At 41.6% G+C, this 288,358-nt stretch overlaps 4 protein-coding genes across 4 annotated transcripts in view; all 4 read right to left on the minus strand.

Moving 5' to 3' along the window:
• Nucleotides 1-61,683: 61,683 nt before the first annotated feature.
• On the minus strand, nt 61,684-89,513 carry TTC32 (tetratricopeptide repeat domain 32). The gene is made up of 4 exons (XM_089657342.1): nt 89,426-89,513; nt 82,242-82,349; nt 73,989-74,155; nt 61,684-70,084 (listed from the first exon to the last, which is right to left on the minus strand). Exons 2-4 carry the CDS (start codon nt 82,346-82,348, stop codon nt 69,951-69,953), a joined length of 408 nt encoding a protein of 135 aa, XP_089513468.1. The 5' UTR covers nt 82,349; nt 89,426-89,513; the 3' UTR covers nt 61,684-69,950.
• An 8,900-nt stretch (nt 89,514-98,413) lies between these two features.
• WDR35 (WD repeat domain 35) lies at nt 98,414-207,329 on the minus strand. The gene is made up of 29 exons (XM_089657343.1): nt 207,174-207,329; nt 193,435-193,552; nt 189,485-189,556; nt 187,909-188,001; nt 185,854-185,982; nt 183,862-183,995; nt 182,746-182,911; nt 182,133-182,278; nt 181,127-181,252; nt 179,341-179,526; nt 177,849-177,881; nt 175,059-175,082; nt 173,254-173,314; nt 161,466-161,610; nt 161,309-161,378; nt 145,764-145,817; nt 143,917-144,026; nt 140,865-141,069; nt 139,686-139,766; nt 131,866-132,002; nt 129,192-129,395; nt 126,892-127,038; nt 124,738-124,870; nt 124,092-124,202; nt 116,016-116,180; nt 103,525-103,665; nt 101,588-101,744; nt 100,346-100,586; nt 98,414-99,601 (listed from the first exon to the last, which is right to left on the minus strand). The coding sequence occupies exons 1-29, from the start codon at nt 207,195-207,197 to the stop codon at nt 99,451-99,453; spliced, it is 3,564 nt and encodes a 1,187-aa protein (XP_089513469.1). The 5' UTR covers nt 207,198-207,329; the 3' UTR covers nt 98,414-99,450.
• Nucleotides 207,330-226,630: 19,301 nt separating this feature from the next.
• On the minus strand, nt 226,631-270,860 carry MATN3 (matrilin 3). Its single transcript, XM_089657344.1, has 7 exons — nt 270,511-270,860; nt 255,072-255,641; nt 248,246-248,368; nt 236,940-237,062; nt 231,384-231,506; nt 230,525-230,629; nt 226,631-227,892 (listed from the first exon to the last, which is right to left on the minus strand). Exons 1-7 carry the CDS (start codon nt 270,752-270,754, stop codon nt 227,843-227,845), a joined length of 1,338 nt encoding a protein of 445 aa, XP_089513470.1. The 5' UTR covers nt 270,755-270,860; the 3' UTR covers nt 226,631-227,842.
• A 9,555-nt stretch (nt 270,861-280,415) lies between these two features.
• The window catches only part of LAPTM4A (lysosomal protein transmembrane 4 alpha), a 67,128-nt gene continuing 59,185 nt past the window's right edge, over nt 280,416-288,358 (minus strand). Inside the window, exons 5-7 of the mRNA XM_089657345.1 lie at nt 286,637-286,732; nt 282,960-283,058; nt 280,416-281,045 (exon numbers count right to left, since the gene is read on the minus strand). Coding sequence (XP_089513471.1) covers nt 280,953-281,045; nt 282,960-283,058; nt 286,637-286,732 — 288 coding nt within the window. The 3' untranslated portion in view covers nt 280,416-280,952. The remainder of the gene's footprint in view (nt 281,046-282,959; nt 283,059-286,636; nt 286,733-288,358) is intronic.

The raw sequence follows: 288,358 nt of genomic DNA on the forward strand, positions 1-288,358 counted from the left end.
GTGTCTAGCAAAACCCAGACACGGGATTGAATGTTCCCATCCAGAGCTGCAGAATCCAGAGAAAGCCAAATTCACAGATTTCTCTGCCCAGAAACATTAGTCTGGAACTTCACCTTCACCCTAACTGTGAATCCTGTGTCACATTTTCCTATCTTTTCACACTGACAGGGTCTCGTTCTGTCACAATACCTAGTAACTGAAAGACAAAGATGTAATCAATGACATCCTCAAAAGAAATTAGGAACCTTTAACTTCTCCAGCATCTACCAAAATATAAATTTTACGACTGGCTAAAGTATAACTAAACCTTTTGTTTTTTAGATTTGAATAGAGTGGTAAGCAGTTAAAACCCAATGTCAACGGGAGTGAAAATGAGCATTACATTCAAAATTTTGAGTTACCACCAGAACAGGACTAGAGGGGAATTTTCCAATGATCACACTTGTTACTGTGACAACTGTCTAAGAGGTGACATCCCTTACATTGAAAGGATGTGAAGAGACATCTCCCTAATGAGACACAAATGGCAAAAATGATAAAAAAAAAGACAACAAATAAACACAAAGATTTTACCCTTTCCTACTCTATCTAAAATGTAAAAAAAAGTTTTGGCTTTAGATATACTTTAAGGTATGTTAAGTTTTAAAAAGGTCATACAGTACACATTTATCTCAATTAGATATTCTTTAATAGTATATCTAAATTATACCTCTGATTAAAAAATAAGGACTCATATTTAGATGTCCTAGAGCAGAAATATACGTCATCTATGCAGAAATCAACATATTGAGATAATTCTTAGAGATAATTTTACATTAATGAAAGAATTATGGGAATTGCCCGTTAAATGACTCTTATGTCTAAGCTACTTTCATGTTGAACTATTAGATCTTTCTGTTCATTTTCATGACTGCGAATTCCCAAGTTGTCCTTTTTTTGTCTTGTTCATTGCTGGATTGTTTCAGTACTTCCTATGACAGCTCATTCATATCTGTTTAATTGCTCATCTTAACCCATTGGTTCAACCAGCAAGATGTAATAAGTCTGAAGTCAACCATAATCAATGACCTAACCCCAAGTGCTAGTGGCCAAGCATTTTGTCGGCTCACAGATGACACTAAACTATTACAGAACCCTCTACTTCTAAACACGCTTGCGTTGTTTTATATCGTCTGTTCCAGGACTTTAGTGTTTTCCACTTGTTAAGGCTTGGCAGAATGAAACATTGCATATGTGGCCTCCCAAAAATAATATAAGTGCATATCTACGCTAAGAATTGTTGAGCCAAAAATACAAGGTAATATTTTTGGCGACAGCGGGCGTATCTAACAAATACGGACGCAAATAAATCATGCTGCCACAATTACAATATCATTACTTTATTCAGCCTGTTTAACTCATTAAAGGTCATCCCAATAAAACATAAATATTTCAAGGGAAACAGCCTACATGTTTCATTGCTGTAATTGTTATAATACTGTTCATCTTGTGCAGCTGTCTGTCCTGTTAGTTAAAGGGTCAGTCCACCCAAGGGTGCTATCTTAGTTATAGGTGGAACCTGGTTGGTTGTGTCAGACCCTGACTTTTATGTTTAAATACTCCCTGCCATAATTCTTGATGGTTCTCTTAGTTGTATTGTTCACAAGAAGATAAATTATACGCAGGGAGAGAGGGAACCACTGACAGCAGGTTACAAACCTAGACATTCAAATACAGAGCTGTCACCAGTGAAGTTCCCTAGCAATAGAATTTCTTAGATGGCTTGATTTTCCAGCATTTACCAGGAACTGAAATATCAGTGTTGTGTGGACTAACCCTTTAAAACCTTATTGCTTCTTGTGACATCGTTTTCCTAAAATATTTGTAAATCCAATCACTAAATTCTCATATAAGCTTGCTAAAAAAAGTCATTTGTTTTAACTCTTCAGTTTTAGGTAAGCCTAAACCTTTGAAGGCCCTTGTTCAAGCCCTTACTGTTATGGGGTGACATCATGTATCCTGTCTATCCTTCCACTTGCTTTCCTGTGTTGTCACCCACTCACATATATTTTAAGGTAGGATTATACATGGTTGGGTTACTGCTCCTTGTGCAGGAATGGACCCCTATTGACATTGCCATTAAGCCCACCTTGAGCGATGACATGCACCCATCAATGGAGAGAGTACATGTAGACAAGAAATGGCTACAAAGATGCTGGTGGAAATGAGCAGCACTGAGATGAAAGAAAGGCTGTAATAAACATGAAAACATTATTTTAAAAAAGAAAGAAACATTTCAGTTGTTTATGTGACACAGTGCTTTAGAAAAAGTAAATCTCATCCATTTAGGGTTTACATTTACTTTACTGGACTAGAGTCTGCACATAACTGCAGGCCAGTGTGTCCCCCAGTGCAGGGGCGGACTGACCATTTGGAAACTCGGGCACTGCTCGAGGGCCCGGGGTCAGTAGGGGGCCCCATGAGATGCCCCTGGTACCTTTTTCATAGGCTTTTTTGAGTTTGGGCAAGGACACAGGGGCCCCATGATCCCCTATTGCCCAGTGGCCCCCGTGAGTTGTCAGTCCGCCCCTGCCCCAGTGCAAGCACCAACCTCTCCCCAGGGCCCTCTGCAGCTTTGGAGTAAGAGAGGCTGAAAAGCATACAATTATGTATTAGTGGATAAAGGAACATCTAGAAGTAATATAGGAAGTTTGTTCAAAGTAGTGCGAACATATCTTTTAAAATGATTCCACACATTGAGAAGACTGGGTGTTGGGTTTTTTTTTTTTGCTTTTACATCTGACATTTTTCTTTCTTCCATAACTGTCCCTGTTTTAGTCTAAAACTTTGACAATGAACATAACAACTTCTTCCTATTAGGTCAGCACATGATTCCCTTTCTTCCACCTTCTATGCACTACTATTGGCCAGTGAGGTGATCTATCACACACCAAGGCTCAGAAGTTAAGAGGTGACAGAATCAAGAAACATTCGAGATAACACAGTGGCTTAGTGGTTAGAACATCTGCCTTGCCGTACTGGGGTCCCTGGTTCATATCAAGTTGGAACAGTAGTGAGCTTCCATGTTCTCCCAATGCTTGTGTGGATTTGTGGTTTAAGGCTCCATGTACACGGGACATTTGGAAAACACTTCTGAACGATGGAAACTGCTGGAAAACGTAGGTTAAAAAAGTCTGTTTAGCCGCGTTTATGAGCGTTTGCATTTAGAAGTGTTTTTTTAAGATAACCTCAGGAGACCTTCCAAAATGCCCAGAATGCACTGAAGCTAACTATTTCCGACATTTTGAGAGAAATAGAGCAGAAGCAGAGAGAGCAGTATGTGTTGAGATGACCTGTCTTTTCTGGCTGTATTCACCATGGATCCCATCATGAGCATAATGCAGCATGTTCTACCATGTTTTCCTTCACGCAAAACCTGGAACTGACTGCGCTGGTCTGCTAGGTCCATTTGAATAAATGGAAAACGCTTTGCATGCATTTCTGATGATAAAAAAGGCTCTGGACAGCATTTGGATATGGAATAGTTAAAAAACGCTTGTAAATGCAAACGCTTGTAAACACAGTTAGCCGCATTTACACGTGTTTACAAGCGTTTGGCATTTGAAACGCTGATAAAATCTACTCCTGAATGCAAGTTTGGTGCGTTCAAAAAAACAACTGTAAACTAAACTGCCTGTAAACGAAGATATGTACATAGACACATAGGAAAACATTATTGAGAGTTCAGGGGCTGCTAAAAAAAAAAAAACGCACAAAAGCTCCTAAACCTGAGTTTATCAGCTGCAGTGTACATGAGCCCTAACTCCCACACCCCAAAGACGTGCTAGTAGATTAACTGGATCCTGTCTAAACTGGTGTAAGTGGGATAGCGACCTTAGATTGTAAACTCTTTGAGGACAGAGACTGATGTGAATGTACAATATGTATAGCACTGCCTAAATTGTCATTGCTACATAAATACGTGCAATAAAATACATTGGTCATTCAGAATTCCGATACTCACCTTCAACAGAAGGCATTTAGTCATCCGAGTGTCGCTATTGACACCGATACCAGTAGCAACATTTTCCTCCAAAAACGTATTTCAGCCGCCCTATTTGCATTTAGTACTCTATTATTAATCAATTTACTTTGACATTTGAATAAAAGCCTATTTAAATCAGACACTATTCAGTCTCTTTAATGTCCTCAGAGTATTGAACAATCTGACACTTTCCCTTCATGCTGTAAAATGAGGGAAATCTTACACATCCCTCACTGAACATTTTTGGATTGCTTTACAAGACATATAAAAATAGAATTTTCACTTTATTACCTTATTAAGCGAGGAGATAGTCTGCTACTAATAAATTATTCCAGGCTGCATTTCTAGATGTATAGCACATGTAACCTTGTAAACCCCTCACTGACAAACAAACACAGAAACAGTTTTGTTGCTATGTCCTTAATTTACTCTTTTTTTCACCTTCCCAAAATAAGTATTAAGTCATATGTTGGGATGGGAACTGGGATGTATAAGTCTCTTACAGAAAAGTAGAACATGTAATCTATTCTGCTATACTTTCTGATGCAACTCTAACTAATATGAGTTAGTTAACTGCTAATGGTGCCTCGGTGTAAGAGCAGCACATGCTCACCTTTTCCTTACTCATCTGGTCCTAGAATAAGCCAATGGCAATGATGGGAATATCTAGCACTTTCAGCTATAGAAAAAGCATGCGACTCCCCTACTTCTCATGTGATAGTGGTGTGGGTATCTTACAGAGAATGGTCAAAGCTACTAGTACTACCATGCTACTGGTCTGGTCCGAACTTGAGACCTGCTATAGGAGACAGAGACTTTTGGCATGCTACTAGTGTGGTATAAGCTTGAGATACACTGCAGGAGACAGTCAGAGACTGGGGACATGATATACAAGGATGTTAGAGATTACTGCAAGTGCAGCTCCTTTACAAATCAATATTCCCGCGACTGGAGTTCAAGCAGGGGCGGACTGACCATTTGGAAACTTGGGCACTGCCCGAGGGCCCGGGGTCAGTAGGGGGCCCCATGAGATGCCCCTGGTACCTTTTTCATAGGCTTTTTTGAGTTTGGGCAAGGACACAGGGGCCCCATGATCCCCTATTGCCCGGGGGCCCCATGAGTTGTCAGTCCGCCCCTGGGTTTAAGGGTTGTACAACAAGCACCAATGGACTGCCAGCTGGGCAGCATGGGACTAGAGCAGTGTTTCTCAACCTTTTTTCAGTCAAGGCACCCCTTAAAATAATGGACAGTCCCGAGGCACCCTTTAAAATTACGGACAGTCTTGAAGCACCCCATTCTGGGGTGACACCATCATACACCAAGCACCTTTCTGGAATGAATTACTCCAAGGTGCCACATGTAAAAGGAAGGGATTGCTCATGGTGCAGTAAATAAAAGTTTATTTTAAAATGGACATATACTTACATCTGAAAAAATGACATATCATATACACTGCATTCAGCACCCCGATAGGCGTGATGACGTCACCGCTATATCACTCAACGCGTTTCATCCTAACGGACATCATCACTGGGGCAACGGAGGTACCTGGAGGTGAGCATGGTGACTAGGAAGATAGAGAGCAGGAGTTCCTGTGAGGACCAAAGAGAATGATTTGGTTGGTATTTTGAGAGAAGGTGTGTTAAAATAAAATACATAGCGTTCTTTCTTGTCCTTTAGAATGACCTTATAGTGAATAATACCGCACCAATGCAAATGTCTTCTGTAACCTCCCACTCTAAGAATGACAGAGGATAGTATTCAAGGATTATTTGGACTGAAATTCAGAGCTATACAAGAACGTCATCAACAACAGACAACAGACATTTAGCATGCATGTCTGCCGGGTGCATAAGATCAATGGATAAGACGTAGATCCCCTCATCTAGCATGCTATGTATTCACAGTCAGTTTAGACATTTCTAAGTTTGATTGAAATGTACCTTTAAAGATAAAACAGCTGGTAACATTAAAGGAAAAATACGGTGAATTTTCATATTATGAGTTATTAATGACTTTCACAATTACATTCTGGCTGACTTGCTCTTACCTTTTTTTGGCATTGTATCAAAGCAACTCTGTCAATAGCTAAAAAAAATGTAAAAAGTATGACCTGTAAAGTACTTATCTGTCCTGCCACTGGTGCCCTCAGGGCTATAGTGGCTGAAGGGAGTACTAGCCCCTACATCTCTACAAGACACATTAGTGACATAGGGGTCAGCAGATGGAAACACATGGAGAAGCCAAGCAGTCCCAGAATTGTTGAATGTTGACAATTTTCCAGCCACCATAGCTGTTCAACAGATGGAAGATCAGCAGTGCGGATGGCAGGACAGGTAAGCTTTAAAGCAGAACTCCAGATTGGATTTAGTTATAACCTGCCTTTGCAGCAGAGGGGGTCCGGACTCCACTTTTTTTCCTATGCATTACAACTCAGCCTTCTGTAAGTAGGGCACCTTTGTGTATTCTCCTCTGGCAATAGTTGTGCAATTGTTATAACGTCCGGCTTCAGCTCCATTGAGCCTTAGCAGACACTTCTGTCACTGTTCTAACACCCCTTGTACTACAGGGGTGACATAATGATGCAACCACCGCAGCCTGTGGTCTTTTCTTTTTGTGGCCCAAACAGATAACGGACATGCCCACAGCAGCTTGAAGACAAACTTCTGGGACATGTACTCCCTGTGACATCACTGCTCCCTGCCCACTGTCATGCCACAGAAAGGAAAAGAATGTGACTGAAGCGGACACATGACAGCTACATTGCATTCCTAATTAGAAAAGTATTTAGTTAGTAATTTACATTTATACATATAGGGCTTGTTTACACATGTGGTGCCCTCCGAAGAGCGATCTGCATTCAGATCACTCTTTAGAGGGCATATGACAGGTGGTGAGGAGCTGTTATAGTGTCTGATCAATGCCTGTTGTAACCTATTAAACCCCACACCAGCACACTGCACATGGTTGGGGGGAGTTGTGGAGTGCCCCCATTTAGTTTAGTACCGCCCACTGAATATAACAATAGAGATAATTGTTCTACACTGCAATGCAAAGCATCAAGGCCTCAGCAGATGTACACCACCTCTACTGCCTTTGGGAGTGGTTTGGGGGGTGGAGGGAGCATAAAATTGGCTCCGATGCCTCCCAACCATAAGTGTCAGCAAGGTCAAAGAGTATATAATGTCCAGGGGTATGGAAGGGGGCGGGCGATAACCATTACTTTGATGTCTGCTTTAAAGTATAGCTCAACCCAAAAAACAAATATGCAATATATAACATCTTACCAGTCCTTAGATGGGGCGACTGTGTTCATTTTCTTTTTCCATGCTATGCTTTCCTTTATTTTCTCCTGGTAATCCTGCACAAAGCACACTTGCTGTCCTAAGGTGGCTACACTTACTCCCTACTGAATCTACTGTATGAAGGGAGCCACTGTTGTCACCCTAGGCTGCATTGCCGATTTGGACTACAAATATGTCTTTATCTTGTACACAGCACAGTGGCTAAATGGTTCCACCTGGCAGTACTAGGGTCATTGGTTCGAATGCCAACCATGGCACCACCTGCCTGGAGTTTGCATGTTCTCCCTGTGCCTGCATGGGTTTCCTCTGGGTACTCTGGTTTCCTCACACACTCTAAAGACATGCTGGTAAGTTAATTGGATCCTCTCTAAATTGTCCCTAGTATGTGTATGTGTGAATGTAAGTTAGGGACCTTAGATTGTACGCTCCTTGAGGGTTAGGGACTGATGTGAATGTACAATATATATGTAAAGCACTGTGTAAATTGACGGCTCTATATAAGTAATAAATAAATAAATAAATAATCTTGTTATCCCCATTACATGTGGGGGAATCGGTCATTTACAGATGATAGCTAGGAAGGAAGATAGCATTGTGATTTCACTTCTGCTGACAGGAAGTTACAATGACACAGCATTTCTCGCAAAATTGAAAGGTATTTTCAGTACTTGCTGAAATAAAAAATAATGCAGCCCCCATATCTAAGAACTGGTAACCAGCAGAATATTTTTTATTATGGTTTTAGATATCCTTTGTCTTGTTTACAGCTTAAAGGTAATGTTCTTAAAGGTAAGAAAGTTTTGTCCATGCTTTTATCATTTATTATGGTATTGAATATAGAGATGTTTAATGACCCCTCTACCAAAAACATTAAACCCCCCAAGATTTAGTAATTAGGTGACTTTCCCACCTTAAAAGAGGACTTGCACATCATAACAGTTTTTTGGGTTTGGGCTTTTTAGGTTTTCAGGATAAAACATTGCTAAACCCTGACCGAGACCCAGTGATTGACATGTAAGGAAGCCAAAGACAGCGCAGGCAGGCGGGTGCACGTGCTCTCTACCTGGAAAAGCAGAATCACATTTATATACATATACAGTGCCCTGAAAAAGTATTCATACCCCTTAAAATTTTCCACGTTTTGTTCACTAATGTTCTCTAACAAACCTCTGAGAGCTTCACAGAACAGCTCTATGTATACTGAGATTAAATTACACACAGGTGGACTCTATTTACTAATTAGGTGACTTCTGAGGGCAATTGGTTCCACTAGATTTTAATTAGGGATACCAGAGTAAAGGGGGCTGAATACAAATGCATGCCACACTGTTCAGATATTTACAGTTGCAAGAAAAAGTATGTGAGCACAGCACACCAACATCAAAACCTCATCCCCACTGGGAGCATCATGGTTTGGGGCTGCTTTGCTGCCTCAGGGCCTGGACGGATTGTTGTCATTGATGGGAAAATGAATTCCAGAGTTTATCAAGACATTTTGCAGGAAAATGTACGACTTTCTGTCCGCCAACTGAAGCTTCGCAGAGGATGGGTGATGCAACAGGACAATGACCCAAAGCATACAAGTAATTCAACAAAACAATGGCTGCAACAGCACAGAATACACCTTCTGGAGTGGCCCAGTCAGAGTCCTGACCTCAACCCGATTGAAATGCTGTGGCATGACTTTAAGAGAGCGATTCACACCAGACATCCCAAGAATATTGCTACACTGAAACAGTTTTGTGAAGAGGAGTGCTCCAAAATTACTCCAGATCGTTGTGCAGGTCTGATCTGCAACTACAGGAAACGTTTGGTTGAGGTTATTGCTGCCAAAGGAGGGTCAACCACTTATTAAGTCCAAAGGTTCACATACTTTTTCCTCCCTGCACTGTGAATGTTTACATGTTATGTGCAATTAAACCATGGCAACATCTAATGTTTGTGTAGTATTATGTTCAGCAGACTGTGTTCTTCTATTGTTGTGACTTAGATGACGTTCAGAGCACATTTTCTGCCCAATTCATGCAAAACTCCACGTAATCCCAAGGGATTCACATACTTTTTCTTGCAACTGTATTTGTAAACAATGTGGAAAACCATTTATCATTTTCTGTCCACTTCACAATTATGTGTCACTTTGTGTTGGTCTATTACATAAAATCCCAATAAAATACATTTATGTTTTTGGTTGCAAAATCACAAAATGTGGAAAAATTCAAGAGGTATGAATATTTTTTCAGGGCACTGTATATACGTGATTCTGCACAGAATGGATGAAAGAGGCTATCAAGCTATGAAGAAGGGGCCCCTTGAAACTCCCAGAACTCATTGGCTTTTTACTTATGACTCAAAAAAAACTTTTCTGGACCCAACTGATTTTGGTGCTTTCCTTCCTTACCTTCCAGTCTTCCTGAGACAGCCCAATTTCCTATTTTCTAGACAGCCCCCTGAAAGAACCCCTTTACACCTGATGAAGCACTCTATTAGGGTCCTTAGACTGTACTAGAGATTCACACACCTACCTATATTTAGCATTAAAAACTGGACCCTTCCCCAGGCTGCTTAAATATAAAATAAAGTTTTAGCTGGAATTTTGGCTCTAAACATTTTATCATTAGAAATGTTGATACTGAAATAGTAGTATAGTAAACAAGGGTATTCATATTATTTACACAAGGCACATGCCAATAGTTTAAACATTACATCATTGCTACAATTTTATAAGAATAAAGCCACCAAAGGATGCTCTAGTGATGACTATTTTATTTATTTATTTTTAGCTGGCATACCAGTCTCTAAATGCATTTTCAATAAACTTTAAACTAAATTCTGAAGTTACTTAATCTTGTTTTTATGTTCTTTGTCATATAAAACAGCGGTCCAAGTTATTTATTACAAGGAATAGAAAAAAACGTAATTGTGTTTAAACTTATATGCCATTTCTAGGTAAAAAAAAAGCCCAGTGATGAAATTATGTGGATACATACCGCTATTGTTGTCCAAACCACACAATTGCAGGACCTTGCTTCAAGGGTATATGATATAAAGAACAAACATCTAAGGTTACTAGTGTGCCCTGAGAGAGTGGGCTGCTTGGGAAACATCAGCTACACAAAACAAGGCTTATTGGGATTCCTGCAAACTCAACCAGTTCCAGCCAGGAAAGTTCCCAAAGGTGCAAGAGAAATTTTTTTTAGCCTGTATGTGCAAAACACAGTCATATCGGTTGTTTTATTCTTATTTACTTTGTTTAGAATTTGTCTTCTATATGCCAAGTTAAAGCTGAATTCCAGGCAGACATCAAATAAAATACTCAATAGGCAGTTGAAATGCACATATTCCAACTGTTTTATGGGCCAAAGGATTTATAATTGTGTCCAGTCTTGTGATGCAGGCTCCTCTGCCAGGCAGTATAGGCAGCTCCTGGACCTCCATTGCAGACTTTACTGCAGTTAAAGCATAAATAAAGGCTGTTGTGAATTATAACCTAACTCACTGGGTGTCAAAGAAGATATACATGGATTCTCAGACTGGGAAGGTTAAGAAATATTATTGTGGGATGTTGTCACCAAAGTTATAAGATAGGATAAGTGAGCTTTATAATCAATCCATCTGGATTGGAATGTGGCTGAATCAGTTGTTTATAGCATACATATAGTCTGGTGTGCTGGTTCTCATAAAATACTAATTCCCATTGAAGACAAGAAGAATATTCAGTCCATGAAATTATTACTCATTAATGAACTTTCACCGATCTTGAGGTACAACCACCGCCATGGTGGTTGTAACTCAATATCGGTGAAAGTTCATTACTGAGTAATAATTCATGGACTGAATATTCTACGGAGGGTTATCAGCTAAGCAATTTTACATTCATATTGCCAAGACTGAGTACATGTATGCAGATAATCCAGGATTAGTAGCACCTGGATCTGAATATGATGCACTATATACTGTATGATAGTGCTGGACTAGCCAACAAAAGGAGGTGGGATTGCATTGTACAACACCACAACATTGTGCAACTCAGAACCTGAGGTCTTCAGCCAGCACCCTCTAGTATTGTCAAGAAGGCAGATGGCACAAACAATGCCTATCAAATCATTGCTCACATCTGCATGAGCAGCAGGACTCCAGGTAGCAATGCTCTCCACATCAAAAGGAGCAAGATGGACAGCTGTGCAACATTCTCAGCTGATGAAGCTTACCACTGGGCTCAACTCTACCCTATTCAAGGTACTTGAAGATTACTTTAAATTCTTACAATATACCACCAAGCAGTAAGAGAAATTGCAAGCTACTAAGGAGTACTACGAGCCCTGGGATGATAAGCACTACTGTATAGACTGTTTATATTCATGAAATCTTGTCACACCCTTCCATTTATTCATAATCATAGTATAAAGTAACCTTTCTCAATCTTTTCAGCACAGAGGAGCACTTAAAAAAACTTTCCAGTCTCAGGGAACCCCTGATAAAAGGACTATATCTATAACTCTACAACAAATGATACATTAGTGTGATGATCAGTGGGAAGAATGCTCCTTACACCTTTGGTCATTGGGAAGAATTACCTCCTTACAGATAGTCAAAAGGGTCAATGGTGTCTGTGGGAAACCCAGTGGTGTATTTAGGTTTTGTGCTGCCCTAGGCAACAGAAAAATCGTCTGCCCCCACAGACACCAACCAACACCCCCTCCCCAGCTGGACATTGACCAACAACACCCCTGCCCCCCATATATAGATAGAAAGGAAGACACTCATCTTCAGAGCTCTGGACATCCCTTGGAACAAGAGTCAGGCTCTACTTACACCATCAAGCAGCCGGCAGCCTCTCTCATATCCCACCTGGTTCCCATCTCGCGTGTCTCTTCTTCCATCTTTTCTTCTGAGGGGAGGTGCTGCCCCCCTGAAAAATGCCGCCCTAGGCAAGTGCCTTGTTTGCCTTGTGGTAAATACACCCCTGTATACACCCCTGGGGAAACCCTGTTATACAGTATAATCATTTCATCTCACTGTTTCATGCGTTATTTTAGAATCTGGTGACAAAAAATGTCAAATGTAACTTGGTTATTATCCAGTAAATTCCATTGTGCAGCATCTATACCCTCTAGATGGAAAAATACATCTTAGGAGGATGAAAGTTCATGTTCATGTTTTGTAAAAGAAAATTGTTCTGTTAACTGCTACTAGATAGATATTGCACACGTGATTATTTGAATTAATGGAATATCAAAGGGATCATCAGACTTTAACAAAATAGGTAATCAGGCAAATGATCAGACAGGGAGTTTAGCAAACAGGTGCTAAGTTAGAAGCAATAATGCAAAACAGGTTCAGAGTGACAAAGAGCATGCATACATTGCAGAATAATACAAAAGAGATTATGAAAGCTGCTCAACAATGAACTCTTCACAGCAATGTCTCTGTGGCTCAGTCAGAATAACATTCAAAATGCAAAGACAAAGGGCCACCTCAATAGAACTGGAGAACTTTGGTAGCAATCAAGGAGGAGCACCTCACAGTAGCTGGGTCTTTTAGAGAAGCTGCATGCTCTTGGGCTCTGGTCTGACTACCTGCACATCATTTTTGACAGTGGAGGGCCTCTCACTTGGCTACTAGTCAATTGCCCAGCTACCTCTGCCTCATCAGATGTGGCCTCGGTGAGCTGCTGAGGGAAGGAAGCTGAAAAGCGTATCTTCCCTGGACATGTCCAGGAACTCAGGCAGTTGTGGAAAATCGAGTTAAAGTGCCCTGCATCTGAACATGGTTAGCAAACAAGCACTCCGCTACAAGACCATTCAGTTAGAACCCCTCCAGTGTTAGTGACTGTCAGTAACATACATACGAAGGGAAGGCTACTTGAGATACAGTTGCAAGAAAAAGTATGTGAACCCCTTGGGATTACGTGGAGTTTTGCATGAATTGGGCATAAAATGTGCTCTGAACGTCATCTAAGTCACAACAATAGAAGAACACAGTCTGCTGAACATAATTCTACACAAACATTAGATGTTGCCATGGTTTAATTGCACATAACATGTAAACATTCACAGTGCAGGGAGGAAAAAGTATGTGAACCTTTGGACTTAATAACTGGTTGACCCTCCTTTGGCAGCAATAACCTCAATCAAACGTTTCCTGTAGTTGCAGATCAGACCTGCACAACGATCTGGAGTCATTTTGGACCACTCCTCTTCACAAAACTGTTTCAGTGTAGCAATATTCTTGGGATGTCTGGTGTGAATCGCTCTCTTAAGGTCATGCCACAGCATTTCAATCGGGTTGAGGTCAGGACTCTGACTGGGCCACTCCAGAAGGCGTATTCTGTGCTGTTGCAGCCATTGTTTTGTTGAATTACTTGTATGCTTTGGGTCATTGTCCTGTTGCATCACCCATCCTCTGCGGAGCTTCAGTTGGCGGACAGATGGTCGTATGTTTTCCTGCAAAATGTCTTGATAAACTCTGGAATTCATTTTCCCTCAATGACAACAATCCGTCCAGGCCCTGAGGCAGCAAAGCAGCCCCAAAACATGATGCTCCCTCCGCCATGTTTTACAGTGGGGATGAGGTTTTGATGTTGGTGTGCTGTGCCTTTTTTTCTCCACACATAGTGTTGTGTGTTCTTCCCAAACAACTCAATCTTGGTTTCATCTGTCCACAGTATATTTTGCCAGTAGTGCTGTGGAACATCCAGGTGCTCTTTTGCAAACTTCAAACATGCTGCAATATTCTTTTTGGACAGCAATGGCTTCCTCCGTGGTGTCCTCCCATGTACTCCATTCTTGTTTAATGTTTTCCTTATTGTAGATGTGTCAACAAAAATGTTAGCATGTGCCAGAGATTTCTGTAGGTCTTTAGCTGACACTCTGGGATTCTTCTTTACCTCATGCAGCATTCTGCGCTGTGCTCTTGCAGTCATTTTTACAGGACAACCTTGCCTAGGGAGAGTAGCAACAGTGCTAAACTTTCTCCATTTGTAGACAGTCTGTCTTACCGTGGACACATGAACATCAAGGCTTTTGGAGATACTTTGGTAACCCTTTCCAGCTTCATGCAAGTCAACAATTCTTGATGGTAGGTCTTCTGAGAGCTCTTTTCTGTGAGGCATGGTTCACATCAGACAGTGCTTCTTGAAACCAGTAAACCCAAAACAGGTGTGTGTTTTTTAAGGGCAGGACAGCTGTCAGCAACACATCCAATATCATCACACTGATTGGAGTCAAGGTTGGCTCACTCCTGGCTCCAATTAGCTCTGGGAGCAGTCATTAAGCAAGGGCCTCACATACTTTTTCCTCCCTGCACTATGAATTTTTACATGTTATGTGCAATTAAACCATGGCAACATCTAATGATTGTGTAGTATTATGTTCAGCAGACTGTGTTCTTCTATTGTTGTGACTTAGATGACGTTCAGAGCACATTTTATGCCCAATTCATGCAAAACTCCACGTAATCCCAAGGGGTTCACATACTTTTTCTTGCAACTGTATATAGGTATACAGCATAAGGGTATAGGGATGCAGGAACATGCATGGAAGATACATACATGCATGTATAGGTTGGACATACAGCACATAATGGGGTTTGTAGTGTCTGTATTCTGGCTAAAATGATAAGAGTAAGAGGCTATGATTCTGAAGGGATCCATAGGGCTTTTATTATTATATTATTTTGTGTATACTCTGTTGGATTTCATGGGGTTTATTTACTAAAGCTGGAGAGTCCAAAATCAGACTCCCTTCTGCATAGAAACCAATCAGCTTCTAACCTCAGCTTGTTCAATGAAGCTTTGGCAATGAAACCTAGAACCTGATTGGTTTCTATGCAGAAGGGAGTCTGATTTTGGACTCTCCAGCTTTAGTAAATAAACCCCCATCTGTCTCTAGGACTGTAATATCCAATAAAACACTACAATCTTTGGAAAAGAACCGAGGTTGTCTGAAATTTGCTTAAAGGTTGTGCTCTGTACACATTTTTCCCATTCTTCCCTCCTCAAGCCTGGAAAGCATATTGAATGAGAGGAAGCAAATACAAAGCAATAGAGTCCAGACTGCTCAGGCTTAGAGTGCCATTTGTCCCCCCTCTCCCACTCAGGCTATTGCTGTGCCATGGACTACAATATAGGTACATATGTACCTGTATGCAGCATTTAAAAGACCATTTATACATAAACCATACCCTCCAATGGACAATACTTATCCCTTCACATTGCATGCCTCCTTTGCATAAATACTGTCTCTCTAAAACCAATGCTGGCCAATGGTAACCCTTTGTGTACTCATTCTATTGTCTGGACTATAACAGTCTACCAGGTCATCCTTCTGTACAGAAAACAAAAATGAGTTTTAATTTAGGATTAGTCTACATGGGCATATGAATGCTTTTCAGTGCTTTCAGGAAAGAAATGACATGCATTTCAAATAAAATCAGTATGGAACATGTTTGAAATGCATTTCCTTGTAATCACATTAGGTTGTATAGAGGAATAAAAGCAAAGCAACACCATATATTGCAACAAAAAAATAAATGCAAATGTAGACCACTTTATACAGTCCAAAACAAAACTGAAGCACTGGATTCCAGATGTTTCAAAAATGCTTCACAAAAGCATGTTAGTAAGTCAAATACCTGTTAACTTACTGGTATATTTTTTGGTTAGGAGAAATAACAAGTTGACTCGTTGATAACATACAGCCCTGGCCAAAAGTTTTGAGAATGACGCAAATAATAATTTTCACAAAGTCTGCTGCTTCAGTGTTTTTAGATCTTTTTGTCAGATGTTACTATGGTATACTAAAGTATAATTACAAGCATTTCATAAGTGTCAATGGCTTTTATTGACAATTACATTAAGTTTATGCAAAAAATCAGTATTTGCAGTGTTGACGTTTCTTTTTCACCGTAGCATGCTGTCAGTCAACTTCTGGCCACATCCTGACTGATGGCAGCCCAATTCTTGCATAAAATGCTTGGAATGGTCTTTTTTGTTCACTTGCATCTTGAGTATTGACCACAAGTTCTCAATGGGATTAAGATCACATTAACCTCCCTAGCGGTCTGAATATGTCCATATTTCTGTGCTCAAAGCGGTAAATTTATTTGAATGGAAATATGTTGTTTTTTTATTGTAGGCCTGTAATTCTTAGGAATAACTCATTTAAATCTGTCCGAACAAGAGTCTAGTAAACATCCCGGGTATGATAAAATTTGAAACATGAAATCATAAATTATAATATAATAAATAATCATAAAAAATAATAATATAATAATAATAAATTTAATTCAATAATGTAATCAAACCAAAAACACTGAAATTTGAAATAGAGCGCCAAGTTCGCACATCACTGAGCTTAGTCGCAAAATCGTTTTCAGTGTCTGATGACGAATTTCCCCACGAATCATTATCACTCAATTCTGCAAGTAGTTCTAATTTACTATCGCTGTTCTCTAGCTGGTCTAAAACTGCTTTTGTCCTAAAGAGATGCTTTTTGGACGCCATAGACGTTTCTCCGTTTCCAGGCAGAAAGGACAGTAAAAATGCAGGCAGGGCACAGGACAAAGCACTCTGGACAAAATGTATGTGAAATGGTTTGATACAGCAATGTTATACTAGGAGATTTTAGTGTATTGAGTGAATGTCACATTTTTAAATTTCCCGCCGGTTCCATCCCCCATACGACCCGTACGTCCTGACGTCGCAGGGAACGGAACCTGGAAGACAGATGCCGCCATCGGCCGGAGATGGCCGGGGACTCTGCAGGGGGGACATCGCGCGAGCACAGGACAAGGTAAGTGCTGGAGGGAATCAGTGAGCAACACTGCAGGGTAATCCCAAGTGTAGCTCGGGGTTACCACTTGTGGTACTGAAAGTTAACCCTGATCTACACTTGGGAATACCGCCAGGGGGGGTTAATAGTCTCAGAATGCTTTACTGTTGGCATGACACAAGACTAATCATAGCACTCACCTTTCCCAGATGCCCCAAACAATCGGAAAGGAGATTCATAAGAGAAAATTACTTTACCCCAGTCCTCAGCAGTCCAATCCCTGTACCTTTTGCAGAATATCAGTCTGTCCCTGATGTTTTTCCTGGAGAGAATTGGCTTCTTTGCTGCCCTTCTTGACACCAGGCCATCCTCCAAAAGTCTTTCCCTCACTGTGCATGCCGATGCACTCATACCTGCCTGCTGCCATTCCTGAGCAAACTCTGCACTGTTGGTGCCCCGATCCAGCAGCTGAATCAACTTTAGGAAACAGTCCTGGCGCTTGCTGGACTTTCTTGGAGCCCTGAAGCCTTCTTCACAACAATTGAACCTTTCCCCTTGAAGCTCTTGATGACACTGTTCAACAGGTAAAAAGTTTTGGGCATAAAATTAGCTAATCTTACATAATTTTGGGGTGCTGAAAACGAAAATGACCCTAAAAAATGTTGATTGGCTCTAGTTTCCATGATATATTCACCCATCTAATGACGTAAGCCATTCAAAATTATGATGCAACTTCAGCTGCATATTGCGCAATTGATACTGGTGACCAATAGAAAATTGCATGTATACTGAGATGATGCAATATTAGCCTTTAATTGCATCACTTCACTGCATAAAAGCTGCAGTATCTGTAGCTGATTGTAGTTCGACAGCGTCTTTACATTTCGTTTTATGCTTATATAGGCTACTCAGTAATGCCTCGAACTTGTGTGAATAAAGCAGATAATTTCTGCTATATCTGCGGTGAAATAACTTTTATCTCACAAAAAAGGAGGATAACAGGAATGATTAAGAAAGCCTACAACTTGTATTTTGGCTGCAAGATAGGAGACCAGGACAAGAGCTGGGCACCACATATATGCTGCAATTCTTGTGGGACGGCACTGGAGCAATGGTTGAATGGAAAAAAGGCATCTATGCCTTTCGTTGTGCCAATGATTTGGAGAGAGCCAACAGATCATGTTAGTAATTGTTACTTTTGTATGGTGCCTCCAATTGTAAAAGGGCTAAATAAGAAGAAAAAGTTATCTGTGCACTATCCAAATATTCCATCGGCAATACGTCCAGTTCCTCATGGAGAGGGGCTACCAATTCCTAAAGCACCAGAATCCTTCGTGGTTGAGTCAAGTGAGGAAGAACCTGAAGCGTGTAGTCACGTGCAGTTGTAAGAGATAGCCCTTTCCTCGAATACAAGAGAAAAGCCAAGAGAAGCAAAACCGACACAAACTGAAGACAAAACTAGTGAGAATCCTAAGTATTAAAATGATTCAACTTAGCTTATGGCTATAATTTTTCTTGGTAATCCTATGCAATATATTATGCCATTTAGGCTTTGTTATGTAGTCAATATCACTTGCTTTATATTTGTGGAAAGACATCTATCTATATAATTATTGTGCATTATGTAGTCATTACGTCTATAGTAGAAAACTTTCCGTTTACAGAAAAACTAGAGCCAATTGACAAATTTCATTGTTATATTTGAACTCAGAATGTGAAATTCATTAAGAAATGGATCCTTTTGTTTCCAAAACTGGCAAAAAATAAAAATTTGTTGAACAGTGTGATCTGTTAAATGGTTGATTTAGGTGCAATCTTAGTAGCAGCAATATCCCTTTTTGTGCAAAGCAATGATGACTGCAAATCCCGTTTTGTGCAAAGCAAAGATGACTGCACGTGTTTCCTTGAAAGTAAAAGAAAAAAGAAAATTTGTTGGCCATGGTTGTATGCATTCTGTGCAATTGATTGCCTACTGGACCCCAGTTTTGCAAGGCTAGACTGCTAACAGAGCTCCAAATTCGCTATACTCTTTCTAAAGACTGTATCTCTTCACTAACAGTCCCTCATACAGAATACTGCCCTGATGATATCATATTTATCAGCATACTGTGTGCCACTTTTATACATAATAGAACAGGTATATAAAAACTGAATCCATAAAACTGAAGATGTTTCCCAACAACTAGATTCAATGCTTCATTGCCCCACTCATTAAATGTTATTGGATACTAGGACCAACAACTTTATGTTGCCACTGGAATTCAATAGATGGCTTTTACTGCACCATCGCTAATGTAACATGTCTTGGAGCACAACGAGGAAAACGGGGAAGGTTTTTTTGGGAGGGGGTTCCTTGCACAGAGGCGGGATTTTTCAGGTACAATTAACAAAATACCATAAATTGTATTATTCAAAGATGAAAAGGTTATTCATACACCACAAAAAATACATTGTATAAAAACAGCACACTCTCCCAATTCTTTCTTTTAGGGGTACAAATACTTTCACATTGCACATTAATAGCGTGGTAGAAAGAAATACCTTTCTACCATATTGAGTGTATATGTGCTTCTATCATAAGCTAAAGATCCTTGGTGTGATGGTGACATACTTCCTGCTCTGAATGTCTTTGGTTTCCAGCTGATGGTCACTACAGCACACATTAACATCTACAAGCCGCTTTACAAAAGTGTGTGCGTTGGGAATTATGTATTTGTATCATAGGGTTGACACATTTCCTGGATATAATCCACTTCTTCAGGCGCCAGTAAGGGGATATTCTGTTCTAATACAAAACAAAATTATAAGAAAGATACCAATTTCCATACATATTAAATGCGAACATTTAATTATTCTACAACAGTATAATTACATTTTTTTTTAAATCCTGCATCTATGCAAGGAAACACCCCAAAAACCCTTCCCCTTTTTCCCCCTTGTGTTCCTTTATGTTTCCACCAATTAAAATGTTTGTAAGTCTGACATTATTTAAAGCTTGCAGTCCTGATGATAACAGACAGGTATAATGACAAAGTATCACATGTAATTGACTGAAACAAATGGAAACAAGAATTGTTTCTAGCTGGTCGTCTGTTTGCTACAACTTATAGACAGATGTTCATATCATAACTCATATATATGATCCACATGAGAAGCTTAGAATTATCTTATCACTAAACACTTGCTGACCGTGGGCTCACATCCTAAATGACTTTCCAGATAAACATTGTAATGATACTATTAAATTCGTATGCATGTACAGTTTCCCTTCAATTTATGCACCCAATTTATCTATATGGCAGGACTCTGCAGTGTGGGCCTTTTTTTTACGTATCTGCTGCTAACAGCATCATTGTGGTTTGCAGCCCATCTGCAAAGCTCCAGCTGTGGTAAAAGTTCCAGTCCTTTGGGCAAAACATACAGGCAAAAACACATGACTCTGCACCACAGAGCTCCGTGGGAGCAGCACCTCAATAAGCTTGAGCAACATGTTGTCAACAAAAGGACAGCACTCACTTTTTGCGCCTCCCTGCATCACCACCACGGTCCTGCAGCCTCTAGTGACAGGGAGGGAAGTCTCACAAGGTGTTTCAGAGGCTTAGCATATGCAAAGTCAAGTGAGGAAGAAGGTCATGAGGCTTAGTGTCTTAATGCCAGCTTGGCACCTTCTCATTCAGTTCATGGAATCAGCCCCCTTCCATAAGTTTATAGCCTGTGCTACACTACAGTGGAAGACACTCAGCCACCATTATTTTACCCAGAAGGCCATCCTTGCTCTCCACCAACACATGGAATGGAATGTGTTTATCAGTGGACCACACTGTTAGCAGCAGGATACACCATGGACATGTGGTCCAGTAAGCATGGGCACGGATGTTACATTTCTTTCATGGCACACTAGGTCAATAGTCTGGCGGGTGGTAAAAATGCAAGACAGGGCACATTTGTCTGATGGTGACAGCACAGTCACCTGTACCCCTGTCTTTTCACTGGCCTCATCCTTCAACATCTCAGAACCAGCAGCCCCCAAGCGGTACCCTGATTTCCAGGAGGTCCTTTGTCATGTCGGAAGAGTTTGTGGCCACTTTAGATGGTTGCACCCGAGGAGTATTCGCATTGCAAAAATTCACTACCAACGGCAGCTGCCTCCCAACTGCCTCTTCTATGACATCCCCATGGTGGACCTCAATGTTAGCCATTATTATTATTATACAGTATTTATAAAGCGCCAATAGTTGGCTCAGCACTGTACATTACAATGGGGGACAGAACATGTGACAGAACACTACCAATACAATGCAAAACATGAGGGGATTCAGGGCCCTGCTCTTTCGAGCTTACAATCTAGGAGGGAGGGGATAGTGGTACAGGAGGAGATAGCTGTGGGGGATGGAGTGGCTGTACTAGTGTGCCACCAATGTGTTCTTGTGTGATTGTGGTAAGAAGACAGGCTCTGTGGGAACTGGGTTCTTTTTACAGCATTAATGGCTCATCATTTAGGATGCGTACATTTTGTCACCTTTTGAAGAGGTAACCAAAATGATGAGCTGCCACGAGATGGGAAATAGTGATACGTTCCTTCTGATGTTCCTTATTTAGGCACACACTCTTTGTCCCGATTGGGCACTGGGGGCTCAGCAGCAGAAAAGAGTGGTGGACTTGCTGTTGGCTCAAGGCCAGCATGACCCTTTGTTTAGTTCCTCCATTACAGTGAGGCAGAGGCAGCAGGAAGCAAAGAAGACAAGAGTATGAGGGTTGAAATGCTATTTGTTTCACAAATGCCAAATTTACCATTTGGTAAATGAATACAGAAGTGGCATGTATTGTGTTACTTCTGGGTTTAGCTGTCACTTTTCCCAGCTGCTGTGTCTGGGGAAGAAACTAGTAAAGCATCTGTAACCCATTGAAATGTTATTACTTGTAATACGTTAAGATGGACACTAAATGGCGGTGGGCTGCTATTCAGGGTCACTCACATGGACAGAACAGCCTTCTGGAATGTATGCTGAATAGCAGGACTCAGCTGGTGAGCAGGGCGTTCAGGGACTACATTTCCTAAGAAAGGAATATGTGGGCAGGGGCATATAAATATCTAAGCCTGGGAGATTGGCCAGGAGAGAGTGGGGAGGGACTGAAGGAGAAGGAGGTATGCTGACGGCTGAAGTGCTGAACTAGGCCGTGGAGCCAGAGTTGGAGAGAAAAGAAGAGTGGAAAGAGTCTACTAACCTCCCGGTGTCCGCCACACTACTCAGCGGACCAATCTGACAGCAGGGGACCACATGGGACACCGAGTCTGTACCAGAGAGTCCATGGACTGACCCCGTCTGCAGAGAGAGAGAGAGGGACCACTACGATCTGCTGGGTTACTCTGGTCGGGTGAGAGAGACCCATGCACCCACTCGTGAATACTGACAGTTTGCCACCACAGCTATCTGCCCACACATTGTTGTGAACACAGTTGTGAACATTACATATAGTTGCCCCAATTCGTGGCCTAGTTCTCCCAGTCGCCATTGTTGGGATATAGCTGCATTGACCGCAGGACATACAGTTGCAAGCCAGGATACTGCAGTGCCAACAGAAGCAATAAGTTTCACTTCTTCCACAAAGCAGGATTCCTACTACTGTTCATTTTGCCTTGTTGTTCTTTCCCATAAACACTTATGCCAACTGTTGCTACTCATTACTTCAAGCTGCCCTATGTCTAAAGCTTTAAAGGAGACCCTGCCCTATTTTGCTACCACTAAGAGGAAACGTTTTAAACCTCCTTTTTCTCTCACTAGCTCTGCATTACCATCTTATGGAACTATATTCCACACCTCAACTCAACTTCATACCAACTGGGCCCCAATAAGTGTGCAGAAGATACTGCAGCATTCGTAAAGGGACAGTGCTCATTTTCCAGTGAGAATTCTCTTTCCTTCACATCTAATTGATTTAATCTAGTTCAGAGGACCCACAGTGAGCTTACCTGTTCTTGATAGTTGTTCCTGCTCACTGAAGATTCAATAGTCCCCTCAGACTGGAGGCAGTGTATTATTTCTGAAAACAGGCCTGCCAACAGCTTTACTGTGAATGTTGTTATTTTTGCTTACAATTTATAAGAGTGATTGTATTTGCTGCATGTATCAGTGTCATTTTGTTCTTTATGACTAAGTTACCTTTAATTACAATATAAACTTCATATTGGTTTATACTAACTTGTGTGTGAGTCCATTCTACAGTTGTGATTTATTTGGGTCACAAGAGCACGATGGTGTCAGCAGAGGTTGGGCTTTCAGTAAGAGGTCCAGATTGACAGATTGAACCCAAAAACTACTAAGCAACCCTTAAAGTGTTACTAAACCCAGGACCCTGCATTCCTATATATGGACTCCCGTAGTACACAGAACATGGAAGTGCAATTATTTTAGTAGATATAAACTGCTAAATACCTTTTCTCATCAGCAGTATATAGCAGTCTTGTGAGTTCTATCAGTGTCCAGTAGAGCACATGTTAAAGCTTGTAGGAGGAGTTTTCTTTCTGCTCTAGGAGGATGAAAAACCCCTGACCTCTGTCTAGACAGTGCTAATTGGCCCTGTGCTGATCCCATGTACTCTCCTAAGAAAAAAAAACCTCCTTAGCAATACACACCAAACTGAGTATGTGAACAGTGTCTCCACACAATATGTCTTATCAGGAGATAAGACAGGGACACTGGAAGAAGGGGAAGCTCAGAGAAGTAAGGATCAAACAGCCTGTTTACACAATGCAAAGGATTAACCCCTTAGGTTCCACAGTGAGTATAACAAGCATGCTTTACTGCATATACATACTGATTTCACTGTTGTGGGTTTAGTAACACTTTAAGGGTGTAGTGTTACATGTGATCTGTGCTCCATTAGTTTTATTGGAGGGCAAGGGACAGATCAGTGGTCTAACAGACCCCTGATGTCTCCATAAATAGAACTTGTCTTGACAGTATGCTATTACATAGGGGGCTATTGGGGATCTATATACAAAAAATAAAGTAGCATAGAATATATAAAAAACACAAAATAAATATATTGAAGTCCCCTGCTCCCATGTACACATAAGAACATAAACGCAAAACACCTAAGTACAAAAATGACGATTGCTTACACGTTACCACAAACATCAGAGTGAAAGCAAAACTTTTTTTTTTATTTTTACAGAGTGGAGATGATTAGAACCCATGTTAAAAAAAACTGACAGGGGTTACAGTATAACTCTCCCAAACTGTATCCAAAATTAAAACAAATTGCCTATAGTTGTACTTTAAGTGAATATATCTGACTTCATAAAATAAGGGGGGAATGCTTGGTATCATGGGTTAGATGGGAATGATGATTAAAAATTAGTTTTAGCATGGAATGGATTTAACTCTAAACTGGTAACATTTAAAGGCTTTTAAAGGGTCGCCTATGGACAAATTTGGGTGCCGAAATTTGTCACAGTTTCACATGTACCGGCAACTTTAAAGCTGGACATGTTGGTATCTATTTACTCATTGAATCTCATTTTTTATATTTTCCAAAAAATGTGGGCAATATATTGTTTGTGTGCACTAAAATTAACTTTAGTGTATTTTTCAACAGAAATATGAGTTTGATAAATATGTGCTCTAACATATCAAAAATCAATTTCAACTACCCTCCATTTGCATCTCCAGGATCTCTGATTTCAGATAATATATAATGTTTGGGGGAGTGGGTTAATTCATTTTCAGGCCTAAGATGTGCATTTTAACATGAATGCAAAACTTCCATAAAATGGGCCCAGTAGAAAAGTGGGTACTCTGAAGGACTATACTGCTGTGGATTATGGTATATAATTCGACTTTATGTGGACAGAGATACATGCTGGACGTCCATGTGAAGTTAGGATATACAGGAGACTGGTTTGGGGCGATTGACATTTATGTTTTTTATAAGTCAGCCCAGAATATCTCAGGATATACCAGAGTCCCTCTCTATATAGAGTATATTGGATACCTACCTTTACCATACCACTGTATAGGGACGCAGGAAACCTCAGCAGCAACCAGTAAGGGAGCTGACTTTTCACTCCATCTCCAGGCTTAACATTGAATCATTGTGTTGTAAATATAATAAATGTAGAATTATAAACATTTCAGGAGAAGCCGACAATGTTTCTCTTTGCGTACGGTCCTTGCTGGTTTTAGTGGGATTTCCAGATGCCCTGCCTGGGGGCAAGTGCCCCATCTGCACCATATTTTGTTTCAAGGCTGGCGAGCGGCCTGAGCTGAGGAGCTTGGCCCAGAATAATCCAATTCAAACTAATGTTAAGTCGTTAAAGTTTGAAAACCGCAATCCTGAAACATTACATATTTAGCTATTTAGTGTGACTGCCATGGATATTGTTTTCAACTTACGAGACCACATCTGTCGTAACTTTACTACCATAAATAGTAAGTGAAGCCTAGGGCAAATGGAATGTACTTCTTGTTAATCTGCCTGCTGAGCGCTGCCCTCCCACCTCCACTCTGCACACAGTGTTCACAGGCTCCCACTACAGCTGCCCAACGCTGCGTCCAATAACCTCTTCACTGCCGGCTGCTGCTAATGGTCCCCAGGCAACAAGTAAAAGCAGCCACACAACTGCTAATGCTGTTCCAGAAACACTGCAGCTGTCAAAAAGCCTACCCAATGTAAAGTAAATGTGAAACCAATCACTAAGATCTTATAAAAGCTTTAACATCTGAGTGTCATTTCAAAATTAATTTTCAATGTTTTTTTTTAATCTGCTGCTTTCATTAATATATTACCTTATGATCCTGCCACAAAGCTTTTTGTTGAGGCACTTCTTGTTGTAGGATATTACCACTCTGCTCTTGCTAACAACTATTCTTCTGCATTGTCAATGTCACATAGATTTATTTTATTTATTGCAGGTACTTCTATAGCACTGTCAATGTGCGCAGCACTTTACATATATATTGTACATTCAAATCAGTCACTAACCCTCAAGGGGAGTACAATCTAAAGTCCCTAACTCACATTCATACATACACATACTAGGGCCAACTTAGACAGGATCCAATTAACCTAGCGGTATATTTTTGGAGTGTGGAAGAAAACCAGAGTACCTGGAGGAAACCCATGCAGGCACAGGGAGAACATGCAAACTCCAGGCAGGAGGTGCCATGGTTGGGATTCGAACCAACAACCCTAGTACTGCCAGGCGGAACCATTTAGCCACTGTGCTACCAATACGGACTACAAGTAGCTGTTTCAACACATATTATGCAGGCATGGGCCACTATTATCACCATCTGACCCCACATCCAATGTCCAAAACTTTCCGCATTCATCTCCATCACGTTTACAATATACATACACCACTCCCTATTGCAATTTCTTACTGACCTACATAGGCTATCCCCCCTTCAGTGTGTCATAGATGCTTCGGCCGCAATCAGCCACCTTTCCAACCATTGAGTATCTGCTTCCCCCCGGCTACCGTACAAATAAAATTCAAAATGCTAACAGCAAGATACAAATCCACCCACAGTTCTGTCCCCAGTTGCATCACCAACAGAAAATAGACACATAGTGCTACTACCTCTTCTCCACTATCCACTAGATTAGATACTGTTAGAAATTCTGTATATAGCCCTACACAACAGACAGTGCAGAGTCCACATGCGCTTTTCTGTTTCACTGCAACAAGGAAACAGGAAATTTTATTCAGAGAAAAGGCATAGAGCTTACCATATATGCAGCTACAAAATTATAAACACTACCATCTACTGGTTGAAAAATATATTTCTACTGAATACTGATGTAGTTGTTGCACAAAATACATGTAGCACCAGCCCAGAAGGAGCCACTTGGTAATTATGGGTCCTCTGGTCCCACCTCGACTCTAGGAATAGCCTCAGCCTCTCTGACACATCTGGTTCAAGGAAAATCACTGCAAGCGTGAATAATGACACAAGCAAATTATACCTTTACCCTGGCTATGGGCTATTGCCAGTAAATAGACGCACACCAGTTTAGTGGTAAACACACTTAATCTATTTGTACTTAGTAGAATAAATGGAAGTTTGAACAGGTTTGAACACACAGCAGGTGAAAAAGCACACAGTATGCTAGACAGAGCCAAATTATGTCCAAGTAGTAGGAAGAAAGCAAAAAAATATATATTCGTCTCAGTATCATTAACCAGAATCCATACAAAAATTAGCAAGTCAGCAATGAACAATGTAACTGAACTGTTAAAAATGATAACAGCTCTATACTGGTTTTGAGTGCACCCAAATGATTGGCCAGGGGTATGGTACCTCTTTAACCAGCAAAAGGGCTAGGGTCTTGGGGCAGTTACAGTTAGGGGCAATATTTAGTCCTGACTCTTCACTGGCTAAATCATTGGAGCTCATTGGCACGTGTTAAAGTAATCAATAAGGCCTGCAGGCAGTACTTTAGATATGGAATATCTGGTAGGTAGTATCTAATGGCTTAGACCCTAGGAGTGATAGTGGATAATGGCTGCATGGCCCTCTCCCCAGACCCAGCGACACAGCAGCAGTGATCACTCCATATGGATATCCATGGCGACTCCAATAGACAGCATAGTAGCATTTGAATCAGTGGCAGTGGCTCCTGCTCTTCACTTTCAGGTCACAACTCTGCAGAGACTGGCACAGAAAGGGGGTTTTAATGGCCCAGTCTCTTTCTCTCTCTTGACATCCCCTCAGCACAGCCTTCTGTCTACATTCAGTCCCCTCCAGCACTGCCCACAGAGCTCCTTTTTTTCCCAGACTTCGTGTTCTTCTCTCTCCCCTGCACAGCATGTTGGAGCCTGTAGTGTTCCCAGCAACTCTACAGTGGGGCCACTTGTCTTCTGGAACTACATGTCCCAGGATGCTCCACTCTAACTCCTCTGATTGGTACTCCCTGCAGCCAATGGGAAGGGGGGAAAGAAACAGGGGCTGGTGGTGGGAATGGACACACAAAGCCTGCACTTGTTTCCTCTCTCTGTTTGGCTCCCCACTACTGACAATAGTGTCAAGGTCCTACCTTTTCCCAGAGGTTGTGCTGCTCCATGTGCTGGCATCCATCTTGGGTTTCTGCAAAGAGCATGGTGGAAGTCTTTTATGCCTTCAGGCCTCTGAGGTCCATCTCCCAGAGGGGTGTGGTTGATTACATATAAGTCTGTTGTCCGCACATGCCCTTTGCATTCGTGTCTTGTGTGTTAGTGTTGCAAAAGCTCTGTGTATACTCTCGTGACTCTCCTGGAATCTGACTTGGCTTTTGACTAGACCATTCTCTGTGTTTTCCTTTGATCTGACCTCCCGTTGCTGAACCCGGCCTGTGACCTGTGATTCTTGTCTACTGTTCTGTACCGTTTGTCCCGTTGTTGTCGACCCGGCCTGCCCGACTACGCTATTGTCTGATCTGATTTCCTACCAACTACACGCCATTGGCGGTGGCCATTACCGCAGCTGGGGTGTCTCGGGGGCCGCGACCTGGTTCCTGGCTGCGTCAAGTCCATCCCCACCATCAGGGGCCCTGGTGAAGGGCAGCCTGGGACTTAAACTCCGCATCCTGAGGGACTCCGGTCTGTGTGTGGTGGCTGTCGTCAGTCAGTGCGTGACCCTGCCTCTAGGCCTGCCTGTCCGTTCCACAGCTCCTGCCCTGACAAATAGAGAGGGGGGGTGAGCGGGTAGAAAACACAGAGCTGCTCTGTCTCCTTGCAGCAGTGGTGGGCTGAGATGAGGGGACAAAAAAAATGTAGATCCCCACCAGCTGCTGTCACTGCTACTGCTAATTCTCCCGGGATGGGGGGTTGGGCTTGGCAGCACCCACTACATACATGAACACTGTATTCCAACACCCCTACCTGTTAGGGATCCGGGTGTGACCAGAAATGTGTGGACTGACACAGGGAAGTAGCAGGCTTCAAGAACACAGGCGTAGTCAGGGCTGGAGAGGTGGAATGGTCAGGCAGGCCATTTGGTAGTGTTAAGCCGCCTGGCAGAGTCTCTAGCAGCCCAACGCATGGACGCCCTCAGGGCGCGGGGTCTAAGTCCCAGCCTGCTGTTCACCAGGGCCCCTGATGGTGGGGATGGACTTGGTGCAGACTGGAACCAGGTCGCGACCCCCGAGTGCGACCTGCGGTGGTAGAGAGTACTGACAGGGGAGTGCAGGAACCGAATCTAATTTGGAAGAGGCAGACAGATACACTGGTGTGACCCGAGCCAGATGGATGGATGGTCGGGTACGGTATGCGTGGTCAGACAGGCCGGGTCGGGATTATGCGGGCAGCGAGGTACAAGAGGAGCGAGCTAAGAATGGTCAGGTCACAAGCCACGTTCAGCAGGGTGCTAGCAAATACAGTACCAGGGATCAGATGGAAGAGTAGTCAGGCAAGCCAGGGGTTAAATAGGAGAAGAGCAGGATCAGTAACAAGCAGAGGTCGGCAACGGAGTCTACAGCAACACAGGAACAGGATACAAGGGCTCATGGGAAACATTTACACCAAGGCACAGATCACAGGACTGGTCATTCCTTAAATACACCTGCTGTAATCAGCCCCAGGTGTTGGCTGACTGCAGAAGTGAGCTTCTGGCTGCTGAGAGCACCCGCTGGTCAGCCCTGGTACTGCAGCCCACACGGCAGGTGAGTCCCACCACCAGTGCTGAGTCCATTCCTAACACCACCCAACAACTACCACTTATATCAGTCCCATTTTGGATCTCAGTTCTGTAAATCTGTTTTTTGTAAGTGGTTTTGTCAAAGCATCTGATCTACTTTTGTTTCTCATAGGTTGGAAGACTTTGCATCTCATCCCATGAATCTGGCTCTGGTTTTAATGCTACACGAGCAATAAAAGACAGATGTTTAGCTGGGATGCCTTTATTGCTTCTGGCGGATTTTCTTTACCCACTCATCTGAAGGGTGTTCTGGCCAGACTTAATTTATACATTTCCACGTACTTTCTCTTATTAGCAGAATTTTCATTTTGAATTTCCAAAACTAGTACTTCTGGTTTGTCAGATTTGGAAATGAAAGCTTTGTTGCAGTTGTGTTACTGGCCATTTTCTTTTATTCTTTTGCAGTCTTCTATCTGTTGTTGTATCTTTCACTTATTTGCTGTAGTCTGCTATGACTGGATCCATAACCTGTTAGAAATTATGTATACAGCCCTACAGAACAGACAGTGTACAGTCCACATTTGCTTTTTTGATTCACTGGAAGAAGAAAACAGGAAACTTTATTCAGAGAAAAGACAGAGTATACCATAGATGCAGCTGCAAACTTATAAATACTGCCATTTACTGGTTGAAAAATATATCTCTACTGAATACTGATGTAGTTGTTTCACAAAATACATGAGCAGTGTATTCCAACAGATACACTGGTGCTCAGGCTAGCGCCCACAAGTAAGACTATATCCTAGTGAAATGCGATCACCTCGGTAGTATCCACAAACAATTTTTTTTTTATTACCAAGGAATAATGCATAAAATCCACTCAAAAGATCAACCGTTGAGTATCTGCTGCCCCCTCTACCAATCCTACCACTGGCTTCCTGTCAGGAAAGGCTCATACATGTGCGCAGGTCCATGAATCCTGGAAGCCCTGTTTGTGGCCATGTAGCAGGTGTGTGTGTGCAGGCGCATGCTCGGGGGGACATTGGCACCAAGCAGGCTATTTCAACTGCACTAGTTTCCAGTGTCAGTGTCATTTGGTCTATTGTATTCCTGAAGCATTTTTTCCTGTATTGCTCTCCTGTTACTGACTCGATCTACTCCTGACTTTGCCGGAACACTGTCTGCACCGACCCCTGGCTTGTTTCTGGACTACAATTCTGTCTTATCCTTCTGCTCATCTGCCCTGCAGTTTTTGACCCTGGCCTGACTCCTGACTACTCATCTGCCTGTCATCTGTGTCTAATCTGCCTGCTAGTTGCTAACTTGGACTGTCTGACCTTGCCTTTGCTCTTCTTCCTGCACATGAACTAGCTTAGCCATGCCTGACATCAGCTCCTGTTCTTCCACCAGCGTGCTACCCGCCAACTGCTCCTGCGTACCCTGACGCTCATCAGCATCCACCAAACTCTCCATTTACATGAAGGAGTTTGCCTCTTCTGCTTCCGATGCAGGATGATTTGCTCTGTTGCAGTGCATGGTATTTATATAAAATATCCATGGCAAAATGGCCAGCAAAATTTTGTGAAAGCTTGGTGTCCAATTCAGACACAAATCTTTCCAAGATGGCGCCTGGAGTCCAAAGCAGAGGACACATTAGTCCTATAGTGGGCTTCCTTTTAGGAAAGTTCCTAGACAGATAAATTGTGGACATGTGGGAACAGTTAGTGGCATCCAGGAGCATTGCAGCATAATTCTTCCAAGAAATTACAATGAAGCCCTAATACGTTGCTACAGGCATCTAAAAGTGTGTGTGTTTATCTTTAGGAAGTTTGTATTCTGTTATGCAAATCACAACTACAGAAATTAAAGTCAAACAGCAGCCTACCCCATTTGGACTCCCAAATTTCACTGTTGGTCCAATTGTGTGCATTCAAGGAAAATATTGCATATGTTCCATCAAACTAGCAGCAGCAGTGATCAATCCTGGAAATTCACCAATCACACCATACAATACAGCACTCCCTAAGCAGTAACGATTATGTATCTACTTCCAGTCTAAAAGCACCAAGGGCATACAGTAAATGAAATGCAGGAGGTGAAATGTATATTACTCATGTTATACTTATATTCATGTGACAGGTTCCCTTTTAAAAGCAAAACAACAAGTTCAGTCATTATTGGCTCCTAATTTGGCAAGATTCAGGAATTCATGAATATTTCTGTTGTGTCAATATTGGTGAAGATTTTAAAACTTGCTTCACTGACAGAAAAAAAGCAATTATAGATTATGTAGAGATTGAGTAAAGTCCATCTTTGCAAAATGTGGGAAACTGAAAAATTTGCGCCTAAGGGTAAAACAAATCTAAATGCCTAAACACAATTTTGCAACTTTGACATGTGATAGTAAAACCGTACATATCATCACAACTACGTTATGCATCCAGGTGGATTATACCTTGTTATTTTTCAGGAAAAATAGGGCTTTTCTTTGGTGGTAAATGGTAAAGGATATGTCCCGATTTTTTTATTATCAAAGGAAAACTCTCCCAAAATAGTAAATAAAATTTTTTTTTTAATTTAGCTGTATAATTCTTGCTACTACCATAACCTATCTCCATAAAACAACTCAAAATAAAGTTTCCTGCTCCTGACAATCGCAGCGATACCACATAGTGGTACTAACATACACTAACAGTGTATGTTAGTTGTTGTTTGTAACCATAGTACAGCCCAAAATCAATAGTGTGCACTTTCCTTTTTTATCCTGCCTAAAATGACACTAATACTGATACTAATTTAAAAATTAAAAAAAATCCTGACCAAAAAAAAATAAAAAATACTGACCCTGACTGAAACACTAACCCTGACACTGACCCAGATTAAAGCTTGATCTAGGTATTGTTTTTAAATTATTATTATTATTATTTTTTTTACACACACCTTTTTTTCTTTCTAAAAGGACCTCCTCTATTCAGATATTCAGAGAGAGAAAACACGAGGGCGGGCTTCACAGTGACTGATCACTGTGATAGTCATTCAGAGACTATCACAGTGATCTGGTGACCCGGAATCTGAAGTGCTCTTCTGAGCATTTACCTCCCTTCCTGACCAGGCCATTTTTTGCATTACGGTCCTGCGTTACTTTAACTGACAACTGCGTGATCACGCTGCACCCAAATTAAATTTACGTCCTTTTTTTCCCATGAATAGAGCTTTCTTTCAGTGGTATTTGATCACCTGTGCATTTTTATTTTTTGCACTATTAAAAAAAAAAAATGTCAATTTTGAGAAAAGGATAATATTTTTGACTTTTTGCTATTAAACACGTCCAGTAAAAAAATTTTAAAAATCAAATATCGTCATAAATTTACGCCAAAATGTATTCTGCTACATGTCTTTGCTAAAAAAAAATCCCAATATGTGTAAATTAATTGGTTTACGTGAAAGTTAAGTTTTTACAAATACTGGTATAGATACTGGAAATTGTTTTACTAGTAATGGTGGCGATCAGCAACTTATAGCTGGACTGCGGGACTGCGGCAGGCATTCTGACACTGGGGGGAACTGACCTGGTGTCACTGACATCCCCAGTGACACCAATACAGTGATCAGTGCTAAAAAAAAAAAGCACTGACAGTGTACTAATGGCACTGGGCAGGAAGAGGTTAACATGAGGGGCGATCAAAGGGTTAATTGTGTGCAAGGAGTGTTTAACATAGGGGGCGTGTGTGGGCTTCACTGAAAGTACACTGCTCTTCACTGAAAGTACACTGCTCTGGATGGCTGTGCTTTTTGCAGCCATCCAGAGCACTGTGCCTGAGTGACAGGGAGGAGGACTGTTAGTAAACAAAGCAGTCCTCCTCCCCGTCGGAAATGCTCAGTAATCACCTGCTGGGTAATCACCTGCTGGGACCCAGTGATTGACAGCCGCGGCTGTGAATGGCGGCGTGTGGCTTACATGCGCCCCCTACCCAGGAACACAAAATCATGTATATATACGTGATTTTGCGCACCCCTGCCGCCCTGTAGCAGTATATTTGCTATAGAGCAGTCGGGAAGCGGTTAAATCACAATGATAACAGAAATCACTCAAATGGTCCTTATCAAAAGTTTACAGACCCTGGAATGTTTGGCCTTGGTACAGACACACAAGGTGACACACACAAGTTAAAATAGCAATTAGAGGTTAATTTCCCACATCTGTGGCTGTTAAAACTGCAATTAGTGTCAGTGTATAAAGCTTTTTTTCTGGCAGCTCGACTATACAGCTCATTTTAGTTCAAGTATTAACTTATTGTGCTCCTTAAAAAAAAAAAACACACCGTCCTTTTCCAGAGCAGCCTGTATTTCTCCTGTATATCTTGTGGCAATTGTGGTGGCTGCAATCTTTCTTGATCTCCCTGACCTTGGCTTGGTATTAAGAGATCCCTGAATTTTCCACTTCTTAAAAAGTGATTGAACAGTACTGACTGGAATATTCAAGGCTTTGGATATCTGTTTATATCCTTTTCCATCTTTATAAAGTTCCATTACCTTGTTAGGCAGGTCTTTTGACAGTTCTTTGCTGCTCCCCATGGCTCAGTATCTAGGCTGCTCAAGTGCATCCAAGTGAGAGCTAACAAACTCATTGACTATTTTAAACATACACAATTGCAACTGAAAAAGTTAAAGATGTGGGAAATGAATCTTTAATTGCCATTGTAACCCGTGTTTAACATTCCAGGGTAACTTTTGATCATGGCCATTTGGGGGATTTCTGTTATTATGATTTAAATAGGAGCCAAACAACTATGTGATAATAAATGGCTTCATATAATCACTATCCTTAACCCCTTGACACCGACGTAACACAAATATGTGGCCTCACAGAACTGGGGGCACTCCCAGCACAAAGACCATGGTGTCACAGAGAGCACCGGGTCCCGTTCTAACAATCAGGACCCCGGACTCCCAATTCCGGGTCACATGATCACTGTGATAACCTCTAATTAGCTATCACAGTGATCAGTCACTGTACAGCCCGGCCCCCTTGTTTTTTTTCTCTGTCTATGAATGGAGGAGAGAGATACATTGTATCCCTCTAACTCCTGGCATAGAGAGAAAAAAATGTTTGTAAAAAAAAAAAAGATAAATAAATATTTTAAAAAAAAATACCTAGATCAAGGTTTGATCTAGTTCAGTGCCAGGGTTAGTGTTTGGGTCAAGGTCAGGGTCAAGGTCAAAGGTCAGGATTTAAAAATTGCCATCAATTTCAGTTAGTGTCAATGTCAGTGTGTTTTAGGTAAAAAATGACAAAAACAAAATGCGCACTATTGTTTCTGGGCTGTACTACAGGTACAAACAACAAATAACATACACATATATGGTATCGCTGCGATCATCAAGAGCTGGACAATTTATTTTGGGTTGTTCTTTGGTGGTAGGTTATGGCAGTAACAAGAAACACAGCTAAATTAAAAAAAAAAGATTTTTTTTATTATTTTGGGCCAGCTTTCCTTTGATAATAAAATAAAAATCAGGAGATATCCATTACCATTTATCACCAAATGAAAGTCCAATTTATCCTGCAAAAAAACGCGGTATAATTCACCTGGATGTACAAAGTAGTTGCTATGATATGTACAGTTTTACTAAAATTGTGCTTAGGCATTTAGATTTGTTTTACTCTTAAGCGTGAATGGGGTTAAATAAAAGATATTGTTTTTGGCATGATCAGTCGTATTTTTAATATAGATGCCAAAATTTTACGATTTCTGCCAGGGTATGCAAACTTTTGAGCACAACTGTACATTGCATGGTACCCAGGGAGCTGGCCCACTAAATTCTCAGAGAGGCGGATAGGACTGTTCCAATTATATATATATATTACATACACACACATACCTCCTTACATACATTGCATGACACGATTATCTTAGTCTGACTATTTTACTGTTTTAAAGTTGAACTCTAGAAATATATTTTTTTAATATAACTAATGTAAGTATCTGAAAGTGAAGCAAAGCCTGACACCGGGAAACGTAAAAATGATCCCTTTCGATGGGGCTGTGCCCACACTACAAGGGTCAATTGCTTGTTCAGGTCTAGGGGACCGGTCTCCACAGTGTCATCTCCCCTATGCTGCAGAGGTCTGACGTCATCAAGGCAATACAGGGTTCATAGTCATGCAATGGACATGATGATGCTGAGGGATAGACAGTTCATCATTGGTGTGCAAAAACTCTCCCAATAACAAAGGGAGCCCTGCAATGGTTAAATGCTTGTTTCTGTTGGGGGGACAAAAAAAACCAGTTTTACTTACCCGATTCTATGCACCCCTGGCAAGCAGTGTTTCACCATGCTCCAGCAGTTTGGCTGTGATGTCTAGAGGAGGTGTTCTGTCTCTCCAATCTATGCATTGATAATGTGATCTCTGTAACTTACAGTTGTGATGAGATAGCGATAACTTCAACCTCAGTTGGATACCACAGTCAGTGACTCAATGAGAATGACATCTTGTAGATCTTGTGAAGTTTATTCCATAAACTGAGAGAATCTTACAACAATGCAATTCCAGAGGTCAAAAGAACATACTGTTTCTTGCTCCATGCCATGAGGCTTGCTCCAATGCATTCCTGGGAAAGGGGGATGGCTATCTAAGCAACATTAACTAAACCAAAGGAAAGAGAGAGGAAGAGACAAGATATAGAAAACTCTTAAAGGCATATGACAGTCAATATGACAGTCATGTGAAACGTGACAGGACGTGTTTGTAAATATCAGGACAGAAATACAAATCTTTTCACAAGTAAACAAGTTTCAACGTGTATTTCCTCTTTGTATTTAGCTGTTTGGTTGGATTTCAGCTTTTATATCTGCACACAAGTTACATCAATGCAGTTATACATAAAAAATAAACTCTTAGAGATGTACTAAACAGAGAAAAAGCCTGTAATGCGTATAGTAAATGGCTCAAAATTGCATATAGTGGAACTTCATTTGAAAAAAAATATATGATTTGCGGACATTTGTACCTAATTGATCTGAAGTGCATTTCCAGAAGAGCCTGAAAGCTGAACATTAGATTGGCATGTTATTTTATTGCGCCAATTCACATCTGTGTGTTTCACACAATTTGGCCTTACAACTGTCTCCCCCTGCTAGCTTTATATTGGCTAAAGCAAAACACTCAAGCCTGTAATGGTGTGAAAAGCATAATACAAGAAAAGCAAAATAAATGCAAAAAAAGAAAAAAAATCTAAAATCACATAAACACACTCAAGTGTGATTCTAAGTGAAGAGCTGTACATGAGTTTTTAAGGGCTCATTCACACCAGAATGCCACACTGATTGCGCAGCTGCTGGTGTGCGCTGGTAGGATAAAGTGCCGATGCGCCGACATGTCATAAAGTCTTATTCACACAGTGTGATGTGGTAGTTTGTGTTGCAAACCACTGTGCTGAAACAATTGCTGCATACAGAACCTTTTTAGCACACACAGTGGTGTGAACTGCCCCCATAGGGAACAAGGCCTTTTGCCAAGTCTTGCACTGGGACTGCATTGGGCAAGGTTGCTCAGTGAAGATGGTGTGAATGAGCACTAAACGTCTATAGCCTCATGCACGCTGACCATCTAGTGCCTGTGCTTCAAATCAGCCATGTTTTTGGGTGCACAGGAAGCACAGGTGTAGCATTCAGCCCCGCTGCCAGCAGCCTGTAAAAATCCATGACAGGCTGAAATATACAGTAGCTGGAGACTGTACTGAGCGGCACTTGCTTTTGGGGCCATATGTACTCAAGGATGTATGCCCAGAATACTCAGTACAGTATTCAGCCGGGTGCAGTTAACCAGTTTGCCACTAGGTGGCTCTATACCAGTATAGTGTCTGGTACAGAAGGTAGTGACACTAGGTGTTAGGCCCCTTTTAGGTGGAGCCCTTCCACAAGTGATGTCAGGAGTTACCACCTATATATAAGCCAGGTGGGGAGGGGACACAGGAGACTTGGGGCACGGGAGCCATACACCCCACATCTGTCAGAAAATAACCAACACACTGTGCCCTGGACAGGGCAGGAGGCTGGGTGGAGTGGACAAGCAGGAGAAGCCAGCCCTGTCCCTTATGAAGGTGGGGGCTAGGCTGGATTGCAAAAGGCTGGACATCCCTGTATGAGGCTGCTTCCCTGGAGGGTTCCCAGGAGAGCTGTACCCAACTAGGAGGTGTCTACAAAGAACACATTCCTGTGAGTTGTTATGACCCTGGGCAGAGGAGAGACTGTAAGGAGATGGCTGTGAGGTGCTGCATGTGCTTTCACTTGTGACAACAGTGGATCGTCCAATAAATGTGATTTACTCTGTTACATAGTTACATAGTTAGTCTGGCTAAAAAAAAGACAAAAGTCCATCCAGTTCAACCATTTAAAAAAAAAAAAAAGGTTATAATCCTATACCCACAGTTGATCCAGAGGAAGGCAAAAAACCCAGCAAAGCATGATCTAATTTGCTCCTGAAAATTACTTCCTGGTCCTCCAAGAGGCAATCGGATATATGTTAAAATGACTTTTATATGTTAAAAACAATCTGAAGAATATATTTAAAACATAGATATTTTTAAAAATATTTTTCATATATTTTGTAATATATAAAAAACCCATTGCAACATGCAGTATATATATATATATATTGAAATATATAGAATATGGCCAAAATTGTAGCATTTCAAATATATGTCAATATATTTGGGAATAATATTTTTTAAATATATTTCAAATATATTTTTCTTCCATATGGGTTCCCACCACTTCTGGCTGCTGGGAAAGGAAATGAGCAAAATCCCTCTAATGTGGACAGAAATCTGGTAAAATCCTTTTTTGTATTGAGGTGGGGAAGGGTTAGAACCTTATATGGGCTTTTCTTGATTCTCCTTACTTCCTGAGTAGTCTGCAGAACAGGAAGTGAGGGAAAATCTCTTGAATTGGGGGCACAGGCTGCAACAAAAGCCATAAGAAAATCTTGCTACAGTTCCACTTTAAAATTTGCAGAGAAATGACATCACTTGACTTTTTGTACATCTCTCCCATAGTATGATGTTAAGATTTGAAGCATAGCATAAAGGAGTCCAACGTTTATGGCTCTCCCCTCTGTGTCTAACAATCAGTCCTTCAAAGAATGAGATGGTGATGATGTAGCTGTGAACCATGTGATAGAGTCTGTAAAGCACAATGCATGCACTGACACAACACCGCATGTCCTGGCTGCCATGAGAACAGGCTCTTTTTGGCTGGGATCACACAGAATGAGAACCAGACTGCCTGTGTGAGCCAGAGACAGTGTGAGCCTCCACACAATGTACAATACACATCTCTTGTTGTACAGTGTTAACTCAGGCCACAGACAAGACTGTGGGAAGATTTTTGTAGGTACGGTGTTATGACTGGAAAATCGCACTTCGCAATCACTCAGCCCGCAAAGTTATTTATTTATTTATTCGTGTCTGAACCAAAAGGCAAGTGGAAGTTTTCATTGTGTAAATACAGTAAAACCTAAAGCTGAACTCCGGGCAGATGTTAAAGACACATATTAATGCAGCTCTGTACTCATAAATATCATTAGGGTGATATTAAACCCTCAGTTTTTTAGGCACTTTCAGCAGCTCAATCACTTAAAGTATTACTAAACCCACAACAGTAAAATCAGTCTGTATATGCAGTGAAGCATGCTTGTTATACTCACTGTGGAACCTAAGGGGTTAATCCTCCACATTGTGTAAAAAGGCTGTTTGATCCTGTCTTTCTCTGATCCTCTCCTTCCATTGTCCCCAATCCATCTGCTGATAGTAAAGAGCTCTAGGAGTCACTCTGCACATGCTCCGTTTAGTGTATTACTAGAGACTTTTTTTTTATTTGGGAGGGTAAATGTGATCAGCACAGGGCCAATCAGTACTGTCCAGGGTAATGCAGCCTCATAGGACAATCAGAGCAGAATGGAAATTCCTACAAGCTTTAAGCAGTGTTTGGCTGGACACCAATAGAAGTCGCAAGACTGCTATATACTGCTGATGAGAAAAGGTATTTAGCAGTTTATATTTACTAAAAAAAATTGCATTTCCATGTTGTCTGTACTGTGGGAGACCAAATATAGTGAATGCAGGGTCCTGGGTCTAGTAACACTTTAAAGCAGAGTTCCAGTCAGTTTTGTGTTTATTAAAAGTCAGCAGGTACAAAAACTGTAGCTGCTGACTTTTAATAAACACATACTCACTGTGACGGAATGCGGCGTCCGACCACTGCCCTTCTCACTAACTCATGACCGAAGGACCAGCCAATCTCACACCATGCTGTCACTTGCGTAACAATGCCACTCTCAGCTGCGCCTTGCACAAAGATTTTCCAGCTTGTGGGACTACAATCTATGTGCCAGCAGCCTGAGAGCGATTGTTACTGGGCCAGGTTAATTACACAATTAACCCTTCACACTGCCACCACCACCACCTTTTTACAGAGAAGGAGGAAATTCACAAATCTTAGCAGTAATACTATGATATTAGTATAAGCGTCTGTAATACACACTGTCACCACAGACAGGGATATTCAGAGAATAATTAGATACAGTAGCACTCTTCAAGGGACAAGGATTCTTTAGTTTGCATTAAAAGCTTTAGAGACAGTTCAACACTTTTCAGAAAATAGGATTTATTACTAAAAAGGTCAAAATGGTGCAAATAAAATATTTGCAGAAAAGATGTAACAAAGATATAAAGAGAGCAATAAAACAAGTCCTTGGTTTGAGCAGAGTCCAATTGTCCGAACAAAAAGGTTGCCTCGGCTCTCAAGTCTCTTAGACGGTTCCTGAAGGATGGTAAAGGAGAGCTCTCTTTTCTCCAGCCTGTCAGTCTTTTTCTATCATATCAAAGGGGTGTCTCCTGAGAACAAATGACCAATCATTCAGTTTGGGGATGGATGTTAGGCAGTAACCAAGGTTATGACCAAATCCCTTACAATTTCATACTAAGGTCAATAACCTTCAATAGGTACAGGTAGCATCCTAGCAACTGGCAGATTAATATTTAGAATTTATATTCCAAATGCATAGATACCAAACATAGTGTACCCTTGTCACTCAGGATAAAAGAGACTGCTTCTTCTCTCTTGTAGGTACTAATATAGTGATGTAAGGTCTTGTGTGACTCATATTAAAATGATCTATCCGAATATATACTTTATATTAACGTGCCCAGTTCCTGCTGAAGTTTATGAATTGTATGAAAAATGACTCATGGGGAATGTACATTTTATGGCACACTCTAGCTCTAATGGCCTAACAGGTCATGACTGACTGAGTTATTGTTTTACGATCGGGCAGAGGAAAGTGGTTTTCAAGCAGACCCCCAGGAACCAGGCTAATTAGCGGTTTACAGCCCTGGAGCTGATCTATCTGTGTTTTATTTAGGATAAGAGGTCCTTTTCACCTCCGCTCATCCTATAGCTATGCATTCCATTGAAAAGGGTGGAGGGAGGACAGGAGAGAACATGGCTGAGACCTAACAAGATGGCTGTCATGTACAGTGTCCATATCGCTAGTGCGCAGAATAGCCACACTCACCTGTCCCAGGGTCCAGCGAGATGTTGAAACGCGGTGTAGCTTCTCTGCCTCTTCTCTCCCCGGCACTGGCATCTCAACTGTAGGCACCAGGCTGTGACAGCTTGCGGCATCACAGACGGGTGCCCACTGCGCATGTGCGAGTTGCGCTGTGCATTCTGATTGGTCTTCTGGGAACTATGAAGGTTCCCAGGAGACTGCGGGAGGAAGGAGAGGGCTGAACTTCCTTCTCACTTTGCCGCAGGGGACTGAGCCGGAAGTGGGAGCAGGTACCTGTTAAAACCAGGTACCTGTTCCCCCCTCTCCCCCAAATATGGCAGTGGAGGGGGGGGGGAGGCAAACAAGCAGAGCTTCCACCTTTGAGTGGAACTCCGCTTTAATGAGTATGCACCTTCTTTATCTCTTAATCCTTTCCTATGTTCCTGTTTACCCACATCAAGCGCAGGCAAGCTTTGACATTTCTCACATATATATCAAAATCTGCATTTTTTGCTGGAAAATTACTTAGAACCCCAAAACATTATATGTTTTCCGAAAGCAGAGGCTATGGAGAATAAAATGGTGGTTCTTAAAATTTATGTTGCACAATGTTTGTGCAACTGTTTATCAAACACAGATTTTCAGGAAAAAATATATATAAATGCATTTTAGTGCATGCAAACGCAATATAATACCTAACCTTTTGGAAAAATAAAAAAGATTAGGCTGCGCCGAGTAAATAGATACCAAACATGTCAAGATTTAATATTTTATACTCTCATGAAATGGCGACAAACTATAGTACTTAAAAATCTTTATAGGCGATGCTTTAAAAGCCTTTACAGGTTACTAATTTAGAGTTAAATATAAGCTCTGGCACTAGAAATATTGTCCTCATTTTTAAGTTCACGAACATACCTCACATGTGTGATGAAATCACTCTTTACACATGCATGCCAGACCTATGTGAGCATTTGCAAGTGAGCATGGGGGGACAGGGCAGCTTAATTTTTTTTAATTATTCATTTTAATTAATTTTTTACGCTGTCTCTATTCTATCAACTATATAGCTATCACAAGGGATGAACAATATCCCTTGTGATAGCTGGGTCAGTGCCAGGTCCTCTTTATGGGGAGATCAGGGGTATATTAGACCCCGATCCCTTCTCTGCCCTCCAAAGTTGATCAAACAAACAAAAAAAAAAATTGCACTTCGCATTTCCATTTATAATGTAAAGGGCTACATAATATAGTGCACGTGTCAAACACAAGGCACAATTCACCCACCAGGCCATTTCATATAGTCCTTACACCTCTTCTGCAGCTGCGGCACCCCCCTTCTCTCTGCTCCCACCATGTCTCAGCAGTTGGCAGCAGAGAGGACAGAACTCCTCCTACAGATCCTGTGTCTCTCTGGGCAACTGAGGCACCCCTTTGTCTCTGCCTCCCCTGGTCTCAGCATTCAGCAGACTCTGGTAGCTGACTCCAGCCCTCCTCTTGTCCCCCTCCAGACCCTGTGCTTCCCAGCTCCACCCCCAACTTATTCCTGGCGGAAAGGTAAGGGGGGGGGGGTTCTCTGTAATGTAAGGGAGGGTACGGAACTCTTGACTTCTGAAGGTAGGGCGATGCGGTGCTCTAGATGTCTAGTTTTACAGATACGAAATGATTAAATTGATTTTGACACCCCTGATAGAGTGGAATATATAATCATGTAAATAAATAAAACAAGGATGTGGAATTTTTTAAAAAGTTTTTTTTTTTTTTTTTAAACTACTTGTCCAGGGAGGGGAGAGACCTTGCAGTGTAAAGAGCACTGATTGGCTGTTCATCAGGAGAGGGGAGTATCGAGCTTATCCTTTATCCATTTCACTGCCAGAGCTGTTTTTGTGTTTTTTTGCACACATTAAAAAAAAAATAATTTAAGGCCTGAAGATGACACAAAACCTCAACATTATATATTTTCTGAAATCAGACATCCTAGAGAATAAAATAGCGGTAGTTCCAATTTTTTATGTCACACGATATTATCACAAAGGTAAAATATACACTTAAGTTAATTTTAGGGCACAAAAAGCAATAAATTATCCAATTTTATGTAAAATATAAAAGATGAGGTTGCATTGAGTAAATAGATATCCAACATGTCAAACCTTAAATTTGCATGTGCTCGTGAAACGGCAACAAATTTTAGTACCCTTTATTTTCTATAGGTGGCACTTTTAAAGCTCCTTATAGGTCATCAGTTTAGTGTTACGGAGGAGATCTGGTACTAGAATTATTGCTCTCGTTCTGGCGTGCGTGGGGATATGTAACATGTGTATCACAATTGACATTTTCACATGTAGGTGCCCCAGTGCGTGCTTTTATGTTTGTGGGTGTATACATATGTGGGGGGTGCTTGAAAAATTTGGGAGGGTATATACTTGTGTGTAACTTCCATTTTTTTTATGAGATGTGATGATTTTTTGTAACAGGTTCTCTTTTTTGAGACATCCAGGGTCTCCCCTGTGCTCCACTGAATGTAATGCAGTGCACATCACACCGCATTACATTCTTTCCCGGCCTCAATGACCGGGAATTTGTCAAACAGGGACTCAGAAGTGATGTCATATCACTTCCAGGTCAGGACAAGAAGGGGAGAGGGGGGATCCTGGGACAAATAGCGGGCAGGGGGGAGAGGCTGGAACTGTGAGCTGTGTGGAAACAATCGGACAGCAGCGCTGCCCCCCGAATGCTTCCATGTGACAGGGCTAAAGGCAAAAAAATCTGCCCAGAGCCTGGAACTGCAAAACTGTAAAATATACTCATCATGTTCTAGAAATCCATCTCAAAAACACTTGTCTGTACCTTTACCGCAACAATTTTACAAGCCTATGATTATTACATTTTCTTTTACAAGCAACTTGTTTCTGACATAGCACTGCCATGATGGAACAAACAGTGTGGTTTACCTTCAAAAAAATTTAAATAGTCCAATAGAATATAATGCACAGGTCTTGGAAAAAAAAAAAAGAAACCGGGAAAAAACTGAGAAAATATGAGAAAACACGTCTATTGATTCAACCAAGGAAGCTTCTCCGTTCTTGGCAGGCAGCCATTTTGTATGTCACTGCTAGCACACCACATGCTAGGACAATGTACATGTCGCTATATAAAACCACAAGACAACAGATGTTCGTATTCATGCGCGCTGGTGACCACAGAGGTAATAGATGTTGTTAGACATGCCTCTCCGAGACCACAAAGATCACGTTGCTGAATGTGAAGAAAGCTGTGCTAGGTTTCCCAGACACGAGAAGTCAAAACAGAGTTAGCAGGCTGTTCAGCTACGTTATCTACAGGGACAACATGGAGTACTGAGTGGTTCGACAAGTCATACTTTATGGACTTGACTTATATGTGTCTACGGAGGGTTTCCATACTTTCTGATCCTGGTTCCATGCAATATATAATTCCTCTAACATAAATATTGCAGCTGTGCTTCAATTGCCGTATAGATGCTTTTCACAGAGGGCTGAATCCTGGATCTGGGCCACCATTTGTATTTAGATATTGTGAGAAGGTTCTCATGTCAATAATACCTTGGGGATTCCACCTTGGAAAAACTAACGCCAAGTCTGTAACATCTATACAGTGAAAAAGATCTTTGGTGGTTGTCAAGACTTCGAAACATACAAAAACTGTTATTTTTACACTGTCCACTGAAAGATATAAAAAAATTAAATGTAGCTATAAAAGTATGGAATAAAGAGATATAAAGAAAGAGGTATTGCCGACAGTTTTCCCCAATTTACACCCCTGGTTTAAAATTTTTGTAACGTTTTCACTTGTAATAGCAAGTAATTAAATACGTATCATCTGGGGACACATCTAAAAAATAGTTTTGTGATTAAAAATAAAAGTAAAATCTTAAGATGATATTGTACTTGATACAGCCCAGCTATCTATTTATACTGATTTGCAGCCCCAAAATATTATTTCTAGGTCAGCTGTTTCTTAGTAGTAGCAGAGGCCAGCAAGTGAGCATGTCAGAGGGGGTTAGAGAGAGGGTCTCCACCCTGTTGCCAGCCAGACTGGGTTGGACTGCCTTTTCCGCTTTCCCACCACCCTATAGCAGATGTACTGCTACAGGGCGGCACGGCTGCGCAAAGTCACAATATATATATACATGATTTGCATCTCCAAGTAGGGGGCACGCGCTGACTGCTTGGTATGTCAATCACTGGGTCCCGGCCGGGACTCGGTGATTGTCGGCAAAGCTGACAGGGAAGAAACCTGTGTGTAAACAACACAGGTCTCTCTCCTGTCAGCATGGACATGCTGCTTTGTATCTCTATGCACAGCAGAGAGATACAAAGCCGCATGTCTCCCAAGTAAAACAGCACACAGTATACAATGTAAAACACACACAGCACACTGTTAACAATTTGATTGCCTCAGATGTTAACCCCTTCCTGCCCAGTATCATTAGTACAGTGTCAGTGCTTTTTTCTAGCACTGATCACTGTATTAGTGTCACTGGAGATTCCAGTGGCAGTTAGTCAGTTTCCACCCAATGTCAGAATGCCTGCTGCAGTCCCGTTATAAGTCGCTGATCGCTGCCATTACTAGTATAAGAAAAATTTTAAATTCCAGTATATATACTGCCATTGTAGATGCTATAACTTTCACATAAACCAATTAATATACACTTAATGGGATTTTTTTTAGCAGATATGTAGCGGAATACATTTTGGCCTACAATTATAAAGAAATGTTATTTTTTAGATTTTTTAATTGGACATGTTTTATAGCAAAAGTCAAAAATATTGTTTTGTTTTTTTTTTCAAAATTGTCGGTCTTTTTTTGTTTATAACGCAAAAAAAATGCAGAGGAGATCTAATACCACCAAAAGAAAGCTCTATTTGTGGGGAAAAAATTACATAAATTTCATTTGTGTACAGTATTTCATGACCGTGCAACTGTTAGTAAAAATAACGCAGTCCCGTATCACAAAAATTGGCCTGGTCAGGAAGGGGGGGGGGGGTAAATCCTCTGGAGGGCAAGTGGTTATTGGTGAGAGATCAATGTTTGTTTTTGATAATAAGGATAAAATGTGGGCTCAGGATGGAAATTTTTTGCTGCTTCTTATCCAAACATACTTCTCACGGTTAATGTATCTCTCAATTGGGAAAAACTGTTTGTATAGGATTTGTACTGTACACTACTGTAAAGGATTAAACATTAAATATCTATACATTGGTATGGCAACTGAACAAATATGTATTTCAGTGAAACGAAAATTCTTAGAGTCAATGATAGGCATATTACTTGCTATGTCGAATGTTGTCTCACGAATGGTTATTTGAAAATCTAACAGTGTTTGGACAGCTTTAGGATATATATATATAGGGTATATAAAGGAGTGGTAGAGCTAAAGGTGGGTGGTGCACAGGAGCAATTGGAGCAAAAAGAGCTCCATTAGATGGTGATAAGATAGCCACATTTTTCTCCTCTGTGGTCCCCAGTTTGGACCTGGTTCAGCTATGGAGGTGCAAAGAATTATCAGAGAAGCTTTTAGCAAAGACTCAAACTCAGAACATGGGCAAACAAATATTTTACTGCAGGGCAATGTTCTGCTATGAGAGGGCTGTTATGCCATTATTTGAACTTTTGTAATACCCATTGCCATTAAATAAAGCATTATTAGAGAGGAAGTTCTCTGACTGGACATCACATCACAAGCATTTCTTAATTATACATGTGAACAGGCTTGTTCACTCATGGGCTATGTGGTCGCATTCACTGTGGGCTGTAGGGGCCATGCACAACCTGGTGGGCCCTGTGGTTGCAAGAAGGTGACAAGTCCCTTAGTTGTAAAGAAGAGGCAGGCAGCCCAGCTTCTCATGTTTCATAATCTACAGTAGGCACCCTTGGGAAATGTTCTGGTCACTCACCACTTCCATGTAGAGGACCACTGCAGTCTGCTTCCTCTAGGCCCAAAATGGCACTCTATGGCAGGCAGTATCTTCAAAGAGGCTTCCCAGAAGGGGAGATCCTTGCAGCTTCCCACATCCTTAACCTGGTTACACACGGCTTGAAATTCGAGCCGTAGGTGGCCATTCTGACACCACCTAGCTTGACAAATTTGACTGAGAAATGGAAGGAGTCAGGCACAAAATCAGACGAAGGAACAGTGACTGAAGCCATTTAGCTGCAGTTACGTTTTGGGTATTCTTACAGCCATGGGTGCAGGCTGTCAGAATACATTAGCCGGCAGCAGGAAATTCTTCTATCCATGCTGTTTGCATGGAAATTTTTAACATATGTGGCCAACCTAGGGCCTAAGGACAAGATACTGTAGATGTTATGAACATCCTCACATGGCAAAAGCCCAGGAGGGAAGACCATGTGCCAATAAGTGCCCCAGATATCTAATAATATTCCCAAATGATTGGCTAGGTATTAAGCATCCTTAATACAGAATATCTCCAGCAATACCTTGGGAGACAAACAGCTTCATATGGAAAACCAGTCTCAACCACAAAAAATCCCCAACAAAAGCTCCCACGGATAAAAATAGGAAGAAAAGGGTGAAAGAGCGAAGACAAGACCACCAAACACAGGGGACAACCTGACTCCAAAGCAATAACAGAAATAACAATACATGAAGAACTTTAGGTGTCCCACACTAGCTCATAAACACAAAACCATAAAAAATTTTTTAAAAAATGTATATGTATATGTTCCATGATTGTACCCCAATACCCTAATCCATGATTAAAAACAATTAAAATTATATTAACCACACCTTCTGGGAGGAATGGATGAGTAGAGCATCAAACTGCAATAAAAAAAAGTAATTGTATTTAAAAAAAACTATGTCTCAAAATATTGTAATCCAGAAACACACTCAATATATCAAGTAAAAAAAAAAGGATGTCCTCAGATTAGCATTCCATTTGGATCGTTATTTTGCCTTATCATAATCCTGTATTGTATTCTTTGGGATTCTGGAATTTATGATTAGTCCAATTAATTATTTTTTTTATATCTTGGCACAGTGCCACTGTGCTAGGATGAGTGACACCCGTGCATATGGCAATCAAGAGGCTGAAAACACGGCATCCAGAAAAAGCCTGGGGTGAAGATGTATGCTCCTGGTATCGCAGGAATGAAGGTGAGTATTCTGTGTTTTAATGCATTTACCTGTACAGTCTTTCACTGGGGCATAAGGGATTAAACATTATCTAAATTTTGGAGGCTACCTCTCGATATGTTATCTTCATAAGACTGTAGTGTTCCCAGATGTTCAGACCTTTAGAAACATTACTATAGGTTTTGGAGAAGAGCCAATAAACACATTTGTTGACTTATGATGTTAGAAAGCTCAGCAGAATTCCAATTAGCCACCATAGATAAGTCGAAAAGCTTTGCAATTGGCAAACAAACTTCAATTATAATAGTACCCAATGTTGTTAATGGGTCAGTTCACATTTGTGAGCCTATTTGCTGAATGCTATTTAGGCATGGGCTTGTAAAATCCAGCATGCTGCAGTTTAACTGTATTGTAAAATTAAAGATGCACCAAAGTGTACAAATAGTGCACAGACTTGGGTCAACATGCATTTTCATGGTGACACTATGAAGGACTTCCTGGTTGTGAACATTGAGATATCCTTGAAAATAACAAAAATGTAACAGCATAACTAAATGCATTTAACTACTGAAAGACCATGGGCATAAAAGGTGTGTCGAAAAAAACATCCTTATCTGAATACCTTGGGCACATCGTGTGGTATACCAGGGCTTCCTCTTCCACTACTCTTCTGCAATTTACAGAGAGATACACAACATCTTATGTATGTATGTACAACATCCTATTACGTTTGTGCACTGGAGTTTCCTGACTGTAGTTTCCCTTTAAAATGGAACTCATAGCGTATGTACAGCCAAAGTTTTAGATAGGTTAGGAAAGGGTTAAAAACTCTATCAGGTTTTTTATGCTGCCTGTGTCCCACTTTTCCTTTCCCACAATTCCTGTCCAGGAGATGCAACAGGAAATGTGAGGAAATCTCTTCAATGGAATTCCATAATTAGAGAGTTGTCTCAAGATCATGTGTCTCCATCTTCTGCGCTGCTTCTGCATCTTGCTTCCTCCATCTTCCCATTGGGTAGCCACTGATAATGTAACTCCTAAACAAGTGCAATGGAGATATACAAAAAATTAAAGGAACACTTTGAAAACAATCCCAGAATCAGATCTCAATGGGGAAAAGTATCGTGCTGGATATCTATACTGGTATGGACTGGGTAATGTGTTAAGAATGTAAGGATGCCCCATCATTTGATGGAAATGAAAATTATCAACCTACAAAGGACTGAATTCAAAAACACCCTGAAAATCAAAGTGAAAAAATTATGCAGCAGGCTAGTCCATTTTGATGAAATTTCATTGCAGCAACTCAAAATGGTACTCAGTAGTTTGTGCGGACCCCACGTGCTTGTATGCATGCCTGACAACACCAGAGCATGCTCCTAATTAGATGACAGATGGTGTCCTCTAGTATTTCCTCCCAGATCTGGACCAGGGCATCACTGAGCTCCTGGAAAGTCGAAGATGCAACCTGGTGGTGTGCACCAGGAGGAACCCAGGACCAACTGCACCAGAGTAGAGTCTGACGATGGGTCCAAGGATTTAATCCGTATACCTAATGGCAGTCAGGGTGCCATTGTCTAGCCTGTAAAAGTCCATGTGTCCCTCCATGGATATGCCTCCCCAGACCATCACTGACCCACCACCAAAACGGTCCTGTCAAACAATGTTACAGGCAGCATAATGTTCTCCATGGCTTCTCCAGACCCTTTCAGGTCTCTTACATGTGCTCAGGGTGAACCTGCTCTCATCTGCGAAAAGCACAGGGCACCAATGGCAGACCTGCCAATTCTGGTGTTCAATGCGAAATGCCAATCGAGCTCTATGGTGCCAGGCAGTGAGCACAGGGCCCAGTAGAGGATGTTAGGCCCTCAGGCCACCCTCATAAAGTCTGTTTCTGATTGTTTGGTCAGAGACATTTACACCATTACTGCTCACTGACTGGTTACAGCGCGCATTACGGCTCACTGATCAGTTGCTAGAGCTTAACAACACATCATTTCTGCTTGCGGATTGGTTGTCAGAGGTTACTGCACATCATTACTGCTCACTGATTAATTGCTAGAGGGTACTGCACATCCTTACTGTTCACCCATTGGTTCTTAGAGGTTACTGCACATCATTACCATTCACTGATTGGTTGCTAGAGGTTACTGTGCATCATTAGTGCGAACTGATTGGTTGATAGAGGTTACTGCACATTATTATTGCTCACTGATTGGTTGCTAGAGATTACAACAGATCATTACTGTTCACTGATTGGTTGCTACAGGTTACTGCACATTATTACTACTCACTAATTGGTTGTGAGAGGTTACTAAACATCATTACAGCTCACTGATTGGTTGCTAGAGGTTACAGCACACAATCTCCTCTCTACCTGCACACCACAGACTGAGGTGGGGACAAGACCCACCAATAGACAAAGAATTCTAGAACTTATTATTAGCAATGAGCATAGTAGAGAACACACAATTATGAAGGTTGACTGAGTGCAGGTAGGAACAAAGCCCAATGTGAGCAGCATCTCCAAGAATGGGCTGCCAGGGCACATAAAGAGTGCAGGGCTGAAGGGGGCACTACGTACAAACTGCAGGGTTGAGGGGTGCACTTTGTACGAAGTGCAGGGTTGAGGGGTGCGCTGTGTACAGAATTCAGGGTTGCGCTTTGTATGGAGTTCAGGGTTGCGCTGTGTATGCAGTGCACGGTTGAGGGGTGTGCTATGTACAGAGTGTAGGGTTGAGAGGTGCGCTGTGTATGGAGTGCAGGCCTGAGGGGTGTGCTGTGTACATCCAAGTCCCCCCCCCCCCCCACACAAGTACAAAGCTCTCTTCCTAACAGATTTAATTTCAGAGCTCACCCACCAAAAACACACAGACACACGCACACAGACACACACACACACACACCATTTTCACAGGGGGCTGCCAAAGAATACTTATAGCATGTCTGCGCAAGTTGCCGGTGAGGTAGAGCTTTTGCCTGTGTGGATTCCCCGCCCCCTCCCTCCTCTGCTCTCCTATGGAGATCGATGTGTAGAGTAGGGAGGGTTCTGAGCGGCCGCCGAGAGAGGAGCGCTGTCACTTGTAAATACAGAAGCAGTGCTTCTTTATTTACAATTGACAGAAGTGAGCAGTACTAGAGGTGGCGAAATTAAGGCTGAAAAAGAAAACCCTGGCAGGCAGCATGGGCTCAGGGGGCAGCTGCTTTGGGTCCCACAACAATGACTGGGCCCTTGGCAGCTGCCCCTTTGCCCGACGTTAAATATGGCTATAGCTACTATACTGCGCTGTGCATGTCCTACAAGCAGTGTACACAAAAAGAAAGTCCTAAGTGGAAAGGGGAATGAGGTTTTTGGCAGACAAAACATACAAGGTCTTCTCTACCAAAAAAATCTACCTTAAACTCTACCTTTCTATATTTTTTAGCTTTTGTTCCACTTTAAGATTAGCAGACAGAAACCTTGAAATCTGTGAATAAATTGTTTAGACGTTTATTCATCCAGCTTACCTGAAACTGACACCACTTCACCAATGATCTGTTATTTCTGGAAGATGGTGTGCAATTTATAAGCCATAGGGAGTGTTTTATTAAACTTTTCCTGGAATGATAGGACAGTAATTAAGACAATAGATTAACTGGATGTTTCTGCCAATTTCAGAAGAACCCATTTGTAAGAAAGTCCCAACAGACTTTTGAAATTTACAATATTGCAGTGAATGCTGACACTTGCAGTTCAGCTCATGTGCCAGAAAATATGCAATCTATTGTCTTTTTAGAGACATATTTGTAATCTATGGTTGTTGCTATAATGTATATCGCGGGCGTGAAATTCCAGGACACTGGAAAAATCAGGTAAGGAAATCAGTTAGTTGTGCCGCCAAGGCAAAAATAAATATCTGACATTTAAATAGTCTGCTTAAAAGTGATATTTCAGTTTTTAGTAGATGCTGCAGAAAGAAAAATAACCTTGCGGTTTCTTATATCTCTTAGGGCCTCTTTTGGTGAGATCTCTGTGCTGGGTTTCCAGATCTTCTGTGGACATCAGGGGAATCTCACTTTCCCTATGCAATGTTTTATTTATTAAACAGTATATTATACAGAATGCACCAGAAGGAACTGGAACACACCTAGGTAGGAACACCTAGATTTCCTAGGTGGACAGGAACAGAGTTGGACATTACAGAAAAAAGATTTTGCTGTTGGTGTTTCAAGATATATAAAAAGCCAGGGACTCAGTCCACCAGGTCCCACATAAATCTACCAGAATTGGGTTGACCTAAACTTTTATGTAAACCTACAGGTCTTTACACATTAGATAGTTGCCCAAAATTCCCAGGAGCACTGTAACCTGGGGTGATGTAATTGACTTTGACAAAGAAAAGATTCCCGCCACCCCATCCTTATACCTCATTAATGGCCCCTTAAAGTGACCCCATCACTATAGAAAAAAAGGCCTAAACTACAGCATACTTGTAAAAGATTATATATACACATAGGCGCATACACCTACAGTATTTCCCACTGCCTATGCTGCCAAACTTCACTAGACTGCTAAAAGATCTACTAATGAAAGATCTGTGAGGGTTCTTGTTTATCCAGGTCATAGTATATCTAGTAACAGGTAATATAGTTCAACTGGACTTGCTCTGTAATGTTGAAGATGGTTTACACCTCTCATCCTGTTCTTGGGCAAGAACATCTGCTTTTCCATGGTGGCTGGATCATGGCTTTTCCTGTGTGGATATAAATTCTGGGATAATTTGCTGACACTAAATAGAACTGAAGAATTGGATTGGACAAGCTACAAAAAGTCTTCAACATTAAAGAACAAGCCCAGCTGAATGTGATATTCTGCCAAAGTCATTTGGGAAACCAACACTTTCTAAAGTATCAATCTTTTGTCCGCCAAGCTATTACTGGTTTGTCCCTTTCACATCCCACCATTACAGGAGACATTAGTGGCCTGATGTTCAGCAGGAGAAACCAGTGAGGGCTGTGGAGGACCTATGAGATTGAGTCTCCCATGTTGCTTTCCCAAAGTACTTCAGTTGAATTTTTCTCAGAATCAGAGCAGAGTTTGGCTGCACAGACAATAGGAAAGATGGATATATTTATATCCAGTCTTCTTTTTGTGTATCATAAACAGTTTTTTTTCAAGTGATTGGTGCCCTCTCTTACCAAACATGATTTATACAAGGGGCTGGATGGAACTCAACTTTCTGTGTCAAAGCATCCTCCTAGGGTGCTCTGGTATCTGTCTATCTATCTTCAAAGTCTAGCTTTATCTGTGAGAGTTACTGGGTTTTGGAGCACCTGGGTGCTTGAACAGATATCTCACGATGCATGCAATCAAGTGTAAGTGAATGACGTACTCTCTTGCTCATATCATACCCTGAAGAAACACCAATTGCTTGATGTCCTTGCATTTGTTTTTGTCTCCAGTCCTTCACACAAGGCTAAATCAAACTTGTCACCTGGGTGCAGATGCATTCCTCAACTATATATTCTCCATCATGGAGAATCCATCAGGATCATTTGGCATTGTAATGGTCATGGCAATTGGGAAAACCAGAAATGTGGGTGGGGAGATAACACCACTAACAGACAGAAGTCAGTGGAAGATTCAGTTTTGTTAGCTAATACAAAAAAGTAAAATGAGACAAAAAAAATAAAATGCTTGGTTGGAAATGCCCTTTAGAGGGAAACTATAATCTTTTTGGGTCAGATGTATGCATTTTTTTAACATGTGTGGTGAACATCATTGGTTATAAATAGGGCAAATAGTTCAGTAAACACTATTTCTGTTAGACATTAGCAAATGTGAATGTTGCTTGATCTGTTTAATGTCTTGTGTTGTAGAGAATAACTAATATACCAGTGAATGACTGATAAAAAAAAAAAATCCCTTTAAAACTACATTTAATATGTGGCAAAGTGTTCCCAAAGTTTTATGGGCTATCAAAATAGAGAGCATAGCAGAGAACCAAGTGTAATGCCCTATAGGTTAGGTTGGATTTTTTTTTTGTTATATATAGGCCAAGTAGCAGCCTAGGGATGAGTCAGCCTGGGAGTGAGGTAGTGAGGTTACCCAGGAAAAGCTCTGAGGCTCAAACAGGTCAGGGCTTCAGGAGCCCTCCCACCTTTCCAGAAACCTGAGTACTTGCTGGAGGAGGGGTGGAGAAGGCCCAGATCTACATGTTTGAGGGACTTCGGACAATCCCCTGGCAGGAGGCAACCATCAAATGTGGCAGAGCCTGTGGGGAGGTGTGCAGTGTCAGGTGGAAGATGGATTGAAGAAGGCTGGAGCATGGAGCCCGGGAGGGGGTCCCAGGGAGGAGAGCCCAGGTGGTAGGCACAGGGGGGTTGCTGGAAAAGAGAATCTACAGTGTCTTATTGTCTCCCGGGGAGGACAGCCTTTGTAGAAGGGAAAGAGCCAGCCCAGCGTAAGGCCTGAAGGCAGCCACTCACCCACCAAGCTAACAGGAGAGGACAGTGTGAGTACAAGTGAGGTGCAAGACCCAACTAGCTTCTCATTTGGGACTGTACTAAGCTAAGAGCTCTTGGGCACCCTTGCCCAGGGATACCCTCAGGCAGCTGGGTGAAGAGGAGGAATCATCTGAGGTCTGAGGAGGTACACCTAAGAGTCTTTTGTGCTCTTAAGGAAAAGATTGTTGCTAATCCAAATCTTTGTATACAGTTGTGCAAAGGAGTTGTCTTCAAATTCCGCAGTTCCTCAGGCATCCCATATACCCCTAAACCCCATTCAAGTTCCTAATCTCTTAATATTTATTTATTTATTTCAGGTACTTATATAGCGCCATCATATAAAATCACAAAACTAAGTTCAAGGACTGTTCTTTGACTCCAGTGTGCAAAGTGTGGGAAATGCGTAGTGCCTGGCTATGCAGAGAATAGGGGGACCCAAAACAAATCCAACAGCCCTACCGAGGGTAATGCTACGCTAGCTTTGCAGGTCCCTTTCTCTAATTGAATTCTGGAACTCAGCTGATAAGGAAAAGGTCACTGCTGTGATGACCGACAATGCTAATGATGAAAAAAGAGACTAGAGTTAACCTGTGGCTACATAGAAGGCTACATAATAAAATGAAAAAATGTAACCTTAATAGTAATATTAAAAATGTACAGAACCACTATACAGCCCCTTTAAATAGACAAGACAGACAAAGCTTACCTGCGTAGAGATAGAAATAAGAGATAGAAATACATTTTAAAACCATTATTATATCAATAATCAGTTTCTGCCAAAAATCTGAATATACATGATTTATCTCACATTTTCTCTGTGCTTATTGGGACAGATCAAGAGTGTAAATAATTTTGTAACAAAGGACAGGTCCTTGTGTAATTGAAGCACCTTGGTTACAAATTAAACCAGGTGTACCTACTGAAATATAATCTGTCCCTGTGTTTTCAGATGGGCAGAGTTGGACCCCTCTGTTGGCATCATCAGTAATTTATAAATACATAGCAGCACAGTGCTCAGAGAAAATGAGGGATAAATCATGTATATTCAGATTTTTAGCAGAAACTGATTATTGATATAATAATGGTTTTAAAATTTATTTCTATCTCTTTTTCATCTTCCTTTGGCCAGGTGCAAAACACACCGCTGGAAGATGCGTAATGTAGCCAAAAGGTCCTGTCTTCCATAAACCAAAGTGCTTTATCAGTGCTGCATATTTCAGTTGTCCTATGGTTTACCTGCATAGTGCCTCTACTTATCAACCTGGCCTGGATTCTGAGCACTGGGCTGCTATGTATTTATACATTCCTGAGGATGCCAACAGAGGGGCTCAAAGTTTCCAACTCTGCCCATCTGAAAACACTGGGACAGATTATATTTCAGTAGGTACACCTGGTTTAATTTGTAACCAACGTACTTCAATTACACAAGGACCTGTCATTTGTAGCAAAATTATTTATGCTCTTGATCTGTCCCAATAAGCACAGAAAAAATGTGAGCTAAATCATGTATATTCAGATTTTGGCAGAAAACTGATTATTGATATAATAATGTTTTTAAAATGTATTTCTATCTCTTTTTCATCTGCCTTTGGCCAGGTGCAAAACACACCGCTGGAAGATGCGTAATGTAGCCAAAAGATCATGTCTTCCATAAATCAAAGTGCTTTATCAGTGCTGCATATTTCAGTGGTCCTATGGTTTACGATTGCTGGACAGTATGGATGTAGTACAATAAACATGCTATTTCTTCTTGTTGAGTACATTGTAGGGGAACTTGAAGATCAAAGTTAAGGGATTAGCGGCTTTGTTTCAATACCTTGTATTCAACTGCCACCTTGTGGCCAATTAGAGGCATTATCCTACTGCTTTGTTGTCATCCAGGTCTGGTAGACTATGGGGGAGATTTACTAAAACTGGAGCACGCAGAATCAGGTGCAACAGTGCAAAGTAACCAATGTACTTCTAACTTCAGCTTGCCCAACAAACCTTTGACAATACAACATAGAAGCTGACTGGTTACTATGCACAGCTGCACAAGTTTCTGTGTGCTCCAGTTTTAGAAAATCCCCTCCTCTGAGTTCCATTTTTGACTATTTAAAATTCCATTGTTAGTTCAGATGAAACAGTACTCCCAGCTGGTAAGGTTAGTGGATGAAAAATAATAACAATAATAATAACCATCTAAAACATGAATCATCAGTAAGGAGTGAAGATAATCACCTCCAAAAATGTGGTTGTTGTTAATTTCAACAAATCAAGTAAAGCATCATGACGGCCATACAAAGCGCCACTTCCGCATTCTCTGCAACGTCGCATTAGCTCAGAGATAGCTAAAACTGTTGACAAGTTTCAGCTGCAAGCTGAACTGGGAAGTGTAATGTGTGTAATGTTAAAGCGGAGTTCCAGTGCAAATGTAAAAAAATAAAAGTCAGCCACTACAAAAACTGTAACTGCTGACTTTTAAAAAACAGCCACTTACCTGTCCCTTGATCCTGCAGTGTCCCAGCCCATTTCATTGGCAGCCCTGTGTTCCCAGTGCTGGCATCTTCAGTGTGGGCACCCAGCTGTGACAGCTTGCAGCTTCACAGCCGGGTGCCCACTGCGCATGCGCAAGTAGTGCTGCGCTTTCTGAATGGTCCCATAGTCTTCTTGGACCTGTCACATGTCCCAGAGGACTAAGGAGAGGGAAGAAGAGGGGGAGGACAACTTCCGTTTCCGACTGCCTAGGCAATCACAGTGGAAGTGGGAGGAGGTACCTGTCAATTTCGGGTAGACAGCACCGCCCCCCCTTCACACTCCAAAGGTGCCAAGCCTTAATGGGGAGCAGGGGACCAGTCCTTAACCGCCTCCCGCCTGCCATATAAGGTAATGATGGGCGCAAGGCGGTTCTCTCATTCTGGGAGGATGTCATATGACACAGCGAATCACCGATCAATGGAAAGAGCCGAAGACATCGGCTCTGTCATGCGATCAGCTGTGTCCAATCACAGCTGATCGCATGTAAATAAGGAAATGCCGGTTATCTGCATTCCTCTCCTCACGAGCCGTCACGCTGACAGCTCGTGAGGAGAGGAGAGCCAGTAATCGGCATCCCTCAGAGGGGACATGTACAGTGCCACATCAATGCCACATATCAGTGCCCATCTGAGCTGCCTTTCAGTGCCACTTATCAGTGCCAGTCAGTGCCGCCTATCAGTGCTGCCAATCAGTGCCACCTATAGTGGCAGTCAGTGCCTCCTATCAGTGCGCATCAGTACCACCTAACAGTGCTAGTCAGTGTCGCCTATCAGTGCCACCTATCAGTGCCATATATGAATGCTGCCTTTCAGTGCCCATCAGTGATGCCTGTCAATGCACATCAGTGCCACCTACCAGTGCTTCCTCATCAGTGCCCATCAGTGCCACCTATCAGTGCCCATCAGTGCAGCCTATCAGTGTCCATCACTGCAGCCTCAGTAGCGCACATCAGTGAAGGAGAAAAATTACTTACTTACAAAATTTTATAACAAACTAAGAAAAAAAGGGTTTTTTTTCAAAATTTTCAGGTGTTTTTGGTTTGTTTAGCAAAAAATAAAAAACCCAGAGGTAATTAAATACCACCAAAAGAAAGCTCTATCTTTCTCAAAAGAATTATAAAAATTTCATATGGGTACAGTGTTGCATGACCGCGCAATTGTCATTGAAAGAGCAACAGCACTGAAAGCTGAAAATTGGCCTGGGCAGGAAGGGAGTATACTGTAAGTGCCCGATAGGCAAGTGGTTAAAGCATAACTTCCCCTTTTGGGATTGAGCTTGGCTTTAAAAACCTAGATTTAACCATAAACAGATATTTCATTTTTTCAAGCCCTGTGCATACTAAGCACTTGTGTGTGTGTGTGTTGGTTTTTTTTTAATGTTGTTAAGTGCTAGTGCAGCTTGACGAATGTGAGCTCTAAAAAGAAGTGTGCTTTGTGGTAGTCTGGCAAGATCCTCTCCAGTGTCATCTCCACAACTGTAGAGAATGTGTCAAAACACCTAGTAGTCCGTCTCCCAAACACTATTTCCTTCTCCAGTGCTCTCTCTCTGTAGACGGTGTGACCAAAATAGGACAGTCATAACTTCATCACTTGGGCTTCTAGTGACATCTCTGGTTTGCTTTTTTAAAAATAAAATACTTAATTTAAATGGTTAGCCACCTGGCAGTACTAGGGTCGTTGGTTCGTATCCCAGCCACGGCACCTCCTGCCTGGAGTTTGCATGCTCTCCCTGTGCCTGCATGGGTTTCTTCCAGGTACTCCGGTTTCCTCCCACACTCCAAAGACACGCTCGTAGGTTAATTGGATCCTGTCTATATTGGCCCTAGTATGTATGAATGTAAGTTAGGGACCTTAGATTGTGCGCCCCTTGATGGATAGGGACTGATGTGAATGTACAATATATATGTAAAGCGCTGCGTAAATTGACGGCGCTATATAAGTACCTGGAATAAAATAATTTAATTTTTTCATCTTTTGTTGCATCTCAGCACTACAGATCTCTTGCATTCTCTTTTCAGCCGCTTGCTGTCCTCATGCGTGGCATTTCTCAGGGTGGGTTTCCCGACAATGAAAATGGTGGACCGTGATCACATAATGTGCATTAAAGTAGCCACATGTGGTCTCCACTAGAAGCCGGTATGACAGGGGACAATGTAGAAGCACATTTTGGAGACAGTGACGAAGGGCTGTCACCCTATTATAGGAAATGCATGAACAAGGGCCTTTAGGGCAGGATCAACAGGTCAAATTAGAACAAAGGTGGTAGATTTAAAAATCTTGATAATAGTTTTTTAAATGACATAAAAAAGTTCCTATCAGATTTTAAGTGATTGAGTTCTACTTGAAGAAAATATCTAGTTCAGCAATGTATCAGATATTGCATGTTAGAGGGTGGCACATAGGTTATTCATAGAAACATTCAGTTGACATTTGCATTCTCTTTTCGGTCAGAAGCCCATCTTCATGTTGATTGTCCTTACTATTCGGAAGAACATGCCATAACTAATAGTTCACCAAAAGCCTGAGAGCCAAATCTTGCCTCGCCCTGATCAAGATCAACTGCTAAAAACTGGAACTGTGCAGCGTTTACCCTGTAAACCTCAACAGCTTGTTCTTGCTTGCTTTTGGTGTTGAGAGCATTTTTGGTGGCGATTCAGTAAAATCAATCTGTTTTTAATCTACTTCTAAAAGCAAAAATCCCCAGTAAATGCATGATAAGTTAATACCTGCCATACAAAATGGCTGACACTAATGACAACCGGAGCCGCGTTCATGGTACTGCTTAATTTCTCTTTTGACACGGTTATCTAAAAGAAAGCTTTATTGATTGTGTCACTATGTTTCAGCCTTTGGATCCTCCTGTATGTTTTGTTTTAGACTTGTACAGGACTGTAAGTGCACTATGCCAAAATGGCTCTGTTCGGGGATATCTGAGGTATGACACAATGCTTGTACATATCAGGAACAGCTTAAGCACTCTTTAATAACTGCACAGAAATGCCAGCTTGGCTGCTCCACGCTGAAGTCATCTCTGTAGACAATCTATGTGTCAGAACTGGGAAATGGACTTAAATAAAAATACATTCAATATACGCATTATATTTTATCTGGATCAGACTTGATCTTCATTTATTTTTCTAATGCAGTAAAGGTTTCCTTTTAAAATGGTTGTGGTATGTGTAATGTTCAACACATAGGAGATGCCAAGCTGCAGACATCATGAGACAAACTGTTCAATGGAGAAGGGCTGCCTTCATAAAATGCCATGTCTACTTAAGTTGGGAAGGGAACGAGTGGGTGGGAGCTGGATTAAGGCTTTAAGAAAAAAGAAATATAAAAGATCAATTGAAAAACTTTAAAATAAAAGCCCAAATAAAAGTGACCCAAATCAATTACAGCTACTGCACATTCACTGGTAAACAAATTGCTCTATTTAGAAAGCATGTTGTTAAAAGGATCCATCAACATTCGTTGGCATTTGTTAAAATGTTCTTCAACAGGAACTAGTACTTACTGTTCTATTCACCGTAACCCCGCAATATTCACCACACAATCACAGAAAACCTGTCAGGAAAGGATAGTGCAGGTGACTCTGCGCATGTGCAGTCCTTACGAGCCAAACAGATGTGCAGGCACTTAGACATAGGCGCACTCGCACTTAGAGGCGTGCGCCTGTCACTAATGCTGGCACCAAAGGGCTATTTAAACTGGCTGCAGTAGTTGTCTCATTGCTGTATGGTCTTATCCCTGCGATTCCTTTGATTGTCTCCTGATACCAAACCAGCTTGTTCCTGACCTCCGCTTGACCGCTACCTGCCCTGTCCTCTGGCTTGCCTTGGATTATCCTTCTGTCTCTGCTCCTGTCTGACTGATCCTCCGTTGCTGACCTGGTCTGTGACCCGACTACTCTTCCTCCTGTCGCTTTAAGCCTGATCTGCCTGACCGATACTGAACCCAGCTCGTCTGACCCTGCATCCTCAGCACGCTGCTCTCGGGTATCCATCCACCCCGCACGGCTGAATCAGAACCCTGCTCCCTGCCTACAACTCATCAGCTTACCAGCTATTATTGGACTGATCACAGGTATGTTGTATGGGAGGCCTGCCTCTTCACGTCAGGCTCACTATCCAGGTACGTGACAAAACCTTTACAGAGCCATTATATCATTCTGTGGTCACAGATCTCACCAAAATGCAAAAACATATGAAACTCCATAATGATGTTGTAATAGCAACTTTGGGAATTCCAGGTAAAACTCCGGACACGAACATGAGGAAAACAAGCTTTATTAACCACCTGGTGACCTAGCCAGACTAACATCTGCAAAGCTAAGTGCCTTGAAAAAGCATCTTACAGGGTATACATGTCAGCAATTACACCACAATGCATATATTTCCTCTTTTTCTTTCTGTACATTTAAATGACTTTCTAAGCAGTGCATGATATGGCCCTGCTAGATAAACTATCTTCAGCTGAAAATAGGGGTTCAGCTACAGACTGGAACACATTGTTTCACAGGAAATAAGGGAAGGGGGAGGGAGTGAGCTGATGACCTTGCTTTTCAAACAGATGCTGTTAAAAATGCTAAAACTTAAGGGGAACTCTTCAATATTTGGGTGCTGCCACAATGTCACAAAGTATCTGCACAAAATAATTTGTAAAAAATCTCCACTAGAAAACTAATAAAAGTTTAAGGAAAATATCCCATGGCTGTTGCTATATTAAATCAGCCCAACAAAATGATAAAATAAGATTTTTGTAGTTATAGTAAAAATCCATTTCTTAGAGTCCATTGAGGGGCACAAGAATTCAGAGTGTTGGGTTTTACTGCTGCCTACAGGAGGATGGGACAAGTGAAAACGAAAAAAACTTTAAAAACAAAAGACAAATAAAAGTGACCCAAATCAATTACAGCTACTGCACATTCACTAGTAAACGAATTACCCTATTTAGAAAGCATGTCATTAAAAGGATCAAGCAACATTCATTGGCATTCGTTAATGTGTTCTTCAACAAGAACTAGTAATTACTGTATTATTCACCATAACCCACCAATATTCACCAATCACAGAAAACCTTTACAGAGCCAACAACATGTCATTCTGTTTTCACACATCTAAGGAAAATATCCCATGGTTGTTGCTATATTAAATCAGGCCAACAAAATGATAAAATCCATTTCTTGGAGTCCATTGAGGGGCACAGGAATTCAGAGTGTTGGGATTTACTGCTGCCTACAGGAGGATGGGACATGGAAAAATGAAAAAACTGTGGGCCAGCCTAGTATAACCTCTCCAACCCTAAGCATGCTTTAGTTTTGTGGTAAAGCAGTACCAAGAGCATGATATACATGGAGAGGTAGGACCCGTGTCCCTCAGTGGACCCCAAGAACTCAATTTTAAGTACAAAAACCCTATTTTTTTTTCTCGGCCATTGAGGGACACAGGAATTAAGAGACTGTTGGATTGTCTAAAAGCAGTCCAACTGAGGGATGGACAACAGCAACACAATGTTATCAGGTCCACACAAAAAATAACAGAATTGTAGACTGCTGCATCTCAAAGAAATACTTAAACAAAAACCTTGTACCTGAAGGTAGGATCGGATGAGGTCCTAACATCCAGCTGGAAGAACTTGGAAAACGTATACAGAGGATCAGGTGGCAGCCTTGAGAACCTAATTGATGCCAAAAATTGCCCAAGAAATGTTCTCAGATCCAGTAGATTGCAGTCTGACAGGGAAGGATGGAACCTGATCCTTAAGAGCACAAACCTGTCTTCCAAAATTTGAATTTCAAATAGAATAAATGTGAATTCAAATAGAATAAATTAGAACAGAATAGCAAAGAATAGAATAAAAATGAATAGATAAGAAAAGAATAAACAATAGAATAGAATTCAATAGAATAGAACAAAACAGAAAGACTATAACCGTCTTCCGAAAACTGAATTTCGAATAGAATAAATTTGAATTTAAGTTAAAATTTTCGGAATTCGGTCAAATTGAATTCAAGTCAAATTCGAAAACGAATAAATGAAAAGATTTCCAAAACAAAAATAAAACAACATTGGACAAATTTAACAAAACAGCATTATTTAAATAACAAATCAAAACGAAACACATTTGTTTTGTTCTGCACATGTCTAGTATGTGTATGTATGTATGTCAGGCAGGGATTATGATTGTAAGCTCCTTGAGGGCAAGCATTGATGTCAATGTACAATATGTACAGCGCTGAGTAAACTTGTTGGCGTTATATAATTACCTGTAATAATAATACAAAAAAAAATCTCTGATACATTTGCTATTGATATATTCTCCCAAACATCTGCTTAAGGTGTTAGTGCAAATATAATAACATGGACAGTACTCAGTTGTTTTTGTCCCAAACATCTGTAATTTCCTGTGTTCAGCCCTGCCCATAATCACACTAGAATCAAAGAAAACACTCAATGCAGAGACTCTTACTTTTTAGCCTCTTTCTATACCCTCCTCCCCCCCCCCCCCCCCCACACACACACACACACACTTATATTAGAACTGATGATGGGGGTGGGGAGGGTGCAGGAGTACTTGCTATAATATGCAAATATACACACCAAACTTGCTAATGATGGCAAATGTACCACTTCATTTTCCCTTGTCCCATGATGATGGGGTTATGCTTACCATCACCACCATCTTCTTTGTCACTTCAGCATCCTAAGTCCTAATTCTTTGGCCACTGGCCAGCCTTGTGCACTAAAGTTTGCCATGAGTCCCCAGGAAATCCCAGAGGTAGAGACAGCCACCCGACTGAACAAATATTGAAACTGAGGACTGTCAAGTCCTGGCTGGAACTCCAGGATTCCCAGAATGGGAATCATGGGGGACAGCAGTGGGGAAATGGAAAAACTGGGAAAGGCCTCTCTAGAGACCAGCAAAGTACTTTTGAGGGTAGGATGGTCAGTAAGTTCTCTAGGTGGCTGCCTGGTAATCCAGGGAGAGCTCTTCGCCGTGCCACGGGAGTCCTCAGACATCTGACCTAGCCCCAGAAAACTATCCTCTGTGTCCTATTGCTGGCAATCCTTGGTTCACCATAAGGATGGGCAGTGGACCCTTTCAAACACTGCGATCTATCCAACAGGTTGAAGCTTCACACGTTGTTCTCTCAGGGCACTGGCTGCCCCTGGGCAGGGGAATGTGCAGCCTAGTCCTTTGGAATGCCTTATAATTTACACATCAACTGTAACTCCATTGAAAAAATTATGTTGAACATGGCCCTATCAGGCAATTGCTTTCTTTGATATATGCCCTCCTTGTTCCCCCACCCCCAAACAGACTATAAACTCTCTTGCCTCCTTTCCTGGGAAGCAGCCTTTCAGCTGGCAACAGTGCGGGAAAATCAAAGACTTCTCCCTCAAATCATCAATATGTACTAGACTTCAGGAGACTAATTTTAAGATCCCATCGAGATGGTACAGAACCCCATTAGTACTGCACAAATGTTACCCTACTACCTCTGACCACTGTTGGAGATGTCATGAGTAAGAAAGGACTATCTTACATATATTCTGGTCATATCTGAAACTAGCCGCTTACTGGTAGAGGATGAGAAGGATCTCACTCAGAAGTTTACAGACTTTATGGTCCCGGAGCATCCTTCCTTTTTCCTCCTACATAACTAACATATTCCTGCAAAACTTGTAAGTATATTTTACAACACAACCTTAATGCTGCTAAAGTTTGAATTCCACCAAAATGGAAAAACCTACACACTTAAAATATATGAATACAGCTCTGAAAGATGTTAATCTGGGCTGACAGGCTGAGGAAAGATCCCGACTTTACAGTCGGGATCCACCCCAGAGTCTGAAGCAGCATCTGACCCAGCCTCTCAGCGAACTGATGAGAGCCTAAGACAGCAGTTACCTCCCCCTTCACAGCCTACAGCTCCAGTGAGCAAGGGGGGTGGGAGTAATTGGGTCAGAGCAGACGGCGGTGACTGACAGTCACCGCTCTCTGCTCAGAGCGGCTGTGAGAACGCAGCAATCAAGTGATCACCTAGAGCCGGCGGGGGACCGATGCTGCATCCACCTAGGCAAGAATGATTTTTAAAAAAAAGACCTCATACTTCTCTTTTAAGTTTTTCTTTTTTTCTGTATGCAAGTGTCCAAAAACTTAATAAATAAAGAATTTCCCCCAAAAAAATTTGTGTGCAGTTTTGTATCTTGACATATTATGTATTTATTTATTCCACTTAAGTCTGATCTTTCATATTTTGTACAATTTTGAGATTTTATTGTGTTTGGGTGCAGTAAAATAAATTTTGTAATTGTATGTTTACTGAAAATATAGATTTGATGAACAGTTGTGCCATAACCGTGTAACATTAAAAATGGAAAGGCAGGCAGCAGAGCCTGTGTATGAAATGTACAAATATGGTTTTCCCCATGTACATACTATATGTGGCTAAACGGTTAGCACTTCCGCCTGGAAGTACTAGGGTCGTTGGTTCGAATCCCAGCCACGGCACCACCTGCCTGGAGTTTGCATGTTCTCCCTGTGACTTTGTGGGTTTCCTCCGGGTACTCCAGTTTCCTCCCACACTCCAAAGACATGCTGGTAGGTTAATTGGCTCCTGTCTAAATTGGCCCTAGCATGTATATGTATGAGCGTGAGTTAGGGACCTTAGATTGTACGCCCCTTGAGGGTTAGGGACTGATGTGAATGTACAATATATATGTAAAGCGCTGTATAAATTGACGGCGCTATATAAGTACCTGAAATAAATAAATAATAATTACAAAATATACACTAAATCCAGATTTTTTAAAACATTTAATTCATATTGATTGCAGTATTTATAACAAGCTACTCCCTTAACGAATATCTGAAAAAAAAAACCCCAAAAGATTATATATTCTCTTTAAGTAGAACTATAGGAACTATAGTCAATAGTCAAAAAAGTACCAGTGAAACATCATGACAAAAAGGAAAGAGCATTACTTTAAATGTAATTTGCCTTTTTGCATCTGTATAAAATACTGGATGATCCTGCCAGTGCCAGGAACTTCCTTCAACAGGGTGACAACATAGATTCCCTTGCAGTGAAATTACTGCAGTGTCACCATACAAAACGGTAGTTAGTGCTAGCAACAGCTATTTCAATGTCGCTGAAAGAGGTTTAAAAAAAAAGAGACAGCAGACACCAAAGTGGGTCAGGGGAACATCTAGATGTTTTTTTCACTGTAGATGGAGCATGGAGAGGCATATCTAAAATAGGTTATCTCTATACATGGACTTTAGGCTCGGTTGGTTGTAGATTTGGCACAGTTTAAAGAAATCAGATTAAAGGTTATGTATACCCAAAACTGACATTCTTGTTATTGTAGGGCATCAAAGCTGAATCATTAACTGGCTCCTTATAATACTTGCGGACACTAATGGCAAAATCTTCCCTTTTGCAGTTTGTAGCTTGGCATTCTCTATCCATTCTGACACTGGATTACCTCAGACAAGGACTTTGGGATGGTGGTAGATCATACACACTTCTTCACTGACAGGGCCTCTTTAACCGTTTCAATACCGTGCAATTTTACACCTTCCTGCCCAGGCCATTTTTCAGGTTTCAGCGCTCTCACACTTTGAATGACAATTGCGCGGTCATACAACATTGTACCCAAAACTAAAATTTTATCATTTTCTTCACACAACTAGAGCTTTCTTTTGGTGGTATTTAATCACCACTGGGGTTTTTATTTTTTGCTAAATTAACAAAAAAGACCAAAAATGTTGAAAAAAAAAACACATTTTTCTTTGTTTCTGTTATAAAAGTTTACAAATAAATAATTGTTCTTCATAAATTTAGGCCGAGATGTATTCTGCTACATGTCTTTGGTGAAAATAACCCAAATTAGGATGTATTTTTTAGTTTGTAGGAAAGTTATAGAGTTCACAAACTATGGTATAGATCTGAAAATTTATCAATCCTGAAGTACTGACAGCCAATCTAATTTCTTGAGGTCCAAGAATGTCAGAATAGTACAGATATCCCCAAATGACCCCTTTTTGCAGAGTAGACAGACCGACGTACTTCATAAGAGGCATGGCGAGTTTTTTGAAGTTGTATTTTTTTGTCATAATTTTTCGGAAAATGAAAAAATGAAAAAAATTATTTTCACTATTTTTTTTTTTACATACTGTCACCAGTGCAGTACAGCGTCATCATATAACTGGCATGGCGGTGAACAGGGACACTGACTTGTGACAGTATGAAAAAAATATATATATTTTTTTTTTTTTAATTTTTTTATTATATTTAATTTTTTATTACATTTTTTAAAAAAAATTTTAAGATTTTTTTTCATATTTTACTATGACCAAAATAGTACAATGTTACCATAGTAACATTGTACTACTTTGGGGAAGTGATCAGTATTTTTTTTTTTTTTTTTTACACAATTTGCTTATAGCAAAGAATTACTTTGCTATAAGCAAGCATTTACCTGAATGAAATCGATTCATTCAGCTTTTTTTTTTTTTTTTTTTTTGTGCTTAGCTGTGATTTGGTCACAGCTAATCACATGACATGTGCATGTGATTAGCTGTGACCATTCACAGCTAGGCACTAGTATACAATGGATGGCATCATGAATGAAGCCATCCATTGTATACAACTGTCATGTGACCTGCTGTGATTGGTCACAGCAGGTCACATGGTACCAGCAACGGGAGCCGGTACTCGGATCTGTCATCGGCCGTGTCCAAGGTGCACGGCCGATGACAGATCGCACTGCTGCGCCGCTCTGCACTAGCGCAAACGGCGCATGTGCGGGAGCACGCCAAATGGCGTGCACCCGGAATGCAGATACACATCTGAAGCCGCCAAACGGCCATTGGCCGGGCGGCTAATGGTTAAATTAGCTTTGCAAGCTTACTCCTACAAAGGACATTATAGCATGTAAATCAGATTTTTCTTCCAAAGTTGATCGCCATAAAACTTCTGTCCCCCATCATAAGGATCCAGAACCACTGTCCTGTGCCACATCATTCTTTCTATTCTCCCTCATTCCTCCCACCACTTAATTCCCCTCAGCCACTTCCTACTGTACCACTACCCCCTCCCTCCTAGATTGTAAGCTCGAAAGAGTAGGGCCCTCTTACCCCTCATACGTTGTTTGTTATTGTTGTACTGTGCCATGTATTGTCCCCCCCTCTATTGTACAGCGCTGAGCAAACCCTTTGGCGCTATATAAACTCGATGTAATAATAATAATAATAATAATAGAGGGTTTCCTGTCTGATGGTAGCAGTGAATTCAAAGTAGGCCACCCCTATCCCCTTCCAATGAATACTGCTAAGTTAATTTTGAATTGTATTCTCAAATTCTCATTTACTTACATATTAGACTTAGTTTCCTTAAAGGAAACCCTCAAATGAGAAAAAAAACTGACATCGTAGATCTCCTTCTAAAAGCACTGGCTGTCTGTGGCTTCAATACTTTCTAAGTCACTGACCCAGAACAAGAATACAGCAAGCAAAGTTAGAACTCCTGATCTGCACAATGATGCCTTGAAGCCGCAGGATCAGCATGACAGCCAGGCATCTAGTGTTTACAGATGGAGTTTGGCAATGGCAGCCTCCACATTTTTCTCAGACCAAGGTCTGGTTTCAGCCACCTTTTAATTAATACGTATTAAGTTATTATATATTGTTTGGTCCATTGCCTAAATTGAAGTAGTAGCTGCATATTAAAGAAAGAGGTAGCATTGGGTTGATCTTTCTTCTGGAACTGAAGGTTCAGTGTAATGTATTAATACTGTTAGCATGTTCATGATTATTACAGATTCAATCCACCCATAATGGCTTTTAGTGATTTAGCAGTTGAATTACTTGCTACCTCCTTTCATTTCTGAGAGGCAATCTATATAATAGTAATCTACAAAGTGGTACTACTTATTTCACCTTGGAGTCTCACCTCTCCTGTGGCAATCCTCATAATAAAAAAAAATTAAAAACTGAAATGTAAGAGGAAAGCCTTTTCAAAAGGACTAGACCAAGGGGATGGAGATGAGATATCAGCCCCTCCAGTGAAGTCTGATTCACTCTACTGAGCTACATTAACGTACAAAAGTGTTGTGTAAGCCTGTAGAAGAGTGGTTTACTTCAATGCCATTCGTTTGAATAGTACTCCAATACACTTATCCAGTGCACATGCGTTTTAGAGCACCATATCACACACAAAATATCTGTGCGCTGTGCCAGATGCAGTAAAACCTGTAAAATCCGCTAAACTTTGCACTGTGGTGTGTGTGTATTGGGTGTTGTGTGTTGACAGCCCATTCAAAATAAATATGTGGCCCTAACGTATTGCCTGTTAACATAACACAAATATGTGAATCTGGCCTCCATGATTATAACAAGCTGGTGGGAGATTAAAAAAAACAGCAACAATTTAAATTTTGGGTGGAGCAATCAGTTATGTTATCTTTGCATAAGGTGTGCAGCAGTGCATAAAGCACACTCACACCAGTGTCATGCAAATCTATAGTCGCTTTAGATTCCAGAAAGCCTCTTCCTTTTCTCTTCCTTGTCCAGAATACTTTGCTGTAGGCTGATCTTTGCATCTTCAAACTGAGGGTTTAGCTGCAATACTTTCTGAAAGTCCTTTATGGCATCATCAAAAAATCCTGTTAAAGGAAAAAAAGGAAACACAAAGAGTGAGGTCCTTATTCCAAGTGAAACCCATGATTGGGACAGTAGAGACAACCCCAGGTTTACTTTTACTTCCAATAGCTCGATAGTGCCAAGCTGGTCCAAACAAACTATTTTACTAATACATGTGCTCGCTGTATGTTGTATAAACTGTATTTAGCATCAGATCACGGGCGGACTGACAACTCATGGGGCCCCCGGGCAATAGGGGATCATGGGGCCCCTGTGTCCTTGCCCAAACTCAAAAAAGCCTATGAAAAAAGGTACCAGGGGCATCTCATGGGGCCCCCTACTGACCCCGGCCCTTGGGCAGTGCCCGAGTTTCCAAATAGTCAGTCCGCCCCTGCTTCAGATACATACAGTATACAGCGCTGTGCTCTGGCAGCAGTACAGGGACTTCTCGCCATTTGTTGCCGGAAAAAGAAAAATTGGGTCAGGCTGAGTGCTTCTCAGCCGTTCACAGGACGTTTTGTGTTTTTATCCAAGATTGGCTGAGGTGAAGAGGTGAGAGGATGATGTCACGATCTCTACCTATCCAATCCAATCAAATCAGAGGAAGCCTTCTATTCATACAAAATACAAGGCTTCCTGTGAATGGCTGAGCAATGCTCAGCCCTACTTGATTTTGTTCCAGGAAAGGCATAGAAAGTCCCCGTACTGCTGCCGTAAACAAAGCGCCTATGTAGATGATGCTACCACTGTATGCCAAAGCACTGACAGCGGGAGCATCTATTTGTAAAGGAAATAGTTTGATTGGGCCAGCTTGGCCCAAACTATTTAAAGTAAACATATACATGGAGTTAGGTTTTAATATTAAACACTGAATTTACATATGGTGGTACAGGGAAATAAGACCAAGTAATGTGGATAACTTATATGACAGGAACTGTATCACATGGAAACCGGTCTGTCTGCCAGGGGCGGACTGACCATTTGGAAACTCGGGCACTGCCCGAGGGCCCAGGGTCAGTAGTGGGCCCCATGAGATGCCCCTGGTACCTTTTTCATAGGCTTTTTTGAGTTTGGGCAAGGACACAGGGGCCCCGTGATCCCCTATTGCCCGGGGGCCCCATGAGTTGTCAGTCCGCCCCTGGTCACTGCACATTTTTTACTGCCATATTAAACAAGCCAAGAAAACATAATGACTTGCAAACTAAATGGTTAGTAAAGTCAAAACAGATATTCCAGTTCTGGCAGATTCTGGAGAGCTCAATAACAGAATTTCTTATGCGTCTTACACTTCAGCGGTTACAGGAGGTTCATGGTCTCACTGCATTTGTAAAACAAACCTGAAGTGATAAATATTTACCAAAACTGCAGTAATACGTTTCAGTGGTTTTGATACCCGTACAGAAAGCTTTGCCCTACTATCTTGCCATCTACCAAGCCCCACTAAGGCTACGTTCACACTAGCCTTGTGTGCAGGCGGCAGAGAGGCGTTTGGGAAGCGTTTTTACCGCTTCCCAAACGCCTCTGCCAATTCTGCACATTACAGCACATGGTGCTGTTCTAACGGGAGCGTTTGCGTCGCGTCGCGTTGCGTCGCGGCAAAACGGACGCCTCTGGACGAGTCAGGAGGCTTTGAAGCCTCCTATTCTCGTCTATGGTGCCGCTCCGCAAACGCCCGGCCGGCGTTTGCGGTGCGGTTGCGACGCGGTTGCGGGGCGTTTGCGGAGCGGTAACACCACTCAAACTGCATTATAGGCGTTTGTGGGGCGTTATTAACGCTCGGCAAACGCCTAGCAACCGCCGCTAAACCGCGCATGCGGCGTTTGCGGAGCGTTTGCCGAGCGCTAAAAAACGCTCCGCAAACGCCGGACCAACGCTTGCCAAACGCTATAGGGGCGTTTGGCAAGCGTTGGCAAAACAGCCTAGTGTGAACGAGCCCTAATGGCCATTTAAGTCATCAATCACATGTACAAGTCAACAGTAAGGCTTAGTTGGTGGCAGGGTGGATAAAAATCAATGATTTTTTTTTTTTAAATAAAAAAAATCGGATTTTATTTAAATCGGATTTTTTTTATTTAAATCAGATTTTTTCAAATAAAATGCTTTTTGAGGAAAATATATTACCATCCAAAGGTTATTCCATCATGAAATAAAGATTAGTTTTTTAATTATGTAGAATAAGGCTGTATATGTTTAATTTTTTTGGTAAATAAATTCCATGAATCCATTCACAATGTTTTGCTCTTCCAGAGGTTTTTGTAAGATTATTGGGCAGTTTCTCTGCCTACAAGATATTATCACAGATGCTTGGTTTACTTTCGCAGTTCTCAAAACTGAAATGACTCAGCGGAGATCACATGCCTCTTCTTAACAGCAAAAATGTTATAACATGAACAGAGTTAAGAAAAAGACCTTAATCCTAACTTCTACAAACCTATAAATACAGAATCAACCCCTTCAGTGCTAAGTTTCAAGAAGTTCAGTGAATAGAATAGAAACAATATTTTTCTGATTGTTTGGAGTGGAATAGATCTGCACAAGAAGAAAGTGAAACTAAGTGTGAGGAGGAAGGGGCTGACAGTCTAAGTTTCTTAAAATATATATATTTTGTTTAGCCAAATTAGTTAACAAACATGGATGTTTAAGCAAATCACATATGCTGTAATGTTATTGTTTCAGTTGAATAAATCTATTTAAATTGTTATTATTAAGGTAATGATTATTTTTCTCCTTCCTAAGTACAACAGAAAAGTTGTCCAAATATGAATGATTAACCTATTAAACTGGGGATAAAAAAACTAATATGAAAAGTTATTCTAAAAATCTTCATCTACTTGCATATTAAAGTTACACCAGCAAGAATTAGTCTTTATGTAGAAAACTATGATTTAAATCAAGCCTTACTGACTAGTGATTTAAATCAGTTTGATTTAAATCAAATCCACCCTGGTTGGTGGAGTCTGGCTCTCAACCCCATAAGTTGGGTTAACGTTTGCATACCTGAGTAGTCTAGGATATGGGCAGATTTTCAGGTACATGAAGCTGTGGTGCCAGCAGAGAAAGAGGTATGTTTTGGTCACCTCAGCTTTTGTTTAATGCATTCAACATTATAGAGACTGTAACAAGAGGAGTGCACACACCATTGTCATAGTATAAAGAGTGGTCAGGTAGCAAATGAGGTAAAAACATAGGAGGTGATTCAAGAAGCATTTGAGAAACATTTCTGGCAGTGTGTATGTAGTCCAAAGGTTTGCACCATATTCATGAAAACTCTGCAACATTTTCATTGTCAGTAGCAATGAGTCCATCAATTTCAAGTAGCTCTTATTTCTGACACATTTTTGTACAGCCTTTCTGTTGCTACAAATTAATAAAGAAATACTGTCATACTGGTGATAAGGAAAGTAGAAGTAAATAAGATGTCTTCCATGTCGGAGTAAATTCAGACAGTTCAGAATGAACTAGCCAAATTTTCATCAGTGTGTGGTCTTTACTGTTCAACAGAAGTGGCTCATTAGATCGACTTTTGTAGAATGGAAAAGTAGGGAGACTTTTGTAGATCAGTGGCTGCTGACGCTGAGCAGTGTATTCTGACAGCGCTGGTCTCGCTGTCGGAATACGATGTCCAGGCGGGGTCGGGGTGTTCCTCCATCCACCATGTTTGTGTAAATGGAGTCGTTTCTTCATTTTTGGGGGTTTAGCCCACCGGGTGAATGAAAAAAAAAAATGAACCACCTATGAACCACATTAAGACAGTGCAGGTTCACTATGGCTATGGGTATCAGTAAAGCAGAACTGTGTTATGCTTCACTCAGTCTGTGTGTTCTATACAGACAGGTCAGGTAATGAGAGTCTTGACTTTTACACAGGCTAATAATGCTGGCTTTTTAAACAAGCAGACACTAAACAGCTAACTCCAGCGGCACCCACCTAATCGATACAGGATCAAGCCTCTGTTGTAGTAAGAAACCTCAAAATTAGGGCTCACACGTAATGCCTCTGTGTAGTCATCCATTGCTTCATAGAAGTCAACCCGGAAATACTTAATCTGCCCTCTGTTATTGTATGCGGTTGCTAGATCTTCAGAGCTGCATTTTCTTCAGAAAACAAACAGAAAAAGAACTACTTTAAATGGAAAAAAAACAGAGAACAAAAGGAGAAGATAGTTGGAGATAGTGTGAGAAAGAAGGAGAAGGCAGATTTATAACAACCTAAGACTGTGAATTCCCAACCATCATAAATAAATTTATATTATATCATCATAACAGCAGGCAGCGTGGGGGATGCTGGCCTTGTGGGCCTGGACAAATATTGAATATGGAGGTGTAGCTGAAAAAAAGATATACAGCAATTAATCCTTCTATCTTAACCTTTTCAAGCCATTAAATGTGAAAAAAAGGTTTATTTTTCACATCACATCAATCTAAAAACACTCCCTCTTGAAGGATTATTCAACCAGTAAATCAAAGTTTTGTTAAGATACTTTTTGACAAAGTGTTATAATTTATGGGGGACTCATACAAAGAAGACTTTGACTATAATAAACCATTCAGGCTTTATTTTATAAGGGAGTAAAAAACGGCAGGCTCATTTTAAAAGGTATACAAAAAAGGGGATTTGTGAAAAGAGATTCACAGAAAAGCGGCTACATAGTGAACAGAACGTGACACTCAGAAAAATTTCCAAAAATTATGCTTTATTACACATATATAAATATGACATATGGGCAATCGCCCTGGTTTACCATCACCACAGTATGAGACAATACACACAGACCTAAAACCATATAAAATGACACCAAAACCGGTCTGAATGCATGTGCAGCAGAAAAAATGACTACAAGAGTCTAATGTCCCTGTAGCACAGACACATAGGTGAACACTTCCCAAAGGAGGTGTATCCAAAAATTATACCATAGGCATACCGTAATGTAAGATATAATAGATTAAGCTATTACCATGATGGTAAATCCCAATCAGGGAATCCAAAAATTATACTATGGATATGAATATCACATGTATGCAATGCAGCAAGCACAATATGCGTCAAAAAGAGAACATCAAGCCACAGGCCTGTATGAAGGAAGACATAAATGTCTAAAATATATAATGCAGTACATTCCTGTGCCGGCACAAGTGGTTGGGGCCCATTCATCTGTAATATAAACAGCTGTTTCCTAGAGCTCTTGAATGAGAATATGCCCCATAAATTCCCAGGATGGAAGAAAAGATGCACAAAGCAGCACTCTGCTTGAAATGGTTTCTTCACCACTATATGTGGACTACACACCACTTTTCGTAGGAACAACAAGACACATCCCAATAGATCTTCTGCCTGTTGAAATATATGTGGTATATCTTGTTTCCTATACAAAGCACCATGATGTCCCCATTCTGTAGTGAAACAAACAATATGTGGGAAGTCACTGACAGAGCTTACACTCTATATAGGATATATAGGTCATATAGATCACAGAGGACCATATATCTAATGTCCTGTAACAATCCACTCACCACCTGTGCTGTGGATAATAGGAATGAAAGAGAAGTCCTTCATAGGTACTGCCATACAGGGCCAAAGAGGCCAAGGAACCACCGCTGACATCCGCCGATATACCGCGGGTTCCAGCGGTATATTTTTTGACATTATGTCTTCCTTCATACAGGCCTGTGGCTTGATGTTCTCTTTTTGACGCATATTGTGCTTGCTGCATTGCATACATGTGATATTCATATCCATAGTATAATTTTTGGATTCCCTGATTGGGATTTACCATCATGGTAATAGCTTAATCTATTATATCTTACATTACGGTATGCCTATGGTATAATTTTTGGATACACCTCCTTTGGGAAGTGTTCACCTATGTGTCTGTGCTACAGGGACATTAGACTCTTGTAGTCATTTTTTCTGCTGCACATGCATTCAGACCGGTTTTGGTGTCATTTTATATGGTTTTAGGTCTGTGTGTATTGTCTCATACTGAGGTGATGGTAAACCAGGGCGATTGCCCATATGTCATATTTATATATGTGTAATAAAGCATAATTTTTGGAAATTTTTCTGAGTGTCACGTTCTGTTCACTATGTAGCCGCTTTTCTGTTAATCTCTTTTCACAAATCCCCTTTTTTGTATGCCTCTTTTGGCTACTGAATGGAGACCAAATATTGGGTGACACGATAATTTATTCAACAACCTCTTAATAACTATCTTTAGCATATGTGTCATTTTAAAAGGTAACCTCAAAAACTAGAATTAACCTTTCTTAAATGAAGGACAGCCATTTAGGCCTCGTTCGCACCATACCTGCAGAAAAACTGATGGAAACTGACACTAGGGTTGCCACCTCATCCCCTTAAAACCAAACACATATTAATTACACAGGTTCTGTGGCTGATTAGGGTGTAAATTAAACTCATGTAGTGCCTTATCTGCAATAAAATAGTCTCAGAACCTGTGTAAGTAATATGTGTTCGGTTTTAAAGGGAAGAGGTGGCAACCATAACTGACACACAGATTTCACTTACAGAAACATCAGTTTACATCAGTTTTCATACGTGCTTCAATGAGTTTTATACACGTTGCAGATTCCTGCACAGTAAAATCTACACGGGATACTAATGTTGTGGTGTGAACAGGGCACATAGAGAACCATTGATTTCATTGTGCCCTTGCAGAATGTGTGCAGAAAAACTGATGTCTCTGCACCACGGTGTGAACAAGCCCTTACTGACCCATTCAAATCTGTAGCATGAATAGCCTAAGGAAGGCACACAGGGAGGCACAGGCACAGGGAGAACATGAAAACTCCAAGCAGGTGTTGCCGTGGTTGGGATTCAAAGTAACAACCTCCCTTACTGCCAGGCTAACCATTTAGCCACTGTGCTGCCCACCAGGGCAATGGTGAGCACTCTAGGTAGTTCACTGTTCACGGTTTCCTTCTGTCATTCAGTAACTGCCTACCCATACAAGGACAGAGAGACACACTGACACTCTGCAAGAGCCTGAGATTGTACCCACAATCTGCTAATCACGGGTGCAATGCTTTACAGGCTCCTGATAAAAAAAAGATATATTAATAATAAAGTCACCTTTTTTACCTACAAAAAAATGTGCATTCAATATTTGTTACATAAAAGGTGAACTTCACCTTTAATCAACCACAGATCAAGGAACTCCTATCAACCTCTGAAGGAACCTTGGTTGATAATGGCTGGTCTACCAATACACATGCAGAACAGGGATCAAGGAACTCCTATCAACCTCTGAAGGAACCCCGGTTGAGAATGGCTGGTCTACCAATACACATGCAGAACAGGGATCAAGGAACTCCTATCAACCTCTGAAGGAACCCCGGTTGAGAATGGCTGGACTACCAATACACATGCAGAACAGGGATCAAGGAACTCCTATCAACCTCTGAAGGAACCCTGGTTGAGAATGGCTGGTCTACCAATACACATGCAGAACAGGGATCAAGGAACTCCTATCAACCTCTGAAGGAACCCTGGTTGAGAATGGCTGGTCTACCAATACACATGCAGAACAGGGATGCCTAAGACCTTATCTGCAGTGCATTCCCTGATCTGTAACAGATCCACTGAGGTGGCCAAATCCTACAGATGAACGTTGTCTGGTCAGGTGCTGAAGGCCCATATCCTTCACGGGACATCAGCAGTAATCATGCCACAACCATATACATTAGGTGCACAAATGATCACAGCTTCCAGCTCAGCTGTTTCACATCAGAGAAGACATCTCTCAGAATCGAATGTCAGCTCATGAGCCCATACACACTAAGGAGATCTAAAAAGTGAATTCTCTGCACACAATCAACATGTGAGTGGAAACCCTAAAGGCTATCTGTCCCCAAACACATAAACTAAATGTGCTATTGCACATGCTCCTGTAATGTCAAAATGTTTAATCCTTCATTATGCCCCTATTCTGACTGTTTCTCCTTGAATGTAAAAAAAACCAAAAACATTTGTGTATAAAAAAAAAAAAAAAAAAAAATTTGTGTATAAAAAAACAAAAAAAAAAACACATTATGAATACCTTTTTTCACTTTTCCTCTGTTCTCAGCTGCATAAGATGTGGGGGTGGAGAAGCAACAGCTCATTGATCTTCCCAGTGAATGTCTGTGCAAGGGGGGGGGGGGGGCGTGTCAGCACGACCCTGATCATTGGAGGAGAGCAGGCTGAGCTCTCTGCACAACTAGAAAATGGACCACACTGTGCTCTCATGCTTAGTGTGGTCAGTTTTTTTTTTTTTTTTTAAATAGGAACTGGCAGGAATAGCAGGAGGTTCACACAAAGGAAGCAATACAAATAGAACAGGTGCATATCAGGAACATCAAATGTTGGGTTTACATATTCATATAAGTATGAAAGTCCCCCTACATCTATTATCTACTGTAACAGTGTAGTTATCTGGTAGCAGTGACATGCTGATAAAAGAGTGTTGGGTTTGGAGTGAAGGGGTGATGATTCCCTTTAATATATCTCAGCATACATATAAAATGTCCTCTGATATTTACAGTCAAGGGCCATAGTAGTAGAGGAGTACACTGCACAGGCAAGTATTATATGGAAAGGTTCCAGGGCTGCATGGGTGTTATGAGCTGACACTGACACATCCGTCACACATCTTTTATGATGGTCACTAAGGATAATGACTTGTTCCCTGTACAGTGTTGTGAGGTGATAGGGGTGATATAGGTGATGGAATCCAGACATGCCTTGTGTGTAACCTCTGGACTGTGATTTCACATTTCTCTACTGTAAAACGAGTTAGATTATAACTTTGTGCCCAGCATGATAGGGAGTGAAATGAAAACTAACGGGTGTCGGTAGCTCCTTGTGTAACCATGTCTTTACAGTTTGTTCCAGGAAATATGTGTACTAAATTAGTGTCTCAAATACATATTTCCAAGTGCAGATTCCTAACTTTACTTCTTGTTACTGGTTAGATCACCAGGTGAAAACAGAGGGGGGAAAAAGTCTTAAAAAATAAAATTAACGTATATTCCACAACTAATGATTGGTAAGCCGCAATATATTACATTTTTTGTTTGGGGTTTCAAACCAATTTAATACTACAGCACTATATAGACATTAGTCACTTGCCCCCCAGAGGATTTTCCTCCCTTCCTGACCAGGCCATTTTTTGCAATATGCGTTACTTTGACTGACAATTGCACGGTCATGCAACACTGCACCCAAATTAAATTTACGTCCTTTTTTTCCCACTAATAGAAATTTCTTTCAGTGGCATTTGATCGCCTGTACGTTTTTATTTTTTTATGCTAGAAACAAAAAAAGACCGACAATTTTGAGAAAAAAAAACAATATTTTGGACTTTTTGCTAGTAAACATGTCCAGTAAAAAAATTTAATCACCTCCCGCCCGCCATATAGTAATATGACTGGCGCAAGGTGGTTCTCTCATTCTGGGAGGACGTCATATGACGTCCTCCTAGTCTTACTGCGTATGTGCGGCTCAGGGAACACTTAGCACGGCGATCAGCGGTGCGCTGTGTCCCTCGGACACAGCGGATCACCGATCACGGAAAGAGCCGAAGATGTTGGCTCGGTCATGTGATCAGCTGTGTCCAATCACAACTGATCACATGTAAACAGGGAAATGCCGGTTATCGGCATTTCTCTCCTCTCGAGCTGTCACGCTGACAGCTTGAGAGGAGAGGAGAGCTGGTAATCGGCTTTCCGTGGAGGGGACATGTACACTGATCATCAGGGCACTGATGATCAGTGTGCCCTGATGATTAGTGTAGCCCCAGAAGTGCAACCTGTCAGTGTCCATCAGTGCCTTATGTCAGTGCTCATCAGTGCCTCGTGCCAGTGTACATCAATGCCACATATCAGTGCCCATCTGTGCTGCCTTTCAGTGTCACCCATCAGTGCCAGTCAGTGACACCTATCAGTGCCAGTCAGTGCCGCCTATCAGTGCGCATCAGTGCCTGTCAGTGCCGCCTAACAGTGCCATGTATCAGTGCTGCATTTCAGTGCCTCCTCATCGGTGCCCATCAGTGCCACCTATCAGTGCCCATCAGTGCAGCCTATCAGTGCAGCCTCATTAGCGCACATCAGTAAAGGAGAATAATCACTTATTTACAAAATTGTATAACAAAAACTAAGAAAAAACATTTTTTTTCAAAATTTTCAGTGGTGTTTGGTTTGTTTAAGAAAAAATAAAAAATCCAGAGGTGATTAAATACCACCAAAATAAAGCTCTGTCACAAAAAAATGATAATTTCATATGGGTACAGTGTTGTTTGACCGCGCAATTGTCATTCAAAATGCGACAGCGCTGAAAGCTGGAGATTGGCCTGGGCAGGAAGGGGGTATAAGTGCCCTGTAGGTTAGCGATTAAAAAAATCAAATGTCGTCATAAATTTAGGCCAAAATGTATGCTGCTATTTATGCTTTGCTAAAAAAAATCCCAATACGTGTAAATTAATTGGTTCACATGACAGTTATAGTGTTTACAAATGGCGGTATATATACTGGAATTTTTTATTGATTTATTTTACTAGTAAAGGCGGCGATCAGCGACTTACAGCGGGACTGCGGCGGGCACTCTGATACTGGAGGGGAAAGGACTTGGTGACACTGACATCCCCAGTGACACCAATACAGTGATCAGTGCTAATAAAAAGCACTGACACTGTACTAATGGCACTGGGCAGGAAGGGGTTAACATGTGGGGCGATCAAAGGGTTAACTGTGCGCAGTTTTACTATGAGGCTGTGTTTCACTGTAAGCACACTGCTTTGTATGGCTCTGCTATGAAGAGCCATACAAAGCAGTGTACAGGAGCTGACAAGGGAGAGATCTGTGTTGTTTATACACAGGTCTCTCCCCCCGTCAGAGATACTCGGCAATCACTGTGTGCCGGCGAGAAATCACCAGCCGGGACCTTGTGACTGACAGCCGAGGCGCGGGTAGGGCGCGCTCCGTGTGTGTGCGTGCGTGCGTGTCTCAGTATTTCTGCTATTGGGCGGCACGAGAGTGGTTAAAAAGACATCCTACAGTTGCTAGTTCTTCTCACCCCCTTAGTTCTGGACTTGCAACTCTCATCTATGCTGTAAGGCTGATTCTGCAATTATCTTATAATCCTGATTTATTTTTAAAGCTGTACTAAACCCAAAACCAAAAATGTAATATATTACAGCTTACCAGTCATTAGATGTGGTGGCTGCGCAATTGTATTTTTCTAGGCTTTCCCCCTGTTTTCAACTTGTGATGTGGCCAGTAACACACCTCCTGTATTAGAGTGCCTCCACTCTGGATGAATGAGCACAGGGGGCACAGCAGACACCAACACTGTCAGTCTGTGGGGATGGAAGTGTTAAGTGTATTAGCAGATTTAAATACACTAACAAATCAATGCCGAACTCCAGATCTTTATAATCAGTTACAGCATGGGTGCTCAACCTGTGGCCCTCCAGCTGTTGTGGAAGTCCCATCATGCCTCTGCTCTGTCTTTGGAAGTCATTCTTGTAACTGTCAGCCTTGCAATACCTCATGGGACTTGTAGCTTCCCAACAGCTGGGGGGCCACAGCTTGAGAGTTACAGCAGTTTTTTTTCCTTTTGGCATACAGGTTTTACATAAATAAAAACTGATCATTGTAAGCACCCCTATCAGTAGAAAATGGTTTGTCTCATCCCTGTAACTTCTACATCTGCAAGAGAGCTTGTTCTTTTTAAAAACAACAGACTTACTGGCTGGATCACCAGAAGAAAATAGAAGGAAAAAAGGCTTAGGGTGTTTGTGATCTCAGGCAGAATCGCCATGATTCTGCCCACGATCCCAAAACACTCGGCAAAAATTACAAACCACAGGACTGTTCGGGTGCCAATCATTGTCAATGGCACCAAAACACAATGCAGTTCTGGCGTGATAAATCGTGACAAACCACACTGTGCAAAGCTCAGAAAAGAGCAGGAGCTTCTTTTAGGCAACAAGCTTCGCGTGATGTGCTTCGCCACAATTGCAGAGCAATTTATCATGCGACAATCGCAGCAGGACCACACCGCATTATGACACTATTGGAAAGGAATATGTGATTTGTCATTTTCGTAAAGCGTTGTGGGATCACAGGCAGAATTGTGTGCTACTGCTTTAAGCATATTCAGCTTGTAGATTATGTGTGCTCTCACCGGTTTTGTGTGCAGTCATCTATGAATCTCCCATACAGATCCTCAGCCACACCTAGATGACGTTTCTCTAGCTCTGCATTGGCTGTCTGTAGCAGGCTATGCTCCATTCTGAAAAAAAAAAAAAAAAAAGAATTCCAAGATCAATAGAATATTTGTTTTGGTTTGTGCTCCTTACTTTGGGAGCCAGTGATCAAAATACTCCTTACATTGGTAGTCTGAATGCCCCTTACACTGGTGGTCAGTGAGAAGAATTCTCCTTACATTGGTGGTCAGTGACAAGAATGCTCCTTACATTGGTGATCAGTTGGAAGAATGCCCCTTACTTTGGTGGTCAGTGAGAAGAATGCTCCTTACATTGGTGGTCAGTTGGAAGAATGCCCATTACATTGGTGGTCAGTGAGAAGAATGCTCCTTACATTGGTGGTCAGTGAGAAGAATGCTCCTTACATAGGTGGTCAGTTGGAAGAATGCCCATTACATTGGTGGTCAGTGAGAAAAATGCCCCTTACATTGGTGGTCAGTGAGAAAAATGCCCCTTACATTGGTGGTCAGTGAGAAGAATGCCCCTTACATTGGTAGCTAGTGCATTGGCGTTCAATAGGAAGAATGCCCCCCTTATTAACAACTAAAGAGATAATACTGCTGGTTCTCCCAAATGACATAGGCCCCAAAACTATGCAGAAACCATTAGTTTGGAGGTCAATCTGAACAGATTGAGGAACCCTTAGCAACCCCTGGAAGAACCCTAATGACAGCCACTGATATCTTACAGACACTAGAGCAGTGGTGGACATCGTTCTTCTTATGGGGGGCCTCAAGTGCAGCCCCAGACAACACCAAAGGGCCACATATAAAATTCAATAAATATACATTATCAGAGACTATAGACAAGATACAAGAGATGGTCAGAGACTGCAGACAAGATACAAGAGATGGTCAGAGACTGCAGACAGGATACAAGAGATGGTCAGAGACTGCAAACATGATACAAGAGATGGTCAGAGACTACACCCATGATACAAGAGATAGAAGAGATGGTCAGAGACTGCACCCATGATACAAGAGATAGTCAGAGACTGCAGACAGAATACAAGAGATGTTCAGAGACTGCAAACACGATACAAGAGATGGTCAGAGACTGCAGACAGAATACAAGAGATGTTCAGAGACTGCAAACATGATACAAGAGATGGTCAGAGACTGCAGTCATGATACAAGAGATGGTCAAAGACTGCGGGCATGATACAAGAGATGGTTAGGGACTGCGGGCATGAAAAGGTCAGAGACTGCGGACAGGATACAAGAGATGGTCAGTGTCACGGTCCACCCCCACCCCCCTTGCCTGCTGTCCCTCTGTCCTTTGATCAATCCCTCCCTCCCCCCTTGCAGATTCCTCTCCTCCTGCCGCAGCCTACAACAAAGGCTGTGCAGGACGGGAGGAAACGCCCCCTATGGTGCAGTAGCACCTTTCCTCGGCGAAGCCGTCGAGGAGTCGGGCACCCCACCAGGAATACCCGGAGCAGGCCGCTGGGGTGTCTCTGCGCGTCTCCCCCAGCGGGCGCAGCCAAAGGCCACTCTCCCTGAAGCGCGACCAGAGTCAGGGGGGCGTGCCTCGTTGCCCCGGCAATGCGATGCTGGGCCGGCCGTTGCCGGAGCAACCAGGAAGCGTCCTGCTCCGGCTTAAGAAGGCCGGAGCGGGACCCAGCCGGTGTCTTTGATCGCTGGTCACCGTGAGCTGCTGTTGGGAGGTCTGAGCTGAGGTCAAACCCCCGCAGCCATCCCCACTGAGTACTCTGCTGATCCCTGGGGCTAGATTACCCGCTGTGTGCCCAGAAATACTCCGCTAGATTACCCGCTGTGTGCCCAGGAGTACCGCTACCTGCCTGCTGTGTGTGTGCCCAGGAATACTCTGCTGTTACCCGCTGTGTGCCCAGAAATACTCCGCTAGATTACCCACTGTGTGCCCAGGAGTACCGCTACCTGCCTGCTGTGTGTGTGCCCAGGAATACTCTGCTGTTACCCGCTGTATGCCAAGGATTATTGTTGCCTGCTGCCGGCTGTGTGTGTCTCCTACCAGAACCGTGAGTGTCCATACCACCCTTGCCTGGACTGTCTGTGACTCCCCCTATTCTGCCTGCCTGGACTGTCCGTGAATCCCTCTATTCTCCCTTGCCTGGACTGTCCATGACTCCCCCCTATTCTCCCTGCCTGGACTGTCCATGACTCCCCCCTATTCTCCCTGCCTGGACTGTCCGTGCATCTCCCTATTCCTTCTGCCTGGACTGTCCGTGAATCTCCCTATTCCTTCTGCCTGGACTGTCCGTGAATCTCCCTATTCCTTCTGCCTGGACTGTCCGTGAATCTCCCTATTCCTTCTGCCTGGACTGTCCGTGCATCTCCCTATTCCTTCTGCCTGGACTGTCCGTGAATCTCCCTATTCCTTCTGCCTGGACTGTCCGTGAATCTCCCTATTCCTTCTGCCTGGACTGTCCGTGAATCTCCCTATTCCTTCTGCCTGGACTGTCCGTGAATCTCCCTATTCCTTCTGCCTGGACTGTCCGTGAATCTCCCTATTCCTTCTGCCTGGACTGTCCGTGAATCTCCCTATTCCTTCTGCCTGGACTGTCCGTGAATCTCCCTATTCCTTCTGCCTGGACTGTCCGTAAATCTCCCTATTTCCCCTGCCTGGACTGTCCATGAATCTCCCCATTACCCTGCCTGGACTGGTCCCATTGAATGCCCCGATTTTCCCATCTGGGCGGCCCCATCAAACACTCACACCTTGTCTGCCTGGATTAATACTGGCTTGGGCCATCACCACCTAAATTGCCCTATCGTGGGCCGGATTTCAATTATTTTGGGCTCCTTTCCTCTCTTCCCCTTTTTTGGGTACCCAGACGCTACCTTCCTACCCTGATTGAGTGCCTCCCATAGTTCAATAAAGCTTTCTGTGTTTACCATCCTCCGTGTGTGTTCTGTCCTGCCTACGCTTCCATCACAGTCAGAGACTCCAAACATGATACAAAAGAAGGTCAGAGACTGCAGGCATGGTACAAGAGATGGTCAGAGACTACAGGCATGATACAAGAGATGGTCAGAGACTGCGGGCATGATACAAGAGATGGTCAGAGACTGCGGGCATGATACAAGAGATGGTCAGAGACTGCGGGCATGATACAAGAGATGATCAGTGACTGCAGGTATGATTAAAGAGATGGTCAGAGACTGCGGGCATGATACAAGAGATGGTCAGTGACTGCAGGTATGATACAAGAGATGGTCAGAGACTGTGGGCATGATACAAGAGATGATCAAAGACTGTGGGCATGATACAAGAGATGGTCAGAAATTGAGGACATGATACAAGAGATGTTCAGAGACTGAGGACATGATACAAGAGATGTTCAGAGACTGAGGACATGATACAAGAGATGTTCAGAGACTGAGGACATGATACAAGAGATGTTCAGAGACTGAGGACATGATACAAGAGATGTTCAGAGACTGAGGACATGATACAAGAGATGTTCAGAGACTGAGGACATGATACAAGAGATGTTCAGAGACTGAGGACATGATACAAGAGATGTTCAGAGACTGAGGTCATGCTACAGGAGGCTGTCAGAGACTGGACATATTACCTGAGGCTGGTAGAAATAACTACTATAACAGGGCAATAGGGAGACAGAGATCAGTGTCTGCAGGGGCACAGAGGACCACACAAAAAGTGCCAAACATCCTGAGCTGTAGGTTGGGCACTAGAGGGACTACTTTGGAAAGAATTATCAGATTGTGATTAGAATCTATAGGTGGAAGTGGAAGCCTTCCTAAATAGTTGTGCTGCCAGGGGAAGGTTTGGGCGGCAGACCACTCGTTCGTGATGGGGCGGGTTCCACTGGCAGCCTACCCATCCTGTTTATGGATATAAAAAGGTGGTCCTTCTGGTGGCTGACACTGCTCATTACTGAGTGGATGGCAGCAGTCAGCCATGTTTCTGGATGGACTCCTTAGCATCCCAATAAGATGAGTGTATTTGGTTGTTTATGTTATACTATATGTTTTTTTTTCATGCTTTATCGGTGGCACCATGTGGTTTCTCCAGCACTTCTGGGATCTTTTCATTGGTGGCTTGGTCCCTCCTCCACTCTCTCCTGGACCCCTACTGAGTTGAGCAGTTATGGAATAGAATGCTTTTTTTAAATAATGATCACAGGAAATATCTTCATATATATCCTGCTGTGTTCTTGGTTGCTCATCTGTATGTTGTTAGATGTGTTTAATCCAGTGTTTCTCAACCTTTTTTCAGTCAAGTCACCCTTTAAAATTCTGCACAATCTTGAGTCACCCCATTACAAAATGTAAAAAAACTAAACAAAAAGTTTTACAGAATGCAGCAACATCTGCACATGTAGGACACCCAACAGCAGAAGTGATTTATTCTTCCAAAGCAAACACACCTTTGCACACTGGTACTGACTAGTATACCATAGTTTCTCTTCTCCCACGGTTTCTCTCTCACTCAGCTAGTGTGACCCCAGTGTTGATGGAGAGGGGCAGAGAAGGAAAAAGCAAGGATGCTTTGAAAGCGCCCAATGCCCTTCTAATCAACTGATGATATCATTGGTTGTTATGTCGCCAGTAGCTAGAATGTTGTACTGGTGCACAATGAAAACCTGTGGTATTGTGCAACTAAAATGCAGGCTTCATCCATCTGCTGGCTTGTACACAATTTTTAGGCATTTTACCAAGGTACCACTGAAGAAACCTGAAGGCAAACTGGTTGAAAAAGGGTGGTTTAATCCCCATATGGGGTTTTATGTGTGTGGCTCTATGGACTGGTCCTCTTTTTACATCTTCTTATTTTCAATACCAAGGTCCAATGGAGTTCCCTGAGGAAGAGCAAGTCTCGAAAGGCGTTGGCATACAGGCATGATACCACTCTGTACTGACATGCCATTATGGGTGTCTAATTGGTGTTTCTGTGTATGATGATAGCTACAATCATTTTTTTTAACCACTGCAAATATGTGAGATGTGGCATTATAAGGCCTGTGACTGTGGATTTTAACATTGATTACAGCAGAGGTCCAGTCAGAATCTAAAAAAATAAAAGTCAGAAACTACAAAAACTATAGCTGCTGACTTTTAAAAAACAGCCACTCAGCTGTCCCATGATCCAGTGGTGTCCTCACTGCAGCCGGTTTCACCAGCCATCCTCTCTTCCTGGTGCCGGCATCCTAAGTGTGGGCACCTGGCTGTGACAGCTTGCAGCTTCACATATAGCGTTCTGCCTTGTGAATGGTTCTGTAGTCTTCTGGGACCTGTCACATGTCCCAGAAGACTGCGGGGAGGGAGGGCAGCTTTTGCTTCCGATCACCTAGGCGATTGCAGTGGATACCTATCAAAATCAGATACCCGCTCCCCGAAGGTTCCAACCCTTAATGGGGAGCGGGGGACGTGGCCTAAAAGTGGAATTTCCCCCTTTGGGTGGAGCGTCACTTTAATAACGTTTTGTAATTTTTTTTTATTGTTCTTTTGTGATATGGTGCCCTGCAAAATCCCTGCCACCCATTATACTTTTTGTCAGTACACAAACATCTTTTTCTGGGACGGACACTGATATAGTCTGGAATAATGCCATTCCCCCAGAGAGAGGACACCTGGATTAGGGTATATAGCAGTAACACTGATCAGTACGGCAGTAGACAGGCTGGAAGGATTAGTCAGTGATAGAACACCTAGTGACACTATAGGAAACATTGGCCTGAAGGGTCAGTCCATCCATAACTGATATTCCACTTTTGGCTGGACTGACAGGTGCTGCACCACCTACAAAGGTCTGAGGTAACCTGTGTAAGGGAACAGCCTCTGCTGTGTCTACATACATTTAAGTAGAACAGGTCCTCGTTATATCATTCATGTGACAAATCCTCTTCATGTCATGTATGTAACAGGTCCTTTTCATGCCATGTATGTAACTGGTCCTCTTCATGTCACATATGTAACTGGTCCTCTTCATGTCATATATGTAACTGGTCCTCTTCATGTCATATATGTAACTGGTTCTCATGTCATATATGTAACTGGTCCTCTTCATGTCATGTGACAGGTCCTCTTCATGTCATGTGACAGGTCCTCTTCATGTCATGTATGTAACAGGTCCTCTTATATCATGCATGTGATGGGTCCTCTTCATGTCATGTATGTAACAAGTTCTTTTCATATCATGTGATAGGCCCTCCTTATGTCATGTATGTGACAGGTCCTCTTCATGTCATATATGTAACAAATCCTTTTCATGACATGTATGTGACAGGTCCTCTTCATGTCATGTGACAAGTCCTCCTTATGTCATGTATGTGACAGGTCCTCTTCATGTCATGTATATGATGGGTCCTCATCATGTATGTGACAGGTCATGTCATATATGTAACAGGTCCTTTTTATGTCATGTATGTGACAGGTCCTCTTCATGTCATGTATGTGACAAGTACTCTTCATGTCATGTGACAGGTCCTCTTCATGTCATGTACGTGACCGGTCCTCTTCATGTCATGTGCGTGACTGGTCCTCTTCATGTCATGTATGTGACAGGTCATGTATGTAACAGGTTCTTTTCATGTCATGTGATAGGCCCTCCTCATGTCATGTATGTGACAGGTCCTCTTCATGTCATATATGTAACAAATCCTTTTCATGTCATGTACGTGACAGGTCCTTTTCATGTCATGTGACAAGTCCTCCTTATGTCATGTATGTGACGGTCCTCTTCATATCATGTATATGATGGGTCCTCGTCATGTATGTGACATGTCATATATGTAACAGGTCCTTTTCATGTCATGTATGTGAGGTCCTCTTCATGTATGTGACAAGTAGTCTTCATGTCATGTATGTGACAAGTCGTCATGTAACAGGTCCTTTTCATGTCATGTATGTGCTGGTCCTCTATGTAACATTAAGCACCCACTGCACACTGGGGTCACAGACAGTGTCAGAATAGAGGAAGGGAAGTAAGAGAGAAGCAAGGGACACTCCCAGGACCAGCAACCAGTGACAGTCCGATGAATACTAGGCCAGGACACATGACCACACTGCACAGGAAGTACATACAATGTATGCATAGTCCCCAACCTTCCCTCTACAATGGTATCCATGGAAACACACAGGACCCCACAACTTACTGCTATTTCCGACAGTGCAACCTCATCACATGACTGTCCCGAGACCGCGCTTCAGAAGGAGCGCGCCTGACCACGTGCGACATTATGGGGGCGGGGCGTGTATACCGACAGTGCACGTAGGGAGAGGCGCGCTCTAGGCACTGTGGTGTGGGAGCTGTGAGTGTGGGCTGTTCTCCTTATGGTGCTTCACATATATGGATACATAAAGAAGCAATTGTTTTCTTAGTTATGTGCCCATTGTCAGGCACGTATCTGCTTCTATATCACCACGTTTGATTTGGGGTGTAATAGCTGTGTAAGCAGTGCCAGGCTCCCCATCGGGCGGACTGACTATTTGGAAACTCAGGCACTGCCCGAGGGCACGGGGTCAGTAGGGGGCCCCATGAGATGCCCGTTACCTTTTTCATAGGCTTTTTTGAGTTTGGGCAAGGACACGGGCCCCATGATCCCCTATTGCCTGGGGGCCCCATGAGTTGTCAGTCCACCCCTGCTCCCCACATTTCTGTGGTGAAGGAGGGGGTGCATGCTTACAGGTGAGGAGAGACCCCCCAATAATCAGGATACAGATATCTGAGAGTTTGCATTGCTTCTCTCGGTCAGCCTTGTATACCTGGGGTGCCTTCAGGGGTGTCTTGGCACAATGGGTACAAATTGCCAAAAACTTGTATAAAAGCCAGTGGGTGGATGAAGCCGGCCTTTTATTTTCACAAAGCCTTAGGTTTTCATTGCGCGCCATTCTAGCCACCAGCGTCCTGACAACCAATGACGTCATAGGGGGCCTGTACAGCATTCTTGTTTGTCCCTCTTAACTTTCCTACTGGGCACTTATATCCCCTTCCTGGCCAGACAAATTTTCAGCTTTCAGCGCTGTCGCACTTTGAATGTCAATTGCACAGTCATGCAACATTGTACTCATGAAATGTTTATCATTTTTTGCGACAGATAGAGCTTTCTTTTGGTGGTATTTAATCACCTCTGGGTTTTTTTATTTTTTGCTAAACAACTTAAAATTTTGAATAAAAATTGTTTTCTTAGTTGCTGTTAAAATATTTTGTAAATAAGTGATTTTTCTCCTTCACTGATGTGCTCTAATGAGGCTGCAGTGATGGGCACTGATAGGGTACACTGATAGGCAGCACTGAGGAGGAGGCACTGGTAGGTGGCACTAATGGGCATTGACAGGCATTACTATGAAATTTTTATGATTTTTTTCACACAAATAGAGCTTTCTTTTGGTGGTATTTAATTGCCGCTGGGTGTTTTATTTTTTGAGCTATAAACAAAAAAAAAAAGAAAAAAATTTGCAAGAAAAAACTAGTTTTTCTTTGTTTCTATTATAAAATTTTTCAAACGTAATGTTTCTTCTTCACTGATGTGCATTGATGAGGCTACACTGATAGGAAGCACTGATATGCAGCAATGATGAGCACTGACTGGTGGCACTGATGGGTGGCACTGCTAGGCTTTGATCATCAAGGTACTGATGATCAGTGCCGATCTGTTCTGTGACATTTGCAAGTTATCGGCAGTACTTTCCTCATGCAGTGAAAGCGTGAGGAAAGTGCTGGCGATAACCAGCAACTGTATTTACTTTGTGATCAGCTGTGTCATTGCAAGTGTACAATCCCAACGCACACGTTTCTGCGTTAAAAATGGCTGTGTTTACAAGTTGGTGCTGCAGCGATCATCGGCTGGAACCGAACAGAATCAGCAAGGGAGAATGTCACCAGCATACCGAGGATCACCAATATGGGTCCAAAAGTTTAAATAATCACATAGTTACAGCTAGGCAATGTTTCAGAGTCTCGCAGGACCCCTTCATCAGGCATGTGGCCTCTGATGAAGGGGTCCTGCGAGACTCTGAAACATTGCCTTGCTGTAACTGTGATCGTTCATTAAAACTTTTGGACCCATATTGGTGATCCTCGGTGTGCTGGTGATGCTCTCTCCTGCTGTGTCATTGGACACAGCTGATCACATGGTAAAAGGTTGTTGTGATTGGCCTTTTACTTCATCATGTGGTCAGCTGTGTCCATAGGGCACAGCGATCATGGAGAGCACCAGGGCGTGCAGGAGGACATCATATGACGCCCTCCCAGGACTGGACAACCGCGTTGTATCCGTTATTCGGCTATTGCTCACTTGTGAAGTGATTAAGCTGGCCATACACGTGTAGATTTTCAAAAGTATACAGAAAGTCCCACAAAAAATTCTTTGAACACATGATGAATGGACGAGTGTCATTCTAAAATGGTCTTTTACCTTTAACATTCGATTTTAAAATAAATGTAATTTCTGAACGATAACCACATACACTGTCCAAACATTCGTTTGATCGAGAAAAGTTTTCCTTCCTGCCCCTTCGAATTTTCTCAACACTGCTGTCAAAAACAAACAACGATTTGATGCCACTAATGATTAGAAAATCGAAACAAATATTCTTAGAACAAAAATTATCAAACAAAAATCTATACGTGTATGGCCAGCTTTAGTTAGCACTGGGGTCACATTAGCAGAATGAGGGAGAAGAGAAACATCAGAATACTAGTCAGTACCAGTATCCAAAGGTGTGTTTGCTTTGTAGGAGCAACCAAACTATTTGTTTAGTTTTTTTACATTTTAGACCTGGGTTCCCCGAGATTGTGCAGAATTATAAAGGGTGCCGCGACTGAAAAAAGGTTAAGAAACACTGGGCTAGAACCACTTCAGTGCGCACTATGAGGAGTCCCATTATTTACTAGGTTCCCATTCACACCCGAGCATCATGTCACACAAAGCATAGAAAAGTAGATGAGCTTCAAGTCTTGAATCTTTGGTCTCCACAGACTGCAATGACCATGTCTGAAAAAAAAACACACACCCAAACCCATGTGATTTCTTGCCTTTTCTTCTCATAGTAACTAGGTTTCCAGTGGCTAATACACAATGTTCAAGCCTGAAAAACGCACGGACAAATACTCATGTTGGCGGCAGGGGATACTACATGCCATCTGCTTAAATGATGTGTGAATTAGTACTTCTTAGGGTTCATTTACACTTGCCTTGACTTCAACACACATTAAAGTGATTACCACTTCAATTTTCTATTTGTTTTAAAGGGGCCCAGTTGAACTCTCGGTCGTAGTACCCCCACTGAGCAGATCCACAGCTCCTAAGTACCCCTGTTCAGTATTGGTACCCTTATTCAGCAGATCCCCAGCTTATTAGTACCCTTGCTCAGCAGATCCCCTGCTCAGTAGTACCACCAGCTCTGCTGATCCTCTACCCAATAGTAGCCCCCAGCTCTGCTGATCCTCTACGCAGTAGTAATCCCCAGCTCTGCTGATCCCCCACTCAGTAGTAACCCCCCCGTTCCTCTGATCCCCTACTCAGTAGTAATCCCCAGCTCTGCTGATCCCCCACTCAGTAGTAACCCCCAGCTCTGCTGATCCCCCACTCAGTAGTAACCCCCAGCTCTGCTGATCCCCTACTCAGTAGTAACTTCCAGCTCTGCTGATCCCCTACTCAGTAGTAACCTCCATATCGTCAGATCCCCCACTCAGTAGTAACCCCCAGCTCTGCTGATCCCCTACTCAGTAGTAATCCCCACATTGATCCCCTACTCAGTAGTAATCCCCAGCTCTGCTGATCCCCCACTCAGTAGTAACCCCCCGTTCTTCTGATCCCCTACTCAGTAGTAATCCCCAGCTCTGCTGATCCCCCACTCAGTAGTAACCTCCAGCTCTGCTGATCCCCTTATAAGTAGTAACCCGCAGCTCTGCTGATCCCCTACTCAGTAGTAATCCCCAGCTCTGCTGATCCCCCACTCAGTAGTAACCCCCAGCTCTGCTGATCCCCTTATAAGTAGTAACCCGCAGCTCTGCTGATCCCCTACTCAGTAGTAACCTCTACATCATCTGATCCCCCACTCAGTAGTAATACCCAGCTCTGCTGATCCCCTACTCAGTAGTACCCCCCAGCTCTGCTGATCCCCTACTCAGTAGTAACCCCCAGCTCTGCTGATCCCCTACTCAGTAGTAACCCCCACATCGTCTGATCCCCCACTCCGTAGTAATACCCAGCTCTGCTGATCCTCCACTCAGTAGTAACCCCCCAGCTCTGCTGATCCCCTACTCAGTAGTAACCCCCACTGAGTAGTAATACCCAGCTCTGCTGTTCCCCCACTCAGTAGTAACCCCCCAACTCTATTGATCCCCCACTCAGTAGTAATCCCCAGCTCTGCTGATCCTCTACTCAGTAGTGATAACCAGCTATGCTGATCCCCCACTCAGTAGTAACCCCCAACTCTGCTGATCCTCCTCTCTTCAGTCCCCACTCACCTCTTGCTATATTGCTCCCATGCTGCACACCACATGTGACATTGCTAGTTTCTCCTGCTCTGATCTGCCAGCTCTGCCAATCCTTCATCACTCTCTCTAGTCCCCACTCACTTTCCACTATAGTGTTCCTATGTTACACACTTGTGCCATCTGCTAGTTGCTCCACTGTAGTCCAGACCCTGCTCACCTTCCTCCTGCAAAGTGTTGGGCAGACATCATCATGCACCGTAACCAGAAGTAAAGTGCAGCCACTTTCCTGTAACCACCCATCTAATATACTATGTTGCCAAAAGTATTGGGACACCCCTCCAAATCATTGGATTCAGGTGTTCCAATCACCTCCATGGTCACAGGTGTATAAAATCAAGCACCTAGGCATGCAGACTGCTTCTACAAACATTTGTGAAGCAATGGATCGCCCTCAGGCATTCAGTGAATTCAAGTGTGGTACCGTGATAGGTCGCCACCTGTGCAATAAGTCCATCTGTGACATTTCCTTGCTACTAAATCATCCATGGTCAACTGTTAGTTGTATTATAACAAAGTGGAAGCAACTGGAAACAACAGCAACTCAGCCACCAAGTGGTAGGCCATGTAAAATGCCAGGGTGGGGTCAGCACATGCTGAAGCGCACAGTGCGCAGAAGTCGCCAGCTGTCTGCAGAGTCAATAGCTAAAGACTTCCAAACTTCATGTGGCCTTCAGATCAGCACAACAACAGTACATAGCTTCATGGGATCGGTTTCCATGGCCGAGCAGCTGCACTCAAGCCTTACATCTCCAAGTGCAATGCAAAACGTCAGATGCAGTGGTGTTTTAGTAAAAGGTGGAAAAAGTTCTAAAATGATTTATCTTTGTCTCATTTTTTTACACCACAGAAACCTGACTTTTTATATCCACCGTACATGTGATTTTTTTTAAACAATACGTGAATGCCATTAAAAAAAAAAGTTGAGGGTTTATCGTTATACTGCACTATGGAGTTGTCCTCTATCTATAATTGAGCTTATTTCAGTGGAAAAGTGGAACACCGACCCCTTAACCGCATGCCCCCCAGCCACTGTACACATACGGTGGCAGGGCGGCACTCACAGGCAAAACCACGTTTTAAAACGTGTGTTTTGTAAACAAATAGGGGGCGCACGCGAGGCGCGCTGCCGCCCTATTTGTCCTGTGGATCACCGCCGCAGATGTCAGTTGCCGGGTCACAGCCGTTCGTTAGCGGCTATGTCCCGGCGATCGGCGGTAAACGGTGACAGAGAGCAGAGCTGCAGTAGCTGTGCTGTCAGCTCGAGGATGAGCTGATCGAGAAAGAATAGTTTCACTTTCTCGATCAGCTTTGTCCCGCCCAGTACACCCCCCCGCCCCCTAGTAAAACACTCCCCTCACTCCTATTACCCTTCCCTGCTAAATAAAGTTAACCCCTTCCTCCCCATTGCCATTAGTACAGTGTCAGTTTTTTTTTTTTTGCACTGATCACTGTATTAGTGTTTTTGGGGATGTCAGTGACCCCAAGTCAGGACCCCCCAATGTCAGAATGTCCGCCGCAGTCCCGCCATAAGTCGCTGGTCGCTGCCATAAGTCCCTGATCGCCGCCATAATTCGCTGATCGCTGCCATTATTAGTATAAAAAAAACCCTAAAAATCCCAGTATCTTTCCCGCCATTTGTAAACGCTATAACTTTCACGTAAACCAATTAGTTTTTTTTTTAGCAAAGACATGTCGCAGAATGCATTTTGGCAGAAATTTATGACTAAATTTGATTTTTGCATTTTTTTTTTACTGGACATGTTTTATAGCAAAAAGTCCAAAATATTGTTTTTTTTTCCTCAAAATTGTCAGCCTTTTTTTTTTATAGCGCAAAAAATAAAAACCGCACAGGCGATCAAATACCACTGAAAGAAAGCTCAATTTGTGGGGAAAAAAAGGATGTAAATTTCATTTATGTACCGTATTGCATGACCGCAATTGTCCGTTAACCCCTTCACGCCTAAGGGTAAAACAAATCTAAATGCCTAAGCACAATTCTGCAACGTTGACATGTTAGTAAAACCGTACATATCGTCACAACTACTTTGTACATCCAGGTGGATTATACCTTGTTTTTTTCAGGACAAATTGGGCTTTCATTTGGTGGTAAATGGTCATGGATAGCTCCTAATTTTTTTTTATTATTAAAGGAAAACTGGGCCAAAATAGTAAAAAAAATCATTTTTTTAAATTTAACTGTGTGTTTCTTGTTACAACCATAACCTACCACCAAAGAACAACCCAAAATACATTCTCCAGTTCTTGATGATCGCAGCGATATTATATATGTGTATGTTATTTGTTGTTTGTACCCGTAGTACAGCCCAGAAACAACAGTGCGCATTTTGTTGTCTTTTTTTTTATTTTTATTTTTTTACATAAAACACACTGTCACTGACATTGACATTAACACTAACTGACACTGATACCAATTTTTTTTTTAATCCTGACCTTTGACCCTGACCTTTGCCCTTGACCCTGACCTTTGACCCTGACCTTGACCCAAACACTAACCCTGGTACTGAACTAGATCAAACCTTGATCTAGGTATTTTTCTTTATTTTTTAATATTTATTTATCTTTTTTTTTTTTTTTACAAACTTTTTTTTTCTCTCTCTATGTCAGGAGTTCGAGAGATACAATGTATCTCTCTTCTCCATTCATAGAGAGAGAGAAAACAAGGGGGCCGGGCTGCACAGTGATTGATCACTGTGATAGCCAATCAGAGGCTATCACAGCGATCACGTGACCCGGAATCGGGAGTCCCGGGTCCCGATCGTTAGAACGGGACCCGGGGCTCTCAGTGACACCGCGGTCTTGGTGCTGGGAGCGCGCCGAGCGGCGCGCTCCCAGCACAAAGACAGGTACGCAAATATGCGGCCCCACGGAAAAAAGCCCAGGTCCGTGAGGCCGCATATTTGTGTTACGTCGGCGTCAAGGGGTTAAACTAGCGCAGCGCTGTATAGCAGAAAAATGGCGTAAATTGCAGTATTTATACCATAGTTTGTAGACGCTATAACTTTCACACAAAGCAATCAATATACACTTATTGGGATTTTTTTTATCAAAAACATGTAGCAGAATACATTTTGGCCTAAATTTATAACCAACTTTGAGTTTACGGTATATTTTTTATAGCTGAAAATAAAAAATATTGTTTTTCTTCAAAATTTTTGGCGTTTTTTTGTTTATAGCGTGAAAAATAAAAAGCGCACAGGTGATCAAATTACACCAAAAGAAAGCTCTATTTGTGTGAAAAAAAGTACGTAAATTTCGTTTGGGTGCACATTGCATGACCGCGCAATTATCAGTTGAATTAGTGCAGCGCCAAGTAGCAAAAAGAGACCTGGTCATTAAGGGGGGTAAATCCTCAGGAGCTCAAGTGGTTAAAGAGGTAGACACCTTGTTTTGTTGAGAAGTGACCTGAGAGGAAAGAGCAAGATCTGAAGTATTGGGTACCATTAGAAGTGTCCTTATGTGCTTATGGCCTATGTGATGGGGGTCATATCTGGAAGGTGAGGGCGTGGGTTGCACAGTGGTGGAGCATGAGTGTTAAACACTGGAGTTTGTGAAACACTAAGGAAGGATATTTTATTTGCACTCATGTTGTCACCAGACTGAAGTATTATTGCATATGTGTGGCATTTGAGGTGAAATTACACATATATTCATATAACAGACACAATTAAATAGTGCTTTCAAATTGTGACATCATACTTACATGCACGGTTTATATTATTATGAGTTTATTATTTTCATGAAGCACATATATGGGTATTGAAATGTTTATGTCTTTTTAAAATTTACTTTCACTGGCAGAGCAGCACCGTTTTTTTGGTTTATAGATATCTACTTCACTAACAAATGCGGCAGCCGTGAACATTGAATAAACTGTATGTAGCCTCAGCTACATAAAATATACAGCACCATGTACCGGCAGCAGGACAGGAACTTCCAAGTCCCACTCCCAGAACAAAATCGAGTTGGGCTGAGGGCTGCTCAGTCATTCATAGGAAGCTTTGTATTCTATGAATGAATACAAAGCTTTCTCTGATTGGCTGCGGCGGAGATCATGTCATCGGCGGAGATCATGATATCATCTGCGTGCCTCTCTGCTTCATTTCAGCCAATAAGGAAATTTCGTATTCATTCATAGAATACAAAGCTCCCTGAGAAGGGCTGAGCAGCGCTCAACCCTACTCTATTTTAGGAAGTACACTCACACTTTTAGGAAGACTCACTACTAGAACAAAGCGCTGTGCTTGCTTCATACAGTTTATACAGCCGCTGTATCTGTTGGCCCAGGGGCGGACTTACAACTCATGGGGCCCCCGGGCAATAGGGAATCATGGGGCCCGTGTCCTCGTCCACACTCAAACCACACCCAAAAAAGCCTATGAAAAGGTACCAGAGGCATCTCATGGGGCCCCCTACTGACCCCGGGCCCTCGGGCAGTGCCCGAGTGCTCGAATGGTCAGTCCGCCCCTGGGCCCAAGTAAACTGTTTAAAGTTCAGTGAAACCTGGAATTCTTCTTTAAGTGAACAGACGTATCACCTCCTTCCTGCTGTGCTCATAGGTCTCCAACTGGGTTTGGGACTCTCTTTTTATAAAGAACAGAATGCTCTGTAAAATCAGTGCCATGGTTGCACCCCATATTAATTGTTTATTTGTAAAGCAAAGATTTTATAAACATTATGAGAAAAAAAAAGATACAAAACAGTTTATAAAATTGTGAAAAACAAAATGGTCCAAAAAACATTACAGTTTCCCTTTAAAGAACAAAGAGAAGCCTTACATAGTTGCAGGGTTATGCCAGTGAACAGAGAGATTCAGTAGTCCTCTCTCACAATCACAGCCATTATCAGCTGCAAAACCCTCCACCACCATTGTCAGGTCTTCCTTCACACCTATGGAGAACACAGTGGGGTTGATTTTCTAAAGGTAAATATACAGTGCACTTAAAGTGAAGTTGCTTTAGATGTGAGAAGGAAGCTCTGCTGATTTCTTTCATGCAATCACGTGCAAGCAGAAATGTTGTTTTTTATTTTCCTTGCATATGATAGGGTATTCTTTGCACAGTAAAACTTTCCCTCGTTTACTAAGCTCTGAAGCAATCGCACATGCAGTGCAGAGTATATTTGCCTTTAGTAAATCAACCCCATAGGTTGCAGGTATTTGCAATGGCTGTGCCATGAGTTGAGGAACTCCAGATGACTGATCTCCGTTCTTAATAGGTAGCCCAAGTGCTCTTAAAGGAGAAGTTCACCTTTTAGAACATGTTAAATGTTACACCCCTATTTAGAGTGTAAAATGTTCCAGCACCCTCCCTCCCACCTCCTTTTTTCTTTAAAGGTGAACTTATTTGACTTATTTGACAATATATTTTCTGTGCTGAAGACTTCCTTTTAATTGTTCGTTCATCAGAACAAAAGGCCAACATGAAATGACTGTCCAACCTAAAGATGCAATGTGGAAATAATATAAATATATAATATATAATAATATAAATATATAATTATAATAATAATAATGTACATTATAGGTACTGTATGTTAAAATTGGCATTCCCATGGAAAACCATTCATATTCATTTATCCTTTGGTGATCAGCAACAAACTATCAGCATACAGATTTTAGTTATATATTTACACTGGAATGTCTCATACATAGGAATCTTATGAAGTGGAGCTATGACAGAGAGGACAGAAGCTGTATGCAGATATCTCTCGGTCTTGAACTCCGTGCTTGCAAACACTGCACATCCAGAACTGGTATTCTGTAATGGGTCTCCCTGAAGCAATGCATGTTGGCAACTTTCCTTCCCCGCTGTAGGAGGAAACAAAAAAAAATTATTTAGGAATTATTATTTATGTATTAAATATCATAGTCGCCTAAAGCCTCTTGCACACTGCAGCTTAAAAAAGCTAAGTACAGTGGTTTTTTTTACTGATCTAAAATACAGTCCATTACCTGTATACACAGGCACATAAATAAGCTTTGCATATTCTTGAGTGAAAAAAAAGAAAAATCTGCGTTCTGGGTCAGTATTTTGTGCAAATATGTGCATATGAGCATAAATATTTTGAATATTCAAAGATTTTGGCTATAGGAGTGTACTACATGCACATAAATACGTACAAATACGTGCAACACAAATGCCTTACAATACATCCAGAAATGCTGATGTTCAAACATCAGTACCATGTGCAAGCGGGCTAAAAGATTACATCTATGTCCCCAAGGTAACTTGACTTTTGGTCACATGATTTTAGAAAAGAGGATCAGAATCCCAAAACAGCTGTTCTGTCTAGACTGTTCTGCGTGAAGCTCATCCCCCCAATCTCTTCAGCTAAAAGTTCATATCTAGATATTTAGGCATACAATCATGGGACCAGCATCTTTACAGCTATTTACTCCAGTTCCACCAACAGGTATGCTTGTCTTCAAAAAATTGGAAACCAGTGAGAATCCATATAAATACATATACGGCATTTCATAAAATCCTGTTTCTGGTTTCTAAATCTAAAATATTCACAGGGTCTGTGTGTTGACATCACATGTTATACAAACCGTTCTGGGAAGACATCAGCCTCGGGATTCCGGCTGTCTTTTGGACTGTGTTTGGTGAAGATTTCCAGGGCAAGGTCTTCATATTGCTGTTTTTGCTCAGGGCTCAAAGTCTCTAAGGATTCCAGTTTAATAAAGGCCTTGGAACACGTACCGAATGCCCTGTTAGCACAGGCACAGAGTGCCAGCAAGGAATAGATCTCAACAGCAGGAATAATATCTTCATAATCTCTCAGGTGTATAGCTGGGAATCACAAAGACAAAAGGTAAAACTTGTGTGCACCAAACAGACTGAACAGTTATCTATTTCCTACACTTATCAAAAATGCAGACAAATATTTAACCCAAGTATTGAACTTCCCATGTTTCTTCCCTACAATAAAAAGATAAACAATTATTCCAGATATGTAGTACTCAATCAGTAGTTAAAATAATCACTTTAAATTGGCCCTGTATCAAAATCAAAAAGGAAGCAAACTGCAATAGAAGAGATAATAATTCTCAGAGCATGTAGAGGGGACACAAGAGTCTGACACTCTCAGTAGTGTCAAATGCTAAAGAGACTGACAGGGGTTGCAGTGCTGGAATAGAGGGACGGTTGTTGAAAATGTCCACCAGGAAGGGGAGATCTCTTCTATTGCAGGGACCTTCTTTTTGGATTCTATTACAGAACTGACCGGATCTCTTTAAATTACACAACATATATGTATGTAGTGTATAGTGATGACACTTTTTTCCAAGGCATCATAAATAGCTACAGCTCCTTGTTCCTTCTTCTCCTCAGACATAACAGTTTGAACCTACATTTCAACAAAAAGCCTTCTATATGAACTAATTGTAACCAAAGGTGCCAATTACTCCCAGAATTGGTAAATCAGTTTGGGTGAATGATGATGGACTATAATAACTGAATTCTATAGGGTTTAGTCGATTCAATTGATGTGAATTCTTGAGATATACACCCAACTAGAGGAAGCCAATGAAAGGAAGTCTCATTCCTATCTGCTGCATCTGCTCAATGTAGAAGAAAGCTGGAATAGACACATTTGCATAATGGCAGTAGGATGAGGGCAAAGCTGAAAACTCAAATCTCAGTGGTCAAGTCACAGAGATGTGAGAAGCAACTGGGGGCATCTACCTATGACTATCCAAAAGTGAAATATATACATAATAACCTCTTGGGCATCTCCACAGTTGTACTTTTTCTAGTTTACCTGCATTAAAAATATGCAAGTTTAGACTCACCTGTCCTCATAGCAGCATCTACATAGCCTTCATAGAGCTGCCTCTGAGCCAGCAGGAAGAAGTGATAGGCCTCAGCCCCTCTCCAGGCATTGTCAATTATCCGATTATCAGACAGGAGACTGTCTTCCTCTAACAGGCCAGCCAGTGCCGACGTAGCCTGAAAAACAGAAGGAACATTACATAACCAGTATCAGCAGAAGGCACATATGATTAGTGCAATAGGTTGTCACCTTTTTATTCTGTATTTTTGGGTTTTTTAATTTTTTTTACCTTTTTGTCAGAGTATAGATCTAGGTTTGCCCAAAATATGTTTAAATTCAGTTACTGTTAACTGACTCACTACCTCAGCTGGAAGTCGATTCCAAGCATCATCTACTCTTTCAGTAAAATAATACTTTCTAAGGTTAGTTTTGAACATTCCTCCTGCTAGTTTGAGGTCATGTCATATTCTTGATCTTAGCTTCATCGAAAATACTACCCTCCTTCATGTCCTTAATATATTTAAAGGTTTCAATCATTTCCCCACTTTCTCCTCTTTTCTCAAGTCTGTACATATTAAGTTCCCACATTCTCTCTGACTTTTCACCATTTTTGTTGGCTGTTTCAGCAGGGTGCTTTAAAAACATGCTATGTACTCCTCTGGCTTTAGAAGTCTGAAGCCAGCAGAACATAATAAAATGAATGGAAGGCGGGAGGAGAGCCAGTCACTGTCAGTCATGTGACCAGCCTCTCCTCCAGTCACAAAGTACTTTCTGGTGTGATAGGCAGAGTAAATTCTGAAAGGTACAGAAGGTTCAATATGATTGCCAGATTTATGACTGAGTTAAAAAATGTAGACTGTGGTATTGACCAAGGCTGCTGAGCATAAGAGATGGATAAGAATTAATAACTGAGCCCCTCGTTGTTATAGAGTTAGAAAAATTAAACCCTCAATGCTAAGGAGAGAGGAAAGCGGCTTAAAGCGGAACTAAACTCCCTAGTAAATTCACCGCCACTGTCCAGCAAGGTGGCGGTTACATCCCTCTGCCACTGTCAGCTTTTCCCCAGGTGCCAGGTTTTTAACCTTTTGATTGGCCAGAGGGGGATGACATCATTCTGCTCATGTGCACAGGAGTCAGTCATTCCGACACAGTGGAACTGTGCTGGGAAGCCGCGGCTGAGCTGCACATGCAAATATGGTTTGAAGTTAAGACATGTCTCCCCTGTGGAACAGAGATATTCAATTCACTCTCTTGCTGGACCAAGTCCTGCAGAATCTTGCTCACAGGTTCAGAGTCAACAGAGCTTCATCTTGCTGGTTTGCTCAGTAAGGGTGAGAGAATATAGTAGCAGGTGAGTGTTCTCACTGCTCTCTCAACAATACTGTCCCTGGAGAGTTCCTGCCCTAGTGACAGGATCACTGGAATGGTAGAGGTGTTAAAGCCTACCTCCAGGCACCATAGCTTTACCAGATTTACAACAGTAAACATGCCTTTGCCTCACTAAAGCTCAAGGAAAAAGGAAAAAAGGGCAGCATACTGATGGTGTCTTAAAAAGTCCAGTGAACTTTAATGAGCAAGCAGAGCAGCATAAAGCACACACTGTAGACCTCCCACCTGAGATCACACCGGAACACGTTTCACCCATGAACAGGCAGGTTGGTTGTACTGAAGTCGATCCATCAATCAATTGCAGTAAACCAGCCTGTCTGGGATTTTTTGCCAGATAACTGGCAGTGACTATAGCCACCAATGGTGATCACTGTGTTCTGTCGGTGGGAAAGGCTCCCTGTACTCCCCGCCGGCAGAACACAACAGTGCTGCAGAAGGGATTCCCCCATCAACAATGAATGTACCAATTTTGGTAACTGTGTGTTGTTTGCATTGAAATCCAGGTGCTTTAGTTTTACCTTTTGCCATCAGCTATCAGTCTGAGCACATCAAGATAGATTATCATACCTCAATCTGCTTTCCTTTCAGCTTTCCTTTCTGTGTATTCTTCACATGTGTATGATACTGCTCCACCAATAATGCTGCCAGCACATACAGCTTCTTTACACGGAGTGGCTTTGTTCGTTTCTTGGCTTCTTCATCAGCAATCTGGAATAAAACACAATATACCAGTTAATGAACTACAAAGGATCACTGACAAGAGCATTCATTGCAGATTTTCAGTAACTTCTATGACAGGGGTAGGAAGACAATGAATTGAGTAGGTTGCTGCCTCTACAATCACATAATCACCTCTTGCTAGAGGCATGTTGGTGGTCTTTTGCAACCTACAGGTGGGTGCACCTACCAAGCTTTAATACCTTCTGTTCTCCCGTATAATTCCTACTTACTGAAAGTACAGATCTGGTGTTGTATAGTCAAATGACTGTCCTGCAAAATGTTACATCTGCTAAATCATCAGCTACCAAAAGATTTCCCATTATTCCTTTGATTGTGAGCATTCAACATTCAATGATTGGTTCTATTGCACAAGTCACTACCACCATTTCTACTCAAATTGTAGTCAGCCCTCCACTGCTGAACTATATAGAAATAATTTTATTTCCCTAGAAATACCATAAACAACCCAAGTTTATAAACTACACTAGTGAGGGGTACAACGCCTGTATGCTTCTTTTGATGTCTGTGTCTCCACCAGTTGCTTTTACTATCTCTATCTGTCTTGGTATCCACACTCACTAAGACTGGCAGCTTGTGTTGGTCACAGCTAAAAGGGATTTTCCTCACTTTTGAGGAATTTCTTCTCTCTTCCTATTTTGTCTACAAAACAACAAAAAAACAATATGGGGATTTTAAACATTCTGTACTTTATCCAATATGAAAAAAAAAGAATCCCCACCCCCTTCAATCACATTTTGTTGCCAACATTTTGTTGAACACTAACATGTCCGAATAAAAATTCAAAAACATATCACCGAGTTGGAAAAAGAATCACCCCCCCCCCCCCTTCCTAAAAATTACTCAATCAGGTATAGCTAATTACCTTCTCACTGGCAATTTGACTTTCAACTGTGATCAGATGTGGTCATTTTGATTGGCTCAGCGTGAAAAGCTTTCTTGGAGCATATGAGTCCCTGGTAGTGCAAATGGAGCAAATGGTCAACTATAGGTGGCAAGACACTTTCAAAAGATCTCCGGGATAAAAGTTGTGGACAGTCACAAGTCAGGAGAGGGATACAAAAAAAATTCAAAGGCTTCATAGATGCTTAGATGCACGGTGAAGTCTATTATTAAGAAGTGGAAGGTATTTGGTACAGCACAGGCCCTCCCTGGATCAGGACGTCACTCCAAACTGGATGAAAGAGCCAGGAGGAAACTGGTCCAAGAAGCTTCCAAGAGGCCTACAGCAACTATGAAGCAGTTGCAAGAATTTATGACAAGGAATGGTCATTCTGTGCATGTGAAAAGAATATCACAAATTCTCCACAAATGTGGCTTGTATGGGAGGGATGAAAGAGAAAAGCCACTCTTCAAGAAAGGACGCATGCAGTCACGGTTGAGCTTTGCCAAAATGCATCTTGAAGATTCTGAGGCCACATGGAAAAAGGTGTTATGGTCAGATGAGACTAAAATTTAATTATTTGGCCTTAACACTAAACAATATGTCTGGAGGAAATCCAATGCAGCCCACCATCCAAATAACACCATTCCTACAGTAAAGCATGGAGGTGGTAATATCCTGTTATGGGGGTGTTTCTCTGCAGCAGGGACTGGAACACTTCTCAGGATAGAAGGAAAAATGGATGGGGCAAAATACCGTCAAATTCTTGAGGAAAATCTCCTGCCCTCTGCCAGAAAGTTGTCAATGGGAAGAAGGTTTACATTCCAACATGACAATGATCCAAGGCACACAGCAAAAATGACCACTCAAAGGTTGAAGGAGAGAAAGGTGAATGTCCTTGCATGGCCTAGTCAGAGCCCAGACGTAAACCCCATTGAAAATCTGTGGAATAACTTGAAGACTGCAGTCCACAAACAGTCACCATCAAATTTAACTGAACTTGAGCAGTTCTGCAAAGAAGAGTGGGCAAATATTGCAAAGTCTAGATGTGCAAAGTTAGTAGACATATATCCTAACAGACTAAAGGCTGGAATTAAAGCAAAAAGGTGGTTGAACAAAATACTGACACAAGGGAGTGATCCTTTTTCCAACTCAGTGATTGTTTTTTTTTTACATAATGGTTTTATATCTTACACTTGGATGTTACAAGTTGCAAAAAAGAGTAAATACAGCTGGATACAACAAAAACTGTGTCTGTCTTCATTTCAGGCTGCAAAGCAACAAAATTTGATTATTTTAAAGGGGGGATTGTTTTCTATACCCATTGTATATATCTGGACAAACATTTTATTTTCCCATGTAATATACTTACCTAATCCGCCAATCCTCTGAACGTAACACAGATCACTGCCACTCCTCCATGATAGCAGTCTTGTGAATGGACTGATCATGCCGCTGGATGTGGGGGAGTGCAGTTTTTCCAGAGGATCAGAGGATGGGGCAAGTGTAGCTTTTGCATGAGCCACTGGACAAATGAGACGTGAACCCATACAGTCAGGGCACAGACCCACTGCATGGGGATATAAAGAAATTGGCTGGAGTTCTGTCCAGGCCCATATGAAGTTTTGCCACTGAACATCTGAATGCTGCAGAGGAGGACTGGTTGAAAGTGTTGTGGTCAAATGAGACCAAAATTGAGCTCTTTGGCATCAACTCAACTCGCCATGTTTGGAGGAGGAGGAATGCTGCCTATGACCCCAAGAACACCATCCCAACTGCCAAACATGGTGGTGGAAACATTGTGCTTTTGGGGTGTTTTTCTACTAAGGGGACAAGACAACTGCACTGTATCAAGGGGACAATGGACGGGACAATGTACCATCAAATCTTGGGTGAGAACCTTCTTCCCTCAGCCAGGGCACTGAAAATGGGTCGTGGATGGGTGTTCCAGCATGACAATGACCCAAAACACATGGCCAAGACAACAAAGGAGTGGCTCAAAAAGAAGCACATTAAGGTCCTGGAGTGGCCTAGCCAGTCTCCAGAACTTATTCCAATTGAAAATCTGTGGAGGGAGCTGAGCGTTCGAGTTGCCAAATGTCAGCCACCAATCCTTAATGACTTGGAGAGGATCTGCCAAGAGGAGTGGGCCAAAATGTCTCCTGAGATGTGTGCAAACCTGATGGCCAACTACAGGAGACGTCTGACCTCTGTGATTGCCAACAAGGGATTTGCCACCAAGTACAAAGTCATGTTTTGTGAAGGGGATCAAATACTTATTTCCCTCATAAACATCCAAATCAGTGCATAATTTGTTAGACATGCATTTCTTTTGAATTTTTGTTTTCTCTATTCTGTCTCTCTCTGTTACAATACACCGACAATTCGATTTTTAGACTGATCATTTCTTTGTGAGTGGGCAAACATTCAAAATCAGCAGGGGCTCAAATACTTATTTCCTTCACTGTATCTGCAATTAGATGTTTTTCTGCTTAAATGGCTCTTCAACACATTTTGGCAAACACACTCAAATGAATGTGAATTATAGTGCTATACATTATAAAAAAAAGTCAGTGTCTGGTTTTGGGTGCATTATGGTACATTAGCAGCCCATTCACAATGAAGAGGATGCCTTTATGTAATGTAATGCACCAACAGTGATATGAGGGGACCCTAAGCTATGGTTCTTTTACTTGCTCTAGCACATAATTCAGCTTTAATACATACTACCTGCCAGGGGCGGACTGACAACTCATGGGGCCCCCGGGTAATAGGGGATCATGGGGCCCCTGTGTCCTTGCCCAAACTCAAAAAAGCCTATGAAAAAAGGTACCAGGGGCATCTCATGGGGCCCCCTACTGACCCCGGGCTCTCGGGCAGTGCCCGAGTTTCCAAATGGTCAGTCCGCCCCTGCTACCTGCCAATTTTACCCTGAGCAGAAACTTTTCTTGAGGTCACAAATCCATATTCCATAAAATACCTGTTAGACCAGCGGTTCTCAACCTGGGGGTCGCGACCCCTTTGGGGGTCGAACGACGCTTCCACAGGGGTCGCCTAAGACCATCGGAAAACACATATTTCCGATGGTCTTAGGAACCGAGACACCGCTCCTCGCCGCCGCCACCGCCGTCTCCAGGTGTGGGTGGGATGACATGCCGCCCCTGTCATCTGGACACACCTCGAGATCAATCCTCGCCTGTGATTGGCCGCCGGCACTGTAGCTCAGGAGAGGCACACAGGCGGCCAATCACCGGCAAAGAGGTGGAGCTTGGAGAGGAGGAGCCGAGCGGCACCGCGAAGATCGAGCGAGTGAAGAGGAGGAGAACGGCCGGAGAAGGAAGACATCTGACAGGTAAGTGTTGGTACCATGGGAGAGGGAGGGAGCGAGCGAGCCCAGGCTGGAGCAGGGGTCTGCAAGGTAAGTATCATTGGTGTCAGTGGGAATAGTGCCCCATCATTGGTGTCACTAATACCAATGATGGGGCACTATTCCTCCCACTGACACCAACGATGGGGCACTATTCCTCCCACTGACACCAACGATGGGGCACTATTCCTCCCACTGACACCAACGATGGGACACTATTCCTCCCACTGACACCAACGATGGGACACTATTCCTCCCACTGACACCAATGATGGGGCACTATTCCTCCCACTGACACCAACAATGGGACACTATTCCCCCCACTGACACCAACGATGAGGCACGATTCCTCCCCCAAATGACACCAACGATGGGGCACGATTCCTCCCCCCACTGACACCAACGATGGGGCACAATTCCTCCCCCCACTGACACGAAGGATGGGGCAGTATTCCTCCCCCCACTGACACCAAGGATGGGGCACTATTCCTCCCCCCACTGACACCAAGGATGGGGCACTATTCCTCCCCCCACTGACACCAATGATGGGGCACTATTCCTCCCACTGATACCAATGATGGGACACTATTCATCCCACTGATACCAATGATGGGGCACTATTCCTCCCACTGACACCAATGATGGGGCACTATTCCTCCCACTGATACCAATGATGGGACACTATTCCCCCCCACTGATACCAATGATGGGGCACTATTCCTCCCACTGACACCAATGATGGGGCACTATTCCTCCCACTGATACCAATGATGGGACACTATTCCTCCCACTGATACCAATGATGGGACACTATTCCTCCCACTGACACCAATGATGGGACACTATTCCTCACACTGACACCAATGATGGGGCACTATTCCTCCCACTGATACCAATGATGGGGCACTATTCCTCCCACTGACACCAATGACGAGGCACTATTCCTCCCACTGACACCAATGACGGGGCACTATTCCTCCCACTGACACCAATGACGGGGCACTATTCCTCCCACTGACACCAATGACGGGGCACTATTCCTTCCACTGACACCAATGACGGGGCACTATTCCTCCCACTGACACCAATGACGGGGCACTATTCCTCCCACTGACACCAATGAAGGGGGCACTATTCCTCCCACTGACACCAATGACGGGACACTATTCCTCCCACTGATACCAATGACGGGGCACTATTCCTCCCACTGACACCAATGACGGGGCACTATTCCTCCCACTGATACCAATGACGGGGCACTATTCCTCCCACTGACACCAATGACGTGGCACTATTCCTCCTACTGCAAAATTACAGTTATGAAGTAGCAACGAAAATAATTTTATGGTTGGGGGTCACCACAACATGAGGAACTGTATTAAGGGGTCGCGGCGTTAGAAAGGTTGAGAACCACTGTGTTAGACAATAACAATAAAGAAAGGTGTATGTACAATGAACTACCACTAGATGTCAGCACTTGTTCATTTTATGCTCAAAGCAGATGATGACAGAGTGTGTTGGGCTGCATTGCTCAACTCAGGCTCAATGCAATAACAAGCAAAAATCAATTGTTTTCTGTAGTCTCAGTTCACATTGCGCTGGTATGCACTTTGTGAAAATGGAACATGCTGCATTTAAAGTGTTACTAAACCCAAGACCCTCCATTCACCATATCTGGTCTCCCACAGTACATAGAACATGGATGTACAATTATTTTAGTAAATATAAACTGCTAAATACCTTTTCTCATCAGCAGTTAGAGCAGTCTTGTGACTTCAGCTGAGCACTGGTTAAAGGAGGTATTTACGTTCTGCTCTAGGAGGATGCAGGACCCCTGACCTCTGTCTGGACAGTGCTGATTGGCCCTGCGCAGATCACATGCACTCTTCCAAAGGAAGAAAAAAAAACCCTCTAGCAATACACACTAAACTGAGCATGTGCAGAAGGGCTACAGGTTCAGTCTGTCTTTTCAGTGTGGACATTTGAACAAGAGGAGGGGCAGGGAAGTCAGGATCAAACAGCCCTTTTACACAATGCAGCAGATTAACCCCTTAGGTTCCACAGTAAGTATAACAAGCATGCTTTACTGCATATACAGACTGATTTTACTGTTGTGGGTTTAGTAACACTTTAAATGCTACAAAATATGGTGCATCATGTTACAAGGCATCATAAGTGCATTGCAATGCATGTTAGGGAAAGGAAAACAATGTAGACAATGAACGCAAAACGTTAAGAAAACGGATGTGCGTCAACATGAGCTAAATACAGTGGATGTGGTCTGAATCCAGACATAAAGAAACCTCTGCTGATGTACAATGCAGACTACAATTGCTGACCTGTTCTGCAAAACAAAAATAGGATTCTAGTACTCATTGTAAAATTCTTTACTTACGTCCAATAGTGTCACAGAAAGTCTTTAAAGAAGTACTAAACCCTCTCTTTTATGGCCAATGAAGCTGAAATCTTAGCCAATGTTTGATCCGCAGTTGCCAGATTGCTGCACATGTGATCAGCTATGACACCACTTGGTTATGAGCGAACATAAGCACACTAGCAACTATGACAGTTCTCATTCAAGGCATGCCATGCAGGTAACTGTTTTGGAAAATAGTTAAATTAGTGGGTTTAGTTCCGCTAGAGCCTTTGGGTTATGCTGCCATTTCAGGAGGATTTCTCTAGTAGGCAGCAGCAGTATAACCCAAAAGGTTAAAGGCGTCCTGTGTCCCTCAATGGATGAGAATAAAATCGTATTTGGCTTTAATATCTTGAGTGAATGACCTGCAACAGGTATGCAGAGTCTCCAGCATGATACACTCTGAACTGATAGAAACCTTCTCTCTGTGATTTTAGCCACCTGGGCTTGGTGAAATTTTGTTAGGGGGTTTGAATAAATGTCGGGTGACTAATATAGGATTAGGAAGGGCATATATTGTAACTTATGGAAAGGATAACAGTGGAGAGTCTGCATACTCACAGCTCAGGAGCTCAAAAAGCATTGAAACCAGAAACATCCTGGTAAAAAGCATATTAGAAGGTCAGCAATGAGAGCCTACAAATTTATTTCCGTATAGTATTCCTTTAAGCCTTGTTCTTACCTTGAGCTTCATGTAAAAGCTATAGCAACAAAATCCGTTTGATAATATTATGCATTAGGCACAACGAATTACTTCATTGCTACATTGTGTTCCCAGACGATGCAAATAGATGGAGGATTTATTGCTGTCAACATGATAATTCTCCAGTAATACCGACAATTCCCATCAAAACAAATCTCAAAGCTGTTCAGGCACAAAAAAAATCTAACAGAGGATTTAACTTATCTAAATGCAAATACTGAAACATTATAATTAATGGGCCATCAGAGCAGTGTCAGGACTGCAGTGGGACAAGAAAAATGCCATCACCAGACAACATTTTATACAGTCATAGGGAGCAAGTTTGGAAGTCAGAAAACCGTGCATGTGACCCACATTATTTTAGCTACGCAAAAGTTATATCTTCTTCGTGCAGACTCCACCTCCGCAACATTGCCAAAATCCGCATGTTCCTAACCCCAGAAACCACTAAACAGCTCATCCACTCCCTCATCATATCACGACTTGATTACTGCAACTCCCTCCTCACTGGCCTGCCTCGCCGCTGGCTATCCCTGCTTCAGTCGATCCTGAATATGGCTGCCAGACTCATTCACCTTTCCAACCGCTCCGTTTCCACCCCCCTCTGCCAATCCCTCCACTGGCTTCCGATTGCGCAACGGATCAAATTCAAAATCCTAACACTGATGTACAAAGCTGTCCACCATACTGCCCCGAACTACATCACTGACCTAATATCCAAGTACCGCCCAGCACGCACACTCCGCTCCTCACAAGACCTCCTTCTCTCTAGTTCCCTGGTCTCCTCCTCCCATGCCCGCCTCCAGGACTTCTCCAGGGTGTCACCTATCCTCTGGAACTCCCTGCCCCAACCCATCAGATTATCACCTACTCTCCTCTCCTTTAGGTGCACCCTGAAAACCCAACTCTTCAGGGAAGCCTACCGCACCCCCTGCTAACTTGACAACCTCCTCCACTCTTCCTACCACCCCATCCCCACAGCTATCTCCTCCTGTGCCACCATCCCCTCCCTCCTAGATTGTAAGCTCCAAAGAGCAGGGCCCTCGATCCCCTCATGTTTTGCATTGTATTGTTGTTGTTCTGTCCCCCTTTGTAATATACAGCGCTGAGCAAACTATTGGCGCTTTATAAATACTGTATAATAATAAATAAAATTCCAAAATACAAATTAACAACTTCCCCAAAAGCACAAATTGATGCATTTGTGCTCATAAATTCAGTAAATTTGTCACAAAGTCCAGCTCCTAACAATACTCAAATTGCAGTATTGGGTGACTTCTAATATCTCCTGCAGATTTAGTGATGAGGTTTCCCAGTCGTTGTTTGTCCCTGCACCTTCCCACAGGACCACATCAGATGTGTCATCATTTTTTAGCTGCGATCATCAACTGCTCTGTGAAATTTACAAGCATGGAGGGGCTTTGCAATGGCTGTAAATGTTAGACAAGAATGAGAAATCCTGTGGGGACAACAAGCCAATGGAGTGCCTAAGAAAACAAATACAGTTTGGTCCATATACACTGCTCATAACAATTAAAGGAACACTTTTTAATCAGAGTATAGCATCAAATCAGTTAGACTCCTGGGATATTGATCTGGTCAGTTAAGTAGCAGAGGGGGTTGTTAATCAGTTTCAGCTGCTTTGGTCTTAATGAAATTAACAACAGGTGCACTAGATGGGCAACAATGAGATGACCCCCAAAACAGGAATGGTTTTACAGGTGGAGGTCACTGACATTTTTTTCCCTACTCATTTTTTCTGACTGTTTTTCACTAGTTTTGCATTTGGCTAGGGTCAGTGTCACTACTGGTAGCATGAGGCGATACCTGGATCCTACAGAGGTTGCACAGGCAGTCCAGCTCCTCCAGGATGGCACATCAATACGTGTCATTGCCAGAAGGTCTCAAGAGCATGGAGGAGATTCCAGGAGACAGGCAGTTACTCTAGGAGAGCTGGACAGTGCCGTAGAAGGTCCTTAACCCATCAGCAAGACTGGTATCTGCTCCTTTGTGCAAGGAGGAACAGGATGAGCACTGCCAGGGCCCTACAAAATGACCTCCAGCAGGCCACTGGTGTGAATGTCTCTGACCAAACAATCAGAAACAGACTTCATGTGGGTGGCCTGAGGGCCTTACATCCTCTAGTGGGCATAGTTTTAGATTGTTTTCAGGTATTTAACAAAACATATTTAAGCTATAGTTATATAATGGATATGGGCTGAAAGTGCGCACACTCAGGTTTAATTTGAGGGTATGTACATCCAAATTGGAGAAAAGGAATTACAGCTCTTAAGAGTAGCCATCCCCCCTTTTTCAAGGGGCCAAACGTAATTGGACAATTGAATCAAAAACTGTTTCATGACCAGGTGTGGGCTACTCCTTCGTTATTTCTTCAGCAATTAAGAAGGTAAAAAGTGTGGAGTTGATTCTAAGTGTGGTATTTGCATTTGGAATCCATTGCTGTGAACCTACATCATGCATTCAAAGGAACTGCCCATGCAAGTGAAACAGGCCATTGTAAGGATTCAAAAACTAAACAAATCCATCAGAGATATAGCAACATTAGTAGTAGCCAAATCAACAGTATGGTAATTTCTGAGGAAAGAACGCACTGGTGAGCTCAGCAACATAAAAAGGCATGGATGTCCACGGAAGACAACAGCGATGGATCATCGCAGGATCCTCTCTATGGTAAAGAAAAACCCACTCACAACATCCACACAAGTGAAGGACACTCTCCAGGAGGTGGGCGTATCATTGTCAAAGTCTACAATCAAGAGAAGACTTCACAAGAGCAAATACAAAGGATTCACCACAAGGTGGAAACCATTCATAAGCCTGAATAATAGAAAAACCAGATTAGACTTTGCCAAAACACATCTAAAAAAAAAAAGCTAGACCAGTTCTGGAAAAGCATTCTTTGGACAGATGAAACTAAGATTAACCCCTTCCCGATGACTTCACACAAATATGCCGCCTCACAGAACTGGGCTTTTTTCCGTGGGGCCGCATATTTGTGTACCTGTCTTGTTGCTGGAAGCACGCTGCACAGCGCGTTCCTAGCAACAATACCAGGGTGTCATTGAGTTTCTGGGTCCCGTTCTAACGATCGGGTCTTGGGGCTTCAGATTCCGGGTCACATTATCACTGTGATAGCCTCTGAATGGCTATCACAGTGATCAGTCACTGTGAAGCCCTGCCCCCTTGGTTTTTTTCTCTCTGAATGGAGGAGAGAGATTAATTGTATCTCTCAATCTCCTTGCAGAGAGAAAAAAAAAAACTGTAAAAAAATAAATAAATTCATGAATATTTAAAAAATAAAATAAAAAAAAATCAAGAAAAAAGAAATACTTAGATCAAAGTTTGATCTAGTTCAGTGCCAGGGTTAGTGTTTGGGTCAAGGTCAAAGGTCAGGAGTTTTTTTTGGGGGGGGGGTTTAAATTGGTATCAGTGTCAGTGTGTTTTAGGTAAAAATAAAAAATGCGCACTATTGATTCTGGGCTGTAGTACAAGTACAAACAAAAAATACCATACACATATATGGTATGGCTTCGATTGTCAAGAGCTGAAAAATTTATTTTAGGTTGTTCTTTGGTGGTAAGTTATGGTAGTAACAATAAAAAAAAACAGCTAAATTTAAAAAAAAAAGTTTTTTTTTACTATTTTGGCCCAGTTTTCCTTTGATAATAAAAAAAAAAAAAAAATCTGGGAGATATCCATTACCATTTACCACCAAATGAAAGCCCAATTTGTCCTGAAAAAAACAAGGTATAATTTGCCTGGGTGTACAAAGTAGTTGTGATATGTACGGTTTTACTAACACATGTCAAAGTTGTAAATTTTTACTTAAACGCTAAGATTTGTTTACCCTTAGGCGTGAAGGGGTTAATCTGTACCAGAATGATGGGAAGAAATATGTGTGGAGAAGGCTTGGAACAGCTCATGATCCAAAGCACACAACATCATCTGTAAAACATGGTGGATGCAGTGTGATGGCATGGACATGCATGGCTTCCAGTGGCACTGGGTCATTGGTGTTTATTGATGATGTGACAGAAGACAGAAGCAGCCGGATGAATTCTGCAATGTTTAGAGATATACTGTCAGCCCAGATTCAGCCAAATACAGCAAAGTTGATTGGACGGCGCTTCACAGTACAGATGGACAATGATCCAAAACACACTGCAAAACCAACCCAGGAGCTTTTGAAGGAAAAGAAGTGCAATATTCTGCAATGGCCGAGTCACTCACCTGATCTCAACCCAATTGAGCATGCATTTCACTTGCTGAAGGCAAAACTAAAGGCAGAAAAACCCACAAATAAAGAACAACTGAAGACAGCTGTAGTTAGAGCCTGGCAAAGCATCATGCTCCGGTTGTTGGTTGCAGCTGTTAGGTCCTCACGTACAATACAGGACCATCAGTCCTGCATTGCAGTTGAGGATACTGTGGGTCTGTCCACAACCTGGAGCATGAAAAAGAAGAGCGTGCCAGCTGCTGGGGGAGCAAGGGATAAGATAAGTAAAAGTATTTTACTGGCATCCAAGGGAAAAACAAGCATTTACCCCTTGCAGCAGTGGTTCCCGGAGACAAGCTTTAAGGCTGAGAACAGTGCAGTATCCTCTTTGACCTGCTAAGAGTGTTTCATTAAAAAAATGGTGGCTGTCATTGCTGGCCAATTCCCAATACTTATGGCCTGGTCATTATACTGACCCATTAGCTAACCTAGAACATGTAGTCAGATCCAAAAAGTCAGAGAAGCATCAAAAGTCCTTATCTGCAGGTCAGTGATTCAAAAGAACTGAAACAACTGGGCCAGCACAACAGCTAAGAAATAGAATATTCAGAAGGAGAGCTCAGCAAATGCAGTCCATATTTCTCTTAATGCAGGTTTGCTTTAAGCGCAATTTTTTACAGGCTGTAGCTGACCTAAAATGGGGCGATTACATACCTTGAACAGTAGCTTAGCAGCTTCTAGGAAGTGATTAGCTTTGCGGTAAAGTTCAATTGCATCCAGAGTTTTGTTCTTTTCTAGCAAATGGGAGGCATACTTGGCAAGCAGTGATCCTATTTCTTTCATGTTGTGATTTTTGGCAAGCTCAACGGCTTTATTCCACTGTAAGAAAGAAGCCAAAAGTGTGAAACCTAATTCATATTTTCTATCAAAATTTAACAATAGAGCAATAGTTATGCCATACTGTGTTATACAGAGATAAAATGCATACAGCTGGTAAGCTTGCAATACAACCAACCATTCCCAGTTTTACACTTTAACAGTCTTAAAGTAGAAGTCCGGTCTAAATCTAAGCTTAAACCTTTACCCACCCCCATTCCAATGCTTATATTAACTGGCCTGTAAAGGAAAGATGTGTGAACTTACCTAATCTAAGGGCGGTCTAGTCCAGTCACAAGATCAGCTCATAGCAGCGGCTTCAGGGGAAAGGAGGGAAAGTAGATAACGGATGCCCCATGGGAAGTCTATGGGTGATGTCACTGTCCAGGCACTGCAGCCAGTGTCACTGCTCTCTCCTCTCCCCTGAAGACGCCTGCACCAGGGAGAAAAAATGGCCAGTGAAGACAGCCAGTTAAACCAGTGTTGGTGTAGACACCGCGGGACCGAGAGACAGGTAAGTGGCTGTATTTTAAAACTAAGCAACTACAGTTTTTGTAGCTGCTGACTTTTATTTTTTTTTTTTTTAGGTGGAACTCCGCTTTAAGTTAAGACCGGATTTCTACTTATGCAGTAGGCAGCTGACTTTTTGAACAGTACAACACATCTACTAACATTTTAGATGTATTGTAGGAAGAAAATACTACTCTAATTGAAATGTTTTCATTTATGGATAGAGTGGGGAGGGATAGAATCTCTGTCCAGTTATAATTGCTGCCTTACTTCAGTAAAAGGAATTTTCCCTTGTTTCCTGTCCGTTTAACACCAGAGAAAGAAATGAAGGGAAGAACTGTCAGGCCAAGAAAACACAGACAGCAATAAAAACTTAAAAGGTTTTAACCCTCTGGCCTCCGTAACAATGTAGCGGTCCAGAGAAGGAACCGCAGCAATCAATGGAAGATCAGGAATCTGACACCTATTGGATGAAGGGAATTCTGTGGGCACAATCATGAATATATCAACACAGTGATAATCTTATGTCAAATAATAATCCTTAAATCTATTGAATGTGCACTTATAAACCTACACAGCGATAGTGAAATAGAAACAATGCTCCACAGTGCTTGTGAACACTTACCCTAGGTTCACATCTGTGCGGGTGGTGCTGCTGTGGATCTTTAAGAAAATCCGTGCAGCCGCACAGAGAAATGCGGACCCGCGGGTGGGTGCCATTAGTTCTAATGGCACGCTGCCCGCACTGGAAAATGCAACCATACTGGGAACCGACATTCCCGTGCGGGCTGCATTTTCCCAAGAAGTGCAGGGACTTCTTCCCTGCGTGTCACAGGCATGGGAGTCCATTCAAATGAATGATCTTGCAAAATGCAGCCCGCATGGCCGCATATATGTGAACTGATCAAACATACTCCATGGTTATATATTCCAAACTGTATATATATATAGACAAACATATATTCCGTAATATCCGCAGTGCTTGTGATACTTTATAAAACATAAATCGTGATAAATAGTCCCATGTATTCCACGATGGCTTTATGTGAACAGGTGTAATCACACCTCTATATTCAAGTGTACAGTGCTTTTCTGTATCACCCCATTGTGCTCCTCCACCTCCAACACACTTATGCGCTCACCTTAGTGTTTGACACATAATGACAGGTCAAACTACACTTTTCCCTTTTAACCCGGGCAAGTATATATAAGGTTCAATATCTTCTCACTCTTTGCCAACACTTTGTATGAATCTAATCCACTCCGCAGTCATGTAGTGAAAAAATGCTGAATATAGTGTAGTATGTACAACCAAACCAGCCTTTATTTAAAATATATATATATTGCACTCACATTAAAATGTGTCCTCCTGAGACGCAACAGTGTAAAAACTCACTATACAGTGATCTGCAGATAGTTCAGTTGCTGTAATCCCACTTGCAAAATGGCGGCACGTAGACTTCCGGTTTGCGGCTTGACGTCATCGCCCACCCTAAGCGTTACGTCACAACACGTGACTTTTGTCACCCAATTCTGTGGGCACCATAACTCTTAAGCAGAGCAAACATCATGGTCATGACAGATAAATATTATTTCTCTTCTCTATAGGGGAATCTTTATATTACTTCAGCCATGTGTTCAGCTGTTTTGCTTGGAGTTCCATTTTAATATTTCAGAAGGCACAAGCTTAAATATCAGTCTTTACCAGTAGCTCTGCTGCTAATCAAACCTGACATCTATGCTCCTGACCTTTAAAAAAAAACTGGATGCTGGAAGGAATGGTCCCGCCATCTAACAAAGAAAACTACAACAGGAAACCCCTTTAGCTGTGTCTACAGACAAAACTATACTATACGTGTGTGTGTGTGTGTGTGTGTATATATATTATTTTTTTATTAAATTTGGGAAAGAGTAGGAAAAAGCTAGAACTCAGGGCAGTATTTTTTGTGTGTGTATCCCTGAATATTTCCTCTTATGCAGTTGTCACCAGGTTTCTGTTTTGAAAGATTATTTGCTGTCCAGGTGTTGTTCACCAGGGTAAACTGAGAGGGTCAATCTACCTTTGGGGACATGGGAAAACAATAAGGGTATTCTAACCCCTGAGGTGGAAACAGCCTTGATCAGGGGGGTTGTATGTCCACTTAAATGTTGCCATACCTGCTTTTCTCCTCCTTGCCAAGGTGTCAAGATTGCTTTTGGAAAACTCACTCTCTGTATATATTGTAAACTTTGTTCCACTTTGCCTACTATGACTCACTACTGCCAATGTATTTGCAACTCTAAAGCCGGCCACATATAAAGCAATTTTTACTTACAACCACAGGTTGCAGGGAAGAAAATCACTTGATTCCCTCATCAACACAGTGTTGATGGGGGAATCCCTCCTGCTGAGCCATTGTGAGCTGTCCCCGCAGGGAGAACACAGTAATTATTACTAGCGGCTCTAGCTAGCAATATTCGCATGTAAATTCCGACAGGCTGGCTGTACCAAAGTTGATTATCAACTTGGGTACATTCAGCCTGCCCATACATGGTTTGAATCTCGGCCAGTCCCTGCTGAACCAGCCAAGTTTCGAACCGTCTATGGCTATCTTAAGGTGATTGACAATATTTAGCCAGCCCTCCTTGTACTGCTTCCATCAGCCCACCTGCCACTCTTAGTGGTCCATGCTTCTACCTGGCCTGATGTCCTCCTTCACTGGCTCTCTCTATTTCATTCACCTTCCAAGGAACACTGAAAATACCCTCATCTATCCAATTAAAAAAAAAAAAGAAAAAAATTACTGGCTGGCCTGCCCCCTGGTGAGCTCTTTCTGGTTAAAGGTCTTTCAAATCCTCAATTGTTTATTTGGTACATCACTCGAACCCAACCCTCAGGTTGCTTTGCTGAATCATAACCCCAGAGCTTGATTTACTTTAAGTCACAATGGCAGCAAAGCAAACTATTGGAAAATACTGGAGTTACACAAGCAATGATACATGCCAAAATTGAAGCCACCCTGCAGGATAGAATCCGCACAAATCTGAAGAATTGGCAACCCTGGGTAGATAAATTTCTTCCTCCTGACTTCAAAATAACCCTATTGGAGCCTTGACCCTTCATACTGTTTGATCCTTATATCAGAACGCTGGGTCACTTTTCAGCCTAATCCAGGGATACCCTCCTCCCCCACCCCTAAATCCCTCCCATCTCTTCTTTTCCTACTCTTTACTCTGGATCTACTAATTGACCAACTGCCCCGAGCATTGGTTAGGAAGGGACATTTAGCGACCACTCAGTCTGCATGGTCTTTGTTGCTATTTATCAGTCTGATTTTAGCTGAGAACTTTTTAACATACTAGATTCACTGTGTTTTGAAATTCTATTCACTAACTTCTCTGTGATCTAGGCCGTCGCTAATTTCTCCCTGCGTGGAGCTTTGCTCGGCCCTACTCTTATCATGCATGTTTTCAATGTACACATGCTACAGCTTTCAATAAAAAAGTTTGAATGAGAGAAAAAAAAATTACAATTCAAAGGGAGGAAACAAATTGGTTACCACAAAGCAACACAAACAACTTGATAAATAAAGCTGGCTTTACACATATAGATTTTTTTTTTGTCCAGTCTGCAAGCAAACAAAAAAAAAAAAAAAAAAAAAAAAGATTCAGACATCCATCCTATGCAACTTGGATGGACAAATCTCCCACTACAATTATTGCATTCTGAGAGCCAGCCCTGCCAGCTGTCAACATACCTGAACAGCAGAAGCACCTGACTGGATACAGACACTGTTCAGCCTACAATTCTCCACCTGGCTTCTTCTATTTTTGATTTGAGCGACATAGGAGGGAGGGTGGCAACAGTTCATCAGTTTTGTTCATGGTATGGGCAGCTTAAGGCACTTTCTGCTGCTTTGAACAGTATGCTGCCTAAGACATTCTCAACTTGCTTGTCAGGAAAACGCATACTACTGCCTGCATGCTGTAAAAGCACACATTTTCTGATCACAAAAGGCCTTAATAAGATATTTTTCTTTCTTTGGAAAATAGATCAAGTGATAAACTGGCTGACTCTACAGTGTGTGACAGGTACGCTTAGAAAGAAATGTGGATTTAGCACATTGGAGCTGCTGGAGGAATTTTACAAGTGGTTGAATAGGACCATTTATCCCTACAGGAAAACAGCTGTTTTACCATACATCATTCTATAGGCACAGAGGAGACATTCTCTTCAACCGAGAAATACAGAGGGCATTACAGAGGAACACAACAGCGGTCTGTCATCTGCTGACATGTCTACCTCCCACCTCTTGTGTTTGCAACACAACTTGAAGATGCTCAGAGAAAAGGGCCAAAAGGTCTACACACACAGCATGTCTTTATGACCTTCGTGCCAATAGTTCAATTCTACACATCGTAAAGTTCATGAAAGTTTGTAAACAGTAAAAACAGTCTGCAGGCTCCTATATTAGTAGAACAACCTCAGAAGAACATGGCTGTTACTGGAGGGGAATCCCCAGCAACAAACACATGGTGAAAGTTACCCATAAACATGGACACCTTTTGTACCATTTGCAGGTAATTTTGGGCTCTTAATAGAATGTAGAGTGAGAACTGCAAACCTGGGATCATTCTGTAATGGGTATTTATTTGTTAAAGATTTTATATAAATTATCCACATTTTAAAAAATATTAAAATGAAATTCATCAAAAACCATTAGTGTCCATTCACACCTTCTGCACATATGCATTGTTTGCCTGCACGTTAACATGCCTTTTTTGTGCTACCATTTACAATGAGCTCTGTATGTGCCCATGGACCACAAAGTGTACCTTCATCAGAGCCCCACAAAACAACACATTTTATAATTTCAGTGGGCTGACAATAACCACTTACGCTCCGGAAGGTGTTACCCCCTTCATGACCAGGCCATTATTTGCCTTTTAGCACTGCCTTACTTTAACTGGTAATTGCGTGGTCATGCAACACTGTATCCAAATTAAATTTATATATGTTTTCATATAATATATTTTTTTTTGTATAATATATACATTTTTTTCACTTAAATAGATCGTGTTTGCACACTGGATAGATGGATCTGTCAGTTGGATTGACTAATAAATTCTTTTGAGGCCTTTAATAGCTTAAGTGGTTTCCTTCTCTTTGAGGTTGTTACAGAGACTGTCCTAGTGGCTTAAAGCAGTGTTAAATCCAAAAGCAATCATTTATTATACTGAAGCTTACCACTTCTTCGATGTGATGGCAGCATTATTTTTCTTTTTTTACACTTTCTTTCATTTATTTTCACCTGATGATCTGGCCAGTAAGTCTGTTTTTCAACAGTACAAGCTGTCCTGCAGATGTATCAGTAACAAGGTTGAGACTTACCATTTAACACTGACAGACACAATGATCAGCTTTTATTTATTCATGTAAAACCTTTATCCTTGATGCTGTAACTGCTTGTGTAAATGTAGTGTGAGCTGGAGTTTGGTTTCAATTTGTTAGTATATCTAAATCTGCTCTCCCCCAGATTACCAATGCCTAGACTACTACTGATACTGTCCAAAGGTGCCACCTTTGCTCCTTAGTCCAGAGTGGAGGCACTCCAATACAGGAGGGGATCACCAACTGAAAACAAAGGGATAAAAGCCTAAAAAACTGAAGCCGCCACATCTAATGATTGGTAAAATTTAATAGATTACATTTTGGGTTTGGGGTTTAATACCGCTTTAAGTATTAAAAAACTGCAAGCAGGCAGCTCCCTATGTTTCTTCTGCAATAACAAACACTTACCTTCCTGTTCGCAGTCTTCTACTGAACGCACACTGAGCTGCGCATGCAGCATACATTCCCAGCACACTCCAGTTGTGCCAGAATGACTCACTCCTTTGCACATGTATGGGAAGATACCATTCTACTACTGGCCAATCAAGAGGCCAAAATCCTGGCACCCGTAATCAGCCAGGGAGAAGATGACACCGGCCTGTGAGGGATGTATTGCTGGAAGGTGGAGGCGAGTATTTCTGAGAATTTCGTTTCACTTTAAAGGTCACCTTTAGCATTATCACCTCTGTTCAAATAGAAAGAAGCCAACCCAGGAACCAATTAAGCAGTCTCATGAACTAGCAATGCTAAAGTAGGCAGAGTGATCCTCCTGACTATCAGAGGTGGTATCACAAAATTACAAATCCTGTGTTAGGTAAAACAATCTACCTACAGTACATGTGTGTATTTTGGCTGTTTGCCTGGAGCTCCACTTTAAATAAAGTATTTTCTTAGCAATTATTCCTGCCAAGCTCAACATAAATGCGGATATTTACAGGATTTGATGCTGCATTTTCCATAACATTCCCTAAGAAATCTACTGTGTTGAGATAGAACTAAAATCAGCATATTTAGTCTAAGGAGAGTAATAAGGTGTATCTGTACACATGAATAAAAATTTTAAATATTGCCTTTACCAGTCCTTAGATGTAGTCTTTTCAACACTGCTAATCAAATGTTTAAATAAAACCGGTTTTCATTACCTTATTTTAGACTTGGTGACATCATCACTGGGTGTCTGTGCTTCTCTATGCAATGCAGGCAAATTATTGCTGCTGTGAGGGGCTATACATTACTTCCTGAAAACATCACAGCACCCTGCTACTGAGAAGGGTTATGCAAATATTCTTAGATTGTAAGCTCCAAGGAGCAGGGCCCTCCTATCCCTCTTGTATTGAACTGTATTGTTGCTGTATTGTCTCCCGTTATATTGTAAAGCGCTGAGCAAACTGTTGGTGCTATATAAATCCTGTATAATAATAATAAAATAAATATCAAAATGCCTCAATGAATGTCAGTTTGGAGAGGTGCATGCAGACTGCACTAAGTAATCCCAACATGTGATGCAGACCCGTTATTGCTGAAAGAACTAAAATTAAATAAATGAAAAGGGGTGGGCCAGTGACAGCAAGGCTTGGGGACAAAGAGCTAGATGATGCTGGACATCCACCAGCCATGAAATAAGAGTTTTATCTGAGTTGCTGTAGCTTCTAATGCACACTATGGGGGTTTTAATAAAACTGGAGCACACCGAATCTGGTTAAGCTGTAGTAACCAATCCGCTTCCAGGTTTTATCATCAAAACTTAATTGAAAAAGCTAAAGTTAGAATCTGACTGGTTACCATGTACAGCTGCAACAGATGCTCTGTGATCCAATTTTAGTAAATCCCCCATATGAGTAGCCTACAGTGTGCACTGACATTGGAGTAAGCAATTTTAGTGCAGAAAGGAGCCAGTACAGATGTGCAAGACTGAAGGGAAGACAGGAGTTCAGCTGTAGCTAAATAGTGAGGATAAGAATGAAGATTTAGCGTCTGAATAAGAAACATATTTCAAAACTGTATCTGTGCACTAATATATAACTACTACTTACCTGGTTGAGGTGCATACATGCGTCTACAGCAGCTTTTGGCATGTTACACTTCAGGAAGGCAGCCACAGCCTGCTCACACATCCCTACTGTCACAAACATGCGAGCAATGTCCTGCACAGGAACAATAAGGAACAGATGCTAATCACATTGATATATAGTAACCAAACTACATACGGTAATCCATAATTTTCATATAAATCACTGCTTCTATTGAGGGTCTATGACTCTCTCTGATGTCAAAGCATGTTGTTTACATAGGAACTTGTCAAACTGTTGAATTACACCCACCCACAGCCACAGTTAACTCAATTTGCTTTGTTCCTAAACCATTTACTTTAAATGATCCAGGTTTGTGGGCTTTATAAATGCAATTATCCTGAGGCCCCATGCATTTACATCCCCATACAGTTCTAAAATACAGCAATGTATAAATGTTGATTGAAGCTTTTTTCCAAATATTGTCCTACTTTACATTTTGCTAAAGCTTTGTTTATCAGTACTGCATGAAACTTAGAAGAAGGGGGTATACCTATAAAGCTTGTCCTGAAATTTTGAATATTAGTGCAAACAAAAAAGAATCACAGTACTCATTTGTTTTGTAGCAATGTACTTAATATATAATACAGCAATTTGATGATATACTTACTGGAAGCAACTTATGGTTCTCTGGTAAGGAATTAGCCAAAACCTCAAGTCCATCATAATCTTCCAGCATGTAGTAGCACTCTGCCAATCGTTCCTGATTCCTGCCCTGTATATAGTACTGTACTGCGTTCAACCTACACACAGAGAAAGGTCAGTAAGAAGGCATAAGTCCAATTGAAGCTTCAGGCCTATTTTCCTTTTTATACTCCAGCTTCCTGCTTTCCCACCCTAGGGCCCTGTGTTGACATAGATGAGTAATAGGCTACTCCTTAATCACAAGCATCTTCACATGGACTTGTTTCAACTGTGGGCTCATGCACATTAGGTATCTAACATTGGGTCCGGTCCTCCCTTAAAACACTGACACACAACAGAGGGCAGTATGTAATACATTATTCAATAAGAAATACGAAGGTCATCCATAAGCACCATTATGTTTAGCAATTCATAACAAGAGATGTTAGATCAGTGGTTCTTAACCTGGGTTCGATCGAACCCCAGGGGTTCGGTGAGTCAGTCTCGCGGGTTCGGCGGAGGTGAAGACCCACACCCGACTCATATGATTCGTGATGACATTCCCCGCTTGTCCATCATTGGCTGCAGGTGATCACGCAACATCGCTTAGCCCAGTGGTCGGCAAGCCGTGGCTCGCGAGCCACATGCGGCTCTTTACACGCTTTAATGCAGCTCTTGTGTGCCGGGCGCCCGCTCCCCTCCCTCCTCTCGGGCAGCAGAGACTCTGCAGCGTGATCCAAAAAAAAAAAACAGCCAGGGCAGCGTGCTCAAATGCAATGATTGGCCAGTCTCGCTGCCACTCACATCCTGATAGCCAGTGATTGGCTGTCAGGATGTGTGTAGGCGGGGCAGCGTGACGAACGTGAGAGGAGCTAGGCTCCTCTCACAGTCCGCCCTGAAGACCGGAACGGCGCGGGAATACGGCGAGAGGAACGCGCGGAGCAAAGGTAAGTGAATTGACACAGGGGGGACTTGGCTTACTACTTGCTACTTACTTACTACTACTATATAAGGGATGAATTAATATGGGGGATGAATTACTATAGGGGGGATGAATTACTATAGGGGGGATGAATTACTATATGGGGGATGAATTACTATGGGGGATGAATTACTATATGGGGGATGTATTACTATATGGGGGATGAATTACTATATGGGGGATGAATTACTATATGGGAGATGTATTACTATGGGGGATGAATTACTATATGGGGGATGAATTACTATATGGGGGATGAATTACTATATGGGGGATGAATTACTATAGGGGGGATGAATTACTATATGGGGGATGAATTACTATATGGGGGATGAATTACTATGGGGGATGAATTACTATATGGGGGATGTATTACTATATGGGGGATGAATTACTATATGGGGGATGAATTACTATATGGGAGATGTATTACTATGGGGGATGAATTACTATATGGGGGATGAATTACTATATGGGGGATGAATTACTATGGGGGATGAATTACTATGGGGGATGAATTACTATATGGGGGATGAATTACTATGGGGGATGAATTACTATATGGGGGATGTATTACTATGGGGGATGAATTACTATATGGGGGATGAATTACTATATGGGGGATGAATTACTATGGGGGATGAATTACTATATGGGGGATGAATTACTATAAAACAGTGGTTCTTAACCTGGGTTCGATCGAACCCCAGGGGTTCAGTGAGTCAGTCTCGCGGGTTCGGCAGAGGTGAAGACTCACACCCGACTCATATGATTCGTGCAGTAAATATTCATTATTATGTTTTTGTTTTTGTGTGAAAATCATGTTTTAATGGTTTTGTTCTTTGTTCTTAACGGTTTTGTTCATTTTGTGCACCTATGTATAAATATATACCTATGTTTTGAATTTTAAAAATCATATTTTATTTTTCCAATTAAGAAGGGTTCGGTGAATGCGCATATGAAACTGCTGGGGTTCAGTACCTCCAACAAGGTTAAGAACCACTGTGTTAGATGCTTGAACATGATATTGTACCCTTGATTAATTATTGATCATTAAACTGTGCCTGACAATGAACATCTGCAACAATAAAGGAGAATATAAAGCACAACAAAAGTTCTGTAAAGTAGGATATAAATATTATATGTATTCGTTCATACCATTTCTGTCTGTCTGCAAAGTAATCACCAATGGCGTTATAGGCCTGTTCTAGCAGAGCATCGTCTGAGTCCCCGGACCCTGTTCTGAGCAACTGCAGTACTCTGAACCAGTCACCCAGCTTTATTCTTAGACTGATGGCAAGATCTCTGTAAAGAGTATGAAAGCTTTAGCAAGTCATATGCGATACATAAAAAAATGACAACTGAAAATTTCTAAGGCTCATGAGGTAAAGGTGCAGGTAGAGAATGGCTTGGGTAGAGGACATCCATGCTCCTTGCTTGTTATTTTGGCATTTCTAAGAGGTGAGCTGTGTTGTGTGACAGTTGAGTGTGACAAGCAGAACTATCATTTTCTATCACGTTTTTGGTACAGATTCATATAAAATACATAATTTTTATTATAGAAAAGGTACATAATATATATATATATACACACACACATATATATATATATATATATATATATATATATATATATATATATATATATACATACATACATACATTCACACACAAACACTATATTGCCAAAAGTATTGGGACGCCTGCCTTTACACACACTTGAACTTTAATGGCATCCCAATCTTAGTCCGTAGGGTTCAATTTTGAGTTGGCCCCGCCCTTTGCAGCTATAACAGACTTAACTCTTCTGGGAAGGCTTTCCACAAGGTTTAGGAGTGTATCTATGGGAATGTTTGACCATTCTTCTAGAAGCGCATTTGTGGGGTCAGGCACTGATGTTGGACGAGAAGGCCTGGCTCCCTATCTCCGCTCTAATTCATCCCAAAGGTGTTCTGTCAGGTTGAGGTCAGGACTCTGTGCAGGACAGTCAAGTTCCTCCACCCCAAACTCGCTCATCCATGTTTTTATGGACCTTGATTTGTGCACTGATGCGCGGTCATGTTGGTATAGGAAGGGGCCATCCGCAAACTGTTCTCACAAAGTTGGGAGCATGAAATTGTCCAAAATGTCTTGGTATGCTGATGCCTCAAGAAGTTCCCTTCACTAGAACTAAGGGGTGAGGCCCAACTCCTGAAAAACAACCCCACACCATAATCCCCCCTTCACCAAACTTTACACTTGGCACAATGCAGTCAGGCAAGTACCGTTCTCCTGGCAACCGCCAAACACAGACATGTCCATCGGATTGCCAGACAGAGAAGCGTGATTTGTCACTCCAGAGAACACGTCTCCACTGCTCTAGAGTCCACTGGCGGCATGATTTACACCACTATATCCGACACTTTGCACTGCACTTGGTGATGTAAGGCTTGGATGCAGCTGCTCGGCCATGGAAACCCGTCCATGAAGCTCTCTACACACTGTTGTTGTGCTAATCTGAAGGCTACACAAAGCTTGGAAATCTTTAGCTATTGACTCTGCAGACAGTTGGCGACTTCTGCACACTGTGCACTGCAGCATACACTGACCCCGCTCCATCATTTTACATGGCCTACCACTTCGTGGCTGAGTTGCTGTTGTTCCCAGTTGCTTCCACTTTATAATACCACTAACAGTTGACCATGGAATATTTAGTAGCAAGGAAATTTAACAGATGGGCTTTTTGCACAGACGGCAACCTATCACTGTACCACGCTTGAATTCACTGAGTTCCTGAGAGCGACCCATTCTTTCACAAATGTTTGTAGAAGCAGTCTGCATGCCTAGGTGCTTGATTTTATACATCTATGGCCATGAAGGTGATTGGAACACCTGAATCGAATGATTTGGAGGGGTGTCCCAATACTTTTGGCAATATAATGTGTGTGTGTGTGCATACACACACACATATATATATATATATATATATATATATATATATATATATATATATATATATATACACACACACACATACATACACAGTGAAGGAAATAAGTATTTGATCCCCTGTTGATTTTGAATGTTTGCCCACTCACAAAAAATTGATCAGTCTATAAATCAAAGTGTCATAGATAACACACTATAAAATAGAATATTAAACTTGTGTATACATATATACTGCACTTACACGTTACCACACAAGTAATTTGTAAGTGCAGTATATATGTATATACAAGTTTAATATTCTATTTTTTTAGTATGTTATCTATGGCACTATTAAGGTGCCACTTTATGAGTGGGATTGCAAGTTTTTATGTTCTATCCTTAGACCAAGATATATGCATATCCCTGCATGGTCATGTGATAAGAGAATACTTTAGCAATGAGGGACCATATTTTTTTTTCTTTTAAGACAAGCAGATTGTTGTAGCATACTAATGCCCTTTTTTTTTCTTCAGACAGTTTTTCCATCTCACCTCCTGTCCATATCCAAATACATCCTCTCTGCTTCCTCAAACCTGCCAAAATAGGCAGACACCTCTGCTTGCTTCATGGGCTCACTCTGTAGATTGCCCAGCCGCTTCACAAACTCTATGCCTTGGTAGTCTTTACAGCGTACAAATGCTTGTTCTGCAGTTTGGAGATCCAGTTTCTGTAGGGCAGCCTCAGCTAGTAAGCGCCTATAAAGTGCAAAGTAATGAAAAACTGTTATTTTATTCAAAAATATAGGAACACTAGGAAGCTATACAACAGATAATAGTTGATTCACTGAATTTGTGGACCAAGCCATAGGACAAGGGATAAATCGCTTGTTTGACTTATTAATTCCTGGATAAATTTTAACTAGGGCTATTGAGCTCTGTAAAAAATACTCAATTAGCCTAGAGCATCCTCTCACAATCTTATTGACTTGGAAGAACCCTTCCAATAATTTTCAGGCCTTGGAGAACCTCTGCTTATGTTATATCTGTAACTCCCAGTATATTAGTGTGATCACCGCATGAGGTGCCCTTTTACCTTTGTCAGTGGCAGAAGGATCATCAGTGAGAGAATGCTCTCTTTCTTTGGTTGTTAAATGAAGAAGTGCCTCCTTACATTTGGGTCAATATTAAGAATTCCCCTTTATGGACTGATAAAAAGATTACTGCTGTCAGTGGTTACATATTTGAGAGTCAACAGCAAAGAGACCAAACAGGTCCCAAGTTGCAGGCTGTACAGATTGGCATCAGCCCTGGAGCTATCATGTGGGAAATCAATCTGCCACTGCTGAAGGAACCCTTAGCAACCACTGAATGAAGCCCAGGGTTTCACAGAACCTGATCAAGAGAGACTGGTCTAGAGGGATCTCCTAGATTGTAAGCTCTAATGAGCAGGGCCCTCTGTTTCCTCTTGTACCAAATTGTATTGTAACTGTTTTATGTCTACCTTCATTTTGTAAAGAGCTGAGCAAACTGTTTGCGCTATATAAATCCTGTATAATAATAATGTAATAGAGAAGAAGCTGGTCCTGCACTGTACATGATGACACTGGCAAATACGGCAGCCACACGGGCAGAGAAGAAGAGTAGCATCGTCGGACCAGTCAACAGTACTGGAACTAGCAGCGAGAAAGTCTGTAGAACCCTGTTTCCTTTATGTAAACTGCATTAAAAAAGAAACAGTCATATCCTGAAAAGAAAATGTCTAAAATATTTGATATACGTTCCAGATATCCATGGGGCAAAGGTAAATTTGGCCATATCACCAATCAGATTTTATCTGAATATAAATGAAAGAATCTGGCAATCTCTTATGGGCCACAGCTCCACGTTTCATAAATTGGCCTCTCATACCATCTTGTAACGGTCCTACATGCACTTATGAGCAGAGGAAAGCTACATTATTTGGTGGGGAAAAATCTCCTGAATTATTAAATTTAAAAAAATCTGTGTTTATACCTTGTTAAAAAATGTTATTTTTCCCTGCTAATAACAGTGCTAAAATTCCGGACTAAAATATAGATTTACTGCTGAAATAGTTTTATAGCCTGGGTAGCACCTGGACATAAGGTGTCCATGTAACAAAAAGCAGCTTTGTGGCAGTATTTATTTTCATGAAATACATTGCTGCGTATGATTAGGGCTTCACATGACATTCCAGCACCAGTCTAGACCTCAGTGTATCTGACATTCCACACTGCTCTGCTGGAAGTAACACATACAGTATGAACCCCCTCTCAGCCCGTTCTTGCATTACAACATAAATCATCTGCCTAATCCGAGAACAATGACATAAATTACTTAATGTACAGCAAACACCTTTCAGTTTTTCATTACCCAAAGCAACTCACTACCAGGAAAGTGGAAGAACAAACTTCAAAAGGTACCAAAGCAAAAACAAGTCTTCCTGACCTGGGGGTTTATAAAAACCCAAGCAAATGTAAAGTGAAGGCTTGCTTGTAAGGGCCAATTAAATCCCAGCTGTCATTTCCTTGATGCAGTTATAAAGTAAATATAGGATTGTATTACTTAGGCATGGAACCTGCATTACTAAAAAGAATGAAGCATATCCTAATAATAATGTTGTGAAGTGCAGGGAATGGGGGTTAGAACATTGATCTCAGAACATTCTAGACATTTTGTTTCTCCCTTTGTAACAAGGATCTCCACACTTTATAAACATAGGGCCAATTTACTGTCCTTCAAGCATTAGGGGGTCCAGACTGTGGTAAACAATTCCTCAAGCTTGGTGGTCAGTGGGACTAGAACAAAATGATAGAACACCTGTGGTCAATAGGAGGAGGAATAGTGCCCCAACAATTCCAGTGTTTTCAATGTGTTTCTGCATGCGAGTTCACACACATTTTTAACATGTCTGCAATGCATTCTATTGCTTTTATTCCACAGTTTTTCCCCCACTTGTGTTTATGTATGTTCCGATGTGTTTACATGCATTTACTTGTGGTGCCCCATAGCCCTGATTACTTCCTAGGTCTCATGATAGTGTAACTGTACACAGGGGATTAATTGTCTTTGAAAACATAAGTGGAATATGTAGAAATTAATTAACAAACTAATAAGAAATTAAATATATTTGAAAAACATTACTAGCCCAAGCATTGCAAAATGCACCCCATGCTGATAATTTAAAAATATTAACATCCTTATCTACCAGAGCCTTGGATGAGGGTTGTCCTCTATAAACTGGGATGCATCCTCAATGCCAACCTTCTCAATTAAAGCCCGGCTGTCTCGCAATGACCGGATTTCAAAATTAATAATGTAGTCCTTGTTAGGGTGTTCAGGATCCTAAATGGGAAAACCAAAAATTTAAATTTTACAAACTGTGATCTACGTGTAAACATTGCTTGGAGAGGTATGAAAAAAACAGACTGAATATCTATATAAACCGAAGAACAAAAAATGTTGAATGTGGTGGCTGCATTTTTTTTTCAGGCTATTTCCCTTTATTTTCACCTGTTGATTCCACCAGTAACACACTCACTCACTGTTCTGTATCCATGGGGAGCAGTGCTGTCATTCTAGTGCAGGACTACAGAACAGTTCCCCCTTCCTTCTTTTCCATAACATAAGGCTACTTTCACACTGCAAAGTTGGAGTTTTTGCTGCATTTCCAGGGCTTTTTTCACCTGTGAAAAAAGGACATGAGACTCAAAAAATGCACCAAAAACACAACCGCAGGTGTGTTTTTGACACATTTCCATTCATTTCAATGGGAGGTGCATTTTTGGTTCATTTTTTTACCACACCTAACATGCAGCAACAGGACTTTGAAAAACTCAACAGACTCGCAACTGGCCAGTGTGAAGAGTTCCATAGAATTTAATGGTCAAGCCTTTTCTTTCACTTTTTTATTGCAAAAACGGAAGAAAAAATGATCAGTGTGAAAGCAGCCTTGAGGGGAAGAGTTCCCTCATCCACAGAGGTAACCTGGGCAGAGCTGATAAAACTCCATGGGATTTCAGTGCAGCAGAGGCACAATGTTGTCCACCTAAAACAGTAAGTTAGAAGCTGAATAGATTTCTGGGACAATCAACAGGTATTTATGTGCTTTTCTCAAACGGATATAAAAAAAAACACTTTCAATGGCATATTTATTAGACCGAAGAGAGCTAATAAAAGAAGTTAATTGTTAGGGTTTACATACACATTAAACGATACATAATAACCACAATGCATTAGGCTATGGACATCCACCTACCAAATGAGAAGGAACTACAAAACAGAGATGGGTTTATTAAAAAAAAAGCAATCATTCTTAGATATAGTAGCTTATTGCATGAAAATAGATTTCACTCTGCTGAAGACAGATCATTACCAGACAAATTCTGCTTTGATGCTAAGGATTACTGTACCGAAAGTGTATCTAAACCCAAAAGAGGTTGTAATATAATACAGCTTAGTAGTCCTTAGCTGTGATGGCTGTATTAGTTTTCTTATTTTACAGGATTGTTTTCCTTTAATTCCACCTGGTAAACATGCCACTAACACACTTCCTGTCCTACAGTGACAACTCTTACCTTACTTACGTATTATATCTATACAGGATAAAGCAACATTGTCGCAAACGCGCGCATCCGAGAATGACGCGGTGCAACCATTTTGGTTTCAGACTCCATCTTGCTAAGGCTATCCATTTCTCCCTCATCCTTCTCCTTCCCCCTCCCTTCCGGAGAGGCACAGTGCCAGATGTGTGTGTAATGGTTATAGGTCAATGGCAGGCCAAGACATCCCTAGTTCGGTGCCGAGTGGTCTGTGGAAATTGTAGCCTCTCTCACCGAAGCCAAGATAAGGGCAGTTTTTCCCAGAGAGCCAGAGTCTCTCTGTTGAAGAACCTGTGTAATTTCACACCTCGTAAGGAGATAAGGCAGCTCTCCCAGGAATTGAAAGAATTGTAACCTCATAAAACCTAGCTCAGCATAGGTGACAGGATCAGATAACTTCTGGTAAAATCAGTTTTTTCCCCTATGTCTCATATCTTGGAATAGGGAAGACTTACATAAAAACCGGGCACCTCGTCAGATGGCCAATGAGCAGACGAACATTTTGATGGGTCACTCGTCCACCACAGACCATCAGGGGAGCCAAAACATAGAACTCGTACACTGTGTAACGTACGTCATAATTCATATCTATATGATCCTCAGGCTTATCTGCATAATAAAATACCCACGGGTGGACTGTAGCTTGTGCAGATAGGAAATTATGGAACAGAATATGAATTATGAAAAGATGCTGGCTCCAGTTTAGGGTCCCGCCTGGCGACCCCTCCCTGCACAGTGGATTGGTTTGTTATTTCAGAACCACCCCCTTCCGGGAAACTTTAAAACAGGCTGTCAGCCTAAGTAAGGGGAATTGAGACATCTCCCATTTTTTCCATAGTAACAGCGGGAGATCAAAGCACCATTCTGCTCTAAAAAACTTGGATCCGCTTACATCCAAGGCTTAAATGGCAAGTAACTTAACCCTTTAACTTCTCCGTTATCTCTTTGCTGTGCTGTGTTCTATGTATATATATTTATCCTAGTTACATCTTCTCTGTACATATTTTTATTGCACCTGTTTGACCCTTTTAGTAATAAATCTTCCTTTCTGAAAGTGTTGAACTGTTTCTATAGCCCTTAATTGCAATTTATGAATTCCTGCCTTTTGAGGAGACGCTATTGTTGGTTTAAACCTCTGTATAACCGGCTTGCAGACCGTTTTATACTGACAATTATTTCAATCATTATAGTGTTATAACTAACGCGAGTTTCCCCTTTCTCTGTACAAAAAGGAGGTGGTGGCAGTGTAAAAGGGGTTAATTGCATAATTAAACTGATCCAGTAACAACCGCTCAGGTCACAGGTACACAGATTGCAGTCCATTAGCTGGAAAATCTTTGTGCAGGGTGCGGCTAGGCGTGGTATTGTTACGCACATCACATCGCGGTTTGGATCGGCCAGTCCTTCGGTCACGAGTTTGGTGAGAAGGTCTGGGGTCTGACGCCGCGATCGTGACAAACATCACCCTAGCATAGGAAGTGTTTTGAAACTAGAGAAAACCCTCCCTTTCCTCTTCTCTATAACATAAAAAAGGAAGAGCTCTGTAGCCTTCAGAAATAGCTTAAAACAATGTAACTGATAAAAGTCAGCAAAAGCAGAGCAGGGAGTTATCTCCTCACAAGACTTCTGGCAGGATCAACTGTTTTTTGTCAGTCTTTCAATGGTATATTTAAAAGACCAAAAGGGAGCAAATAATAGAAGTCCATTGTTATAATTTACATACACTTTGAGCATAAATGTATGTTCTACCACTGAGGCACCACAATTGATTTCGCCATCTGGGAATGTTGTAAATGTTAGTTCCTCCACAACTGTGAGCCTGACACTGGCCATATCTACTCTGAAAAAGTGAGTTAATGCAATACCATCTAGACCAGTGGTTCTCAACCTTTCTAATGCCGCGACCCCTTAATACAGTTCCTCATGTTGTGGTGACCCCCAACCATAAAATTATTTTCGTTGCTACTTCATAACTGTAATTTTGCAGTGGGAGGACTAGCGCCCCATCACTGATGTCAGTGGGATGAATAGTGTCCCATCGTTGGTATCAGTGGGAGGAATAGTGCCCCATCATTGGTATCAGTGGGAGGAATAGTGCCCCATCATTGGTGTCAGTGGGAAGAATAGTGCCCCATCATTGGCGTCAGTGGGAGGAATAGTGCCCCATCATTGGTGTCAGTCGGAGGAATAGTGCCCCATTGTGGGTGTCAGTGGGGGGAGGAATAGTGCCCCATCGTTGGTGTCAGTGGGGGGAGGAATAGTGCCCCATCGTTGGTGTCAGTGGGGGGAGGAATAGTGCCCCATCGTTGGTGTCAGTGGGGGGAGGAATAGTGCCCCATCGTTGGTGTCAGTGGGGGGAGGAATAGTGCCCCATCGTTGGTGTCAGTGGGGGGAGGAATAGTGCCCCATCGTTGGTGTCAGTGGGGGGAGGAATAGTGCCCCATCGTTGGTGTCAGTGGGGGGAGGAATAGTGCCCCATCGTTGGTGTCAGTGGGGGGAGGAATAGTGCCCCATCGTTGGTGTCAGTGGGGGGAGGAATAGTGCCCCATCGTTGGTATTAGTGACACAAATGATGGGGCACTATCCCTCCCACTGACACCAATGATACTTACCTTGCTGACCCCTGCTCCAGCCTGGGCTCGCTCTCTCCCTCTCCCATCTACAGCCTGCATACCTGGCTGCAGCAGCAAAATTTGCACTTACCTGTCAGCTGTCTTCCTTCTCTGGCCTCTCTCTTCACTCGTTCCTGCAGCTCCCTCGATCTTCTTCGATCTCCGCACGCTGCCGCTCGGCTCCTCCTCTCCAAGCTCCACCTTCTCGCCGGTGATTGGCCGCCTGTGTGCCTCTCCTGAGCTACAGTTCCGGTGGCCAATCAGCGGCGAGGAGGCGGTGACAGGGGCAGCATATCATCCCGCCCACACATCGCCGGAGACAGGAGCGGCGTCTCGGTTCCTAAGACCATCGGAAATATGTGTTTTCCGATGGTCTTAGGCGACCCCTGGGAAATGGTCGTTCGACCCCCAAAGGGGTCGCGACCCCCAGGTTGAGAACCGCTGATCTAGACTGAAGTGCAAAATGCAGTAGCTTATGGCAATAATCAACTTACACTCTACTGAGATAAGATAACTGAAAAAGGAGTTCAGATTTGTTGCTTCAAATTACTGCACTACCTTACATAGTTAGTCTGGCTGAAAAAAGACAAAAGTCCATCCAATTCAACCATACAAAAAAAAAAATATATATATAATAATAATAAATATATATATATATATATATATATATATATATAACCTTACACCCACAGTTGATCCAGAGAAAGGCAAAAAAAACAGCAAAGCATGATCTAATTTGCTCCTGCAGGGGAAAAAATTCCTCCCTGATCCCCCGAGAGGTAATCGGATATTCCCTGGATCAACTTTACCTATAAATTTTAGTAACCAATTATATTATGTATATCTAGGAAAGGACCAGGGGCGGACTGACCATTGGGGAACTCGGGCACTGCCCGAGGGCCTGGGGTCAGTAGGGGGCCCCATGAGATGTCCCTGGTACATTTCATAGGCTTTTTTGGGTGTGATTTGAGTGTGGGCGAGGACACAGGGGCCCCATGATCCCCTATTGCCCGGGGGCCCCATGAGTTGTCAGTCTGCCCCTGGAAAGAACCCAGGCCTTTATTAAAGTAATCCACTGAGCTGGCCAGTACCAACTCTTGAGGAAGTCTATTCCACATTCTCACAGCTCTAACTGTGAAGAAACCTTTCTGTATTTGGAGATTAAATTTCTTTTCCTCCAGACGTAAAGAGTGCCCCCTTGTCCTCTGTGATGACCTCAGAGTGAATAGCTCTACTCCGAGTTCCCTATATGAACCACTGATGTATTTATACATGTTGATCATATCCCTCCTCAACCTCCACTTCTCAAAAGAGCATAAATTCAGTTCCTCTAATCTTTCCTCATAGCTGATCTCCTCCATGCCTCGTATCAGTTTGGTTGCCCTTCTCTGTACTTTCTTCAATTGTGAATTCGTGCCCAAAACTGAACTGCATATTCCAGATGAAGTCTTACTAATGATTTGTACAGGGGTAAAATTATATATCTCCTTCTGGAGTCTATACCTCTTTTAATACAAGAGAGGATTTTGCTCACTTTAGAAACCGTAGCTTAGCATTGCATGCCATTATTAAGCTTGTGATCTACCAGAACTCCTAGATCCTTCTCCACCATTGATTCCCCCAGTTGTACCCCCCCCCCCCCTCGTATGTATGATGCATGCATATTCTTAGACCCCAAGTGTATAAACTTACATTTATCAACATTAAACCTCATTTGCCATAAAGTTTCCCAATTAAACAGTGCACTGAGGTTGGCTTGTAAGTTGGAGACATCCTGTAAGGACGTTATTCCACTGCACAGCTTGGTGTCATCTGCAAAGACTGAAATGGTATTTTTAATCCCAGACCCTATGTCATTTAAAAATATATTAAAAAGTAAGGGTCCCAGCACTGAACCTTGGGGTACACCACTAACAACCCTAGACCATTCAGAGTATGAATCATTAACCAATCTCTGTTTCAAAAATGATAACTCAGTAACTTTCAGTCAAACTATCACAGAACTGAAAAATGGCCTAGTGGTGAGGGCTACTATACTACTATACATAGTGAACATACAGGCTGGTACTCAAATGGTTAAAAATTACTGTACCGCTGTGTAAATCTATTGTGTCTATATGTACATTATAACACCACTAGTAGAATAGTCTGTGGTGGGCTCCACAATCACTCAACGCCTAAGGGCATCAATGTAAATAATATTGTAGTAATCGTGCACACAGACGGACGCGGCCCTCCATTTTGTTAAGAATTTTCTGTTATACCTTTTCTCACTCCCAAAGCAGGCTACCCCCTCCATCTTGTAGATCTCTCATCCCCCTTCCTCGCTGTGGGGTGACATGTGTCCTGAGTGATGAGAAGGGTCACAGGCGGCCAGAGCACAGGCCAGGCGGGGAGCTCCGAGCTATAAAACCTCACTAGCTGGGTGTCTAGCTGTCTAAGAAACTGTGCAATCTGGCACATCGTAAAAGTATAAACCGAGTCCCTCACTGAACTTCAAAAGACCTTCCAAGGGGTCGTAAAAACAGACTTACTTTTAAAAACTCACTTTTCATATAAGTTGATATCTTCATGTAGGACATAACTACCTAAACATGGAGCCTATATTCGGAAGGCTCAGTTTGAGGCCATTCTCCTGGTATGTGACACCCCTTAGCTGGCATACATAGAAAAGCAGAAAAGTATATCTCTTGAACCATTCAAGTGCATATTTCATGTTTCATCTCTAACCATTCCGCAGATGCGGCTGAGTATTAATATACTAGTGCCCATACCGGCAAATGTACCTAGGAAAAGTTATGATCCAAAATATAAGCTATAAGATAAGAGATTCTGGTTGTAACTTAGGTCTCCACCCAACACCCCTCCCCAAAAGGAGACCATTGGTTACTACTCCAAAGAGACACCCTGCTGGGACTTGCTAGAAAAAGGCTGTTATGCTTGGAGTGTGGGTGAGAGAAGAGAAGAGTCTCCTGCTTTTAAAATCGAAACTAGCAGTAGAGACAAGAAATCCTTTTTGGCTCATGAGACTTGAAGCTGCTTAACCCAAGGCTTTTTGGCAAGTACTTATCTACCTAAACTTCTTTCTGTTATCTTTTTGCTGTGTTATTGCTCTCTGTATATATATATATTGGTTACATATATCTTTACATATACATCTTTTTTCTGTAAATATTTTTATTGCACCCTTTTGACCTTTTAGTAATAAATCTTTGTTTCTGAAAGTGTTGAACTGTTTCTAAAGCTCTTGAATGCAACTTACGAATTCCTGCCGCTGAAGAGCGCTACTGTGTGTGTTTAACCCTCTGTATAACCTGTCTGCGGTGACAGTGGTATACAGACGCTTATCCAATCATCCTAGTGTTATTGCTGATATTGCCGAGTTTCCTCTCTGTACAAAAAGGAGGTGGTGGCAGTGTGAAGGGTTAATTGCGTAACTAACCTGACCCAGTAACAATCGCGCTCAGGCTGCCGGTACATCGATTTATGGTCCAGTGAGCTGGAAAATCGTTGTGCAGGGTGCAGCTGGGCGTGGCATTGTTACGCACGTGACATTGCGGTTTTAGATTGGCTAGTCCTTCGGTCACGAGTTTGGTGAAAAGGGCAGGGGTCTGACGCCGTGATCGTCACAAATATCAGGCCCTCTCACACTGTAAATACTTTACAGCCATGGGAGGTACTAAAAATAAAGGATGTGATTTTTCCAGTATATAATATTAAATTTAAAAATCACCCTTCTAAAATACTCTTAACTTTTATAAATACATATTGGTACATGCATAGGTAGAGGTGCCCTTAAATTACAAAATACAAACCTTTAATAATTCATCCAAAAGAACAGATTTTATTTCCAAATCTTCAAAATTGCAGATATATCCTGATGTTTGTATGGGTTCCTGGAATAAACAACTTAAATGAAACATTTTTTAACATTATTCTATATAAAACTAGAATAATTAATGCTTTCTGATTTGTGTTTGAGGTAATAGTTATATCAGCCTAAGTCACCAATATACAACAGTCAGTCAGTCAGTCTGTGGGCTGTATGACTTTCAGAAGAAGCCAACCTATCCATCCAATAGGCAATGATTATATAATTGAAAATTAAGCCCTTAAATGCCTACTGGGAGCCCAGCCTACCTGCTTAGAGCCTTAGATTTTTACCCAGGTACAGCTAAAGGGCACACGACTACCTCAATACCTTTTATTGGAAAACTTGTGATATTGGAACCTCTTTTGCATAACTGTCTGTAATAAAAGAGAAGTGTTACCAAATACACCCACCTTATTTACCTTGCAGTCTAACACATATAGGTGAAACCTAATGTATCCTTGTGTCAGTACTTTCTTTATCAGCCACCACTTGCTTTGGCAAAGATATCTCCTCCTAATTCCCCCAACACTCCAAGGATTTTTTTGTCCTTATGCTCTCTATTTTCATATTAAATTCCCAAAATATGTTCGACATTACTAGTTTTTGTAATGCTATTTAAATATATACAGGCGTACCTCGGTTTACAAATTTTCTGCATTCTGTGGGACCTTTCGTATTGTGAAAAGTTCGTAAACCGAAATGCGGTTTCCCATAGGAATGCATTGAAAACCAATTAATCTGTTCCGGAGGTCAGAAAAAAAGTTTTAAAAAAAAGTCTTTTATCTGTTCAAAACTCTTTATTAAGTGCACTTTAAAGGCATAAATACTGTACAGGGATACGATTAAAAAAAATTTGTAAATGCATTGAAAACCAATTAATCCATTCCCGGAGGTCAGAAAATCAGAAAAAAGTAAAAAAAAAAAGTCTTATCTGTTCAAAACGCTTTATAAAGTGCACTTTAAAGGCACGGGGCCGGCACTATAAACGCTTCATATTGCGAAAAAAAATTGTAAACCGAGGCATTATTTTCAAGGGATTTTCATTTGTAAACCGAAAATTACGTTAACCGAGGTGTTCATAAACCGAGGTATGCCTTTGTATATATATTGAAATATATACCTCTGGATCCAGGTTCCTGAAAACATACATCCTAGTTTTCTCCATCATTGCAAATAAGTCTGGATTGTCATTGGCCCACTTCATGTCCCAGACATCCTTGCGCTCAAACTTAAGTTGTTCTCCAATGATCTGCTGCCCTGTGTCATAAGAGGTCTCCAGATCCAGGAATGTGAGAACCCCAGAAAGATCGATTATAGCCAGGCGGCTGGGGAGACAGTCAAATATGCTTAATCCAAGCCAATGCAATTATATTATACAGCTGATCACATCATCATCATCAAATAACAATTCTACATTAATACATGTTTAACTGCTATAAATGATATGTATTATATCCATGTAAGGTCTAAATATGGACACATTAGTTCCACTATGACCTAATTTGCCTAACATTGGGCTATAAATATAAGCACTTTTGTGCAATGCAAACAATGTTCCAGAACATTATACTGTCTATTCCTGTGGATTTTTATAAACTTACCTCACATGATTACCTAAACAGGCAAGACCTTATCTACTTTTTAATGTTGTCAAACTGTCTAAAAAGAGAAGGGATTCTTTCGGAGCCTCAGCTGATTGTCATTTACTGTAGGTCATATGTACAGTGAGGAACAGAAGTATTTGAACACCCTGCGATTTTGCAAGTTCTCCCACTTAGAGATCATGGAGGGGTCTGAAATTCACATTGTAGGTGCATTCCCACTCTGAGAGACAGAATTAAAAAAAAAAATTCAGGAAATCATATTGTATGATTTTTAAAGAATTTATTTGTCTTGCACTGCTGAACATAAGTATTTGAACACCTGAGAAAATCAGTGTTAATATTTGGTACAGAAGCCTTTGTTTTCAATTACAGAGGTCAAACGTTTCCTGTAGTTCTTGACCAGGTTTGCACACACTGCAACAGGGATTTTGGCCCACTCCTCCACACAGATCTCCATTAGATCTGTCAGGTTTCGGGGCTGTCGCTAAGCAACACGGAGTTTCAGCTCCCTCCAAAGATGTTCTATTGGATTTAGGTCTGGAGATTGGCTAGGCCACTCCAGAACCTTGATATGCTTCTTACAGAGCCACTCCTTGGTTATCCTGGCTGTGTGCTTCGGGTCGTTGTCATGTTGGAAGACCCAGCCACGACCCATCTTCAATGCTCTGACTGAGGGAAGGAGGTTGTTGCTCAAAATCTCACAATAAATGGCCCCATTCATCCTCTCCTTAATACAGTGCAGTCGGCCTGTCCCCTTCGCAGAAAAGCACCCCCAAAGCATGATTTTACCACCCCCATGCTTCACAGTAGGGATGGTGTTCTTGGGATGCAACTCATCCTTATTTTCTTCCAAACACGACGAGTGAAGTTTAGACCAAAAAGTTCTACTTTGGTCTCATCTGACCACATGACTTTCTCCCATGCCTTCTCTGGATCATCCAGATGGTCACTGGCAAACTTCAGACGGGCCTGGACATGTGATGACTTGAGCAGGGGAACCTTCCGTGCAATGCTTGTTTTGAAACCATGTCGGCGTAGTGCTCTACCGACAGTGACCTTTGAAACTGTGGTCCCAGCTCTCTTCATGTCATTGACCAGCTCCTCCCTTGTAGTTCTGGGCTGATTCCTCACCTTTCTTATCATCAGTGATACCCCACGAGGTGAGATCTTGCATGGAGCCCCAGTCTGAGGGAGACTGACAGTCGTCTTTAGCCTCTTACATTTTCTAACAATTGCTCCAACAGTTGATCTATTTTCACCAAGCTGCTTGGCAATTCCCCGGTAGCCCTTTCCAGCCTTGTGGAGGTCCACAATTTTGTCTCTGGTGTCTTTTGACAGCTCTTTGGTCTTGCCCATGGTAGTAGTTGGCGTCTGACTGACTGTGGGGTGGACAGGTGTCTTTAAAGAGCTCAGACAGGTGCTACTAAGTTAGATTAATGAGTGGAGTAGAGGTGGACTTTTTAAAATGAGCAGTAACAGGTCTTTGAGAGCCAGAATTCTTGCTGTTTCTTAGGTGTTCAAATACTTATGTTCAGCAGTGCAAGACAAATAAATTCTTTAAAAATCATACAATGTGATTTCCTTAATTTTTTTTTTAATTCTCTCTCTCAGAGTGGGAATGCACCTACAATGTGAATTTCAGACCCTTCCATGATTTCTAAGTGGGAGAACTTGAAAAATTGCACGGTGTTCAAATACTTCTGTTCCTCACTGTATTACTTCAACTTCATTACATAATTTTTCAAGTAGCTAGTGTTTCTAGAAGATCTTCGAAAGGAACAAAGAAAATAAGAAAATAGGGTGAGAGTTCCAAATAGTGTAGTATTTATACATTGTGAATGGGCAAAGAGGAGCTAGAAGTTTTTACTTCATTCTGCTGAGGTTGCTAGAACTCAACTGGGTATATGCAACCTAGAAAGAGACTTGTGAAGATTGTCTCTGTTTGCACCCAGACCATTCTATAAACTGGTCACCATCAATTCTCAAGAAGGTCTAGGACCTTAGGATTCTCAAAGAGGTTTGCTACTTGTACAGGAATGGGGATACAGGTTGCAGTTAGTATAATTACCTGAAACTTGTCTTTTAAGCGGCTACAAGCCAGCAAAAAAAGTTGAATTTTAGCTTTAACAAGGAGTGTATGTTCTATAAAGTACTAAATGGAACTACTGAAGGACAGTAGCTCAACCTAAAAGACTTCAATGACAAGAGCTCTGCACATAAGGTTCCAGGCTTACTGGCCTGCCACTACCTTTACACGGGGTGCTATTCTTGCTGTTGCATTTCTTTTATTCTATATTCTGAAGAATAGACCAAACAGATTGAAACAATTAAAACTCAAAAGGTGGGCAGGGATAAAGCCAGGAACTATAATATTCCCAAGAGATATAGCAAGCCAGAGGGTGATACTGCCTACTGGACTCCATTGATCTGAACTGAGCTGAACTGACCCCAAAAAAAAAAAAAAAAAAAAAAAGAAAAAAAAAAGCTGCATACAGCTGTTGGGAAAAAAAAAAAATTAGTCTTGCTCATTAATGTAAGTGAAATGTGAAACAGGTTTAGTATACGCACCTGGAATTGCAGTTCAGACTCATATGAAAAGCACGGCAGCTCAGTCCATATTTCTGTTCTAATGCCACGTTGGGTAGACTATACCTATGCACTGCTCCTGACTCACGAGCCTAAGGAACATTGCATGAATAGATAGCAAAGGTTTAATGTGATATATCACTTTTATCCTCAAAAAGTCAAAAAAGCACAAAAGCCTTCCTTGCCTATATATTTTAATTAGAAGTACACCTTCCCATAAATATAACATGTCCTGTGCTGAAGGCACATTAATAAACATTATGTCCTTGACAGCTTCCAGCGGACAGTTTGTGCACCTGCTAAAGTTTTAACCCAGCTGCCACTAACAGTTTCTGTCCCTTTTAACACTCAGAATCAATTACAGTGGTTTCTGATCATTTGTTCCCTATGTCAGCTATGACATAGTGATTACATACAAGTGGAAGACTTACTTTAGATAAAAATGGTTTCAGTTTGCACATGCCACTGCACACGGTAGATGGCATTATGTCTCTGTTTAATACGGTAATTGATACAATTATAGTATTGAATTTTTTTTTAATGCTAAAAAAAGAAAATATACAAAGATATATATTAAAATTATGTACTTTTTTGAATTTTATTTTATTATGGTACAAAAAAAAGTAGGGTTTTAATTAAAACATTGTACTAAATGAAATCCTTAAAGGAGAAGTACAGCCAAAGCTTTTTTGGTTATACTTCTCCAGTATTCAGCTGACAGCAGGCTGAAGTCCGCTGTCGGCTGACGTCACTGAGTCAGTCCAAGCTGGGGAAAGATCCTGACTTCAAAGTCGGGATCCACCCCAGGGTCTGGAGCAGAACTTGGCTTAGCCTCTCAGCAAAGCGCTGAGAGCCTGATCCAGCTACTTCCTCCCTCTCCACGGCCCAGAGCTCAGAGGGCCGAATAGACAGCGGTGACTGACAGCCCTACTCTCTGCTCAGAGTGGAGAGGAGAACTCAGCGATCAGCAGTCATGTGACAGCTGAGTTCTCACCCTTAGAGCCAGTGGGGGACAGATGCAGCATCGGACCGATGGTAAGTATAAATAAGAAAAAAAGAGCCCTACTTTTCTTTTAGAGTTCTTAAAAATGTAAGAGTTATTTAGGTAGGCAAATCAAAGTTATAGTCAAATTAGTCAAGCTAGCTAACATTGCTAAACTTTAACATTTTTATTCATTTTGTCTTTATGTAACTACTATTCACTCTAATTCTGGTGTTACTGTTAGTCTTCTCCCTTTCCTGCATATACTGATTCTTTCCAAGGATGCAGATTTATGCCAAACCATTGAATTTAAGCAATACATTTATTGTTACATACAATAATTTTGAGCAATATAGCAGAGCACAGTGCAGTTCTAGCTGAGTTGCTGCATAATTCAGGCACTGCTTTCTACATGTCAAAATAGCTCAGTGTTGCATCACACAGCTTACATACTTCACAATGATCAAAAAAGAAAATGCCATATCATAGGGTATTAATACCCATTAACCTTCTCTGACTCACCATAAATATAGGTGTGGATTATTATCCGAACACATAGCATACAAAAAGGGGGGAGCAGCTGAAAAGGGCAGACTGCAAAAAGATCGGTATCTAAATCCAAAGCAGAGTTCAGGATGTATCAAATGGATGCAAAAAAGTATCTTTATTACAATCACAGAAAATCCTGGGAAGGGTAGGCTTTTGAGGATCAAGCGTCCTGCTTTTATAGTGTGTCTGAACAATTTACATTTCCAGAGTAAAACAATCACGCATCTTCCTATTCTATTCCAAAAGGGAGTTTGTCTGACACAGAAATGGAGCACTGTTATGCCTCAATGATACTTACCACAATTAGGACTTTATCAGATGCAGTTATGCTGCAAATAAGATCTCTTGTAGCCTGAAATAACAAAATACAATAATTACAAGCAACATAGGAAATACAGTGCCTTAAAAAAGTATTCATACCCCTTGAAATTTTCCAAATTTTGTCATGTTACAACCAAAAATGTAAATGTATTTTATTGGGATTGTATGTGATAGACCAACACCAAGTAGCCCATAATTATGAAGTGGAAGGAAGATGATAAATGGTTTTCAAATTTTTTTTACAAATAAATATCTGAGAAGTGTAGCATGCATTTGTATTCAGCCCCTTTTACTCTGATGCCACTAACTAAAATCTAGTGGAACCAATTGCCTTCAGAAGTTACCTAATTAGTAAATAGAATCCACCTGTGTGTAATGTAATCTCAGTATAAATACAGCTGTTCTGTGAAGCCCTCGGAAGTTTGTTAGAAAACATTAGTGAACAAACAGCATCATGAAGGCCAAGGAACACACCAAACAGGTCAGGGATAAAGTCGTGGATAAGTTTAAAGCAGGGTTAGGTTATTAAAAAAATATCCCAATCTTTGAAAATCTCACGAAGCACTGTTCAATCCATCATCCGAAAAAGGAAAAAGTATGGCACAACTGCAAAAGTAACAATACATGGCCATCTACCTAAACTGACAGGCCGAGCAAGGAAAGCATTAATCAAAGACAGTCAAGAGGCCCATGGTAGCTCTGGAGGAGCTACAAAGATCCACAGCTCAGGTGGGAGAATCTGTCCATAGGACAACTACTAGTTGTGCACTCCACAAATCTGGCCTTTATGGAAGAGTGGCAAGAAGAAAGCCACTGTTGAAAGAAAGTCATAAGAAATCCCATTTGTGAGAAGCCATGTGAGGGACACAGCAAACATGTAGAAGAACGTGCTCTGGTTAGATGAGAACAAAACAGAACTTTTTGGCCTAAAAACAAAATTCTATGTGTGGCGGAAAACTAACACATCTGCACATCACCCTGAACACACTGTCCCCACAATGAAACATGGTGGTGGCAGCATCATGTTGTGGGGATACTTTTCTTCAGCAAGGACAGGTAAGCTGTACAGAGTTGATGGGAAGATGGATGAAGCCAAGTACAAGGCAATCTCAGAAGAAACCCTGTTGGAGTCTGAAAAAAACTGGGGCGGAGGTTCACCTTCCAGCAGGACATAAACAAACAGCCAGAGCTAGAATGCAATGGTTTAGATCAAAGCATATTCATGTGTTAGAATGGCCCAATCAAAGTCCAGACCTAAATCCAACTGAGAATCTTTGGCAAGACTTGAAAATTGCTGTTCACGGACGTTCTCCATTCAATCTGACAGAGCTTGAGCTATTTTGCAAAGAAGAATGGTCAAAAATTTCACTCTCTAGATTTGCAAAGCTGGTAGAGACATCCCCAAAAAGACTTGCAGCTGTAATTGCAGCAAAAGGTGGTTCTACAAAGTATGAACTCAGAGGGGATGAATACAAATGCACACCACAAATTTCAAGGGGTATGAATACTTTTTCAAGGCATTGTAAGAATTACATTTGACAACATTTTTATTACTATTGCTGTAAAAAGAAGAAACTTCTTCTAAAATAAGTACCGTACCGTATTTGATCCCCTACCAACCAACGATAATTCTGGCTCCCACAGTCTGGCTATGTGCTCATGTGGTACATAGATTAGTTCTATCAATTTAAGAAGGTGCTCCTAATGACAACTCGTTATGTGTATAAAAGACACCTGTTCAGAGAATCTCTTTCTTTGGGCACCATCATGGGCAAGACCAAAGAGCCGAAGAACATCAGGGTCAGGATTGTAGACCTGCACAAGGCTGGAATGGGCTACAAGACCATCAGCAAGAAGCTTGGTGAGAAGGAGACAACTGTTGGAGCAATTATTCGCAAATGGAGGAAATACAAAATAACCATCAATCGCTCTGAATCTGGAGCTCCATGCAAGATTTTACGGGGTAAGGATGATCATGGGAAAAGTGAGGGACTAGCCCAGAAATACATGGGAGGAGCTTGTGAATGAACTCAACGCAGTTGGGACCACAGTCACCAAACAATCCATTGGTAACACAATAAGCTGCCAAGGATTGAAATCCTGCACATGTACAGGCCCCTATAAATGTTTCAGAGAAGGATTGGGAGAAAATGCCGTGGTTAGATGAGACCAAAATTGAGTTCATTGGGATTAACTCGACTCGCCGTGTTCGAAAGAAGAAAAATGCTGACAATGACCCTAAGAACACCATCCCTACAGTCAAGCACGTAGGTGGAAACATTATGCTTTGGGGCTGTTTCTCTGCTAAAGGTACAGGCCAACTTTGCCACATTGAGGGGCAAGTGGATGGGGCCATGTTTTGTAAAATCTTGGATGAGAACCTTCTTCCCTCAGCCAAAACATTGAAGATGGGTCGTGGATGGGTCTTCAAGCATGACAATGGCCCAAAACATACTGCCATTGTATCAAAGGAGTTGCTCAAGAAGAAGCACATTAAGGTCATGGAGTGGCCTAGCCAGTCTCCAGACCTTAATCCTATAGAAAATTTATGAAGGGAGCCGAAACGTCGACTTGTCAAGAGACAGCCAAGAAACGTTAAGGATTTAGAGATCTGTAAAGAAGACCAATATCCCTCCTGAGATGTGTGCAAGCCTGGTAACCAACTACAAGAAACGTCTTACCTCTGTCCTTGCCAACAAGGGTTTCTCCATCAAAAACCAAGTCATGTTTTGCTTGGGGATCAAATACTTATTTTACTCACTGAACTACAACTCAATTTATAACATTTGCATCATGTGGTTTTTTTGGATTTTTGGTTGGTTTAAAATACATCTATGATAAAATTATAGGCCCTTCATTTCTTTGTAAGTGAGCAAACTTACAAAACCTGCAAGGGATAAAATAATTATTTTTCCCATTGTACGGTTTGAGGTGCCTAGAAGTTCGCTAGTGCTTCTGTTTTATTCTACTTGTAACCTGTTGTTGTGTGCTGATTGAACACATTATTTTAAAATTTTTAATTATGTAGAGATGACACTTTTTCTACAACGCGGTACAGAGAATGCCAAACCATTCATGGCCCTCATGGAAGCTAACAATCTAATCAGTTTACTACAGCATCCACTGTGGTAGAAAGATTTTAGGATGCACAATAGTTTTCCACCAATATGTTTTTCTGACTGTGTGAGGAAAGCAGGAACTACATTTGCCAGGGTGAGGGAGAGGAATAGGATGCCACTATGCAGTACTGGAGACTTTGTCACTAAGCTGATTCCTCCATGCCCATGTCCAATTGAAATAATGCCATTGTGTGCATTTGTGGAGACACTGGATTCTGCGGCCTATCTTTAATATCTCCTGTAAGTAACTGGTAAGATTGTGGTGATTCAAAGGGGTTGATTTACTAAAACCGGAGAGTGCAAAATCTGGTACAACTGTGCATGGTAGCTAATCAGCTTCTAACTTCAACTTGTTCAATTAAACTTTGACAATAAAGCCTGGACGCTGATTGGTTTCTATGCAGGGTTGCACCTGATTTTGCACTCTCCAGTTTTAGCAAATTAACTACAAAGGGTCATAATGTCTCCAGCAAGCCTGTATTATTATTATTATTATTATTATAATACTTAATATTACATGTGTATTATTTACACATTGTTTATTATTTGCACTGTATTGTAGTATTAGTTTTACATTATTATTACTGTTATTATACTTTGTTATCGACTATTTTGCAGTCATTTTGCAACAGAGTGAAACCTTTTTCATGTTCAAAAAAAACAACTTTATTGAAATAAAAATAGAAGGAAATACAAAAATCATTACATAACAGAGTAGGTTTGTTAATAGCTGAGCCCAGAAGATCTTTTACTTTAGCAAAATAACATTGTACCATTATATCATTCATAAACCTTTGTATAAATGGCACATAATTGTGAAGTGGAAGAAATACGATAAATGGTTTTCAAACTTTTTTACAAATAAATATCTGAAAAGTGTGCAGTGCATTTGTATTCAGCTCCCTTTACTCTAGATCAATATTTTGTATAGAAGGGTGGTATTCACCTCTCGTATCCACACTTCAAACATAGGTGGGGCTGCCTGCATCCAGTTTCATGTAATCCAACAGAGTTAAAATAAGGATCTTTTCATGTTCTTACTGAAAACTGGAAATATTTTCCCAGAACTACCAATCATGGATTTCTGATTTGATTTATTTATGGGCTATCCTTACATCCTTATCCTTATTATTGTAATGACTACAGTACCGTACATCTTATACATACTTTATAGAAATATGTTTTTCTTAAAAGTGTCCAGTTATTGAATTACAACACTTTCTTGAATGATACTGATATATATTTTTTATTGTTTCATGGCCTGCTGGGAATACCCTAGATCAGTGGTTCTCAACCTGGGGGTCGCGACCCCTTTGGGGGTCGAACGACCATTTCCCAGGGGTCGCCTAAGACCATCGGAAAACATATTTCCGATGGTCTTAGGAACCGAGACACCGCTGCTCTGTCTCGCGATCTGTGGGCGGGATGATATGCTGCCCCTGTAACCTGGCCACACCTCCGGGATCACTCAACAGCTCCGCCTCCTCGCCGCTGATTGGCCACCGGAACTGTAGCTCAGGAGAGGCACACAGGCGGCCAATCACCGGCGAGGAGGTGGAGCTTGGAGAGGAGGAGCCGAGCGGCAGAGCGCGCAGATCGAAGAAGATCGAGGGAGCTGCAGGACCGAGTGAAGAGGAGAGAGGCCAGAGAAGGAAGACAGCTGACAGGGTAGTGCAAATTTTGCTTCTGCAGGCTGTAGATGGGAGAGGGAGAGAGCGAGCCCAGGCTGGAGCAGGGGTCAGCAAGGTAAGTATCATTGGTGTCAGTGGGAGGAATAGTGCCCCATCATTTGTGTCACTAATACCAACGATGGGGCACTATTCCTCCCCCCACTGACACCAACGATGGGGCACTATTCCTCCCCCCACTGACACCAATGATAGGCACTATTCCTCCCCCCACTGACACCAACGATGGGGCACTATTCCTCCCACTGACACCAACGATGGGGCACTATTCCTCCCACTGACACCAACGATGGGGCACTATTCCTCCCCCCACTGACACCAACGATGGGGCACTATTCCTCCCCCCACTGACACCAACGATGGGGCACTATTCCTCCCCCCACTGACACCAACGATGGGGCACTATTCCTCCCCCCACTGACACCAACGATGGGGCACTATTCCTCCCCCCACTGACACCAACGATGGGGCACTATTCCTCCCCCCACTGACACCAACGATGGGGCACTATTCCTCCCCCCACTGACACCAATGATAGGCACTATTCCTCCCCCCACTGATACCAACGATGCGGCACTATTCCTCCCACTGACACCAACGATGGGGCACTATTCCTCCCACTGGCACCAATGATAGGCACTATTCCTCCCCCTACTGACACCAATGATAGGCACTATTCCTCCTCCCACTGACACCAACGATGGGGCACTATTCCTCCCCCCACTGACACCAATGATAGGCACTATTCCTCCCCCCACTGACACCAACGATGGGGCACTATTCCTCCCCCCACTGACACCAATGATAGGCACTATTCCTCCCACTGATACCAATGATGAGGCACTATTCCTCCCACTGATACCAATGATGGGGCACTATTCCTCCCACTGACACCAATGATGGGGCACTATTCCTCCCACTGATACCAATGATGGGGCACTATTCCTCCCACTGACACCAATGATGGGGCACTATTCCTCCCATTGACCCCAATGATGGGGCACTATTCCTCCCACTGACACCAATGATGGGGCACTATTCCTCCCACTGACACCAATGATGGGGCACTATTCCTCCCACTGACACCAATGATGGGGCACTATTCCTCCCACTGACACCAATGATGGGGCACTATTCCTCCCACTGACACCAATGATGGGGCACTATTCCTCCCATTGACACCAATGATGGGGCACTATTCCTCCCACTGACACCAATGATGGGGCACTATTCCTCCCACTGACACCAATGATGGGACACTATTCCTCCCACTGACACCAATGATGGGACACTATTCCTCCCACTGATACCAATGATGGGGCACTATTCCTCCCACTGACACCAATGATGGGACACTATTCCTCCCACTGACACCAATGATGGGACACTATTCCTCCCACTGATACCAATGATGGGGCACTATTCCTCCCACTGACACCAATGATGGGACACTATTCCTCCCACTGACACCAATGATGGGACACTATTCCCCCCACTGACACCAATGATGGGGCGCTAGTCCTCCCACTGATACCAATGATGGGGCACTATTCCTCCCACTGATACCAATGATGGGGCACTATTCCTCCCACTGACACCAATGGCGGGACACTATTCCTCCCACTGATACCAACGATGGGACACTATTCCTCCCACTGACATCAGTGATGGGGCACTATTCCTCCCACTGATACCAACGATGGGACACTATTCCTCCCACTGATACCAACGATGGGACACTATTCCTCCCACTGATACCAATGATAGGGCGCTAGTCCTCCCACTGATACCAATGACGTGGCACTATTCCTCCTACTGCAAAATTACAGTTCTGAAGTAGCAACGAAAATAATTTTATGGTTGGGGGTCACCACAACATGAGGAACTGTATTAAGGGGTCGCGGCGTTAGAAAGGTTGAGAACCACTGCCCTAGATCATCAGCTTGCAGAGATGTGTTAGCCTGCATAGATACTGAGAGGTTGACTGCAAAGTGCTTTAGGGCCTCTGTTCTTAGATTTTTGTTCACATTAGAACTGCTTTTTTACCCATACAAGTCAACAGGAATGCAACAGAAGCTTAGTAATAGGTCAAATGTCCAAATAAACTAAGAACGATCTAAGAAGCATCTCAAACGTATCTGCACTTAAAGTATGCTGAATTTTTCCATTTACATAAACTATAAAAGTCAAAACAAGTTTTTGTTTCTAATTTTGGATAGAGCAGGGAAGGGTTTAAACTGCTGGCATTTTTTTTCTTCACTACCTGTCTGCTGTTCTGTAGACTCAACAGGAAGTGAGGAAAATCAGCTCTTAGACAGCTGTCATAGGAAAAAACACCCACCTTCCCCATTGGAAGATTTTCCCTCTATTTCTGTTTTGACATCAATTTACAATTTTAGGTTTACCCTCATTTTTATTCCTGGTGGCAGAGGAAAAAAAGGCAGTGTGCTTTAACCACTGTCTATACAGATCTTAAAAAAGGGTTTCATAGATCAGGGCAGTTATTCAAACATGACATTGCTGCTTCCATCAAAGCCTGCACACTCATGTGCTTTCCCTCAGCTGTAGCTTTCCTTTATGCAAAGACTCTGCTAAGCATCATTTGCTTTAATAAGTTCCACGTAACATAACCATAGTGTAAATGTATAAGTCCTACAAAGTATTCCACAAAATAATACTTTGTCTTAAATAACTAAGTTTTCTTGTGCACTCCATGACAGCTTAATTTTAGGACAAAGCAGAAGTTAAATGCTGCATGTGCAGATGCAAGCTAAGGCTGGCCATACATTATACAATTTTCAATGAGAAATTAGCTTTAGATTTACCAAAAACCATATAATATGAGGTCAAAGCTAAACAACACTTTCAATTGTATCCAATTAGGTAGGCCCTTGCACTACATAGTTGAAAGTAAATTTAAAGGAAATTGAACAGAAAATGTTAAGAAAATTGTATAGTGTATGGCTAACTAAAGCAGGTCATACATGGGTCAAATTCTCAACGATTTTTCAATCGAAAATTGAAAATATTGTTCTGTAATCCGAAGGTGCCATCAATGATTTCGAAAATCTGTAGTTTTTCACAAATTTTCCAGCATGCCGATAAACGAAATGGGGAGGAACCACGAAAATCGGCTGGTGCCATTGCCCCACTAACAGAGCGAAAATCGGCAGATTATTCTTAGGTCCAATTTTCAAAAGAATAATCATTCGAAAATCGACCCATGTATGGCAGGCCTAAAACTGGAGCACCCAGAATCTGGTGCAGCTGTGTATGGTAGCTAATCAGCTTCTAACTTCTGCTTGTTCAATTAACTGGTTGCCACCCAGCCACAGTGTTTTTACTGCGGCAGGCCGGCACCTCTGCGCACAGCGCCGGTTTTTAACGTTGCTCTGCAAAACAGGTAGGGGGCGCGCGCGAGGCGCATGCCCACCCTACCCATCCCGCCGATCGTGGCAGCGGGTGTCCATCACCGGTCATTATCCGCTGGGTCCTGGCAATTACCAGTAATCACTGACAGAGAGCACGGCTGCTCTCTCGTCTGCTCTCTTGTCAGTTCAGAGCACGCTGAACCTGAGAGAAGAGTTTATCTCTCAGGATCAGTGTGTTCCTGTGAAATACACCACCCCCCCCCCGCCCCCTAGTAAAACACTCCCCTCACAGTTAACCCTTTCATTACCTAAAAAATGTTAACCCCTTCCTCCCCAGTGCCATTAGTACAGTGTCAGTGTTTTTTTTTTTTTTTTGCACGGATCACTGTATTGGTGTCACTGGGGATGTCAGTGACCCCAAGTCAGTTCCCCCCCCCGTGTCAAAATGTCCGCCGCAGTCCCGCCATAAGTCGCTGATCACTGTCATAAATCGCTGATCACCGCCATAAGTCGCTGATCGCCATTATTAGTATAATAACAAAAAGAATCCCAGTATCTTTCCTGCCATTTGTAGATGCTATAACTTTCACGTAAACCAATTAATTTACACGTATTGGGATTTTTTTTTAGCAAAGACATGTCGCAGAATACATTTTGTCAGAAATTTATGACTAAATTTGATTTTTACATTTTTTTTTACTGGACATGTTTTATAGCACAAACTCCAAAATATTGTTTTTTTCTCAAAATTGTCAGCCTTTTTTTTATAGCGCAAAAAATAAAAAAAAACGCACAGGCGATCAAATACCACCGAAAGAAAGCTCAATATGTGGGGAAAAAAGGATGTAAATTTAATTTGGGTGCAGTGTTGCATGACCGCGCAATTGTCAGTTAAAGTAACGCAGCGACGTAACACAAACCGCTTCTGTAACCGCTTCCTGACCGCCCTATAGCAGAAATACTGCTACAGGGCGGCATGGGTGTGCAAAATCACACATATATATATATATATATATATATATATATATATATATATACATATATATATATACACACACACATACACACGTGATTCGCGCTCCCGTGGTTTTCATGCCCCTCCCAGATAGCGTCAGATTGCCCATCAGTACACCAGTCATCACATTTAACCCCTTGATTTCCAGGAGCATGCTCATGCACAATAAGCCTCCATTGCTAGTATAGTGTCTGAACGGATCAATATCTTTGATCAGATCAGCACTATACCAGCGTTCACATTAGTATAGCGTCCCCAAAAACGCAGCGTTAGCGGGATCAGTCCCGGCACCTGCCAGCACCTCCGTTTAGCCCCTACGCTTACCCCCCCCCCCTTATCCCCCGCAGTGTTCACAGAATCAGGCCTGATCTCTGTTAGCACTTGGCGGTAAATTTTGATGACTCTCATATGCAGCAGAGTGCCAGTACTAGTGCCGCTCCACCATTTGGTGAACCGGCGAGTACCAGCAGTCTAGTTCATCCTGGTCTTTCACATACCTCCTTGATTTTTGGAGCTGTTTTTCACGGAATATCTGTATGCGTTGATTGAGGATCAAAGCAATTTACCATATTTTCCGGCGTATAAGACGACTGGGCTTATAAGACGACACCCTACTTTTCCTGTTAAAATATAGGGTTTGAGCTATACTCGCCGTATAAGTCTACCCCTCTTCCAATGCACACCAAATAAAAAAACATCAGATTTGATTTCAATATGGTATGCTATTTCAGTATGGTATTCCAATGATGGGACACTATTCCTCCCACTGACACCAATGATGGGGCAGTATTCCTCCCACTGACACCAATGATGGGGCACTATTCCTCCCACTGACACCAATGATGGGACACTATTCCTCCCACTGACACCAATGATGAGGCACTACTCCTCCCACTGACACCAATGATGGGGCACTATTCCTCCCACTGATACGAATGATGGGACACTATTCCTCCCACTGACACCAATGATGGTGCCCCATCATTAGTGTAAGTGTGTGAGGAATAGTGTCCCATCATTAGTGTCAGTGGGAGGAATAGTGCCCTATCATTAGTCAGTGGGAGGAATAGTGCCCCATCATTGGTGTCAGTGGGAAGAATTGTGCCCCATCATTGGTGTCAGTGGGAGGAATAGTGTCCCATCATTGGTGTCAGTGGGAGGAATAGTGTCCCATCATTAGTGTCAGTGGGAGGAATAGTGCTCCATCATTGGTGTCAGTGGGAGGAATAGCACCCCATCATTGGTGTCAGTGGGAGGAATAGTGCCCCATCATTGGTATCAGTGGGGAGAATAGTGCCCCATCATTGGTGTCAGTGGGAGGAATAGTGTCCCATCATTAGTGTCAGTGGGAGGAATAGTGCCCCATCATTGGTGTCAGTGGGAGAAATAGTGTCCCATCATTAGTGTCAGTGGGAGGAATAGTGCCCCATCATTGGTGTCAGTGGGAGGAATAGTGTCCCATCATTAGTGTCAGTCGGAGGAATTGCGCCCCATCATTGGTGTCAGTGGGAGGAATAGCGCCCCATCATTGGTGTCAGTGGGAGGAATAGCACCCCATCATTGGTATCAGTGGCAGGAATTGCGCCCCATCATTGGTGTCAGTGGGAGGAATAGCACCCCATCATTGGTATCAGTGGTAGGAATTGCGCCCCATCATTGGTGTCAGTGGGAGGAATAGTGCCCCATCATTGGTGTCAGTGGGGGGAATAGTGCCCCATCATTGGTATCAGTGGGGAGAATAGTGCCCCATCATTGGTATCAGTAGGAGGAATAGTGCCCCATCATTGGTGTCAGTGGGGTGAATAGTGCCCCATCATTGGTGTCAGTGGGGAGGAGGAATAGTGCCCCATCGTTGGTGTCAGTGGGGAGGAGGAACAGTGCCTCATCGTTGGTGTCAGTGGGGAGGAGGAATAGTGCCCCATCGTTGGTGTCAGTGGGGAGGAGGAACAGTGCCTCATCGTTGGTGTCAGTGGGGAGGAGGAATAGTGCCCCATCGTTGACATCGTGGTGTCAGTGGGGGAGAGGAGCGGCTGCTCCTTCTTTTAGTTCGGCCGCTCGATTTTCGCGGGGCCGCTCGGCTCCGCCTCCTCGCCGGTGATTGGTCGCCTATTTCCCTTCCAGTGCTGGCGCCCAATCACCGGTGAGGAGGCGGAGCCGAGCGACCATCGAGCGGCCAAACTGAAAGAAGGAGCAGCCGCGCTTCCTGGACCGGATCGTCGTGGGACCGGGACCGGAGCCAGGTAAGGTACAGCAGCCCCTCTGCTCACCCATGTACTTAGTGTCCGTTGGAGGAGGAGGGGGGGCAGCGCCGCCCCTCGAAAAAGTGCCGCCCTGATACCGGCTCGCGGTATACCGGCGTATAAGACAACCCCCGACTTTTCAGAAGATTTTCATGGGTTGAAAAGTCGTCTTATACGCCGGAAAATACGGTATATGCACAACAATTTATCGCCGCCAACCCAAATTCAAACCTTGCCAGACCATTCGCATGGAAACTCATTGCGGTTTTCGAATTTACATTTTTTTTGGGCCTAACCCTCAACATGGGCATTACTAAAAGAAATGAATTGCGGTTGTATTGGTCTGCAGACCCGATTCATCATATTCCCGTGTGCTCTGCTGCCATGGCCAGGCATAGATATGAGAGTATAATGTGTTTTATGCATTTCAATGACAATACACTCAGTCATCCTCGGGGTGACCATGAATTTGACCGGCTCCACAAAATTCAGCCTTTTGCAAATCACCTTAACCAAAAATTTGCAGATGTCTATACTCCCCAGCAAAACATCTGCGTTGATGAATCCCTCATTAGTTTTTCTGGCCGCCTTGCATTCAAACAATTTCTCCCCTGCAAGCGTGCCAGATATGGGATCAAGATGTAGAAGACCTGTGAGAGGACAACAGGCTATACTTATAAGCTTCGGATTTACGAGGGAAAAGATAGTCACGTGGAGCCCCCTGGATGCCCAGACTACATGGGGAGCAGTGGCAAGATAGTTTGGGACTTGGTGTCATCCTTTTTCCATATGGGGTACCACTTATACGTGGACAATTTTTATTCAAGCGCGCCACTATTTAGACATTTGTTCAATCTTGGAACTGGCGCTTGTGACAAAGTGTGACCTAATGTGTGCCCACCATTAGAAGTGGGTGGATGCAGGGCGGTATATTCTAATGGTGGGCATACCACAAACTACATTTGAATGGTTATACCAGGATGATGCCTACAGCTGCAGGGATCATCCTGGTATCGTTTTATTTCAGCCGGCGATCGGCTTTCATATAAAAGCAATCCTAGTGGCTAATTAGCTGCAGGATTGCTTTTACAAGCAGCGGGAGAGGATGCCCCCCCTCCCCCGCTGCCTTCCATGGCCTTCTCGGGCAGTCTCGTGCCATCGGGGGAACCTGAGAATGCAGTCGGTGTTTCAGCCAGCTGACCATAGAGCTGATTGGAGACCAGAGTGGTGCCAATCATCTCTATAGTCTAAGAATTCGGAAGCTACAAGCATTTCATCACTTCAATTTCGCAGGATATAAACAGCGCCATTTGTAAATTGGGAAAGCATCTGATCACACCGATTTTGGTTTGATTAGATAATGTAAGGGCAGAGGAGATATCCAGAGTCTGATAGACCCCAGATTTCTCAAAAAAGAATATATGACAATGCCCATTGAAGTTATAGGGGATATTTGCATTCCCTGTTATAGCTTTAAAAGTGATCAAAAAAAAAAAAAAAAATGAAAGGTACAACGTAAAAATAATTTAAAAAAACGCCCCTCCCATGCGTGAACACCTGTGTGCACAAGCCTTGACCCTGTGCCGGTATGTAAACAGCTGTTGCATCATGCATGTGAGGTATTGCCGTGAACGTCAGATCAAGGGCAGTAATTGTCATGTTTGATATCTATTTACTCGTCATACCATTATCTTTCATATTTTACCAAATAATTGGCCAATATATTGTGTTTTTGTGCATTAAAAGTAAAAAAAAATTGTTGTTTTTTTTTTTTTAAATTTGCTTTTAAAAAATTGCTGCGCGAGTACTATGTGCCATAAAAAATTGTAGTACCCACCATTTTATTCACTAGGGTGTCTGCTTTAAAAAAATATATGTTTGGGGGTTTAAATTAATTTCCTAGCAAAAAAATACTGATTTGGTTCATGTGAACAAAAAGTGTCAGAAAAGGCTTGGTCTTCAGGTGGTTAGAAGAGTGAGTGATGTGTGGCATAAACTTCTAATGCTGGGCATAGAATGCCCCCATCCCCCAAAACAACCCCTTTTTGGAAAGTAGACACCCCAAACTATTTTCTGAGAGGCATGTTGAATCAATAGAAGAATTTATTTTTTTACCACAAGTTTTTGGAAAATGACAAAAACTTTTTTTTTTTTTACACAAAATTGTCACTTAAATGATTTACTGCTCACACATGCCATGGATATATGTAGAATTACTCCCCAAAATACATTCTGCTACTTCTCCCGAGTATGGGGGTACCACATGTGAGAGACGGTTTGGCAGTCTAGTCAAGTACAGGACCCCAAAATCCAATAAACACCTTCAGGCTTTTAAGGGCTTTATTTCCTCATTACACTTCCAGATTACCTATCACAGTTTTGGAGGCCCTAAAAAGCCAGGATAGCACCTAACCCCCCCAAATGACCCCTTTTTGGAAAGTAGACACCCCAAGGAATTTGATAAAAAGCACAGTAAGTATTTTGCAGATCTCATTTGTTGCCACAATTTTTTGGAAAATGAAGAAAAAAAAACACAAAAACATTTTTTCTATTCTTTTTTTATATTTCAAAACCTGCAAAATACTCACCATGCCTCTTTTTAAATTCCTTGGGGAGTTTACTTTCCAGAAAGGGGTCATTTGGGGAGGTTTGGTGTTATCCTGGCATGTCAGGGCATTCGAAACTGTGATAGGTAGTGAGGAAGTGTGATGAGGAAGTTGCGCACCTTCAGGCTTTCAAAGTGGTCATTGGATTTTAGGCTCCTGTATGTGGCTAGGCTCCCAAAAAGTCTCACACACGTGGCATCCTCATACTCGGTAGAAGTAGCAGAATGTATTTTGGGGTGTAATTCCACATATATCCATGGCTTGTGCGAGAAATAAATCATTTAAATGACAACTTTGTGTAAAAAAAAAAAATGTTTTTGTCATTTTCCAGAAACTTGTGGATAAAAATAAATCTTCCATGGACTCAATATGCCTCTCAGCAGATAGCTTAGGGTGTCTACTTTCCGAAAAGGGGTCATTTGAGGGTGTTTGCACTATCCTGGTATTTTAGCACCTCAAGAAATGTGATGGACAGTCAGAAAGTAAAAGCTGTGTAAATTCCATGATCTATACCATAGTTTGTAGACGCTATAACTTTCACACAAAGCAATCTATATACACTTACTGGGATTTTTTTAGCCAAAAACATGTAGCAGAATACATTTTGGCCTAAATTTATGACGAAATTTTAGTTTTTTTGGATATTTTTTATGACAGAAATCAGAAAATATTGTTTTTTCAAAAAAATTTTTTTTCTTTTCTTCAAAACTTTTTCTGGTTATAGCGCCAAAAATAAAAAGTGCACAGGTGATCAAATACCACCAAAAGAAAGCTCTATTTGTGTGAAAAAAGGACATAAATTTCATTTATGTACCGTATTGCATGACCGCGCAATTGTCAATTAAACTAGCGCAGTGCTGTATAGCAAAAAAAATGGCATAAATTGCAGTATCTTTACCATAGTTTGAAGACGCTATAACTTTCACACAAAGCAATCAATATACACTTACTGGGATTTTTTTTTACCAAAAACATGTAGCAGAATACATTTTGGCCTAAATTTATAACTAACTTACTATAAACTTACTATATATTTTTTATAGCTGAAAGTAAAAAATATTGTTTTTCTTCAAAATTTTTGGCCTTTTTTTGTTTATAGCGTGAAAAAAAAAAAGAGCACAGGTGATCAAATACCACCGAAAGAAAGCTCTATTTGTGTGAAAAAAAGGACGTAAATTTCGTTTTGGTGCAGCATTGTATGACCGCGCAATTATCAGTTGAATTAGTGCAATGCCAAGTAGCAAAAAGAGGCCTGGTCAGGAAGGGGGGTAAATCCTCAGGAGGGCAAGTAGTTAAGGTTTGGCATTAAAACCTGGAAGTTCATTGGTTTCTGTTCAGAGCTGCACCAGATTTTGCACTCTCCAGCTTTTTTAGTAAATAACCCCCAATATGTTGTTAAATTCTTTTAAAATGTGCACTTTACAAAAAATTTTTCATAACAACACAAGGAAAAAGCCATGAAAAATTATAATAATCTATTTACCACCAATGCTTTATTAAAGTCCATCAGACTGTCACCCACTCCAGCCGGCCTATCATCAATGTGAAACACCCTGAAATAAAACCGTGATAGGACATTACCATTGATATCAGCTAGAAGCAGCATGATGCTGTGAATGTAACATATTTTAGATGTTTACCGTTCTCTCCCCTCTTTCCTCGTCCGTAACAACTGATTGATTTCCATTGCAGTCAGCTTTTTTGCTACTCTGTACTGCCAGACATAAAAGGCTTCTTTAGATGCAGCTATAACACGAGTTTTGGTCATAGTCACAAACAAGGGCACTGCAGAAAGAAAATAGATTTAGATAAAACAGGAACATTTAATGTGAAAACTGAAGAGGGAGATGTCATTCATCTGAGAACTCTAAGCTGCAGACAAGGAAAGTGGTGCTCATGTTGCTCAAAGGATTCAGCTCATACTTTTACATGCCTGCCTGCTACCAACAGAACAAGTCAACAAGACACAGAATCTGTGAACACTGCAAGCTGTTTCTGTTCCATTCTTCTTCTCCTATAGTCAACATAAAAGTTGTAATGGGGCTCAAGGGCTCACTAACTGGCCATGTATATGGACTATAATTATGATTCATAGAGGAAAAAAAGGAAACGTAATGTGTATCTATAGGCAAGTTTTTGGGGAATGAAACTGTCAGATTTTTTTTTTAGCCTTTTTTTCCCATTATACAGGTGAAACAAAAAATTAGAATATCGTACAAAACTTCATTTATTTCAGTAATGCAACTTAAAAGGTGAAACTAACATATGAGATAGACTCATTACATGCAAAGCAAGATAGTTCAAGCTGTGATTTGTCATAATTGTGATGATTATGGCTTACAGCTCATGAAAACCCCAAATCCACAATCTCAGAAAATTAAAATATTGTGAAAAGGTGCAATATTGTAGGTTCAAAGTGTCCCACTCTAATCAGCTAATTAAGCCATAACACCTGCAAAGGGTTCCTGAGCCATTAAATGGTCTCTCAGTCTGGTTCAGTAGGAATCACAATCATGGGAAAGACTGCTGACCTGACAGTTGTGCAGAAAATCATCGTTGACACCCTCCATAAGGAGGGAAAGCCTCAAAAGGTAATTGCAAAAGACGTTGGATGTTCCCCAAGTGCTATATCAAAGCACATTAATAGAAAGTTATGTGAAAGGGAAAAGTGTGGAAGAAAAAGGTGCACAAGCAGCAGGGATGACCGCAGCCTGGAGAGGATTGTCAGGAAAAGGCCATTCAAAAGTGTTGGGGACTTTCACAAGGAGTTGACTGAGGCTGGAATCAGTGCATCAAGAGCCACCACACACAGACAGATCCTGGACATGGGCTTCAAATGTTGTATTCCTCTTGTCAAGCCACTCCTGAACAACAAACAACGTCAGAAGCGTCTTACCTGGGCTAAAGAAAAACAGACCTGGTCTGTTGGTCAATGGTCTAAAGTCCTCTTTTCTGATGAGAGCAACTTTTGCATCTCATTTGGAAACCAAGGATCCAGAGTATGGAGGAAGAATGGAGAGACACACACTGCAAGATGCTTGAAGTCAAGTGTGAAGTTTCCACAGTCTGTGTTGATTTGGGGAGCCATGTCATCTGCTGGTGTTGGTCCACTGTGCTTCATTAAGTCCAGGATCAACGCAGCCCTCTACCAGGAGATTTTGGAGCACTTCATGCTTCCTTCCGCAGACGAGCTTTATGGGGATGCTGACTTCATTTTCCAGCAGGACTTGGCACCTGCCCACACTGCCAAAAGCACCAAAACCTGGTTCAATGACCGTGGGATTACTGTGCTTGATTGGCCAGCAAACTCGCCTGACCTGAACCCCATAGAGAATCTATGGGGCATTGCCAAGAGAAAAATGAGAGACATGAGTCCGTCAATGCAGAAGAGCTGAAGGCCGCTATTGAAGCATCCTGGCCTTCCATAACACCTCAGCAGTGCCATAGGCTGATGGCTTCCATGCCACGCCGCATTGAGGCAGTAATTGCTGCAAGAGGGGCCCAAACCAAGTACTGAGTACATATGCATGCTTATACTTTTCAGAGGTTCCATATTGTTCTATGTACAATCCTTGTTTTATTGATTGCATGTAATATTCTAATTTTCTGAGATTGTGGATTTGGGGTTTTCATGAGCTCTAAGCCATAATCATAATTATGACAAATCACGGCTTGAACTATCTTGCTTTGAATGTAATGAGTCTATCTCATATATTAGTTTCACCTTTTAAGTTGCATTACTGAAATAAATTAACTTTTGCACGATATTCTAATTTTTCGAGTTTCACCTGTATATTTTATTAAATTTTCTTTTAAGAAAAAATACCTTACAAAACCATCATAAATCTTTTCACATCATACATATAAATCTTTATCCCCATACCCACCCCAACACACCCTTGTCCAATCTCATATTATCCTCTCTTTCCCCTCCTATTAAGCTAGTCATGTATCTCTTTAACCATTTAAATTCTCTGATACTACTATCGGGAGGCCTTTAATTTTTAAGTATTTTTTTGAAGTTCTAAACTCATACCATTTACCCCAAATCTTTCTAAACTTTTCCATTTCATCTTTCTCCATGTAACAAAGTTCCTCCATCCTACTAACATATTCTATTCTGTCTATCCAATCCTTCATTTTTGGTGGATCCTAGACCTTCCAAAACCTAGGAATTAAACACTTTGCCGCACCAATCAGATGATATAATAAACTGTTTTTATATTGTTTTACCGACAACTCTGTTCTATAGAAACGACATACCCATGGATCCTTCTGGATAGATGTCCCCCAAATCTCCTGAATATGATAAATTATCTCCTGCCAATATAACTGAATTTTTGGGCATTCCCACCATATATGAGCCATTGTCCCTATTGCCCCACATCCTCTCCAATATAAAGGTGATACTTCTCTCTGTTTATGTGCCACACTTGGTGTACAATACCATCTAGACAAACATTTATAATTCATCTCAACTATATTCATGTTCGTCACCCTGTGCATTAACTTAAACATTTTCCTCTTCTGGTGATCATTCATATTTATACCCAATTTTCTTTCCCAACCCTCCAAGAACGACGGTGACCCAGCTCCCTCCAATTCAACTAGGATCTTCTAAATCCTAAATGTTACATGTCCACAACTTGTCTTGGAGCTCAGCAGTCTTTCAAATGGGAGCATGTCCCCCATTATCCTCAGAGGCTGAGGAAGTGTTGAGACAAAATGTCCCAATTGATAATATCTCAGTTTATCTAAAACAAAAAACAAATTCCTTTTATTCTTCAATTCTTGAAAAGTGTATAACTGTTCTTTGACTAATATATCTCCCAAATGTGCATTTCTATCTTTAAACAATTTTCCCGAAAAAAAATTTTCCTTCCCCGGAGGAAAAAATTCAGTGTCCACCAATGGTATCAGTAATGAATTATATTTCCAACCCATAACATTGTGTAAACCATCCCAAACTCTTAATACATCCCGTGTCAGTGTACTACTATTTTCATTAAATGACCGAAATTCTTGTGGAATCCATATGATCCTCTCCAACTGTGTTTTACTTAATATGACTTCAATTTTAATCCAACTTTTTTCTTGTGAATTATATGTCCAATCCACCACCCTTGATAATAAAACCGATAAATATTTCCTCATATTTGGCAAATGTACTCCTCCATTCTCTTTCTAATAACATAAGGTTTCATACTTAATTCTTAGTTTCTTATTAGCCCAAATAAACCTCGATATCAACTTTTTGATTATCCTAAAAAAGGATCCTGGTAGTTTTATAGGGAGCATCTGAAACCTATAGAGGATTTTTGGGACTATTACCATCTTAAACAAATTTATCCGCCCAATCCATGAAGCCCACCCTCCTGAGAGTCTTCTCAATTCCTCTTTAATTTCATTTATTAATGGAATATAATTAGGTCCTTTACTGAAGGAGTTAGTTTTATTCCTAAATACTTTAAATCTCTGTCCCTCCATGTAAATGGGAACTGTTCTTGTAAGTTCTTCCTTTCTATCTTCGACACATTTATATTCAAGAGCTCAGATTTTGTAAGATTTATTTTTAAATTAGATAATTCTCCATACTGTTTCAACAGTGTCATTAGATTAGGCAACGCCACTCTAGGGTTCACTATATAAAACAACATGCCGTCTGCATAAGCAGCTATCTTATGTTCTTCTCCTCCTCCTATCTTAATTCCTGTAATATCAATGTTCTTTCTTACTGCCGCCAAAAGAGGTTCCAAGGACAGTATAAACAATAATGGAGATAATGGGCAACCTTGTCTGGTTCCATTATGCATTCCAAAAGTCCCAGACAAGGTCCCGTTAACCTTCACTGCTCCTGAGGGATCATTATAAAAACCCTTTTATCGACTTCAGCATCTTTTCCCCTATTCCCAGGGCCTCCAATGTGTTAACATAAACCCCCAATCTACCCTGTCAAAGGCTTTTTCTGCATCTATTGACAAAATTATTGTCGACTGCCTACCTCTCTTTGCTTTCTGTAGAAGGTGTAACGTCCTCAACCCGTTGTCTCTTCCTTCCCTTCTTGGAACAAAACCTACCTGATCTAAATGTACCCATGAACTCCTTCAACCTCTTAGCCAATACTTTCGTAAACAATTTGGTATCCGTATTTAATAATGAAATGGGTCTATAGCTATTAAATTGTGAGCTATCTTTCCCTTCTTTGAGAATCATTGTTATATGTGCGTACAATGATTCTCCTCTCATTTCCGTTCCTTCTCCCAAAGCATTCATATATCTACAAAGTTTAGGAACCAATAACTCTTTAAACTTTTTATAGTATCCCGCTGTGTAACCATCAGGGCCTGGGCTCTTTCCCCCCACCTTATTCTTTATAGCTGATATAATTTCATCCTGGGAGATAGCTTGTTCTAAAGTTATTACATTTTCTTTTGCAATTTTTGGTAAATCTGCTGCAATTAAAAATTCTTGCCTTCTCTTCCTCCTTTCTTCTGTGATTTTTAAATTTTTGGTATTCACCTCATACAGCTTACTATAGTACTTTTGAAACACATCAGCTATACTAGTAGTAGAGAAGACCAGATCCCCATTTTCATTTTTCATTTTTTCTATATAGTTTCTTGATTTCTTTTCCCTCAATCTCCTTATTAAAAATTTTCTATTACCCCAATGGTATCTTTCCTTTGAGACTCTATTAAAAACTTTCCTTGTTTTCTGTTCAGTTAAGTCCTTCAATTCTTCTCTTTTAAAAATAATCTTCCCATATAAATCGGAATCCTGCTTTAATTTGTGGACCCGTTCTAATTCATGTAAATCCTCTATCGAGCTCTCTTTTTTTTTATCCTGCAGCTATCAAAATTCCTTTTATATAGGCCTTATGAGCCTTCCAAATTAGTTGCCTCTGTTAAATCCTTTGTTTTATTCATAAGAATTTTTTTTGCCTTCTTGACCTGTTCAAAAAAATTCTCTTTACTTCCTAGTCTTAAGACAGAAATGAGTGGACATTTCTAAAAAGTGTTAATCCCCTTCTAGTCAGTTGTCATCAGAACAGGTCCCCCTTGTAAGATTTCACATTGCCTCCTGCTCTAATGAGAAATGTTAAAAGAGCCCTTCACTCTCTTTTTCTTCTTTCTATAAAGTTGCTCCATCCCCCCTCCTGCAAAACAAACACACACACACATATACATACACATATATATATATATATATATATATATATATACACACACACACACGCATACAGTATACACATATACATACACACACACAGTGGGGAAAGTAATTATGAATTATAAATGGAGTTGCAGTTCAATGAGTCAAGTAAGTATTTGATCCCCTACCAACCAACAATAATTCTGGCTCCCACACACTGGCTATGTGCTCATGTGGTACACAGATTAGTCCTGTCAATTTAAGAAGATGCTCCTAATGACAACTCATTATGTGTATAAAAGACATCTGTCCACAGAATCTCTTTCTTGGGCACCACCATGGGCAAGACCAAAGAGCTGTCAAAGGATGTCAGGGACAAGATTGTAGACCTGCACAAGGCTGGAATGGGCTACAAGACCATCAGCAAGAAGTTTGTTGAGAAGGAGACAACTGTTGGAGCAATTATTCGCAAAAAATAGAAAATAACCATCAATTGCCCTTGGTCTGGAGCTCCTTGCAAGATTTTGCCTCATGGGGTAAGGATGATCATGAGAAAAGTGAGGGATCAGCCCAGAACTACATGGGAGGAGCTTGTAAATGATCTCAAGGCAGTTGGGACCACAGTCACCAAACAAACTATTGGTAACACAATACGTCGCCATGAATTGAAACCCTGCAGCACCCGCAAGGGTCCCCTCCTCAAGAAGGCACATGTACAGGCCCATCTGAAGTTTGCCAATGAACATCTAAATGATTCAGAGAAGGATTGGGAGAAAGTGCTGTGGTTAGATGAGACCAAAATTGAACTGTTTGGCATTAACTCAAATTGCTGTGTTTGGAGAAAGAAATATTCTGACTATGACCCTAAGAACACCATCCCTACAATCAAGCACGGTGATGGAAGCATTATGATTTGGGGCTATTTCTCTGCTACAGATACAGGCCAACTCTGCCACATTGAGGGGCCAATGGATGAGGCCATGTATTGTAAAATCTTGGATGAGAACCTTCTTCCCTCAGCCAGAACACTGAAGATTGGTCGCAGATGGGTCTTCTGGCATGACAGTGACCTAAAACATACCGCCAAGGCACTAAAGGAGTGGCTCAAAAAGAAGCAAATTAAGTTTATGGAGTGGTATAGCCAGTCTCCAGACCTTAGTCCTATAGAAAATGTATGGAGGGAGCGGATACTTCGAGTTGCCAAGTGACAGCCAAGAAACCATAGGGATTTAGATAAGATCTGTAAAGAATAGTGGACCAAAATCCCTCCTGAGATGTGTGCAAACCTGGTAACCAACTACAAGAAACGTCTTACCTCTGTGCTTGCCAACAAGGGTTTCTCCACCAAGCACTAAGTCTATGTTTTGCTTGGGGATCACATACTTATTTTACTCACTGAACTGCAACTCAAATTTATAACAATTGTATCATGTGTTTTTCCTAGATTTTTAGTTAATATTCTGTCTCTATCATTTAAAATACACCTATGAAAAAAAATATAGACCCTTTATTTCTTTGAAAGTGGGCAAACTTACAAAATCTCAATGAACACAAGAACAATTTCCAAAATTTTGACACAACTGAGTTTTATAGAACATTTGTTTAGCTCATTGCATTAAAGTAAGGTTAATAATATAACTTAGATTATAAAATCTTAGGTTTTACTCAAATTAGTTGATGCACAAATGAATACACCCCACAACAAAAACTACTACATCTAGTATTTTGTATGACCTCCATGATTTGTAAGGACAACACCAAGTCTTCTAGGCATGGAATGAACAAGTTGGCGACATATTGCAACATTGATCTTTTTACATTCAAGAACAACCTCTTTTAGAGCCAGGATGCTGGATGGAGAGTGATCCTCAACTTGTCTCTTCAGAATTCCCTGTAGGTGTTCGATTGGGTTCAGGTCAGGAGACATACTTGGCCACAGAATCACTTTCCCTCTGTTCTTCAGAAATGCAACAGTGGCCCTAGATGTGTGCTTTGGATCATTGACATGTTGGAAAAGTGCACGACGACCAAAGGCATGGAGTGATTGTAGCATCTTCTCTTTCAATATACAGTTTTGAAGCCATCAATTCCAAAAACATTTACAGTGGATATAAAAATTCTACACACCCCTGTTAAAATGTCAGGTTTCTGTGATGTAAAAAAATGAGACAAAGATAAATCATTTCAGAACTTTTTCCACCTTTAATGTAACCTAAAAACTGTACAACTCAGTTGAACAACAAAACTGAAATCTTTTAGGTGGAGGGAAGTAAAAATAAAAAACTAAAATAATATGGTTGCATAGGTGTGCCACCCTTAAACTAATACTTTGTTGAAGCACCTTTTGATTTTTATTCCAGCACTCAGTCTTTTTGGGTATGAATCGATCAGCATGGCACATCTTGACTTGGTAATATTTGCCCACTCTTTCTTGCAAAAACACTCCAAATCTTTCAGATTGCAAGGGCATCTCCTGTGCACAGCCTTCTTCAGATCACCCCACAGATTTTCGATCAGATTCAGGTCTGGGCTCTAGCAGGGCCATTCCAAAACTTTCATCTTCTCCAAAGTGAAGCCATTCCTTTGTTGATTTAGATGTATGCTTTGGGTTATTGTCATGCTGAAAGATGAAGTTCCTCTTCATGTTCAGCTTTCTTGCAGAAGCCTGAGGGTTTTGTGCCAATATTGACTGGTATTTGGAACTGTTCATAATTCCCTCTACCTTGACTAAGGCCCCAGTTCCAGCTGAAGAAAAACAGCCCCAAAGCATGATGCTGCCACCACCATGCTTCACTGTGGGTATGGTGTTCTTTTGGTGATGTGCAGTGTTGTTTTTGTGTCAAACATAACTTTTGGAATTATGGCCAAAAAGTTCAACCTTGGTTTCATCAGACCATAACACATTTTCTCACATGCTTTTGGGAGACTTCAGATGTGTTTTTGCAAAATTTAATCGGGCTTGGATGTTTTTCTTTGTAAGAAAAGGCTTCAGTCTTGCCACTCTACCCCATAGCCCAGACATATGAAGAATACTGGAGATTGTTGTCACATGTACCACACAGCCAGTACTTGCCAGATATTCCTGCAGCTCCTTTAATGTTGCTGTAGGCCTCTTGGCAGTCTCGCAGACCGGTTTTCTTCTAGTCTTTTCATCAATTTTGGAGGAATGTCTAGTTCTTGGTAATGTCACTGTTGCGCCATATTTTCTCCACTTGATGACTGTCTTCACTGTGTTCCATGGTGTATCTAATGCCTTGGAAATTCTTTTGTACACTTCTCCTGACTGATACCTTATAACAATGAGATCCCACTGATGCTTTGGAAGCTCTCTGCGGTCCATGGCTTTTGCTGTAGGATGCGACTAAGAAAATGTCAAGAAAGACCTACTAGAACAGCTGAACTTTATTTGGGGTTAATCAAAGGCACTTCCCCCCCTAAAAGATTTCAATTGAGTTGTACAGTTTATAGGTCACATTAAAAGGTGGAAAAAGTTCTGAAATTATTTATCTTTGTCTCATTTTTTTACATAACAGAAACCTGACATTTATCAGGGGTGTGTAGATTTTCTATATCTACTGTATCTTGGTCTCATTACTCCAGAGTACAAAGTCCCAGCAGTTTTCTTTTTTTCAGCATGTGCCCTGGAAAATTCTAGGCAGGATTTTTTGTGCATGGGCTTTAGGAGAGGCTACCTTTGTGAATGATAGCCATTCCTCTGCAGTGTACACCATATTTTGTCACAGGAAACAAGCACCCCAGTTTTGCTTTCTACTTCTTTAGCTAACTGCAGTGAATTTGCATGGCTATTTTCTTCAACCCTTCTCATCAGAAGACGCGCCTGTCGAGGTGGTAACTTTCGTGGATGGCCTGGACATCTCTGTGAGATGGTTGCATTTCCATCTTTGTTACATTTTTGTATCACTTTTGCTACAGTATTCTGACTGATAAGTAAATCTTTGCTGATCTTCTTAAGCCTTCACCTTTCTTATGTAAAAAAATTATTTTCATTCTCAGGCGTTGTGACATTTCTCTTCCATGTGGTGCCATTGCCCACAGCATGAAATGGGAAGGGGTTTTCTTTGTTAAAGTGGCTGCAAAGGCTCAAGGTTTTTTACCTTCATGCATTGTATAGAGGGCCATACAAGGTCCTTAACCCATCAGCAGGACCAGTATCTGCTCCTTTGTGCAAAAAGGAACAGGATGAGCACTGCCAGTGCCCTACAAAATGACCTCCAGCAGGCCACCAGTGTGAATGTCTCTGACCAAACAATTAGAAAACAGACTTCATGAGTGTGGCCTGAGAGCTCAACATCCTCTAGTGGGCCCTGTGCTCACTGCCCAGCACCATAGAGCTTGGCTGGCATTTGCCATTGAGCACCAGAATTGGCAGGTCTGCCACTGGCACTCTGTGCTTTTCACAGATGAGAGCAGGTTCACCCTGAGTACCTCCTAGAGTAAATGCCTGTCTATTGGAATCTCCTCCATGCTCTTGAGACTGTGCTGGGAGACACAGCAAACCTTCTGGCAATGGCATGTATCAATGTGCCATCCTGGAGGAGTTGGACTGCCTGGACCTCTGTAGGCTCTCTGTAGGGTCCAGGTATCGCCTCATGCTACCAGTAGTGACATTGACCCTAGCCAAATGCAAAACTAGTGAAAAACAGTCAGAAAAGAGGAGTAGGGAAAAAATGTCAGTGGTCTCTACCTGTATAACCATTCCTGTTTTGGGGGTCATCTCATGGTTGCCCATCTAGTGCACCTGTTAATTTCATTAACACCAAAGCAGCTGAAACTGATTAACAACCCCCTCTGCTACTTAACTGACCAGATAAATATCACAGGAGTTTAATTGACTTGATGCTATACTCTGATTAAAAAGTGTTCCTTTATTTTTTTGAGCAGTGTATTTCACAGGTAGCTCTGCTGAAAGTCATACTGCATTTTATCTGTACTTCATACACTACAGACAGCTCAGCTTTAAAGTAAAGAGGAACTAAGGGAGGGTACTGCTGACTTTCCTGTGAAAATGCTACTTGCCTGGCTACCTCTGATTGTATTATTTTCCAAGCCAGCATTAGTAGCATAGGTCCTAAGTGTCAGTCTCTGCAGCACAAAGCTGGAGTTTCACTTTAGGAAGCAGTGGTTTACATGAACGGAGATGGGCAGAAAACAATAATAAAACTGACTATGACGAAAAAAAATTATTTTCACTGCTTAGAATGATTTACAATGTCTGTAACTTTAGAAATCAACCGATCCATGGCAGTTGCTAGAAGACAAACAAACACCGTTCTACCTGCATTCCACAGTGTTACAAAAGCTTATTTTCCCAGATCTAGAAAGAAGTTCTGAAGTTGCCAACCTCGAGTTAAAAAGGAATTTTACAGCAAGAAGATAAAACAGATGAACACTGAACATTTGGCTGTGTTTACCAAGGAGCAATGAAAGGTACATTTGTTGGATGTCATAGCAGAACTGGGAGACTATCGGAGGCAGGAGAATGTACATACTGCTATTTACTTTCTACAAAAAGGTGAAGGATTTACAGTATAAATTCTCACTTCTCAAAGACTGCTTCTATTCCAGAGCATTATGTAATAAAATAGCACCTAGTGAATATTAGGAAAATCTGCAAAACAAGCTGGAGGTTTATTGTAGGTAATGTTCCAATTCAAGATATATTATATGTAAACCTGGGAAATGAACTAGTACTTTATATTGCTGTCTCTGCTAACATTTTGCAATTTTTAGCACAGTATAGGATTATCAAAATTATGAGATTCTTCATTTTAAACTACTAAATCCCTAATATCACTTTAAAAATAATAATGTTGTTACTTTAATTTTATAAGTTTAAACTTATTTCTTATTTCATTGTATTTGCAGAAATTCTTATGCAATAGTTTGTCACAAAGTTTTTTTTTTACAACCAGTAATAAGAGTCAAAGTATCCTTTATTTTACAAATATAAATGTAATTCAGGGTGAATGTATGACATATATTGGACTTTCTTACAAGAAAGCCCAGCACTGCCTGATTGATTATTTACCATATGTATAAAACCGACTAAGTGTGTGTAATCTGATCTCTCCTGCTCTGAAACATAGCTGCAGAAAGAATCTACAAAAGCTTGTGCTCTTACTTGGACCTTATTTGCTGGTTTAAGTGCTATATATGAAATATTCAGTATAAGCAATATTTTTACATACCCATATCCATGGGAAACTAGAGCCAAATGAAACATAATATTTTTTTTTTACATGGATAGGTACTTACCTATATCGATATATTTTGAATCCAGTGGCGTTCCAATGGAATTACATAAAACCAGAACAAACTAAAAGTAAGCAGAATACACAGAATCTTAGCATAATTATGTATGTAAAAAAAAACACTTAGTTGGCTACATAAAAATGCTGATAGTAAGAAGTAATCCAGAGCAAACAAACTATTGCAATTTGATCATCATAACACAACATGTCTGGGCAGATGCTTAGTAAACCAAGTACCGGGGAATTTATAATATTATTATTATACAGTATTTATATAGCGCCAAAAGTTTGCTCAGCGCTGTACATTATAGTGGGGGACAGTACATGAGACAATACAGTAACAAAACAATACACGAGGGGTTCGAGGGCCCTGCTCCTTGGAGCTTACAATCTAGGAGGGAGGGGATAGTGGTACAGGAGGAAATGGCTGTGGGGGATGGACACAGAAATCTTCCTCCTGTCCATGTAACAAATGGCACAATATGACACTGGCCATTAAATGGCAGCAGAACATTTAGAATAGGTACCAGAGTATACATGCGTTCACATCAGTGTTTTTGTACTATAAAACTTTTGATGTCCAATAGCATTTGGAATTTACGAACTCTCTGCTCTTGTATTGTCAGTGTGACTACCCTAACCAAATTCAGCCAATTAATCAACAAGGAGAAATAGCAGAAAGAGGACATGCAGATCTTTCTGCATGGTGTTGTGTTTTCTGAAAAGTGTCAGTGAACTTATAGGATGAGTATTGTTTTTTGTTCTTCTTCCATTCACTTTACCTTTTCTTCTGTTGTCCTTTCATTATTTTGGAGTTCTCTTCATTTTCACTAGGTTCCTGCATCCTTTTATTGTTATTATTCCTTTGACTCTTCACACTTTATACACTCCGCATGTACATCATGGTGCCTTTGCATTTTGCCTTGCCATGTGGTGGGACTGCACTGGAATAGCTGTCCAACACAGTGCCATTGCATCTGGTGTGAATGAACCCCTACTTGCTAAAGTGCCCACTCCAGCATTGTGACAACCTCAATGGTCTACTGGTCACGCTGACACCGTCGCCCAGTCTACTACCGAGTTCAGCATCTTCGGCCATCTTGACAGGCAAGACTAGGATGATGCAGTTTCTCTGTATGAGCACAGTAACTAATTCATCTTGTCACCGAGCAGATGCAAGAATTGTTCACTGAGCTACAAATGTGCAGCTCAGTGTACATTTAGAAAAAGCTTTGCTGGCAGGTAAGGTGCATTGCCGGCAGGTAGGATTTATTGCAGAAGAGATTCTCTATGCCTCTCCTGCAATAAATCCTTGTAAAGATAAGAGTTTAGTTCACTTAGAACTGTAACTAACAGTTTTCTCTTTGTCCTCCTGCAAAGTCTCATAAACACCTAGGAATTCTACCAGTGAAGTCCACCTCATGATGCTTCCTGTGATGTGGTGACAACGCTGTTGCACAACTCTTAAATTTGAAGCATTGTTGTCACACGCATAGGCTGTGCCTTATTGTACTACAGTAGGATGAGAAGATATTGCAAAGGTTGTAGTAATCAGCATCTTCACTACAGATTCACAAGCCTGTAGATTGTCAATCAGCTGCTGGCCACACCTACTCCTGCACACTACTTTTGTGCTGAAACTCTTCTATTGTGAGCTGAATTGTCTGCGAGGGGGAACATGCGAGACACAAAGAAAAATGTAGCTCATTTAGGGGAAGCGAAGATTATCACACAGGGGCTTTTAGTTGTATTTAAAAATTGCAGCAACTTCAGCAATACCAGAATAAAAAAAGAGAAAAAAAAACTAACCTGTGCTCCAGAGACTGGCGCTCCCTAAAGGATGGAAAGAGGGACAGAAGAGAAAGCAATTATAACAACTGAAAAATAAACACAATTATAACAAAAGCTTTAAAAAGAGGGCTTCCAAGATGTTTTGCTTTCTTGCTCTTTTAATTACCAAAACCATGTAATGTAAGGGATTAACTAATTGTTGATAGAGCTAAAGGAGATTTTCAGATTGTTTAGTGAGCTTAAGGCCTCCATCACACGGCCATTTAGCCGCACACACAGGATTCCAGCGGCAAGAATCAGTGGATACTTGTGGCTGGAATGACAGGTGCATGCGAATAGTGGAAGCCATTCAGCCTAGTATTGACAGACTGACAGCAGCCACCACTGTTTGCATGCAGCTGCACACCAAGCGGTCACCAATGGTTAGGGACAGGTGTCCGAGTCACATGCTAAGTCTGCTGTCAGCCTGCACAATACAGACCAGTAATAAATAGTGGGACCTGTGGCAAATCAGGTGTACTGTATGTTCAACAAGCAGTTTCAAAGCCTTTAAAGGGTTTTTCACTTTCAGTAAAATACAAATATTATCAAGTAAGCCAAAGCAGACTCAAATCAGTAAGTGGAATACTGTAGATTCCTGGACAATACACCCCAGACCGTTACTTTTAAGCTGGCCATACGCTAGTAAAATTTGGTTTCGAACATTTAGTCAAAATTCTTAAAAACTGTTCCTCAGAGCATTCGATGCAAAGCTCTTAAAGTCTTGTCTAGACCTGCTACTTGAAAGAAATCCTAGAAGTATTGAATAGGTTTCTTTTCTGCCTAGCACATATGCATTACAATATGTACAATTTTTCCCCAAAAGGAAATCACAAGCACAGTTAGAGTTTTCTTCACGCAGATAAGGTAGGAGAAAAGTTTTCCATCCTGCTCCTTCAAACCTTCTTGTCACTACGATCATCAATTTGACCCTGCTAATCAGTTGAAAATCAAACATTTTTAACCACTTGCCCTCCAGAGGATTTACCCCCCCTTCCTGACCAGGCTATTATTTGCGATGTGGCGCTGCGTTACTGTCACTGACAATTGCACGGTCATACAATGCTCTACATAAATTCAATTTATGTCCCTTTTTTCTCCACAAATAGAGCTGTCTTTTGGTGGTATTTGATCACCTCTGAGTTTTTTATTTTTTGCGCTTTAAACAAAAAAAGACCGACAATTTTGAAAAAACAAAAACAATATTTTTTACTTTTTGCTATAAAACATATTCAATAAAAAAAAAAACAAATTTCTTCATAAATTTAGGCCAAAATGTATTCTTGTTTGTCTTTGCGATTAAAAAAATCCCTTTACATGTAAATTAACTGGTTTACATGAAAGTTATAGCATCTACAAATGGCGGTATGTATACGGGAATTTTTTTTATATCATACTAGTAATGGCGGCGATCAGCGACTTATGGCGGGACTGCGGCGGACATTCTAACCAAGGGGGGGAACTGACTTGGGGTCACTGACATCCCCACTGACACTAATACAGTGATCAGTGCTAATAAAAAGCACTGACACTGTACTAATGACACTGGGAAGGGGTTCACATCTGGGGCAATCAAAGGGTTAACTGTGTGATGTGTGTGTTTTACTAGGGAAACATGCTGTTTTGTATCTCTCTGCTGTGGAGAGAGATACAAAACAGCATGTCCATGCTGACAGGAGAGAGACCTGTGTTGTTTAGACATAGGTCTCCCCCCTGTGAGCTTTCCCCCGACGATCGCAGAGTGCCGGCCGGGACCCAGTGATTGACACCTCTAGCTGCCAATAGCAGCACGAATAGGGCAGCTCGCGCCCTCTACCCGGAAATGCAAATCACGTGTATATATACGTGACTTTGCGCAGCCCTGCCGCCCTGTAGCAGTACTTCTGCTATAGGGCAGAGGTCAAGCTGTTAAAACAAATATTTTCAAAAGACATTTACTATTGTATTACCAGCTTTATTATGTACAAACTCCTAACCAGATATGCAGCATCATGAGAAGCATATTACCAGGAGATAAAGTTTATGCTAATCATATGAGGGGCTTTCAAGTCAAGTCGGGACTTTTTATAGGTATAAATAGGGATGCTAGCGTGGTGGTACGACATGCAGTAGTAAGTGGCAAGTGTGTTCTACTACTGATAATCGGCGCACATGTCACAAGCCTGTCCAGAGACCATTAATCAAGATGACAAACAGTGTTAGAGCATGCATAGAACAGCCTTTGGTGATAAAGTTTCTTGTAAACAAAGGCATAAAACGTGCGGATATCTACAGAAGACTTCAAGCACAGTCCCGTGATAAGACCCAGCCACAGTAAGACATCTGAATGGTGTAAACGTTTCAAAGATGGCGCTGTTCATCCATCAGTGATGATCCCCGCCGTGATGGTTCCCAGCCCACAGAAGTAATTCCTGTGAACACACAGCACGTGGAACGCCTGATCCTGGATAATCGACGCATAACCTGTCGTGAAATTGTACAAGAGCCGAATCTTTCTGTAGGAACGGTAAACACAATGATGACGAAGTGAAGCCAGCTGTCCTAGGATGGTTCAGGCGTACTGACAAATCTTTCTATGCTAAAGCTTTCCAGGCATTAGTTAAAAGCTGGGATTAGTGCATAAACGTAGCAGGGGAGTATGTCGAAAAATAAATGCAGTTTCCACTCCTTGAAATGTGTTCTTTTATTATATAAACTCAAAAGTCCCAGTTTGACTTGAATGCCCCTCATATTACTGGATAAAGGAAAGATTTAAGATACATAGTTTACCTTAATTCTGTTAGTATCAGAGTCATTGTCATCCTGTAACGAAAATAAAAAAAATGTAAGAACACAAAACTACTAAAACTGAAAACAGAAGGAAGTTCATGATTTTTATGAGCAGGAACATCCCATTAAATGAGTATAAATATCACCTCTCCCAAAGGCAACAATCCAGAAACACCCAGATACTTAGCAGATGTTTCAGTGTAGTCTATATATCTTTTATTATCTTCTGTTATTATTAAGGCAGAGCTCCAGCCAAAAGTAAGATTAAAATCAAAAGTCCTTTAAAAGATAAAATAACAAAACCAGATTTGCTGCAATATTCACCTACATGTCCACTAGATGTCCACAGTCTCATGGCCAGCACCATTTAAACCATTTCCTCTGGGCCCAGGTCATTACTTGACCCACCCCCCACTGCTTGCATTAAAAAAATAAATTTAAAGATGTACTGTAGATATAATTACAGAGCATTATCAATCTGTGTCTTGATATTAGAATTTTTTAATGACAACATACATGCCTCAGAAAAGGGGACGTTAGTTAGCATGATAGGAAATGGTGGGATTTACACATGTAAAAAACATTTTTGTCCTACCTTTGTGTTAAAATGTATTGGTAATGTCTGAGAAATGAGTAAACTGAGGGACTTTTCTGTACTACGATTTATTACTTTGCAGTACCATTGACTTTGAGTCGATGATAATGGTAAACACGGCAAATAGAAAGGGTGAATCTCCCTAATGGGCACAGACAGCAATAAAAACCTAACATGCACTAATCCCTCTCCACTCTCTCCAGAACGACATCTTGCCTTTAGTTAAACTTTTAATCATTCCAATGGCATTCTGCTTCCTTTTTGTTGTCTTCTAAAGTGACTAATCGTCCTTTAATAGGGTCAGAAAGCAAAGTCCCTGGTTCCTATTTTAGCTCCACATCAACATGCTAATGAAAATTTTAAAGAAAATCTTTCCATTTTCATTATACACCTTATTCTAGACCCAGTCTCTAGGCTTCTCTATGCGATGTAGGCACATCATGGTTGGTAGGAGGGGCCAGTGTGGTGCTGTATATAGCTTCCTGCAAACTTCACAGCATTCTGCAAGGTAGCATGCTGGCTCTTGGCAGGAGTTATGTAAATATCAAAATGCCTTGATTGGTGGATGTCAGCTTGGGGAAGTAGATGTTCCTTGCTGACTGTATTTACATGCAGACCGCCCTAGGAAATCTGGTGATGCTGAGCCTTCATGACTCAAAGAATTGAAATCCAATGAATGAAAGGGGTAGGCCTGGGACAGCCAGGCTGGGAAGGAAAGAGTTAGGATGTCCTTCAGCCAGGAAATGAGGCCATCGTTATCTGACATGCTGCATATTCTAAAATAGTGAGAAGCTCACAGTGTGCAGGGAAAACAATTTCAGTACAGCAAGGGAACCTATACAACTGTGCAAGACTGATGGGAAGGTTGGAGTTAAATTTTAAAATCAACAGACCAACCTGAGGTTGGTTTTCATCAGCCTTGGTAGCGAGAATGCAGAAATCGCCAAATGTGGTCACAGATATCAGGCTCTTTACATACTTCACAAACTTCTCATTATTCTTGGTATCCCAGAAAACCACACAATACTCTGGACGATCAGGTCGTGTGTAAGCATATACAACGGTGTTAGAGCAATAGCCCCACTGCAAGGGAAAAAAATAGACAGCATAATGGATAAAATAAATAGGTTGTGACAATTGAAAAACAAGTGCCATATTTGTGCAGAAATCACCAAACTTCCCATGAAATGCAATTCTCATATTCCAATCATACCATGCTATCAGAAAATGTCAAATGAGAATATTTCTACAGTCAATAATCAAATATGATAAAATAATCAATACAACTGATAATTGAACTGCCACGGATTTGGGTTATTAAACCATGTACTGCCAAATTCTAGACAAGAAAGCTAATAACACGCACAGAATAATTCAATTATCCATCAATTATATTCCACTTTATATTGTTACAAATTTATTGGTAATTGGATACTGTACAATGCATCAAGAGTTACTAACACTACATATAATTATTTGTAGAGGGTAACCTCCCATCATGATGTCCTTAAAGAATAAGTCCTGAGCAGACTTGCTAGTTTAAATCGCAATTCTTAATGCTTTGAGGTACTACCATTTCAATATTTGGTGAAGACAGCAATCTCCGTCTTTACAATGCACTTAAAAGTGTTGGGAAAATCCAACTGTTCAAATAATAACTGTCTAACTAATAATGACTGAGCGGAAACTGGTCTACGAGGCAATGTACTTTTGCTTACAGCTGACCAGCGCCCTCGTAGTTCATTGAGAAGTTAATTCCTTTACAGAACTATGAAGGCAGAGCCCCACATGGCAATGCTGTTTTTACATATTTAAATTCTGACAGCTGTGCAGGGAGAGGATCCCCTGCCCGCTGTCACAGGGAGGGGGGAAGAGAAGGTAGGAGCTGCAACATGATACATGTTCCACTCTAAATAAAGGTTCCAGAGGGTTCCAAAGGTGAACTTATCCTTTAAGAGAACATATTTCTATGCCCTGTGTGAAAAAAGCAGATATATGGGCATTTTGCTGAATGCATTATAAAAGTCCCTCATTCCAATGCTCTCAGAATACAATGATGGCAGAAAGCAGGTAATGTGGCATTCCATACCAGTCTCCACTCTCTTCTCCCAAAACTACTATAGATAGTTTTTAAGCTGGCGGAAGAGCAAAGAAAAATTTTCAATTATGGAAAAACCAAAGGCATAATATGTAGGAGCTGTGTGGATATCGGAGACATGACTGCCAATGCTTTACGTGATTTTTAGAAATATTTCTGTGCAACAGCAACATTTCTATGAAGTATCTCACCGTCATCCTGTATCTGATCGAAGTACAAAGAAACTGTTTACTCAGTTTACCGTTGGTATGATTTCTGTTACAGGCCATTAGAACTGAAATTTCTTGAGCCACACTAGTTTTTATGTAATAGCATTTTAATATCTAAAAAGTGGACTTCTTTATAGATTAATGATCTGTTCAATGACCTGATGTAACACTAGGGTACAAGTACCTAGATATACTCTAAATGGGTTTAAAACTCCCTCAAACTGCTCTGTGTATGGAAGAAGGAGAATAATACTTCACTGGTAATGAAAAGCTGGCAGAAGGTGCCAGTTTATGGTAGTTCTACAAAGTAGGTGTCATTTGTGTGGTGTGTATGCTGTCTTCATGTGTAACTCGTTGATTAAATTACATTTCTTACCTTGTAATCTGGTCTAATGTTTGCAAAGTATATGAATGAATCCACAGCAAGTCCAATTCTCAACCCTCCTCCTTCCCAGGACACAGCAGACATTTGTTTTCCCGGAACCTTCAGGGTACGTAGATGCTTGAGAAAAAAGAAGTTATTCTTTAAATTTTCTCATAATTCCCACTTTCACAGTTGGCAATCTGTACATGTAACCATAAAATTTTTTAAAAGAACATGGACCTTCTAATCACCTAGTTTGTAAAGGGGATGTTGTTGTGTTTTTATACCCCAAGGCCCCAAATGCAGTCAGCAAGGGCAAACACATGTACAGTATGTGAAAAAAGGGGCAAAATATATATGAACTGTGCTCATAGTGAATAATATCAACCTAAAACAGAATCCGACCTCCATCAGGATACCCTTGCCTATCATAGGAAAGCAATTTGTGGATCAAGTATGCATAAAAACAAAAATTCAGTACAACAATGGGGATGCACAACAATGTTACACCATAAAAAGCATACATGAAGACAAATAAACCATAATATCTAATTGTCAATTTTAGAATGATGATTATTATTATTATGGTACAGGATTTATATAGTGCCAACAGTTTGCGCAGTGCTTTACAGCATGATATTTTACTCAAATTTCAACATACCTTAATCAGATTTGAACACTTTTTGTCACTGGTAATTAAACTAAACAAAAAGAGGGACCGAAAACAGGCTGAGAATCAACTTCCTACTGACTACAGTGTACAAAACAATCACCCGAAATTAAAATGCCAGGGAAAAAACATAAAACACAGTAAAAAACACCTGTATGCACACACCCAAACTAACATAGTATTATCACCCACAACAATCTAGTCAGGCTTAGTTTCATTCTGAAATTTGGCCTGGGAATATAAGAAATCAGATCTGTCACAAATGCCATTCTCTTTGCTCTAGGTTTCATCAGTATATGTTTATATATAGAAATAATTAAATTGTTAAGCATCCGAATTATTAATTACCTCTCCAAATGGGGTATAAAACTGTACAATATTGACTTCCTTATCCTGAGTGGTGGCTCTCTGAGATCCCGCTATAGCCAGGACACTTCCGCAGTGATTCCACTGTATGCTGACCACACTCGCTCCAGTATCGATCAGAACTGGGTCTACAAAGGAAAAACCACATTCAGTTAACACTGAGAAATTAGCAACTTAACAGTAATTAGTATATTTATTTATGAAGACCTATACTAACATGTATGAAATGGGTAAATAAATGTTAAATGACTATTAACAGAATGATATAAAGTGGATGTAAAGGCTCAAGGTTTCTGTGTGCAGCACCACCCCCCGTAATACTTACCTGAGCCCCCTCTATCCAGCGATGTACACGAGAGCCTCAGCTCTCTGGGGACTCTCACTCCTGATTGGCTGAGGCAGCAGCGAGAGCCATTGTACACTTTAGCCAATCTAAATGTTGTTTTCATTGTTTAACTTGAACTTGTTTAATCTGAACATAAGTGCCAGTTGCATACAGGTTGTCACCAGGATCTGACTGTACAACATAAATATTCCTCAAAAACATGTGATCAGTTCACCTACAACAGTTTAATATAACATAATCTTTACTCACTTTCATCATTCTCATGCCTCATTATCTGGCATCTTCCATTGTCAAAACATATTGCCAGACAAGGGCAATCTGGCTCCACATATCCTTTATTGCCTGGGTACCAGTGCATTCCAGCAATGCTCAGAGGACCAGTTACATTTACCAAACAGCTCAGAACCATTTTCACCTAGAGAGGAGAAACACACAGTATCCTTATATTAGTTACATGGCTTTTTTGTTATTTCTCTGTTTTGCTTCTCCAACTCAAATACCAACCATAAAAAGTGATAATTTTTCACTAGCAATGAACCTAGAGCATCCTAAATAGTATTAACAATAATAATAATAATATTATTACTACAGGCATTTATACAGTACTGTCAATTTACACAGCACTTTACATACTGTACATTCACATTAGTCCCTGCCCTCAAGGAGTCCAGGTCTACAGTCCAAGGTCTCATCTCACATACATGCACACATAGTGTAGAGCATTTAGTATGTCAATTAGTATGTCTTCGGAAAGTGGGAAGAAACCCATGTAAGCACAGGCATAACATGGCATGATCACCACTAAGTGACTGTGTTGCCCAGTGAATCATCCGTATATCATTTGTAACTTTTTGAATGCCATAAATAAGAATAATCTCCAAGCAGGGTATCCAATGAAAGGTTTGTTTGTATTAAACCAGTTGGTTGAACCAAGCGTCGTTTTGTGTGGCGATTGAATTCTGACAGCGGGCAGCCCACACACACCCACACACACACTTATTGTGACTGCATGTTCCCTGTTAGACACTCAGGGAAAATATTCACTTTGGTATAGTTATCCTTTAAGTTACCCACTCACAGTGTCTGGAATCATCTGCCCATGCTTATACCACATCCTTGCAGTGCAGCCCACAGGGAGCTTCTAAGCTAAGCTGTAAACTCTCTGACTCCTCTGGTCTTTTGCTTTCTCTGCATTTGCAAAGGAAAAATCATATTCACTCCTAATGAAAGGCCATTTGTTGCTGGAACATATAATAAACAGCCTCTCCACATATAATGGTGGTTGTGAGGTTCACTTTTGAATGCACAGCACAGATCTGGTGGAAGCAAGTAGAGTACTGTTAGTGCCCATCTCTTGTTACTTACAATGAAATTTCCCTGGTTATCATAAAGATGTATTTCTCCATTTGCCATGCCAAACAGGAGGATTTTGCTGTCTGGTGACCATGCAACATGGCACAGCTGTATCCCTTTCAGTTCTTTGCCCCAAATTCGATTTCCTGTATGACGCAAATAGCAGTAAATTATAACAAAAAATAATAACTCAATATTACAATACAGGACAGTACTGTATTATGCATAAATACTGTTTAAAATACAAACTAAGGCAAGACAGAAAATGTACTTAGATGTTGCACCGATTATATGCATAGTTTTGCAGAGAAAACTTTGTTGAAACAGCATTTTTCTTGCTAAATATTATAAATATAGTTCCTCTTGTTTTATTTTATACTTTATATCAACTCATTATCCTGAATTATATTTAAAGCCTGACTCCAGCCAAATGTACAGAACCTTTTTTTTTTTCAGTTTGTGTCCCCTTTGAGGGCATTCCCCTTCACTTCCTGTCGGAATAGAACTACAGTTACCATGGGATGATATTAGCAAGTGAGCGTCTCTTATTATTAAAACAGACAGAATGGAAAGTTGTTTATCAGGCTAAAATATGTCTTCTGATAACTCATGAAAGGTCCGAAATAAGAAACACAAATAAGGTGGATGTGGAAATATAATTTGATCTCTTTCTAGTGCTCCAAATGTGAACCCCTTGAAATATGTTGCAGTCTCTGTGTGGTGAACTCAGAGTTGATCAAGTACAGTATACAGTTTGGCTGTATCGGCAATTTTAGAGGCTTTTTATACTGGAAACAGCTGCAGAAAATGAGCAACTCCTGAACTACCTTGGACCACTAGGTGTAGATTCCAACCCTAATTCTTGTATGTATGGTATGAACAGGCCAATGAATCCACCAAAGGATCAGGGTAATTTAGAAACACCCTCTATGCCAGCCTCTCTCAACCAGGTATCCTTCATGCTTCTTCAGGGGTGCCTTTGGCAAAATGCCCAAAAATTAAATATACAAGCCAGCAGGTGGATCAATCCTGCCTTTTAGTACACAAAGCCACAGGTTTTCATTGTACACTTTTAGGACCTTCTAGCTGCCTGCAACCTAACAACCAATGGCATCATCAGTTGATAAAGAGGACGTGGGGTGCATGCATCTGATTCTTGTTTGCCCCTCCCCTGCCCCTGGGTGTACTGGATGTGTGTAGGATAGTTTTTTTTACATTTTAGAATGGAGTGCCTTGAGATTGTGCAGAATTCTAAAGGGTGCCTTGACATTATCCATAAATTTAAAGGGTGCCTTGACTGAAAAAAGGTTGAGAAACAATGCTCTATGCACTGTGTGAATAGCAAGTTCACTTTAATGCTTTTGGTTCAGTATGGTTCTGTACTAGTTTCTTTTTGCCATCTCTAAAAAGACAGCCCTAACAAATGTTGAGTTTGACATTATGCCCAGTGGTAGTCATCTGAGGTTCCCCGATATGACAATTTATGATTTACAGATTGTGAGACTGTCACATGATTATGCCCAAATTACCCAGATTATGGCAAAGTATTATCATGTATGGTCAACTTTTGAAAATGTCTAAGGTTTCCCCAGAATTAATTTCACAGGTATAGATCTTTCTCAGTACCATTAGGAAATGTCAAGTGTAACTTCACCTGGCCAGACATTTCTCCACAAGGTAGATGAGAAATGCCATGACTGTACCATGACAGTCAGGTAACAAACAAGCATGTGCACAGTTTACACCTTCATTTCCTGTTCACAATAGAAAAGAGAAGAATGTGAAACTGTCATGACCAGGTTTTCCAACAATCATCTTCTAAAACTCAAAAGCACTACTTATCACCCCTGTGGGAAGCCTTATGTCAGATGCCTCACCTAAACCAGCAAATACTCAAATCACAGTATGTATGGCTGTCTTTACAGCCCACATAATCTACAGTACTCTTATTTGCCAAAACATTTGATCACGGTCAGAGACAACTGTACAGAAGCCTGTCATTACCATCCACTGAGCCAACAATAACAGCTCCATCTTCATATACAATACAAATCTTCTGGCCATCAGCATTCCAACTCATACTGCGCACAACTGATTTGTTCCGGTTATTGATCATTTCTTCATACCAGGAGCCTGTGAAACATTTTACAGTTTATTAAAATTATAAGGAACTAAATAAAACACAGATATTCTTTGAAAAAAGCAAAAGAGTATAAAAAATATTTCATTGGTTGAAGTCAAGATAAATGTCTTTTTTTTTTTTTTAAACACAAGTGACTTTATGTGTTGCAATATTAAAGCCTTACTGCAGCCTGAAGTCTTCTATTTCTTTTTAGTTTTGCATGAAGAAAAAGGGTTTTACCCCTCAGATATATTTTTTATTTGCTTTCTGTGCCCCAGTGCAGAGATTTCCCTTCACTTCCTGCCCCTCTCTGACAGAATTCAGAAATCTCTAAAAAAAATATATAAACAGTAATAAAAGCACCACACAGCTTGGAGAAGGGTTCAAGTCAATGTTAGGCTTTCACTGCTGCAACTATAAAGTATTCCCTTCAATTCCTGTCTTGGAAGACACCTTGTATCATCAGAGTGTAATAAGGGGTTGCCAGGATAGAAATCTCCCTATGGACAGGAATAAGACCCTAAGAATCTTAATCCTTCTCCACTTTTTCCAAAACTTAAAAATTTTGGCTGGAGTTGGGCATTCAGTTTTTTTACCTACAAATATGAAACGATTGAAAGATCACTCAGCTGATTTTTGCACAGTGTTGTGTCTCAGTTTTTCTGCACGCGTTCTGCAAGGGCACACAGAAATCAATTGTGCCCCGTTCACACCACACTAGTATCACCTGCAGATTTTTTCTGTGCAGGAATCTGCAATGCGTATAAAACTCATTGAAACGTGCATGTAAACTGATCTGCGCATCAGTTTACATCAGTTTTTTCTGCATATATGGTGTGAATGAGGCATTATGTCTATGGGTACCATAAAGCGGACACCTCCAGTAAATCAAACTTGGGCAACATTGATCAGATATACTGGATATTTCCAATTGTCCGTGATCATTTCCTTCATTAACAGGACAGCATTCACTAGATATTTAAACTAGAGTCTGGAAGTACCTACAAGTCAGCATTGGCAGCTAACATGGTTCTATCCGTAGATGTTTCCTTTATTATAGTAGTATAACAAGTTTAAATGTAAGCGGAACTAAACCCATCGATTTTACAATTTCAAAAATCTGTTACATTACCAGCATGCCAGCAATGCTGTCAAATTTGCTTGTGCCTTCAACCAAACTGTCAAACCATCATATGGCTGGGGATGTAACTGATCACATGGCAGCATCAAGGCAGTTGCAGATCAAACAGAGGCTAAGATGGCAGCTTCCTTGGCTGGATAGGAGGGTTTAGTTCCGTTTTAAGGGCTTGTTCACATTATGGTGCAGAGTTGTCAGTTTTTCTGCATGCGTTCTGCAAGGGCACAACAAAATCAATTGTTTGCTATGTGCCCTGATCACACCACAACACTAGTATCATGTGCACATTTTTTTCTGAGCAGGAATCTGCAACATGTATAAAACTCATTGCAGCTCGCATGAAAACTGATGTAAACTGATGTCTCTGCAAGTGAAATCTGCGTGTCAGTTTCCTTCAGTTTTTCTGCACGTATGGTGTGAACAAGGCCTAGCTGAATATAAAAAACACTGCTAATGATTATCAGCAATTACTGCATGAATTCAAAATGTGGCACAATCTTCTGTGTAGCACTGTGAAATTGCAGAAGCAGATAACTTGGGACTGGACAAAGCTCAGAAGCCAAGTATTCGGAGGCCTAAAAAATAACTGCTACTTGTCAGTGCTTCTGACTCCTGATAGGTGCTTGATGCTTCATATAGGGCTGACTGGTTCTTGAATTCTTCATTGATCTGCCCCTTCTCTACCAACCTATCCTGTTCAGATGTGGCAGAACAGTGTAATAGTGTCAAGCATATATAGGATTGCTAGGATCATTTGCTTATGAATGTCCAAAGCTGCACCAGCACCACCAGTTTTTACCTTTATACAACATCCATACAATAATGAGTCCATTCTGATCACTGGTAGTTAATTTCTGAAAATGTTCATTCCATGTAACCACTTGTACAGACCCTGCAGCAAAAATGGAGAGAGTTTAGAATACAAAATATCAGATCATAATGTATTCAATAATGGTATGACAACATATACCAAGCTCTTCAAACCTTGTCAAAATCTATTCAAATATATTCAATTACACAGGACATATTGTAGTCTGTATCAACCACAGGTTTTATACCACAAGAAAACTCCAGGAGAAGATTTCCCTGACATAGTTTCCAGCTATATTTATTTATTTAGCCCTGTCAATATATGTAGCACTTTATATATTATGCATTCACATCAGTCACTGCCCTCAAAGAGCTTACAGTCTAAGGTTCCTAACTCACATACACACACATACTAGGACCAAAGTAGTGAGGAGCCAATTAACCTACGAGCATGTCTTCGGAGTATAGGAGGAAACTAAAATACCTGGAGGAACGCATATATATATATATATATATATATACATACATACACACACATACATACATACATACATACATGCACAGACATACATGCACATGGTAATTTGAGTCGAGTAAAAAGAAAACAAATAAATAGTGTTAAAATTATTAAATAATGCTCCATAATTAAAGTTAGTTTTAAGTATGATTTTTAACGTAATTCTAAAGGTTTATTTTTTTTTATTTTTTAAGAAAAAATAACAAACATGTCTATACTTACCTGCTGTGTGCAGTGGTTTTCCACAGAGCAGCCCCAATCCTCCTCTTCTTGGGTCCTCCACAGGCTCTTCTGTCCCCTCCTGCAGCTTGCTATGGGGGCACCCGCTGCTCCGTGCATCCATTCATACATGGAGCTGCAGCTCGGTCCCGCCCCCTCTCTCTTCTCATTGGTTCACTGGCTGTGATTGACAGCAGTGGGAGTCTCTGGATAGCCGAGACTCCAGTGTACATAGCTGGATCAAGGGGATTAGGTAAGTATTAGGGGTGGGGCTGGGGGGTATGCTGCACACAGAACTTTGAGCCTTTAGAACCACTTTAATGCATAATTACAGTACATTGGTCCAGCTTGGACCAATGCAAGTATGCGTATTTCATATCTGAGTGATACCTCAGATGGTGGCAGACAACAATCCCTGTAGTGGTCACCGCTACTACAGTGATCGCTAGCTGTCACCTTCCACAGAGATTGCTCAGGTATGAGATATGCATACTTACATTGTCATGCAAAGTTCAATGTACATTCTCAAACTAAGAATGAACAGGCAGGTAAGTTTCTTTTATTGCAGAAAACATTACATGACTCTTCAGCAACAGAAAGCCTGCCTGTCACAGTTCTTTATTCTTTTGCTTCAGTGCAGCTTTAACACAAGGATAAGGCACTCTAATTTAGCTATGTGACTGCAATTTTCACATTTTTTCGAATGAACTGAAAATAGCTGTCATTTATTTGAAATAAGGTTTCCTTATCCTGGTGCTTTCTGAATTGAGCTTACATGCATTATGCTTTTGTGACTTGACGCATATATGTTTTGTTATTTAGATCTTACCACTGTGTCCCTCCAGAGTCTGATTCATGGAAAGATTACTGGGAGCAGCAAGGCCTTTTAACTTTGCATCATCTGGAAAAAAAACATATACTCAGACAATATGATAACAAAAGTAAAACTACGAGTGCTAGGTAACAAGCCGTTTGCATCAAGGTGAAACCTCTGACCCTCTAAATAAACATGTAATACAGAATTGCAGTTCTAAAGAACTTATAAAGTGAGAAATAGGTGCAAGCGCTAAAAAGCGCTAACAGTGATATATTATGCAGTGGTAACATCTAAATATGACGTATCGGTATGGTGTACACATACGTAAAGTGAAAAATGAAATAAAGTGACTTTAGTGATTCATAAATAACATGATAAAGTCCAAATGAAGAGATGATAAATATTGGTGAATTCCGTGACTGAGTGACTGGAAGCTGATATATACTATTGCACTAACCAGAAGCGTAATATAAAAGCGCATTTGTGTATAATTATCCCGTCATGGTCATCTGGATGTGGATGTTAAGAATCATCTGGCACACGTCAGCATACAAGGTGATCAGCAGACCTCACACACAGACTCCAGGGACATCACGTCCGATATCGTTGATCAATGGGATGGGAACACAGTGGGTATATTGCAGGACTCCACTTCTCCTGGCTATGTGTACCTGGCTTTCCCCGAGCTCTGCTCACCATGTGCAGGAAGTCAGCAGCACACATCTCAGTCACAGAATTCACCAATAGTTATCATCTCTTCATTTCGACTTTATCATGTTATTTATGAATCACTAAAGTCACTTTATTTCATTTTTCACTTTACGTATGTGTACACCATACCGATACGTCATATTTAGACGATACCACTCCATAATATACCACTTTTAGTGCTTTTTAGCGCTTGCACCTATTTCTCACTTTAGAAGTTCTTTAGCGCTGCATTTCTGTATTACATATATATTCAGACAAGTACAATTTTTCAAACCAGTAGATTCCAGAGCTAGGACTTCAATGGGATGGCTTTTGGCACAGAGGATCAAAGTATAATAGAAGTGAGAGCTAGTGTTAGAATTACAGAAACAGTTAGTGTGGAAGTAACAGGGAGGGTTATAGGGAGAGTAAGTGTGAGCTAGTGTGGGAGATACAGAGAGGGTTAATTTCAGTTAGTGCAAGGGTTAATATAAGGGATATTGTAGGTGTGAAGTTTACAGGGAGGGTTCCTGAGAGGTTATAAGAATGATTACACTGTTCAACAGGTAAAAAGTTTTGGGCATAAAATTAGCTAATCTTACATAATTTTGGGGTGCTGAAAACGAAAATGACCCTAAAAAATGTTGATTGGCTCTAGTTTCCATGATATATTCACCCATCTAATGACGTAAGCCATTCAAAATTATGATGCAACTTCAGCTGCATATTGCGCAATTGATACTGGTGACCAATAGAAAATTGCATGTATACTGAGATGATGCAATATTAGCCTTTAATTGCATCACTTCACTGCATAAAAGCTGCAGTATCTGTAGCTGATTGTAGTTCGACAGCGTCTTTACATTTCGTTTTATGCTTATATAGGCTACTCAGTAATGCCTCGAACTTGTGTGAATAAAGCAGATAATTTCTGCTATATCTGCGGTGAAATAACTTTTATTTCACAAAAAAGGAGGATAACAGGAATGATTAAGAAAGCCTACAACTTGTATTTTGGCTGCAAGATAGGAGACCAGGACAAGAGCTGGGCACCACATATATGCTGCAATTCTTGTGGGACGGCACTGGAGCAATGGTTGAATGGAAAAAAGGCATCTATGCCTTTCGCTGTGCCAATGATTTGGAGAGAGCCAACAGATCATGTTAGTAATTGTTACTTTTGTATGGTGCCTCCAATTGTAAAAGGGCTAAATAAGAAGAAAAAGTTATCTGTGCACTATCCAAATATTCTATCGGCAATACGTCCAGTTCCTCATGGAGAGGGGCTACCAATTCCTAAAGCACCAGAATCCTTCGTGGTTGAGTCAAGTGAGGAAGAACCTGAAGCGTGTAGTCACGTGCAGTTGTAAGAGATAGCCCTTTCCTCGAATACAAGAGAAAAGCCAAGAGAAGCAAAACCGACACAAACTGAAGACAAAACTAGTGAGAATCCTAAGTATTAAAATGATTCAACTTAGCTTATGGCTATAATTTTTCTTGGTAATCCTATGCAATATATTATGCCATTTAGGCTTTGTTATGTAGTCAATATCACTTGCTTTATATTTGTGGAAAGACATCTATCTATATAATTATTGTGCATTATGTAGTCATTACGCCTATAGTAGAAAACTTTCCGTTTACAGAAAAACTAGAGCCAATTGACAAATTTCATTGTTATACTTGAACTCAGAATGTGAAATTCATTAAGAAATGGATCCTTTTGTTTCCAAAGCTGGCAAAAAATAAAAATTTGTTGAACAGTGTTAGTGGCAAGGATAACGTGAGGGCTACAGGTCAGTGTGGGAGTTATAGGCAGTGTTAGGGTATTCGTATTAGAAGAAGAGTAAGGGTCAGTGAGTGTTAGGGTTACAATAAGGTTAGTGCGAGGGTTACAGCGAGAGTGAGTGTGGTATACCATCATTGTCTGAAAGCCAATGTACACATTACCAGAAAAAACAGTCTACCACTGCGCACCATGTTGACATTGTAATATTCCCATCTATAGTTTTCAGCATTGACTTCTAAATTTGCAACAATTTGATTACAAAATAATTAATTTACTTGTCAAAGGGTTAACAAGCAACACACCCATACCTGTGACACACCACTGCTGGCTGCATAGCATAAGGAGGGTGACTATACTTTTCAGAATCCACAGTTATGCAGATGCCATGACACTACTCCACCATTAAACCTGACCTAGGCTCTTTAGGCTCACTGTAAGCCCGATTTTAAAGAGTAACTCCACTTTTGTTGAAAAAAAAAATCCTCTCTGGGTGATGTATGTACATTGCAAGGATTTTTTAACACACTTTATTACATATTCCTACCTTTTATTATTCTGAGGAAATAGCTGTTTGTTTCTTTGTGTCCATGTGCAATGTGAATTTGAACGGGAGTGATTTTAATCTTATCAATCATTTCCCTTTGGGCGTATCACACCAAAATTACATTTTTTTTTTGCAGGGGATGCCGAAAATCTCACTTAGTGCAGACTTGAGGGAAAATCAATGAGCCAATCACACAAGCAAAAAATTCTGTACACCTTCTGTGTACTGCATTGCATTTTACAGAAAATTACAGCACTGCAGATTGAAAAGGAAAGGTCATTTTTAATATCATTCAATTACAATATGACATGATTAGCAATTATATATGCTACAATTGTTTTTTTATTCGCTATTTTGATTCCTAGGAAAGTGGAGTTACCCTTTAACTTTCATCTGGCATTTTCAGGTATCCACACTAGCTGAATCAAAAATTATTACTATTATGAAAGAATACATATACATTAAAAGCCGTTTTATGCTGTAGATTTGCTTGTCTTTACACTGGACCGGACACAGTAAAATAGACGGATATTCCAGAGGGTGATAAATTAAATGTCTTACAAGATCTGTCAACACCTTCTGCTCCGGAGGAGCCTGGACAGAACTACCTGGCAGAACAGAATGTACAGAATCTCTGAACAGATCTGAAAAAATATTGACCTTCCACAAGTGTTAGCCTCAAAAAGAAAGTCTTTGCTCCTGTTTTTCCGTCCTTTCCCGAGTGATAATCATCTGTGCCTACAGCCAGTGAACACTCTCCAGGCACATCCCCGAATAAACTGCTCTGCCTTGTAGGATCATCCCAGTTCACTTACATCAACATACCTCTCCAGGCTAGTATCTGCTTCCTGGGGAATGATACTAAGTAAACTCCATCTGTTCCAGAGCTAAACTGAAAGGATTCCTTAGTGATAGTCAGAAAAGACGCCGTTTATTTACCTGATTGCATTTCCAGTTTTAGAACTTTCAGCAATCCAGATTCTCCTCCACATGCTATATAACCTTTGTCTTTGTTCCAGGATATGCATTTTAGCTGGATGTTATTGGGAATGGCAATCTGAAAGAGGGCGAGTTACAATGTGTGAATACATGCATACAATTTATGAAAATGCCCAATTAAAGGGCTTACCATCATTCTTCATGAGATAGCCATGAGAATTAAATCAAACAAAGTGGGACTCTCGTTACAAACAGAATATTTCTAACAGATATCTTGATTATAACTTGAATATTTTTATTTATAATAATCTTTTTGTATGAACAAAGCTTACCACACATTACAGATTTGTAATTACATACAGTATAACCTTAAAGTGACACTAAAAAATATCCTTAGTCCTTAAAAATAATCCACACACGTTTATTACTTGATGGTCCTGCAAAATAGTTTTCTTCTTTATTGTAGCCTTCCATGGGTTCCCAAACCTCTCCTTTTCCCCTTCGCTTCTGTTTGGAACCAACAGTGTACGTTAGTTGTAGTCATGTGCACGGTTTTGTGTACACTACAAATTCCGTAGTCCATCTTGAGAGCAAGCAAGACAGGATGACTACATTCTCACATACAGTGGGACCATGAAGAACAAACGTAGCCACCCTCTAGCAAGTCAGATCATACAGGGATGTGCAATTCCTATTGCCCGACGCCCGGGACATGTAGTTCCAGGCGCCGGACAGGTAGTTTTTTTCTACCTTTAGCCCTGCTTGCCACCTGTTCAGCTGTCAGGTGGAAGCATTCGGGCAGCAGCACTGACACCCGAATGCTTCCACACACTGCCAGCCTCTCCGCCTGCCCCCACCCACTGTCTCCCGGGCTCCGCTTGTCAATCCACGGACCTGGTACCGGCTCACCACCAGCGGCTAGAGGGGAGGGAATAGAGCCAACACGTCCACTCCCCTCCCCTTCTTGTCCTAGCCCAGAAGTGATGTTTGACGTCACTTCCAGGTCCCCATTCACAGATTCCCGGCAATTGAGGCCAGGAAAGAATGCGGTGCCATGTGCACTGCATTACATTCAGTGGAGCACAGGGGAGACATGCAGGGCCTTTTAGACCCTGGATGTCTCAATAAAGAGAATCTGTCACCAAAAAATCATCACATAGGGGACATTATGTGATGAAAAAAAAAATTAAGTAAAAATTAAAAAAAAAAAGTTCAAATTGTAAAAAATGAAAGTTACATCCAAGCAAATAACATCCCCCCCAAAAAAAAAAATGGAGCCCACACACACACATATACGCACGTACAAATTTAAAAGCAGACGCTGGGGCGCTTACGTATGAAAACGTCAATTGCGATACACGTTACATCTCGAATGAGAGCAATAATTCTAGCACCAGACCTCCTCCGTAATGATAAACTGATGACATAGAAGGGGCTTTAAAAGCATCACCTATAGAAAATATAGGGTACTGAAGTTCGTCGCCATTTCATGAGTGCACGCAGATTTCAGGTTTGACAAGTTGGATATCTATTTACTCGATGCAACTTCATCTTTTATATTTTACAAAAATAGCGTAATTTATTGCTTTTTTTGTGCCCTATAATTAATTAACTTGTATTTTTTACTAAAATTTTGAGGTAATGTCATGCAACATAGAAAATTGGATTTACCACTATTTTATTCTCAGGGGTCTCTGATTTAAAAAAAATATATAATGTTTGGGGGTTTTATGTAATCTTCAGGCCTAAAATGTTATTTTTTTAATCCTGTGCAAATAACGCAAAAACAGCTCTGGAAGCGAAAGGGATAAAGGATAAGCCTGAACCTCCCCTTTCCTGACAAGCATCCAATCAGTGCTCATTACACTGCAAGGTCTCTCTGCTCCCTGCTAGTCCCCAGGTGCGGTGCTGGAGACAAGCAGGGAGGGGAGGAGGAGATAAACATCGCAATGTTACAAATAGTAAACATTTAAGTCACCATAAAACCCCTTTTGTTTTTTAAAACATTGCTAATATCACCTCCGATTTAAATACAGTTTTGGTTAAAAAAAAAAACAAATTATCTGGACAAGTAGATTTTCATGAGGGACAAGTAGATTGGGGCACCAATTTAGTCCCTTGGACAAGTATTTTTTTCAAAAATTTCCACACCCTTGTCATAACAGAAAAGAAAAGGAATGTGAAGATTTGGAGACGGCTGAGAGCACTAGAAGGGACTTTTTTAAATTAAGAATACATACTTGAATTTATTTTTTTTTTACCACAGTTTAGTGTCACTTTAGGTTCAAAAGATAAAAAGTATAACAATTCATGTATGATACGTATCAATTATCAATGATGAGACTAAGGCCTCATGCACATTGACCTCTCCTAAGCACCTTTCCTCTTGCCAGCCGCATTATGGCAGTAAAAACACGACGCATGTAAACGCGTTTAGGCACATCACGTGATTGTCCGTTAATTCATTTCATTGGTCAGAATTCTGGCCACTGAAAAAAATTAAAGTGGTTCTAAAGGCTGAAAGTTTTTTACCTTTACGTATTCTAAGCGTGAAGGTAAAAAGCCTTTTGTGTGCAGCTCCCCCAGTCCCTTCAATACTTACCTGAGCCCCATGTGATGTGCACAAGACCAGTGTCTCTCTCCCTCCTCACTGGCTCAGAGACAGTGCCACTGACTCCTGCTGCTGTCAATCACAGCCAGTGAAGAAGGAGTGGGGGGAGGGGCAAGGCTGTGTGATGTTCTGTGTGTCTATGGACACACAGAGTGGGGCTCAGGAGCGAGCACACATGTGTGCCCTCATAGCAAGTGGCTTTCTCTGGATACACTCATCAGGGGGGAGAGCCAGCGGGGGAACTGAGAAGGGGAGGTTCAGGGCTGCTCTGTGCAAAACCCCTGCACAGAGAAGTTGAGTATGGTATGATTGTTATTTAATGTTCACAATGCAAATTTAAACATGTTTACACACATTTGTTTTTCTGCTAAAACGCAGCTGCTCCTGGACGTGCTGGTAGTGCAGTTTTATTCACACTCTAAACACCTATGTGTGCATGGACACATAGCCTAACATAGAGGGGCATTTAGAGGCAAAAAAAAGAAAATACCAGATGCCCCTAATATACATATACACACACACTATATTGCCAAAAGTATTGGGACACTTGCCAATGCACATGAACTTTAATGGCATCCCAGTCTTAGCCCGTAGGGTTCAATATTGAGTTGGCCCGCCCTTTGCAGCTATAACAGCCTCAACTCTTTTGGGAAGGCTGTCCACAAGGTTTAGGAGTGTGTCTATGGGAATGTTTGACCATTCTTCCAGAAGTACATTTGTGAGGTCAGGCACTGATGTCGGATGAGAAGGCCTGGCTTGCAGTCTCCGCTCTAATTCATCTCAAAGGTGTTTATCGGATTGAGGTCAGGACTTTGTGCAGGCCAGTCGAGTTCCTTCACCCCAAACTTGCTCATCCATGTCTTTAACCCCTTGATGGCGACGTAACACAAATATGCAGCCTCACAGAGCTGGGCTTTTTTCCATGGGGCAGCATATTTGCGTACCCGTCTTTGTGCTAGGAGCGCGCCGCACAGTGCACTCCCAGAACAAAGACTGCGGTGTCACTGAGCGCCCCGGGTCCCGTTCAAACTATCGGGACCCCGGACTCCCGATTCCGAGTCACATGATCGCTGTGATAGTCTCTGATTGTCTATCACAGTGGCGAAATCAACAGTTTAGTACATCCTGAGGAAAGAAGAACACATGGGTGAGCTAAGCAACATAAAAAGGCATGGACGTCCACGGAAGACAACAGTGGTGGATGATCGTAGGATCCTCTCTATGGTAAAGAAAAACCCATTCACAACATCCACACAAGTGAAGGACACTCTCCAGGAGGTGGGCATATCATTGTCAAAGTCTACAGTCAAGAGAAGACTTCACGAGAGCAAATACAAAGGATTCACAAGATGCAAACCATTTATAAGCCTGAAGAATAGAAAAGCCAGATTAGACTTTGCCAAAAAAAATCTAAAAAAGCCAGATCAGTTCTGGAAAAGCATTCTTTGGACAGATGAAACTAAGATTAATCTGTACCAGAATGATGGGAGGAAAAAGTGTGGAAAAGACTTGAAACAGCTCATGATCCAAAGCACACAATATCATTTGAAAAAAAGTAGTGGATGCAGTGTGATGGCATGGGCATGCATGGCTTCCAGTGGCACTGGGTCATTGGTGTTTATTGATGATGTGACAGAAGACAGAAGCAGCCAGATGAATTCTGCAATGTTTAGAGATATACTGACAGCCCAGATTCAGCCAAATGCAGCAAAGTTGATTGGACGGCGCTTCACAGTATAGATGGAAAATGATCCAAAACACACTGCAAAAGCAACCCAGGAGCTTTTCAAGGAAAAGAAGTGCAATATTCTGCAATGGCCGAGTCAATCACCTGATCTCAACCCCATTGAGCATGCATTTCACTTGCTGAAGGCAAAACAAAAGGCAGAAAGACCCACAAACAAAGAACAACTGAAGACAGCAGTTAGAGCCTGGCAAAGCATGAGAAAGGAGGAAACCCAGTCTTTGGTAATATACATGGGTTCCAGACTTCAGGCAGTCATTGCCAGTAAAGGATTCTCAACAAAATATGAAAAAGTAACATTTTATTTATGATTATATTCATTTGTCCAATTACATCTGAGCCCCTAAAAATGGAGATACTGTGTATAAAAATGGCTGCAGTTCTTAAAATTTGTACTTGATATTTATGTTCAACCCCTTGAATTAAAGCTGAAAGTCTGCCCTTCAAATTCATTTGGAGTATTTTGTTTTAATTTATTCTGGTGGCATACAGAGCCAAAATCATGAAAATTGAGCGTGTCCAAATATATATGGACCTAACTGTAACTGCCCAGAAATACTCCGCTGCATTATTGGCTGTGTGCCCAGAAGTACTCTGCTGCATTACCCGCTGTGTGCCTAGAAATACCCTGTTGGATTACCCGCTGTGTGCCTAGAAATACTCTGCTGGAATATCCGCTGTGTACCGAGGAGCATCGTTGCCTGCTGTCGGCTGTGTGTGCCAGAGGTGATCCCTGCCAGAATTGTGAGTGTCCATACCCCTCTCTGCCCTGCCTGGCCTGTCCGTGAATCCCCCTACTTTTCCCTGCCTGGACTATCCGTGAACCCCCCTACATTACCCTGCCTGGATTAATGCTTGCCAGAAACTCAAACTTGCCCTACCTGGGGCCGGATTACAATTACTTTGGCCCCTCCCCCTCTCGTTCCCTTCTTTGGGTACCTGGATGCTACCCTCAGACCCCAAATTGAGTGCTTGTCATAGATTAATAAAGCTTTGTGTGTTTACCATCTTCTTTGCGTGTTCTGTCCTGCCTACACTCTCGTCACATACTGGCGGCAGCGGTGGAGGGATCAGAATGCGGAAGAGGATGATAGAGAGCGATAACCCCCCACAAGTGCCTCCAAGGAGACCCGCTGAGGTCCCCTTGCCGGCACTTGTAAAATAAAAGGGGGGGGGCTGTCATGGTCTCCCCCTCACTCTCCTTCATCCTTCCCCCTTCTGTCATGGCTCCCCCCTTGCTCTCCTTCATCCTCCCCCCTCCCTTCCCCTTACAGGTCCCTACGTCCAGCACAAGCCTACATCAAAGGACGCCAGAGATCTGCCCCCTGCGGTGCGGTTCGCACATCTCCCTGGCCAGATGCCAAGGAGTCTAACACCTCGCTGTCCGCTGGCCACCTGGGTGTCTCCGATTTTCAAGCATGAACAGCCTGTTTAAGTTCATGCCACAGCATCTCAGTCAGATTTAAGTCCAGGCTTTGAGTAGGCCACTCCAGAACCTAAATTTTGACTTTTGGAGCAATTCAGAGGTGAACTTGATGGTGTGTTTCGAATCACTGTCCTGCTGCATAACCCAAGTGCACTTGAGGTCAAAAACTAATGGCCAGACATTCTCCTTCAGGCTTTTCTGGCAGAGCACAGAATTCATGTTTCCATCAAGTATGGCAAGTTATCCAGGTCCTGAATCTGCAAAGCAGTCCCAGACCTTCACACTACCACCACCATGTTTGAATGTTGGTATGATGTTCTTTTTTGAAATGCTGTGTTAGTTTTATGCCGGAAGTAACGGGGGACACACCTTCCAAAAAGTTCAACTTTTGTCTCATCAGTCCACAGAATATTTGCCCAAAAATCTTGGGTATAATCAAGATGTCTTTTGGGAAATGTGAAATGAGCCTTTGTGTTAATTTTGGTAAGCAGCCTTGGAACTCTAACCATGGATGCCATTTTGCCCAGTCTCTTTCGTATTGTTGAATCATGAACGCTGACCTTAACAGAGGCAAGTGAGGTCTGCAGTTCTTTAGATGTTGTTCTTGGTTCTTTTATGACCTGGATAAGTCATCGTTGTGCTCTTGGAGTAATTTTAGTAGGATGGCTACTGATGGAAAGGTTCACCACTGTTCCAAGTTTTCTCCATTTGTAGATAATGGCTCTCACTGTGGTTTGCTGGAGTCCCAAAGCCCTAAAATGGCTTTGTAGCCCTTTCTAGACTGGTACACATCAATTAATTTGTTTCTCATCTGCTCTTGAATTTCTTTAGATCGCGGCATATTTCACTTTTTGAGATCTTTAACGTGCTTCACTTAGTCAGACAGCTTCTTTTAAGTGATTTTTTGATTCAACAGGTCTGGTAGTGATTAGGTCTGGGTATGGCAAGTTAAATTTAAACTTTGATCAACCATCAATGCCATAAGTACACATCATAAAACTGCAGCAGAAGTAAGGAATCAAAGTCAGGGGTCTGTAGAACTAACAAAAATATCAATATCAATGAAGATGCCACCTGTTCATCTCTAAATGTAAAGCTTCAGTCTACTGTTGTCCGTTGAGTTGAGGGGTAGAGATAGGCTATGTTCACACATGCAGTTGGGTTGGGGGCCTAAAAATAAGTGATTGAGCCATGGTTTTACCACAATCACCCCCCTCCAATTGTCCATAATAAGTCACAATGGCAGTTGGAAGGAGTGATACTCATGATGCAGCTGTGATGCTTTGCTTCGTAGCTGCAGCAACAATTCTAACCCATTTCGCATTCAGCAGGCACTACCATTGCCAAACACCAATGCAAGGGAAAGGGGCAGCACCACAACTGTGTACAATGCATATGGCTGCAGCATGGTGGTGCTGGCTTTTCATGGTGAAAACAGGCTTTGAGGAGGCAACATATTGCCTCCCTGCCACCAGTCAACAGAACTCTGAAAAGTAATCCACTGTGAATCCTTTTCAGAGGGGAAGCATAGGCTGCTTCTGGTGTGAACGAGGCACTTTATCTTTTAGTCCTTGCCTATGATAATATATATGTTGGTACCATGATCACTGCCCCAGGTTTCCTGTTTCAGGGTGGCTCCCTTCTTTTGCAGTGTCCACTGGAGGCACCCTTGCATGAAGGTAGCAGAGTTGTGTCTCCCTACACTATATGCATCAATAGAAACACACAGCCCATAGCGGCCTAAGATGGCCATGCTCCTCCCTCCTCCTCCCTTCTCTAAGCTAACAGACAGGCTGGAGACTGCACTGTCTATTGTTAACTCCTTCCTGTGAAGACCGGACGTTCAGAGAAAGCAGTCAACAGCATTGAAAGTTGTACACTGTAAGTGATGGGTTAAAAATTTTAACAAATAGTTTACTCGGAAATGTTTATTTTATTGTGCTTAAAGCGGAGTTCCACCCAAAAGTGGAAGCTCCACTTGTTTACCTCCTCCCTCCCTCCACTACCATATTTGGCACTTTTTGGGGGGAGTGGATACCTGGTTTTGACAGGTACCCGCTGCCAGTTTCAACTCAGTTCGTCGCGACTTCACAGGTCCCAGAAGACTGCCGGGCCAATCAGGATGCGCAGCGCGATTTACGCATGCGCAGTGGGCACCTGGCTGTGAAGCCACAAGCTGTCCCAGCTTGGTGCCCACAGTTGAGATGCCGGCGCTGGGGAGAGGAGAGGAAGAGAAAGGATGGCGGGGGTTAGCACATTGCTGGACCCTGGGACAGGTGAGTGTGTGTTTATTAAAATCAGCAGCTAAAGGTTTTAATAAATGCAAAAATGACTGGAACTCCACTTTAGGGATACATAACTGTTTTGGTCCCTGGTATAGTGAAGGTTAGTGGGTTTCTTTAGGAGGTAATTTGTGCCCCTGTTATGTCATGTAGATTTTGATGGATATGAGCTTCAGCCCAGTGCAGCTACTATATATTTAATGTATTTGGTCTATAGGCATACTACACTTGGTTGTTGGTGCCAGACGGGCTGTTCTAGGTATTTCAAAAACTGATGATCTACTGGAATTTTCACGCACAACCATCCCTAGGGTTTACAGAGAATGGTCCAAAAAAGAGAAAATATCCAGTGAGTGTCAGTTGTGTGGATGAAAATGCCTTGTTGATGTCAGAGGAGAATGGGCAGACTGGTTATTGTGACATTCAGATGGTAGGGTCAGAATTTGGCATAAACAACATGAAAGCATGGATCCATCCTGCATTGTAATACAAGAGAGTTAGGAGGGTCCTGCTCATAAAATAGGGTGTGGCAAGTGATACAAAAGGTTATAACTGTAGGGGATGAGCTGATGGAAGTGATAAAAGTTCAGTTAGTTGGAGGCATGATAGGCTTCCCTGAAGAGATGGATTTTCAGAGATCACCTAAAGGCAGCAAGAGTAGGAGATACCAGGACAGACTGAGGTAGAGAGTTCCAGAGGATGGGAGAGGCTCTGTAAAAGACCTGGAGATGATGGGAGGAGGAGACAAGAAAGCTTGAGAGCAGGAGGTCCTCAGAGGAGCGGAGAGGACAGTTTGTGTGATATTTGGAGCAAGATTGGTGATGTAATTCGAGGCAGAGTTGTGGATGGCTTTGTATTATTATTATTATTATTATTATTATAGAGCATTTATATAGCGCCAACAGTTTGCTCAGCACTTTACAGGATATAACGGGAGACAATACAGCTCAATACAAGAGGGATAGGAGGGCCCTGCTCCTTGGAGCTTACAATCTAGGATATGTTGTTGTTAGCTCTATCAGCATTTTTCTGATAGGAAAAATTTAGACGATACAGGTGTCGATACAGGGGACTGTGTGTACTGCAGATGTTAGGGGGGCGGAGGAGAGGAGCAGTGTATACAGTGACTGGCTGTCACTATATGTTAGTGCCGGTTTTTAAATGCAATTGCCAGGTTTTTTTTTTTTATTCACTATAGCTCAGAGAATCAGCTGTCACTTTGCCTGAGCTAAAGGAAACAAAGTTTATTTTTAGTTTCTTTACCAAGTTAAAAGAAACATAGTTTCATTCACTCTCTGAGTTATGGTGAAGGAAAAAAAAAGCCGGCAATTGCATTTAAAAACCAGCACTGACACATAGGGGTTTATTTACTAAACCTGGTTGACTCAGAATCTTGGGCACCTGTGCATGGTAGCCAATCAGCTTCTAACCTCAGCATGTTCAGTTAAGCTTCAGCAATAAAACCTGGAAGCTGATTGGTTTTTATGCAGAAGTGGACAAGATTCTGAGTCAACCAGGTTTAGTAAATAAACCCCACAGTGACAGCCAGTGAGGGAACCTCTCTGTATACACAGCTACCTCACTGTATACACTGCTCCTCTCCTGCCCCCTCCTTACACACACTGCCCCCCCTACCCCCCCCCCCTATAAAGATGGCCTGTCACTCATTTGCTATCACATAGGGGACTATTGGTCCCCTATGCGATAGCAATAAAATCATAAGTTAAAAAAAAATTTAAATATACATGAAAGTAGAAAAAAATACAAAATAAAAATTAGAGCCTCCCCGCCCCCACATACGCAGACATTTCGGTTTCGGTTTGGTTTTCGGCCACATGCATTCTGAATTTTCTGTGTCGTTTCGGCACCAGAATTTTCATTTCGGTGTACCACTAGTTAGTATTTTGAATTTAATTAGCTGGGCAATCAGAAGCCAGTGGAGGGATTGGCAGAGAGGGGTGGTAGACACTGAGCAGTTGGTAAGGTAGATGAGTCTGGAAGAAGAGAGGATAACCTAGGGATAGGTAGGCCTATGAGCAGGGAATTGCAATAGTCAAGGCGAGAGATAGTAAGGGAGTAAATGAGTAGCTTGGTGGTTTCATTAGTTAAAAAAGGAGGATATACATCTTTTATACCCCCATTATCTTCTCCTGAAGAAGTGGGGTATCATCACTGAGCTAAGCTATAAAACCTCCAGCTAATGTTACACAGAGAATGGAATAGTGGTGGTTTCCTTCCACCAGGAACTGTTTCTTATATTGCAATACAAGCACATATGGGTTTTGACAAGTGGGGGCAATTTAAACTTGTGTTTTATTGACTGATGTAATAAAATTAGTATTTTGATATTATGATTGCTGTAAATTGTGCCTCAAAATTCCTGTCTACAAAATATACTTTCTTTATATAAGATTACACCACAAATATGTGTGTAACATGAAACGTGGACTATGCCTTTAAGCTTGCTATACAGACGGGGACAATAAGATCTGCATGCATGTGACAGTCCAGAGCAATGGTCTCGATGTGTATGGAGCGTGAACGATCATACTGGCAGACCACATGGACCGACATATTGCTGCACTGGACAGTTGGATCTTTCAACTGATGTTCTGCTTATGGCTGATAAGGCAGACAAAAAGAGATCCTCGGGAATTTTTCATTACTGCCTCATAGGCTAGAACAAGAAGAAGCCCATCACAGGCATGGATAGGGAACATGAACATGCCATATAAAAAAAAAAAAGCTATTAAAGGGTTAAAATGTTTCTTGTTAAAGCCGAACTCCAGGCAGATAGATAAAAAACACAAATGAATGCAGCTCTGCAACCATGAATACGTCATTAAATGTTGGATACAAGTAGGGTAAGTACCCGACTGTAACCCAGTATCAGCTCCTTGCAGTCCCCATACAACAGAGCTTAGAGGAAAGAGATGAACAAGGGGCCAATCAGTTCATTTGATGACATGAAGTTGCTGATAGGAGGAAAGAGCATAGTGACAGAGAGATGAGCTCATCACTGTGCTACTTCTCTTTTCACCATCCAGTCACAGGCTGGGGATGCGTCCAGGATGACCTGAGCTCAGAGGAAGTGGGTTAATTGATACTGGCCATCAGACTGAATTGAATTACTGCTAGGAACTCTCTGGAGCTATTACTGGGGTATTCCTTTTTTATCTTGAGATTTTTGACTAGAGATCTGCTTCAAATTTGTTTTTAACCACTTAAGGCGGAGTTGCACCCAAAAGTGGAAGCTCTGTTTATCTTCCGTGTCTTCCCCTCCACTGTGACATTTGACACCTGTCAAAAGCAGCAGCGAACTGAGCCAGACGTTCGGCCCCCCTGCAACCCTCTGGGAAGCTCAACAGGTCCCAGAAGACTGCAGCCCATTCACAAATTACATTGCAATTTGCACATGTGCAGTAGGAAACCGGCTGTGAAGCAGCAAGGCTTCACTACCAGTTTCCCTTAGTCAAGATGGCAGCGCCAGCACACAACAGCAGAATCAGCTTGGAATGAGAACACCGCTGGATACCTAGACAGGTAAGTGCCCTAATATTAAAAGTCAACAGCTACAGTATTTGCTCCGCTTTAAGGTCCAGGTTTACCTCCTTCATGACCAGGCAATTTTTTGCTATTTGGCACTGCGCTACTTGTAATTGTGCGGACATGCAACACTGTACCCAAATTAAATTTATATAATAATTTTTTCACACAAATAGAGCTTTCTTTTGGTGGTATTTGATCACCAGTAGGTTTTTTTATGTTTATATTTTATAAACAAAAAAAAAAAGACCAAAAATTGTGAAAAAAACTAAATTTGTACTTTCTGCTATAAAACCTATCCAATAAAAAAATATTTAGAAACCAAATTGCTTCATAAATTTAGACCAAAATGTATTCTGCTACGTGTCATGGTATGGTAAAAAAAAAAATCCAAATAAGTGTATACTACTGGTTTGTGTGAAAGCTATAACACCTACAAATGATGGTATATATACTGGATATATTTTTTTTATATATTCCAGTAACGGTGGTGATCAGAGACTTATAGCGGGACTGTTATAGTGCGGTGGGCAATCTGACACTGACACTTTGAACTGACTAAATGACACTGACATCCCCAGTGACACTAATACAGTGATCAGTGCTAATAATATACTCTGTCACTGTACTAATGACACTGGCTGGGAAGGGGTTAACATGTAGGGGCAATTAAATGGTTAATAATGTGTACTGCATGCTGCTTTTACTGAGAAAGGTGTCTTTTTTTATTCCCTGCTTTGCAGGAAGAAAAAAAAATAGTACATTGCCGTCTGTAGAGAGCCCCGTGTTTACCTACACAGGGATCTCTTCTATCATTCGCTCAGCCAATCAGCAGGTCCCAGCCATAAATCATTGGCCTGCTGATCGGCTTGTGCTGTAGCGAATGACGGCACAGCCAGGGCAACAGGCGCACGCCCCCTATCGGGAGAGCAAGATCACATACATGTACGTGATCTGGCACAGCAACGCCACTCTACCACAGTATATCTGAGGTAGGCGGTCCCTAACTGGTTAATGTAAGCACTGCAAGTACTTAATTGGTATCAGTCTCTTGCAGTCCCTGTACAGCAGAGCTCAGACTGGGTGAGGGAGAAGCAGAGCAAGAAGCATGCTGATAGGAGGAGAGCAGAGTGACAGAGAGATGAGCTCATCAGTGGGCTGCTTCTCCTTTCACTGTTTAGTCACCGGCTAGGGACGGGTCCAGGATGACCTTGACTCAGAGGAAGTGGTGAAATGATACTGGCCATCAGACTGAAGCCATCTAGCTGCAAAAACAAATTCATGAAGTGGAAATCTCTGGACTGACATTTAATATTACAGCAAAAGCTGGTTTTATGTTTTCTTTTCATATTCATTTTTATCTCTATATTTCTGTCTGGAGTTCTGCTTTAGATTTGTCAGTAATGCAAGTACTGGAATTGGACTCAGTATCAGTTTCTTGCAGTCTCAGAACAACAGCAGAGCTCAGACTAGTGGAAGGTGAAGCAGCACGCTGATAGAAGGAGAGAGAAGAGTGATAGAGATGAGATCATCAGTCTGCTGGTTTTCCTGTCATTGTCCAATCACAGGCTGAGAGAGGAACAAGACCTGTACATTTATTTATTTATTTTAGGTACTTTTATAGTGCCATCAATCTATGCAGCACTTTACATATATATTGTACATTCACATCAGTCCCTAACCCTCAAGGGGCGTACAATCTAAGGTCCCTAACTTACATTCATACATACACATATTAGGGCCAGTTTAGACAGGATCCAATTAAACTACCAGCATGTCTTTGGAGTGTGGGGGGGGACTGGAGTACCACACAGGCACAGGGAGAACATGCAAACTCCAGGCAGGTGATGCTGAGGATGGGAATTGAACCAATGACCCTAGTGCTACCAGTTGGAAGTGCTAACCATCTAGCCACTGTGCTGCCCCATATTCCTGACCTGCAGCAGAGAAGAATCAGTTCCTGTCCTAGCAGTGCTGAGTGGCAGAGCTGTGTAAATTGTAGAACTGGATGGGCAGAAATAGATATCCTTTGGCAGGTAAATCTTTCCTCCTCTGTATGTGAATGTCTGGAGATCAGCTGTAAACAATCCCATCCCCCTGGTATACAGCCTGCCTCCCCCCACTACTCACCTTCTTGCTGAGGTAGATGAACATTGCTGCACACAGCAGTCCCCCCGGCCTCCAACACTGGATGTCCAACACATACACAGTCCTATCCCGGGGTAACTAAGAAGCCGAGTCCTCCCGTCTCTAGGTAACCAGGGACCTTCCCCTGAACGTCACTTCCGATGTAGCGAAGACCAGACTAGGCAGCGATGTTCCTGGAAACATTAAACACTAGAGTCCGAACTACGACTGGAAAGTGTATGCGGCGCCGCGCCTGGCTATGGAGGACGGCGGCCATATTGCCGGAGACCACCACCACTCACTCCCACGTAGGGGCCTCCAACAAAATGGCTGCATATATGTGGACCTGATGTAACAAGCGGTTTGTAGAATTCGAGTCACAGGTGGCACCTGGTCTGTTATCATTCCAGTTCTACAGTTACTTTTTCTGTTCTCTTACTCTTTCTATATAACTTTTTAAAACGTTACAAAAGCAGAAGTATTGGGAAGGGCTGCATATCTTCCAATGCTAGAACCTGACAAGGAGGAGCGCGCAGGCGCATGCAGGGAGCCACAAAGGAGAAAAGTGAGCGTGACAACATTTCACACAATTTTGGATGTGCCTTGAAGAATCTTTACACCACATGCACAGAAAAACACACCAACGCATTACATTTTTATTTAATGTGCATTGAACTGCGTTTTTTAATGTGTTCTTGTATAGGTACAGGCCGCATCAGAACACAAAATACCTTTTATGCGTTATGATAGGTGACTCATGTTTCTGTGTGTTGCGTGGCGGAACTACAGCATGTCTACATTTTGTAGCATCTAAAAACTATGGTGTATCAGCAACTTATAACAGGACTGTGATAGATCGCCAGGCAATCTGACACTAACTGATGCTGGGGGGGGGGGAAACTGACTGCCACTGACATCACCAGTCACACTAATATAGTGATGAGTGATAATAATATACCATGTCACTGTACAAATGACACTGTGTGGGAAGGGGTTAACATCTAGGGAGATCAAGGGGTTAAATGTGTGCCTAATTAAATTGACAGTGCCATATAAGTACCTGTAATAAAAAATAAATAAACACTATGTGTAATGTGTGTGATATGTGCTGCTTTTACTAAGATCTCCTTATTTCTGCAAAGCATAGAGATCATTCCCTGTGTACAGAGCAATGTATTGAATGTCAGCACAGAGCTCTGGGCTGTGATTGCACACAGCTGATCAGCCGGTCCCGGACATGAATCATTGGTCAGGACTTGCTGATAGACTCCCGCTGTTTAAAATCACAGCAAGTGGGGGCTGTGGCCTCACAGGTACTTTGGTTCATATATTTTGGGATGGCCCGACCATATCTTTGGTTTGGAGCAAGATATCTGAGGTGGCTACCTCACTGGCGGGTACTCAGATACGATTGTCTATACAGATCTGTCTATTGGGGGCTCATATCCCGGGGGTCTCTGATGCCATTATGAGATTGATACATACTATATGTATTGCCACTTTATGGTCTATTGCCTTACATTGGAGGTCCAATGCTGTACCCTTGGCCTCCGTTTTACACAGAATTGATGCTGTAATGCTCATGGAACGTATTCATTATACCCTACTGGATAAGATGCACCTATTTCATAAAAAAATGGGAGTCATGGAGGGATTATAGACATTTATTGCATGATTAACAACATTCCCAGTGAAAGTTGACTGGCATATACTGTTGAGAGATGTATCATTTAACCTATCTTATCATTAACGTAGTTCATGTAGTTGCAATCTACTCCTTTTCTATTTCTTCTCTTTCTTACATTAATATACTTTTCTGTATTGTACTTTTCAAAAGTGCCTTGTTTTTACTGTAAGTATCATTTGAAAATGTACTGTTCTTTTACAGTCTACTTTTATACAATAAAATCATTTGTAAACAAAAAAATCACAGCAAGTGGGAGCGATCCGCAATTCATTAATGTATGTGTATGCTGTGGATGCAGCACATAGAGAAGAATTGTTTTTATTTTAGCATTGTTCAATGCAGCTCAATACACCTGATGTGAATGAGCCCTAAAGGGATATGGTTAAAGTAATGCTAAAGTCTAAATGTTTTTACCTTAATGCATTCTCTGTATTAAAGCGGAACCAAAGTAAAATAAAATGTGAGCAAGAGAGCTCTTTATTGCAGAAGAGACATACGGTGTGCATATTCAGGACTGACGTCATTCCATGCCAACCATATAAAACAGCTGAAGACTGGCACCCTGAACAAGCCAGGGATATGATGCCTACACTGGTGAGGGACCCTGCCAGTGTCGGAGCAATAAAACAGAGGTAAGCAATTTTTACTTTAGTTCCTCTTTAAAGCAGAACTCCAGTTAAAAATAATTTACCATGCAGTGATGCTGTGCCCCCACTGCATGGATTGGCTGCTCGTTTTTTCTAGGGGTGAGGACTAAGCTCATACTCACCTGACCTGCCAATCCTACAGAAAAGCATGGTCCAGTGGTGAACAGTTCATTTACAAGACCGCTTGCTCGCAAGGGGGCAGGAGACAAAATAACCTGCCTTTTGCGGGGAGGATCAGGGTGGTCAGGTGAGTATACAATATATTGCCAAAAGTATTGGGACGCCTGCCTTTACACGCACATGAGCTTGAATGGCATCCCAGTCTTAGTCCGTAGGATTCAATATTGAGTTGGCCCACCCTTTGCAGCTATAACAGCTTCAACTCTTCTGGGAAGGCCGTCCACAAGGTTTAGGAGGGTGTCTATGGGAATGTTTGACCATTCTTCTAGAAGCGCATTTGTGAGGTCAGGCACTGATGTTGGACGAGAAGACCTGGCTTGCTATCTCCGCTCTAATTCATCCCAAAGGTGTTCTATCAGGTTGAGGTCAGGACTCTGTGCAGGCCAGTCAAGTTTCTTCACCCCAAACTTGCTCATCCATGTCTTTATGGCCCTTGCTTTGTGCACTGGTGCACAGTCATGTTGGAACAGGAACGGGCCATCCCCAAACTGTTCCCACAAAGTTGGGAGTATGAAATTGTCCAAAATGTCTTGGTATGCTGACGCCTTAAGAGTTCCCTTCACTGGAACTAAGGGGCCAAGCCCAACCCCTGAAAACCCCACACCATAATCCCCCCTCGAGCAAACTTTACACTTGGCACAATGCAGTCAGGTAAGTACTGTTCTCCTGGCATCCGCCAAACCCAGTCACATCCATCAGATTGCCAGACAGAGAATCGTGATTTGTCACTCTAGAGAACATGTCTCCATTGCTCTAGAGTCCAGTGGTGGCGTGCTTTACACCACTGCATCCAACGCTTTGCATTGCACTTGGTGATGCAGCTGCTCAGCCATGCAAACCCATTCCATGAAGCTCGCTATGCATTGTTTTGCTAATCTGAAGGCCACACAAAGTCTGGAAGTCTTTAGCTATTGACTCTGCAGACAGTTGGCATCTTCTGCGCACTGTGTGCTTCAGCATGTGCTGACCTCACTCTCATTTTATGTGGCCTACCACTTCATGGCTGAGTTGCTGTTGTTCTCAGTTGCTTCCACTTTGCTATAATACCACTAACAGCTGACCGTGGAATAGTTAGTAGCAAGGAAATTTCACGGATGAACTTATTGCACAGATGGCAACCTATCACAGTACCACACTTGAATTCACTGAGCTCCTGAGAGCGACCCATTCTTTTACAAATGTTTGTAGAAGCAGTCTACATGCCTAGGAGCTTGATTTTATACACCTGTGACCATGGAGGTGATTGGAAAACCTGAATCCAATGATTTGGAGGGCTGGCCCAATACTTTTGACAATACAGTCTATCTTCAGTGTCCTCTTCCCTAGAACAAAACAAGTATTTGACCCATGCAGTGCCATCATAGCCCCACTGCACAGACCAACATTTTATTTTCCTGGATTTCTGCTTTAAGATAAAAAAAAAAAAAAAAGTACCTCTGCCTATCCTATTACCCCCACTCCATTCCTAAACATTTCCCTGACACCATACAGTATCACCTCTCCAGCAATGTCTCGGGCTCCAGCCTGGTTTTAAAGAAACTGAGGGCGGTGGAGCCATAGGCTTCTGCTGCTGTCATTCAAACTACTGTGAACAAATAGAAGGGGCGTGGCTTATTGGTGCCATGTGTGTTCATGAACGCACACAGCTCTCTCCAAGATCGAATGAGAGCACTCACTCATGGCTTTCTCATTTAGCACCCAGCTTGCTACAGAAGGCACCCAAAAGAGGGGGGAGCCTACAGAGATGGCGGGGACTGCTAGAAGAGGAGGAAAGATACATTTTCATGCAAAACCGTTGCATAGAGCCGGTGTTACCTCTTAATTTTTTTTTTTAAATTTGAATTGAATGCTACTTCAAAGTGGACCTATACTCCGTAAAACAACTTATTTGCCCCTGGCTCCATCTCTACAATTAGATCAAGGGTTGGTGCACATGCAGTTCAGTGCAATGTGATTTGCACCCATTCATTCAGTGCACTCGATTGCACCAAAAGTAGTTCTACTTTTGGAAACTCACTGCAACCGAATCACATGGTACTTCTGTACCAGGTAAACGCACTGCATTTGTGACCATTGTTTTAGGTGCCATTAACTTAACATTGACACTCGCTGCAGATCGCAACTGCAGCGCGTTTTGAACAAGGAGTGGGAAAAAACATGAAATGTGGGTTTCCAACACTGCATTCTGGTGTGAGTGAAACCTTAAAAATGTGCTTCTGACTTTTTTTCCTGTATTATCACCTAGACGAAAATGATGTTACGCTCCCTTTAGCCTATTATGGAGCACACCGCTGGATTGCATGTGTGGGCTCTACCAACTGTAAGGGGGGCTGCCGTTTCTCTGTAAATAGAGTCTAAGCCTACTAACAACATACACTCAGGGCCTGTGAACATCTTAACATTGTGGTCCATTGATAAATATGAGTTAATGCATTCTGTGTCATACATTGCCTTAGAGCGGTAGTAAACCACAACCGTTAAAAAAATAAAAACCCTAGAAGACAATGGCAAAAAGACCCACAGGACAATGGCATAATGTGCTAGTATGTACCACATACTAGCACAATATGTGAAACTTACCTTAAAACAAATCTCTCCGGCTAAGCGCTGTCACTGCTCACAGGGCTTCCATCTTCACCCAGTCCTTCTTCTGGGTTTGCAGGCTCCGGCGGCTTGAATGACTGAGCCATGATGACATTACTCTCGCCATACACAGGAGTCATTATTTATGGCACAAAGCTCTAAAGGAATCACTTACCTGTAGGCACAAGTGAAAAAAAACGACCTTACTACTACTTAAACTGCTTCCGTGCCGCCCAATAGCATAAATATTGCTACAGGCCGACACGGGTGCGCAAAATCACGTATATACACATGACTTTGCAGTTCTGGGTAGGGGGTGCCTTCATGGCCTTGGCTGTCAGTCACCGGGTCCCGGTCGCTGGGGATGTCAGTGACACCAAGTCAGTTCCCCTCAGTTTTAGAATGCTCGTCTCAGTCCCGCTATAAGTTGCCGATCGCCACCATTACTAGTAAAAAAAAAAAAATGCCAGTAAATATACCACCATTTGTAAACGCTATAACTTTCACGTAAACCAATTAATTTATTGGGATGTATTGGGATTTTTTTTAGCAAGGACATGTAGCAGAATACATTTTGACCTAAATTTATGATAAAATTTGATTTTTTTAATTTTTTTTGGGACATGTTTAATAACAAAAAGTCAAAAATATAGGAGTTTTTTTCAAAATTGTTGGTCTTTTTTTGTTTATAGCGCAAAAAATAAAAAATGCCCAGGCAATCAAATACCACTGAAAGAAAGCTCCATTTGTGGGGAAAAAAGGGCGTACATTTAATTTGGGTGCAGTGTTGCATGACCGCGCAATTGTCAGTTAAAGTAACGCAGCACCGTAACGCAAAAAATGGCCTGGTCAGGAAGGGCAAGGAGGTTAAAAAGGAACAATACCTCTGGTTTCCAAAATCATTACATTCAAGGGACACCTCTGGTGATAGCTGTCAAGGGTGCCAGTGTGCTGCAGAATGTTAACTCTAACAAACTGTGAAGCCTTCAAATGGCTGATGTTCTAGCTGATCACATGTACAGTGCCATGGCAACTATTGATCAAATAGTGGCTAAGATGGCAGCTTTATTGGCTGTAAAGGATAGGAAGGGTTAATTCTGATTTATGGCAACCCTTTCATTTTGACAAAAACAGAAATGTTCCCTTTCTTTGACACAGCACACTACCATGCAAATGCCGTGAAGTGCCCACTAATATATTAGTGCAATGTGGTGACTTTCGAAATGAACAGGACCACACTATAGTGACTGTTATCAATGGGCTTTCCACCATTAACCTCCCTAGCGGTCTGATTATGTCCATATTTCTGTGCTCAAAGTGGTAAATTTTTTTGCATGGAAATATGTATTTTTTTTTATTGTAGGCCTGTAATTTTTAGGAATAACTCACTGAAATCTGTCCGAACAAGAATCTAGTAAACATCCCGGGTATGTTAAAATTTGAAACATGAAATCATAAATTATAATATAATACATAATCATAAAAAATTATATAATAAATGTAATTCAATAATATAATCAAACCAAAAACACTGAAATTTGAAATATAGCGCCAAGTTCGCATATCACTGAGCAAAGTCGCAGAATCGTTTTCAGTGTCTGACGAATTTCCCCACGAATCATTATCACTCAATTCTGCAAGTGGTTCTGATTTACTATCGCTGTTCTCTAGCTGATCTAAACCCGCTTTTGACCTAAAGGGACGCTTTTTGGACGCCATTGACATCTCTCAGTTTCCAGGCAGAACGGTAAAAATGTAGGACAAAGCACTCGGGACAAAATGTATGTGAAATGGTTTGATACAGTAATGTTTTACTATGTGATTTTAGTGTATTTAGTGAATGTCACTTTTTGTCATTTTCAAATTTCCCGCCAGTTCCATCCCCCGTACGTCCCGACGCTTGCAGGGGACGGAACCCAGATGACAGATGCCGGCATCCGCTGGATTACATTGCCAGGGACACTGCAGGAGGGACATCGCAGGAGCGCAGGACAAGGTAAGTGATCAAGGGATCCCGGAGCAACGCTGCATAGTAAGCCCGAGTGTAGCTTGGGGTTACCGCTTGTGGTACTGAAACTTTATCCCAAGCTATACTTGGGAATACAGCCAGGGAGGTTAAGCATTCATTTTTCAGGTTTTTAGGCAGCCCCTTGGTTATCAGTTTATGCTTTCACTAAGTTTTATGAAGGTGGATGTGGCAACATCAGCTGATCCAGTTTCTGGCATAAACTTTTGAAGGTAACAATCTGACTAGCTTTTATCATTTTCTTTGAGACAAATAGTCTGGTTTTCAGTTATGTCCTCTGGTGGCACTGTTTTTGGATTGTTCCACTAGTAATGATCTAAAGCAGCACTGTGTGAAAGAGAAGAGAAAATAGATTTTTTTTTACCCACCATAAAAATACTTTTCTCTGCATTCATTGGATCACACAGCACCCGCCCCTCTGGTTTTGCTTTTGCCCAAAGGTTTAAGACCCCATTCACACCTGAGCAATGCTGTAGCGTCGCCTTTTGTTGCATGTTTTTGTGGTGTGTTTTTGGAACGGCACCATTAATTTTGAATGGGCCTCCCTCTGCTCCAAAAATACGCCAAAGAAGCTTGTGTACCCAAATTGTTAAACATCTGAAGAATATATTTAAACAATATATATTTTTAAGGATATATATTTTTAAATACATTCTTCAGATTTTTTTAACATATTAAAAAGTTATTTTAACATATTTTTACATATATTTCTAAATGCATTCCAAAAATGTAGATTTGTATTTTTGAAGACATACTGTATATTTGAAATTTATTTTAACAATATTTTTCATATATTTTGTAATAAAAATGCATTTCAAGATGCAGTATATTTATTGAAATATATTGAATATGGCCAAAATTGTAAAATTTCAAATATATGGCAATATATTTGGGAAGAATATTTTTTAAATATATTTCTTCCATGTGGGTTGGCACTGAGTCAGGCATATTTTGCAGCGATTTTGTCATTGGACACAGCTCATAACATGATAAAAGGCCACTGTGATTGGCCTTTTACCTTGTCATGTGATCAGCTGTGTCCATAGGACACAGTGATCACAGACAGTGTCGGGTGGGCGCGTTTTGGGAGGACATCATATGACGCCCTCCCAGTACTGGATAACTGCACTGTAGCCGTCATTTAGCTATAGCCCAGTTGTCAAGTGGTTAAAGAAATATGATCCAAAAATGTAAGGATTGATTTACTAAAGGCAAACAGACTGTGCACTTTGCAAGTGCAGTTACACTCCTTTTACCCAGAGCTTAGTGTATCCTTTCTGTAACATATTTGTGAATCACTCCAACTTTGGGATTGGTATTGTGCAGAAGCCATCACCAACATTCCAATACTCTCACCTTATAGTTTGATCCAATACTAATCAGTTCTCATGTGCTTTTCCAGGGTGTGATATACCAGGAGTGTTGTTCCCCTCTGCTGAATACAGATGTAGTACAATCCATCTCAATCCACAGGAATCCTTCAGTAGTTGTATATAGGAAGCTCCATCCGCTCTTTGAGTCGCTGCATCATGACTGATCCTGCCTCACACACGTGTGGACTGCTGCATCTCCTTGGCTGGTGCAATTTAAGGAGTGATTCACAAATATGTTACAGGAAGGATTCAGTATTTATGGTACAAAAGGATGAACTTTAATAATGGGCAAACATATTGATATTTGAAGGACTTTGATAGTTTGTGATTTGTGTTATTACATAATTTTATTTTATACAATTTTTGTTTTGTTTGTCCTATGCTGAGCTGCACTATTTAAAGCGGTAAAAAACCAAAAAAAAAAAAAACCCGTAAAATTGTATCAAATACCGCAATTTTCCTTTCCTGATGCCAATCCATGGCAGCATACATGTGATATAGCTCCGCCCCTTTATCCACCCACAGGACCTGTGAAAATCATTAAAAGTCTGACTGAGAGTAACCTCCCCCATTCTCCGTACAACAAGATCAAACAAGGGAGGGTTCATATGCTGCCATGGATTGGCGTCAGGAAAGGAAAATTACGGTATTTGATACAGTTTTCCGTTTTCCTGACGCCAACATGGCAGCATACATGTGATAACTAGCTAAACAGGGAGGGCTAAACTGTATAATCAAACTGCATTACAATGGACATGGAAGCCTAGACTACCATTCTGTTGAAGTTCATTGATGTATAAGCCCCTGGATGTTCCCTGTAGCGCCTGAGGCAGGTACACTGTGGTAACTAGCCTGCTGCTTTGCAAAACACTTTGCATGCGCTGCCCTGAATTTAGAGATGGACCTGTCTGAAGGAGTCTCTACAACTTCTGGAGGCTCTTGCCTCTCTGCATTATGTTTTCAGGATGACCTTGACACTCCAAGATGACAAGGTTTGCTGCAGCTTCTTCCTCTGAATTTGCCTGATGGAAACTCAAAATAGCCTCCTAAAGGATTTAAACTAGGAAGCAGCTGGAAGGTAGGCATCTTAGATACCTGGTACATCCAGCTTGTGTAGGTTAGGTATTATCTGTGCCAGAAAGGATGGAATCACCAATTTGTAAGATGAAAACTGAAGCCACCTGAGGGCAAAGGTTCTCGAGGGGCGTAGGCCCCAACTTGTTCAGAAGAAATAAGATGTAGGTCTCTGTAGCTTGAAGCGCTCGCAGACCCAAAACTCTGCCCCCTGAAGTTATCGAGGGACACTGCTTCTCGAGTGATGTCCTACTGAGGACTCCTTTCTATTTGTGCAAACAGAGTCCTGGCAAGGAAATCCCACAGGGGAAATGTTTTTTATCCTCAGGGCAAAGTCTCAGAACCAACCTCCTGAAACGCTCCCCTGGCAGCTCACACGCTCATATTTCCTGATGAAGCTGAAATGGCTGAAATATGAGCCCTTAGAGAACTAGGCTGAGCCCCAAATCCAGATCTGTGTGAGGAAATTATAGCAACTGGGTGACCCCAGGATTGCTAGGATCAAAATCCTGCTCAGCTGCAAAGACTGAACCTGTTCCAGACTTCAGAGTAAATGGCATTTGTTGGCATCCTTCTTGAAACTCTGCAGAATTTACCACTGAAAGAGGATGGCCCCAATCCTTCAATCCTTCCCTTTCAATTTCCAATCCATGGTGGACCAAGTGTTGTGGAAACACTGGTAGCTGAAGTGCTTGGTCCAGACTCCAGTTCCATGACTAGGGTAAAACCCAGACCTGCAGGCTAATCGGGCATGTGTGTTATCACAGTGAGACTATCAGACAACAGTCTCCCCCTGGAACTTCATGACCAAAGGCAGTAGAGGAAAATCATTTTGTAGGCAACTATTTCTTGGCTGAGTGAGCATCCACTTCCTCCACTAACAGGTGAGGGTAGCATGAGAGACACCTTGTGAATGGTAATGCAAACAGGATCAACTGAGGGAGGCCGTATATTTTAGTGATATGGGCAATTTCTTTTCGATTAAAAACCCATTAATTGGGAACCAAAACCACCTGGCGCCACAGCCCCTTTTGGTATCCTGGGCGCCCGCAGCCCCTGAAGACCCACACTCATGGAAAGGCACTCTTTTTCCGCTTTCTTACTTACCATACTGATGGTCCCTACATGAACACATGGAGGTCTTGGTTATGTGGCAGAAGGCTCATGCTGGAGCAAGGATGTCAGCACTGCGCAGAAAGTAAAGAGGCCCTCTGCACAGCGTATGTGCGGATGCCATAGCCAGCCATGAGACTGGAAACAACCACAAACCCCAGACCGAATCATGTAAACACTCTGGTCACAGGTGAAAGGAAAAAACTGCTGACAAAAGAAAACCCCCCAAAATCACTCTCAAGGAAAAATGACAAAACCTAATGAAGGTAGAGGCAAGGGAGGAAGAAAAAAAGGAATAGCACTAACCTGTGGGAGAAAAGAAAAAGGCAGCACTAACTCCAGCACCATGATTCTGCTCCAAGAAACACATGCAGCATAGACTGCAGCAAACAAACACCAGCTCAGGTGCAGCACGTTAGGTTCTGACGTCTCTGGTTAGAGAACTCCTCAGCCCCAAAAAACCACCATAAGGGGCTCCCCACCTTGTTGGTGCATTTAGCAACCTAAGATGCAGTACTGCACCTAGGAGAGGCTGAACCCAGATGGACTCCGAGTCAGTCGGCAGGTAGGGACTTATCACAAAATCACAGTCTTGCAGGTGGAGCTCTTGAGGACAAAAAGGAGAATGGGGAGGTTGCTCTCAGTCAGACCTTTATAGATTTACACAGGTCCTGTGGGTGGATACAGGGGCGGAGCTATGTCACATGTACGCTGCCATGTTGGCGTCAGGAAAAATTATTTTTCCCTGCAAGATAATGTGCTAGTATGTATCACATACTAACACATTATGAAACACTTACCCGAGAAAGAAACCCTCCAGCGGTGCATTGTCACCCCTGCAGAGGCTTCCATCTTTACCCGGTCTTCCTTCCAAGTTCCCAGGCTGCGGCCACTTGATTGGTCAAAGCCATGATGATATCACGGGAGCTACGGCTTGCGGAAGCTATGGCTGTGGCACACAGCTCTGAAGGAACGGCACGGGCAGGCCGTTCCTTCAGAGTGCATGCCCCGGTGATAGGAGATATTAATTTTACCTACAGGCAGGGGTGGACTGACCATTCGAGCACTAGAGCACTGCCTGAGGGCCCGGGGTCAGTAGGGGGCCCCATGAAATGCCCCTGTTACTTTTTTATAGGCTTTTTTGGGTGTGCTTTGAGTGTGGGCAAGACACAGGGGCCCCATGATCCCCTATTGCCCGAGGGTCCCATGAGTTGTCAGTCCGCCCCTGCCTACAGGTAAGCTTTATTATAAGCTTACCTATAGGTGAAAGTATAAAAATTGTGTTTACTACCGCTTTAAGGCCATTCCGTTTTCAATCACGCTTTTTCCCCAAAAAAATGAATCAGTTCATATCTGTTTTTCGTCAGTTTACATCCGTTTTCCATCCACTTACAGCCGTTTTTCATCCATTTTCCATCCAGTTTTTGTCCGTTTACATCCGGTTTGTGTCCGTTTACATCTGTTTTTGTCCGTTTACATCCATTTTAGTCCATTTACATCTGTTTTTTGTCTGTTTGGTTTTATAATGGAAGAAAAATAGAGTTTTCTTCCATTCAAAAAACGGATGTTAACAGATGCGAACATTAACGGATGAAAACAGAACTTCATCCGTTTACATCTGCTAGTCCATAGAAATACATGGGAGTCCATTTTTCATCTGTAAACGGACAAATGAAAAACAAATATACAGAACATCTGTGTGAAAAGGGCCTAATATATTGTTTGCTTATCACATGTGGGAACACACGGGTAGATTTACTAAAACTGGTGCACTCAGAATCTGGTGCAGCTGTGCATGGTAGCCAATCAGCTTCTAACTTCAGCTTCTTCAATTAAGGTTTGGCGATAAAACCTGGAAGAGATTGGTTTCTATGCAGAGTTGCACCAGATTTTTCACTCTCCATTTTTAATAAATAACCCCCATAGAGTGTATGAAACAGTATTCGAGTATATAATCAGATACACGTCTTTCTTTTTTTTGCACATTTATCTCTTTATTTTTTATATACATTTGCTTTTTTGCATTTTAATAATGTGATCACTAACCAAAGTGATTGCGCTGAGATTTTTTTTTACAATCTTTAGTTCCTTTGAGCAGGTTTCCTCTTGTTTTCATCTACAACAATCCATAGACTTGTTTTATGTAGACAGCACACACAAATGAAAAGTAACAGCTATGGTAAACATCACCTGGATTGCATTAATCTGCTCTGTATTGTAAAAAAAAAATTGCCATTTAACAAAACAAAAAAACACTTTTTCACCTTTTTTTGCATCTTTTTTTGCATTTTAATGCTGCTGAATTTTACTGCTGATCTCTTGCAGCTTTTTTCAGCCACTTTCTATGTACACATACTCGCTCCAGAGTTGGCCGATTGCTCTGGACCGGCTTCCTGATTGTGGAAATGGTGGATCATGCATGTCAACATGGCCACTTGTAGTCACCATCAGGGGAGCATGTGACAGTGACAATGCAGTAGCACAGTTGGGAGATAATTATCACTCATAGCATCAAGTGCCTGTAAAGAAGTAGCCTTCATGGCAGGATCACAGGATATTTTTTTAATTAAAGCTGTAAATTTAAAAATATAGAAAAAAAACAAATGTTTTTGGAATTACAATAAAATGATAATGCTTATAGTATATAATTTTTTGTGACTGAGTTTACATCTTCTTGCTCTAAAATGGTAACACTTCACTTTTTCCATTTCTCTTTAAACAAGATATTATGTTTTCAACACATCTGATATTTAGGCCAGTGGAATAATGCATTTTAAAAACAATGTTCACTCTTTGTCTGGTTCCCTGGTCATCCTGCAGAGTTTTTGTTGTTGTTTTTTTTTAATTTTACACAGATGTAGAGGCTCCTCTCCTCTACTGAAATTGATTACACCTATTTCACTGCACGCTGTGAGCATATCACAGTGTGCCTTAGAAGCTGCAGCAGGTCAAATAGAGCCTGCCTCTTTTCTTGGATGGAGGACTTAGAGCACTATCCTGCTGCTTTCATTTATTGGATTTTAGTTCTTTCAGTAATGGAGACTCGGCATCACAGGTAAGCATTACCTAGGACAGTCTTTATGCAAATGAATCCTGTCTAGGAACCTCCCAAGAGCCAGCCCATATTTAAATTAGAGGGGAAGGGAGGAACAAGGGAAACAAAATATAAGCAGATGTAAATTCAGCTTTAAATATGACCTGGAAAACAATTTAATTAAAGTCAAAAAAAGGAAAATGACTAACAATCATGTAGGGCAAGCACTTGCCTGATTGCGTTGTTAGGTAGGTCCTCACACCATATAATGTTTGGTAAATCGTATTGTGGAAGTCAAGGCACCAGTACAGAAACATAGATTAGTGGAGAAACCCCTGCTACATGCATTAAAAACCTTCACCAAAAGTGGTATTAAACCCAAAAACAAAAATGTGATATCCTACAGTTTACCAATCCTTACATTTGGTGAATGCATTTGGTATTTTTTTTTTGTTTTTTGTTTTTTTCCCTTTTATTCTTACCTGGCGATCCATCCTGTACCCCCCTTCATGTCTTAAAGTGTCTCCTCTCCACCAGAGGATCTCAGCCTGGGGAGAAGATTTTATTTCCATTTAGGATAAAGGCTTTATTTACCCTTCAGTGGTAGTTTGTCTGTAAAATTATCAAGTTTTAATTTTGGCTTTAATACCACTTTAAAGTCATATTAAAGCGGAGTTCCACCTGGAAAAAAAAATGAAAGTCAGCAGCTTCAAAAACTGTAGCTGCTGACTTTTTAAAATACAGACATTTACCTGTCCCTCTGTCCAGCGGTGTCCTCACAACCGCTGGTTTCACCTGCCATCTTCTCTCCCTGGCACCGACATCTTCAGTGTAGGCACCTGGCTGTGACAGTTTGCGGCTTCATAGCCAGGTGCCAACTACACATGCAGGAGAAGTGCTGCGCTTTGTGAATGGCCCCGTAGTCTTCTGGGACCTGTCACGTTTCCCAGAAGACTATGGGGAGGAAGGGTAGGAGGACAACTTCCACTTCTGATTGCCTAGGCGATCGCAGTGGAAGTGGGAACGGGTTCCTGTCAAATTCAGGGACCTGCTCCCCAAAGGTCCCAATCCTTAATGGGGAGCGGGGGACAAAGGCTTAAAGTGGAACTTCCCCTTTTGGGTGGAGCTCCGCTTTAAAAGGTAATTAAAAAAAAAATAATAACATACATGTAATACTTACTTGCTTTGTGCAGTGGTTTTGCACAGAGCAGCCCCAATCCTCCTCTTCTCCCCTGCCTGCGCTCCTTACCACTCCCTCCTGCCAAGTGCCCCTATTTCAAGCAGCTTGCTATGGGGTCACCCAGGCAGGCTCACTCCCAAGCTGCAGTTCTGCGTGTCCTGTCATACACGGAGCCGTGGCCCCACCCCGTCTCTCTCATTGGCTCACTGTCTGTGATTGACAGCACTGGAAGCCAATGGGAGGGCTCAGGTAAGTATTATAGGGGGGCTGGGGGCACACTGAAGGTTTTTTACCTTCATACATAGAACATATGAAGGTAAAAAATTTGAGCTTTTACAACCACTTTAAGGTTGTCATTCTAAACTTAAGTCACATGATCTGGCTATTCTGCTTCTGCTTTAAAAAGAAGTCGTCTAGGAGCAGAAAAAATTCAGTTGTTTGGCTGTCATGTTCTTCAGTACTTTGATTCACAAACCAATATTTAGTATGAAAATAGTTCTAACTTGTCTCCTACCATATCTTCTTACGTCTTCCTGGTGAGTGGTATAGAAGTACTGAAGATAGTGGGTTGTAGGGATAACGTTGAGTTCTCTGCAGAATTGGGGTTGATTTACTAAAACTGGAGAGTGCAAAATCTGGTGCAGCTGTGCATAGAAACCAATCAGCTTCCAGGTTTTATTTGTCAAAGCTAACTGAACAAGCTGAGTTGGAAGCTGATTGGCTACCATGCACAGTTGCAACAGATTTCGCACTCTCCAATTTTAGTAAATCTACCCCAGTGAGTTTAACCCCTTCACGCCGGCCTCACACAAATGTGCGGCCTCCCGGCGTCTGGACCTAGATGCTAAGCAGCTGCACATTTGCGTTCATGTAAGAAAAAACATATGTGCTGAGAGCGCGCGCCCTGCGCGCTCCCAGCACACATGTCCGGTAGTCACGGAAAAGTCCCGGTCTGCTCTTTCGATCGGGACCTTTCCCGATCATGTGACGACGCGTCACGGCGGTCACATGATTCCTAAACCACGCCCCACCCACCCCGCCTCCCGGCGTCTGAAACTCTTAAAGGACTGGGAGGCGCCGGCGGGAAGGGGGTTAAGGCAGATCCCCAAGATTCACATCCAGCCTTACACTGAACTATTGGCTGAAAGGTTCACACTAGAAATTAGAAACAACCCATAATGCTGTGCTTTCTCTTTGCCCCTGGTCAGCTGAGTCACATACACCAATACTGTGAAGGAATGGATAACCCAGCCTCCTCACTATAAAAGAATGAGCTCAAAGCAGCCATAATGTCAGTGTGTGTTGGAAGTGATACTGGTCTTTCCTCTGCTATACTGTAGATTGCAGTGGTGGGCTACATATACTTTGATACCCCAACTCATACAGCATGCCTCATGCCTGTCATTTAAAAGATCTGTGTATTTTCAATATCGCCCTTGGATCCACCTCAAAAGGCCCTCTTGTGAGTAATTTTCTTTTTAATTTTGGCAGTTTTGCATGTCCCCCGTGGTAGTGACCAACTTTCCTTTCCTTTTGTTTGAGAATAGCTTGGTTATTAGGACTTCAAATGCTAGGAATGAAATAACCAGATTCCCCCAACATGCCCATACCCACATGCTCACCAAAGACATTAATGGAGTTAGCCACAGAGTTCACCTTTACTTTGAGCAGGATTTCTGAAACCTCTTGCAATTCAAACCCAGGCCTCTTCAATTGTTCAGTGGGTCAGCAACAACCAGACGACTATTGTTTTCAGAACAATGGCAGCTCCCATATTTTATCTATGACAGGTTTACTTTACAGTTAAAGGATAAGTTCACCTTTGGGAACATGTTACATGTTCTACCTGTTTTTAGGGTGGAACATGTAACATGTTCCCATAGCTGCAGCCACTCCCGCCGCCCCCTTCCCTTTGACAGTACAGGGAGAAGTTTCCCTGTACTGTCTGTCAGATTTGAAAACCACGTGGCCATGCAGGGCTCCGCCCACATGGCTGTATCACTCATTCAGATTTTTGTGAATAAATGCCTACAAGTCCAGGCAGCCTTAGCGGCAGTCGGCTTGTATTTTTCAATGAACTTCCACAGTGCTGTGGAGCGCCATGGTAATTCATTGAAGCTTCCTGTCAGAATATCTGTTTGACCACACATCCTGTAGGGCAAGGAGATATTCTGACAGGTCTGCAGGAGACCTGCATGGCTCAGCAATCTACTGATCACTGGTGTAATGCATTCCTGCAGACAAAAATAATAAATACACATTTTTTTTTACCTGGAAAAAAAAATGTGCATTTATCTTTTTTGTCAAAAAAGTGAACTTATCAGTTAAAGAAGAATTCCAAGTATGGATATTTTACATATAGTTACAATGGTTCAACTATGTATATACCATACGTAGCCAATGACCGTGGTAGCTGAAAATTACTTAAACAGGCACCACTACTCCAGTACTCCGCACGGTTACAAAGCATTCTCTGAATGATTGCAAAGGGTTCTCTGATTGAAAGGAGGTGGAGAGGCGGGGCTGTGATGCCATGTGTTCAGGATGCAACAGGGCAGCCACTCATCATGGGACCCGGAAGAAAGTGGAGATCACCGGAGTAGATGTGTTACCTTCAGTGATTTCCAGCCTCCAGGGGGATTGGCCATTGGTCCATGCTGGAAAGAAATACCCCTAAATCCTCACCATCCCCATGCATCCCTACCACTCGCTGAGGCCCTCAGAAAATACCCAGTGCTTCCAGGTATAGTGGACCTACTCCCGTTCCTCCCACAATGTAGTGATGGCCTAAATGATCAATCTCCAGGCCTGAACACTGTCTCATAGGGATGGAAGATCATTAACCTTCCTAAAGTGTTACTAAACCCAGGACCCTGCATTTACTATATCGGGTCTCCCACAGTACACACAACATGGAAATGCAGTTATTGTGGTAAATATAAACTGCTAAATACCTTTTCTCATCAGCAGTATATAGCAGTCTTGTAACTTCTATCAGTGTCCGGCTGAGCACGGGTTAAAGCTTGTAGGAGGTGTTTTCATTCTACTCTGACTATCCTATGAGGCTACACAACCCCTGACTCTCTGTCTGGACAGTGCTGATTGGCCCTGTGCTGATCACATGCACCCTCCCAAAGAAAAATAACTCTCTAGCAATGCACACTAAACTGAGCATGTGCAAAGTGACTCTTAGAGCTCTGTCCTATCAACAGATGGATTGCGGACAGTAGAAGAAGGGGAGGATCAGAGAAGACAAGATCAACCCCTGACTCTCTGTCTGGACAGTGCTGATGGGCCCTGTGCTGATCACATGCACCCTCCCAAAGAAAAAAAAACTCTAGCAATACACACTAAATTGAGCATGTGCAAAGTAACTCTTAGAGCTCTGTCCTATCAACAGATGGATTGCGGACAGTAGAAGAAGGGGAGGATCAGAGAAGACAGGATCAAACAGCCTTTTTACACAATACGGAGGATTAACTCTTTAGGTTCCACAGTGAGTACAACAAGCATGCTTTACTGCATATACAGACTGATTTTACTGTTGTGGGTATAGTAACACTTTAAGCTCTGATATAGAGCTTAGACAGTTTTTGGACTTCCAACCCCAATGGAGGAGGCGGAGGGTGAGTATCAGTGGGTGTGGGGGGTTCTTTTATGAGAACGAGTAATTTTTCACAGAATGGGTAAAGAGACAGAATGTCTTTAAGTGATAGCTACAGAGCCAGGTCAAATTTATTAGGTACTGTCCCGCAAGGGGTTTTGGCTTATAAAGGAGAAAAGGAGAAAGAAAATAGATGAACGTAGCAGTTCATTAGCATAGGTCTATGTGTGTGTCTTAGTAAGATGCCCCTTTCTTCTCTCTGAATGGAGTCCTCAATCACAAACACCCTTTGTCCATGTTTTTGCTCTGTAGACAGGATTGGATATATACTTCTTGACAACCTTAGTCAAATAGTTTGGGTTATCCCCTCCTATCCCAATGAACTGGCTATCCTTAGTATCACTCTAACAAAATTAAATATCATAGCCAATAGAAGCTGGATGTGGAGAATCGTAAAGAGACAGTTTGCCTATTATATGCTGGTACAGTTAGATATGATACTTTGGCTAAATGGTTAGCACTTCCGCCTGGCAGTACTAGGGGTCGCTGGTTTGAATCCCAACCACGGCACCACCTGCCTAGAGTTTGCATGTTCTCCCTGTGCCTGCATGGGTTTCCTCCGGGTACTCTGGTTTCCTCCCACACTCCAAAGACATGCTGGTAGGTGAATTGGCTCCTGTCTAAATTGGCCCTAGTATGTGTATGTATGAATGTGAGTTAGGGACCTTAGATTGTACGCCCCTTAAGGGATAGGGAGTGATCTGAATATGTAAAGCACTGCGTAAGTACCTGAAATAAAAATAAAATACTTTTAGGGAACGTGTTCACATTATTTGCTAGCAGTTTGTTTCTAGGTTTACAGACCCAGAAGGCGAGAACTGTAATTTCAGTCAACTGTTGTACCAATAGAAATGCACCAACTGTAGAGACAGCAAAAATGATGGCACCAACAAAAATGATTGGAATCTGGAACCTTTATTATATGCAGAAATATGTTACTGAAAGAAAGCAAAGTGGTATGTGGGTGGTTGTGTTCCTACCTTAGTAGCCCTACTGCCCTGAACCACAGTATATGTTAGCCCTGCCTGTAGCATACCCCCTAGCAGTTCAGTACCCTGTATTATCCCACCCTGAGGAAAGTTTTGCATCTCACAGAAGGCCATCACTGGAGGTCATCTGCATCTCACTAGAATGGCCATCAAAGCCCCCGCTGAGGAGGAACAGAGCTGTCTGTAGTGCTTATGGTCAATGGACAAATGGGGGCAATCTGAGAGGGGCCACCCCAGGCAGTAAAAGTGCACAGAACAGTGTTATCCAGTCTTGCTACAAAGACATTTTGTTTACTGGCTTGCTTTCAGATATCCAGACAACCAGAAACATAGAGTTACATTTAAAGCAAATGTTAAATATACAGTATTTACAAGCGTATTTGATATTGGCAGTTGGAAGATTGCAAAGCACAATATCCCATAAACATTTAGGATTATTATATGGGCCCCTTAGAGGTTATGTGTGCCACTGGCTTAAAATAAAAAAATAAAACCTGTACTGACAAATATGTAGGCTGTTAATGCTGACCTCAGCTACTGAAAATTATAGTTGCCTGGTTGTCATGGTGATCCAAAGGCTTCAATATTTCATCAACTAAAGAACAAGTTGATAAACAGGGTATTCTCACTTTGAACTGAGCGCCATGGTTCAAACCTCCGAACCCCACTTCATTATGGAGTCGAATTTAAAGAGACTAATACATGCTGCACTGCACTGGGATTGAGCAGAGGTAGAAAACATGGGATGCCCAACAGGTGAATATACAAGATCTTTTTCATGCAAGGTACCTTCATCTAGGATTTTTTGTTACCCTGACAAGGTTGCTTTATTAGCCAGGATATAGAATGACCTGCTACAAAATAGCCTAATCATATCAGATATGGAAGACAGGTTAACTGAATTATAATAATTTTACCAAACTCAAGCCAACTGTTGAGGGTCTATATAAATATAAATGATCAATATAATATGGTACATGTGCTCATTATGTTCCTTTAAGCAGGTACTTTTCGATACTTGGGTCAGATTCGTACTGTATAGTAATTCAGCAGTAAAAATCACACACAATGCGTAAAGCTCCAATTATTGCACTACAAAAAATAATGTCCATTTTGTCTTCTTCAGTTTCTTCTTCCTTCATAGACTTGTAATTTTTTTGTAAGCCCATCTAGTGGGTTCTGGTTAAGAAAAGGTAATTACATATTATGAAATGCAATACAGTTTTTGCACTCAGTGTTGTTGATAAGAAAGCTAACCTTATGTGAGGCCCCAGATGGAAGCTGTTCTCTGATCCCATAGTGAATACTAATTCTAAATTAAAGTGTCTATAAACACAAAAGGTTTTTATTACCTTAATGCATTCTCTGACAGGCCATGCGTTGCTGAAAAACAAAGCTCACTGTGCACGCAGTTATATTCCAATGGAGAATTCATAAACAGGCATATGGCAGTATGCAGATGTGTATTCTCGTGGATTCTTTATGGAGAATACTAAGGCCAATGACAACAATAGGTAAGCTGAGAAGACTAATCATGTAGCCTGCCACACCTCTGACAATTGCAGCTCAATTTCTGCTGGCCTTATTCTTTTTATGCATTGTCCCCAATCAATAAAAAATGCTGAAACTATTTTCATTCATCCCTGGTTCACACTGATGCAGTGCGGAATTCGCCGCGTTTTCTGTGCAAATTCCGCACCGCATCAGAATCGCACCCCGTACATGCAACACCTGAAAGGGGTCCACAAAACACGGTACAATGTGCAGAATCGGATCACATAGGTGTAAATACCCCTGCAATCCAATTCTACTGCAGACCAAAAAAGGGTCCTGCACCTGTTTGGTGCGGGTACGGTGCGATTAGAGCCATACAAAATGTATGGCTCATATCGCACTGCACACAAATCGCATGTGATTTGCACAGGAATGTGGTGCGGTTCCTGTGCGAATCACATGCGATATACTGCAACGCATATATGTGAACCCAGGCTCAGTCTTCATTATCTAGGCATGAAGTGGCCCCCCACAAAAAAACAAGAGACAAAGAGCACATCAGCATACATACAAAACAACTACATTGCATGTGTTTTGAACTACGCAGGTGTAAAGAAGCCCTTATAATGCAAGGAAACTGCCACCATTGTTTTATGAGTTGACCAAAGTGGAACTCCAGCCCCAGTTTTTTTTAGGGTTTGAATAACACACAAAAGGGTTAGAATCTCTGTTTGGATTTTGTGACTGTGCCTCCATTGGAGAGATTTCCCATATATATTTATACTATATATAATCATTGCACAAAATAGTGACTATTTTTTATAAAGTTTAAGTGTAGAGGGATGGGTTACCCTTGGATAGTCTCCCAGTAGTGGGGGTCGACGGCTGGCTCTTTACTAGACTAAAGACTAGGTGTGGAGGAAGGAAAGCACCAAAAGGAGAACATATGAAGGCCAGATTTAATTTTATTCAGAGTCAATGCATTTCTTCATCAGTGACTATTGTAACTCCCTCCTCATTGGCCTACCTAATCACAGGCTATCCCCTCTTTAGTCTATCAAGAATGCTGCTGCCAGACTCATCCACCGTTCCATATTTGCCACCCCTCTCTGCCAATCCCTCCACTGGCTTTCCATTGCCCAAGGAATAAAATTCAAACCATTAACAATAACATATAAAGCCATTTATAACTCTGCCCCAAATTACATCACCAATCTTGTCTCAAGATATCACCCAAACCGTCCTCTCCGCTCCTCCCACAACCTCCTGCTCTCTAGCTCACTTTTCTCCTCCTCCCATGCTCGTCTCCAGGACTTCTTGAGAGCTTCCCCCATCCTCTGGAACTCTACCCCAATCTATCCAACTATCACCTACTCTGCACACTATTAGGCGATCTCTGAAAACCTATCTCTTCAGGGAAGCCTATCCCATCTTCCGCTAATAACGGAATCTTCTATTCCTCCTATAAGTTCATCCCCTACAGTTATTACCTTGTGTACCACTAACCCCTCCCTCTTAGATTGTAAGCTCCAAGGACCAGGGCCCTCCTAACCCTCTCTTGTATTGATCTGTATCAAACTGTTGGTGCTATATAAATCCTGCATAATAATAATAATTAGTGATGATTGTTCCACATGCCAGTTAAGCAATACAGGCAGTTTTTTAGTTGGAAGTCCACTTAATTACCAAGCAAATGTACTAGCTTAGATTTTTTGCCACTTCCTTTTCCTTCTTTTTTTTTTTTTTTAAGCTAAAAGATACGTGTTTATACATATACCCATACAGAAAATTCCATAAAACTTTGCATAGTATTAAACAGTTTTTCACTTTGCAAACTGCTGGTATACTGGTGTTGGCTGGCTACTGTACTTTGAGCGACTATTGTGGCTAGCAGATCTCACTAGAGCCCAGGGGTGGACTGACCATTCAAGCACTCGGGCACTGCCCGAGGGCCCAGGGTCAGTAGGGGGCCCCATGAAAATGCCCCTGGTACCTTTTTTATAGGCTTTTTTGAGTGTGGGCAAGGACATAGGGGCCCCATGATCCTCTATTGCCCGGGGGCCCCATGAGTTGTCAGTCTGCCCCTGCTAGAGCCTTGAACCTCTGCTGACACCTGAGTTTGGAAAGCCCCTGCTCAATTAGGATTTTCATGTGAGTTTTATGTGTCTGATCTAATATCTCCAGATATCATTAGAATGTGGGTGCCTCGCCTCAATACTGCTGTGTGTTAACTCACATTGGAACACAACCTACACGGTTTCAGATATGTGCCTGTTTTGAAGAAACAAAAATATATCAGGTAAAGGATATGTTTTGAAGTCAGTGATTCAATGTATGTGTTCACTTTGTTTTGGAAGGCAATCAGACTTTCACATTTGCAAGGGTCCTCTTTTTGTACAACCCTCTGTGCTTCCTCTATAATAAAAACAAGAACAAAAAAGAGAAATTAACGGAAGGGTTAAAAGCTGTATATTTTTTTTCTCTTAGACAACTTAGATAAGTTAAAGAGATTCCTACATGTTAAAAACTGTAGAAATGTAAAGTGTAAGTCCTTCCAAAACTGGCTTTTTTGGGTAGAATTGGGCAGGCCCCAATTCCCTATGTGTCTTCCCTGCTGTATTTTCTCAGTGAAAGGGAACACTGGTCAAAAAAAGGAGCAAGTCCACTCTTCCTCTCATTACCTCCACTACAGTCTTATAACCTTGTTGTCATTACTAAAAATGTGAAGCACTCTGAATGAATTCATTAAGACCTTGACACTGCTGCAGACCAGTTACTGGATTGGCTTAGGGACACTTCTTGATGTTTTCAAATGCACAGCTCTGCAGGGATTTCTATGACCTGAAAGCATAATTCTAATTCTGAAATAAGTACATGCTGTTATGGAGGTGATATAGGTGAGTACTGGTAAAAGATAGCCAGCACAGAAAAGGATAATAGAATATCCACTGGAGGGAATGCCTAGTAAGAGAGGCCAAAGATTACCCTGGGGTCTGTTGCATGACTGATTTGCTACCATCCTGGCAAAGCCATGAACTTCAAAGGCCATATCACTTGTGGATGCCGGCCTACACTATAAATGGCAGCTGGACTCTGGTTGTTATGGACAAACAAAGCTTTTTCTTCTAACAATTGTAAATATATGCCACCCATAATGTTTCAGACTTACGTGAACAGGTCTTCTTGTCTGGGTTGAGAGAATATCCAGCGCGACACTTGCACTGATAGGAGGTAGCAGTAGCCACACAGATCTGCTCGCAGTCATGTCTCCCCAGAGCACACACATCAATGCCTGTAGTGTAAAAACCCAATCAACATTAAGAAGAAAATAAATGAATATCCCGCATTACCTCTAATAGCTCTATCCAAATCTTCAACCCAGTAGAGCAAGCAGAGCAGTAGACGTGTGTGGAAGGCATCATGGCCTACCAGGGCTTTTTTTCTCAGAATAGGTGAAGGAACTCAACTATGCCCCAGAACCAACCCCCCCCCCTACACACAAACCCCTTCAAATAGTAGGTGTGGCCAAATATCACTAACATTGGGAGGGTCTTAAGGGGCATTAAATGCCAGGAGTACATTACATGCAGAGTGCAAGGTTCAGGGGTGAACTACACGCAGAGTTCAGGGGTGTGCTACACACAGAGTGCAGAGTTCAAGGGTGCAATACATACAGATTTCAGAAGGGCACTACACACGGAATGCAGATTTCAGCCCTGTTCCACAGCTGGTAACCTCTACATCTCACTTTCACCCCTCCTCAGCTCTCACCTTTGCACACAACCCCCCTGCACTGCCTCATCTTCTCCCCCTCCTTAAAAGCTCCACCATTTTCCATGTGTTCTAATTTTGTTGCTGTATAAAGCTGAAGGACCCAGCCAACTCTACCTCCCCAAACAAAGTAGTAAGCTCTGCTTTTTTAATTGCAGAGAGATCATTGAGCAGGGGCATCGGCATCCAGGAACTAGGGGAAAAATGGAGATCACAGAGGGTGCAACCTACCACACGATGTCCCCCTCCCACCCATGAGCAGTTTGGTCCTCAGGCACCTGCATCTCACTTGTCCCCCTCTTGCAGGAGATTAGATCTGTGGGAGCCATTGATTGACAAGCTGTCACTTGTAAACACAGAAGGCAGGCAAGCGATAGTGGTGAGCAAGGAGCAGGGAGCCTGAACCGGAGGTGGTGGAAATGGAGCCACAGGTGGTGGAAGTGGTTGGAGTTCCACCAAGTTTGGTTGTGATTCACATAGATTGTAGGACAAATTGTATTTACACATTTTTTTTCATTAAGCAATATAATTTTATCACATGGCATTTGGTGAGATTTTATATTGAATCTATTTACACATCTATATGTTGATTTACCTTGATAGATAGATAGATATATTTGGTATACTATTAGATGCATTGATGGTTTGTGTACACTCAACATCGTTGTGGATGCGCTTACATGTATTGTGTAAAGGGAACATAAAGTCTTGATTTGGATATGGAACTGTCTAGCCACAGATCCATCAAATTACTATGAAACGAGTATACAACTAGTTCTGATCCAAGAAACATTTGAGGATCTCTGCAGCCACAAAATTTGTAGTTTGGGAATGGGAAATGGCTAAGGAGGAAAGTCAAAACACTATATACTATTCTATACTACAGTATAAAATATTTAAAGAGTAACTTTTGCTGAGAAAAAAACAATGCCCCCTAGGTGATCTATATATTGAAAAATTTGTTGCAGATTCCTACCTGTTTCTGTTCTTAAGAAAAAACTGTTTCACTATGTCCTTGGAATACTGATTCTTAAATGGGAGTGTCTGTGTTCAATATAATACGATGATGCATTTTCACACTTCTAATGAGGAAAATTGCTGTGTCTGCAACGTTTTGGAAGAAATTAACCCTTAGGGATCATTTCACCAAATATATAATTCTTATTGCAGAGGATTCTTAAAATGTGACTTGTATCTTAGTGCGGACCTCTGGGAAAATCAGTGAGCTAATCATACAAGCAAAAAATTACATTTCTGGGGAAGTTCTGTACACAAACTGTGTCTCAAACTGTCAATGTCATGCCATTGACACAAGCCCAAGCCAAGTGACACCGGTTCTTAAAGATGAACTAAACCTAACGTTAAAAACTGTGACCTAACAGCTTTTTATAGCAGAAGAGACATACATCTCTTCTGCAATAACCAGTGGCGGACTGACAACTCATGGGGCCCCCGGGCAATAGGAGATCATGGGGCCCCCTGTGCCCCTGCCCACTCAAGCCACACCCACACAAAGCCCCACCTACATATTACACTGCCCGCAATACATGCGTTTGTCACAGAATATCTCTATAGTATGTTCAAAATAAATGTTTATTACACAAAATAAAGAAAAAAAAACTTACATTAAAGAGAGCGCAACAATGGTACATTTCAAAATGAAGGTTTTAATGAATTTTTCCTATTCCTTCCACTGACACCAATGATAGGGCACTATTCCTCCCACTGACACCAATGATAGGGCACTATTCCTCCCACTGACACCAATGATAGGGCACTATTCCTTCCACTGACACCAATGATAGGGCACTATTCCTCCCACTGACACCAATGATGTGTCACTATTCTTCCCACTGACACCAATGATAGGACATTATTCCTTTCACTGACATGAATGATAAGGCACTATTCCTCCCACTGCTACCAATGATGGGGCATTATTCCTCCCACTGATACCAATGATGGGGCGCTATTCCTCCCATTGACACCAAAGGTGGGATGCTATTCCTCCCCTAATACTAAAGATGCATGGTTTACTCCCACTGATGCCAGGACAATTTCTGATCCCAAAGACCACAGTCCGGCCCCCAAAAACCTGAAGGACAGTAAACTGGCCCATTGATCTAAATTTGGGGTCTCCAAACCTTCTAAACAAAGCATATTCATGTGTTAGAATGGCCCAGTCACAGTCCAGACCGAAATCCAATGGAGAATCTGTGGCCAGACCTGAAAATTGCTGTTCACAGACGCTCTCCATCCAATAACAGAGCTTGAGTGATTCTGAAAAGAAGAATGGGCAGAAATGTCCCTCTGTAGATATGCAAAGCTGGGAGAGACGTCCCCAAAAAGACTTGCAGATGGAACTGCAGCCAAAGGGGGTTCTACAAAATACTGACTCCAGGGAGCCGAATACAAATGCCTCCACACTTTTCACAGATTTATTGGTCACAAATGTTGGAACCATTTCTCATTCTCCTTCCACTTCACAATTATGTGCCACTTTGTGTTGGCCTATCACATCCAATCCCAATAAATACATTGTAACATGACAACATGGGGGACATTTCAGGGGGGGAATACATTGTAACATGACAACATGTGGGACATTTCAGGGGGGGGAATACATTGTAACATGACAACATGGGGGACATTTCGGGGGGGAATACATTGTAACATGACAACATGGGGGACATTTGGGGGGGGGAATACATTGTAACATGACAACATGGGGGACATTTGGGGGGGGAATACATTGTAACATGGCAACATGGGGGACATTTCAGTCGTGAGGAAGACTTTTTCAAGCCACTGTATATAACACTGATATCTGTACATTGCATGCTGCTCCCTATATATAACACTGATAAATCTGTACACTGGGTGCCACTCAGTGTACAAATATCACTGTTTTATATAGGGAATATAGAATAGAAGACTACTATTAACCCCTTGCCTACCAGGCACCTATTCCCCCTTCCTGCCCAGGCCAATTTTCAGCTTTCAGCGCTGTCACACTGACAATTGCGCGGTCATGCAACACTGTCCCCGTATGAAATTTTTATCTTTTTTTTTGAGACAGATAGAGCTTTTTTGGTGGTATTTAATCCCCTCAGGGTTTTTATTTTTTGCTAAACTAACCAAAAAACAACTGAAAATTAAAAAAAAAAAAATTTTCTTAGTTTCTGTTATAAAATTTTGTAAATGAGTAATTTTTCTCCTTCACTGATGTGCGCTAATGAGGCTGCAGTGATGGGCACTGATAAGGCAGCACTGATGGGCACTGATGAGGACGCACTGGTAGGTGGCACTGATGGGCATTGACAGACATCACTGATGGGTACTGATAGGCAGTACTCATATATGGCACTGATAGACGGCACTGACAGGCAGCACTGACTGGCACTGTTAGGTGGTACTGACAGGCACTGATAGGCGGCACTGATTGGCAGCACTCATAGGCGGCACTGGCTAGCACTGATAGGCAGCTCAGATGGGCACTGATATGTGGCATTTATGTGCACTGGTAGGCACTGATATGTGGCATTGATTAGCAATGATATGTGGCATTGATTGGCACTGACAGGTGGCATTGACGGACACTGACAGGTGGCACTGATGGGGCTACATTGATCATCAGGGCACTGATCAGTGCCCTGATGATAAGTGTAGATATCCCCTCTGAGTAATGCCCATTACCGGCTCTCCTCTCCTCTTGAGCTGTCAGCGTGACAGCTGGTGAGGAGAGGAATGCCGATAACCGGCATTTCCTTATTTACATGTGATCAGCTGTGATTGGACACAGCTGATCACATGACCGAGCCGATGTCTTCAGCTCTTTCCGCTGATCAGTGATCCGCTGTGTCCCCGGGGCACAGTGCACCACCGATCGTTGGAGTGGGAGGACATCATACGAAGTCCTCCCAAAACAAGAGAACCGCCACCCACCTGTCATTTCCTTATATTGTGGGCGGGAGGAGGTTAAGCTGCAGTGCTGTCAGTGTCCCCGGGGTCGGGGGATTACACACTGCAGGATACAGGGCAGGTCAGCACAACGATGACTCCGCTCTCTTCTCTGGCCGCCCATCCTGTGGCAGGGATGTGGGACCCGACCCTGTGAGGAAACTCCGAGGAGAGGTGTCTGAAGTGCCTGCCGTGGCGCTGCCCCGTTGCAACACTTCCTTTTTTCCTCCTTTTCAGCAGCGGCATATCCAGAGGACTGACTGAGCCTCTCATGGGGCCCTCTAGTGGCCCCGGGCCCTCGGGCACTGCCCAAGCGCCCGAATGGTCAGTCCGCCCCTAGCAATAACACACCCTTCTGCTCTCAATCTTCTATTGAATGTAAACTGAGATGCGCATTCCCGACACACTCTGTTTGTCCTGGAATGTTTGACTCCTATGTGCATGTGCAGGCTGACATCATCCCCAACTGGCCAATAAGGAGGATGAAAATCCAGCACCCAGAAGTAGGGAAAAGATGACAGCAGCCAACGAAGGGTAGAACAGCCACATCACTGGAAGGTGGAGGTATTTTGGGTAGTTTAATTTCACTTTAACAAAATCAATGAAAGCTGTAAAACCCAGTAACAAAAATGTAATATACAGTACTTAAGTATATTGCAGCTTACCAATTCTTAAATGTGGTGAATAAATTAGTTTTTCTTTTTTTAGGACTTTTTTCTGTTATAGGTGGGTATTTGTAAAAGAAGATGCCCATCATGGAGAGGGATAATAGAATACCCACTGGAGGGAATGCCTAGTAAGAAGGGCCAAAGATCCAAAGATTACCCTGGGGTCTGTTTTTCCACTGATTTGCTCCCATCCTGGCAAAGCCATGAACTTCAGAGGCCATACCACTTGTTGATACCAGCCTACACTTTAAATGGTAGATGGACTCTGATTGTTATGGGCAAAAAAGCCTTTCCTTCTAACAATGGTAAATACATGCCATACTTACGTGAACAGGTCTTCTTGTCTGGGTTGAGAAAGAATCCAGCACGACACTTGCACTGATAGGAGGTAGCAGTGGCCACACAGATATGCTCGCAGTCATGTCTTCCCAGAGCACACATATCAGTACCTGTGGTATAAAGACAGAACCAACATCATTGTGGATATACTTACATGTATTGTTTAAAGGGAACATAAAGTCTTGATTTTTTTTAACTGAAGTAAAAACTACTGCATGGGGTATGATATGTCCAGCTATGGATCCATCAAATTGCAATGAAGTGGGTATACAACTGGCTCTGATCCAAGAAACATTTGAGGATCTCTGCAGCTGCATATTATCTAGTTCAAGATTGGGAAATAGCTGATGTGATAACAAGGAGTGGAAAGTCAAAACACTATATACTATTCTATACTGCAGTATAAAATAGTTAAAAAATAACTTTTACTGGGAAAAAACTCAATCATCTCTAGGTGATCTATGCATTTCAAACTTTGTTGCAGATTCCTGCCTGTTTCTGTTCTTAAGAAAAAGCTATGTCCTTGGAATACTGATTCCTAAATGGGAACGTCTGTGTTCAATATAATATAATGATGCACTTTCACAATTTCTAATGAAAAAAGTTGCTGTGTCTGCGTCTCTTTAGAAGTAATTATTCCTTAGGCTGGCCATGCATTTGTAGATTTTTAAGACCTTTCATTCAATATTCTTATCTTTAGTGGGGTCAAATCGATGTTCGTTTCCGACCAAAGTGATGGGAAAATTCAAAGTAGCAGAATAGAAAACTTTTCCTAATTCAACGAATTTTCAGACAATGTATGTGGTTTTTGTTCAGAATATACATTAATTTCAAAACTGAATGTTAAAAGCATGGGAAATTTTCAAACAACATTTGTCCATTCATCGAATGGGTAAAGAATTTTTGTACAAATATTCTCATCCAAAAATCTATATATGTATGGCCAGCATTAGGGAGCATCTCAGAAAAATATAATCCTTATTCCAGAGGATGCTTAAAATTTAAGTTGAAACTCGCAGTACAGACCTCTAGGAAAATCAGTAAGCCAATCACACAAGCAGGAAATTACATGATCAACTATGTACAGAATGCCTCCAGAAGTTTACAGAAAATTTCAGTGGCTGCCAGGGGCGGACTGACCATTTGGAAACTCGGGCACTGCCCGAGGGCCCGGGGTCAGTAGGGGGCCCCATGAGAGGCCCCTGGTACCTTTTTCATAGGCTTTTTTGAGTTTGGGCAAGGACACAGGGGCCCCATGATCCCCTATTGCCCGGGGGCCCAATGAGTTGTCAGTCCACCCCTGGTGGCTGCAGTTTGAAAAGGAAAGGTGATTTTTAATAACATTAATTTAGAATATGTCTTGTGTATACTATATATATATATATATATATATATATATATATATATATTATTATTCTTTTGCTTTTTTTTTTAATGAAAGTAGTTACCCTTTAACCCTTACACTGCCAGGCCCTGGCCTGAAGTGACCATGAGCTTATAGCAGAGGAGGAATTCAAGTTGGACCTGGCCAGCTAGAAGCAGTGCGATAAGTCCGTACGCCATACGGACCTGGCAGTGAAAGGGTTAAAGGGTTTGTAAAAACTTAATATTTTGGCTGCTGTTTATTTTTTTGTATTTTTCTCAGATATTATTGAGCATCTTTGAAGAGGGTACACTTAGAGAGCACAGACCATAGAACATCACAATCCCATATAGTGTTACAACAATAAAACAGAGATGTGGCAATCATCAGAACAGTCCTTACAGACTAAAAATAAAACCAACATGCACTGCCACATATTCATCACAAATACCTGTAGTGTGCAAACCAGTGTTTCCCAAAGACCAGGGACAGCCCCCCCCCCCCCCCCCCAAAACCCCCGAAAGAATTGAAAAGAAAGGAAAAAAAAACACAACTGGGAAACTTTTCTGACTGGAAAAAAAAACACTCCTAAGACTGCCTTTTTACGATGATATTCAGGCTCTAGAATAGAAACTACTCATAGAAAGGGTCTAAAGGTTTTAGAGCTCGAAAACTCAATTTAAGGAAACCACACTGCCATGTACAGTTGTGTTCAAAATAATAGCAGTGTGTTGAAAAAAGTGAATAAAGCTCAAGATCCTTCTAATAGCTTTTATTTCCATACACACAAATGAAGAAAACATGAAGAAAAATATATTAAATTTGTGTTGTTCCTCTAAAAAAATGGAAGAAAAGTGAATATTAGACTGTTCAAAAAAATAGCAGTGTTTGTATTCTTGTTTACAAACTCAAACATTCACTATATAAACTGAAAAATGTTTGAAGATTTTGCTTTCCTTTGAATCACTTAATTAATATTTAGTTGTATAAGCATTGTTTCTGAGAACTGCTGTACATCTGTGTTGCATGGAGTCACCCAACTTCTGGCACCTGTGAACAGGTATTCCAGCCCAGGATGATTGGACTACATTCCACAGTTCTTCTCTATTTCTTGGTTTTGCCTCAGAAACTGCATTTTTGATGTCACCCCACAAGTTTTCTATTGGATTAGGAACATCTTTGGAGGGAGCTGAAACTCTGTGTTGCTCAGCGACAGCCCCGAAACCTGACAGATCTAGAGGAGATCTGTGTGAGGAGTGGGCCAAAATCCCTGTTGCAGTGTGTGCAAACCTGGTCAAGAACTACAGGAAACGTTTGACCTCTGTAATTGCAAACAAAGGCTTCTGTACCAAATATTAACACTGATTTTCTTAGGTGTTCAAATACTTATGTTCAGCAGTGCAAGACAAATAAATTCTTTTAAAATCATACAATGTGATTTCCTGAATTTTGTTTTAAAATTCTGTCTCTCGGAGTGGGAATGCACCTACAATGTGAATTTCAGACCCCTCCATGATTTCTAAGTGGGAGAACTTGCAAAATCGCAGGGTATTCAAATACTTCTGTTCCTCACTGTACATATAGAAATGTTGAAGCTGGAAGTAATGAAGCCATTAGTCTGGGTAGATATAATCTACAGGAACTATTGCATTAAGCGGTTGCAATCCCTTAGCAGCAAGGGCTTGTTTAATAGGAGGGGGGCCAAAGACATCCATTATAAATACCTAGCCGAGGATAAACCCAGAGAAAATTCCCGCTAGGCTCCTGTTATATATAATGTAGTGCTAATAACTGAAGGAGCCGCTGTAAATTACCTGGTTTCCCTATACTTGTTCAGAGGCTTCCCGCCCTGTTTCCAGTCTCAGTAGAAAACTGACAAATTAGGCTGCAGTCTAGATGTCTTTTTGAAAATGTATTGCTGGTCTTGAGCAAAATGTAGGGGGGAGAGTTAGAGTGCAGGATACCCTAGCCATATGAAGTTTAGAGGACAGCTTTATGGAAAAATCCTGTTTCAGCAGTATTTGGCCCTATAGTAGCAACCTTAAAAATAATGCTGAAGAAAGAGGGAACAGCCAGTAAATCTGAGACCTAATGAGAACAGTCACAGTCCTTTAAACTTCTGGCATCTTACCCTCAAAAGACATTTTGGTATCAGGAGCTATGGGTGAAAGGTCCCATTCACAATGTTCGGACAGCAGCTGCTATCCAGCTCCCCTGTAACACTCTTCAGTAAAGGTTCCCCTCTCTAGCCCAGCTTTTGCAGGTAGTATATTTCAGGCTTCCAGCATATAGCACCTACTAAGGCCTAGTAGCAGTCATTTCTCTGGAACACACACACATGCTCCCGTGATGCACTGCCTGGCCTGCCACTTGGGTGCCTCCACCAGAGAGCTGCTTTCTCACTGCTGGAACACAGGCACAAGGTATTATAACCGGGAATTGCACCCAAGAACTAGACAACACTAGTTAGGTGCAAATAGAAACTGTTTTTTATTGAGAATTCACACAGAATTTATACCACATAAAATCTGACGAGCTTGATCACATTGTCCTAAACAGTGCAAACTCTAAACAGTAATATCATCAGTACATCTAACAGTACATCAAAAGAACAGCTAGCAGCTAACAGTAATCTATTGTGTTACTAAACCCACAACAGTAAAATCAGTCTTTAAATACAATAAAGCATGCTTGTTATACTCACTGTGGAATGTTTGATCCTATCTTCTCTGATTCTCCCCTTCTTCTACTGTCCCCCCTTCCACCTGCTGATAGAACAGAGCCTTGGGTGCAAGCTACACATGCTCAGTTTGGTGTATATTACTAGAGAGGTTTTTTTTCCTTGGGAGGGTGCATGTGATCAGCACTGGGCCAATCAGTGCTGTCCGGACAGAGAGTCAGGGGTTATGCAGCCTCATAGGACAATCAGAATCCTGGGTTTAGTAACACTTTCAAAAAGTGATCTAATTAACAGTAAGCTAATGAACAGCCAGGCACCCAGAGCAGCTTTGCTTAGTCAGGGAGCCTGCCTCAGACAAGTCCACAACCCTGGATACGCAAAGTACATTACACATGCTGTCTTTATGTGTTTGGCTTTCACTTGTTTAATCTGTCCGCTAGAAACATCATTATAAGACATCATAAGCTCAGACAATGTTCTAGCAGTCTGAAAAAGTGGAATTATTTTATCTTCATAGATTTCTTTAGGGAGATTGTTGATAAATATTTCTGTTCCAAATGGAGGAGCTTCTCCAACCAAGTCTGCCGAAGGGCCACCATATTTCCTCAGACCATTAACCTGTACAAGATTACACCTTTCCATCCACTCAAGAAGGGAGGCTTTATTGTCTTTATTCAGAGAATTAATCGAAGCTCCCGGCATTCATCACATTGTTGTCCATCATTAGAGAATGATCTGCTCTCTATATGGGATCAAAGACTGAACAAAATCCCCAGTCTCCTCCATGGGCCATAATTATTTGGTAGAAGGCTAGCACCTAGCCCCCTCCAAAATCCCCTGTCCCGGTTGCGTCTGTCACATTTCTTCCCCCTCAAAAATAGAATAACCAGGTCCCAGACTCCACCTGGTCTGGACATGCATTAGTTGGGCAAAGTGAAACCACATTGTCAGTCCACACGATCTCCATTCCTGGCCGCAGGGAAGATTTGTCGTTAGTAGGTGTGGAGCAGAAGTCATGGAACCTCTGTCCAACTGCCAGCGCTTCGGCTTTACTGTTCCGGGGCTCAGTCTGCTACTGGGGAGAGGACCTAACTGCCTCAACTCCCTGGAGCTATGAAGACATGGTAGGTGCTAGACAGAGGCTAGTGGCCCTCTGCCTTGCTGCCAGCACTTCAGCTGGGGATCCCACATCCTCCACTCTGGCTGACTATTGGGGAGGTAGAACAGCTTCCTCCACTCCCAGACTGTGGATCTATCGATGAGGAGGGAGAACAACCACCTCCTCTAACAGACTGTGGAACTTCCGCTGAGGAGTGAGGATAGCTTCTTCCCCTCCCTAGACCTTGAACTGTCGCTGCGGAGAGAGGATGGCTTCCTCCCCTCCCTGAACTGCCACTAGGGAGATGAGCCAGTTGCTCCATCTCCTGGACTCCTGAACTTCCGCGGTGGAGCGAGGACCACTTCCTGCACTCCCGAGTCCCTACACAGCCGCTGGGGAGGGAGGATGACAACCTCCTCTCACGGACTGTGGAACTGCCACTGGGGAGTGAGGATAGCTGCCTCCCCTCCCTTGACCTTGAAATGCCAAGGGGGGGATAAACCGGCTGCTCAATCTCCCGGACCCTCTTCCTGCTGCTGGGATGACATTTCTCTGGTACTGTCTCCCAGGTGCATGGATCTTTGCTGGGGAGGGAAGACAGTTTCCTCTGCTCCTGGGTTGTACTGCCACTGGGGAGTTGGACTGACTGCTCAATCTCCCGAAGCCCTCTCCAGTCTCTGGTGAGGAATGCCATCCACATACCCTCCCTGGTTCTTAGCTTAGGTGCAGTTCCCAACTATAATACCTTGTTTTTGTGTTCCACCTGCGATAAATCAGCTCTTTGGCGGAGGCACCCAGGCAGGGTGCCAGATAGTCCATCACACCCTCTCCCAAGCATTGGCTAGAGTCAGATAACTATTCATTATCCAGTGATCCATCTTCCCATTCTATTTCTGGAATATTCTTCCGGAGACTGAAAGAAACCACTCAGCCACCAGGATTACGGTTAAACCTGAACAGACCTAAAAGTAATTTGCAGCCCAGCTGGTTACAGCAAAGCTATATACTAAATTTATCCAAGGCAGAGGCACCACAGCAAGACTGGAAGCATTTCACTATATCTGTATTATTTCTGTAGGCCTGTCCTTGGGTGATAATGCCTCCATAGTTACAGTTCAGCGAGGAGGTGTGTTGATGTCTGGATCACTAGGTAAAAAAAAAAAAAAAAAAAGCCTGAAGAAAGAAAACGAACGTAGTCATTACATCTAATCTTTACATCATTACATGGTAGTCATTACATCTGCAATATATTCCATTTTTGTTCTTGGATTTAAATACACCTAGAAACCCCCATCAGTATTTTTCTTGCTGTCTGTACTCCTTTTGGGAGACTCAACAGAAAGTGAGAGATGTTCATAGGGGATATCCTCTCTTAGACAGTTTTTCCCAGAATATACATCCCTATTGGAAGTTTTATGCTCATCTCCAGTTCTAGTGACAATTGGAAGGTAGAAGATTTTCCATCACTTTCTGTCCTGATGACAACAGACACCAAAACAAATAGGGCAAAAAACTAATTTATTTTTAGAAACACTATAACACTTTATTCCCATTCGATGGGTTTTACAATCCAATCCAATTCTTAGGGTTCACGTACAAGGGGAAAACTCTTCTGAATGATGGAAACTGACTGCTGGAAAACGTAGGTTAAAAAAATCACCAGTTTAGCCACGTTTGCATAACGCGTTTAGCCGCGTTTATGAACATTTGAGTTTAGAAGCTTTTTTAAAAGATAACCTCAGCAGACCCTCCCAAATGCCCAGAATGCACTGAAAAATAGTAAATTCACTAAAATAGGCTACTAAAATACCGCAGGAGTTATTTTATAAAGTCATGCGGTATTTTAGTAGTGAAAAGCATGCATTAATGTTTCAGCTGTCAGCAGGATTCCCACTGACAGCTGAATGTAAAAGAATGAATTGACAGCAATTAAAAAATAATAAAAAAATTATGTGGGGTCCCCCCCTCCCATCCATACCAAGCACTTCAGGTCTGGTATGGATTTTGAGGGGAAGCCCCACGCCAAAATTGAAAAAAAAAAAAAAATAGCGTGGCGTTCCCCCCCAAAATCCATACCAGACCCTTATCCGAGCATCCAGCCCGGAAGGTCAGGAAAGGGGGGGGGGCGAGCGCAAGCCCTCTCCCGCCCTCCTGAACCATACCAGGCCACATTCCCTCAACATAAGGGGGGGTGCTTTGGGGTAGGGGGAGCCCCCCCTCCAAAGCACCTTGTCCCCATGTTGATGGGGACAAGGGCCTCTTCCCCACAGCCCTGGTCGGTGGGCTTATCAGAATCTGGAAGCCCCCTTCAACAAGGGGGCCCCCAGATGCCCCCCCCTCCCCCCCCCCCTCCACATGACTGAGTATGGGGTACATAGTACCGCTACCCATTCACAAAAAAAAAAAGCTGTACTGTGGAAAAAAGACAGGAGTCATTCTTTGACAAGTCCTTTAACCACTTGCCCTCCTGAGGATTTGCCCCCCTTATTAACCAGGCCTCTCTTTGCTACTCGGTGCTGCACTAATTCAACTGATAATTGCGCGGTCATGCAATGCTGCAACCAAACGAAATTTACGTCCTTCTTTTCACACACTTTTTATTTTTCATGCTATAAACAAAAAAAAGACCAAACATTTTGAAGAAAAACGATATTTTTTACTTTCAGCTATAAAAAATATATAGTAAACTCAAAGTTAGTTATAAATTTAGGCCAAAATGTATTCTGCTACATGTTTTTGGTAAAAAAAATCCCAATAAGTGTATATTGATTGCTTTGTGTGAAAGTTATAGCGTCTACAAACTATGGTATAGATACTGCAATTTACGCCATTTTTTTGCTATACAGCGCTGCGCTAGTTTAACGGACAATTGCGCGGTCATGCAATACAGTACATAAATGAAATGTATGTCCTTTTTTCACACAAATAGAGCTTTCTTTCGGTGGTATTTGATCGCCTGTGCGTTTTTTATTTTTTGCGCTATAAAAAAAAAAAGGCTGACAATTTTGAGAAAAAAAAACAATATTTTGGACTTTTTGTTATAAAACATGTCCTGTAAAAAAAATGTAAAAATCAAATTTCGTCATACATTTCGGCCAAAATGTATTCTGCGACATGTCTTTGCTGTCTTTGCTACAAAAAACCCAATACGTGTAAATTAATTGGTTTACATGAAAGTTATAGCGTTTACAAATGGTGGTAAAGATACTGGGATTTTTAATTTTTTTTTATACTAATAATGGCAGCAATCAGCGGCTTATGGTGGCGATCAGTAACTTATGGCGGGACTGCGGCGAACATTCTGACACTGGGGGGGAACTGACTAGGGGTCACTGACATCCCCATTGACACCAATACAGTGATCAGTGCAAAAAAAAAACACTGACACTGTACTAATGGCACTGGGGAGGAAGGGATTAACTTTTTTTATTTACTGAAAGGGTTAACTGTGTGAGGGGAGTGTTTTACTAGGGGGCGGGGGTGTGTACTGCACGGGGGGGGGGACACAGCTGATCGGGAGAGAGAAACTCTTCTCTCCGACTCAGCATGTCAGGAGCTGACAGGGAACTGACAGAAAGCAGAGCTACTGCAGCTCTGCTCTCTGTCAATGATTGCCGCTAATCGGTGGGACACAGCTGGTAACGACCAGCTGTGATTCGGCGGCTGACATCCGCGGCCGTGATCGGCGGGACAGGTAGGGCGGTGGCGCACACCCCCTACCTGTTTTGCAAACACACGTTTTAAAACGTGGTTTTGCCCAGCCGTGCCGCCCTGCCAACGTATTTCTACAGTGGCTGGGTGGCATGTGGTTAATAAAAGAATGTCCCCCGAAGTAGATCCAACATCAATCACGATTAATTAATTAGCATTTTGGATGTGTTGTACAGGCATTCATGTTGTGTCAGGCAACACTCTTCAAACGTTTTAAAACGTGGTTTTGCCCAGCCGTGCCGCCCTGCCAACGTATTTCTACAGTGGCTGGGTGGCATGTGGTTAATAAAAGAATGTCCCCCGAAGTAGATCCAACATCAATCACGATTAATTAATTAGCATTTTGGATGTGTTGTACAGGCATTCATGTTGTGTCAGGCAACACTCTTCAAATGCCCTGTGAGATGTGTTTTTTGTGTTTTTTTTTTTTTTATTTTGTACAAGGTTAAAATGGGAAATGATCACTTTTGATGCTTTGCAACAGCACTTTAATCACACTGTAAATGCCATAGGCACATTTACAGGGCATTTACAGAGCGCTTGTGGTGCATTTCAATAGTAGTGAATGGAGGCAGTTGCAAAGCATCAACACCTGCTAAACTCTGCAGGCAGCTTTATTTTTTGCCTCACCGCGGCGTGAGGCAACACTGACGCTATGGAAAAACAGAATGGTTGACTGCACAAACAGCAATGTGGTGGATGAAATCCTTTATTGGAATCCTTTACATGCAATATAAGAACATGACAGCTCCAAGACAGGACAGAGGAGCAGTAGACGTCGACAGCTCCGAGACAGGACAGAGGAGCAGTAGACGTCGACAGCTCCGAGACAGGACAGAGGAGCAGTAGACGTGGACAGCTCCGAGACAGGACAGAGGAGCAGTAGACGTCGACAGCTCCGAGACAGGACAGAGGAGCAGTAGACGTGGACAGCTCCGAGACAGGACAGAGGAGCAGTAGACGTGGACAGCTCCGAGACAGGACAGAGGAGCAGTAGACGTGGACAGCTCCGAGACAGGACAGAGGAGCAGTAGACGTGGACAGCTCCGAGACAGGACAGAGGAGCAGTAGATGTGGACAGCTCCAAGACAGGACAGAGGAGCAGTAGACGTGGACAGCTCCGAGACAGGACAGAGGAGCAGTAGACGTGGACAGCTCTGAGACAGGACAGAGGAGCAGTAGACGTGGATAGCTCCGAGACAGGACAGAGGAGCAGTAGACGTGGACAGCTCCGAGACAGGACAGAGGAGCAGTAGACGTGGACAGCTCCGAGACAGGACAGAGGAGCAGTAGACGTGGACAGCTCCGAGACAGGACAGAGGAGCAGTAGACGTGGACAGCTCCAAGACAGGACAGAGGAGCAGTAGACGTCCACAGCTCCAAGACAGGACAGAGGAGCAGTAGATGTCGACAGCTCCAAGACAGGACAGAGGAGCAGTAGACACGTTTCACACAAACACGTGCTTAGTAATGACCATTCTGTTTTTCCATTGCATCTGTGATCACGGATTGGGCCGGCACCAGCGTGTCTATGGAGGGGTTATGCAGATAGGACACTCACCTGGAGTGGATCTTTTGCTCTTTCAGCAACACTAACGCTACAGTGTGAACACCTTCATCCGCTCCCTATTTTAACAGTTTTGAGTGGCATTGATAGGCATTGGGGAAGCATAAAAATGTCACCCAACCGCCTATTTTCAATGCCTCTGTGAAAGAGCCCAGAAACCCCAAAACAAAAATTTAATATACTGCAGTTTACCAATTCTTATGCATTTGTTTTCTTTTTTTAGACTTTTTTTTTTCCTTTATTGCCACACATTGTTTTGGACAGTAAGTATGTTATTTTTCAGCTTCCTCTAAGAGACCAAGTTGTCCAGGAAAAGTAGCAAACTGTTACTGTAATTGCTTAAATTCGGTAGTCAAGTCTATCTAAGTCTGCTATTGCATCTAACACTACTCTCCACAGATTGACAATGGTATCCAAAGGCATCTCAGTTGGTCCTCCATCCACAGTTGAGACACCTTAAGACAGGAAGTGTGCCGCTGGCTAGAAAATAAAAACCTAAAAAAAAAGCCCAGGGCAGCCACCACATTTAAGCTGCAATATGTTAAATTTTTTGGGGTGGTTGAATACCGCTTGAAATTTTGGTTGAATTCTAGGTTAATAAAATGGGTTAATTTATTCATACTTATTGGGGTTGATTTACTAAAGACAAATAGGCTGTGCACTGCAAGTGCACTTAAAAGGAACATGCAAGGAAAATAATAAAGCAGCATTTTTGCTTGCACATGATTGGATGTAAGAAATCAGCAGAAATTTGTCTCATTTCAGAGCTTCCCCTCGAATATAAAGCAACTGCACTTCCAGTACACTTGAAGTGCACAGACTATTTGCCTTCAGTAAATCAGCTCCATTGCCTTTTTAAAATGAATTTCTTACGTGAACAGGTCTTCTTGTCAGGATTAAGAATATAACCGTCGTGGCACTTGCACTGGTATGATGTATCCGTTGACACACATATCTGTTCACAGTCATGTCTTCCATGGGCACAAAAGTCTACACCTAAAAAGAAAGTAATAAAATTACAAACTTATGGAGATTCTATTGGCATTTTTACTATGCTACTACAAAGTACATTCATAATTTATAACTATAATATTGTGAGGTATATATTTTTAAAATACGATTACAACCAATTCGTTGAAAGTTCACCCTATTCAGTTAGCACTTTTATCACCCTGGAATATCACTTATTATGTACTGGGAGGCACTGTATACTTTCTACTTATTTCTAGGGCCGGGGCAGACACAAACATCACATGCCAGACCCCCATTCTACATATAACATGACTGTATAAAATATGATGATACCGGTGATGGATGGAAGTGCTATTTTTATGTTTTTCTGTCTTTCCCAGCTTCCTTTGAAATCTGGCGCATGTATCAGAAGAATGCAAGGATTGACCAAATTATAGATGGCCTCATGTGCTGGCTATGGCCACAGTAGCAGTGCTGTGCATAAAATAAATCCTGCTTGATGCATTATTGCAGTGGTCTCAAACAAAACATGCCGCCAATAAGGATGATTAATAATGCGTATAAAACAGAAAAATGTGTCCAACGTGCACTGCATGAAATCAGGGAATGTAGAGTATTTTCAATACATATTTTTTCATTTTTATATATATAAAATAGCTTAATGTAAAAAATTATATTTTTTATGAACCTTATTTCTATGTAAAGTTTATAATTTATGTAAATGGTTGCCATATTTTTTCTTAACATTATCAGGCTCTTACTACTTCACAGCGTTACACAATGGTTGTGTTCGCAGCTCATTCATACCATACAAGTCAATGACTCTGATTTACTAAAGGAATTGAGCATGCTCACTTTGAAAGGGAGTTTTCATTTAGCTTAGTGAATCATGTGCAAGCAAAAATCCTGTTTTTTAAAAAGTTTCTTGCACATGATTGGGTATTCTTTGCAAAGTGAGTTTTCACTGTATGTATATTCTAATTTACTAAGCTTACACATATGTAGCACCCTCCTAGATAGGTGCTAGGTGTCCTTAGATAGCTCTAGTGCTGTTTTGATAGGTCCATTTAGTTATCACACTGTAGGAAGTGTGATTGTCATTTGTTGTTAGGAAAAAACAGATTTGGCTCATTTGGCTGTATCAGCGATGCCTGATTCTGCAAGTTAGGTGTGGTCAGTGTGGTCTGCTGCTGCCAGGCTGATAGCTCCCTTCTTCTCTAGGACACTGGAGAAGTTTCTAGAACATAAGTGTGGAGCTATGCAGATAGCAGAATGAATATTGAAACAGCCCCAGCCTATCCCAGAAAGCCTGGCTCTGATGGCATGCTGGGTAACTGTATATATTCAGAGAAAACACTGGGCTCGAGTCTTTCCTGCCCAGGATTATTCCAGCCTGGGAGAGGGCATGTTGCCCTCCCAGGCATCTGCTGCTGTGTGGCCTCAGGTGGGCGACCTGAGGGCCTGAATGCTGAGACCTGGGTTATACTAAAGCTGACAGAGGGGACATCTACTGAAGATCTGATCTGGTATGATGGAAGAAGGCTGCCATGTGCTTTTGGTTCTTGTGAGTACAGACACCTCTAAAGCATCTTAGAGACTGTGTGCTACTTAACCCCCTCTGGTACTAGGAAGTCAGCTGTGGGTCTGGGCTAAAGGAGACACCGGCTTGTGTTCGGAAGAGCTTTGTCCATTTCACCTCTTGCTACAAAGGACTATGCTCAAGCTTGCTACTTCTTTTACTTCTGCTGCCTTAAAGCTGAAGTCTGCTGTTTGCTTTATGCATGGACCTCACCATAGTTTATCCAAGAGAATACTTAAAGTCCTCAAGTGTACATAGTTCCTATTTTTGGAGTATCCCACTCATCTCCCTGATTCCTATCCAAGTTCTCCAAAAATAAAAACAACAAAAACAACACTCCTGAACTGGTCATTGAAGACAATGAGTGAATGTGCTGTAAGCCTGGGGCTGCGGGGGCGGGGGGGGGGGGGAATTGTAGCGAAACTTGGACAGAGGTGTCCGTTTATGAACCAGCGGTAATAGATCGCTGCTCAGTTCTCCGGCATTCTTGGAGAACACAGTTCTCTTGTGAATGCCTTTTATGAAGCGGTTCACCGAACGAAGGGAGAACAGTCTCCAAACGCTGGAGAACGGTCTACAAATGCTGGAAAACGGCTCATTTTACTATAATCTTGTGAGATTACAGTAAAAAATCAGTTTACTAAGCAGAGGTAAATTATCGCTGCTTAGTTTTCGGTCCCTCCGATTCTCCAGCTCTGGGCTGGAGAATCTGGAGGGAGAACACAGATCTCCAGTGAAGGGCTGAACATGTTCTCCTGAGTGTCATAAACTGTGAATGACCAGAGAATAGCTGCAATCCTCTGAATCACAGCTATTCTCTGTGTCATAAATGGACACCAGAAGCTCTGTGGCTCCTACTGGAGTGGCTCTACACTTGCTTACATTTTCATTTACTAAGCTAAATGACAATTTCCTTGCAAAGCGAAAATGAACTTAGCAAATTACGATCACTGAGTCTTCCGAAAACAATGCACTTCAATTGGGTCTAATATTTTATTACAACAGCTGCTAAGAAGGGAGGCAGAGTAAAAATTTGCTCCAGCAAGTGGCTAATTTACAATTCTCTGTATTTAATACAACAATACTATAGAAACATCATCTGTTAAAAAAATGAGAAACATCAAAAAGGACTTTAACATAAACACTATAATAACAATTCAAAATATGTGGTTTATATTTTAAATTGTTTTTAAAAAAATGGAGTTGATTTCCAATTAGTTCATTCATTAAGCGATCAATAAAAATAAGCTGTTCATAATTTACTGTGCACTGCCCACTGTCATTAAATAGTTAACTCTGACTTTGCAACACTTGTTGCAAACAATCATCTAATATCATTGAGTATAACTATGTCTTTCCCTTTTAGGCTTCATGTACACAAGCCTACCCTGACCGCCGCCTGTGGAAAAAACACAAATCGCTGCAAAACGTGGCAACCTTGGTAATGCGTTTTGCTTTTTCCCGTGGTCGGCGGTCAAAACATTCCTATCCTGAATGCGATTCTTCCACGTTCAGGAGAGGGAGGTTTAACCTCACCTAAATGCATCAGCTCCTAAACACTTCTAAAAGCTTATGTGTACATTGACACATAGACTTTTATGGAGTTGAGTTTAGGAGCTTTGGCAAAAAAATGCCAAAAGCACCTAAACTCGAGTTTAGGAGCTGCTTGTGTTCATGAAGCCTTACATTGTTATCTCAGAACAGAGCCTTCTGATTCCTCCTGTATTGAATTGTAACTGTATTGTGTGTCCTCATGTTGTAGAGTGCTATGCAAACTGTTGGCGCTATATAAATCCTGTATTATAATAATAATAATTTCTTACTATTATATCCCCCTCTATTGTTTTTCTATGTCAGACAGAGCCCCCTACTGGTTGAAATCAGCTGAAAATGCAATGGCAGATTTGATGCGCTGCATTTTTTATGAATGGCATTTGCTGCTGTTACGAAACTTTGGGAGTAGGGCAACATTTGTCTTCTTAAAGGACAAGCACCTCATATTTCAATATTTACACAGAAATCAAAAGAATGAAACATTTATTACACAGTTTTATGTCAGATGCATATCCATTCCTTGATGATCTGAATGTCATACAGTATTTTTCAAAGGAATCAGGTAACACAAAATTGCATGCACCTCCACCTCAACATATCACTTATAATAGTGATCTGTTACTTACTGGTATCAGCGGGTATTGTATCCTTTATTAAAGTTGCCAGCAGTAAAAAGATAATAAAACCAGTGCTGGCAAATTTTCAATACTGGCTCATTATTGGCTGGTCAAGTGCCAGACCTCTAGACTAGGAGCAACCATATATCACTACTGTAAATGTGTTCCCCCATCCAGAGCTGTGATCAATGCAGCATTGGTACAAGGGAAGTTTTGTACTGGCACCAATTTAGAGAATTGGGCCAGATGTTATATGTCATTAGGTAGACTGTCCAGTGAATGGTTGCATTTTAGGTAAGGAGGGGGAAGGTTGTAGAAAAACATAGATACACTAAAAGTGTTCTTAACCTTTAGCAATGTGAAGTGAGGTACAGTATCTAATCCATCACAAAGCGAAGGTCTAAACCACCCATTAAATACATATGCCATATATTGTTTAAGTATAGGTGATCAATATACTGTATATAATCACCCCAAAACCACCAATTATTTTTAGTTTTTGTTTCATTTTAAGGACAACTTCACCTTTAGTAAACTCGTCCTTTAATAAATCCTTCCCCTCCCTCCAACTGCAGACTATCTGGGGTACTACTTGCTTTCTTCCCCAATGTAGTGATCTTTCTTCCGGTCCTGGCCTGTTTCACTTTCACCACTACATGGCCCTAGTCCTGTGGGTTAGCCATTCTGATGGTGGCCTCCAGTGGTTCCTTGGAGTACGGCTTCCTATAGAAAGTAATGATGTCCAACACATGTGAGCAGGTTGAAGAGAAGCTGTACAGGACTATGTTGGAGTAAAGATTGCTGGATTGGGGACTTGGAAACAATGAATTGGTCAATATAAGGGAGTAAGGAAGGTAGTAGGCACTTTATGGGGCTTGCTGCCAACTTCCAGTGCCAATGAGTTTTTGTCAAGTCTATATAAGGAGTCATTTACTGTTGATACTTAGATCTTTATGTGGGTGGATGTTTGCTAAATTTTATTCTGCATTGCTGTTATGCACATTTAGATGATACACACATATTTACTTTATGTGATAATCCAAAGTTTAATATTTTAGCTTTTGGTAGATGCTGGAAGTTAAACCACCTGATATTTTTTAGTTCTCTCAGAGACCATCTTGGAGTGATTTAAATGGGAACACCCAAAACTCACAGGCGGACAGGTACTAAGTATGGAATTATGACAGGGAGAGCTCGCTTCTGGTGTATCCAAGACATTATCATGACTCAGCCCACCAGGCTTCAATATAATTATAATATCACTTTTGGGGGAACTAACCCTTAAGAGTATAAAGTGGTCAGTCTGTCACTTTGTAGGAACCTGCAGGGGAATTTCCTTTATACCTTTTTAATAGATCTTATGTTTTTAAACTTTTTCCTTACAGGTTTTACCCTTTTTACCCTTATGGGGGGGGGGGGGGGTCATGGTTCATGTCTCATGATTTGCCATGTAAGCACAATATCAAATTGCAGTTTTGTGGAGTTTTCAGGATATGGCATGAGACTAATTAGAAGATGGGTACATCAATCTTACCTTACCAAGCGTTTCATAAATATAATAATTTGAAAAATAGAGGCAGCACTGAAAACATCATTTTAAGCACTGTCTTAAAGGTCTTTTTGAATCTTACTTATAGAGGGTTCAGTGTGATTGTTCTGTTTGTAGTAAAACTAACCAATTCTTTTAAGAATTGTGTTGACATGCCTCTTTTTAGAAGTGGTTACAGGATGTGCCTTTGCAGGAGCAACAGAAGACTTCATCTGGGGATAGATGAGCTTGCCATATACTAACAAATTTTTGAACATTTATATGAAAATTTCTAGTCATTCAAATTTTTATTTGCTTTTACCATTTGACTTTCGAATGATGGAAATTTCCCAAACAAAAATCACCTACACTCTTTCCATCCTGCTCCTTCGAGTTTTGATGTCACTATAGTCAAAAACAGACATCATTTTTACCCCAATAACAATTAGAAAACTGAAGGGAAGCTTTTAAAACCAAAACCTTTAACGGAATTCTACCAGTGTAGGGTCAGATTTCGTTTCTATGCGTTCTGCTCATAAGGAACCTGGATAGGCACTAGAGTTGTCACCTTTTTAAGGAAAAAATTGACTCTTTCTTATTAATATGATTGGCAACATCTGCATTCTAACCAGCCATGTTGCATCTCTAGTGCCCTCTTAAACTACTCCTGTCATGCTAAAACTGCTCTTGCTATGTTGATGGTGCCCAGTGTTGGGCCAAGCTAATTTTCAATTAATTCTTGGTGACTGAGTTTACTATAAATATATATATATATATATATATATATATATATATATATATATACAGCCACAACAACATAGAAGCCTTCAAATTACAGAAATAAAATTGGAAAAAAAAAGTTTGTTTCAAAGCTGAATTCCAAATATGGCAATTTTTACATAGTCACATTGGTCCAGCTTTGACCAATATAAGTATGTATGTGCCATACCTGCCCTGGAAACTGGAAATCACTGTAGTAGGCACCTCTACTACAGCGATTGCAGCTAGCTTCTAGGACCCATTCTGAGCAGCTTCACTGCTGTTTACTGAAATCAAGACCGCTCAGCATAGGCGCGTTTCAATGCAAACCGTTCTCTGTTTGGATGAGGTGGAGATCAAGATGTCACTTACCTACCTGTCCACCTCATCAAATCAGAGAATGATTTGCATTCATTGAGAAAATGCAAAGTTTTCCATGAACAGCACCTGTGTTGGGTGCACAACCTCCTGTGTTCACAGTTTGGAACAGGACCCGGAAGCTAATGAAGATCACTGGAGTAATGGTGCCTGCTACAGCGATTTCTAGCATTCACGGGATTCCACATGTATGGCACATGCATACTTGCATTGGTCGCAGCTGAACCAATGTAAATTCAGGTATGTAAAAATTTCCGTACCTAGAATTCATATTTAATGCACTAGTTTGATGTATATGTGTGTAAAACTTACCACAAAGAGATTCCTTAAACTTTGAAGTGAGTTTTTCAATGACTCCATAGGTCTCCACATAAAACACATGGTCATCAAGTGGTTCGCTTGCCATCAACTTAAGAGACTGCTTGTCTGCCCTGTCCACTCCCACTGCGTATATCTCAATTCCAGAGGCCCGAGCCCTGGCAGCTACATCCTGCACCCTGTCTTGGGGTCTTCCATCTGTGACAATGATTGCTACTTTGGGAATCCTGAGGGACACAGGACGAGCTCCTGACTGCTCTGTAAATGCCTCCTCAAGGGCAGTCTGTATGGCAAGGCCTGTCATGGTGCCAGTGGATAATGGGTTGATCAAAGAGACGGCTTTCTTCATGGAAGCTTTATCGAAGTGGGTCTTTAGAAAAAATTCGATCTTGACTGTACTGGCATAATTCACCACGGCCACTCGAGTTGACCTTTCGCCCGTGTCTAGGGTGTCAATCATATCGGAAAGGAAAATCTTGACTTTCTCAAACTCTTGAATGCGGACGCTGCGGGAACTGTCAATTATAAATACCAGATCCATGGGCCTGCTCTTACAAGCAGTCTCTGTGAAGATAATAGTGCAGAGATAGGTGTGAGAGACAACTAGGCTTGGAGAAAGCAATGAGCCCGGTGAATTATGACTATTAATACATAGGGGTGTATTAAAAAAAATTGCAAAGCTGTTCATCCATCATAACTGCATGTAAATTAGTTGAACAACTTTGCATTTACAGTGCAGGGGTCAGGAGCATAAGGTACAACATAGCATTTACAGTGCAGGGGTCAGGAGCATAAGGTACAACATAGCATTTACAGTGCAGGGGTCAGGAGCATAAGGAACAACATAGCATTTACAGTGCAGGGGTCAGGAGCATAAGGTACAACATAGCATATACAGTGCAAGAGTCAAAAGTATAAAATATAAGGTAGCGTACACAGTGCAGGGGTCAGGAGCATAATTTACAACATGAATTTGGTGCAGGTGTCAAGACTATTTGTACAGAGTGCAGTGGTCAGTAACAAATGTCCCCACTGGAAGATTTCCCCTCTATCCCTGTTCCAGTGACAACTCTAAATTTTGGATTATCCCTCATTTTAGTATCAGTGAATCATTGGGACAAAGAGAGACAGTAAATCTCCCAAGTGACATCAATTAAAACCCAACAGGGGTTCTCATTCCTCACCACTCTATCCAAAAGTTTAAAAGGTTTTTCTTTGAATAAACTGTTTTATATTTTACAGCTGTTGAGGTATTGCTCAGATCTGATATGATTCCTCTTAAATATCAGGGGTAGTACAGAATTTTTGCAAAAAACTAAAGATAGGCGGTAGCCCTTCACAAAAACTATGCTTATATAAGTGATAATCCCCAATCAAGTGACAAAATCTTCTGTAAATGTAAAGTGCTCCCTCACGTGTTCAGATAGATTCCTCACTCATCAGATAACATTGGCCAACAAAGCAGCCAACAAGCAGCAGATGTCAAATCCTGTGCATGGATTATTAGCTCCTCTATGTGGGAATCCTCAAGCCAATCAATCAATGGATGTCCCTGTCATGAAAACTCATTCACTCCAGATAGGTTAGAAAAAAAGCCCAGAAACAGTATCCATTGTATAGTAAATTTTATTAACAAGAGGATAAATAAAAGCAAAAGGTAGATTCACTCACATGAAGCAAGTGCCAATAGAGGCACCAACACAAACCTCTCACTTCCTGAGGATGCGCTGTACGCAAAATGCATTGAGGCTGAGCCGTTGACAACATCCAGTCATTTCTGTCTCTTGGAACACACTTCGGCTCCATGTTTATGAGCGGCGGAGTGAAGGAAAGGATTCCCCTACTGAGCTGTTTGTTGCTGTGCTGTATTGGCACCCGATTCATGTGAGTGCATCTATATTTCTATAGATTTTCTTACTTTCATAACTAGGTGTTGGAATTGGACACAGGTGCCATATTTACCAAAAGCTCATTCAAATGCAAATTTAGTGGGGCTCATTCATATGTAGCACATCCTTCCCTTCACATAAAGGCAATTTAGTACATTGCTTAGTCTGTGTACTATCCACACTGCACATCCACACAGACACCTAGCTACTGGGGGGTTCTCTATGAAGCAAGGCAAAAAGAGGTGTGGTCATTTTAGGATGGAGGTGTGGATGTCTAAGTATCTTCTTTCTTTCACCAACTTTGGGGCACATTTTCTCCCACTGGAAATAATTACTGACCACTGCACTCTGTACACATAGTCCTGACTCCTCCATCGCATACGCTATTTTGTACATTATACTCCTGACCCTTGCACTGTATATGCTATGTTGTACCTTATACTCTTGACCCCTGCACGGTAAATGCTAAGTTGTACATTACGCTCCTGACCCATTCATTGCATATGCTAAATGCAATGAATGAATGCAGTGCATTCACTATGTTGTACATTGTAATCCTATCCCTGCACTGTATACACTATGTTGTATGTTATACTCCTGACCCCTGCACTGTATACATTATTGTGTACAATATAGTCCTGACCACTGCACTGTATACACTATATTGTATGTTATACTTCTGACCCTTTGAGGCACTATTTCTCCCACTGATACAAAGCACTTTTCCTCACACTGCCACCAATAATGAGGCACTATTCCTCCCACAAGTAACAATGATTGGGCAGCGTTCATTCCCACTGACACAAGAACATATACTACTTCCACTGGCCACAGCACTCTGGCCCTTTGTTCAGAAAGATTGGAGACACCTGTTGTAGATCATAATGACATACATCAGTGGTCACTAAATGGCAGATTGCGATCCGAGAACGGCCCCAGCAGCATTCCCTTCTGGACCGTCAGCCTGCAACGACAGATCCGCTGCTGAGCAGGGTGGTCATCACAGCAAGATGACATCTTGTGTGCACCCCACCCCTTGCAGCTCACTCTCTCCAGCTACCGCTCCCTGCCTGTACGCAAGCATCCTTCAGCAAGGATCACGGCACAGCTCCTATCTGCCCTCAGGGTAGGGTGTAGTCTTACAGGGGCACTCTGATGGGAACATGTTATGTTAAGGCGCACTCTGATAAGCATAACATAGAATGTGCCAAACAGAGTGCCCCTTAACATAAAATGTACCCATCAGAGTGCCCCTTAATATAAATGTGCTCATCAGAGTGCCCCTTAACATAAAATGATGGACCCATTTTATGTAAAGGGGTACTCTAATGGGCCTATTTAATGTAAAGAGGCATTCTGATGGGCCCATTTTATGTTAAGGGGCACTTTGACAGGCACATTTTATGATAAGGGGCACTCTGAAAGGCACATGTGATGGAAAGGGGCAGTCTGATTGGTGCATGTGACGTAAAGGGGCACTCTGACGGGGAATATGATGTAAAGGGGCACTTTGATGGGGAAATATGATGGAAAGGGGTACTTTGAGTGTAAGGGGGCACTCTGACGGGAATACCTGATGTAAGGTGGCAATGTGATGGGGATACCTGATGTAAAGGGGCAATCTGATGGGGACAACTGATGTAAAGGAGCACTCTGATGGGCACACTTGATGTGATTGGAATACATGATGTAAAATTGCACTCTGATGGCGACATATAATGTAAGGGGGCAAGCTGATGGGCACACGCTATTCGGACCTTGGCCAGAAAAACATTTTAGTGACTGGATCTCCTTGAATTTTAATTCAATACCCCTGATATACATATTTCTCTAATGTAAAGTCTTGAAACTCAGCTCCACTGACCTTTTTCCTGCAGAGGTTCTGCTTCACTCTCAGTATGAGCTTTTGCACTTCCTCCCAAACTTTTTTGATTAAATAGTTTTAATTAAGTAAAAAAATAAAAACTTTTTTACATATTCATATTAAAAAAAGAAATAAAAGATCAAACAAAAGTCCAGTTGTTCTACATAAAAATGGCAAAACAAAGCCCTAACTCTCCCTCCCACCCAGCCCTTGGGCCTCCAAAACAGTAGAGATCTAAAACCCAGCACAACTGTCAGTAATAAAGAGGTAAAAATAATTGGTGTGCCATGTAAGCTCTCACATTACATAATACAATTGCAGTCAGAACAAGACAGTATAATTAACAATATTACAATATATGCTAATAAGCAATAAAGACTCTTGCATGCAACCCTCTTAGCTGAAGTCTGGTTATTTGTCTATGCAACACCTGTCACATCTGCCTGTGCTGGCCGATTAGTAGTATTCTGTCCACTATAATACAGCACAACATGAGAGGCATCTCTCCAGTAGCAGCAGACCCAGTAGCAATTCAGACTGGCCTAAAGCAGGCCATACATGGGTCGAATTCCGAACGATTTTTCAATCGAAAACGCAGTTCGCTCTGTAATCTGATGGTGCCATCAATTATTTTGAAAATCGGTCGTTTTTCATTAATTTTCCAACATGCTCGATAAACGAAATGGGGAGGAACCACGAAAATCGGCCAATGCCTTTGCCCCACTAACAGAGCAAAAATCGGTTGATTATTCTTAGATCCGATTTTCTAATGAAAAATCGTTCGGAAATCAACCCATGTATGGCCGGCCTTAGACTCTAATCATTGGTACCATAACAGTCTAATACAGGAACTGTCTAGATTATCTTAGTAACCTGTCCATTAGAAGAGTTCGGGTTCCCAATCCTGGGGTGCCCAACCTAAGTTCCCAGAGCTTATCTGTTTTTTTTTTTGGACATCCTTGATTAGTATAGATAAATTTGACCTTCAATATGGTATCATTTACAGCTTGTATCCAATCGGAATGGGCGGGTGGGAGTGATGCTAACCATCTCTGAGCTATGAGTTTTACAACCTGAAAAAGGCAGCAAAGTACCAGGATCTGTGTTGTGGGTGGAGTAAGCTCTTTATGAATATAGTCTAACAGGCAAAACAGTGAGTCCAATGTATAGGATAATGTAAAGACATTATGCAAAGTATGAAGAATCACCTCCCAATACCTATGGTGTTTGAGACACCGCTACATCATATGGAAGAGGGTGCCCGAAGATTCTCCATATCTGGGACAAGTGTTGTCTGGGCATCTACCAAACGTAAATAATTTCAGAGGTTTATAGTAGGATCTATGTAGCAGGTACAGCTACAATAATTTTTTCAGACTACCCAAATCCTCTATTCAGCATTGGACATGTAATTTATTTAGATTTGTTTTTCGGATGAAAATTTCATTTTTGGAGATTCGATGTATCTGAATTTCCACATGGACATAGAAACAAATGGCAAAGAATCTGGAAAAGTTATAATTAAAAAAATGCATTTACTTCATTTGGATGATGTCACATTTTTTAGTTCGTTCAATATGTAACAAATTCATTGTGGATAGCTGGTTGTTAAAGAGCAGGCGGCTGCCATCTCCTTGACAACCATGACTCATCTGCTGTCAACGGGATTCCACATTGACAGCAGAATGTAAACAAGTGGCGATTAAAAAATTTACAAAAAAACAGCGAGGGAATTCCTTAAAATCCATACTGGACCCTAGTCTGAGCATGCAGCCTGGCAGACCAGGAAAGAGGGAAGATGAGCGAGCCCCCCCCCCCCGTCCTATTCCAGGCCACATGGCCTACACATGGGGCAGTGTTTTGGGGGAGGTGAAACAAATTCCAAAAACAAATCTGTTTCAAGTTTGATGAAACAAAATTCTTCAATTAACAAATGCATCCGAAATGAAACAAAAATTTCCGACCTGCACATATGTATCCAGCGTGTCTTGCAGGGGAAGTCTGCATTACCATCTAGATCTACCAGGTGAATACTAGTATAAAGGTCTGAAGTCAGACCCTTAGTGGACATAGGTAAAGCTAAGGAGGGTATTTCCCTAACTTTTACATTGATTAAAACCAGCTACAGCTGATCTACTCCTTCTCCATCCATTGTTGATTTCAAGCACATACAGTTGTGTTCAAAATAATAGCAGTCAGACATCACTAACCTGATCAATCACTGTTTTTGGTAGAAATGATATTTCTACATGGCAAATAATTTACTAGCAGGTGTAGTAGAGTAATAGAAATCCAACAGACCCAACAGTCATGACATGCATGCTGCTGATTCTGTGTAATTGAATCACTGATTGAAAGGGGCATGTTCAAAATAATAGCAGTGTGGAGTTCTATTAGTGAGGTCATTCATTCTTTGAAAAACAGGTGGCAATTATTGCCCTTATTTAAGGAAAGAAGGCAGCAAATGTTGTACATGCTGGTTACAGTGCATTTCTCTCTGAAATTCTGAGGAAAATGGGTCGTTCCAGACATTGTTAAGAAGAACAGAGTACCTTGATTAAAAAGTTGATTGGAGAGGGGAAAACATATAAAGAAGTGCAGAAAATGATAGGCTGCTCAGCTAAAATGACCGCAAATGCTTTAAAATGGCAACCAAAACCTGAAAGATGTGGAAGAAAGCGAAAAACTACCATTCGAATGGATAGAAGAATAGCCAAAATGGCAAGGACTCAGCCAACAATCAGCTCCAGGAAGATCAAAGAAGGTGTAAAGTTACCTGTGAGTACTGTTACAATTAGAAGACGCCTATGTGAAGCCAACCTATCTGCAAGAAGCCCCCGCAAAGTCCCACTGTTGAAAAAAAGACGTGCTGAAGAGGTTACAATTTTCCAAAGAGCACATTGACTGGCCTAAAGAGAAATGGCGCAACATTTTGTGGACTGATGAAAGTAAGATTGTTCTTTTTGGGTCTAGTGGCCGGAGACAGTTTGTCAGACGACCCCCAAACACTGAATTCAAGCCACAGTACACTGTGAAGACAGTGAAGCATGGTTGCGCAAGCATCATCAGTTTGAATACATCAGAATACTTGAAGAGGTCATGCTGCCTTATGCTGAAGAGGAAATGCCCTTGAAATGGGTGTTCCAACAAGACAACGACCCCAAACACACCAGTAAACGTGCAACATCTTGGTTCCAGACCAACAAGATTGACGTTATGGAGTGGCCAGCCCAATCCCCGGATCTTAATCCAATAGAAAACTTGTGGGGTGACATCAAAAATGCAGTTTCTGAGGCAAAACCAAGAAATAGAGAAGAAATGTGGAATGTAGTCCAATCATCCTGGGTTGGAATACCTGTTCACAGGTGCCAGAAGTTGGTTGACTCCATGCAACACAGATGTACAGCAGTTCTCAGAAACAGAGCTTATACAACTAAATATTCATTACGTGATTCAAAGGAAAGCAAAATCTTCAAACATTTTTCAGTTTATATAGTGAATGTTTGAGTTTGTAAAGAAGAATACAAACACTGCTATTTTTTTGAACAGTCTAATATTCACTTTTCTTCGTTTTTTTTTAGAGGAACAACACAAATTTGATATTTTTTTTCATGTTTTGATTTGGAATAGGATGTGTAGTGTTCCCAATGCATTTGTGTGTATGGAAATAAAAGCTATTAGAAGGATTTTGAGCTTTATTCACTTTTTTCAACACACTGCTATTATTTTGAACATAATTGTACATATTAGACTTTTTCTGTAGTATTTGGTGTCACCTCACCAAGATGTTCCCAAGTGACCCTTCTGGAGTTATCAGATTTTGGGCATTTATAAACCACTAACAAATAATTTTAAAGTGTATCTATGGACAATTTTGGTTTAAGTTTTGACTGAATCGGGAAGAGTCATAACCCTTCTTTTTTGCTGTGTCTGTGGGGGGTTTCGCCTTTTTACTTTTCTCTTCACCAAGACAAATTGTGAATTGTGAATTCCAAAAATCTTCCAGTTGTGACCAGTGAGCAGGAGATGCGGGGAAGTCTTCCTTTGGGGACACCTGTTCTGGTGACAGGTTATCTTGTGTTCACTTTAAGAATAGAAGTGCACAGCTTGCAAAATGCCTTGTGGTGGGGTGACTCCTCCTCTGGGAATCTTGGAGAAAAAAAGAAATCCCTTTAAAAAAATATATTGCGGAGGGCTTGTAGTTATAAAAGTAGCTGAAGTAAAGCTGAAGTTTAAGTATGGCAATTTTTGCATAGGCTCAGCTTGGACCAATGTAAGTATGTGCCATTCCCATGGAAAATTTAAATCATTGCAGTAGACACCACTGCTGTAGTGATCTCCACTAGCTTCCGTCTCCCATGTCGAGTGGCTGCCCTGCTACCTAGTGAGTACAGGAGGTCGCTTACTCAGCACAGGTCCCATTCAAAGAGATGTTTGCATTTTCTCAATGAAAACAAAGTGTTTTTTGATTGGATAAGGTGGAGATCGCCCCCTGATTGCCCCGCCTCTCTGCCTCCTCCACTTAAACAACTCTTTTCACTTCCTGTGGGCCTTTCACTTGCTAGTCCAATATTCTCGTGTGTATGGGTCTTAAGTTCACCTTTTTCAGAAAATAGTCTGTGCAGTCAAGGGGCTCCAGTGAATATTGAGAAAATGCAAAACTGCTGTTTTTTTGCTCCTGTAATGCTGGGAGTGAGAGTCCTACAGTTTTTATGCCCTAACAACAAGGAACGTGGGGAGTGCTAACTGGGAGTTTTTTGTCCAGACTTCCGGAGGGAAGGGGGGGAGGCAAATGACTTAAAGGCATGACAATAAAATTAATAAACATTTTACAAGTCTGCACAGTTTTTTTAATATTCACTGGAGCCCCTTGACGGCACAGACTATTTTCTGAAAAAGATGAACTTAAGACCCGTACACTCGAGAATATTGGACTAGCAAGTGAAAAGCCCACAGGAAGTGAATGCTGAGATATCATCTACAGGAAATGATGCAATCTGAAAATCTGTTCAAACATTCCAATAAACTGACAAAAAAGTAAACCTCTTGTGGATACGTGGGGAGATAAGTCCTTGTTTAAGGAGGCGCCATGTCCGGCGAACCAGTTCCATGCCTCTCCAGGAAGTACGGCGGCCATCTTCCCTGTATGTTCCACCACACTCAATACTGCTGGTCGGCTCAGTGTGCTTCCTTGGTATTATACTACCGATGAGCTTTTACCTTGCTGCAATCTTCTAAGTGTTTTTAAACTTTTATGATTGAACCATTGCATACTGCACTTAGAAGTGCCTTCCTTGCTGTTCATTGTTACTAGAATCTGCTTCCACTCTTGAAGAGCTGCTCCAGTGCTTTGTGTGGTCCCATGTCACCTGGTCATCCCTCCCTCCATCTGATGCCCAAGATACTTTTCTTCTGGAGGTCAAATTGATGTAGAGTGCCCTATGAACACTGTTTTATGTCTTTTTAGGGAGAATTACTCTTTCCTTCCTGTTTTTGGACAGGAAGTAATGGAAAATTTCTTGGACAGGCATCACAGGAACAGGAAGAAAGGCACAATTTCTCCAAAGGGGTCACAGACAAAGATAACAACATTTTTAATCCTCCTAATACAGCCAAGACAAAACAATCTCTGGAGTTAGGCTTTGACCAATCCTTAGATCCACCCACTCTTTATTTTTGTACCAGGGTATTGTGAGAAACATAATAAAATGGTTTAGCAAGGTTACCTCCTCATAACAAATGATCTTGTTAGTTACACAACCTATTTTTCATAAGACCATGCTGATTAATTCTCATTATTAATTATTTGCTATTATATATTTTATATATGGTATTTTCAACCATTTACACACAGAAGTCAGACTTACTGGTCTATAGTTTTATACCTTTCCTAAATATTGGTATGACATCTGCTCTGTCAGTCTGGTGGAACTGTTCCAGTTGAAAGACAACATTTGTACATATCAATTTATCCACTGTGATCTTATCTCTTTTCCGCTTCCTGGCTCTTTAAGAGGATCTAACTGCCATGAGGCAGGCATTCCGATCATGTGACTGCTGTGATTGGCAGTTACAGTGATCACATGATTGGAAAGTCCCGATTGCAGGTATGCATCAGGAGCTTTCTGGTACCTATTTGTTACAGTTCTGGGGATGCACTCCCAGCTCAGTAAAGTGTTTACCTAGGGCCACATATATGCAGCCACTCGGAGTTAAAGCCCACTCGCCTAGATACCACAGATATGCACCAGGTCAGTGGGAAGTGGTTAAAACCCAATTCTGGATTTTATTTTCTTTAAAAAAAGGTAGAGCCAGGCTTTTTAAAAACATAAAAATCAGCTCTAGATGCAATACTTACCCCCTCTCTGGTGCTGTTCCCCATAGACTCACCGATCCAAGGTCCTGTGCTGGTGCTCTTCTGAGTTGAATGGTCCCAGTGTCATTCAACCCACTTCCTGTGAGTCCAGGTAGTCATGGGCCTGCCCCTGGGGACATGTCATCAAGCAACCTTGTCCTAACAGGGAAAATGTTCAGGGAATGGTACTACATCATTATACAGTTCCGGTCTCTGCAGCGTTCAGGAGTCACCTAGTCATTGAGGACCCATGATGTCATGTGATCAGACATAAGGAAGGGAAAGGGATATGTATGTTAATCTTTTTTAAATTAAAGGCAGAGGGGGTGCACCAATGGGAGGCAGAACCCAAATTTAGGCTTTAATTTTCTAAGCACATGGGGTTGGATAGTCTCTGGGACAGGTGCCTAATACATTAGCATTTTGGACAACTCCCACTTTTCTTATTAATAAAGATCTTAATTGGGATGTAAAAAATATAGCTCATTCAAGTCATTTTATATGTTCTAGTAGTACAATATTTTAGTATAATATAATGTATGGATAAAATATTTCTGCAGACTGTACACTACTGAATGCCAGTGCAGGCAGCAAAAAAAAAAAAACAGCAATCTTGGCAAGAAACTTTACCCTCCAGTAATTCCCTACTAAGCTAGTATTGGAGGGACCTTTGGGAGCTGCATTATCCAAATGGTGTTACTTGCTCAGAGCTCAACTATCTATCATTGGCGTTTTTTTACCTCTCCTGTTCAATGTAAACATTTGTCTTTAGAAGGAAATTTGGCTCTTCTTGAGAGGCACACTGTCTGCATCTGTTCATACAATCAACTCAGTCTCTCTAAGTCTTGAATGCACTTTATCACTACCTATTATTCATGTATGTCTGGAGCTTAGAATGAAAGAAATGTAGTATATATATATATATATATAACATCAAACTATAATGTTAAGTTCCCATTCTGAGGTCCATCCAGTTGTTACACCATCTCACTCCAGGTCTGCCAAAAATAAAAATAAGACCAACCTACTGTTACGTTAGACTAGATATGTCAATCTGCATAAATAGTGACAAGGGATGTACTAAATGGTTATTAAAGTAATCCCCCCCAAGAAAAAAGCATACTCAAAGCAGCCAGGTTTCTATGTTAACAATGAAAACCAGCGCAAACCCACATGATCAATTACATTACTCAGTGTAAAAAAACATTAATGTGCTAATAAAATTATATATAATAAATTATATATAAATTATGTTGATACAAAAATATATCTATAAAATTATGAGTCCAGTGAAAAAACAAAGTGACAAAAAATCAGAAAAATCCCAGAAAGTATATATATATAAATAATTAAAGTCCCGTGACAAAATTAATCAAATTAATTTATAATATATTTTCCATATGATTCTTCTGTGTTACGGATCCCTTCACCATCCACCAGTGCAGAAATCAACATTAACCGCACTCACCAGATAATGGTGAGTCACACGCCTTTCAGGATTGTTAAGGGCTCCTGGACCCCCTTTACTTTCTCTGAGACCTCCAAGTGCTGTTTCCTCTCATGTCTAGGTACCTCTTCTGCTTACTCCTCTCACCGAATCCCCCAAAGGAAAATCAGGAAGAAGAAAAGACCATAGCGTGATACCGCAGTAACTTCTCCTCAAATTAATCTCTCCAGACCACTCACATTCTTTTGCGGGATATAGCCCGCTTTTTATTCAAAACAACAGCGATTCTCTTCAAAATTGATCCACTTTTCATGTACACCAATTATATAAGGATTATATAAGGACCCCACAGTTTAGTGTGCAGCAGGATGGCAGACCTCAGCTACAGACTCTTCTCCTTAGACTAAGATGGCCCCTTGGAACGCACCGCTCGGCGTGCGCTCCACTCACCGGAAATGACGTCAGACGACGGACCAGGCAACCGGAAGTGCGTCAACGCGTTTCGCCCCACCCACAGGGCGTTATCAAGATAACGCACTTCCGGTTGCCTGGTCCGTCGTCTGACGTCATTTCCGGTGAGTGGAGCGCACGCCGAGCGGTGCGTTCCAAGGGGCCATCTTAGTCTAAGGAGAAGAGTCTGTAGCTGAGGTCTGCCATCCTGCTGCACACTAAACTGTGGGGTCCTTATATAATCCTTATATAATTGGTGTACATGAAAAGTGGATCAATTTTGAAGAGAATCGCTGTTGTTTTGAATAAAAAGCGGGCTATATCCCGCAAAAGAATGTGAGTGGTCTGGAGAGATTAATTTGAGGAGAAGTTACTGCGGTATCACGCTATGGTCTTTTCTTCTTCCTGATTTTCCTTTGGGGGATTCGGTGAGAGGAGTAAGCAGAAGAGGTACCTAGACATGAGAGGAAACAGCACTTGGAGGTCTCAGAGAAAGTAAAGGGGGTCCAGGAGCCCTTAACAATCCTGAAAGGCGTGTGACTCACCATTATCTGGTGAGTGCGGTTAATGTTGATTTCTGCACTGGTGGATGGTGAAGGGATCCGTAACACAGAAGAATCATATGGAAAATATATTATAAATTAATTTGATTAATTTTGTCACGGGACTTTAATTATTTATATATATATACTTTCTGGGATTTTTCTGATTTTTTGTCACTTTGTTTTTTCACTGGACTCATAATTTTATAGATATATTTTTGTATCAACATAATTTATATATAATTTATTATATATAATTTTATTAGCACATTAATGTTTTTTTACACTGAGTAATGTAATTGATCATGTGGGTTTGCGCTGGTTTTCATTGTTAAAAGTTTTTGGTCTTTTGTACCTGTGCACAGCAGCATCTCACGGGGTTTTATATGGTAAATAGGAAGTCCTGAGCGCTGAGGTTTTGTTTTTTTACAGGTTTCTATGTTACTAAATCATATATCTTTAAGTGGGACTTATATGCCTGTCCAATACTGTATATTTAAAAGTCTAAATACAAAGAGTTGACATTTTTCTTTCTAAATCTTAACAATATATTTAATCAATACTAAAAGCTAAAAATGACTGTGCCCACTAAATCCTACTGAAAACAAAGACTCAGATTAAAGTGATACAACTTTTTATCTGGTGGCTTCAATTTTATAAATTATATCATTTGGCTAAAGGCAATTAAAAATTAAGTATTTATTTAAACATAGAATAGAATATATTGAATAGAATGTGAATAGAAGATATAGAATCATATTTATTTCTGTCTTTTTATTTAATAATGTACAATCTAGCTCTTTGGGGCATCAAACATGTTGGAATATATAGTAGGGCAGTGCAAGAAGCAATGGTAGTGCCAATTGGGTGTCATTTTATTGTAATCAGATCAGTGAAAGAGAAATGGTCAGCAACCACAGATTATTTTTCAATAGTCTTTCTAGAAGACTATAGCTAATTAGTGGTGTTTCGCTTTGTGTGTTATATACAGCATATTAAGGGCCACCTAAAACTGTTTTATTGCATTGACATAGTTGTGTCAAATTAGGGTGTTGTGTCAAGTTTAGGGAGGTACTTCTCTGTTGTGAGAAGAGATTTTACATCTTTTGCATTTTCTACAACAAAGTCTAAAAAAAAAACACATCTTAACTGAAAAGTGATCCCCTAACACCTTCTAATGAACCCCTGATCTTGAAATACAAAAGACTAAAAAAGATTCACCTTGGTGTCATTTGTCTATAACCTGAAATATTTATACCCTAAATATAAATTCCCATCTGAAGTTTCACTGCAGCAGGCGGGTGACCATTTAGTTCACCTGTTTGCTGAAGTTGCGTTAGCTAGAGTTTAAGGCATACCCTGCATCTTCCCAAGCTCAAACCTCCACCCTATCCATGAGGAAAAGATTGGTCCTAAATTGGGAAGATAGTGGTTATTGTGAGACTATTATTCATAAAGTGCAGCATAAATTTTGAGAGACGCAAACCTATTGCATTCTTACGCTAATCTGGCTGTAATAGTTAATGAACTAACACTTCCTCCGAGATATTACTCAATAATACTGCGTACAGTTGCCAAACATTAGTTAATCCAGGAATTGAAGTAACTGGATGTAATTTCTCAGATGATGTAAAAAGTCAGTTCATCCAAAATAAATATTTTATTGGGTTGACACTGATAAATTGTAGCTTGTTTACTGATCTCTAACATTTGTCAGGGATTCCAGAACTAAGTTTTCCTTGTAGTCTAAAATTATTGAAAAACACAATATGGAGGGCAAGACATACATGAAGGTTTTATTTGGTGGGCAAACCTGGGAACTCAGGCAAAGTGATTTTCTTGGTTGCAGATTATGAGACGTATGGTAGGCAGCAGGGGCGGACTGACCATTTGTAAACTCGGGCACTGCCCGAGGGCCTGGGGTCAGTAGGGGGCCCCATGAGATGCCCCTGGTGCCTTTTTCATAGGCTTTTTTGAGTTTGGGCAAGGACACAGGGGCCCCATGATTCCCTATTGCCCGGGGGCCCCATGAGTTGTCAGTCCGCCCCTGGTAGGCAGTGAGTCATTCATTCCTCTAGTGCAGCCTTTCTCAACCTTTTTACCATAGAGGAACCCTTGGGATAACTTTCTGGTCTCTGGGCACCTCTTTCAAAAACTGCGGTTTCAACAGCTCATTATACATTAATGTGGTGGTCAATGGGAAGAATGCTTCTCACATATGTATTCAGTAGGCTGAACGCCCACTTACACTTAACTAAAAAGATCGCTGGTGTCAATGGTTACACACCTGAGAGGAAGAAATTGTTCAAGGAACCCCTAGAAACCTCTGAAGGGACCCTAGGGTTTCCAATAAACCCTGCTTGACAACCACAGAACTCTGGCTGCTCCAGTGTCTTGCATGGGATGAAAGAATATGAATATTTAAATGAAATGTTGCATATTATTTTACCAGACAGTTTAGAGGCCTTATAATAGGGCATTTGGCACAACTGCCCAAGATTACTTAAGTGTGCTGGACATACATTTTAAGGCCAAAGGTGAAGGTTCGGGTTGCTTAGTGACCAACCAAGGCCAAGTTTCGTGTGCAAATGCCTGACATCTCTCAGCTTGCCAACAACTCTACCTGATAAGAAGAGATGGCTTTGAATTTTACCATGGCACCAGTTTAAAGGAATATTTTTACAAAATGGAATCTTGAACAGTTTTCTTGCAGAGATTTTTCAGCCAATAAAGTTTTTATAATTTGGACAAAGGGTGAGGAAACTAAAGAAATATTTTAATAAATATAATGGACAACCCAATGAACAGCTGGCATTTGTTCTACCATGTTAGCTGTTTTAATTTGCAGCAGTCATAAAAATCCTGTTCAGTGCTTGGTGTACCTACCTATTGGTTGATTTACTTGTAGTGTCCTGGTGTCCGGCTTGGGACGAAGATTGCCAACATAAGGAGGGCTGGCTAACACACCGGGTTTGGGCACTGATAGCACTGCACTGCCATGGACCAGAGGAGGAGGAAAGATGTAGCTCCTTTGAATCGGGTATCCATACATCCTGTAATGAGTTCCATGAACAGCCACCAGTACAAAAAGAAAAAGAAAAAGCAAAGCTCGGCTGAGCAAGGGAATCATGCTGCTGAACACACAGAGACACAGATTCTCTCTGCAAAGTGCCTACAAAGACAGATAGTGTATGCAGAAAGCAGCCTGCCAGGTGTCTAGTAACCCAGCACTGACCATTGGAAGCTCCACCTATTCCTCCTGAGTTCTGCACACCAGGGAAAAACCAATCCTGTGCCTCCCAAACCTAACATCCTAATAAATGACCCTTAAAGAGCCATAGACCTGAACAAGAGCTTCACAAATATGCATTCAAAACATGAGGTATTTCACACTATGATAATATTTTTCTGTTGAAGAATGTAACCTATTCTAAAATTGAAAGACTAAAATAGGAAAAAGCTGAGAAGTCTTTGGTGAAGTTCAGTGTAAACATTTCAAACTATTCTATAGGCTTAGGGCTACACCGGCAATTTATTTATCTTGCTACTAAAAGTCATACTAAAGGTACATAAAAAAAACGAACAAAAATGTCATACTTACCTGCTCTGCGCAATGGTTCCTCCTCTTCCCGGGTTCCCCACCAGTACTCCTGGCCCATCCCCCCCTGCTGAGTGCCCCCATGGAAAGCTGCTTGCTATGGGGGCACTCGTGTGTGCTCACTCCCGAACCAGCTGTGTGTGTGCATTGACACACAGAAAACGGTTTTGCCCCATCCTCAGCTCCCTCCTCACTGGTTGTGAATGACAGCAGCAGGAGCCAATGAGGAGAGCCAATAGATGAGAGAGAGAGCAGAGCTCAGGTAGGTATAAGGGGGCTGGGGGGGCTGCGCACAGAAGGTTTTTAACCTTCATGCATAGAATGCATGAAGGTAAGAAAACGTTCGGGCTTTAGAACCACTTTAAAGCAGTATTAAGCCCCAAAACAAACATTTATTATATTGCAGTCTGTTGTTTTTCAAAAGGACACACTCTTGCAGTTACAGGGATGAGACAAACCATTTACCACTGACAGGAATGCTCATAACGACCAGCTTTTATTTATGTAAAACCTTTATCGTAAAAGGAAAAAAAAACTGTTTGCTGTAACTGATTATAAAATGTGAGCTTGAGTTTGGCTTCATTTCGTTAGTTTATCTAATTTCACTAGTACATCTAACACTCCCCTCCCTCAGAATGACCATGCTGCTGTCCAAAGGTGCCCCTGTGCTTTTTTATCCAGAGTAGAGGCACTCTAATACAGCAGGTGTGTTACTAGCCAGATCAGCAGGTGAAAACAGAGGGGGGGGGGAACTAAGGCCCCTTTCACACTGGCGTTCCGTATGTCTGTTTTTCATCTGTTCATTTATGGATGAAAATCAGACACCTGTGTATTTCTATGGACTAGCGGATGTAAACGGATGATCATCTGTTTACATCTGTTAATGTCTGCATCCGTAAACATCCATTTTTTTTGAACGGAAGAAAACCCTAATTTCCTTCCGTTAAAAAAAACGGAACTGACGAAAACCAGATGTAAATGGACAAAAAATGGATGTAAACGGATCAAAACGGATGTAAATGGACAAAAAATGGATGCAAACGGATGAAAACGGATGTGAATGGATGAAAAACGGATGTATACGGATGTCAACTGACCCGTTTTTCTTGGAAAAAAACGTGACTGAACTGATGAAAAAAACAGAACGCCCCTGTGAAAGGGGCTTAAAAGAAAATGAATCCAGCCACCACATCTAGGGATTGGTAAACTGCAGTATTACATTTTGGTATTTCCTGCTCCCTAAAGACGTGACCTATTACGAAAAACACATTGACAGGGGCCTGTTCATGACGTCATCAGGTTGGGCAGAAGCACTGTGTGTGGATGTCCTATGTAATGTAATGCCTATGGGCTTATTGCTGCTAGTAAATCCTGCACTTTTTGAAATACAATGGGCCATGGAGTATCTTTATCATTCTCTTTGAGTGACATATACATCCTCCAATGGCAGTTTACTGAAGTTTGAAGTGTTTGAGGGCCACCTAGTGAAATAAGTCTGTTGTTGTCATGGAGCCATATGATTGTTTCTGGGACCGAGAAGAGCCTTTTTCTGGTGCCTTTTAACCTCTTATAATCTGGTTAATTGTGAGCACTATTGGTGGTGGGCGTCACCTTGGCTTAGTGGTTATCACGTTTTCCGTGCAGTAAATGGGTCATGGGTTCAATTCCCAACCATGGCACCTCCTGCATGGAGTTTCCATGTTCTCCCTGTACTTGCATGTGTTTCCTCCAGGTACTCCAGTTTCCTCCCACACTCCAAAGACATGCTGGTAGGTTAATTGGCTCCTGTCTAAATTGTCCTAGTTTCATCCCTGGCCACACAGGATCTCCTGCATGGTAGGGGTTGGAGAAAGACCTGGCAACCTACCCTGTAAAATAATTAAGATAATTCATGGAAAAAGTCGCTTACGAGTGACGGTCCATGCAATTGCCAAGGGTCAGATACGACTGAATGGATAGAGAGAGAGATTAGTGGTAGAGCCACACTGGGAGTTGTATTGCAGGACCAGGTGGTGGCGACGTATAAAACATAAAGATTGCACCATCATTTTGGAACAGAGAGCTATGGATTTATATGAACTTTAATTTGGACTGTTGTGCACGGAACTTTTATATGAATTTGGTTGCACAAGATATATTTATTTATTTGCACTTGAGCGCTTTTTTCTGAAAAGGTTTACACATGACATTTTACAAGAATTGTTTCTGCATATAAAGTTTGTTAGTTTATTTTGAACATGTTTATGAGGTGTTGTATTTAAAGAGCGCACATCTTTGGAATTATTACATTTTTGGGTTTGGGTTTAGTACTGCTTTAACTATTAGTTGACAGTCACCTGGAAAGGCTAGAGCTACACATTTTTTGATTCAGAATCCTGCTTCTAAAATTGCTGTCAATGGCTAGGTGTAGCAAATAATAGCTGAACAAATAGCTCCAGATGGAGTAAGCTACACAAGTAGATGTAGTAGCAATCAGTCCCATGATTGGACAATACCCTGTTCATGAGCAACTGACCACTACAAGATACTACAACATGCTTCTTGTGTTGCCTCTCCATAGGGAGTTATTTATGTGGGGATCAATTCACTAACAATTTTAGTAGCAAGGTTGCGCTACTAAACATCTCTTCTGCAGCTGGAGATCCACAGTGACATTAAAGTGGACCTTCACTCTAAAATTTGATTTTCTCCATTGCACCCACCCCCATATGCCCACCTGCTCCGCTATGTACAAAAGACATTGAAGAAAAAAAAAACCCACTCCCTGTCTCCATTCTTGCCTAGGCAACAATGACGTGTCCTTGCTCCAGCAGCCTCTTGGAATATCCCTATCCCAGGAGGCTGCCAGAACAGGGACACATGTTAGCTGGAGGGAAGACCTGCCGCCACATTATTGAGTGGTTAGCTACAAGAACTCAGGAGGATCAGTTACCTCCTGATGACTTAAAGCGATACTAAAGGTTCACTTTTTTTTAAAACAAATATGTCTGTACTTACCTGCTCTGGGCAGTGGTTTTGCACAGAGCAGACCTGATCCTCCTCTTCTCATATCCCCCGCCAGCACTCCTGGCTCCTCCTTTCTGTTGGGTGCCCCATAGCAAGCTGCTGGTCCATTCACACATGGAGCCGTGCTTCGCCCCACCCCCTCTCCTCTTTGGCTGACTGGCTGTGATTGACAGCAGCTGGAGCCAATGGATCCCTGCTTGCTGTCTCTGCCAATGAGAAGGCAGAGACCCAGGACAGCCAAGGCTGTTGTGCACATCACTGGATCATGATGGGGCTCAGGTACGTATTGAGGGCGCTGGGGGCACTGCTGCACACAGGTTCTTTTACCTTCTTGTACAGAATGCATGAAGAAGGTAAAAAAACCTTGAGCCTTTACAACCAGTTTAGGAAATATGTTGACACAGAGCCCGAGGGCAGCGAATGCAGCAAGACATTGCTGGGTTTACTGGATGGGAGTATGCTTCTCTAAAGGTAACCCTGCAAAAAAGGAAAGAGATAGTCTTATGATGCAACCACAATATTATAAAAAGGAATTACAGTTTCAAACAGTTTAAAAGCTGAAGGCAGATTTCTTGTGACTTTCAATGGATCAATAAAAATATAGATATAAAATATACAGTTGTGTTCAAAATAATAGCAGTGTGTTGAAAAAAGTGAATAAAGCTCAAAATCCCTCTAATAGCTTTTATTTCCATACACACAAATGCATTGGGAACACTACACATTCTATTCCATATCAAACATGAAGAAAAATATATCAAATTTGTGTTGTTCCTCTAAATAAATTGAAGAAAAGTGAAAATTAGACTGTTTAAAAAAATAGCAGTGTTTGTATTCCTCTTTACAAACTCAAACATTCACTATATAAACTGAAAAATGTTTGAAGATTTTGCTTTCCTTTGAATCAATCAATATTTAGTTGTATAAGCACTGTTTCTGAGAACTGCTGTACATCTGTGTTGCATGGAGTCAACCAACTTCTGGCCCCTGTGAACAGGTATTCCAGCCCAGGATGATTGGACTGCATTCCACGGTTCTTCTCTATTTCTTGGTTTTGCCTCAGAAACTGCATTTTTGATGTCACCCCACAAGTTTTCTATTGGATTAAGATCCGGGGATTGGGCTGGCCACTCCATAACGTCAATCTTGTTGGTCTGGAACCAAGATGTTGCACGTTTACTGGTGTGTTTGGGGTCGTTGTCTTGTTGGAACATTCATTTCAAGGACATTTCCTCTTCAGCATAAGGCAGCATGACCTCTTCAAGTATTCTGATGTATTCAAACTGAACCATGATCCCTGGTATGCAATAAATAGGCCCAACACCATAGTATGAGAAACATCCCCATATCATGATGCTTGCGCCACCATGCTTCATTGTCTTCACAGTGTGCTGTGGCTTGAATTCAGTGTTTGGGGGTCGTTTGACAAACTGTCTCCGGCCACTAGACCCAAAAAGAATATTCTTACTTTCATCAGTCCACAACATGTTGCGCCATTTCTCTTTAGGCCAGTAAATGTGCTCTTTGGCAAATTGTAACCTCTTCAGCACGTAATTTTTTCAACAGTGGGACTTTGCGGGGGCTTCTTGCAGATAGCTTGGCTTCACATAGGCGTCTTCTAATTGTAACAGTACTCACAGGTAACTTTAGACCTTCTTTGATCTTCCTGGAGCTGGTTGTTGGCTGAGTCCTTGCCATTCTGGCTATTCTTCTATCCATTTGAATGGTAGTTTTTTTATTTCTTCCACGTCTTTCAGGTTTTGGTTGCCATTTTAAAGCATTTGCAATCATTTTAGCTGAGCAGCCTATCATTTTCTGCACTTCTTTATATGTTTTCCCCTCTCCAATCAACTTTTTAATCAAGGTACGTTGTTCTTCTGAACAATGTCTGGAACGACCCATTTGCCTCAGAATTTCAGAGAAATGCACAACATTTGCTGCCTTCCTTCCTTAAATAAGGGCAATAATTGCCACCTGTTTTTCAAAGAATGAATGACCTCACTAATAGAACTCCACACTGCTATTATTTTGAACATGCCCCTTTCAATTAGTGATTCAATTACACAGAATCAGCAGCATGCATGTCATGACTGTTGGGTCTGTTGGATTTCTAGAATATTACATGCAATCAATAAAACAAGGATTGTACATAAAACAATATCGGACCTCTGAAAAGTATAAGCATGCATATGTACTCAGTACTTGGTTTGGGCCCCTTTTGCAGCAATTACTGCCTCAATGCGGCGTGGCATGGAAGCTATCAGCCTGTGGCACTGCTGAGGTGTTATGGAAGACCAGGATGCTTCAATAGCGGCCTTCAGTTCTTCTGCATTGTTCGGTCTCATATCTTTCTCTTGGCAATGCCCCATAGATTCTTGATGGGGTTCAGGTCAGCCAAGTTTGCTGGCCAATCAAGCACAGTAATCCCATGGTCATTGAACCAGGTTTTGGTGCTTTTGGCAGTGTGGGCAGGTGCCAAGTCCTGCTGGAAAATGAAGTCAGCATCCCCATAAAGATCGTCTGCGGAAGGAAGCATGAAGTGCTCCAAAATCTCCTGGTAGATGGCTGCGTTGACCCTGGACTTAATGAAGCACAGTGGACCAACACCAGATGACATAGCTCCCCAAATCAACACAGACTGTGGAAACTTCACACTGGACTTCAAGCATCTTCCAGTGTGTGCCTCTCCATTCTTCCGCCATACTCTGGGAACTTGGTTTCCAAATGAGATGCAAAAGTTGCTCTCATCAGAAAAGAGGACTTTGGACCACTGAGCAACAGACCAGGTCTGTTTTTCTTTAGCCCAGGTAAGCTGCTTCTGACGTTGTTTGTTGTTCAGGAGCAGCTTGACAAGAGGAATCCGACATTTGAAGCCAATGTCCAGGATCCGTCTGTGTGTGGTGGCTCTTGATGCACTGACTCCAGCCTCAGTCCACTCCTTGTGAAAGTCCCCAACACTTTTGAATGGCCTTTTCCTGACAATCCTCTCCAGGCTGCGGACATGCCTGCTGTTTGTGCACCTTTTTCTTCCACACTTTTCCCTTCCACATAACTTTCTATTAATGTGCTTTGATACAGCACTTTGGGAACATCCAACTTCTTTTGCAATTACCTTTTGAAGCTTTCCCACCTTATGGAGGGTGTCGATGGTTTTCTGCACAACTGTCAGGTCAGCAGTCTTTCCCATGATTGTGATTCCTACTGAACCAGACTGAGAGACCATTTAAAGGCTCAGGAACCCTTTGCAGGTGTTATGGCTTAATTAGATGATTAGAGTAGGACACTTTGAGCCTTTTCACAATATTCTAATTTTTTGAGTTTCGTGTGTGTGCGTGTATATATATTTTAAATAAAAATAATAATGTAGTATATCATAGCTTTGTGAGGTTGAAGTGTCATTAAACCACTTCATTAAAAAAAACAATCAATAAATGTTGAATTACATGCTGTTCAAATTCACTTGCAGTCACTGGGATTAATTTTCTGTATTCAGGAAAAAACCTGGTTGATTCTCCTGTTCTCTGGCTCCCCCTTCTGTCCATGTCCTCTCTGCAGTTGGGGATTTTGCAGAGCAGTGTTGGCCGCTAGTGACATAAAAAAAAAAATTTCCCAGCTCACTTACCAGCCAGCCTGCAACAAAACAAATTACCCTAACAGTTCACGTTAAAACAAGGGGTTTCGTTTGCACACATTTGCAAATATATGCATAGGCTGCAAAGGCCACACCACTGAACCCCACTGTACTGTAGTCCTAATGCTAAATTTTGAGAGTCTCCAAAATTGAAGCACATACTGTTATATTAGATAAATTGAGGGTATGTGTGCCTGGAGGGAGCCCACCCCTCCTTAAAAGGTATAAGGGACACACTGGATACCCAGCAATAGCACAATTACCCTAACAATTCACATTAAAACAAGGGGTTTTAACGTGAATTGTAAGGGTAATTCGGTTTGCTGCAGGCAGGTAAGTGAGCTGGGAATTTTTTTTTTGACATATCACCCTTCCATGTGCTCCTTGCTGCAATGGCCAGGTATAGGTTAGGGTGGTTGCCGAATTGTGAGGGGACGCACTAGATACTTTTGCTACCATTGTGCTATTGCTGGCTGTCCAGTGGAGGCAGAGAATGAGTCCGAACCTTTTTCTCTAAAATTGACCATAGTGGCTCTATGATATTGAGGTCTGGTGACTGCGGGATTCAGGGAAGGTGTGAGACTTCATCGGCAAGCTTGTCAAACTACGATTTGACAACACCAGCTGTGAATTGAAGCATTATCATTTTGGTCTTCAGGAAACAAGGTCTGTCCCATGGGGTACACATGGTCAGCCATAATTTGTACAGTCGTTGGCAGTGACTAACTTTCAAGGCGAAAATTGGGCCTGCAGAATACCAAGGTATGGCTGCCATAACCATGATTGCACCACCACACTTCACCATTGGCACAAGAAAGTCCTGGTTGTAAGATTACTACACGTAAACACATTCGGTGGTTGAGAACAGTGTGACGATCAATTCATCAGACCATACTACAATCTTCCATTGATCGATAGTCCATGATTTATGGGTGTTGCACCATTCTCTCCTCTTCTGAGCATTAATATCGGTCACTAGTGGTTTGGAAATTGAAGTTCGGCTATGAATGCTTATTGCTTATGGAGCTCCCTCAACACAGTTTTTGTGGACACGGGCTTTGGAAGACTGCGATTGAGCTCTGCAGTCACTGTTGCAGCAGTTGTTTCCTTATTCCGGGTCACAATCCTGCGCAATGTCCTTTTGTCTCTTTCAGTCATTTGACCATGTTGACTGTGCTTTTTAAGGCTTAAGCTGGGTTAGCATATTACTCAATGTGTGTGTATACACCGATAAATCATAACTTTTTGACCACCCACCTAATATTCAGTAGGTCTCCTTTATTTTGCGGATGACATTTTTTTTCCCCATCAGTGTGAATGGACTATGCAACATTTATGCAGTTTGTTTTGGTGTTCAGGGATGTATTGCTATCCAATTATACTCTATCATTGTATACAATTTTTGAATGTTACTTTGTGCCTTTTATCAGACTTGAGATCCAATGATTTGAAGTCTTGCATTGAGATGATCCACATTTATGTCTTAGATGATTTTAACTTGATTAAATTAGTAGACTATCACAATTTTTTTTTGCTGAACGATAATAAAAACATATTGAAGAAGAAAATAAAAAAACACAAAAGGAGCAGGCCTGAAAACATACACACTGGGGAAGATTTACTAAAGTGTGTGTGGTGCGTGTGTATGTACAGTGAAGGAAATAAGTATTTGATCCCCTGCTGATTTTGAATGTCTGCCACTCACAAAGAAATATCAGTCTAAAAATCGAATGGTAGGTGTATTGTAACACAGAGACAGAATAGCAACAAAAATTCAAAAGAAATGCACGTCTAACAAATTAAGCACGGATTGGCACATGTTCATGAGGGAAATAAGTATTTGATCCCCTTCACAAAACATGACTTAATACTTGGTGACAAATCCCTTGTTGGCAATCACAGAAGTCAGACGTTTCCTGTAGTTGGCCACCAGGTTTGCACACATCTTAGGAGGGATTTTGGCCCGCTGCTCTTGGCAGATCCTCTCCAAGTCATTAAGGTTTGGTGGCTGACGTTTGTCAACTCAAACTTCCAGTTCCCTCCACAAATTTTCAATCGGATTAAGGTCTGGAGACTGGCTAGGCCACTCCAGGACCTTAATGTACTTCTTCTTGAGCCACTCCTTTGTTGCCTTGGCCGTGTGTTTTGGGTCATTGTCATTCTGGAACACCCATCCACGACCCATTTTCAATGCCCTGACTGAGGGAGGAAGGTTCCCACCCAAGATTTGACGGTACATTGCCCCGTCCATCGTTCCTTTGATGCAGTGCAGTTTTGCTGTCCCCTTAGCAGAAAATTCCCCCCCAAAGCAGAATGTTTCCACCACATGTTTGACAGTTGGGATGGTGTTCTTGGGGTCATAGGCAGCATTCCTCCTCCTCCAAACACGGCGAGTTGAGTTGATGGCAAAGAGTAGGCAAACAGTCAAAATCAGCAGGGGATCAAATACATATTTCCTTCAGTGTGTGTGTTCGCTTCCAGTTAAACTGTACCCTAAAATTAACAGCCACAACATAATCATAGGTGAAGAATGGATTGTCCAAGAATGAAACACTCTAGATTTTGAGACAGATTTATTAATCAAAATATCTTAGATCACAGACAAGTGAGATGAGTTCCACAAGCACAACGGCATGCTGTAAAACAAAAACACTCCATCTAAAACTTTTTTTGTTTGTTTTATAAAAATTTTACTCAAGAAAATATTTCTGCTTTTCTTCATTTATGCCCTCACTGCTGGGTGGAACACCAATGCATTGCCAGCAATATGTAGCATAGCAGTCCAGAAGTGATAGGGTTAAGGCATGAAAAGACAACAAAGCAAATATTGCAACACAAATGAAATATCATAAAAAGAAGTACCCCTAATTGTTTTACAACCCCACTAAACTACTACTCATGTAAACTATAATCAAATAAGAGATTGTCATAAGTAATAGTCGACCTTTCTTATTTTAAGAGTAAGGCAATAGAAGCATTATGTTATATAAAAATAAGGACTTGGTTTAGGGTATGTTATTGTGCGGGATGAGCAGGACGATGAGAAAACTCGGATTCTTTGTTAAGCAGTATGAGAAGACACATTAGACAAGGTTATGAGGCTTCACTGGTCTGGATGTACGGAGGTGGAGGGTCCTTCTCCTTCTCTGGCATCTTTATGGCCATCTCATACGTAGGCAGGATATACTGCAAGAGATTGGAATAGTTAGTATTACAATGTTGTTCATAAACAGACTACAAGGCACACCAAAAATGTAGTTGCCATACCTGCCCTTCTTGTACATTGTAACAAGACAGTTTTATCTCCCTGCAGTGACTTGCTGCAAAAAGTCTGCCAGCCTAGGTGGCTCAGGGCAGTCAGGACTTTAATAGGTTACCTAAAGTGAAGCCATCTGGGTAAATATTTGGATCTGCTACCCTGTTTTTTGATGCCAGCTTCTTACTTACCATGGATTCCTGTCCTACATACTTGTTTCAGGTCAGTACAGATGTTTGAGGAGACAGCTCAACAGGTTGTACTCCAACCTGTTAACAGTGGCAACTTCTATATTGCCAACCCTGATGGGTACCCTTTAAGAAATGCACAGCAGAATAACTCCACTATAGCAGACCTTGGCTGCCACGCAGACTAATAAAGAGTGACAACATGAAAGAAATTGTTATGCAATACATTTATAATGGGCTCATCTGTAGAAAAAAAATAAATAACACTTTTACTATGCCACACAAGCTATGGTCAAAGGCTGTGAACAAATGTGAAAATACCATTGACCTAGCTTAGACAGCAAACACTTTACTGTGCATTAAAATGTGCTGTGTTAAGGCAGCCATTCATTTTCAGTGGCTGGCAGAGCACCTTATACGCACCAATATTTCACCATACATATAAATCTGATGATGTGAATGTTCTGCTTTCTAGATGATACAAGGGGACAAATAAATATCCTTAAAATGTCTGAATGGATACAAACTGCCCACAAAGATCCTTTTCTACTTCTTTCTAAATGCCTTCGGGCCTGTGTGTCAACAGGCTTTGGCTTATGTTGATGGAATCAGTTTGAGAGGTCTCTGAGATTGTTCACAATTCATTGACAAGAAAAGGTTTAGGTGCTTATCTGACCTGCCACTGACCTCCTTCTGACTTGCACTTACCCTGCTTCAAGCAAGTTTTGCATTTCCATATATTTGTATGGGAATGGAAAACCCAACAGAAGCAAACAAATGTCCATTGACACAGGCAGCTATACTGCTCGAAAGGAAGCGGGCACATGTGCAAGTTGCCAAAACCACATATCCATGACAAAGTTTTGCAGTCTAGGGTGTTGTTCTCTGACAGGGTCTCTTGCCGAACAGGTTGAGGGAGCAGACAAAACAATTCTTATAAATGTGGAACATGAAAAAGTTCATAATACACCATGAACGGGGCTGCAGGGACACCATCAAGAACAAGTCCTTGAGAGTGCTTGGCAGACAAGCTCCTGCTGGTTGAGCCAACGGCATACTGTTACACAGCTCTGCCCAAAAGAGGTGAGGGGGAACTACCCTAAGGAGCCACCATCCATTAAGCAGATGGTATTAGATAGACCAAGTAATAGCTACTATTGTGCAAAGCTCAGATTTCACATTTTTATCAATACAAATCTGCAAGTTTCATGAAAGGAAGTCATGGTTGACTTGTTTTAATACCTGGGCAGCACAGTGGCTAAATGGACTCTAGCACTGCCTGGCAGTACTAGGGTCGATGGTTCGAATCCCAACCATGGGACCACCTTGTTTGGAGTTCGCATGTTCTTCCTGTACCTGCGTGGGTTTCCTCCGGGTAATCTGGTTTCCTCCCAGACTCCAAAGACATGTGGGTAGGTTAACTGGCTCCTGTCTAAATTGGCCCTATTTATGTGTATGTATGTAAGTTATGGACTTTACATTGTACACCCCTTGAGGGTTAGGGACTGATGTGAATGTAATATATATATATATATATATATATATATATATATATATATATATATATATATATATATATATATATATATATATAAAAACACGCTGTGTAAATTGATGGTGCTATATAAGTACCTGTAATAAATAAAAATAAAATACCTGTGGAGGGGTTTCAAATGCAGGATACACTGCAATCTCAGGGAGGTTTCTATTGTTGATGTACTTGTAGCAGTTCCACACAACGTTAATCAGATAGGCCTGTAAACAGGAAGCATACGTATTTATTACAATATTATATTTTTATTAAATATTATATATGTATACATTTAATATTTTTTCCATTTAATAATATTATCGATTATATTTTTACATAAATGGTAATTTTATTTTTAAAACGTTACAAAGCAACAGAAACAAATTCTTGAAATAAAATGGTGCTGATCTGGTAACTATAAGTAGAGCAAGGTGCCAAACACACAACCTTAGCCTCTGAAATTAAATGTATAGCGAACTATTAAACTTTACAGACACCCCTCTGGAATGCCTAAGTGTATTTGTCACATGATCATCAATGTAAGGAGCTTCAAGCAGTTTTTTTTTTTTTTTAATATACACTATTGGGAAACGCCAGTTTCACTCAATTTATTGATCTACCACAGCAATGCTTAGATATATTTTAGAGTACATAAAAACTCCAGCCAAATATTATGTATAGAACAAGAAAAAGCTGAAATATCTGTCAATGCTTTACTGATGCCTGTGTCCCCATTATGGAGCTTTCCCTTCCGTGTTATTAAAACAGAAGGTGAGAAAATGTCCCCTCCACAGGGAGAGAGACAACTTTGCGTTTCTTTTCTGCATCAAAAATGCATGGATAGTGGGTTATATGGTTTCCAATGGCATAGTTCACACCAGTTCCAGTGTACTGTTCTAGTTCCAGAAAAAAACAGAACATGCTGCACTGAAATATGCCGCAGTAAAACGCATTAAAAAATGCACTGGAACATACCAAAAACATGCCCTTATTTAAGGGGAAGAAAAAAAAAAAAAAAAGAAGGGGAACAAATGCGCCAGAACGCACGAAAAATGCACCGGAATGCATCAAAAACGTGCATGCAGAAAATACCTCTGGACTGCGATCCTATGGTGTGAACTGGCCCTAAAAATATTGATTAGAAAGATTACAATGTGTCAGGTTTTTATTGTGACAATGTCACAGGTCATTTATGCCTCCTTTCATCCTCCAACAGTGAGCAGAACCTATATGCTGGAGGGTGCAGCAACACTTAATGATGTGCTCACAAAAAGAGGTTTAAATAATAACTGGCATTATCCTGCCCAGAAAATAAGTGGTGTCTGGAGTCAGCGCAGTGAGTCTGCAGGGGGACAGTGAATAATAAAGGATAAGTTCATCATATTCAGGTGTAAAATGTTATGAACATACCACCTCCCACTCCTTGTTGTGACAGCTAGAGGGGAGATATTCTCTTCCCCGCTGTCACGTTTTTAAGAAAATGGCCTGCCTGGCTGTGTCATTTTTTCACGGCGTTCTGTGAATGAATGAACTACAAGTCCCAAAGGCTTTTCAGCTGACGGCTTGCAGTTCTCGATGATCTACAACAGTCCTGTGGAGCGCCATGGTAGTTCACGAATTCTTCCTTTCAGTATATCTGCTTGCCTGTACATCCCGTATAGGCAAGCAGATATACTGACAGATTTGCAGGAGACGTGCATGGCACCAGTAATCTGCCGATTGCAAGTGCAATGCTTTAGAAGCTCCAGAAACAAAAAATAATAAAAGCACAATTTTGTACCTGCAAAAAAATGTGCATTATTTTTTGTCAAAGCGTGAACTTATCCGTTGAGTATAGTAGCTGGAGCTGTATTTTTATTTTCTGCAGCTGTGTAGCGATCCCTGTATTCTTTTTTGTGCCCAAGGTAAAATTTGGCTTTAAAGTGCTTTTTTTTTTTTTTTTTAAATACAGTTTTCCCCTTTTCTTATCAGTTAATACATCTTAGTGCTGCTGATCTCCTGCAGTCTCTCTGCAACTATACACATGTGTTCTAGTGGCAACTGCATATTGCTTGGCAGGAGAGCAACTGGGAGAGAAGAATACGGTCACTCCATAATAGGGAATGCCTAAACAAAGACCTTAATAAACAGGATTGCCAGGTACTGTACTGCAATTTCAGGTAATTTTCGAACATTTTCCAACCTGCATTTATTAAAGTTGTAAAAACGTATAGGAGATTTAGGGGACTGGATTTAGATCTAACCACTTGATGACCATTGGCCACATATAAATGGCCTAGACTTCACGTGAGTAAAAACAAGCTCAGGTCTGCAACTGCAGTGACCAGCTTTTTAGTAATATCCAGGCAGCTGTACAGTTTCCCATTCACTTTTACAATACAGAGAAGGTAAAGGTTTTGCACAAAAAAAAAATATCAGCACTTTATACTACGAATAATTACTAAGACGAATGAACTGTCACACAGCAATGATCAAATGTGTACATGCTTGGTGACAGTTCAGAGACAAATCAGAGAAGACGAAAAAAAGGAAATTGGTGAAGAGCAGGTTGCGTGACACATCAGAAGGAACAAAGAAAACCCTATGCAGAAGGAAACTTGTGGTTTATTTTCACTAAAACGTACTCCAGGCTTGATTATGCCTAAAGTGGACCTTCACTTAAAAGTGGAAGTATCGCTAACCTGCCTTCTCTTGGTAACATTAAAGCAGAACTCTGGGCAAAAAATACTTTGCATGTCCTTGCTGCAGTTTACCTACCTTCACAGAATAGATTATCCACCTTCTGGTTCACTCAATAGTTGCTCTGAAATAGCCTATTCATTTTCAAATTAAACCGTTAATTCTCTTTGGTTTCCTGTCTGTAAGACCTGTGACTGCTATGCCTCCTATTCCCCTAGCCACTGGTCTTGGCACATCCCTTCTGTAGTTCTTTCCCCAGGAAGTAGTGATGTAATACAGCCCCACCTGCAATGGTGGGCGGAGTGAGACCCTCAGACACAGGCAACAGGTACAGGCCTAGTGTACCCACCCACATTCACTACAATTCCCTGTGGTTGATGGGAACTGTAATTTCCTTTTACTGCAGAGAGAGAAGAGAATATGATGCAATCCCTGCTGTTACACCTCCTCCTTGGCAGAGCAGATGGTGTTATCTTTTGAATTAAAGAGATGAGGTCATGAAAATTCAATTTCTCCTCAATGGTAAGGATTTCCAAAGTGGTTTTATCAGTTTAGTGTTTTGTGTATGGGGATGTACTAATGGGTGGATATTTTTTGCCTAAAACCCAGGAAATCCCTCAATCTGCTGTCACATGAGCCCACATGGTGCCTCTTCAAGTAACAGTGACCTCTCCTTCTCCCCTGCTCATGCAGCTGGTCCTTTTTCATTCCTCATTGTAACACCACAAAATACTTCTGGACCAAGCGACAAACACTAGGATGAATGAACTGAAGGAAGCCAACAGGCAGCACTTTTTTTTTTGCTAGTTTTGGAGTGGGGAGGTATTAGAACCCCTGTCAAATCCTCCAATGGGGGCATTATTTCTGGTGACAACCTCCTATTGTGACTATGGCAACATAAAAGAAAGAATCTTACCGGTTGTTATTGAAAACTGTTTTTCAACAAAGACCTACACAATTCAGGGGTGAAAAAGTCAACCCAAAATTGGAACCCAAAGTAAAGTAAAAACATAAGAAAGGTTTTATCCTTTCTTCAATCTATGTGGAAAGTTGGTTGACAAGTATCAGCTTTTAAGATGTACTGGCTGCATGGATTCTGGAATTAAGACAGCTTTTACTTTACCTTCAGGATGATGACAAACGCTCCCACAAACAGTACGATGAATAGCAGACAACTGGAATCCATAGCAAGCATGTCATCTTTATATGGAAATTCAGGCTGCAAAAGGAACAGCAGAACATAAAAAACATTACAGCTGAAAAGTGAGAACTTCTGTACTTAATCAGCATACAATTGTAATAACTCCATTGAGAATTATTTGCACCTGTAATGACCACATAACCCCAATGCAATGTCAAAAAATGCAACATTGCAAATGCTATATTCTCCAGAATATTAATGAAAATTTTGGAGCCCCACAAAAGAGGTACAGTAGGTATGAAGACCCAAGTACACATGTGTAGAGACCTCACCAAAAGATTTCTCTAGAGATACAAGAAATGTAATACACAAACATCTACCAAACAGTGAAATATCAGAATTGGAGTAGACCGACTCCTTAATGGGGCCCCAATGCTTTCAGCAGAAGAATTGTGTGTAGTTACACCCCTTATATGTCATAACTATGTAGAAAAGGCAGTCTCTGCTCACACGGTGCAATAGGATTCGGTTTGCTCTATTTATGCAGTGCTATCAGTACGGAAGATGTAATAGAGGGGTCAGAGATGTACAAACACAATCTTTCAAGGTACAAGGCACCGGAATAAATATTAGCTGCTGCTCCGTGACTAGGAAAGATAGAAAATCAAGGTTAAGAATTAGGGCTCATGTACACGGGACGTTTGGAAAATTCTTCTGAACGAAGAAAACTGACTGCTGGAAAACGTAGGTTAAAAAACCTCAGTTTAGTCATGTTTGCATACCGCGTTTATGCGCGTTTATGTTCAGAAGCATTTTTAAAAGATAATCTCAGGAGACCCCCCCCCCCCCCCAAATGCCCAGAATGCACTGAAAAATAGTAAATTAACTATTTCAGACATTTGCGAGAAATAGAGAGCAGAAGCAGAGAGAGCAGTATGTGTTGAGATGACCTGTCTTTTCTGGTTGTATTCACTATGGATCCCATCATGAGCATAATGCGGCACGTTCTACCATTTTTTCTTTCATGCGAAACCTGGAACTGACTGAGCTGGTGTACCGGGTCCATTTGAATCCATGGAAAACACTTTGCATGCATTTCTGATGATGAAAAAAGGCTCTGGACAGCATCTGGATATAGAACAGTTAAACACTTCTAAACAAACGCTTCTAAACATGATTAACCGCGTTTACAAGCGTTTGAAATGCCTGCTCTTGAACGCAAGTTTGGTGCGTTCCAAAAAACGACTGTAAACTCAACTGCCTGTAAATGACTGTAAATTGCATAGTGAAAAAAACTCTCAACAGCTCCTGAACGTGAGTTTATCAGCTGCAGTGTACATGAGCCCTTAGGTTCCATGTACACTGCAACTGATAAACTCACGTTTAGGAGCTTTTCTGCATTTTTTCCAGCAGCCCCTGAACTCTCCCTAATGTTTTCCTATGTGTCCATGTACACATCGTCGTTTCCAGGCAGTTGAGTTTACAGTCGTTTTTTTGGACGCCCCAAACTTGCATTCAGGAGTAGATTTTATCAGCATTTCAAATGTTGGAAACATTTTTTAACTCTTCCATTTCCAGATGCTGTCCAGAGCCTTTTTTCATCATGAAAATTGCATGCAAAGTGTTTTCCCGGTACTCAAATGGACCTGGTACGCCATACTTTGAGGTTTCACATGAAAGAAAATATGTTAGACACTGCTGCAA

The sequence above is a fragment of the Staurois parvus genome, unplaced genomic scaffold (genome assembly GCF_062004578.1).
Source record: "Staurois parvus isolate SC_StPar_1 unplaced genomic scaffold, SC_StPar_1.0 ptg000985l, whole genome shotgun sequence".
NCBI classification, from domain to species: domain Eukaryota; kingdom Metazoa; phylum Chordata; class Amphibia; order Anura; family Ranidae; genus Staurois; species Staurois parvus.

What these genes read in the sequence shown, in the direction of transcription:
- TTC32 (XM_089657342.1), bottom strand. Translation starts at nt 82,348, where the DNA reads ATGGAGCATAGCCTGCTACAGACAGCCAATGCAGAGCTAGAGAAACGT. An exon ending in GATGACTGCACACAAAACCG is followed by an intron (nt 74,156 to 82,241) that starts GTGAGAGCACAC and finishes TGTTTTCTGAAG; the next exon opens with AAAATGCAGCTCTGAAGATC. An exon ending in CTTGATCCTGTATCGATTAG is followed by an intron (nt 70,085 to 73,988) that starts GTGGGTGCCGCT and finishes TTCCTTTAACAG; the next exon opens with GATTTTTTGATGATGCCATA.
- WDR35 (XM_089657343.1), bottom strand. Translation starts at nt 207,197, where the DNA reads ATGTTCATCTACCTCAGCAAGAAG. An exon ending in CTGATAAAGTCCTAATTGTG is followed by an intron (nt 144,027 to 145,763) that starts GTAAGTATCATT and finishes AATGTTCCTTAG; the next exon opens with GCTCGTGAGTCAGGAGCAGT. An exon ending in GCTGATGTCTTCCCAGAACG is followed by an intron (nt 99,602 to 100,345) that starts GTTTGTATAACA and finishes TTCCTCCTACAG; the next exon opens with CGGGGAAGGAAAGTTGCCAA.
- MATN3 (XM_089657344.1), bottom strand. Translation starts at nt 270,754, where the DNA reads ATGATTCCCTTGCTCAGCCGAGCTTTGCTTTTTCTTTTTCTTTTTGTA. An exon ending in ACAAGTAAATCAACCAATAG is followed by an intron (nt 255,642 to 270,510) that starts GTAGGTACACCA and finishes TTATCTTCACAG; the next exon opens with AGACTGCTTGTAAGAGCAGG. An exon ending in AGACAAGAAGACCTGTTCAC is followed by an intron (nt 231,507 to 236,939) that starts GTAAGTATGGCA and finishes TTTACACTACAG; the next exon opens with GCATTGATGTGTGTGCTCTG.